Source organism: Balaenoptera ricei, chromosome 19 (genome assembly GCF_028023285.1).
Source record: "Balaenoptera ricei isolate mBalRic1 chromosome 19, mBalRic1.hap2, whole genome shotgun sequence".
Taxonomy (NCBI): domain Eukaryota; kingdom Metazoa; phylum Chordata; class Mammalia; order Artiodactyla; family Balaenopteridae; genus Balaenoptera; species Balaenoptera ricei.
In genome coordinates, this window is record NC_082657.1 from 59,583,908 (window position 1) to 59,867,782 (window position 283,875).

The window sequence follows — 283,875 nt, forward strand, 5'->3', positions numbered from 1 at the left end:
AGACTGACATGTGCCCCCACTGGGTCCTGCACGCAGTGACGTTGTGACACATGCCATGCGGTTTGCTCCTTCTCCACGGGACCCAGAGCTCCTGGAGGGCAGGGACCACGTCTAGCTCATCTCTCTCCCAATATCCAGCATGGTGCAGGTACACAATAGCCCCTAAATGCTGGATTATTGAATCGGTGCCTGATCAAATGGGTGAGGTTGGGTCTGCCTTCCTAAGTAGACTGAGAACTTCTGAGAAGCGGCCTGAGAATCCTATTTGCCCTCCATCAGCTAAGAGCCTGGCAGTAGGGGATGGTCTGAGCAGGTTTGTGAAGGGATGAATGAGCCCCTCCTCAGAGGCGGTGCAGCATGATGGTCAGACGTGCAGGTTCCGGCGTCAGAGTCCAGTAGTAGAACTTCTGGCTCACCCTCTTAGCTGTGTGGCTGGGGCCAAGTTACTCAACCACTCTCTGCCTCCGATTCTGTCCCAGGTCGGGTTCCCCAGAAGCAGAGCCCGAGGCAAGACTCATGGTTTATTAAGGATGTCTTTCCAGCAGAAACTGGTAAGGGAACGGGAGGGGCAAGGTTTCAGGCTAGGTCCCAGGTTCAGCCTGGCCCCTGGGGAGCTCTGGAGTTGTCCCCCTCGGGGGGCACAGAGGGGGCTTTCTGCCGGTCCTCATCGAGGGAAACCTGGGGAAGCACATTTCCAGGCACTGCGGCTGCTGGATGTCAGAGCGGGGAGCCCACAGACGGGAAAAGGGATACCAGGGCATCTGGGTGGAGGACCCCATCGTCCACTAGAGTCCCTCTTCTGTGAAAGGGTGGGTGCGGGCGGTGCTGACAGCAAATCAGGCACGTGTTATGAGGATTAAGTTGAGGGCACAGCTCTGAGCGCAGAGCCTGGCACCGCAGGAGAAGTGCTGTTCACTGGCGGTATTGTCAGCCGGCCGGAGCAGCCTTCTTCCTCTGCAGGCTCTCAAATATTTGTGGAATGAATGAACCAGCTTGCCTACTGGTTAAACCGGGTCCACCGTGGCTGCCCAGGCTGGTTATCAGAAGTCTCTTTGTGTCCTGGCTGCCTGCTACAAATGGCCCAAAGCAAGGATTCGGGGCGGGGGCGGGGGGGGGAGGGGGGAGGGGAACAGGGTGACAGAGTGGGATGCTATTTCTCTTACTTTTTAAACTCTTCATTTTGAAATAACTACAGCTTGACAGGAAGCTACAAAAATTACACAGCGAGGCCCTTCACTTAGAATCCCCCAGTGTCACATCTTGTGTAACCACAGTGCCATACTGAAGCCGGGAAATTGACACGGTACGGTACGGGGGGCGTGGTCTCCGAGTCACTGGATCTCAGGTACAGATTCGTGTAAGTACCAGCTCCATCAAGAGACAGAACTGCTCCGTCACCACATAGGTCTCCTTCTCACTGCCTTTGTAGCCACACCATCCCTAACCCCCGCCAGCCACTAATCTGCCCTCCACCTCTATAATTTTGTCATGTCAAGAATGTTCTGTAAGTGGAATCATACACTGTGTGACCTTTTCAGATTTGCGTATATTCTTCCCAGATTACCCAAGTCTTTGTGCAGGCTCCCCCCCACTTTCTTGCTTCCCCTGCCTTCTTTACCCCTAAGAACCTCAGGGTACCCTTCCAAAAGGGACATTCTCTTCTATAACTAGAGAACAATGATCCAAATCAGAAGTTCACATCAGTACAATACCATTATCTCCAGACCTCACTCAAATTCACCACTTGTCCCACTAACGTCCTTTATAGCAAATGGTAAAGACATTTTTCCCAGCCCCAAGATCCGACCCAGGATTACATTTGCATTTGACTATTATGACTCTTTAGTCTCTCTGGAACATCCCATGGCCTTTCCTGACATTTCTGAAGAGGGTGAGCCAGTTGTTTCCTAGGCTGCTCTCCAATGGGAGGGCTGCTTCCTCATGATGGGACTTGCGTTCAGCACTTTGCCAGGAATCCCCCGAAGTGAAGCCGTGTTTCCTTGGTGCACCGTATCCAAGGCGCACGATGTCATTTGTCCCATCGGTGGTCCTGGTGACCCTGATCCCTGGGTCCAGCTGGGGTCTGCCAGATTTCTCCAACTAAAGTGACTGTTTCCCTTTGTAATTCATAACTATCCTGTGGGGACCCACTTAAGATGGTGTAAATGTCTTGTTTCTCATTCAACTTTCATCTGCTTCCTTTTTGAAACGTTAGCAGAATTTCTTTTTATTGAAGTATAGATGATTTACAATGTTGTGCTAATCTCTGCTGTACAGCAAAATGGCTCAGTTATACACATATATACATTCTTTTTTTATATTCTTTTCCAGTATGGTTTATCCCAGGAGGTTGGATATAGTTCCCAGTGCTAAATAGTAGGACCTTTTTTTTTTTAAATCTGTTCTAAACTTAATAGTTTGCATCTACCAACCTCAGACTCCCAGCCCATCCCTCCCCCTCCCCCTCTCCCCCTTGGCAACCACAAGTCTGTTCTCTAACAGAATCTTTTATTGCGACAAAATTTACCTACCGAAAAGTACACACAATGCAAGTTCCGCTCCATGAGTTATTACAAAGTGGACACCCGGACACTGAAGTCTAGGCCTGAAGGCAGGGAGTTTGGGGTCCTGTGAGGAGCAGGAGGAGAACACACCTGGCAGAGGGACCTGTGAAGTTCAAAGGTGGGGAGGCTGGGCTGAGCTCAGCTTGTTTGACAAACAGCCAGGAGGCTGAGGTGGGTGGGGTGCTGGGACAGAGGCGCCCGGGGTTGACAGAGGGGCCATTCTAATAGCTACTTAAGTGAGAACTAGCCCCACCCCTTCAGCACCACCTAACAGGGGGACCCTGGGGCTTTCTGAACTTTCAGAGGGGAGGCACTGAGAACTTTGAACTCTTTACTAACAGAAATTGGACAGTTACATTTTCAAATGTCCAACTCCATGACATTCTGGAAAAGGCAAAACTATAGTGACAGCAGTAAAAGGATCAGTGGTTGCCAGGGGTTTGGGGTGAGGGAGGGATGAATACGTGGAGACCAGGGAATTTTTAGGCAGTGAAGATCTTCCATGTGATACTGTAATGGTAGCTAGATGACATTCTACATTTGTCAAAACCCACAGACTATAGAACACCAAGAGTAAACCCTCATGTAAATGATAGATTTCACGTATGGAGATCCTCAGCTATACCACCACCTTCTAGAAGGTTCTATAACGGCCCCCACCCAAGGTCATTCCCTCCTCTTCTGAAAATCTTTCGGTAAACAGGTTTATTCATGTGCCAGGCCTAAACAATTGTTGGTAGCTACTTAAAGTTGACAAGTAGAAGGATTCCCGAGCCTGTCCCAGCCAACGGGGAAATGTCACCTCGAGATTGACACGTGATGTCTGCCATGGGTGCAGGAGGTCGGATGGTTGGCATCCGTGCGAGGTGTTTACCTCTCGGGATTTAGCAAGTCCCAAGGCACGTTCACTTGGCACCTGGCCTCAAGTTCCACAGGGCTGGGCCTTGCTCGCCTGGTGGAGTTAAGCCCCTTGGAAACCCAGAGATGCCCTCAGCTGCAGAAGGTTCTCAGCCAGTGTTTCCCCATCACTCAGCAAACAATGACTCTGGAAGAACTGACAAAGGGCATGACGTGAAGAGTGCCTGGAATAAGGCTCTGTGTGGGCGTGGGGTGAGCGTGGCCAGAGTTTGGGTGCAAATGTGTGAGTCATTTCACATAAGCAGGTCTCACGATGGTGACACGAGCTAAGCACACTTTCGCCTGGGGCCTTGGTCCCGTCCCTTCCCTCTGCTTGGAATACTGCCCCCCCCCTCAAGATATCCACAAGCGTCACTTCTCACCTCGTTCAGGCCTCTGCTTGAATGTCACCTCTCCTGACTGCTCAAGCGACTCTCCGGTCCCCACTCTCCATCCTTGTCTTCATAGCGTTGCTCACTCTGCTAGTTTCCTGGGGCGGCCACAACAAATGACCACAAACCAGGTGGCTTGAAGCAACATGAATTCTCCCACAGTCTGGAAGCCAGAAGTCTGAAATCAAGGTGTTGGTAGAGCCATGCTCCCTCGGAAGTCTCTGGGGAGGGGTGGGGGGGATCCTTCCTTACCTCTTCCGGCTTTGGGTGGCTCCGGGTGGTCCTTGGCTTGTGGCCGCATCCCTCCCATCTGTGCCGCCATCTTCATGTAGCCTCTCCTCTGTGTCTGTGTCTCTCCTCTTCTGTCTCTTAGAAGGACACCAGTCCTTGGGTTTAGGGCTCACCCAGCTAATCCAGGATGATCGTGAGATCCTTAATTATGTCTTCAAAGACTATTTTCCCAAATCAGGTTACATTACACAGCTTCTGGGGATTCGGACATGGACGAATGCTTTTGGGGGGCCCATTACTCAACCCACTACATTCACTGCCTGACACTGCATTACAGGTGGATTTGTTTGCACCTTATCACACCCACTAGGAGATAAGATACAAGACAGGGGGAATAGAGTCTGTTGTAGCAGGGGCTGGTCTCCACGGCCACATGGCAGGTGCTTAAAAATATTTGCTGAAGGAATGAAAGTGGCTTTACTTCTCTAATTTCTTCATCTGTAAAATGATTATATTATCACTTGTATGCTCAGCCATTAAAAAACAAACAGAATTGAGGGTCTAGGTAAGGCGTGACAACTTCAAACTAAGTCCTAAAACTTATATATATATATCTCCTTTGTATTCTATACCCCTTCTGAAAAGGATGTTTTCAAATTCCAACCTTGTAATTTGCCAGTGACGTTTATTAGCAAGTACATTTCAGGTGCCTGGGGATTGCATTGAGGCTTCCCAACAGGGTGTGTTTTGGGGAGATAACTTATGGTTCATGAAATGACACCACTTTCATACAGAGAGTGAATGGGCCTTGAAGAGTGTGACCTCATTGTTCAAGATGCCCAGAGCCGATACTTCAGGAAAGGCTGGATGCTTTGGGCTGAGTCGTGCCCTTGACTCTCAAGGTCAGGCCAGAACATCAGGATCAATCGCTCGCTCCCAGAGCGGCCAACCTCGGAAAGTTTCCCAGCAACTGTCTTGTCTGAGTTAATTCCTTGAGAGTGGACCCGAGAATTCAGCAGGCTGAAGGCAAAAGGGCAAAATGGACAGGAAAGCAATTGAACTGGGAAATTTCAAACTCTTCCTTTTCTTCCTGTGTCAGATCAGGTAGTCAGAAATAAAGACATGAACAATGGAGTCATAAAGTTACAGTGAATAAATACAGAACTAATTTACAAAGAAAGTACAGCTTACCAATACTCGTTCAAAGAATATACCAACTTGCCTTAGTGGGATTGAAATATTTACAAAAACTGCATACAAACCAGGCACAAAGTCTCAATAAATTAAGGAAAGGTAGTAGACCTGCGTGCAGGCTGCATTTTCTGATCACTATGCAGCAAAGACAAAAATTAAGCAAACTTAAGCCTAACAATGCCCATTCAGCCATCCCAGTCACAAAGCTGGTCTCATAAACTGCTTTCGCTGTGATTCACTCCTTTTTTTTTTTTTTTTTTTTCATCCCAGCAGGTCTGAGTGTTGCACAATATCCACTACCCAGAATTTACTTCCTGAATGCCCTGGGCATTCTCATACATGAGCCACAAATTCTTGACAACTCTGAGCTGGAGCACAGGTGGGGCTTTCAAGGGAAAGGCATTTGCCCAACACATCACCCCCTGCTCACAAATAGTGTGTTTATCAAACTTTCCCCAAAGCACTCAGTGTGAGGCACCATCTGTTTTTTGCTGGGACCCTGATTCAGACGGATAGGTAGCGTTATCCCCATTTTGTGGGTGAGTAAACCGAGGTGGAAACAGGTGGTGAAAGTTGCCCGAGGTCACACATCTGAAAGGAACAGGCCTGGGATTCAAATTTGAGTCACACCAGTGTTTTGCTCTTTCCATCACTTCTGGGCCTTTGCTGGAACCAAGCAGCATGGTTTCTGCAAAGGGGGGATGAGGCAGGAGAAACAGGAAGGGTCTCTAAAACCTATCAGCTTGAGTGGGGCTGAGGTGGCCACCCCCTGGGGGGCAGGTGGGGTAAGTGGCACACCTTTGCTCCAAAGGGGCAGCACAGTTTAATGGACATATACACATGCCCTGTCCTATAGTCCTTAAGTAACCCCACTCGACAGATGAGAAAACTGAGGCACAGAAGAGTGGCACAGCCTTCTCTAAAGCCACCTCCCTACTAAGAGGTGGGTCTTGTTCTGGATTCCAGTCCCACGTGAAGCCAAAGCCCTTACACATTCCAATATTTCCACTTGGAGTCTGGGAACTGCCTACACTGCACATTCACCCACATACTTTGGGAGCCATCGGAGCCTAGTGACTTCCCTGTGATGATGACGAGGATGATGGTGAATATGCCCCACACACACACTGCCAAGCCCTGCCCTGAGCTCTTCCTACATAACACGGTCCATCAAATCCCCTCAACTTCACTGGGAAGGAAGTGCAATCATGGTGGCCGTTTTACAGATCGGTAAACTAAGGCTCTGAACATTTTAGAAACCTGCCCCAAGCCCCACGATTAGTGAGCGCCAGGAGCCCATTCTGCAGGTGAGGAAAGAGAGCTCAGACATCATGCAGCACCAGGCGGAGCCCAGAGGGGTCCTCAAACTCTCCAGCTCCTGGGATTCACCCCCAGGGCCGAGGTGAGGTCTCAGCTTTCTCCTCCTTCAATAACAAACTGGGAACCGCGGCTCAGAGAGGCCACGTGGCTGGTCCCGAGCCTCGCAGCAGCTGCAGGAGTCTGACTCAGCTCCCGTTAATCGTGCTCCCAACACCTTAGTTGACCACACGTGGTTCCCCATGAGAAGCACCTGGGTGCTCGGTAAAGTCCAGCTTCCCGGCCCTCTGGAGACCCAGTGACTCAGGGTAGGGAGGGGTGTGGAAATCTACATTTTAAACAAGCATTTATTGCTCATCGCCAACCCATTCCGCACCCCCCCGCCCCGCTCCAGATGCATCTCATCATCTGGCAAGTTTGGGAAACAGCCCAAGCTCTGAGGCGCCTCTGCAGCCCCCGGGCCTTCCCCGGCCGCCGCGGCCCCTAAGGGCGAGAAAGTCTCGGGCGGGCTCGCCGGGCGGGGCGGGGCGGGGCCGGGTGCGCCGAGGGCGCAGCTCCGCCTCGGGGGCGGGGCCTCAGCTGCGGCGGGCAGGTAGACGGCTACCTGGTAACCTGGGCCTGGCCCGGGAGGCTTGGGCGCGCGCAGCCAGCCCCGGCCACGCCTGAGACCGAGGGACTCAGGCAGGGGCGGCCGCCGGCGGGACGGGAGGCTGGGCGAGGGGCCTCCGCCCGCTCACCATGGTCGAGGGACGCTTCTCCAAGTTTCTGAAGAAACTCGCCTTCTCGGGCGCGGGCCACCAGTACCAGCTGCTGGAGAGGGGCGAGTTGGAAACCTTGGTGAGTCCGGGCGCGGGGCATGAGACCCGACCCCCCCCACCCCGTCCCACCCCAAGAGCCCGTCCGCGCGCTGCGGGCTGCGCTCCTCCAGCTCGCCCGCCTTCCCCTGGTTCTAGAAAGAAGGCGTCTTCATAGCAACGCCAGCTCTCGTTTCTGTTCTGGGCCCGGCGCTCGCCTTTTAACCCTCGCCTGCCAGCCCATTTTGCGGACTCGAAACTGAGGCCGAGACAGGGGAAATATGTCCCTTAAGGGACACGCAGCTAGCAAATGACCCAGCTAGGAACCTAACTTTGGTTTCTCTGACTCCAGAAAATTTAAATTACCGGGTTTCCACACCAGGCTGCTATCCGGATTTTTTTAAAGTGACTTGAACGGGGCGGGGGGATTAGAGCGAGGTAAAAAACAAAAACTGTTGTGCAAATGTTTTAGCATGAATAGTAGCAATAATGGTGGAAATCAGGGTAAGAGTGGCCATGCCTCCCACCTTTGTTTCCCACATCTCCAGAGACACTTTAAAAAAAACCACTCAGATTTGTGTGTTGACTTTGCAGCCTCCAGGGGACCCTTTAGGATAAGCCAACAGGGTTTTAGGGCCAGGGGAGTTTTTACCAGCAGAGAAACTGACAGAGCTGTCCCCAAAAGCCCTTCCTTCCATGTGGAGGACCCAGAGACGAAGCAGGGTCAAGGGGTGACCCCCAACTTTCTCCGTAGCTTGTAAGCAGAACTCACTGCGTGATACAAGAGCAGAGAGCATGGAATTTCTGCAAAAGCATCTCTGGGTCACTGCACTTTTTAAAATGTAATCGGTCATTCAAAAATAAAATTCCTGAAGTGGTCCTCTGGAGGTGCTCGTGGTCTTTCCACGGCTGAAGGGAAACCTCCAAGTTAAATTTACTTTTTAATGAAAGAGGTCAGCTGGAAAAACTTGACAACAGTCAAAACATTTTGGTTGTGTGGGTCTTAGTATTTGTGCATTTAAAAAACGAGTATTTTATAAATGGATGCTAACGTGAGAATTCTGGTGCTAGGGTGGTAGACCACAGGGCTGTGTAACTAGCAGTTCTCAGATAATCTCTATTATTCTGAAGCGACATGTGTGTTAACCATGGATTGGATACAGAGTTCCATTATTTTGCCGAAATCCATTTCTCTCCCTATGTGCCACATAATTCATTCTGTTGAAGGAGTTTGAAGTTAGTTTGCCAACATGGTTGCCTGTTCTGTGTTACTTTGTCTATTTTTTTTTCTTTCCATCTTTTGATTTTTGCATCAAGCTAGATATCTTTCAAACACTCCTGATGTAGTTGCTTACAGTCAGATTTTATGGGATGTCCAGGTTTGCCAAGTATCCAGGTGTGCCAGGTATGGGGATGACGTATCATGAATAGAGATGCTGGGGCGAATTTGATCTCTGCACCAAAGTGGGCTTCATGCCCCCAGAGGGGCCCTCGAGAGTGGGACAGGTCTTCAACCTGTCTATAGGTATGCGGTGGCGGGGGCTTGCCCACCTGCTGTGGTCGGGATGGTCTCAGCTGCACCCCGAAGGGTGTGTGACGACTTGGCAGTGTGGCCGTGGAGCGAGACAGGAGATCCAGGCAGCCAGCCGCCAAGGCTGGCGGAGAAACAGTATCCTGTCTTTAAAGGCAGTTCATCAAACCCAGGAAATTGAAATAAAGGTAAATGGGGAGTGTGATGAGGGAGGAGACCGGCCGGGCCAGGTGACCTGTTTCCTGCCACCTCAGCTGACAGTCTTTGCTCTCACACTTACATCCTCCAATTTGAACTCTTTTTTTTTTTTTTTGGCTCAGAAACATTTGAAAAAGAAGCAAAGTTTGCTTACCGGGGTCATTTCCATAATAGTCATAACTCTTTCCTGAGCCCTTGTTGCAGGTGGTGTCCTGGGCAGGCTCTGAACCTCCCCGCCACTTTGCTGAGTCACCTCAGTTATAGTACTAATTAGTATTGAGAACTTGCTGTGTCTCTTCACCCCCAGGTGAGTTGTGTTATTGTACCGGTGTGTTAGATGAGGCCGCTGAGGCTGTCAGGTCGGCCAGGTGGTAAGGATACAGTTGTCTCCAAAACAGAGTTCATGGGGGAGGCTGGCAGTCAGGAGAGACGCCTGGAGAAGTTTGATTTAAGATCCAACGGTCTTAAATGGCAGAGTGACTGGGCAGGGGACGTAGGTGGTTGAGACAGGGATGGGGGAGGACCCAGCGTTAGGAGCATTCGAGGCTGAATCAGCACAGTTCTTATGGCTCCGCAGACGGTTCATTCTTGCTGCATTTCCAGTGTCATGACAAGAAAAGTGTATGGGAGACCCCCTTTCATTACTGGAAAAAAAGCTCTCTCTGCTGATCTGAGCTTTGGACAAGGAAAATGTTGGACCAGAAATTCCTGCTTCCCAGATGACTCGGTACCAACTCAGGAAGTTATCTTTGACCCTCAGGGCTCCCGTCTCATTCATTCATTCATTCATTCATTCATTCATTCATTTATTTATTTATGGCTGTGTTGGGTCCTTGTTTCTGTGCGAGGGCTTTCTCTAGTTGCGGCAAGCGGGGGCCACCCTTCATCGCGGCGCGCGGGCCTCCCACCATCGCGGCCTCTCTTGCTGCGGAGCACAGGCTCCAGACGCGCAGGCTCAGCAATTGTGGCTCACGGGCCCAGTCGCTCCGCGGCATGTGGGATCCTCCCAGACCAGGGCTCGAACCCGTGTCCCCTGCATTGGCAGGCAGACTCCCAACCACTGCGCCACCAGGGAAGCCCTTGGGCTCCCGTCTCTTAACCGAGACTGGCACGGCTCCACGCTGTGCCGCCTTCCCCGTTGTGAACTGATCCGTCTTCCTGGGGCTCTGCGGGGTGAAGGCTGGGTTCCAGCAGACCTGTGTCTTGGTTATTCATCCAGCCCAGATTCATGGAGCATCTACCCCATGTTAGGCTGGTGCTGCACGCCAGGGATGGGGTGGAGAAAAAGATGCACACACTCTGTGCCCTCGTGGTACCCTGTCTGGTGGGCAGAGATGGGTCCCAAACTACAGATCATAGTTGACTGTTTAATGAGAAGGGATGTTTAAGACTCATAGGAATGGCAAAGACTAGGGGGAGTGGGAAGGGCGGAGTTGATGGAGAGTTCTAGGCAGAAGGGAGTGAGGTGCGAGGGTTAGTGGGAGAGGTTGAGGCTGGCGAGGTGGACCACACAGAGCCTCTGGGCCTTGTAAAGAGTTTGGTCTCCATCCATAGAGCAACAGGGAATCACCGAAAGGTTTTACGTTGGGGCATGATAGTCATTCATTTATTCAAAGATGTGCCGAACACGAGGAACGCAGTAAACAGAGCAGACACAGTCAGATTTGCGTTTTTAAGAGATCACACTTGGGTTGCAGGAAGAGGAGTTCTGAGATTTACACACACACACACACACACACACACATCATTGGTGTCTCTCAAAATGTAGCAATATATGTCATCATTTTTATTTTGTTTTTATTTATTTTTATTTTTTGGCTCTATTGGGTCTTTGTTGCTGCTCGCGGGCTTTCTCTAGTTGTGGCGAGCGGGGGCTACTCTTCGGTGCAGTGCGCAGGCTACTCAATATTCTCTTGTTGCGGAGCACGGGCTCTAGGCGCGCGGGCTTCAGTAATTGTGGCTCGCGGGCTCTAGAGCGCAGGCTCAGTAGCTGTGGCGCATGGGCTTAGTTGCTCTGCGGCATGTGGGATCTCCCCGGACCAGGGCTCGAACCCGTGTCCCCTGCCTTGGCAGGCGGATTCTTAACCACTGTGCCACCAGGGAAGCCCATTATATGTCATCTTGAAGAAATGTATTGGAAGCCCCCAGTGTTGTCTTAAATTATTTGTATCAAAATGTGACTTAACTAAGTAGAAGCCTAAAATTTGCACCAAACATAGCCATGTGCTTATAACTCAATAAAAGCGAACTACATTTATAATAATATTATGAAGTACACATGTAGCAACTGCATTTTGACGTGACTGGTGATGTATCGTTAAAAGTCAACCAGTGACGTCGAATGATTGTGTTCGTTGTGGATTGCTGTGTAACAGATCACTCCCAAACGCAGCAGCTGAAAACAACAAATGTTGATTCTCTCCCAGTTTCTTTGGGTCGCAGATCCGGGGGATGCTCCAGGTCTCTCGTGAGGTGGCCGTCCAGCTCTCGCCAGAGCTGTGGTCTCATCTGAAGGCTCTCTGGGTGGAAGGGGAGAGAGTCCCCTTCCAAGCTCCCTCTTGTGACTGTTGGCGGGTCTCTGGCCCTGGCTTACATGGGCCTCTCCAGGGGGCAGCCTCGGGGCCGCCTCATGGCTCAGCAGCTGGCTTCCCCAAGGAAGAGTGATGCTTTTTATAACGCAGTCTTGGAAGTGATGTCTCCTCACTTGTGGCATGTTCTGTTCATTGGAAGGAGTCTAGGTCTAGCTGGGTCTCAAGGGATGGGGATTACACGAGGATGTCCTTAAGTGGAGGCAGGGTGATCGGGGGTGTCTTAGAGCCTGCCGACCACAATGGTAGAAAGAAGTAGTTCCTTAAATGGCAGAACCACACCTGGCACAAAGTCTGCTGCACAGCTGTCTCCTTGTGTTAGTGTTTTTATTAGTCCTGAGGTCCAGTCTTTATTTAGACTCTCTTGAATTTTGATCTTGATAAGGCTCATACTGGGGATGTCTAATTACATGCATATGTAGAAAATGGCATTTAAAGTGATCAAGAATGTGTTTGCTAGATTAGGACCACCCGCATCATACTTCGCCCCAACTGCCAGCAAGCAGCCCGTGAATGCCAGTTTGAAAGGCTCTCATTTGATAACCGTAGAACTGGCTGGCTCACTTGAAGATAAGGTGAGTGCCAGGCATTGTGGAAGGGATGTTTCTTCACTGTGTGTGGTGACCATACTTGCTGCACATCACCTGTGGCAGGTAGTTGTGTGCAAAGACTGGGTTTGTGTATGGCCTCGCTGGCAACAAGACGACACTCTTCAAAAGTGAGACGTTTTAAAGCTGATGCGCCGACGTCACCACCGCCTGCTGTGCGATGGCTCCGTTCTCCTGCTGGTTCTTCTCTCTGAGCCCCTGAGAAACTTGCATCCCTTCAGTGTGTCACCTGATCGTTGGCATAGATGCACATGTGGCGCTAGGGTCACATCACAGCTCTTCGTTATAAACTGGCCACCCGAAGGTCTATATTATATATTATATTAGGCTAATTATTAAAACACATATTCAAAGTTTGGAAGATCTCAGAAAACTTGTGGACTCTTGAGAATACGTCTGAAGATGCCCTATTAGAAACCCTGCCCCAGTCCAATGTCATGAGCCTTATTATTAAGGATAACAGATCCTAGATCCCCAAGCTCCTAAGGGGAGGGGACTAGCCAGCGTGCAGACGGCCGTCTTCTCCCCGTGTCCTCACCTGGTCTTTCCTCTGTGTCCTAATCTCTTCCTACAAGGACACCAGTCACATCGGATTCGAGCCCATCCTAATGACCTCATTTTAACTTAATCACCTCTTCAAAGACCCTGTCTCCAAATACAGTCACAGTCTGAGGTGCTGGGGGTTAGGACTTCAGCAGAGGCATTTGGGGGGAACACAATTCAGCCTGTAATACTATGTTCCTTGCAGAAAATATCTGGATGGGTATTTGGGGTGGGGGGAAAGCTGTGGGTCACACTGGGGAAATATGTAACCTTCTGTGGAGGTTGCAGACACTCCTAAAGTTGTGTTGATCAACCCCACCCAAAATTTGTGCCCCAATCCCTGGAAATGGCCTGTGTTCTTCCAGCTCGTCTTCCCCGTGAACTTCCCGTGGGCAGGGAGCAGAGCCCAGCAGAGCACGTGTCTGACCCAACTTGAAACTCAAGTACATGCCAAGGAAGACGTGCTCAAAGTTCATGATTCTGGAGTCCCCGGGGTAAGAGAGACTTGAAACATCTGGAATAAAGTCAGGCACTACCCATAATTATTCTTTATATTTCAAACCACTGAAACCGGACTACTGTGGTCAGGCTCTGGTAGATTTACAGCTGACACACAGGATCACCCCGTGTACATCTCAGGATCCTCCGGTCTGTGCCCCTCCAGTAACACTGAATCTGGGGGACCTTGTGGGTATGGAGGAAAGAATATTGGCCTAGAAGATTGCTCCTAACCAGGAGGTCTTGGTTTAGGGCAGGGACTGGGGCCAGAAGCCCAGAGGTGGAGCCCAGGTTCCATCACTATGGCTACGTGAGTTTGGGCAAACTTAACTTCATCTCTCCACATCAGAATGTCTTTGTCTGATAGTGGGGGTGTGCCCATAGTGGCTTCGAGGTTCCCCATGGGTGCCGTTCCCTGACTCTTTGTGAAGGTTAGATTAGGTGATGTATGCAGATACTCACACGAGTATGACTGTAGTAACAAAACAAGGATAAATGAGAGGGACTTCCTGGCGGTCCAGTGGTTAAGACTCTGCGCTTCCACTGCAGGCGGCACGGGTTCCATCCCTAGTCAGGGAACTGAGATCCCGCATGCCACGAGGCACAGCCAAAAAATTTTAAAAACAAAACAGAATAAATGAGAGAATGGTTTAAAACGCTGCCCAATGCCTAGTTCAAAACGTGACGACGGGTTTTATTAGGAATCATCACTGTCTTGTTCGTTCTCTGGCCTCGGGTCGAGTGCCCAGCTCCATGCCCAGGGAGGTGCTCAGTGATGGGGGCAGGACCAGCTACATAATTTGCAAAACGGAAGTGTGGGGTCCCGTCGTGAAAAATGACTGAGAATCTCAGGTCAGCGCCGGCAGGGCGTTGCACGCAGCACGCGCCCTCCTGAGCACATCTGCCGAGCCGGCCTGGTGGGCACCTTTGTGTGAGGTCTGTAGTCGGAGATGCCGGAAAGTTCTCGCCATCTGGTTTCCTCCTTTTCAGGCTCCGCACAGCCTTCTGACCCTCACATACTTTTGTGGCTTCTTTAGATCAGCTCTTCCTCACATGTGGTCTGCGGCCCAGGAGTCTGAGTTGTAACCAGCCCTCGGGTGGTTCTGATGTTCAGTGAGTTTGAGAACCACTGCTTCGCCATCCCTGTGACATCTGTCCTCCTGAGGCCAGACCCCTTCAGTGAGTAAAACACCCGTCTACTGAGTGGAGCTTATAGTCTGGTGGGTAAGTCATCAAGTAATTATATAGTGAGCATATAATTACAAAGTGAGATAGGTCCCATGAAGGAAAGCAGTGCATGTAAGAAAGGAGTTGGATACAGCCTGTGTATGCCTGTCACCTGTGGGGACGCTACTGCTGCAATCCAGGGAGACTTCCTGGAGGAGGTGGCAGGGACTTGTAGAACTGAGATTTGCACTCAAGCTACACGTTCTCATTTTAATTGTTTCCATGTGCCACATGTCATGCACGCCCTGGAACATGGCCTCCCTCCTCTGATCTGGGAGGTGCCTCTCTGCCTGGGGGATCCTGCCTGTCGCTCGTCTCATTCAGCAGCACCTCATCTCCGGTTTCAGAAATCAACCCACTGGGCCGCCCCTCTCTCTGCCCCTCCCTCCCCCAAGTACCAGCGTATTGAAATTTGAGTGACAGTTTCACCTTCATTGACCACTGAATTAGGCTAATGTTAGCTGCTATTTTTCAGCTGTCTTTTATGAACCAGGAACGCTGCATGTTTTTTTTTTTTTCTTTATTTGCCTCCCTCTTTGTCCTTTGTTCTTTTCCCTTTTGAAACTTGTCTTAGTTTTTGTTTGTTTGTTTTTTCATAAACCACAGTAAAAGTTTGCAGAGTCCGAGATTCCTCCTTCACTGCCCCACTTCTTTGCTTTCACTTTCCTCCTTGGTGGCGGGAGGAAGGAGGTACCGTTTGCCAACTAATCAGTTTGCAGTAATCAGATTACCGTTTGCTTGGGCGGTCCTGGCCCCCTTTCTGTGCAGTTCTAGAGAGGCTGTGGTTAGGAACACTGGAGTCTGCAGCACCAGCTACCTGGCTGCAAAGTCCAGTTCCGCAGCCAGCAGAAGATGTTAAGCAAATTTCTTAATATTTCCAGTGCCTCTGTTTTCTCTCCAGTGGGGTCAAGTGTACACACGTCAGAGATATGTTATGGAGTGGAATGGTTCAATACGCATGGAGTACTCAGGACAGCACCTGGTCAGAGTAACTACTATTATTTATATACAACAACATAAGTCTATTATTTTTTTTTACGTACATAGGGTCCTACTGCACACACCGTCAGCAGCTCCTCCACTCTCCCCACATCCCTGCAATACATCCCAATCAAACACATTCTTTTCTTTTTTAAATGTGATTGAAGTATAGCTGATTTACAATATTGTGTTAATTTCTTCTGTACAGCAAAGTGATTCAGTTATACACTTATGTATTCTTTTTCATATTCTTTTCCATTGTGGTTTATCACAGCATATTGAATGTAGTTCCCTGTGCTCTACAGTAGGACCTTGTTGTTTATCCGTCCTATTATGTAATAGTTTGCCTCTGCTAATCCCAAACTCCCACTCCATCCCTTCTCCACCCCTCCGTCTCCCCCTCGCCTTGCCCTTGGCAACCACAAGTCTGTTCTCTATGTCTGTGAGTCTTTCTGTTTCGTAGATAGGTTCATTTGTGCCATATTTTAGATTGCACATATAAGTGATATCATATGGTATTTGTCTTTCTCTGTGACTTGTTTCGCTTAGTATGATAATCTCTAGGTCCATCCATGTTGCTGCAAATGACATTATTTCATTCTTTTTTTTTATTAGTTATCTATTTTATACATGTTAGTGTATATATGTCAATCCCAATCTCCCAGTTCATCCCACCACCCCCTCCCCCGCTTTCCCTCCTTGGTGTCCATACATTTGTTCTCTACATCTGTGTCTCTATTTCTGCCCTGCAAACCAGTTCATCTGTACCATTTTTCTAGATTCCACATATATGTGTTAATATATGATATTTGTTTTTCTCTTTCTGACTTACTTCACTCTGTATGACAGTCTCTAGGTCCATCCACGTCTCTACAAATGACCCAATTTCATTCCTTTTTATGAGTGAGTAATATTCCATTGTATATATGTACCAGATCTTCTTTATCCATTCATCTGTCGATGGACATTTAGGTTGTTTCCATGTCTTGGCTATTGTAAATAGCAGCACATTCTTTTCTAATGGCTGTGTAGGCATTTTTATTTAACCTCCCTCCCCAACTGATGGGCATTTAGGTAGTTTCCCATCTTTAATTTTTAGAACAATGTTCCACTGAACATCTGTGGATGCACCACATTACTTTGAATCCTTACAAAAATCCCTGCAGGAATCTGAGCCTTGGAAAGTGAAGTAACTTGCCCAGGCCCACGCAGCTTGCCCAGGAATTCGGACCTGGGTCTGCCTGATTTCTGTGCTTGAATTCTCCACTCCTACTGGCCAGGTTTCTCTTCTATAAAGTTACTGTTTCCCCATTGTAATCAATTGGTATTTTATGATGAGTTGCGTTAAGGCTATGTCAATAGCCTGTTTCTCATTTTCTGTTGGTGATCCTTGCCTGAATCCATTACTTTTATTTATTTATTTTTAAAATTTTTATTGGAGTATAGTTGCTTTACAATGTTGTGTTAGTTTCTACTGTACAGCAAAGCAAATCAGCTATAATTATACATATATCACCTCTTTTTTGGATTTCCTTCCCTTTTAGGTCACCACAGAGCACTGAGTAGAGTTCCCTGTGCTATACAGTAGGTTTGCATTAGTTATCTATTTTATACATAGTATCAATAGTGTATATGTGTCAATCCCAATCTCCCAATTCATCCCACCCCCTTTTCCCCCTTGATATCTGTATGTTTGTTCTCTCCTTCTGTGGCTCTGTTTCTGCTTTGTAAATAAGATCGTCTATACCATTTTTTTCAGATTCCACATATATGCATTATTACACAATATTTGTTTTTCTCTTTCTGACTTACTTCATTCTGTATGACAATCTCAAGGTCCATCCACGTCTCGACAAATGACCCAATTTCATTCCTTTTTATGGTTGAGTAATATTCCATTGTATACATGTACCACATCTTCTTTATCCATTCTTCTGTTGATGGACATTTAAGTTGTTTCCATGTCCTGGCTATTGTAAATAGTGCTGCAGTGAACATTGGGGTGCATGTGACTTTTTGAATTATGGTTTTCTCTAGGTGTATGCCCAGTAGTGGGATTGCTGGGTCACATGGTAGTTCTGTTTTTAGTTTTTAAGGAACCTCCATACTGTTCTCCACAGTGGCTGTATCCATTTACATTCCCACCAGCAGTGCAAGGGGGTTCCCTTTTCTCCACACCCTCTCCAGCACTTATTGTTTGTAGATTTTGTGAGGATGGCCATACTGACCGGTGTGAGGTGGTACCTCATTGTAGTTTTGATTTGCATTTTTCTAACAATTAGTGGTATTGAGCGTTTTTTCATGTGTTTGTTGGCCATCCTCCATTACTTTTATAATGTTTGCTAAACAGAAATTTTCCAATTTCATCATTCCTCCCTCATTTATTACCTGTGTTCTGATATCAGGAAGAGCTGCCCCTTTCCCCTCTTCATGTAGTTGTTTGTGTATTCATTCATATATCGTTATGCGCTCACAAATTCCTATTCTGTTAGGTGGGTTAAAATTGGTTACCATCAATTTTTTTTTTATTGTGATGCCCAGATTGCCCAGATTTGGCCAGCAGAAGCCTTTTCTCATGGTGACTTTTGCATCCTCTGGACATTTTTCCATCATTCTTTGAGCACTTGCCTACTCTCTGGCATCCCAAGAAATTCCAGACTCATTTGGTACCTTCCCTGCCCCAGCCCTGGAATCAGCCATTTCTCCCAGGAGTCTTGGCTCTCTTTTCACTGGAAGAATGGTATTTAGAAATCAAGATCTGGTATGATGTGTTCTCATGCTCTTGCGGTATTACGGCCTCTGGGCCCTCTCAGAGCAGGTGTGTGTGTACGTGTACACTGTTAGAGCCATATTTAGTTTTATACCTGTGTGTATGTGTATACATACATATTTGTAATATATTTGATCACAGAGTTCAATGCAATAAATACCACAGGGCTGGTGCCAGCTCTTTATATATTTGTAACTCCCTTCACCAACAGTGAGAGTGCCAGCTCCCATGATCTTTGGTAAATTTACTTATTGGCAATCTCCCTGTGTGTAACCAGGCTCCGCACCTTGCCAACCACCTACTGGTCCCCAGTCCATTGGCCACCGCCTAGCTCGGCTGTCTTCTCTCTTGGCCCCTTGACCGCACTGCACCCCACCCCCCAACAACATATGTTTTCTTGAGTATCTCATGTCCTATTGGCAGTTCTTCGCTGTCTGGGGTCACACCACCGTTACACACGCACAGACCACAAACACTACCTAGATGTGATTTCAGGGACTGGAAAACACCTGTGAAACCCATCTTGACCTGAGGCCGGACTTTAAGAACCCCCGCCTCAGCAATGCTCTGTGTGTGGTATCGTTATTCCCATTTTACAGAGGAGAAAACTGAGACTCAGGGAAGTCAAGGGAGTTGCTGAGAGTTGCACAGCTGGTAGCTGGGGGAACTAGAATCAGAGCCCAGATCAGTGAGACGTGGGCCTCCACCCAAGTTCTGCAGTTAGGGTTCCCCCCCCACCCCGCACCGCCCCACAAGTATTAAAAAGTACTAGGGGGAAAAAAAGAGAGGGAAAAAAAAAGAAAGTAGTGGGCAGGCCCTTTGAGTTCATTACATCACTCTTGCCCCAGGATCTGAGCCTCCTGTTGCTCTGTGCGCCCAGCCCTACTGGCCTCCTTATGGGTCCCTCTGATCACAGCCTCTGCCCCTCCTTCCCAAGTTAGCACTGGCCCAGTCTGATTCTCCAAGCATCCCTGTCCCCAGGTAGCCCCTCCCCTCCTGCACCAGCTCTGCCCCCCGGCTTGGTCGGGACTGGTTTCTCCCCCTTGGAATCAGCAATTCTTACGCATGGTTCAAGATTCAAGAAGATACAAAAGGGGGTCCAGTAGGAGTCTGTCACTGCCTCGGTTTTCCACCACCCTGTTGCCAGCCCCAAAGGCGACCCAGCCCCCGGTCTCTGTGGCTTCTGCTGGAGGTGTGCCCTGATTATACTAGCAAATCCATCCTCTTCTCCTTTTGGTTATACATAGGCTAGCGTGTTGCTCATGATATGCTGCACCATTTTTTTTTTCTTCTCAAACTATTGCTAATGGTACCACTGCTTGGGAAAACTGTTGGGCAGTGTCTCCTGTCACTAAAAGCACGTAAACCCACCCTGTGACCCCGCAGTCCACTTCTAGGTCTGTGCCCAGGAGAAATGGGGGCTTCTATCTGCTAAAAGACGTGCGCATGGTGGTCCCAGCAGTGTTATGTGTAAGAGGGCAAACTGGCCTAAACGCCCAACCATATGCAAAGCGTTACATGCATCGTGCATATCCGTGCAATGGCATCCTGGAAATACGACACAGCAACAAAAGACAGTGACTTACAGATCATGGAACAAGCTGGATGAATCTTGCGAAGCAGCCAGATGCGGGAGTGCGTGTGTACGATTCCCTTTATGTGGAGTTCCCAAACGGGCAGAGCAAATCCATGGTGATAGAAGCTCCAGTGTTGGTCATCTTCTGGGGGGCTGTCAACCGGGAGAGGGCACGAGGGAGCCTTTTGGGAGCTGGAGAGGTTCCACATGGCACCTGGTGGGGTTACTCTATTGTACACATGCGCAAAAGTGCGTCCAGGCACACGCAGGGTTTGTGTACAGGACTGTATGTAAGTTCTACTGCCATATATATTTAACATTTTCCGTATAGGTAAAAAAAAAAAAAAAGTTTGTGCTCTTATTTTGGTGGCAGCAAAGGGTTTCATGTTATGGTGCTACCGTAATTAATTTAACCAATCCTTTATTAGCAGCACGTGGGTTGTTTCTAGTACTTACTTATTATAAACAATATTGCAGTGGATGACTTTGAACGGAAACCATTCTGCAGTAAATAAATCTGCAAAAGATATGAGTAGAACAGGTCCATTTTCAACTTTGATGCTTCCAACTGCCCTCCACTGGGGCTCATCTGGATTTACCTGCCCCTCCCGGCCCCAGATGAGAGGCTCCATCCCCACCCGCTGTCGCCAGCTCTCCTGTTACAAATTTCTGGAACCTTACCTATCAGACAGGTGGCGGAGGGTGTACTGGAGTCTCTTGAATGCGAATCTCTGATTTTAAATGAGTTTGATGATCTTTTCGTGTTTCAAAGTTATTCATCATTATTCCCTTTCTGTGAACTCTTAGGTTATGTCCTTTGCCCATTTTTGAAAAACAAGAGCTGCTAGTCTTTTCCCTTCTTCATAAGTAAGAGCCCTTCTTTTGCTTGGGGAATTGTTTTTCATCGGTGTTATAAGCTATAGATATTTTCCACAGTGTGGTTTTTACCTTTGGACTTTGCACGTGGTGCTTCTTGCAGAAGACAACCGGTTTTATGTAGTGAATTTATCAGCCTTTTCCTTCCTGACTTCTGGCTTCATCTGGCACTCAGAACGTCCTTTCTTACTCTGAGATGTTTTTGAAATGTAGTCCGTGGTTTCTTCTGGTACTTCAGTGGTTTCTTTAGTTCCTACTTGTCCTAAAATTTATTTTATTGAAGTATAGTTGAGTTACAATGTTGTGTTAATTTCTACTGTACAGCAAAGTGATTCAGTTATATATATACATGTGTGTGTGTGTGTGTATATATATATAGACACACATGTATATATACACACACACACACATTCTTTTTCATATTCTTTTCCATTATGGCTTATCATAGGATATTTAAAAAAAATGTTTAAGTGTGTAATTCAGTGGTTTTTAATATAATCACAGATACATGCAACCATCACCACAGTCAATTTTAGAACATTTTCATCACCTCAGAAAGAAACCCTGTACTCTTTAGCTATCACAACCCACTCCCCATCTCTCCCAGACCTAAGCAACCACTAATTTCTCTATCTCTATATTTTCCTGTTCTGGACATTTCATCTAAATATCATAGGCTATTGAATATAGTTCCCTGTGCTATACAGCAAGGTCCTATTGTCCTAATATTCTTTTAAATGAACTTGCTTGTGTAGGTTCTCAAGGCAGGGTAGGCACTGCATCTGCTTTCTCGAGGCACCAGGCAGAGTTTCTTGCACACAGGGAGGAAGTTGGGGAACGGACAAGTGAACCAACACAGGGTCGTTTGGTGAGAGAAGACCCTTAGAGGACTTGGGCCAGCGGCACTGGCCACAGCACTGCTCAGCTGTCACCACGGGAAGCAGTGTACATTAAGAAGCGCTGTGCTCCGTAACCCATGACTGCACCTTCCAGAGGCGGTGCCCTTAGGCTATCTGTGCCTCTCATTGCCCCTGGCAACCACCTGCCACTGCCGCCCCCTCCAGCCCTGGCCTGGCTCCCAGCACCCGCGGGCATCGAGACCTTCCAGGCAGCTCAGCACCGTCCCCCACCTTTCCTCCCTCTCTTCCCTCCCACGAACGCTTTTGAGTACTTTCTTCTGCCAAGTGCTGAGCGGTGCGCTTGGCTGTAAGTTGGATAGAACCAGCCACTGCCCGGGGGGAGGCTCACGGTCCAATGCTGGAGGCGGGCAAGTGGGTCAGCAGTGTGCTGGGCACAGGAGGACTGGGAGTCTGGGAGCTCAGAGAGCTGGGTTCCTTCTGGGACTGATGGTGGATGGATGGATGGATGGATGGATGGTGTGTCAGTTTCCTCGGGCTGCGGTAACAAATCACCACAGGCTTGATGGCTTGAAACACACAAGTGTATTCTCTTACAGTCCTGGAGGTCAGACGTCTGACACAGGTCTCACTGGGTTAAAATCAAAAGGTCAGCAGGACTGCTTTCCTTCTGGGAGCTCTGGGGGAGAATCTGTTTCCCTGCCTTTTATCCAGCTTCTGCAGGCTGATTACATTCCTTGGCTTGTAGCCCCTTCTTCTGTCTTCAAAGCCAGGAATCACATCCCTCCAGCCTCTGCTTCGGTCCTCACATCTCCTTCTCTGACCCTCCTGCCTCCCATTATAAGGACCCTTGTGATGACATGGGGCCACCGGGATAATCCAGATGGTTTCCCCAACTCAAGATTGTCAACTTAATCTCCTCTGCAAAGTCCTTTTCGCCAGGTCAGGTCACATATGCACAGATTCCAGGGATTAGGACGTGGGCATCTTTGGGGGGCTCAGCTTCCCCTGTTCCCACCATCCTTTCCCTCTTCTCCACTTGGAAGATCCAGAAAGTCATGTTTTTCTATCTGTTTTCTCCCACTTGCACAACACAATGCCCACCATGAAGTTTTCTCGTGTTTTTATAGAGCAGAGACTAAAAGTGCCGTCTTGAGAGTTGACCAAGTCATCCATTTCTTCATCTGTAAGATGGGGATAAAAAAATTGCATCCACTCCCAGGGGCTGCCGTGATGTTTAGATGAGCTCGTATATGTCCAATGCTGGATAAGATGTCTAATATCAACATGTTAGCTATTTATCTGCTGTACCATGAGTGTCGATTGTTGCAGCTACAGTTGTTTTATTGTCATCATGAGCTGTTAGCTGTTGTCTGCCTCCCCTTCACCGGCCATCTCCTTTCCTTGTCCCCCCGACTTCTAGGAGGACTTGGGGCACCTGCTGCCTCAGGACCTCACCCCCATTCCTCCTCCAGGAAGCAGAAGGATGCTTCCTGCTTGGACTCCCACAGCTCTCCTGGGGCCCCTGACACTTGTCACCTGCTGCTTGGTTGGCCATGGGTCACAGCCTTGTCTCTCCTCCAAGATGGCGGCGCCTTAAAAACAGGACCCATGAGGTTGCTCTTTGGAAAGGTTTTTATTTTTATTTATTTATTTATATTATTTTTTTGGCTGCACAGCACATAGGATCTTAGTTCCCTGACCAAGAATCGAACCCATGCCCCCTGCAGTAGAAGCATGGAGTCTTAACCACTGAACCACCAGGGAAGTCCTGGGGTTGCTCTTTGAATGCATCTCCCAGCCAGGCATCCTCAGCTCAGCTCTGGCTGCGTATCAGAATCACCTGGGGCTCTTAGGAATCCTGGTGGCTGGGACGCCCCCTGCTCCTCAGTTGACCTGGGTATAGGCCACGGCAGGTGTATTCTTACACGATCCTAGTGGTTCCCCAGCTTTGAAGTGCATCAGAATCCCCTGGAGAACGTGTTAAAACACAGATTGCAGGGCCCACCCCCAGGGCTTCTGACCCATTAGACCCAGGATGGGGCCTAAGAAAATGCATTTCTAGGGAGCTCCAGATGATGCTGGGCTGAGGACCATACATTGAGAACCACCAGACTAAGGTAAAACTGGATACTTCACAGATACGCGCCTTGGGAGAGACTGGGCAGGAAGTCTTAGAAAGAAGGAAGCATTTGCCCTGAGTGAGGCTCGTTCGCCCCTCGTTTCAAACATCACCTCCTTAGTGACCCCTGGCCAATTGTTCTTGGGTTGCCGTGACCCTTACATCGTTCCCCTCCCATTGCATTGATCCCAAGAACTGCATCCACCCATTTTATGGCCTTCTCGATAAGTCAGGGCTGTGTGCTTCACCAGGCCCCTGGCTTGCTCTCTGGCCCCGTCCCTCCCTCCGAAACCCTCCAGGGCCGCGAACTCTCTCCCCAACTCAGGGAGCTCGGAGCTCCCCAAGTGGGCCACTTGCAGGCTCTTCCTGGTGACCTTTCCACCTGAAGGCCCCCTCTGCTCCGGGGGAGCTCACTCCTGTACCTTCTTCAAGGCTGTTTGCTCGCAGTTCCTGAGCGCCCGCACTCTGAACCGAGGCCCCGTGGCTCCTTCGTAGGGCGAGGTGTCCCCGTCACGGTACTGCCACACGGGTCACGGGCGTCTCTTGGCTTGTTCCTTCCTGGTGTTGCCAGATCCCCAGGGGACGTCCAGCTGCACTTGACTTTCAGATAAACAGCGAATCGCTTTTTAGTATACGTGAGTTCTATGCCGTGTTTGCCAAGTACATATACTGAAAGATGATTCATTGTTTACCTGGAGTTCGGAAGTAACTGGACATCCTGCACTTTTTTTTTTTTTTTTGCTTATTCTGGCAGCCGTATTAGGAGCCCCCTCCCCTACCGTGTTCTTGGAGCCGCTGGAGGATGAGGACATCCCCCCACCTCTGTTGTCCCTGTTCATCACCCCCGTTGCTTAGGTTCACTTATGCTTCCCGGGTGCCAGGCCCTGAACTCGGGGCTCCGAGTCCCTGGTTTCCTGCTACCTCACGGCAGCTTATGGAACCCCTGCTATTATAACCCCCACTTTGCAGAGGGGGAAATCGAGGCACGGGGGAGGTTTTGGGCAAATATGTTGCAGAAATAAATGTTTGCATGAACCCTTTAAAGAGGGAAGCGATCATCGGGGTCTAACTCGGTTTGAGGTGAAGCGAGTTCCCAGAGCTGGCTGGGACGCAGAGGAAGCCGGGCTGTGCTCCGAGGAGACGGTTCACCCCCAGGTGCCGCGTGGTCGCTTGCTCTGCCGTGAGCTCACAGCTCCTCTTCCAGCGATGCTGTTTGCCTCTGCGGTTCCCTCGGAAGCCTACGCCGGGTAGCATCGGCACTGGGCTGTCTTGCTTGGTGAAAATGCCCTAAGAAGTCCATACGTTCCAGACTATTTCCTCGGGTCTCGGGAAGACCCCACTCACCATCACCAGTGTGGGTCTGTCCTCTGGGAGCAAACGATCCTTCGCGGGGTCACAAAGGAGGCACAGAAGGTCACATATTATATGATTCTATTCATATGAAATATGCAGAATCGGTAAATCTGTGGAGACGGATGGCAGATTGGAGGTTGCCAGGAGCTGGGGGTGTGTGTGTGACTGATGATGGTACAAGGTCTCCTTTTGGGGTGACGGAAATGTCTTACCACTAGGTAGATGGGGTGATTGCACAACACTGAGAATGTTCTGAATGTCCCTGAATTGTTCACTCTAAGATGGGCCATTTTATGTTATGTGAATTTCACCTTAGTGAAAAAGAACTTTGTAAAAAAAAAAAAAGAAAAAAAGAGAGACACAAAGGAGAAGGGAGGGGTGGTGCCCCCCAAATCAGGCTGGACAGGAAGGGAGAATCAGGGGTGCCCCAGAGGGTGCCTGACCTGAGTCAGGATGGGCCACTCTTTACAGAAGGAAAACGCTGCGATTCAAACCCGGCAGAATCCACAAAGCACATGTCCTTAAGGGGTAGAGGGGGCCGCACGAGAGCACCCACGTGCCATTGGGAACAGGGACCACATTCCAGTCCCATCTGAGGGCTCTGCTTTCTGAGAATGGCAACCCTGAGGACGCCCTGTCCTAGCAGCCTGGGAGCACACAAGGGACCTGGGACCCCAGCTGAAGTGGGTTGGGAAGTGGATGGGCGTTAACAAAGCAGAGACAGCGAGTGTAGACGGCTTCTTCCCAAGCTCGATCGTGGGGAAGGAGAGGAGTGAGTGTCTGGTCTCCAGCGTGAAGCCTAGAACGGAGGTTAGGGGTACGGGGAAAACCACACAGAAATGCGGCGGAGGGATTGGAGACCTGCAGGGGTGGGGCGGAGGTCTGAGACCTGATGCAGTTGGGGCCCAGGAGCGAGTTGGGGACACAGGTCAAGGTTTTGGAGGGAGTTCCAGTCTAAGTGGCTTTTTATTTTTTTATTTTTTAAAGAAGGAATATTTTCTTTTTTTTAATTTAATTTACTTATTTATTTTTGGCTGCGTTTTGTCTTCATTGCTGCACACGAGCTTGCTCTAGTTGCAGCGAGCGGGGGCTACTCTTCATTGCTGTGCGCGGGCTTCTCATTGAGGTGGCTTCTCTTGTTGCGGAGCACGGGCTCTAGGCGTGTGGGCTTCAGTAGTTGTGGCTCGCGGGCTCTAGAGCGCAGGCTCAGTAGTTGTGGCGCACGGGCTTAGTTGCTCCGCGGCATGTGGGATCTTCCTGGACCAGGGCTCAAACCCATGTCCCCTGCATTGGCAGGCAGATTCTTAACCACTGCGCCACCAGGGAAGTCCCCAAGTGGCTTTTTAAAATTTCTTTTTTGAAAAATAAAATTTATTGAGGTGAAATTCACATAACATAAAACTCCCCGCGTTAAAGTGACCAATTCAATGGCACCGAGTGCATCCCTAATGTCATGTGACCCCTGCTTCTAGTGGAACCCCCAGTGGAGGGCTCCAAACATTTTGGTCACCCCTAAAAGAAACGTCACACCCGTAGCAGCTGCTCTCCAATCATCCCCCTGCCGCCGGCACCTGGCAACCATGCATCTACTTTCTGTCTCTGTGGATTTACCTATTCTGGACATTCCCTCAAAACAGAATCAGGTGATACGTGGCTTTTGTGTTTGGCTTCCTTCACTCAACACAAAGCTTTCAAGGTTCATCCGTGTTGGAGAATGTCGTCGTTTCCTAGGGCTCCTGAGACAAAGCACCCAAAGTTATGGTGGCTTCAAACAATAGAAATTTATTCTCTCACGGTTCTGGAGGCCAGACGTCCAAGATGACGGTGTTGGCAGGGCCTGGCTCTCTGTAACGGCTGTAGTGGAGAACCTGTCCCATGCCTTTCTCTTCGCTTCCGGCGCTGCTGGCTGGCGATCCCTGATGTCCTGGGCTTGCAGGGGCATCGCTCCTCACTGTGTCTGCACATCGTCTTCCCGCCACGTGGGTCTGTCTCTGTGTCCAGAGCACTCCTTCTTATGAGAACATCAGGCATATTCGATTAGAGCCCACCCTAGTGACCTCATTCTCACTTGGTTACCCCTTTAAAGACCCTATTTCTAAATGAGGTCGCATTCTGAGGTTCTGGGGGTTATGACTTGAAGGTAGCTTCTTTTTCATTCCAGATTTTTTTAAGATTTGTTTATTATTTATTTATTTATTTAATTATTTTTGGCTGTGTCGGTCTTAGTTGCGGCATGCGGGATCTTCGTAGAGCCACGTGGGCTCTTGCGTTGCGGTGCGCGGGCTCTGCGTTGTGGTGTGTGGGCTTCTCTGTAGTTGTGCCATGCAGGTTTTCTCTCTCTAGTTATGGTGCACAGGCTCCAGGGTGCATGGGCTCTGTAGTTGTGGCGCGTGGGCTCTGTAGTTGTGGCACATGGGCTTAGTTGCCCCGAGGCATGTGGGATCTTATTTCCCTGACCAATGTGGGATCTTAGATCCTGGACCAGGGATCGAACCCGTGTCCCCTGCATTGTAAGGCCGATTCTTTACCACTGGACCACCAGGGAAGTCCCTCCTTCCAGATTTATTGAGATATAATTGACATACAGCACTAAGTTTAAGGTGTACAACAGAATGATTTGACTTACGCACATCATGAAATGATTATCACAGTAAGTTTAGCAAACATCCATCTCATATTTTTTCCTTGTGATGAGAACTCTTAGGACTTACCCTGTTAACACTTTTGTATATAACGTACAGCACTGTTATTTATATTTATCATGTTGTACGTTATATGCCTAGTACTTATTTATCTTATAACTAGAAATTTGAACCTTTTGACTACCTTCATCCAATTCACCCTCCCCACCTCTGGTAACCATAAATCTGATCTCTTTTTCTATGAGATCAAATTTTGTTTTTTGAAGTTTAATTGACCTACGACACTATGTTAGTTCCTGGTGTACAACATAGTGATTCAGTATTTCTATGTATTTCAAAATGATCACCAGGATGTCTAGTAACAATCTGTCACCATGCGAAGATATTACTTAATAATTGCATGTGTCCCTCACACTGTCGATTTCATACCTGCGACACGTTTATTTTGCAACTGAAAGTTTGTACCTCTTAATCTCCCTCACCTATTTCTCTCCTCCCACCACCCCTCTTCCCTCTGACAACCACTTGTTTGTTTTCAGCATCTATAACTCTGTTTCTGTTTTGTTATGTTTGTTCATTTGTTTTTTAGAGTCCACATATAAGTGATATCCTACAGTATGTGTCTTTCTCTGTCTGACTTATTTCACTGAGCATGATACCCTCTAGGTCCATCCATGCTGTTGCAAATGGCAAGGTTTCATTCTTTTTTATGGTTGAGTAATATTCCATTTGTGTGTGTGTGTGTGTGTGTGTGTGTGAGTGTGCACGTATGTGCGTATACATACATACATATATATATACACACACACATATACACCGCATCTTCTTTATCCATTCATCTATTAATGGGCACTTAGGCTGCTTCCATATCAAGGTATCTTTTTTGAAGGGACACAGTTCAACCCAGAGCACAGCATGCATCAGCACTTCATTCCTTTTTGAGGCTGAATAATATTCCATTGTGTGGAGAGAGCATATCTTGTTCATCCATCATCCGTTGACGGGCCTTTGAGCTGCTGTGAATTGTGCTGCTGTGAACGTCCACGAACATGTAGTTATTTGAGTCCCTATTTTCTGTTCTCTTGTTCACATACCTGGGAGTATGTCAATGGCTTTCACTCAGAGAACACAGTTGGAGGCCAGGTGCCCTCCCACTTTGGGCTCAGACTCTGTCCCCACAGTCATGGTCACAGTACACAGCTGGAATGTGGACCCTCCCCCTCCAGGCTGCCTTCCTGGCCCCTCCCCTTACACACCCAAGCCTCTTTCAGCTACTTGCCTGGTTCCCAGGGACATGCGCTCAGACAAACTGGGAGTTCCTGAGAAATGGTGGGAACTCCTGCTAATCTTGACCCACAAAGGCAGAGGGAGTGGATTCCTTTGATCCTTTTTTTTTTTTTCTTGTTGTGGATTTTGTGTGTGTGGTAAAATGTACATAACATTTACCATCTTAACTGTTTTAAGTGCATGATTCAGTGGCATTAAGTACATTCACGTGGTCCTCCAATCATCACCACCGTCCGTCTCCAGAACTTTTTCAACTTCTCCCACTGAAACTCTGTCCCCATTAAACACTAGCTTCCGGGACTTCCCTGGCAGTCCAGTGGTTAGGACTTGGCGCTTTCACCGCCGTGGCCCAGATTCAATCCCTGGTCAGGGAACTGAGATCCCGCAAGCTGAGCGACGTGACCAAAAACAAAACAAAACAAACAAACAAAAAACCCACTAATTCCTCCGTCTCTCCTTCCCCAGCTGCTGGTAACCACCATTCTACCTCCTGTCTCTATGAATTTCTCTATTCTGGGTACCACACATAAGTGGTATGATTACCGTATTTGTCCTTTTGTAACTGGCGTACTTCACTTAGCATAATGTCCTCAAGCTTCATCCATGATGTGGCAGGTGTCAGAATTCCCTTCCTTTTTAAGGTTGAATAATACTCCATTGTGTGGCTAGACCACACTTTGCTTACCCATTTATCTCTTGATGGATCTTCTTTTTTTTTTTCTGAAACATTTATATTAACATATTTCCATACAAATAACCCAAAGAAAGTTTAGTATTATTTTTTTTGTTTTTTTTTAATTTTTGAATTTTATTTCATTTATTTTTTTATACAGCAGGTTCTTATTCGTCATCCATTTTATTCACATCAGTGTATACATGTCAATCCCAATCACCCAATTCATCCCACCACCACCCCCACCCCCCTGCTGCTTTCCCCCCTTGGTGTCCATACCTTTGTTCTCTATATCTGGGTCTCAATTTCTGCCCTGCAAACCGGTTCATCTGTACCATTTTTCTAGATTCCACATACATGCATTAATATATGATATTTGTTTTTCTCTTTCTGACTTACTTCACTCTGTATGACAGTCTCTAGATCCATCTGCGTCTCAACAAATGACCCAATTTCGTTCCTTTTTATGGCTGAGTAATATTCCATTGTATATATGTACCACATCTTCTTTATCCATTCGTCTGTCGATGGGCATTTAGGTTGCTTCCATGACCTGGCTATTGTAAATAGTGCTGCAGTGAACATTGGGGTGCATGCGTCTTTTTGAATTATGGTTTTCTCAGGGTATATGCCCAGTAGTGGGATTGCTGGATCATATGGTGATTCTGTTTTTAGTTTTTTAAGAACCCTCCATACTGTTCTCCATAGTGGCTGTATCAATTTACATTCCCACCAACAGTGCAAGAGGGTTCCCTTTTCTCCACACCTTCTCCAGCATTTGTTGTTTGTAGGTTTTCTGATGATGCCCATTCTAACTGGCGTGAGGTGATACCTCATTGTAGTTTTGATTTGCGTTTCTCTAATAATTAGTGATGTTGAGCAACTTTTCGTGTGCCTCTTGGCCATCTGTATGTCTTCTTTGGAGAAATGTCTATTTAGGTCTTCTGCCCATTTTTGGATTGGGGTGTTGGTTTCTTTAATATTGAGCTGCATGAGCTGTTTATATATTTTGGAGGTTAATCCTTTGTCCGTTGATTCGTTTGCAAATATTTTCTCCCATTCTGAGGGTTGTCTTTTCGTCTTGTTTATGGTTTTCTTTGCTGTGCAAAAGCTTTGAAGTTTCATTAGGTCCCATTTGTTTATTTTTGTTTTTATTTCCATTTCTCTAGGAGGTGGATCAAAAAAGATCTTGCTGTGGTTTATGTCAAAGAGTGTTCTTCCTATGTTTTCCTCTAAGAGTTTTACAGTGTCCAGTCTTACATTTAGGTCTCGAATCCATTTTGAGTTTATTTTTGTGTATGGTGTTAGGGAGTGTTCTAATTTCATTCTTTTACATGTAGCTGTCCAGTTTTCCCAGCACCACTTATTGAAGAGACTGTCTTTTCTCCATTGTATACCCTTGCCTCCTTTGTCATAGATTAGTTGACCATAGGTGCGTGGGTTTATCTCTGGGCTTTCTATCTTGTTCCATTGATCTATGTTTCTGTTTTTGTGCCAGTACCATATTGTCTTGATTACTGTAGCTTTGTAGTATAGTCTGAAGTCAGGGAGTCTGATTCCTCCAGCTCCGTTTTTTTCCCTCAAGACTCCTTTGGCTATTCGGGGTCTTTTGTGTCTCCATACAAATTTTAAGATTTTTTGTTCTAGTTCTGTAAAAAAATGCCATTGGTAATTTGATAGGGATTGCATTGAATCTGTAGATTGCTTTGGGTAGTATAGTCATTTTCACAATATTGATTCTCCCAATCCAAGAACATGGTATATCTCTCCATCTGTTGGTATCATCTTTAATTTCTTTCATCAGTGTCTTATAGTTTTCTGCATACAGGGCTTTTGTCTCCCTAGGTAGGTTTTTTCCTAGGTATTTTATTCTTTTTGTTGCAATGGTAAATGGGAGTGTTTCCTTAATTTCTCTTCCAGATTTTTCATCATTAGTGTATAGGAATGCAAGAGATTTCTGTGCATTAATTTTGTATCCTGCAACTTTACCAAATTCATTGATTAGCTCTAGCAGTTTTCTGGTGGCATCTTTCGGATTCTCTATGTATAGTATCATGTCATCTGCAAACAGTGACAGTTTTACTTCTTCTTTTCCAATTTGTATTCCTTTTATTTCTTTTTCTTCTCTGATTGCCGTGGCTAGGACTTCCAAAACTATGTTGAATAATAGTGGTGAGAGTGGGCATCCTTGTCTTGTTCCTGATCTTAGAGGAAATGCTTTCAGTTTTTCACCATTGAGAATGATGTTTGCTGTGGGTTTGTCGTATATGGCCTTTATAATGTTGAGATAGGGTCCCTCTGTGCCCACTTTCTGGAGAGTTTTTAATCATAAATGGGTGTTGAATTTTCTCAGAAGCTTTTTCTGCATCTATTGAGATGATCATATGGTTTTTCTTCTTCAATTTGTTAATATGGTGTATCACATTGATTGATTTGCATATATTGAAGAATCCTTGCATTCCTGGAATAAACCCCACTTGATCATGGTATATGATCCTTTTAATGTGTTGTTGGATTCTGTTTGCTAGTATTTTGTTGAGGATTTTTGTATCTATATTCATCAGTGATATTGATCTGTAATTTTCTTTTTTTGTAGTATCTTTGTCTGGTTTTGGTATCAGGGTGATGGTGGCCTCATAGAATGAGTTTGGGAGTGTTCCTTCCTCTGCAATTTTTTGGAAGAGTTTGCGAAGGATGGGTGTTAGCTCTTCTCTAAATGTTTGATAGAATTCACCTGTGAAGCCATCTGGTCCTGGACTTTTGTTTGTTGGAAGATTTTTAATCACAGTTTCAATTTCATTACTTGTGATTGGTCTGTTCATATTTTCTATTTCTTCCTGGTTCAGTCTTGGAAGGTTGTACCTTTCTAAGAAATTTGTCCATTTCTTCCAGGTTGTCCGTTTTATTGGCATACAGTTGCTTGTAGTAGTCTCTTAGGATGCTTTGTATTTCTGTGGTGTCCTTTGTAACTTCTCCTTTTTCATTTCTAATTTTATTGATTTGAGTCCTCTCCCTCTTTTTCTTGATGAGTGTGGCTAATGGTTTATCAATTTTGTTTATCTTCTCAAAGAACCAGCTTTTAGTTTCATTGATCTGTGGTATTGTTTTCTTTGTTTCTATTTCATTTACTTCTGCTCTGATCTTATGATTTCTTTCCTTCTAGTAACTTTGGGTTTTGTTTGTTCTTCTTTCTCTAGTTCCTTTAGGTGTAAGGTTAGATTGTTTATTTGAGATTTTTCTTGTTTCTTGAGGTAGGCTTGTATAGCTATAAACTTCCCTCTTAGAACTGCTTTTGCTGCATCCCATAGGTTTTGGATCGTCGTGTTTTCATTGTCATTTGTCTCTAGGTATTTTTTGATTTCCTCTTTGATTTCTTCAGTGATCTCTTGGTTATTTAGTAATGTATTGTTTAGCCTCCATGTGTTTGTGATTTTTACTTTTTTTCCCCTGTGATTCATTTCTAATCTCACAGCGTTGTGGTCAGAAAAGATGCTTGATATGATTTCAGTTTTCTTAAATTTACTGACGCTTGATTTGTGACCCAAGATGTGACCTATCCTGGAGAATGTTCCATGCGCAATTGAGAAGAAAGTGTAATCTGCTGTTTTTGGATGGGATGTCCTATAAATATCAATTAAATCTATCGGGTCTATTGTGTCATTTAAAGCTTCTGTTTCCATATTTATTTTCATTTTGGATGGTCTGTCCAGTGGCGTAAGGGAGGTGTTAAAGTCCCCCACTATTATTGTGTTACTGTCGATTTCCTCTTTTATAGCTGTTAGCAGTTGCCTTATGTCTTAAGGTGCTCCTATGTTGGGTGCATATATATTTATAATTGTTATACCTTCTTCCTGGATTGATCCCTTGATCATTATGTAGTGTCCTTCCTTGTCTCTTGTAACATTCTTTAGTTTAAAGTCTATTTTATCTGATATGAGTATTGCTACTCCAGCTTTCTTTTGATTTCCATTTGCATGGAACATCTTTTTCCATCCCCTCACTTTCAGTCTGTATGTGTTCCTAGGTCTGAAGTGGGTCTCTTGTAGGCAGCATATAGATCCATTCACGTTTAAGGTAATTATTGATATGTATGTTCCTATGACCATTTTCTTAATGGTTTTGGGTTTGTTTTTGTAGGTCCTTTTCTTCTCTTGTGTTTCCCACTTAGAGAAGTTCCTTTAGCATTTGTTGTAGAGCTGGTTTGCTGGTGCTGAATTCTCTTAGCTTTTGCTTGTCTGTAAAGCTTTTGATTTCTCCGTCGAATCTGAATGAGATCCTTGCCGGGTAGACTAATCTTGGTTGTAGGTTCTTCTCTTTCATCACTTTAAGTATATCATGCCGCTCCCTTCTGGCTTGTAGAGTTTCTGCTGAGAAATCAGCTGTTAACCTTATGGGAGTTCCCTTGTATGTTATTTGTCGTTTTTCCCTTGCTGCTTTCAGTAATTTTTCTTTTTGTCTTTAATTTTTGCCAATTTGATTACCGTGTGTCTCGGCGTGTTTCTCCTTGGGTTTATCCTGTATGGGACTCTCTGCACTTCCTGGACTTGGGTGGCTATTTCCTTTCCCATGTTAGGGAAGTTTTCGACTATAATCTCTTCAAATATTTTCTCTGGTCCTTTCTCTCTCCCTTCTCCTTCTGGGACCCCTATAATGCGAATGTTGTTGCATTTAATGTTGTCCCAGAGGTCTCTTAGGCTGTCTTCATTTCTTTTCATTCTTTTTTCTTTATTCTGTTCTGCAGCAGTGAATTCCACCATTCTGTCTTCCAGGTCACTTATCCGTTCTTCTGCCTCAGGTAATCTGCTATTGATTCCTTCTAGTGTAGTTTTCATTTCAGTTATTGTATTGTTCATATCTGTTTGTTCTTTAATTCTTCTAGGTCTTTGTTAAACATTTCTTGCATCTTCTCAATCTTTGTCTCCATTCTTTTTCTGAGGTCCTGGATCATCTTCACTATCATTATTCTGAATTCTTTTTCTGGAAGGCTGCCTATCTCCACTTCATTTAGTTGTTTTTCTGGGGTTTTATCTTGTTCCTTCATCTGGTATATAGCCCTCTGCCTTTTCATCTTGCCTATCTTTCTGTGAATGTGGTTTTTGTTCCACAGGCTGCAGGATTGTAGTTCTTCTTGCTTCTGCTGTCTGCCCTCTGGTGAATGCGTCTATCTAAGAGGCTTGTGTAAGTTTCCTGATCTCTTTTTTTAAAAGAATTGAAATATAGAGAAATTATTTGAGCCTAGCATCAAATGCAAATCAAAGGAGATTTTTAAAAAATAGAATTCACAATCTTCCTGCCTGTACTTTCAGTGTTGATTAAAAACACACAGATTTGGGACTTCCCTGGTGGCGCAGTGGTTAAGAATCCGCCTGCCACTGCAGGGGATATGGATTCAAGCCCTGGTCCGGGAAGATCCCACATGCCACAGAGCAACTAAGCCCGTGCACCACAACTACTGAGCCTGCGCTCTAGAGCCCGTGAGCCACAACTACTGAGCCCACGTGCCACAACTACTGAGCCCCTGCACACCACAACTACTGAGCCCCCACACACCACAACTACTGAAGCCCATGCTCTGCAACAAGGGAAGCCACCTCAATGAGAAGCCCGTGCACCACAACGAAGAGTAGCCCCCGCTCTCTGCAACTAGACAAAGCCTGCACACAGCAAGGAAGACCCAACCCAGCCAAAAATAAAATAAATAAAAGCACACAGATTCAAAAAAATGAATAAAAATTTAAAAATAAAATAAAACCACACAGATTTAAGTATTTATGTATCTTCTAGAGCCACTTGTAGAAGCCTCAGCCTCTGAGAGAACATCAGGGAATATCATCCCCAACAAGACAAAGTCACAGAGAGAAGCTACTGCAGTGCTGGGGTCACCACACCTCCTAAATCCCTCTGGTTCTTTAGGCTGCTGGTCGTTTGTGAAATATTTACTGAATGCACCTGCCACGTGCAAGGCACAATTACGGAGTTGGGTTTTCTTAAATCTTCAAAACTACCTGGGACAGATTATCATCCCTGGTTACAGGGCTGGTCAGTGACAGAGGAGGATTTGAACCCAGGTCTGTGTGATTCCAACCTCCGTGCCCCTTCTGCCGCTCTATGCGTCTTCCTGCTCTTGAGTTGCCTGAACGTGGCTGAGCCACCCAAGTGATGTCACCATCATTGTCATTCCAACCAAGTGTCGGAGGCCTGGTCCCGGAGACAGGTGCCAGGCCAGCATTTACTCGGAGTACATGGTGAGTCTGGACTGTGTCAAGCCCTGTACAGGCACACACACGCTTGATTCCAAAAAAGCAGGACGAGGTAGCTAGCCATCATCACCCCCATTTTGCAGATGAGGAAATTATGATCAGAGAGGTCAACACTTGCCCGAGGTGACATGCTGGCAAATGGAGCTGGACTGTCTCCTGGGCACTGCTGACAATGAAGGTAGACTGAGGCTTGTGGCCGAGAGTGCGTATCCAGTCGTCCACACCGTGGCGCTAAGTGCACATGCACTTGGATTGGTGTCCTGGGCTCTGACTGACTAATGCTCGCGGAGCAGCCCCTGGGTACCAGGCACTGGTCCCGCCTTCTGGAGGGGCTGCGTCATGAGCAGGTGGAGGCATTTGAGTGATAATCACTTGCTGGTCATTATGCAAGTGAAAGTTGTGTAAGTGCCGTCAAGGAGACATCCGGGGTGCCGAGAGGGTAGAGCAGGGTAACTCATCTGGTCTGGGAAGACATCAGGACAGGACCACCACCTATTTATTTCTTTAAAAAAATTTTTTTATTTAATATTTATTTATAATTTATTGTTTATTAAATATTACTTATTATTTTAAAATGTTTATTTATTTATTTGGCTGCGCTGGGTCTTAGTTGCGGCACACAGGATCTTCATTGCTGTGTGCGAGATCTTCCTTGCCGTGTGCGGGATCTTTTAGTTGCAGTATGCGTGCTCTTAGTTGCAGCACGTGGGATCTAGTTCCCTGACCAGGGATCGAACCCGGGCCCCCTGCACTGGGAGCGTGGAGTCTTAACCACTGGACCGCCAGGGAAGTCCCCCATCATCTATTTCTAAAGCAGGCTTTCTCGCCCTCAGCTGTATGGACATTTCTGTTCCAGGTCATTCCTTGTAGGCCACTTGGCAGCACATTTAGCGTCTACCCACTAGATGCCAGTAGCACCCCTGACCCCCATCATGACAGCCAAACATGTCTCCAGACCCTGGCCAAGTCCCCCAGGAGGCAAAACTGCCCTTGGTTGAGAACCCTGGATTTAAAGTTTGGTTTGGCAGTCGGGAAAATGTGCCATCTTCCGCAGGGGCACCGGAGCAGTCCACTCCTGGGGGACACAGGACTCCTCCAGTGGGCAGTATGCTGCTGTCCCACCCAAGACCAGGAGAGCATGGAGGGTGGATGTGAGGTAGGGTCTGCTGCAGCCATATTGGAGACAGTCGGGTACTGTCCTGTAACTGGAGTCTATCCAAATGTTTCCAGCATGGTGTGTGTGTGTGTGTGAGAGAGAGACAGACAGACAGACAGAAAGAGACAGAGAGCAGAAGGTAGAGGAGGGGGCTAGATTTATACCTTCAGGGTTGCTTGAGATGCTGCATAAAAAGTGAACTGGGTGTGGTCAGGCCAGACAGAAATGGTCAGCTGGAGAACAGCCAGCCAGGCAGGTCCTGTAACCCCAGGACTGTGTCCATCTGCAGTGTGAGCACGGATTGAGCACTTGATTTGGTACGACCGAACCAGGTCTTGAGAGCAGGAAAAACATCCTGTCTCGGCTGTGATGTGCATTTCTTTGGGAAGTGGATCTTGCACAGTGAAGAAAGTAAGCTTGACTTAAGAAGAGTCTGTCGAATGATCTGTGTAATAATCATTGGTTGCTTCCTGGTCACTGGCACAGTGAGAAGCACCCCCCAGGAAGTGGGTGTGGTTAGCAGTGCATTTCTAAGCAAACAAGGCATTTGGGAGATGGGGGCGGGGGGATGGGGGATGGCAAGAAGTAAAAGAGGAATTTACCGTCTCTGTTCCAGCTGAAGGAAGAGGTTAGCCAATGCCTCTCCCCTTCCTCCTTCCCAGTGCCAGACTACCTGGTGGAAAAGGAAAAGATGATTATCATGTTCTAGGTGTCAGAATACTAGGAATAATTTTGCAAAAATACTCAGCGTTTTCCTAATTATGAGGTCTCCTCTGTGTTACCCTGTCCTCCCACACCCTTCAGGTGTTTCATGTGACTTCTTCCCAGACCTGCTAGACACCCAGACCTTGGCCGGGTTCCCCCCTCTCCTTAGGTTATTGCAGACATCTCCTAGAACAGGCTGTGATATCGCCAGTCACCATCAGGGGGCACTCTCTGTAGTATGGGGCAAACTTAACTGAGAATTCCAGACATTCAAGGTCCAGGGTTCTAAGCCTGTGAATTGTTGCCTTGTTCTGTCAGCTTTGTGAGTTCTGGTGCTTGCATCTGTAATAGCCAACAACTGGAAACAATCCATCAGCAGTAGAACAGATAAATAAATTGTGCTATAGTCATTTGGTGGAATATTATGCAGCCATGAAAATTAGCGAACCATCACTACACACATCATGCATGAATCTCACTAATAACCTTGAGTCAAAAGCATATATATTGCATGTTACCATTTACACAAAGTTCAACCCCCAGCAAAACAAATCTCCTGGGGGCTGGTAATGTCTGTTTCTTGTTTTGGAGGCTGGTTATATGGGTCCGTTTGTGAAAATTCGAGCTGTACAGTTAAGATCTGCACACTTTCTCTTTGTATATTATACTTTAAAAAGACATATCAGTACAAATCCAATGTGCCTAATAGCAATCCTGCTTTTTTTCACAGATTGATGGACAAAATGAGTTGAAAGCCATCGAGAAAGAGAAGACGGTGGTCGCTCTGCCACCCAAGGAAGCAAGCAAATGCCACAGAGAGGATCTGGCCGAAGCATTTTATGTAAGAATTGAATTTGTATCTGTGGTAGGGTTTTTAGATTAAGAAGAAAGCAATACAAAGTCCTGAAAGTGGCTTTAGAGTTCTGTGCTATAGTACATTTTTATCATCACTGTTAGAAAATACTATCGCTGTTGAACCGATCTGATTTCCCACCAGGAATGGCATCCACATTAATGGCAGTGGCCCTTCCTAGCAGCCAGGATCCTCCCAGCTCTCTGTGTACCTGCTGATGGGAGACAGAGGATGTCTCAGGGGACCCACACGGTTCCACAGCAGCACAGCCAGAGCTGAGTCCAGGTGTTTTGACATCAAAGCTCAAACTCTTCACCATCTGCTGTGCACACCCTTCATCTTTTCTAATCCATGGTGTTTCCAGTGACTGAAAACAAATCTCATCAGTTTCTCCAGCGAATTTGAATTCCTGGCCAGTACAAGACAAACCCCAAACCAAAAAACCACTTCCATTCCATGAGCCTCCCCTCTGAGGCTGAAGGACTTTGCTTGCTTTATGTTTTTAATTATCTTTACTTAGATAACTGAGCAAACATGGTGTGTGTGTGTTGTGTGTGTGGGTGTGTGTGTGTGTCCTCACCACATTTTGCTTATCCATTCATGCATGGGTGGACACTGGGTTGCTTCCACCTCTGGCTATTGTATGTTATGCTGCTATGAACATGGGTGGACAAATATCTCTTTGAGATGGGCTTCCAGTTCTCTTGGTATATACACCCAGAAGTGGAACTGCTGGATTATATGGTGGTTCTATTTCTAATTTTTTGAGGTACTTCCATAACGTTTCCTATGGCCGCTGCACCATTTTACATTCCCAGGCCCGCCCATTTTTCTAAAGATGAAGCGTAAGTGTTCCTGCATCTCCAGGTGTCCATACTACAATTGCACTCCTTGAGATGTAGGCCCAAGTCTGTCTTTTCTGCAGTATCTGGAGGGCAGAGTGCGGTCTAACTGAAAGAGAATTGGACTGTGGGTTTCCTCCTCTCTCTGCCCCTCTTTGCTCGGTGTCTTTGAACTGGTGCCCTCTCCTCTGTGGACAGCCCATTTTCCTTGATCATCATGGAAGCGGCTGGCTTCCGGAGCGGGAATCTTGTGACTTGGGCTCCTTAATCCTTACTTGCCCATCCTTCTCCCTCCAGGTAGATTTACAGAACGGGCTGTCAGAGTTCTCGGTGACACAGCGCAGGCTGGTCCATGGCTGGAATGAGTTTGTCGCTGATAACGCAGAACCCGTGTGGAAGAAATATCTCGATCAGGTAGGACTGTAGGTGTCATTCCGTGAATGAACTAGTGTAAGCCTGCGGGGTAGGGGTGGGGGACAGCCATTCATTGTTTAAGTATGGATTGAGGGTGTCCGTGGGTAAGTCCCAGGGTGTGGAGCAGCTGTACTACAGAGTTAAACAAGGCTCTCCGCATTCAGGCTGCTCTTAGCCGGCAGCAGGGGGGCTCACTAACTACCCCAGCAGCCATGGCTGTGAACAGTAGTTGTTTCATTCATGGAGGGTTTACCATGTGCCAGGCACATGCTAACTGAGTAAGTAAGTAAGCATCGACTTACTTAATCTTCCTCCTAATCCCCACTTCGAGATGAGGAGGGTAAAGTACAGAGAAGTGGAAATATTTCCCAAGGCTGTGTAGGGTTGCCAGATTTAGCCAATAAAGTTACAGGATGCCCTGTTACATTTGAATTTCACATACATGAAAAAACTGTTCTTTTTTTTATCTATGTCCCAAATGTTGCATGGGACCTACTTATACTTAAAAAAAAAGTTCCTTGTTTATCTGAAATTCACATTTAACTGGGTGACCTGTAGTTTATCTGGCAACCAGGGCCCAGAGTCACGCAGTAGTTAGTGGCAGTGCTGGGAAGTGAAGCCAGGCATCTGGTTGCAGAGCCCCGGCCCTCTTAGCCTCTGCCGTTGGTGCTGAACGCATGGTGCATGAGTCAAATGCCTGGAAGCCATTGGGAAGGGGGGAAAAAAATGGAAATAGACACGGCTGCAAGTTCCCGTCTAGAAATCAACCCCCCACCCCCCAGTACCAGCTCTGAAAGCTCCAGTTAACAGGCAGAACTTCCCATGAAGCCATGGGAACCTGAAGCCGTGCAGATTGCCTCAGTTTCCCCTCTGGCCTTTTGCACCCTCTCCCAGCCCTGACACCTCCCTCTTAGCCTAACTCAGGGCTGCCCGGCTTCAGCTGCCTTCCCCTGGCTCACATTTAGGGCTTTCTCGATTGGTCAGTTCAGGGACCAATCACAGCCCTCCTTGCAGCATCTTCACCCTGCATTCTCCTCCAGTCCCCACCCTGCTCATTGGTCGGTTCTCAGTGCCCTAGGGAGGTCATTCATTGACGCATTTTGGCACCAAAATAGGCTTCTAGGTATGCAGGTGGCTCTGGCCAACCCAGAAACTTCCTGGAATCCCAGTGTTGGGAAGAGGCAGCGGAGGCTCCTGGAAGGTGAAGTTCAGGGAAGGGGGCAGACACACAGGCTGTGAGGGGGGACCTCCTCCCTTCTGGAGTGGGGCCTTGGTCAGTTCTGCCCTGCCTGCCCCTTCCACTAGGACCTGCTCACCTGGCCTCTACCTCCCACCAAGGGCTCTCCTCCAGCCTCCAGCCAGGACCTTTCCAGGAATGAAATCTCTTCAGTTTCTAAGAGCAGGAAACGTGCTTATTCTTCTTAACCTCATCAGTTCAGGAATCCATCTCAGGGAATCCTTGCGGGATTGGAAGGCAGCTCCCGATGGCCGTGTTTTCCCGCCCTTGATGGGCACACAGGAAGTCCGTGTGCTCTCACTTATTCATTCTTTATGTTCACTGAGCATCTGCTACATGCCAGATGCTGTGATTCTCCCGTCTGTCCCCTGCAGTGACAGGGAGCTCGCCACTTCACGAGGCAGCCCTGCTTCTCTGTCTCAGGAGACTCACCATTAGGAATTCTACCTTAGTGTGACCCAAGATCCCTGCCCTGGAGTCAGGAAGCAAAGGTAGATTAGAGTCAGCCGGGTTCAGATCCCACTTCAGCCTTGTGACTGTCGATCCTCCTTGAGCCTCAATTGTCCCCATCTAGAAAATAGGACTAATAAGTACCTCCTGTTCTGAGTTTTTCAAAAGAAGAAGCTTAGCCCGTATTAAGTGCTTAATAAAGCTTGCCCCAAGTCCCAGTGTCTGCCAGTTAGCCCTGGTTTGATTTGAGCGTAGCTGTTAAGAGCACAGGTTTTGGAGTTGCCTGATCTAATTAAATCCTTGGCAATTCAGTTTCTTTCAGAGCCTCAGGTTGGTCATTTATCAAGCAGGACTACTTAACAGTACCTGTGTCATGGGGTTGGGCGGAGCCTACGAAATGATGCAGGTAAAGCGCTGAGCACAGGGCATGGCATGGAGGAGGTGCTCAGGAAATGCTGGTTGTTTCGGTTGTTACTGTTTATTGTAATCAACGTCTCCAGTGTTCCACCATTTCACCGCACAGTAAGGTTTCAACAGACCGCTTTCTGCCTGTCCCCCCTTTACTTGTGGGCTTAGAAGGGGCCCCATGAGCCAGAAGAGTCTGATTATCTGTGGCCAGGGCAGCACTAGTGGCACGTGGTGGGATCTTCCCATTGGATCTGACACTTGTGTGCTGTGTCTCACGGTGACTCACTTGTTTTGGGTGGGAGGGGGCAGGTGCTGGGGATGGTCTCCAGGAGGGGAGGGAGGGAGGGAGGCTGGTGGTATCAGTGTCGGCCTGGAGGGTTGCTCGGGTCCAGCCTCAGGGGGAGGGGGTGAGATGATGGGCTTGGAATTGGAGTTCAGGGTGAGGCCAGCACCTGGTCCCAGCTCTCAGAGCGTCCTGGCCAGGACTGTGGACCCATGAGCTAGCCCTGAGCCCATGGCTGGAGGGGTCCCTTGTGCAGAAACAGGCCCCCTGCTCTCTGAGTCTCCACTGGGTACAGCCTGCAGGGAGGGAGGGAGCTGCCAGCCAGGGCCGGGAGAGCTGAGGGCAGGGATCCAGGCGGCGTCACAGAAGTGACCTGGCCAGGAGGCCACGCAGCTGGGGCAGGACAGACCCAGCGCTGATCCCCACTCGGCTGGGTGACCGGAAGCAGGAGTTCCAACCCCACCAAGCCTCCGATTCCCCCAACTAACACCGCGCGTTGGCTGTTCATTCATTCATTCTAGATAAACGCCTTTTGTGCTCCTGGCCTGCTCGAGGCACTGTGCATAGAGTAGTGGCCCAAGTTTCTGGTTTCGGGGAAACAGACACTCCTTGAGTGAAACAGCACCCAGTGGGCGTGGCCTGAGGAGAGGAGTCAAGACAGGAGTGAGGAGGTGCCGGCGGGGACCTGGGTGGTCAGCAGAGGCGTCTGACTGGTGCCTGGAGGGGGCGATGTCTGAGCAGAGACCCAGTGAAGTGAGGAGAGGCACCGTGGGAGGGTCTGGATGAAGGGTGCTGCAGGGGGGGACGTGCAAAGGCCCTGCGGAGAGGCCTGGTGCATGTGGGGTAACCCGGCCTTGGAAGGTGGCCTGGAGAATGCAGGCGCCTGACGGGTGTTCAGGGCGTGTTTGTGCCCCCTCCCCCCTCACTTCTGTCCAACCGGGTGGGAAGTCTGTGATGGGCTCGCGGCTGAAAGGAGATCTTATTCTTAACTCCACTGAACTGAGGGGTTCTCCTTCCCTGCGCAAGGTTGAATAGCGTCCCCTCAAAATTCACATCCACCTGGAACCTCAGACTATGGCCTTATTTGGAATAAGGTCTTTGCAGATGTGATTAGTGAGGATGAGGTCGTACTGGGTTAGGGTGGGCCCGTATCCAGTGACTGGTGTCCTTAGAAGAGACTCAGACACACACAGAGGGGAGAAGGCCCTACGACAGCAGAGGTGGAGAGATGTGTCTACAAGCCAAGCAGTGCCGGCAGTACCAGGAGCTGGAAGAGTCAGGAAAGGGTCCTCCCCTAGGAGGCCCTCGGGCCTCCAGAGAGAGCACGGCCCTGCCGACACCTTGCTTCTGGACTTCCGGCCTCCAGCACTGTGAGAGAATAAGTCTCTTGATTTAAGCCCCCCAAGTTGTCATTTATCACCGCATCCCCAGGACACTAATATACTCTTAGCTGGCCTGCCCTTTTATCTGGCCCTCCATCCTCCCTGGACTTCCGCGGAAAGGGCGTGTCCCCCTCCGGGGTGGTGGTGCTTGGCCATGGCTGTGAGCTCTGCTGGGCAGCTCTGAGCCCGGCCCAAGGACTGTCGGCAGCCACTTCCCTCCGCAAACTGCCCCCAATCCCCTTCCCCCATCTCAGTGCTTCCAGGAGCTCTCAGGACCAAAGCTGGAACTCCTCTGACCAAAACCTTTTATTAGGGAAAATTTCAAAAATATCCATTAGGAGGGAGAATAAGATAATAAACCCCATATATCCACCATCTAGCTTTACTAATTATTCAACCCGTTTTGCCCCATTTTTTATCCCCCTTTTTTCACTGCAGCATTTTAAAGCAAATTCTAGATACTGAATCATTTTACCATCTATACTTTGGAGTGTATGTCTGCCCTGGAGGACATTGTTCTTTCTCTCTCTCTCTCTTTTATTTTTTATTTATTTATTTATTTATTTATTTAATATATATATATATTTTTTTTAATAAATTTATTTATTTATTTTTGGCTGTGTTGGGTCTTCGTTTCTGTGCAAGGGCTTTCTCTAGTTGCGGTAAGCGAGGGCCACTCTTCATCACGGTGCACGGGCCTTTCACTATCGCGGCCTCTCTTGTTGCAGAGCACAGGCTCCAGACGCGCAGGCTCAGTAGTTGTGGCTCACGGGCCTAGTTGCTCCGCGGCACGTGGGATCCTCCCAGACCCGGGCTCGAACCCGTATCCCCTGCATCGGCAGGCAGACTCTCAACCACTGCGCCACCAGGGAAGCCTTTATTTATTTATCTTTGGCCACCCTGCGCAGCGCGCAGGATCTTAGCTCCCCGACCAGGGATCGAACCCATGCCCCCTGCAGTGGAAGCTCGGAGCCCCAACCACTGGACCGCCAGGGAAGACTGTCTTTTTGTTTGTTTGTTTGTTTTTAACCATAACAACAATACTACTATCCCACTAAGACCATGAGCACTTCATTCACATCGTCCAGTGCCTGGTCCAGAGCTGGTTTTCCCCACATGCCTCAAAGGCACCCCTTCACAGTTGATTTGTTAGACTCGGGGTCTAAACAAAGCCCACCGTTTGCTTTTCGATGGTGTGCCCTTTAAATCTAATCCCTTTTCCTAATCTGTGAACTCGTGCCCATGGAATGGCTTATGAGATCCGTAAAATGGATGGATAGTTTATTTACATGTTGAAGACATCACCCTTGGGAAGAAGCCTGTAGCTAACTGAATAAGGTCCATCTCAGAAACTTTGACGCGGGTTTCAGGTTTTTGTGGGAGGCTCTTTCGCGAGTCTCCCGGGGTTGACTCCCACCACTGTGTCTTAGACCGGAGCACCGGGGCTTCCAGGCAAGCTGGCTTTGAGGTGTGGTTCTCTCTGAACGTGTGATGACCACCCCCTAACCCAACCCAGCCCAGCCCAGCCCTGGCAAGGATCGATGGGAAAGCTTCCCTGAGGGCCTGCTATTGGATCAGGAGCCCTGATAAGAGGGACCATTTTCTGGAGCTCAGGCAGCCACGATTCCTGCCTTTGGCTAGTGTTTATCCAGTGCCTTTTGTAATCAGTCTTGGTCCTTCTGGCTCCCATGTACTGAGTACCTACTGTGTGCCACCCACTGGGCAGGTCACTCTACCCTCCTTATGCCCTTTAGTCCTCCCATCAGCCGAGAGAGAGAGAGGCTGGAGAAGTCAGAGGCTTGCTCGAGGTCTGTCAGTGAGGTCATGGTGGAGACAGAGCTGGAATTCTATCAGATTCCTGAGCTCTTGCCTGCCTCCCCATGTGCTCAGACCCCCATCTGGGTCCTGGAAGGATTGGGGACCCCAGGATAGGTATGGCCTGTGTGCTTAGGAAGATTACATTCTAGCAGAGAATAGAGACAAATAATTTGATACAGTCGCAGAAAAATTGTAGCTAAGAAGGTGAAATACATTCAAGTTGCTCAGTCTTGAGGATTCACAATAGATGCGGTGGCTAACTCCATAACACCAGGTGGCCCGTGAGCTGACCGCAAAGTGCCCTGTCCCTCATTCAGAGGAGTTAAAGCACAGCAGTTCTGGGGTGAGAGGCATTAAATCCCTTCATGTACCACACTGGCATGATGCTGATGTGCTTCTTTCCGTGAGCAGTACGAATCACACATCTGATCACATTTCCCTTTTTGCCTTTGCTGCTGGGAAGCTCAGAGCCAAAGGTACAGCCCCAATTTAAACCACCATGATTTGCTTATTGATATTTTGACTCCCACCCTGATCCTGATCTCTCTGATCCTGTCTTTATATGTTTGTGTTTATGCTTCCTTTCACTTGTCTGTAACAATTGAAATGTATGTGTGAAATGAGACAGATACAGTAGTTCCCCCTTACCTGTGGGGGATACATGCCAAGACCCCAAAGCATGCCTGAAACAGTTGATAGTACCAAACCCTATATATACTATGTTTTTTCCTGTACATACATATCTATGATGCAGTTTAATTAATAAATTAGGCACAGTAAGAGATTAACAGCAGTAATGATCAAATAGAACCATTATAACAATATACTGTAATCAAAGCCATGTGAATTAATCTCTCTCTCTCTCTCAAAATATCTCATCATACTGTACTCACCTTTCTTTTTCTTGTGATGATGTGAGACGGTACAATGCCTACATGAAGAGCTGAAGTGACGGGAGTGACGCAGGCATCGTGACGTAGAAGGAGGCTTATCTGCTTCATGTCATCCTGGATCATTGAGCCACGAGGGTGTCAGTGGTTGGGTGCCAGGAGCAGAGGATGTGTTTGGTTGGGGATCCCAGGCAGGATGGAATGGGATGGCGCAGACTTCATTATGCTACGCAGAATGGCACAGAATTCTAAACTTATGAATTATTTATTTCTGGAATTTTCCATTTAATATCTTGGGACCACAGTTGACCGCAGGTCACTGAGACTGTGGAAAGCAAAACCACAGATAAGAGAAGACCACTGTACATAAAATAATAAAGTAAAAATCCTTTGGGAAGTTTCTGGAACACCTTTTCTCAGGAGGGACATCACTGGAGCTCCCAGAGGCAGTTACAAGAGTGGGTTGTTGTAATTGGGACACACAGGATTGCAGGACTGGTGTGGTGAGAGGGGACCCCTTGGCCATGCTGGACCAGGGCTGGCATCCCACCAGAGGGGAAGATTCTGACCTGGAGCATCGTGGAGATGTGGCAAAGCAAGACCAAGAACTCAAAGGCAGGGCCAGGGCTGGCGTCTTGACAGGGACAGTGTCAGGATGACCCCAGGAAGCCGATGTCAGTGAAGCTGCAGTGGTGGGTCTTCAGGCAGAAGAAAACCGTCGCGTGTTGGTGGTCCTCCTCTCCTAGCCCTCGGATCACTGTCGGGTTGGCCTGGAAGCGAGCTGTGAGTGTAGAGCTGACATTGCTACACGGGAGAAAGCCCAATCTCTGATCTCTGTGAGCCTAGAAAAGATCCCCCTACCCTGTGTTCATTTTTCAGTTTAAGAACCCCCTGATCCTGCTGCTTCTGGCCTCTGCCTTGGTGAGCGTCCTGACGAAGAATTACGAGGACGCCATCAGCATCGCCATGGTGAGTGCACCCCGTGGGGGGCAGTGCCCCCATCCCAGACCCGGCTGGCTGCCGAGGGGCTTGCTGCGTCTGTGCTTGTCTTTGTTATGCAAGGAAAAAAGAGTTTGGCAGTAGATTTTTTTAGAAAAAGAAAACACAACAGAAAGAAAGGACAGGAAAATCCACATCCTTCTCTACCTGCACGTGGGGTGTCCTGGTTCCTTGGCCGTCGCTCTCTTGGTGGTTACGCTGGTGGCTTCTGGTTCTTTGCCGTCGGGATCAGTGTTGTAATGAACTCCTCCCCTGTGATCCCGGGTGGAATTGCTGGATCCTGGCTGTGTGCGCAGCACAAAGAATGATTGCTCGGGGACTTCCCCGGCGGTCCACTGGTTAAGACTCTGCGCTTCCACTGCAGGGGGCGTGGGTTCGATCCCTGGTCAAGGAACTGAGATCCCACATGCCGTGTGGTGCGTCCAAAAAAACAAAAACAAAACAAGAATCATTGTTCGTAATCATTACACAGAGAGAACCGTTGGGCACCTTTTAAAAAAATGTTTTTTTTAATTTAAAAAATTAGCCGTTTTAAAGTGAATAATTCAGGGGCATTTACTATATTCACAATGTTGTGCCACCACCACCTCTATCTAGTTCCAAAATGTTTTCCTCACCCTAAAAGATACCCTGTTCCCATTACACAGACGCTCTCCTTCCCCACCCCCCACCACCAGCCCCTTGAAACCACCATCGCTTTCTGTCCCCACGGGTTTACCTATTCTGGGTAGTTCCTATAAATGGACTCATACAGTATGTGACCTTTTAAATGTGGCTCTGAACACATTTTGATGACTTTCGTTCCTGCTTCCTTCTATCTGTCAAGTGCCGTCTTTTAAAATACAAAACCAGACTCCTTCCGTGCAGTGGAATTCGATGCTTCTGTTCGAAAGCCTGAGGCTAGGTCCGCATCTTCTGATGTGGACTGATGTTTATTAGCTGCTGTTGAGATATAAACGATTATCTCTGTACTAGATGATCCTGTGTTGTAAGTGTATCTATGCTGAAAAATCTAGAAGGATAACCCCCAGATGTGAACCTCTAGGTGGCAGAGTTGGAGGTGCTTTTCTGGCTCGTCTGTTTTCTAAATTTCTGCACAGTGCTCTTATTTTGCAAGAAGAAAGGAAATAATATTTTGCAAGACGATGCCCTCTCCTTGCCTCCCCTGGGCTCGATCACCTGCTCGTTGGGCAGCTGGGTGTTAAGGTCCCCTCCCGTTTGCCCCCTAGGCCGTGCTGATCGTGGTCACCGTCGCCTTCATCCAGGTGTGTAATGTGTGTCCTGAGGTCCTGGGCGGGGTCACCCGGGCTGATGGGAGCTTTGTGGAGGCCTCCCTCTTAAACACCATGTTTCACATGCTTCCTGCCAGGAGTACAGGTCGGAAAAATCTCTGGAAGAGCTGACCAAGCTGGTACCTCCCGAATGTAACTGGTAAGTCAGAGACCCCCCCTGGGACTTTTTGGTTCATCAGAGGAGCCAGTGGGCTGGTGAGTTTGACAAAAGTTTGGCAATATTTATATCCTTTGTAATGTGATATGGGAGAAGCATGTCTTACTGGGGGTTAGGAAACCTGGTCTCTGCCCTGCCAGCCAATTGCTACATGTCCTTGGGTGTGTCATTCAACCTCTCTGGGCCTCCACTCTGTCACTGGTGTGTAATCGGGGTGCCCAGCCTGGGGGCCACGGGTGACGGGAATGGCTTTGGGGAGAGGGTGGCCCACAAAATCTATGATAAAGTGTGCAAAACTGTGCGCGTTTTTCCTAGGGAGGCATTCGGAATTTTCACTGGATTCTCAAAGGGGGTCTCGGAAGAGGCTGAGAGGCGGGGCTTGAACAAGCTGAGGCATCAGAACTCTGTCTGAAGGGGGTAGACAACTCAGTAATGAACTCCGGCCATTTGCTCAGCTGCCCGCCAGCCTCTTTCCTGCCCGGACATTCCAGCTTTGCCATTTGGGTATCACACAGCCCTCCCCAAAGACATTTAAAAAGGAAAAAAGACGAAAATGTCTCCCCATTCCTCCTGGGCCTGTGTGCTTAGCGCAGTGCTGTGCCATAGGACTTTCTGGAATGTTCTATCATGTGTGCTGCCCGGGACGGCACCACTAGTCCCATATGGCTACTGAGGACTTCACCCGAGGAACTGAAGTCTTCATTTTATTTAACTTGAGTTCACATAGCCTCACAGGGTAGTGGTTGCAGTGTCGGACAGCTCAGCGTAGAGGATGTGCAGGGGCTGCCGCCATGGGTAAAGGGGGCCACAGAGGCAGAAGGGAGGAGGTTTGTTTGTTTGTTTTTTAATTTATTTATTTAATTTATTTATTTTTGGCTGCGTTGGGTCTTCGTTGCTGCACGTGGGCTTTCTCTAGTTGCGGCAAGTGGGGGCTACTCTTCGTTGTGGTGCGTGGGCTTCTCATTGCGGTGTCTTGTTGCAGAGCACGGGCTCTAGGCACGCAGGCTCAGTAGTTGAGGCGTGCAGGCTCAGTAGTTCTGGCTTGTGGACTCTAGAGCACAGGCTCAGAAGTTGTGGCGCACGGGCTTAGTTGCTCCACGGCATGTGGGATCTTCCCGGACCAGGGCTCGAACCCGTGTCCCCTGCATTGGCAGGCAGGTTCTTAACCACTGAGCCACCAGGGAAGCCCCGGGAGAATGTTTTAGGCTTGATTTTTTTTGTCCATTTAATTTTTTAGTGTATCAGTAATCCCTATGTTATTTTCCCTGTAAAAATGAAACTCTTTTGGAAAAGGCCCAGGTCCTCTCCCTTACCCCTGCTAGCATCAGTTGAGGTTGTTTTAAAGTCACGTGTCTTTCCCAAATAGACGTTGTTGCTCAAAAGAAAGTAACTGAAAGTATCTGGTGATCTGAGGTACTTTGGAAGGATTTAAACATACAGTAACTCTCTATTACCCGAAGGATAATTTGGGGGAAAGAACCTTAACGTGTATTTGGCAAAATGGAGCATAGGGCTGGGGGATAGAAAGATCTAGTGAGACAGAGTTCCACCTCTCATGGAAACAGCAAGCAAAGAGTGTGTGTGTGTGTGTGTGTGAGAACAGGCAGAGAATAATGAGTAACAAAATAGAGACCAAAAGAGCACGATGTGAAAGCATGAGAGAGGATGAGTCAATTCTAGAAGGTTCATCGGAGGGCAGTAAAAACGTCTGGGCCTAACGATTGGATGAACAAGGCTGTCAGAAATCCAGACGTGTGACGTGTGACGTAATCCTATAAGCAGACGGAAGCATCTATGATTTAAATGGCTTGATGAGCTGATCTTAAGTTTAAATATCAAGTCTTGGCCTTTTGGGTGAATAGTATGCATTATTGATGTCCCTGGAAGTCACTTCTGAAAGATAATTTTTTTTGCAAGAGCAGCGGAGGCGGACAGACTGGTAGAGTTGAAAGAGCACTGAAGGGACACAGCCTCACTCCTCGAGTCCCTGAGACCCGTGTCACAAGTCGGGAACAGCATCTGCCCTGCAGACCCTTCCTGCATTACCTCCATCCTTTATGCATTCACTAAATACTTACTAAGCACCTACTGTGTACAGGGAGATATTGTTCCAGGCGAAGCGATGGGAAGGCCCTGGCCTTTGGGGCGCTCACATTTCTAACAGGGGAGGCAGATGATGAAGTGAAGGATGAGATGATTTTGGAATGTGGCAGGTGCATTAAAGCCAAAAAGACCCCCTGAAACCCAAAGCCACACAAAAATTAAAAGAAAGAGAACCTCACAGAGATGCGGTAGTGACCAGGGGAGGTGTGGGAACGACCTTAAATAGCTGGCTGGCAGGCCACCCTGATCTGACATTTAAGGAGGAGCTGACCTTTAGGTTGAGGTCTGAGAAACAGCAGGAGCCAGCCATGGGAAGAGCTGAGGGAAGAGCAGATGTATATCTGATAGGTGCTCTTGGATACAAAACCCAGAAAATTCAGCTGTGCAAACCACAAGGAAATTGTGTTGTCTTATGGTAAGGGGTCTGAGGTGGGGGGGACAGTGGGGTTAGTTAATTCAAGATGGCACCAAGGACCTGGTGCCTTTTATTTCTTTACTCTGCCATCCTCAGCTTGTTAGCTTTGTTCTTGGGCCAGCTTCCCTCATGATCCCAAAATGGCTGCCACAGCTCCGGGCATCACAGCCAGGTATAAAAAGGTCCAACAGAAGAAGAGGCCATCTGTGTGTGTGTGTGTGTGTGTGTGTGTGTGTGTGTGTGTGTGTGTGTATACAGAGTGAAAAAAACTTTCTCTCAAGCCCCCAGCAAATATCCACTCCTGTCTCTTAGGCCAGTGTTGTAGATCATGCCTGTCCCTGTGCCGGTCATGGCAGGCGCTGGGATCACGCTGATGGTCTCAGCCACTCAGGACCCACCCGCTAGAGCACTGGGCTGTGGGGAGAAGGGCAGTACCTGAATAAGATTGAATTCTGTTAACAGGGAAGAGGGGAATGTCTGCTCCAGCATTCAAGGTCAGCAAAGACCTTGAGACTAGAAGGAGTTGGGTGCGTTCGGGGGTGGGGCGGGGCGGCGGCGGGGGGTGGGGGGGGTGGCAGGAGGCAGGGCCGCTGGGTTTGACTCCAAGGTCACTGGAGAGGGTTGGAGTAGGAGGAAGTTGTGATCCAATTTTGTGCTTTAAGAGCTCTCTGGTTGCCACGTACAGGATGAATTGACGGAGGTCGGGGAGGTGGACACAGGTCCGTCTGGGAGGCTCCTACCATGTCGGGCAAGGGGCAGTGTGTGGTGGGATTCCAGTGGGAGCCCGTGCACAGAAGCACGTCCGTGTCTAACGGCAGACGTCAGATGGCCGTGAGGAACGGTCCAGGCCCTGTGGGAGGGGGTGTCCCCAGCTTCTCGAGCACTTAAGATGCTCCTCCCAGCTTTGACAAGCCTCTGCCATCCCTGAGGTCCCGAGCCGGGCTCTGCACACCAGAGTGCTGTGTCCTCTGAGGACAGAAGTGCCGCCAGCTGCCAGCTTCATTAAGGAATCGCTTCCCTAGATCAGCAGAAGCTTCTGGAGGCCGTGTGGCCCAGTCTTGTTTCCAGGCAGAGTGAACAGTAGTCACCCCACTTTTCAAATGAGGCTCAGGGTCTCCTAGAAGCCATACACTTGCCCAAAAGTCTTTTAGGATAGGTGAATTTAAAAAATAATAAAACCGTAAAGGCACAAGGGTTTGTCCATAAGGGAAAGAGAAAGTATGTTTCTGTAATCTTTGCTCAAGTTTATCAACGTGCCTAAAAATGAGATGTCAACATGGGTGCTTTTGCTGTTTCCCATTTCAAACGCAGCATAAGAGAAGGGAAGCTCCAGCATCTTCTTGCTCGAGACCTGGTGCCTGGAGACATCGTGTCTCTCTCCATCGGAGACCGGATCCCTGCAGACATCCGTCTCACAGAGGTGAGGGGCCCCAGACCCTGGTCCAGGGGCCATGCAGACACTTAGCTTCTCGGAAGCAGGCGTTCTCTCTGTCTCGTGCACATGTGTGCACAGACACAGGCATGTGTGCACACAAACAGGAAGTTAGCAAGCAAGCTAATTTTAAGCGCAAAGCTCCTCCAATGGCATTTCACAAATTATTTATTCTCATTTAAGTATAAGCCTAACAAATTGTGGTTATGTGATTTTTCTAGTTTATAGCAAACTGCAGTGGCAGATTAAACCAGGGTGGGGCTGAGGAATGAGGGAAAAGTTGCTTCTAGAAACGGCCCCACTGATGTCAGAGAGAAACGCTGTCTGACTGCTTAATCACGAGGATGGGAACAGCCAGTACAGCCATAAACAGTAGCGCAAGCTTTTACAAGAGCACAGCTGGGGACGTCGGGTGTGGGGCAAGCTCTATCCCCAAGCTTTGTGGGTCTCAGGGTGTCACAGCTTCACAGAACATTTCCAGAGGCTCTCCGAGATAAATTTGATACTCGAGAAAAGGTTAAATCAAGTTCAGAGGGATCCGTTGATGGGAGTAATCTATTTTATGATCCCGGGAATACTTAAGAATTGTTCAAAGCTTTTAGTGATAAAGGGTTAAGCCCAGGTTATCAGCCTGATTTATTTATTAAGGAGGACATGTTCTCAGGATCGATAGCAGGCTGTTTGAAGGGTGGCCTGGAGTGGGGGGATGGAGAGAGGCAAAGAGGCTGGGAGCTAACCCCTGGGAGCTGCGTTTACAGCATCCTGAGCCAGACTTTGAAGCAGAGGCAGGGGCCAGAGGGGACCCAGGCTTTCAAGGCCCTCTGCCCCTGGCTTTCAGATCTCCAGGCAGGGCAGGAACAAGGGTGAGCAGGGTGGGGCAGGGTGAGCAGGAGGTGCCCCGCACCAGAGTGGATTCCTCCCCGTCCGCTTCTCCCCCTGCCAGCATCCGGCCTCCGACTCCACATCCAGGGCAGGTGGGTCCCATTAGAGGAACCATTGTCCAGTGGCCAAGCCCCACCTGCGGGAAGGCTGGGGAAGCCAATGTGACGTTGTCCACGCCTCCCCTAGGGGTGGGCTCTGCCCCACAATGTGAGGGAGTCCCCAGGTACGGGGTGGGGAGTCCACCTGCCGATAGGGAGGATACACATATACTACAGGCTCTACAGAGAGGCAGTGCTGCCTAATGGTTAGTGCCCTGGGGCTGGGCATTAGCCGGATCCTGTCATTCATAAGCTGTGTGACCTGGAGCAAGTTGCTTACCCTCTCTTTGCCTCGGTTTCCTCATCTATCAAAGCGGTTAATGTTTATTCCCACCTCGTGGGGTTCTCCTGAAGCTGAAACGCTAAGACCTGCTGCCTGCTTGTGCAGCACCTGATGGGGGGACAAAGTCACAAATATCCGCAATTGATTTTACTGTTGATCAGTACCAGGCTCTACAACAGTTCTTTGAAACAATTTTTTAAACCCCAAATGGCTCCTTTCCTACTTCAGCTGGTTTTCTTCCTGCCCCGCTTCTGTCAAATTAAATTGTACCTGGTCATTGCCACCTCGAGGACTTTTTTCAAGGCTGCCAGCCGCCAACACTCTACAGATTTCCTTTTTTGTCCTTTTGCAACTCCACTGAACAATCAGTAGCTTTGTTTACTCACAGTGGAATATTCTTATCTGCTATTAAGCTCTTAATTGGTTCCAATTAATCAATTAAGCTATTAATTGGTTCCCTTGCATTTTTCAGCCTCCAGAGGCCGCCTGCATTCCTGGGCTTGTGGCCTCAAATTGCTCCAACCGCTGCTTCTGTCTTTGTATTTCTTTCTCTCAGACACTTCTCTGATCCTCCTCTTACAAGAACCCTTGTGATGACATTTAGGCCCTATCAGGATCATCCAGGGTAATCTCCGCATCGCAAGGTCATTAATTCAGTCACATCTGCAAAGGCTCTTTTGCCATTAAGGTAACACTTTCACACGTTCCAAGGATTAGGACTTGGGTGTCTTTGGGGGATCGGATGGTCGGGGGCTATTATTCAGCCCAGCACACTCAAAGCCCTCCTCTAAGCCTCTCTGCCCTCCCTCCCTGCCTCAGGGCACCCCTCCCCATATCCTCATCACTCATTCAGTTAACAAATATTTCTTGAGCACCTACTATGTGCCAGGAACTGTGCTGGGTGCTGAGGAGGCAGTGGAGAAAACAGACGAGATCTCTGTGCTCATGGGTTTATTGCCCAGAGTGACAGACAAACCACATCTACTCATGACAGGTAATGATTGCTGCAGGGGCTTGAGGGAAAAGCACCGGGAACTCTGGGTTTCCCAAACAGGACAGACTTGCCTGGCCCAACGCAGTCACAGAGGGCTTCCTGGAGGCAGTGGCTTTTGAGCCGTCCTGGAATGGACATGAATCAGCTGTTCTAGGCAGAGGAGGCCCAAGCTGTATGCCCAGCCCTGACTTAGAAGCCAGGCGCATTGATGCTTTCAACTGCCCGCAGTGCGTCTTCACGCAGGAGGGCCATTTCTGCCACCAGAACCCACTTTCCACCAGTATGACTTAGGCCTTCTCATTCCTGAGGTCTCAGCTCACTGACCCCTTCTCACTGGCCTCCCCTGACCCCTCTCCTGAGGCATCACCCCGCCCCCTCGCCCTGCGTACCTGCTGTTCTTTCCAATGTCTGTTTGCTTTCATGTTTATTGCCAGTCCCTCCACAAAGGCAGGGAGTTTGTCTGTCTCGGCCCTGCTGGATTCCCAGGGCCCAGAAGAATGCCTGGCCCCTCGTAGGAGATGGATGGACAGATGGACAGATTGCCCACCTCCATTCCAATACATCCAAATCCACACCCACCTCCGCACCTGTGACCCCTTCCCTTCCCAGCCCCGTGCCCCATTCTTCCTGCTTCTCTGGCCATCTGCCTTCAGAGAGGCACCTGTGTCTCATCTCTCTCTTCCTTTCCTCTTTTTAAGAAAAACAGACTATTTTTTAGAGCCATTTTAGATTTACAGAAAAATTGAGAAGATAGTTGAGAGGATTCCCATAGATCCCGCACCCTTTCCTCTAATGTCAACATCATAAATTAGTAGGGTACCTTTGTTACAATTAATGAACCAATCGAGGCAAGTTATTATTAACTAAGGTCCATACTTTTACCAGATTGCCTTAGTTTTTCCCTAATGCCCTTTTTTTGTTGTTGTTCCAGGGTCCCATGTTACATTTAATCATCATGTCTCTTTAGGCTCCTCTGGGCTGTGACAGTTGCTCAGACTTGCCTTGTTTTTGATAACCTTGACAGTTTTGAGGAGGGCTGGTCAGGTATTTTGTAGAATGTGCCTCAATCGGGACTTGTCTGATTAGACTTTTTTCATGCTTAGACTTGGGTTTGGGGGAAGAAGACCCTAGAGATACCGGGGCCTTCTCTTCACGTCCCATCAAGGGTGCATGCTGTTGCCATGACCCATCACTGCTGGTGTTGACCTTGATCAGCTGGCTGAGGTCTGTTTCCTCACGTTTTAATGTGTTGCCAATTAATGGGGTTCTTTCTGTGAAAGATCCTCATGCTTGGGCAACCGCTGCTGTCACTCCAGCTGGAACCTCCCCCCATCCTATCCATCCAGCATCCCCTCATAGGGTCCTCTCCCCAGGCTCTGTGTTCATGGGCCTCCTACTGCCCTGGAAGCTGCAGTGGCCCCCACGCCACGTGGCTCAAGACTAAACTCCGCCCTCTGACTCTTCACAGCCCGCCCTGCCCCACTAACCCCATCCCTAACTCTGCTGAGAGAACGGACGCCTGAGCTAAGAAAATGCACTAGAATTCATCTCTGACACAACCTAGCCTTTGGGACCTTGGGCAAGTTTCTTAAGCTCTCAGAGCCTCAGTTTTCTCATCTGTAAAGTGGGATCAGAGCAGCATCTTTTCCATGGGATAATTGTGAATGTTGCATGAGAAAATACAAGCACTCAGCAAACGTTTATTAGCATTAGCATACCATCAACAGCAGTATTTCTTCTCTGAGTTTCTCTTGTACTGTAACTTAGCACCATCCTATTTAGCACTTAATCACCCTCTGTTTGTTTCAAGAACTTGATTTCCAAACTTCTTGGAATAGAGTCTGACTTAAAATTCTTTGGGTGTATAATAGGCATCCACTAAAGTCTTGTTGACTTGACCAATTGAGAAACTGGGCGAGCAGGTTATATTCTAATTGGTGTTTCTTTAACCAGCAAAAACCGATGGTTAAAATGAGTTCTGCTTATGAGGTTCTCTGTGTGTTTGGAGAGGTTAGGGTTGGAACGAGAAGAGACTTGGCGATCTTCCAGCCCAGTGTCTCCTGAAACTTACCCCACAAGATGATCCACATACTATCTCCCCCATTTGGAGAGTCTCAGCACCTATTTGCATAGTAAAGGCCCTGAAAAGTCCTGCACTAAGGAGAACCAGTTCACTGGCTTTAACTCCATGTTTCCCAAAATGTTTTTCACCATGGAACCCTTTCTCCATAGCGCACCAATTAACTCCCTGTGAAAGAGGGTTCCCCAAGACACAAGTGGGAAAATGATGTTCTAACAACTCACTCATCCATTGTATAAACGGAAAAACTAAAGCTTCCCAAATCACAGATATGCAAATATGATTTAAAAAAAAAATAACTTTAAGAAGTCTCTAGCCCTCGTGGGTCCACTGGGAAACCAGAATGGAGGTACAGGGGGGCTCTTGGGCATGCAGTTAGCATTCAGATAGTCTTGTACAAGTGTAAAGACTGGAATTAAAAACAGAACAAATAAACCTGTCTGCTTAGTTCCACTTGCTGCCCGTTGTCTCCTTGTTCTTTCTGTCTGGCTCTTCTGTCCATGCCCACTCCCGCCCCCTCGTTGAGAGCCCTGCTATGCTTCACTTGGCCTTTATTCCTTGGACTGTATGCTTCCCCTCCCAGTGCAACTGGCCTGCCTCTTCCAACGTCTAACATCGTTTTTTTATATCTCCCCCATGTCCATCCTTCTCTGCTCAAGACTTTTCATGGCTCCTCATTCCTTACAAGGTAATTATACAAATTTCTTAACCAATGCCAAACACAGTTGGGTTCCAACCACACCTTCCATACATCCTTGCTTCAGTCATGCTGGTCCCCACACGGGTCCCCAGGTGGACCAAACCTCCTGTCTCTTTGCCTGTGCCCTCTTCCAATCAGTGCCCCTGGAGAGCAGGGCCAGCTCTCCTTCCCACTGTGGCTTCAGCACCTGGGACAGTGCCCACCTCTGTCTACTCCCAAGAACCTGTCCCCAGAGGGGGTGAATTGGCACCAGTGCTCAGCGCGTTGGGCTTCTGTCCTTTTAGTGCTGGTGGGTTGCTGGGAAATGAGTGGTCTTTTCTTTACCTCCCCGCATCTCTCCATTGCTCTGATGAAGCTTGTTATTACTAAGTTCACCCACCGGCAGTTCTCCAACCTGCCTTCTTTTCCATCCCTGAAGACCTGCCTGATTCTCCCACCAAATGTCTGCTCATCCTTCAAGGCCTGTTTCACGTCCCAGATCCTCCAGGAAGCTCTCCAGCTCATCCTCCCCACACCAGACACTCCACCCTCTTGTTTCCCAAACCTTCTGCGGCAGATTAGATCTGATTAGGACAGCAGGTTGTTCTAACTACGTCTCTCAAACTCAGCCAGTGGAGGGGTTCCCTTCCAGTGTTGTCTATTATTTTTATTACAGTGTTACTTAAAGGTAACAAACATCAAGCTAGGTACAAATTCCTTGTGCTTCAAAGTAAGTAAGTTACAACTTATTCCTGTTGTTATCATGTCCCATTAGACAGTGTCTTGGAAACTAAATCTCTGCTTGCCATGGAAATGCGCCAGTTTCTGCTGCCTGGGGCCTGTGGAGTCAGCAGCGGGTGGTGCTGGGTGACTCACTTCTCCCATTTCTTCTTTCATTGTGGGTTAGGAGCTGCCCCATGAGCTCATTTGATGTCCTGGGGATAAAAAACACAAACACAAACTCTAGATCAGTTTGTAGTTGTGTTTGTGGTAACAGATTAAGGTAGATCGATGGGCTTGAACGGGGATTTATTCCTCTCTCACATGATGAGAGCCCGGAAGTGGAGTGTCCAGAGACAATAAGGCAGCTCCACCATGGAACGAAGGACCTGGGTTTCTCCCAGCCCCCCACTCTGCGCTCTTGGGGTGTGGTCATCCTTTTAATGCTTGTAAGAGAGCTTCTGGAGGAGCTCCAGCCATGAAAACGATGGCCCAGGCGGAGAGAAGGAGAAAGGTGAGGGAGGGCAAAGAGGGCCTGTCAGCCCAGCCACCTTCAGAGATCTTCCCCAAGACCACTCATCCCATTGTCCAGACGGGGAGACACCGTGAGCTGCCAGGGAAGCTGGGAAACAGGGTTGGGGGTGCGCTGGGGGGCACATCATCGCTCCCAGCACCATGGGGTTCTGTTAGGAAGGGGGACGGGGAGATGGGCATTGCTAGGCAGGTGGTGGCCCCTGTCAACCTTGGGGACTGGGGTCCCCTGGCAGTGTGCCTACTTTTTAAAGACTGTTATTGAATTGTAAAATTTGGAAATTACAGAGAACTCACAGACCCCTATTTGAGAAACACTGATCTAACTGTTCTCTTGTGAGTTTGCAGAAAGATGGCTTCTCTCTCTCATTTGCTCTTTTTTGCTTAAATGAGAAGGTCCTTAGGGGCAGAGCCCACCCTGATGCCTTGCATGTCCTCCGTGGTACCTGGCACAGTTCTGGCCACAGGAGACTCACCTCTTGAATGATACCTACTGGGCCTGTGGTCAGTTTTGCAAGGTGGTTAAGAGTGCAGTTTCTGGAGCCATCGCCTTGGTTCAGACCTCTGCTCTGCCACTAACTAGCTATGTCAACTTGAGCACATTTCTTAATCACTCCATGCCTCAGTTACCCCAAATGTAGAGAGGAGAAAATAATAGCATCTTTCATGGAGGCTGTGAGGATTGAGAGATAAGCCTTGTGTGGGACTTCCCTGGTGGCACAGTGATTAAGAATCCACCTGCCAATGCAGGAGACACGGGTTTGAGCCCTGGTCCGGGAAGATCCCACATGCCGCAGAGCGGCTGGGCCCGTGCGCCACAACTACCGAGCTTGTGAGCCACAACGACTGAGCCCGCGTGCCGCAACTACCGAAGCCCGCGCGCCTAGAGCCCATGCTCCGCAACAAGAGAAGCCACCGCAATGAGAAGCCCGTGCACCGCAACGAAGAGTAGCCCCCGCTCGCTGCAACTAGAGAAAGCCTGCGCGCAACAACAAAGACCCAGTGCGGCCAAAGATAAAAAATAAATTAAAAAAAAAGGGATAAGCCTTGTGAAGTGTTCCGCGCTGGGCCTGGCGCATGGTAGGTGCTCTGGAAGTGTCACCCTGGAAACGTCTGGGTGTGTGTGCGTATCTGTGCCCGCGTATGTGTTTTGGGTGTTGACATGACCTTAGGCAGTCACTGCATAAGCCGGCTCCCTGCTGCTCAGACTACACAGATTGTACGGGACCTTCCAAGGTGGGTGGGATGTGGAGCGTTAGGGGAAAGACAGGATGCTCTGAAAGGGATGTTCTAATTTAACCATTGCCTAAGTTTTTAAAAAATATTTTATTAAAATTTAAAATAATGTTAAAATAGGATATGAGACCTTTATGCTTTCTGAAAGGGGCCGTACATTCAAAGCTTTTCTGTTTCCTGGAGGCATCTGAGGCTGTGTTCTGATACTCGCTTCCTGCTTTCAGCACGTTCCTGTTTGCTGTCTGTTGGCAATGACGCTAAGGTGCTAGACACCATTCTGGGCTTTGAAAACCAGCTCACAGATGGGAGAGCGGATGCCACGCCTTCTCACTTTGCTCCCCCAGGTCACAGACCTCCTGGTGGACGAGTCCAGTTTCACGGGAGAAGCCGAGCCAAGCAGTAAGACGGACACCCCGCTGACGGGCGCGGGCGACCTCACCACCCTGAGCAACATTGTCTTCATGGGGACCCTGGTGCAGTACGGGAAGGGACAGGTAAGCCCCGGGTGCTTGGGGGCCCTGGCCTCCCTCACCTGCAGGCTTTCAGCCTCAGAACTCAGTCTTCTCTCTCCTAAACACAGGGTGTCGTGATCGGAACAGGAGAAAGATCCCAGTTTGGAGAAGTGTTTAAGATGATGCAGGCTGAAGAGGTGAGGGCAGTGGGGCTTTGGGTTTTTGTAAGCTGGGGTTTGAGATGATTCTCAGCTGGTGACACCAGCCCCGCCTACTCCTTAGGAATAAGGATGATATGATTAATGTGAGTACACTTTTTCAAAATTTTTATTTTAAAACATTTATTCGGATCTTTGTCAAGATATAACTTACGGTGACATGCACAGATCTGAACTGTAGCAGTCAGTGAATTTTTATATATGTGTCCTTGTGTAATCATCACTCAGCTTAAGACGTTAAAAAATCCAGGCAGAAGCCGGGGGACACTGCTGGGATCTCATCTAACAAACCCATTGTTCTCATCCTTTCAGACGCCTAAAACTCCTCTACAAAAAAGCATGGACAAACTGGGGAAGCAATTGACACTTTTCTCATTCGGCATAATTGGTGGGTGAAGCAGTTTCTGCACGGGGTCCCAGAGGGGGTGGGGTGTGTGGAGGGAGCCGTCCTGAGCACCCACCGCTGTTTCTCAAATACGCTGCTACTCACCTGGGTGAGAACTGGGGTTTGGGGTCAGAGGTTCTTGGACAGTAACAAGAGGTTTCTCCATCAGAACAAGCTAATGGCTGTAACAAGCAGTCCCCGCATTTTAATGGCCTAACATGGTCAAAATCTATTTCTTGCCCCCACCACAGTCCATGGGCATGTTCCTGGTGAAATGGCTTTCCTGGATAGCTCACCTCCAAACACTGACTCGGGGGCCCAGGCCCCTACCGTATTGTTGCTCTGCCTTCCTGCAGGTCCTGGGAGGTGGGCCATAATTCTGTGTAGCCAGCAGGTAGGGAAAGAGAGAATATGGAGGCTTGTGGGGGGAAGTTTTTAAGGCAGGGACCAGGAAGTGATGTCATCAATTTTGCCTATCCTCGATTGGCTGGAGTGAAGTCACATGGCCTACCTAACTGCAGAGGAGACTGGGAAATGTAGTCTGGTGGTGCACCCAGCCATGTTTCTATTCTACTAAACAGGTTGTGCCTGGGCTTGTGCGTCCTGGCCTTTGGCAACAGATCAAACAGCATCCACAGGATGCTGCAGAGCTAAATTCAGGTCTTACTCCTGAAGATCCCCATGGGGCTGCCCTGGTCCCTTCACCTGCTCCTTCCTGCTGTCTCCAGCTCTGGTTTTGAGTCTGTGTCCTTCGTTCCCAGCTTTCAGGATCAACCAGTGCCTGGGCCACTGTAGATTCTCAATAAATGTTGGTTGAATGAACGAGTGAATAAAGGAACAAACCAACCAACCACTGCTCATAGCACGAGCAGTGATGGGAGGAAGTACTAGAGAATCTGGCTAAACTGTAGAGCCGATAAAGTTCTTGGGAGAAACATCTGTCCCTCCTAGCAGCAGTTTTGTTGTGCTTCTGGGCATCTAGATGCATTCATTCATTTAGTGAGTATCTTATGACATGCTAGACCCTATGATAGGTTCTGGGGCCACCAAGATGAGTCAAACACAGCTTCTGCCCTTTGAAGGACCCCCGGGAAATAGGAGAGAGACACCTGAACAAATACGAAATGTGAAGACAGCAGTTAATTTTGCATGGGAGAGTTGGGAAGGCTCCCAGGAGGAGGTGACATTAAGTTGGGTCTTGCAGGATGGGTAGGAGTTTGCCAAGTGAAAAAAAAGAGATTGGAATTCCAGACAGAGGAAAGGGTAGATTCAAAGGCATGGAAGGTATCTCCCACTCCTTCACAACTTGTAAGAGGTGGTAAATTTAGCAAAGTGTTAAGAGGATATGGTCTGAAGTCAAAGCTCTCAATTCTGTCATGCTGGGGACAGACCTGCCCACCCTTTCCTCCCTGGCCACCCCATCCCAACCTTCTAGTATCCAGTCTCCTGTCCAAATGTCAACTTTGGATTTAGTGCTCAGACTTTGCTCAGTCAGTAGTTTTACTGTTTTCAAGTAGCTCTATATCCTCTTCCCTCCTCTCCACCCTATTTTGTCCTGGAGCAGTTACGGAAAACGGGTTTTATCTTAACCTGCCAAGTCTGATCACAGCTAAGGGGGCTCTGTGCTTGTGAGAGGATTTGGAGGCCATGCTCAGGCTTGGTGGCAGAGAACTGTGATGGATTAGTGATGTCTGTCATGGACGCAGGAGGGGAAAGTGGCTCTGCGTCACCGTTCACCTGCCATCCTCGGGGTTACATTGATCAGGCTTCTGGGGTAGAATGGATGCCCACGCGGCCCCAGCTGGCCAGAGGACCCTTTTACACTCTGGAGCAGGGGATGGAAACTGTGACTCCCAGGCCAAATCGGGTTTGCCACCTGTTTTTATGTGGCTCACAAGCCAAGAATTTTTTTTACATTTTTAAATGACTGAAAAAAATAGAAAGAAGAAGAATATGTTATGACACTAAAGTTATATGAAATTCAAATTTCAGTGTTCACAAATCTGTTTTATGGGCACACGGCCACACCCATTCACGTATTATCTATAGCTGCTTGCACACTGCAACGGCCAAGTTGAGTTGTAACAGACCATATGGCCCATAAAGCCGATGCGATTACTATCTGATCTGTTATATGAAAAGCTTTCCACCACCTGCTCTAGACATTGGGGTTGCCAGAAGGAGACTGGGCCGTAATAATGGCCCCAAGAGCAAATACCAAGTAGATGTGCTTCAAGGCACATTGTCAAATAGATGCTCTTAGCAGGCCTTTCCACAAGATGAAATTTGTTTTAAAAAAAAAAAAATCCAAGTCAGAGGTCCTGCAAGGTCATTGCCTCGTATAAGCCATTATTCCTCAAGTTAAATTAGAAAGTAAATTAGCATGTCCATGGCCAGGCCCATGACACCATTCAGACGTTTTTTCTTTTTAATGAATATTTTAAGAATTGCTCTGGCAGAGTGGGAATTTTGAACCCTCAGAGGGTCCAAGGAGGAGATTCAGGGGAACAGCGGGCTCCAGCGGAAAGCGGTGTTTGCCACTTTCCATGGTGTCAATACTCACAGCCGCCCATTTCAAGCTACCAGTGCAAAGTTACTGAACGTGGATTTGGGAAGAAATGAGCACAGTCAGCTCTTGTGAGCCCCGGTGAACAAGCTCATCCTCCTGCTGCAGGGAGGCCCCCAGGGTAGGGGCGGGTCCTGGTGGGTGCGGCCCTGCCCCTATTTTTTGTTTGTTTTTTTTTTTTTAATAATACTTATACTTTTTTTTTTTTAAGTTTATTTATTATTTATGGCTGTGTTGGGTCTTCGTTTCTGTGCGAGGGCTTTCTCTAGTTGCGGCAAGTGGGGGCCACTCTTCATCGCGGTGCGCGGGCCTCTCATTATCGTGGCCTCTCTTGTTGCGGAGCACAGGCTCCAGATGCGCAGGCTCAGTAATTGTGGCTCACGGACTTAGTTGCTCCGTGGCATATGGAATCTTCCCGGACCAGGGCTTGAACCCGTGTCCCCTGCATTGGCAGGCGGATTCTCAACCACTGCGCCACCAGGGAAGCCTGCCCCTATTTTTAACAGAGTTCCCTCCCCCACCCAGTCTTTTGCATCTGGGTTCATTTGGATTGCAGCTAAGATTTTATTTGATTACTGAATCCTGTTGCTAATCATAGTATGAAAATAGGGACTTCCCTGGTGGTGCAGCAGTTAAGAATCTGCCTGCCAATGCAGGGGACACGGGTTGAAGCCCTGGTCCGGGAAGATCCCACATGCCACGGAGCAACTAAGCCCGTGCGCCACAACTACTGAGCCTGCGCTCTAGAGCCCGTGAGCCACAGCTACTGAAGCCCGTGCACCTAGAGCCTGTGCTCCGCAACAAGAGAAGCCACCTCAATGAGAAGCCACCGCACCGCAATGAAGACCCAACGCAGCCAAAATTAAATAAATTAATTAATTAATTAGAAAGATACATAGGATGAAAATAGCCCCTAATAAATCACATCTTCTGACCCCCCTACTCCCAACACACACGTACACATGCACACCGCTACTACCCAGCAGAAAACTTGCCCCGGCTCCCCTTTCCCTGCAAAACAAAGCTGATGCTTTTCAGCAAGTCTCCCAGGACGTGTCAACAGGCGACTCCTCTCACCTCACACATTTTTCCCTTCACCTGTCCGGTAACCGTGGCCCCAGCAGTTCACGACTGGGTGTTACTGTGGGCCAGGAGCCGTGCTAAGCACTCCAAGTGCATTGTCACATCTTACGTCCTGAAGCAAGTCCTCGAGGAAGACATGGTCATTGTCCCCACTTTACAGATGAGGAAACTGAGGCCACGCCTGGCGGCCCCTGAACTTTTCCCCATTGTCAGAACATCTCAGCATCTTCATGGGTCCCAGCGTGACTCATGCCACTCCTGTGCCTGGAGGGTCGATCTCTGACTGACTGTGTGTCCCATGCATAGCACAGTGCCCGGCGTTTAGGAAACGTTGGGTCAACGATTGACGAAGGAGAAAAATGGAAAAAGGAATGTGTTTAATCATGAACACGCAGGATAAAGCCAGTCGAGAGACAGCGGCCCATCTGTGCGTCATGGGAGCACTGCAGACACCTTGGGGCAAGTCCTGGGGGCGTGCAGCCCGTGGGAACTTGTGGAATAATACAGAAATGTTGCCAACGGCCCCAAATAAACTGGTTGGCTGTTTCTTTCTTTTACTTGAGCTGGCTTGATCCTCTCCTGAAAAAGTAAAACCATCCTCTTTCTCGTAGGCAGGGGAGTTTCTTTCTTAAAAAGAAAAAGGGGAGAGGTGGCACGTGTTTGAGGTTATTCATAATCGTCCTGTGTCTATATTCCTGGAAACTCTTTAAGGAAATGAGTTTGGAATGCCTTCGTCTTTTGGAGGACATACTCGTGCGTGTGTGTGTGTGTTGGAATGCCTTCGTCCTTTGGAGGACATACTCGTGCGTGTGTGTGTGTGCGCGTGTGTGTGTTGGAATGCCTTCGTCCTTTGGAGGACATACTCGTGCGTCTGTGAGTGCGTGTGTGTGTGTTGGAATGCCTGCGTCCTTTGGAGGACATACTCGTGCGTGTGTGTGCGTGCGCGCGTGTGTGTGTGTACATACATACATACATGTATGTTTCTGTCTCCTCCCAGGCCTGATCATGTTCACGGGCTGGCTGCAAGGGAAACGCCTCCTCAGCATGTTCACCATCGGGGTCAGGTAAGGGCGCTGGGCCATCCCCCCTCGTCTGTGCACAAGAGAAGGTGGGGAGGTTGGGGGGCAGGAGTGGCGTGGGGCAGATGCAGCCCTTGCCCCTAAGCCACAGTCGCCCCGTAGCACGTTGTCTGGCAGGTGGGTGCCCAGCGAATGTCCGCAAAAGGGATGAAAGCTGACGGTTCGGAGTCCCTGCCCCTCTGGCCCGTGGGTCTGGGTCTTCCCGGCTGAGCGCGGACTCCAGGGCCAGCCCACCCGGGTTTAGATTCTGCCTTTGCCACTCGCCAGCCATGCGACCCCGGCCCAGCGTCTTCATTTACTGGTCCTCCTTTTCCTCCTCTGTAAACGGGTGTGATGTCAGCCCTCCGAGGGGTGCGGTGAGGATGCCCTGGGTGCCCCATGCAGGCGCCTGCAGCCACGCGGAGCGCGCGGTGGGTGCGTGTTCTCGTTACACATTGGGAACGCGGCCCTTGATTTACGGAGGCGGCTGCAGGAGAGGACGGAGAACTTGGAGCCAAGGCCACACGGCTGACTGCAGGGCTGGGGACCGGGGCCTTGACTTTAAGCCCAGGGAACCTGCCCTTCCCCCACCTGGTGATGCCCATAAGCGACCGCCCCACCCTGGGTCCCAGGGGAGCGGCAGAGGCAGGCAGGAGAAGGCCGGCTCTGTGCAGGGGCGTGAAGTTGCCACAGCTTTTCCGCGGCTGCTCGGGGACACAGGGTGCTGGGGATTGTCCCTAATGGGGCACGTCCCAGCGGAAGGGCAGCTGGTAATCGGGGACGTGGAGGAGCCACGTCAGGCCCCTCACGGTTTCCTCAGCGTGACCCCCCCCCCCCTTGTGTTGTTGTCTGTAAGATGGTTCAGGTGTTACGTGGAAGATTACTGTAACGTCGGTGAGCAAAAATATATACTTAGTACATCAAACCCACAATGTAAACAAACTTAGATGCCCGTCAATGTAGTGAACAGATAAACAGCATACAGTGGAGTATTATTCAGCCACAAGAAGGAGTGAAGCCAGTGGGGGAAGGGTAAGATGTGACGAAGGGAGAGAGTGGCATGGACATATATACGCTACCAAATGGAAAATGGATAGCTAGTGGGAAGCAGCCGCATAGCACAGGGAGATCAGCTCGGTGCTTTGTGACCACCTAGAGGGGTGGGATAGGGAGGGTGGGAGGGAGGCGCAAGAGGGAGGGGATATGGGGATGTATGTATATGTACAGCTGACTCACTTTGTTGTACAGCAGAAACTAACACAACATTGTAAAGAAATTATACTCCAATAAAGATACTAAAAAAAAAGAATGAAGCACTGACCATGCTACAGTGTGGATGCCGTAGAAACATGAGGCTAAGAGAAGGAAACCAGACACAAATGGCCACATACCATATGACTTTGTTTCTATGAAATGCCCCAAATAGGCAAATCCATACAGACAGAACGTAGATTAGTGGCTGCCAGGCGCTGGGGTCGGGGAACGAGGAGGGACCCCAACAGTTATGGGGTTTCTTCTGGGGGTGATGAAAAGGCTCTAAAAGTGATTGTAGTGATAGTTATACAACTCTGAATATAAAACCACTGAATTATATACTTTAAAAGGGTGAATTTTATGGTACGTGAATAACATCTCAATAAAGAAAACATAAAGCAGGTAATTAGGAAAGCTGTTATTACAAGGATCCTTGGAACCTTTCTAATTTATATATAAAAAGTAAACTGTTTGCAAACAGCCACGTTGTAACTGTCATTACAGTAAATTACAGTGACGCACCTCACAGTGGATCCCAGTGCGGGACGGAGGCTGTGGGGTGCTGCTTCCCCCAGCGCCGGCCAGTGTGGGCAAGAGAACCTTGCTTTAGGGGGTTGAGTGTACACGTCTCTGGTACAGAGTCAAGTCTGTCTGTGTAAAACTGAGTGGACACCATTACCTAACAATTAGCAACAGAAGAAATTCAAATGCAGGTCTTTTAAAATTCCAAATGCCTCACTTTTTTAAATTGAAGTATAGTTGATTTACAATGTTGTGTTAATTTCTGCTGTACAGCAAAGTGATTCAGTTATACATTATATATATATATATATATATATATATATATATATATATATATATACATTCTTTCAAATGCCTCATTTTTTAATCACACTGCCCTGTGTGCATTGAGAGGCAGGCCAGCAAAATCCACCTGTGGGCAGGTGTGTATCCTATTATAATAGTATTCAGTGACTATTTTGTGAATGAATGGAAGCTGGAAAAGTCTGTGTCTGGTTTTAGAAGCTTTGCCATTCCTTAACAAACAAAATCTCATTAATGCCAAATCCTGGGGACATGAAAAAGAAAAAGGAAAAGTTGGTTTAAAGAATATTATGCAGTTAGAATATTACGTGACAAAAACCATAAAAGCAAAATACAAATGGCAAACATTTGGAAAACGCCATCTCAGACTCATTCTGAGTATAAAAAGAAAAGATACCCTAACAGCAATTGTCTTTAGGTTTTCACCTTAAATAAGCTATAAATAAATGGATTGATACCAGGGCTTGGGTTTTCCCCCCGAACTCTTTGGAACCATGAAAATCAGGCCATTGTGCTGTACAGATGTTCCTGCTGGATTTCAGGCATTTTCCCTGAAACACACCTGGATCATCATCGTCACATTTGGGTGGTGGCCACAGCAGACGGCTTGCAGAGCTCTAGATGCAGAGCCCAAGGTGTTCTTTTGAGTGGACGAGATCATGATCTCAAGTCGAGTGGGGTTTCCTGACTTTATATCCTGAGCTACGTGCCGTGAATGGCATAAAAGAAAATAGAACCCGGAGCTTTCGATGGCCGTTTATCCCTCCGTGTCAGTGTCGGAGTGTTGACCAGCTAGGTGAGGCGGTTCTAGGATCTTCGAGAAAGTGAAGGGGGCGTAGCCAGGGTCTGTTGCTGCCGTGTGGAGGAGGGGGAAGGGCTCGGGAGGAGCATGTGACCTCGTTCATTCATCGAGGCACAGCTCCGTGACCTCGTTCATTCATCGAGGCACAGCTCCGTGAGGCAGGCTGGTCTCCATTTCACAGATGGAGAAGCTGAGGGTTAGGCCGACACGTTTGCCTGTAGTTACAGGATCAGGGAGTGGAGGAGACAGACTGCAAACCCCATGCATTCTGATCCAAAGCCAGGGTCCGGCTCAGTGCCCCTGGCCACCTCCCGGGCAGGGCAGGGACTCTCCTCCCTTTCCCTCCCCTCCCCGGCCATGGCACTTGGTTTGCTTATTTGCCCCACACATGTTTCTTGAGCAGCTGTTTACTATGTACTTGCATCGTCCAGTGCTGATGGAGCTGGACCACGGAGTCTGCAGGCTGGTGGGGAAAGTAAACGTGAACAATTTAAGTGAATGTTAGCAAAATAATCACAACTTACGATCAACGCTACAAAGGAAACGATGGTTGAGAGACAGATTAAAAGGGAGGCGGGAAGGGATGTGGCCGGAAAAGGTGGCCGGGGAAGGTTTCTCTGAGGAGTTGAAGCTGGAGAGATGCTGCTAAGGGGGGGCAGGGCGTTCAGGCAGGGGAGTGGCGGGGGCAAAGGCGTGGAGGCGGAGCGAGCCCAGCGCATCTGCGGAAGCCGGGGTGGGGGGGGGGGGGGAAGGCTGTGGTCGGGCTGGGTGATAAGACCAGACGGTGGGGTAGATTAGGGGGCTGATCACGCGGAAACTCACGGGCCCCTTTTTCTCTGAATTCTAATCACATCCTCAGAACCCTTCTCAACACACCATTCCAGGCCATCCCTACTATTCTTCTGGAGCAGAGAGATGAAAAGTGTTGGCCATTCTTGGGATGGTGATGGGAGGTGTGAACCCTGGCTTGTTCTGAGGAGTGGGAAGAGGGAGCAGGGGGGTGGGCAGCTGGCTGCGCTGTGGGCGGTGGAGTTTGAGGTGAAGGCGGGGCCTCCTGCAAGAGGAGGACGCCGTAGAGTAGGGGGTCTTGGACTTGACTGTAACTAACCTCACCATACAAGGGTCCCTGGGAGAGCTTGTCCCACGCAGATTGCCGGGGCTCTGACTCAGTGGGTCTGGGGTGGGGGGGCCCGAGATTCTGCATTCCTAACATGCTCCCCAGGGACGCTGCTGATGCCGCTTCAGGAAGCATCACTCTGAGCGGTGAGGCCATGGCTACAATTACCCTAGTCGGGGCTCCAGCAAGAGGCGGGGCTAGGGAAGAAGGTGGAGCCCCGAAAAGAAGGCTCAGGTGACTAGGTCTTCAGAGGTAGGGGTGGTGGCTGAGGGTGGAGCCTCAGCCACGAGGCGCTCCCCGAAAAAGCAGAGCTCTCAGAGGCCGTGATGCATGAGAACCTCCCCCAAACAAGGATGCGTTCCATCCCATCTTGTAAACCACAGGAAGTTCCATGAGGCAAAAAGACGGTGAAATATTTCCAGGTCAGTAAGAGAAAAGGCTCCTGTGTCCACCGCATCCCTACTTCCCCAAGGTCATTTCTGATTTCTTGTCTAACAGCCCCTTTCATCTCTCTCATCCCACTCGGTCCATGGGAAATTTGCAATGGAAAGAAAACTGACTCTGGTCATTTCACTTGTGACTTTGAAAGGATGGGGTTCTTCAGTTTTTAGCAGAAGAAAATCACTCAAAACCTCTCAGTCATAAGGTAGAAATGGCAGGAAAGCTGGTGAGGAAGAGATTCTCCAAAATAAATAGCATGAGAATTATTCTTTTAAAAACTTGATCCTACTTCCCTCTGCCTTGAGCGACATTCAAGTTGACCCAAGGTCTACTTGCTTTTCCTGGTCTATTGTAATCTTTATTAGTTTGCCAATTAATTTTTTATTATTATGAAAACCTCCAGGCACACACAATGCCCTTCTCATGCCATGTAGGAGGAAAGTGCCCGTGAGAACCCTTTGCAAATGTTTGCTTAGCTGGCCTTGTCAGCCTGTGCCATAAAACCAAGGAAGCCTTCTTGCTGTCACCGTAGAAACCAGGCACAGTCCCTTGACCAAATTCCGTCACCTTGGTTTATATAACTTACCCCTGAATGCTCCATTGTCTCCAGGTGAAAGGCCGCCATTCATATACCGTATTTCTTTGACTCTGAGACACATTCTTTTTCACCTTCTACCTTCTCTGAAGTCAGACTGCTTCTCACAAGTGAGGTGATAAGAAAGCATCCCGGCACCATTAATGGGCAGCATGTTTTTCCTTTCTGAGAGGTGCACAGGATAATGGTGCCCTTCCCAATTAGCAGCGCCTTAGATCTGATGAAATACGGTAGCCACGCGTGGCTTCGGTTGAATGGTCATCCTCGGTGGCGGGGCTTTCTGATTATTAACCAACCTATGTAGAGCGCTCACTATGTGCTAGGCCAGGGTGGGTCCGGGCTCTTGCACTTGCCATGTATTCACTCATTGCTGTGTGTTCACTCAGCAAATATTTACTGACTACCTGCGGGACCATGCTGTGCAAAGGGTGAACCACGGTGGGGCGTGGCGTGGCGTGGTAATGCTCACCCCACAGCTCTGCACAGTCTGCCCCCCACTCTCCAGCCTCCCCCAGCGGCCTGAGGTCACTGGCAAGACACAGACCCTGCCCACGGGAAGGGGATCCTGTGCTCAGTCCCAATGCAGATTCCCAAGGGAGAAGCTCATTGGTTCAGCTCGAGTCACATGTTCTCCTCTAACCCAATCAACCTTGGCTGTGGGGGGGCGGGGCCACGTGGTACAGAAAGAGTTGGGGCCGGGGGGGGGGGGGGTGGGGGGGTTCCTAAGCAGATGAGCAGACAGCACAGCAACCTGCTTAGGGAAAGGCGTCGCCGTGCCACTTCACCTCCCCCAACTTTCATTTCCTTGTCTGGTTTTCTCACAGGAAGTGTCTAAACCATTAGACCAATTTAAAGGAAAATTCAGGAGACCCAGGGAGGACCCTCTGAACCTAGTAATTCCACTTCCCACTTAGTGCCTGATTCCGGAAATTGCTTTCATAGGGCCCAACACTTTTGTCTCTAATAGCTGACAACAATTTAAATGCAAAAGCACTTAAATAGGCAAAACAATGGAGAGACTAATTCACACTAAAGTGTGGATGTCTGGTAGGAAAGCAGGGTTTTGCAGGGGGAAAGCTCAGAGCAGTGGATGCTGAAGAAGGAGGCAGGTGTGTCATGGGACTGGGAGCACAGAATAGAACAGAGAAGGTGGGGAAACCACGGACAAGCTTCACCGGGTAAACACGTTGCCAACGCCAGTTGGGATTCACGTCATCGTTAAGTGCGTGCTAGAGGTGATCCGCCTGGCCTTTTCGATCCAGCCTGGCTGTGGCCGCCATTCCCGAGGGTCTGCCCATCGTCGTCACAGTTACGCTGGTCCTGGGAGTGCTGCGGATGGCCAGGAAGCGGGTCATTGTGAAGAAGCTGCCGATCGTGGAGACTTTAGGTGAGGAAATCCAGCTGGTTGGATTCTTACAAATTGGACTGCATGGGCATTTTAGTGCCGTGATAATTCAACCTGGGTGTTTCCTAAGCCTGAGAGTTGGTGGTGACGACTTCTTGTTCCTATAAACTCTGGTGTCTTCTTGTGCCAGGTTGCTGCAACGTCATCTGTTCCGATAAGACGGGAACTCTGACTGCCAATGAAATGACTGTCACCCAACTTGTGACGTCTGACGGGCTCCACGCTGAGGTGAGCCCGTGTGAATTTATAAGGTTCAGGTCCAGGTTGTGCCCTGCCAGACCCCTTCCTTCCCAGGGAAAGCACACGGAGTCTTCCAGAGAACAGTAAGGAAGAAACAAATATGGGTTATTGGACAGTCTCCTTGCTACAAATAGCAGCGAGTAACGTGACGGATGGAAGGCACCACCCTCGGGTTGGCACGATGCTACACCCTTGTGTTTTCACGTTGTCCGTGTTTCCTGTCACGTCACAGCCACAGAGTAATCGCAGCAGAGATTACTGCAAAGGCTACGCTATTTGCCATCGGCTCTACAAGAAAGAGCTTGCCCGCCCCGGTTCTAGAACATAAGCACCCTTGTATGCTAATACTTGGTTTTCATAACCGTAATTTTTACTGGCTGAAGAATGCCCTGTTGCAATTTACTGAAGCACGGCACTTGGTGAGGTATCTGATTAATACGTAATCCTGCAGGGGGCATTTCATGCTTGAAGACGTGTTCGTGGTGGGACCGTGACCTTGGGGATGGATCCCCAGAAAGGGATATGGGTCAACCGGGGAAGCGTCTTTTTGCCTCCTAGTGACACCCCGTTTTTTGCCTTTGCCCTGTAGGTCAGCGGAGTTGGCTACAACGGCCAAGGGACTGTCTGTCTTTTACCGTCAAAGGAAGTCATTAAGCAGTTTTCCAACGTCTCAGTGGGGAAATTAGTGGAGGTAAGTGTCAAAAGCACCACTGTGGAAGTAAACATGCATTTAAAACAGAGCTAATGGGGACTCTCTCCGGAAAGAGAGACAGCAGTTGGACCAGCTGGTTCTCAGTGATGACCGGGCCACGCCCCAGGGGTCAGGTTGTCACGGCGGCCCAGATACAGATGGAAATATGGGACGTAAGGGAAGAGCTGGGAGCCCCTTCCTCCCCCCTTGCTTGCTGGACAGGGAAGGGGCTCCGTGAATGTTGGGAAACAAGCACAGGATGAACGCTGCCTATTGTGACCATCAGTACTTGTAATGTGAGCCATACCCATCCTCGCAGGAGCTCACGTCCCCTCCCCACGGGAAGTTTGACCATCATCCCCTCCGCGCAGGTCCCACCTCCACGGTGACAATTAACACAGCCCTGAGAGGGCCGTCCCATTATCTCAGTTGTGCAGATTAAGAAACGGGAGCTCGGGACTTCCCTGGCAGTCCAGTGGTTAAGACGCCGCGCTCCCAATGCAGGGGGCACAGGTTTGGTCCCTGGTTGGAGAACTAAGATACAGCATGCCGGCACGCACAGCGCTGGCCAAAGAAAAAAAAGGAACGGGGGCTCAGAGAGGTAGCATGAGTGCCCAAGGTCCCCCAGTGAGTGGGAGGGAGCCGGGATTCACCCCCGTGCTCTTTTTGTCCATTTGTTTCTACTTCTCTTTTTTCAGTTATTATTTTAAATTGAGATGTAGCTCGCACACCACAGAATTCACCCTTTTAAAGTGTACAGTTCAGTGGGTTTTAGTATACTCACAAGGTTGTGCAGCCATCACCGCTATCTAATTCCAGGACGCTCCGTCGCCCCAATCAGAAACCGCATCCCCACTAGCGGGCACTGGCCATCACCCCACAGGCGTGACCCCCCCCAGTCTACCTGCCTTCCCACTGTAGTTCCTCATGACAGCTTTGTGACAACCAACATTCAGCAGAATCAGTAAATATTAATCGTGTGGATTTTGAAGATCGGGGACTGATGTATTTTGAAGAGTAAACTTGTCCTTGGCCCTGACGCCAGCCCCAGCTCAGAAAATGGGTCCAGCGTTCAGGGCTGCACCTTTTCACGTGCCTGAGTAAGCCCGGGACCCCGGCGGGTGCAGCTCCAAATACTAACAAACGACCTTCTGAAACCTCTCCTTCCAGGCAGGCTGTGTCGCCAACAACGCCATCATCAGAAAAAACGCCGTGATGGGGCAGCCCACGGAGGGCGCCTTGATGGGGCAGCCCACGGAGGGCGCCTTGATCGCCCTGGCCATGAAGGTAGGAGGTCTGTGATGTCTGCGTGGGGAATTCTTCCACTCGGAGCTACACTGGCAGCAGAATTCGAGGTCCTGTCTGCGTGAGGGAGGTCCTCACGTGGCCTTGTCCTCTTCCTAGAAGGACACCGGTCATACCGGCGTGGGCTCCCCCTCACCACCTCATCTGAACTTCGTTACACCTCCAAAGACCCTATTTCCAAATCAGATCCTGTTCGCAGGCACTGGGGAATTACACCTTCCATATGTCTTTTTTTTTTTTTTTTTTAATTTTTATTATTTATTTATTATGTTTATTTTTGGCTGTGTTGGGTCTCCGTTTCCGTGTGAGGGCCCTCTCCAGCTGCGGTGAGCGGGGGCCACTCTTCACCGCGGTGCGCGGGCCTGTCACCATCGCGGCCTCTCTTGTTGCGGAGCAGAGGCTCCAGACGCTCAGGCTCAGCAGTTGTGGCTCACGGGCCAGGCCGCTCCGCGGCATGTGGGATCCTCCCAGACCAGGGCTCAAACCCGTGTCCCCTGCATTGGCAGGCAGATCCTCAACCACTGCGCCACCAGGGAAGCCCCTTCCATATGTCTTTGAGGGACACAGTGCAACCGATGACACTCCCCTAAGGAGACTTTTTAGATGTTTTTTTCCCTAATCACTCCCCCCATGAGATTTTAATACCGCAGATATTACGGAAAGACCCAAACGAACTTTTTTGTCAGCCCAATAGTATGCATCTGTTCCTGTACTGTATGGGTGTCTGTGCTTTATACATAAAAGGAGTAGATTTTTTTTCACCCCCTAAGAACCCATTTTCACCCCTTGCGGGGCGATGGGTTGCACGGGTTAGGATTGGTTTACAACTGGGGAAACCAAGGCTCAGAGCTGTCAAGGAACTGGCCTGAAAGCCATCAAAGAATGAGTGAATGTGAGGCCTGGCAGGGACCCCAGGTGGTGACCGCAGGCACCCCACTTCCCAGGGCTCCTTTTGCCGCCTCTTCAAGTCTGAAACATTCGTCCCGGCAGAAACCCCACAGGTTCCAGCTAGAAGCTGTGGCAGAGGCCATCAGGCTCCGCCCCTGGGACAAGAGAAAAGAGAGATTTCTTTTCGGGTGGGACATTTGAAAGCAAATGGCTTTTCTCTGTGAGCTGAACGCTTGGATTTCTCATCTGCCTGAGGTGGTTTGAATAATGAATAATTTAAATGGACTGAGCTTTGCGTAGAGATTGGTGTAGGATAACTCACTGAAAACGTCCCATTTTATTTTCCTAGATGGGCTTAAGTGATATTAAGGATTCATACATGCGAAAAAAAGAGATTCCATTCAGTTCGGAGCAGAAGTGGATGGCGGTCCAGTGCAGCCCCAAGAATGAAGTGAGTGTGCCTCTCTGCCCCCTTCCAGCAAAGCGAAGTGCAGACATCAGAAGAGTTTAAAGTTCCTGGCTACTTCTCTGAGCTTCCAAATATGTGAAAATACAGCTGATGGCAATTAAACCTTTGATTACCTTGGGTCCTCTTCTGAGATCGCCATCTGAACCTCTGGTTCTCAAAGTGGGGTCCCTGAACCCGCAGGAGCATCACCTTGGAATTTGTTTGAAATGCAGATTCTCAGGCTCCACCCCCAGACCCACTGAATCAGAAATTCCAGGGCTGGGACCCGGTCATCTGTGTCTGCTGGGGATTCTGATGCAAGTTCACGTGCGAGACTCCCTGGCCTACAGCACAATGACTGAGTAATTACTACCGGAGGGACCGCATGTTCCTACCTATGACACTGACCCCGTTGCTAACTTAGGGTCCTTTTTTCGCATCCCTGTGCTGAGTTCTTTACACATAAGAGCTCCTGTAACTGTCACCACGGGGGAACGAGGCTTCATCCCGAAGGGGGATCCAGGACACACACCCCAGCATCCACCGTAGACGGTGTAGACAGTGAGCTTGCACGTGTGCACACACAGGTTCTAGGCCACCAGGGGAATAGGTACCAAGTTCTTCCTGGCTGTGCCTGGGTGGGGGACTCAGCCCATGTTTTCCCCCCACTTTTTTCTTTTTAAATTTTCTGTAGCTTTTCAGATTTTCTACAATGAAAAAACTCTTTTTTTTTTTTAAAGAGATTTTTATTGGCTTCTACCTTTTTCTCCAAACTCTCTGCTCTTTCTGGAAGCTGTCACGTCTTGCCCATGCTGAGATTTCCCATCTCATTCACAGTGGCGGGTAGCTCGGCCAGCTTATCCCAGGTCTTTGCCATGAGTGGACAGGCATATAAATTCCGGGTGCTTAACAGGGGTTTTGGATTTTTTTTTTTTAATGTTTTAATACCTTCAAATCTTATTTTCCCCCCAAAGGCAATGGTAATATATTTTCATTGAAAAAAATTATAGAAATGTAACTTCAAAAATGGAAGCTCCCGACAATTCTGCCCCTCTTTTCTCCCTACCCACTCCCCACCCACGCTAACATCCCTTCGCAGTCAGAGATAGGGTGTTCCAGATTCTACATGTGCAAATGCAACACGTGGGGTGGTAGTTTCAAAAGAAGGTCATGCCGTTTACAGTGTGTGTAATTTGCTCTTTTCCCTTAAATGATGTCTTGGCCAGCTTTCCGTGTCAGTTTGCACGAGTTCATTCACTGCCCACCGTGAGCAGGAAGGCGCTGTGCTCGTGCCGGGGATTATAGTGTGACCCCACGCTGACGAGGCACCTGGAGCTTACGGTCTAGGGGAGACGGAGCTTAACAAATACACAGGAAACGGGTCGGCTGCTCATTTGAGTTCATGAGCCAAGTTCACGGTGCCTACCTTGCTTGGAAGTCTCCCTGAAATAGACATCTAGTGGTCAGTAACACACTTAAAGGCACAGCACTGGCTGGGATATGACCAGTTTGTGAAACGTGCAGACGCTCTGAGTGACATTAACCAGGGAGCCCGATGTAGGGCAGGCCTGCTTTGGGTCAGAGATCGGCCTCACTCCTCTCTGGGCTGCAAGGTATTCCATCACGTGGATTTCCTGTAACTTCTCTAACCTGTCCTGTATTGGTGAACAATGACGGTCCGGGATAAATAAACCCCGCCGTGAACATCTCTGTGTGGATGAGGTGACGGTCACCAAGAGCTGAGGCAGCCAGTGTCAGCCGATTTTTTCCCTCTTGTCTTTTCCAAGGAGCAGGAAGACATCTACTTCATGAAGGGGGCCTTCGAGGAAGTGATTCGTTACTGTACCATGTACAACCACGGGGGTATCCCCCTGCCGCTGACGCCCCAGCAGCGAGCCTTCTGCCAGCAGGAGGAGAAGAGGATGGGGTCTCTCGGCCTGCGGGGTCAGTGCCTGTGGTCCCAGCCGCAAGCTCTAAGTTTGCACATAACACTGACTTCTCAGGTGTATTAACGCAGGGTCCCGAGTCAACGCAGTGATGGTCAGAGTGGTGTCAGGCAGGGTGCTAATGCAGGCAAAGCCAGGGTGTGCTCTCTTGGGCAGATGAAAGATAGGGCGCGCCCCACCCATCTCAGCTGCCAGATGACACCCGTTATCCCAGACGCCGCTCATGTGTGCAAGAAGAAGTTCCGAGTTTTCTAAGACAGGTGAACGGGCCGCCCCTGAAACGATGATTTTCCCGATTGGTCGTCTTGCTCACGGCTCACTGTCAGCAAAACCCAAAGCTCTTGTAAATTAATACGGACTTTTCATTCCGTGGCCATTTCCAATTTTCTGCACCAGGGCCAACGCCTTCCCCGATGGGCTGAACATTAAACCTCATGTTTCCCGTAGTGTCATATGTCAGCCTGTCCCTTTTCAGAGAAAATGTCTAAAAACACTCTGGAACACGTGTATTCCCTCAGGGGAAAGTGAGAAGCGTTGGCTTGCTGTATTGGTTTCAATTGCCCTAGTTTTCCCCTTCAGGGGACAGTAATTATAAACTGACCAGCCTGTAAGGGGAGGACATGTCAGGACAGAGCTGAGCTTAGCTGAGCAGGGCAGGGAGGGTCGCTTTGAGAAAGGGGGGAATGGTACCCGCATCGCTGGCACACCCCCCTGCGTCACTGGTACAGTGTCATGACTGAGGGGTCACAGCTGGAACTTGTTGGCCATAGCTCCCCTCCAGTATCAGTAAGGTGACAAAGTAAGGTCAGTTCCCACACCACCCCCTCTCAGAGCACCTGTCCCAGAGAGCCGGGTCTGGCTTCTGTGCCACTGACACAGAGCCCTCTGACCTCTGCTGCCTCCTGCACATTTTTCTTGACCTTGGTGGCTGTTGCCCCGAGTCTGCTGGCAATGACAGAGGAGGGCAGAGCAATGAGAGATAGGCCGTCAGAAATGCGCCCTTATGTGCCAGCCCGCAGGTGTTCTCGTGGCCACTCCCCTTGGGGGCTGCACCACCAGTGGATGGAGGCCCGTCTCCCGCTGGGCAAGTTGTTGCTGCTTGCCCTGCTCTCCATCGTGGGTGAGCCGTCGAGAGCCGCTGCCCTGCACGGGCCTGACGACCACCGGGAAGATCGTCCCTTCCCTTTGCGGTCCAGGGACTTAGCGCCCAAGCCCCTCGCAGACAGAAGAGGGTCTGGGACACGGTGGGGCTGGGGCTGACTGGGGACGAAAGTCTTCTGAACCTTCTGTGGGTCTTGCTCTGTCCGCAGTGCTGGCCCTGGCTTCTGGGCCCGAGCTGGGGAAGCTGACGTTCCTGGGTCTCATCGGAATCATTGACCCTCCGAGGGCCGGCGTGGAGGAGGCGGTCCACGTTCTCTCTGATTCGGGCTTGTCCGTGAAAATGATAACGGGAGACGCTCTGGAGACGGCCTTGGCGATAGGTAACCAGGGAGTGGGGTGGAGGGTGAGAGTCGCCACCCGTGCTTACTCCTCAAGGGACCTGGTCAGGAGAGCTCGCACCTTCCTTCCATGTGCTTGGAAGAGATTCTGAGGTCCGAGGACCAGCATCCCACCTTCCGAGTGGGTGTTTGTCTCTAAAATGTTGGCAGGTTCTCCTAACGAGGAAGAGACCTCGCGTGCACCGAGAACATTCTCTGTCCTGGGCCTTCCATCCATGATCTCACCTCATCTCCACAGGCAGCGTCATTGCCAGTGCACACTTCCAGTCTGGCTTCTGCCAGTAGCGGTGTGCCCTTGGCAAATCATTGAGCCACTCTGACCCTCGGGCTTTTCATCAGCAGAGGGCTAGCAACCTTCCTCCTCCTCCTCTTTTTATTACTGTTAGCAGGGTTGCCACACCTTGGTTTTCTTTCCCCCCTCTGTCTTGAGGCAGCCTGGCACCATGGAAAGATCACAGACTCTGGAATCAGACAGAAAGAACCATGTCAGGTCCAGTATTAGCACTTACTAGCCCTATGGCCTTGGGAAAGTCACCGCTCTCTCAGTTTCCTCATCTTTAGAGTGGGGATAAGAGGCCTTTGTTGCCAGTTCATTCTGTGGATGGAATTAAGGTCAGATACCATAGCAGGTGCTCTCTAATTGGGGCCACCGTGGTTTTGTTTTTCCCTGTGGCCAAGGCGGGGCCTGATGTCAGGTAGGTGGAGTGAGGGGCAAGTGCAGGGACCACAGTCTCAGGCCCTCAGAAGGGACTGTCCACACCTTGCAGGAAGAAACATCGGCCTGTGCAACGGGAAGCTGAGCGCCATGTCCGGGGAAGAGGTGGAAAGCGCCGAGCAGGGCGCGCTGGCCGAGCGCGTCGGGAAGGTGGGGTCCTCCCGAGGCTTGCCGCCGAGGGCGTGGGGTGAAGGTGCCACCTCCTCATTCACTGATGCTCGGCCCTCTCCCGTCTCCGTATCCAGGTGTCTGTCTTCTTCAGGACCAGCCCAAAGCACAAACTCAAAATCATCAAGGTCAGTTGTGTGCCTCTCTGGTCCCTCAGGGCACAGCCCAGAGCGGTGGCGGCTCTGCTCACAAGGTGGTCTAGGGCCCAGCGCTGGCCGCCTCCTCTGCACTGGTCTCTGGAGGAGAGAACTGGGGGCCCCCTGCCACATATACCAAAAGCGGGGAGCGGGAATTGGTGCCAAGGTAGAAACAGAGAGGCCAGCCTTCGTTAGTCGGGTGCTCCTTGGCGTATTCCTGTTATTTAACTCCAGGCCTTAGTTTCCTCATCTGTAAAATGGGGATAATGTGAATGACAGAATGACACCAGCTAATTCTCAAGGCAGGAGAGGATGAAACGAAGCCAGGGGACTTCCCTGGCGGTCCAGTGGTTAAGGCTCCACGCTTCCAATGCAGCGGGTTGCGGGTTCAATCCCTGGTCAGGGAACTAAGATCCCACGTGCTGCATGGCACGGCCAAAAAAAAAAGAAAGAAACGAAGCTGGGCCTGTGAAGCCCTTGGCAACCGCCTGGCCCACCGCAGGTGCCTTCTGATGGTGCATCAAAAACGAAAGTGCTAGAACGAGAGACTCCTGTGTGGTTTTCCCGCACACGGATGCTTTTAAAGGTTGCTCTTTAACACTTGTGTTTTTTCTTTTGTGTCATTTTGGGGTTTTTTAGTTCTACAGAGTAAATCTCTGTGCCAGTCATTCCTCAAAGAAAATATTAATACTTATTGGGTACCACATGGATTCAGGGGACGAGTTGATTATTATTTGTTAATGGTTGTTGACTGAAAAAAAAAAAAGCACACCGTGAGAGTTGTGAGTTAAGGTTTACTGGGGGCAAAATGAGGACTACAGCTGGGGAGACGGCGTCTCAGCTCTGAGGAGCCACTCCGAAGAGGTGGGGGCGGGGTGTGTATGTGACTTCCGTGAAGGGGGTACTGCAGTCATGCACACATTTTGGCAGAAGGTTGCCCCCGGCCACGAGGAGCAGATGTCTCCGTCAGTGACTTTAGTGCTTTTCTAGGTATGAAAAGTTGTAAAAATCTGGGCTCATAAAATCTGCTCCTGAAAACAGCTAACTATCTGAAGGCTTGTTCTGCCAGTTTTTCCTTCATTCCTGATCTCCGCCCTGAACTCCTTTCAGGGGGTGTGGAAGGTCAGCGGCTGCAGTGGCCAATGACTTCATCCTTGTAGAACCAAATGGCAAGCGACAGTTTTTAGGTGGCATGGTGACGGATAACACATTCATGCCTTCGCTCTGGGCCAGGCACTGTCCCCTGTGTGTTCTTAGTTTAGGGCTCACAACAGCCCTGATAAGGAGGGACCGTGCTCCCACTTTGCAGATAGAGAAGCTGAGGTTAGGTTCAGGGCTTGCCCAGTGCCCACAGCTCATATGGGGGGAACTGGGATTCAGACCTGGGCCAGCTGACCCCAGTGCCCTCTAGAGAGGGGCCTTTGCCGTGGACCACTCAGTGTGAGAGGCGGGGCAGGAGGAGGGAAGGATCTGGAAGGAAGGTCCTCAGGCTGCAGGCCCCCACTGGCCTCCTCTTTCCAAAGGCTTTGCAGGAGTCGGGGGCGATCGTGGCCATGACGGGGGACGGGGTGAACGACGCGGTCGCCCTGAAATCAGCGGACATCGGGATTGCCATGGGGCAGACAGGGACGGACGTCAGCAAGGAGGCCGCCAACATGATCCTGGTGGACGATGACTTCTCAGCCATCATGTAAGCTGCTCTTTAGGTGTTTTTTTAGTGGCAAAAATGCCTGGGGTGGCAGCCCCCTGCTCTGCTGTGGTGGACATACACGGTGTCCCCAGGCCCACCCCCCCCTCATGGAAAGCAGGGCCACGGGGGCCCCTTCTCCTTGCTGGATCACCGAGGGGCAGGAGGCACTTAGGGAGCCTTGGGTGAGGGCTGGGGTCCCAGGGCTCAGACGACAGAATGGTCCACAGTCTTTGGACAGAAGGGCGATCGTGGCTTGGGGACCAGTCCCCAGCGGCTGATGGCACCTGCTAGGACATCAGCACCCCCTACTGGTGATTCCCCGAGAATGCCAGCAAGGAGAAACGTGACCTCTGGTGACACCGTCGCTTCCTTTAGCAGGTGACGGAGCTGGCTGACCCTTCTCGCCCGGCCCTCTTTGTGCATAAATGCTTTCTCCTCTCTTGCAGGAATGCGGTGGAGGAAGGCAAGGGGATTTTTCATAACATCAAGAACTTTGTCCGATTTCAGCTGAGCACGTAAGTCGAGGCCGGCGTCCCCCGTGTGCCAGGTCTGGGAGCAGCTGGTGACAGTGCCCCGTGTGTGCCCTGCAGGAGCATCTCGGCCTTGAGCCTCATCACTCTGTCCACCGTGTGCAACCTGCCCAGCCCCCTCAATGCCATGCAGATCCTGTGGATCAACATCATCATGGATGGGCCGCCGGCGCAGAGGTAAGGCAGCGGGCTGGCGGGAGCGTGCAGGGGAGACGGCGAGGGGAATGCACCAGGCGCGGGAGGAGGCGTCTGGTGGGCGGGCAGGGGGACAACGAACTTTCTGCTCCTCTGCCTGGAATGCTCTCCCTGAGCTACCTGCATGGCTCGAGCCCTCTCTTCATTCGGGTCACTGCCTCCGAGAAGTCCTCCCTGATTTCTCTAGCAGCAGCCTCCTCTCTCCCAGTCACCTTACCCTGCTTTATTTTTGCCTAGAGGGGAACATATTTCCTTGTTTATCTGATCGGAATCCATCTCCCCTTTAGAATGTCAGCTTCCTGGAGGCAAGGTTTTTGTTTTGTTCCCTGCAGGATCCCCGACTCCTACAATGGTGCCTGGCACACACTAGGTGCCCAGGACGTTATTGGCTGGATGAATGAGGAGGGAGCGTGAGGCTAACGGAATGAATGATGCAGGAGGAAGGACGGGCTCTGGAGGCAGGGGGGCCGGTGTGCGCAAGCGAGGCACTTCCCTGTGTGTGAGCACATAGCGGGTGTTGCTCTCGGTGCAGCTGAATTGTTATTAATCTAATCACCACCGGTGACGGCTTTGCTCCCCCCGCCACACCCAGCGAGAGGGCCACCTCTTATACGTGCTCTCCCTGAGAACGGGGCCGCGAGCAAAGCTGGACCCCAGCCGTATCTGCCCAGCGTGGGCCTCCCCAGCCTGCTCCCTCCGTGGTGCCCCACACCATCCACTGCGGGCCTGGCCCCGATCCCGCTGCCTTGGAGTTGGCTGAAGGCAGGTCCCCTCAGTTGCTGGGGGGCTCTTCAGTGGGCGGGGCCTGGATCCCGTTTCTCCAGGCCAGCTGGGATGAGGCCAGGCCCGACCTGGGAGCGGGGGTCTCCGAGGTGATGGGGAACGACCGGGCACCATTCAGGACCACGTGGTCGGCCACAGGCATGGTCTTCTGTCACCGCACTCATGGCTGGGGATGCGGGAGGGCGGCGGAGCTGCCGGGCTGCCGGTGGGGTCCAGGCTGTGGCGGCGGGCCCCCGGGAAGGAGCAGAGGACGTGAGGCAGGAGGGGCCGGGGACAACCTGGAGGCACTGCCCACGCCCGTCCAGGCCTTCGATGTGGACCTTTGTGCGTTACTTCGCCGGGTGGCCTCGCACATTTAACCACTGCACGTCTCTTCAGTGGTTTATTTCAAAGCGTCAGGTTTTTTTTGTTCCGAGCAGCTTGGGGGTAGAGCCGGTCGACAGGGACACCCTCAGGCAGCCGCCACGGAACATCAAGGACGTGATACTCGGCAGAGCCCTCATCCTGAAGATACTCCTGTCGGCCGCCGCCATCATCAGCGGGACCCTCTTCATCTTCTGGAAAGAGGTGGGGGAGTCCTCACGGGCTTGGCCAGCGGGTCTGTGTGGTGGCAGACGCGGGGCAGGGGTGTGGTCCCGGCCCCCAGGGGCGCAGGCGCCGTGGCTGGGGGAGACACACATACACGTGCAGGGGAGGGCGGGGAGGGATTGGGAGACGACTGCAGAGGTGGGACCGGGCGGAGGGGACGTGAGGCCTCACAGGCAGAGAAAAGGCGGCAGATTCCTTCCTAAATGGGACACAGTGCCTCTCCTGCTTTCTATTATCCCCAGGAAACAATGTGACGTCTACTAAAAGAAACTCCTGTCTTATTCCCAGGAGGTGACTATTTGGGAGATTTTTAATTTAATTTTTATTTTATATTGGGGTAGAGTTGATTTACAATGTTTAGTTTCAGGTGTACAGCCAAGTGATTCAGGTATACATATACATGTATCCATTCTTTTTCAGAATCTTTTTCCTTATAGGTTATTACAGAATACTGAGTTCCCTGTGCTACACAGTAGGTCCTTGTTGATTATTTACATGTAGTAGTAGTGTGTATAAATTAATCCCAAACTCCCAGTCTATCTTCCCTGCCAACGATTCCCATTTAGTAATCGTAAGTTTGTTTTCAAAGTCTGTGAGTCTGTTTGTTTTGTAAATAAGTTCATTTGTATCATTTTTTTAGATTCCACATATAAGTGATATGATATTTGTCTTTGTCTGGCTTACTTCACGTAGTATGATAATCTCCAGGTCCATCCATGTTGCTGCAAATAGCATTCTTTTCTATGGCTGAGTAATATTCCATTGTATATATGTACCACATCTTCTTTATCCATTCATCTGTTGATGGATGTTGAGGCTGCTTCCATGTCTTGGCTTTTGTGAGTAGTGCTGCTGTGAACATAGGGGTGCAGGTATCTTTCTTTTAGAATTATAGCTTTGTCCGGGTAAACCTATTTTTAGTTTTTTAAGGAACCTCCATACTGTTCTCCATAGTGGCTGTATCAATTTACATTCCCACCAACAGTGCAAGAGGGTTCCCTTTTCTCCACACCCTCTCCAGCATTTATTGTTTGCAGATTTTCTAATGATGCCCATTCTAACTGGTGTGAGGTGGTACCTCATTGTAGTTTTGATTTGCATTTGTCTGATAATTAGTGACGTTGAGCATCTTTTTATGCGTTTTGGCCATCTGTATGTCGTCTTTGGAGAAATGTCTATTTAGGTCTTCTGCCCATTTTCTGACTGGGTTGTTTTGCTGATATTGAGCTGCAGGAGCTGTTTGTATATTTTGGAGATTAAGCCCTTGTCAGTTGCCTCATTTGCAAATATTTTCTCCCATTCTGTGGGTTGTCTTTGTTTTTATTTTCATTACTCTAGGAGGTGGATCAAAGAAGATATTTCTCTGATTTATGTCAGAGTGTTCTGCCTATGTTTTCCTCTAGGGGTTTGATAGTGTCTGGCCTTACATTTAGGTCTTTAATCCATCTGGAGTTTATTTTTGTGGATGGTGTTAGGGAGTGTTCTAATTTCGTTCTTTTACATGTAGCTGTCCAGTTTTCCCAGCACCACTTATTGAAGAGGCCGTCTGTTCTCACTGTAGGGGATCTTATTATGGGTCACCTTTCCATGGCCTGCAGGTTCAGGGAGCCCCTGTGCTGAGACGGCCAGTGAGCTGGAGAGAGAATTAGGCGGGTGATCGTCCAGGCGTTTAAACCCCAGCTCGCCCATGTGCGGGAGGGGGGATGGGGTGCCCGCAGGTCTGTTTTTCTCAGGTGTGTCCCCCACGCCACCCCCGCGGAGCAGCTGGGCTCTTTCTTGTATCCTCAACGGCCCGGAAGGTGGGAGAGGCACAGATCTGTCTGTTCTGACACAGGAGTCCTGAGGGCGGGGTCCCCGCCCCCCCCTGCACCTTCTCACCCGGTGCACTCGTGTTGCAGATGCCCGAAGACAAGGCAAGCACCCCGCGCACCACGACCATGACCTTCACCTGTTTCGTGCTCTTCGACCTCTTCAACGCCTTGACCTGCCGCTCCCAGGTGAGGCCCCGCTGCCCCCGGCAGCACTGGCTCATGCTTTCCCGGCTCTAGTCTCGGGGCGGCTCCTGTGCCCCAACTGTGCCCTTCTCCGCAGACCAAGCTGATATTCGAGATCGGCTTCCTCAGGAACCGCACGTTCCTCTACTCCGTGCTCGGGTCTGTCCTGGGGCAGCTGGCGGTGATATACCTGCCGCCCCTGCAGAAGGTCTTCCAGACGGAGAACCTGGGGGCGCTCGGTGAGTGGGAGGGGTCACCCGGGACCGCAGCCGTCCTCGCCGCACGCGCGGGGCAGCTGCAGACCTTTCCGGGGCGTGAAGTCCGCGCGTGGGGCCATCCTGTCTGCAAAGGACTGGGCTCGTTCCTGGACATCTGCACGGGGTAGGAGGGGGCGACGTGATGGGGGGAGTGGAGAAGGCGGGAAACACGGGCGTACCTGCTAGGAGTCAGGGGAGGGCACAGGGGTCCCAACGTCCCGGCCCACCCCCTCCCTGCCCCAGAGCGGGAGGCTCAGAGCAGGTACAGTGAGGCCCAGGGGCAGCGCCAGGATCGACCACAGTCTGGGCTCAGCCTGTGATGTGCTGCCCCAGCTTAGGAGTGAGTTTACCTGGTTGGGGGTTTTAACAGGGCCTGTGTCACTGGGACCCCACTTACCTGCCAGCTGGCAGTTCCTGCTGAAAGGGCCACAAGCAATGACCACAGCTCTCTGGGCCCCAAGCACACATGCCACGTGGGGGACCCCGGGGACTCCCCTGCGTCTTCAGCAGGCTTCTGGCAGATCCACGGTCTCTCTTCGGAAGCTGCGCCGGGTGGCTTGGCCTCCTGTGCCTGAAACGGTGGTGACAGGGACCGAAGTGGGAGGCGGCGGTCTGGAGAGCTGCAGGGAGGGCACCAGGGTGACCGCCGACCCAGCTCTCCATCGGCAATCCCACACCCCACCGGGGAGCCGAGGGTAAGGGGGCTGGTGAGGCGGCCCCCAGGGCAGAGCACCGGGTAGGGCGCATCCCAGGATCATGAAACGGTCAGCAGCATCCGAGGTGGTGGAGACAAGGGCACTGAAACCCTTTGGGCAAGACTGGGAACCCTCAGCTTTTTCTTCCCCAAAATCTAAAGAGCAGGGTCCCTGTGGGTATGGAGAAAAGAAAAAAAACCTAAAAATGTTTTTGTACAGATGTTTCCATCCACCGGGAATTCAGGAAGCTTACCGAGTCTAAAGGAAGTGCAGGGCCTGCGCCGGGCACCATGTCTGTCACGAATCGTTGACGGCAGGGAGCCAAGAAAAGGCTCAGGGGGAGAATTCAGGGGTCAACCCTCCAGAACGAGCCGGAGCTGGAGTCGGAGCCCGAACCGTGGTCGGGGGCGTCTGCCCCAGGAAGGGTCTCCTTACAGCGGAAGCTTGCATCATGCCCGCCCCCCAGCTCTGAGCCGCCTGCAAAGACCAGCTGGTCCTTGTGGAGCTGGCGCTGCAGGGTTTTGGATGCTGGGCTGGGGAAATCTCTGCCCCATCAGGGGAGTGGAAAGTCTGGTCCTCAGCTCCCGGGTCCTGGCCCCTCACCTCCGTAACTCAGAACGAGCCAAGCACGGGCAACAGCACTCCGCGGCCCCCTGGGCTCCAGTGCTGGGCAGCACGGGGCTGGGGACCAGAGGGGCCAGCTTGCGCTCTCTGACCTTTTTCTCTCTTCCCCTGTTGGCAGATCTATTGCTTTTAACCGGATTGGCCTCCTCCGTGTTTGTTTTGTCAGAGCTCTTCAAACTATGTGAAAAATTCTGCTCCACAGCCAAGAAAGCCCAGATCCACCAGGAAGATGTGTAGTGGACCCCGACCCATGTAAAATCCCTTAAATCTATATTTTTATGTGACTGTGGCCCTCCCCCTGCCCCGCCTCTTCCGAGAGGTGCTTTCAGGACACCGTGGCGTCAGGTCACTCACCTGGCTATTCCTGGGAAACCGGCCGGGAGCTTGGGCCCAGCCTTGCATCCATCCACCACTCTGTCCCGCCAGGCCCTGGGACAAACAAACAGTGAAGCACCTGCACAGAAACACCTCACTATTTATTAAATCACAATGATTTTTATTAACCACGTCTGGCTACGTATTTGTGCCATAGCTTGGTGCCATGCAGCCCCTGGTAGGGTGGGAAGACGGGGGCGGGGATGGCGGAGAGGGCAGGACCCAGGCTTCTGGTCACACTGCCCAACTGAGGCCCCATCTCCTCATCCATAAAAGGGGGGCTTTGGGTATTTTTAAGTGTGGTGCCTGGGGCCTGATGATTATTTTGATGGATTTAATCAGCCCTTTCCTACACGTGGCCAGGTGGGAAACGCACAACCTCATGTTCATGACCATGTACGTGGCGATAGGCAGTCACATCCTGAACAGCCTAAACAAAGGCCTCAGCTTTTGAGGCTGAACAGGACGTGGCCTTTCCCTCCAGAATCAGGAACCAGAATATGTCCCCCCAGCCTGAGGCTTGTTTCCCACTGGCCCCAAGACTGTTCTTAACACGTGTCCGCCCTTCCAGCTGAAAGATGGCAGAGCAGGGAGGTCTGTGGCCAGGCAAAAACAACCACGAAGAACCAGAAATGCAACTCCATCTTCCAGAAATGAGGCCACAGCTATAACCCCCCCGACGCAGGGTTTTCCAGAGAAATCGAACCAACAGGATGGAGAGGAGAGAAAGAGAAGGACGTTTGTGTTAAGGAGTTGGCTTACGTGATTGTCGGGGCCAGGGAGTCCGACATTTCTAGGGCTGGCTGACAGGCTGGAGACTCAGGAAGGAGTTGGTACTGCAGGGCTCGGGTCTGGGTTCCTTTCTTCTCTGGGACCTCAGTCTTCTAGCCTTCAACTGATTGGATGAGGTCCGCCCACATGATGGTCATCTGCTTCATTCAGAGTCTACTAGTTTAAATGTCAATCACATCTAAAAAATCCCAGAGACATCTAGGCACCATGGCCTAGCCCAACTGACACACAAAAGTGAATCATTACACCCAGCCACAGGAGCTGTGAGACAGGCTGCCCCAGCTGGTAATACCAGGCCAGACAGGGCGAAGAAGGTCAAAGTGGACCCCTGAAGCTCCCAGGCAAAGCCCACATTCCTCCAAAGTAAGATTCACAGCCTCACTAGGTTCCTTGGCCCCAAGTGACACCAGAGCTAAATGAGGAGACACACACATAAGCCATCCCCACAAGAGGGAGGGGGCTGGCTGGAGAAGACCCCTTTGGGGCAGGGGTGATACCTGCCCACAGCTACCAACCTTTAGCAACTGCCTAGATGTAAAGGCCAAATCACATCACACACACACAGCCTGCTACCGGGCTTCTCTCTGAGTCAGGGACACTCCCTGCTGCTCCCTCCCTTTTCAGGATTCTTCAGCAAATTGCTGGCCCAAGCAATAGGTTTCTCATTAAAAAAATAATAATAATAAAAATAACTGGGGTCGATTGATACTTGCAATAGAAACAACAAAAAAGTATTCTTAACCCTTACTTATACCATACAGAACAAGCCAGGATAAACTGCAAATGTAAAAGGTAAAACAGTAAAGCTTTTGGAAGAAAAAATAGGGATAGGTAAATTTTTACCAAATAAGACACAAAGAGCTAGCCACTAAGTGTTATATATACTGGATCGATTGGACTACATGCAAGTGAAGACCCTCTTCTCATCAAGGATATAATAGAACAGGACCGTTAAGCAGCTTAGCTCCATTTATTTTTATAGAACTCCACCCATCAACAGCAGGGGGCCGTTCACCAAAAAAAAACAGTAAAGAAAGAGCAAAGGGGCTTCCCTGGTGGCGCAGTGGTTGAGAGTCTGCCTGCCAATGCAGGGGACATGGGTTCGAGCCCTGGTCTGGGAGGATCCCACGTGCCGCGGAGCAACTAGGCCCGTGAGCCACAACTACTGAGCCTGCGCGTCTGGAGCCTGTGCTCCGCAACAGGAGAGGCCGCGACAGTGAGAGGCCCGCGCACCGCAATGAAGAGTGGCCCCCGCTTGCCACAACTGGAGAAAGCCCTCACACAGAAACGAAGACCCAACACAGCCAAAAATAAACAAAGTAAACAATGCATTAAAAAAAAGAAAGAAAACAATGAAGTCAAAGGCAAAAATAGAAAAAAAAAGCCAGGGGCTTCCCTGGTGGCGCAGTGGTTGAGAGTCTGCCTGCTGGTACAGGGGACGCGGGTTCGAGCCCTGGTCTGGGAGGATCCCGCATGCCGCGGAGCGGCTGGGCCCGTGAGCCACAACTACTGAGCCTGCGCATCTGGAGCCTGTGCCCCGCAACGGGAGGGGCCGCGATAGTGAAAGGCCCGCGCACTGCGATGAAGAGCGGTCCCCGCGCCGCGATGAAGAGTGGCCCCCACTTGCCGCAACTGGAGAAAGCCCTCACACGAACCGAAGACCCAACACAGCCAAAAATAAATAAATAACTGAATAAAGTAGCTATAAAAAAAAAAAAAAATTAAAAAAAAAAAAAAAAGCCAGTTCTTTGAAAAAAATCAATGAACGTGTCAGTCTTGCTAGAGGTTCATCAAAGGAAAAAGAAGATACAAACTACCAATATTAGGAATGAGAGATGGTACATCATACAGATCCCTCAAGATATTCCAAAAATGAACACTAAGAACAGCTTTATGCACTTAAACCCAACAAGTTAGATGAAATAAACCAATTCCTTGAAAACCACAAACTACTAAAACTCACTGAAGATGAAATAATACATAATCTGAGTAGTTGTATAACTAACAAAGACACTGAAGTTATCATTAAAACCATCCCCCAAAAAGGAAATCACCAAAGCCAGATGGTTTCACTGGTAAATTTTACTACACGTTTAAAGAAGTAACAATCCTGGCACAATCCCTTCCAGGAAATAAGAGGAGGGAACACTTCTCAACTCATTTTATGAAGCCAACATTACCCTGATATCAAAACCATACAAACACAGTACCATAGACCAACATCCCTCATGAGCACAGAGACAAGAATCCTCAATGAAATATTAGCAAATTGGATCCAGCCATATATAAGGAGTACAAGACACCATGAGCAAGTGGGGTTAATCCAAGGATGAAAAGCTAGGTCAATATTCAATAATCAATGCAATCCACCATATTAAGAGTCTAGAGAAGGAAAACGACATGGTCATATCAATTGAAGCAGGAAAAGCATTCATAACATTCAAACCCCATTCAGGATAAAAACTCAATGAACTAGGAATAGAAGGAAACTTCTTGAACCAAATGAAAAGTATCTAGAAAAAATAAAAAACAAAAAACCCTGTAGTCAATATCATACTTAATGATGAAAGACTGAATGCTTTCCCCATAAGATTAAGAGCAAAGCAAAGATGTCCAGCCTCACCACTCCTATTCAGCATAATACTGGAATTCCTAGTCAGTGCAATATGGCAAGAAAAGAAAATTAAAAGGCACTGGAAAAGAGATTTAAAAGGGGAAAATAAAACTGTCCCTATTCACATGACACTGTGTATGTAGAAACTCGCAAGGAATCTAAACGCAAAAACCTTTCCAGAACCAGTGAGTCTAGGGAAGCCACAGATACAAGGTTAACAAACAAAAAATCACTGGTATTTCTATATACTAGCAATGAACAATTGGAAACTGAAATTTTAAACGTAATACACCATTTACAATGAAGCAAATTGAAATACTTAAGTATAAACTAACAAAACATGTTTAGGATCTGTTTGTGTGCTGCAAACTACAAAATGCCAATGAGAGAAATCAGAGAAAACCTAAAAAAATGGGGAGACATACTGTGTTCATGCCTTGGAAGGCTCAATATAGTAAAGATATCAGTTCTCCCTAAATTGGTCTATAGGTTTAACACAATTTCTATCAAAATCTCAGCAGGATCTTTTTTTAAGACATAGACAATCTTACTCTAAAATTTATATGAAAAGACAAAGGAACTATAAAATAGCTAAAACAATTCTGAAAAAGAGGCAAAAAGTTGGAAGAAACATACTTCCTGGTTTTAAGACTTACTATATAGCTACAGTAATCAAGACAGGGCAATACTGGTAAAGTAATAGATGCACAGATCAATGTCAGAATAGAGACCAGAAACAGTCCCACAGAAGTATAGCCAATTTATTTTTGACAAAAAGCCAACAGCAATTCAAGGGAGAAAAAATATTCATTTCAACAAATGGTGCTGGAACAACTGGACATCCATAGCAAAAAAGAACCTCTTACGCTTTCTACAAAAATTAACCGAAAATGGGCAATAGACCAAACCATAGAAGAAACCAAAAGAGAAAATCTTTGGAATTGAGGATTAGGCAAAGAATTCTTAGACATGACACCAAAAGTACTATCTGTAAAAGAAAAGAAAAATTGATAAATTGAATCTCACAAGTTTAAAAAATTTTACTCATGAAAGTTACAGTTAAGAGAATTTTTTAGAACCTACACACTGAAAGAAAAACATTTTCAAATCACATATCTAACAAAGGACTTGGAGCCAGAATATGTTTTAAATCTCAAAACTTAACAGTTAAATTTTAGAAAAAGGGCAGAAGTCTTGAACTGAGTCTTCACCAAAGAGGACACACCCATGGTAAATAAGCACAAGAAAAGATGTTCAACATCATTAACCAGTAGGGAAAGGCAACCTTAACCCACAATGAGATACACTACACACCTATTAAAGTGGCTAAAATATGGGCTTCCCTGGTGGCGCAGTGGTTGAGAATCTGCCTGCCAATGCAGGGGACACGGGTTCGAGCCCTGGTCGGGGAAGATCCCACATGCCGCGGAGCAACTAGGCCCATGAGCCACAACTACTGAGCCTGCGCGTCTGGAGCCTGTGCTCCGCAACAAGAGAGGCCACGACAGTGAGAGGCCCGCGCACGGCGATGAAGAGTGGCCCCCGCTTGCCACAACTAGAGAAAGCCCTCGCACAGAAACCCAACACAGCCAAAAATAAATAAATAAAAAAATAAAGAATTATTTTAAAAAAAGTGGCTAAAATAAAATACTGACAATACTAAGTGATGACAGGATGCAGAGCGTCTGGAACTCTCACCTGTTGCTGATGGGGATGTAAATGCTACAGCCTCTCTGGAGAACTTGGCAACATCCTGTAAACTTTAACGTACACCTAGCACGTGACCCGTCAATCCTACTCCCGGGTATTGATCCTAAAGATGACTTATCACACAAAAATCTGTGCATGAAAGTTCATGGCAGGTTTATTTACAAGAGCCAAATCTTAGAAATAACCCAAGTGTCCTTAAGAGGGTGAAGAGATAAAGAAACTGGTACAACCATACACTGGAATTCTCCCCAGCAATGAGAAGGAACATACACAGAACAACTTGGATGGATCTCACGGGTATTATGCTGAGTGACAGTATCCAGTCTTAAAAGGTTACATACTAAATGGTTCCATTTACATAGATCCCCAAGGTGACAAAATTATAACGATGGAAAATGGATTTGAGGTTGCTAAGGGAAGGATTAAGAGGGTGTGACTGCAGAGGGAGAACCTGAAAGAGTTTGGGGTTGACGGGACAGTTCTGTATCCCAATTGTAGTGGTGGTTTCACTGATCTACACGTATAATAAAATTTCATATAACTTGTGGCAGGGGTCCCCAAGACTACCCTCAGGCTCAGTGATTCTCTAGAAGGACTCACAGGAAGAGGACAACCAGAGGCTCTGTGTTTTGAACCCTCCCAGATTCTTCCCTTTGGTTCTCATTTGTATCCTTTCCCTGTAATAAATATGACCATCAGCATGATAGGTTTCCATGAGTTTTGTTTTTTTTTTTTTAGCAAATTATCCAACCTGAGGGTGGTTTGGGGAATTCCCTGAACTTGCAATTGGTTTCAAAAGTCTTCAGTAGACTTTGCCATCTGGAGGACTGTGCCCTTAACTTCAAGTAGGCCTCAAATCAGGTACTATGGAAAAACTGGTGAAATTCACATAAGGTTTGAGCTGTTTAGTTCATAGTATTGCATTAACTCTGATTTCCTGGTTTTGATTATTTGGTCTGTGGTTATTGAAGATGTTTTCATTGGGGGAAGCTGGGTGCCATCACAGGAACTCTCTGCACTATTTTTACAACTTCTATGTCAATCTAAAATTATTTCAAAATAAAGTTCAAGGAAAAAAAAGACTCAAAAAAATTGAGCAAAAATGTACCAGGCAAATGCAGACAACAACTCACGCAACAGGGGTGACATTACTAATGTCAGATGAGATTTTAAAAATCCAGGCCAAAAGCATTCAGTGAGACAAAGAAGGGAATTTAATAAGACATAACCACCACCGAAAACCTAACAGGCCTGGGTATGTACCAACACAACATCCAAATTCATAGAGCACAGTAGAGGAAATTTAGGAAAAACACAGAAACTTCACTAGGAGACTCTTAACTGACCACAAGCAAGGAAACTGATCTCAAAAAGTAGATACAGGTGACCTCGCTCATCACTAACCTGCCATATAAGGACACCACTGAAACCTCGATTGATTCCAGGAAGTAGATGTGATACAGTCGACCTCTCTAATCACCGTTCAACAAAACCACAACAGAAGCTGTGGAGGGGGCTTCCCTGGTGGCGCAGTGGTTGAGAATCTGCCTGCCAATGCAGGGGACACGGGTTCGAGCCCTGGTCTTGGAAGATCCCACATGCCGCGGAGCAACTAGACCCGTGAGCCACAACTACTGAGCCTGTGCGACTGGAGCCTGTGCTCCGCAACAAGAGAGGCCGCGATAGTGAGAGGCCCGCACGCTGCGATGAAGAGTGGCCCGCGCTTGCCACAACTAGAGAAAGCCCTCGCACAGAAACGAAGACCCAACACGGCCAAAAATAAATAAATGAATGAATGAATGAATGAATGAAGCTGTGGAGAAATTCTCTAGCATACCAAAATTGTAAAACTCGTGGGCCCAAGAGAAAATCAAAATGGAACTGCAGAAAACCTGGAAGCTCATCACTCACACGCCAATCAGAATCTGTAAATGCAATGATCACGCCGCAATGTAAAGCAGAGCTCACAGAAAAAAAGTAGTAACCCCATATATTCTCATTTACTCTCTCTTTTTATTCAGTCATTTAATAATCAACTCAAAAAAAATGAAAAATAAATATAACAAAAGCAGCAAAAATAATATAAAAACAATATTAACTACAAAACAAAATTGGTAGAACCTAATCTAGGAAAAAAAAATGAAAGGAAAACACAGAAAAAAATCTACAACTATGAAAAATTTCAAATATTTCAGTCAATCTATGTAAATTAATTTGAAGACTTAAATGATGTGGAAAATTTACTAAGAAATATAAAAAATCAACAAAACTGATCCGAGCAGAGATTTCAGACAACCCAAATGATTAAAAAAAAAAAAAAAAAAGGATAAGGTTATCAATAGTTAACCCCTTCCCCCCACCACCAAACCAAGAAATACCAGATGAATTCTACCCAAACTTTAAGGAACTCCTTTCATTTGCATTTTCTAGAACCTGGAAGAAAGAAAGATTCTAAATTATTTTTGTAAGGCCAGCACAATTTTAAAGCGTGACTTACATAAAATCTGACCAAAACAAAACAAGAAACCACAGACCAACTCATTTATATACACTGCCACAAAAACACTAAACATGGGCCAACTGAATGAACACATTAAGAGTGACAGTTTCAGGCACAAAGATGGGGACTTCCCTGGTGGCACAGTGGTTAATAATCCACCTGCCAATGCAGGAGACACGGGTTCAAGCCCTGGTCCAGGAAGATCCCACATGCCACAGAGCAACTAAGCCCGTGCACAACTACTGAGCCTGCGTGCCACAACTACTGAAGCCCATCCTCTGCAACAAGAGAAGCCACCACAATGAGAAGTCTGCACACCGTAACTAAGAGTAGCCCCCGCTCGCTGCAACTAGAGAAAGCCCACGCACAGCAATGAAGACCCAATGCAGCCGTAAATTAATTAATTAATTAATTAAATTTAAAAAAAAAATTTTTTTAAAAAGCACAAAGATGGCTCAGTATTTGGAACCTTAATATTTGGAAGAATTTGGTATTTCTTATTAATAACTCTGAAGAAAAACATGGATGCTAAAAAAACAGCTTTTTATAAAATTGAACATCTACTCTTGACACTCTTAATAACAAATATAAATGGGTACTTTCTTTGCATGAAAAGTGTATACTTATATATATACGAAACATCTCAAAACAAAAGCCAGCATCACACTTACTGTATAAAAGACTGGATGCATTTCCATTCAAGTCAGGAATAAGAAGGATGCATTGCATCGTTATTGTTAAAATTCGGAAAGTATTTGCTGATACAATTAATCAAGAGGAAGAAATTAAAGGTCTAGAAATCAGGTAGGGAAATTATCCTTATTTCCAGGTATGCCATCATAATAGCTGCAATCAACACAGTGTACATCTTAAACTATACAATCTTATGTGTCAATTATATCTCAATAAAGCTGGGGGGAAAAAAAAATCACACAAGCCAAAACGTAACAGAAAGATGCTTTAAAGTACCAGGGGGAAAATGTCAAAATATCTTAAAAAAAAAAAAGCAAAAACAATCCTTCAAAAATAAAGGCAAGGACTTCCCTGGTGGCGCAGTGCTTAAGAACCCACCTGCCAATGCAAGCGACACGGGTTTGATCCCTGGTCCGGGAAGATCCCACATGTCACAGAGCAACTAAGCCCATGTGCCACAACTACTGAGCCCACGCGTCGCAACTACTGAAGCCCATGTGCCCTAGAGCCCGCACGCCACAACTACTGAGCCCGCATGCCTAGAGCCCATGCTCCACAACAAGAGAAGCCGTTGCAATGAGAAGCCCACATCAAACAGTAGCCCCCACTCGCAGCAACTAGAGAAAGCCGTGTGCAGCAACAAAAACCCAATGTAGCCAAAAAAAAAAAAAAAGGCAAAAATTTTTTTCAGACAAAAAGAATTGTAATAGCTGCAAACTCCCAGAGAATTCATAGATAATCAGAAACAATGAACAGCAGTGGTTCTGTGTGAGGTCCCCAGACCAGCCACAGCAGCATCACCTGGGAATTTATAAGCAATGTAAATTCTCTAGTCCCTCCCCAGAACTACTGAATCAAACTCTGGGAGTGGAGGTCCCCAGTCTGTACTTTAAGAAGCCCTCTAGGTGATTCTGATGCGGGCTCAAGGTCAAGAACCACTGGATAAAAGAATTCAGCAAGGTAACAGGGTACAACACTATGTAGAAAAATCAAGAGCTTTCCAGTGTTCAAAGAATCATCAGTTGGTGTTGGGGGGGGGGGGCGGGGAGTCCACTCACAGTGCCAGCAATGACAACAAAAATTTACATAGCAAACTGAGATGTTCCTGTTCTTGGATAGGAAGAATCAGCATTAGCCAATGTCAGTTCTGCCTACGTTCATCGATATTTAATGCCATCTTGAAAATACTATCAAAAAAAAAAAAGAGAAAGAAAATACTATCAAACTTCTTAGAAGTAGGCAAAGTGCTACCAAAGATCAGACAAAATAAGCAGGCAAGCATTTGAAGGAAAAACAAAACAAAACAAACAAAAAAACCCAGTAGTAATAAAGGAATAGCTCTTACATCTTTTTATCATAAAACTCTGATAATTAAAACATGAGACAGAGACCTTCAGTGAGAAAGTAGCATTTTAAGTCAGTGGGAAAGAGACACACCATTTAATACAAAATGTACTGGAATTTATTTGGGGGTAAGATAGAGGTATATTTTAAAATACAGTTTGAGCCAAAGCAATCTTGATAAAGAAAAACAGAACTGGAGGAATCAGGCCCCATGACTTCAGACTATACTTCAAAGCTACAGTAATCAAAACAGTATGGTACTGGCACAAAAAACAGAAATGTAGATCAATTGAACAGGATAGAAAGCCCACGCATCTATGGTCAACTAATCTATGACAAAGGAGGCAAGACTATACAATGGAGAAAAGACAGTCTCTTCAATAAGTGGTGCTGGGAAAACTGGACAGCTACATGTAAAAGAATGAAATTAGAACATTCTCTAACACCATACACAAAAATAAACTCAAAATGGATTAAAGACCCAAATGTAATACCGGATACTATAAAACTCTTAGAGGAAAACATAGGCAGGACACTCTTTGACATAAATTGCAGCAATATCTTTTTTGATCTGTCTCCTAGAGTAATAGAAATAAAAACAAAAATAAACAAATGGGACCTAATTAAACTCAAAAGCTTTTGCACAGCAAAGGAAACTATGAACAAAATGAAAAGACAACCCACAGAATGGGAGAAAATATTTGCAAACGAAGTAACCGACAAGGGCTTAATCTCCAAAACATACAAACAGCTCATGAAGCTCAATATCAAAAAAATGAACAACCCAATCAAAAAATGGGCAGAAGACCTAAATAGACATTTCTCCAAAGAAGACAGATGGCCAACAGGCACATGAAAAGATGCTCAACATCGCTAATTATTAGAGAAATGCAAATCAAAACTACAATGAGGTACCACCTCACACAGGTCAGAATGGCCACCATCAAAAAGCCTACAAACAATAAATGCTGGAGAGGGTGTGGAGAAAAGGGAACCTTCCTACACTGTTGGTGGGAATGTAAACTGGTACAGCCACTATGGAGAACAGTATGGAGGTTCCTTAAAAAACTAAAAATAGACTTGCTATATGATCCAACAATCCCACTATTGGGCATACATCGGGGAAAACCATGGTTCGGAAGGATACACGCACCCCAATGTTCACTGCAGCACTATTTACAGAAGCCAAGACATGGAAGCAACCTAAATGTCCATCGACAGAGGAATGGATAAAGAAGATGTGGTACATATATACAATGGAATATTACTCAGCCATTTAAAAAAAATGAAATAATGCCATTTGGAGCAACATGGATGGACCTGGAGACTATCATACTAAGTGAAGTAAGCCAGACAGAGAAAGACAAATATCATACGATGTCACTTATATGAGGACTCTTTAAAAAATGATACAAATGAATTTATTTACAAAACAGAAACACACTCACGGACTTTGAAAACAAACTTATGGTTGCCAAAGGGGAAAGGCAGTGGGGGGGATAAACTGGAAGTTTGGAATTGACATGTACACACTACTATATGTAAAATAGATAACCAACAAGGACCTACTGTATAGCATAGGGAACTCTACTCAATATTCTATAATAACATAAATGTGAAAAGAAGCTGGAAAAGAACAGATATATGTATATGTATAACTGAATCACTTCGCTGTACACCTGAAACTAACACAACATTGTAAATCAACTATAGTTCAATATAAAATAAAAAAATTTTTAAAAAGAGAATCAAAAAAACAAATAAAAAATTAAAATACATTTTGAATGGATCAAAGATTCAGAAGTATAAGTGCAAAGCACAGTAGAAGAAAACATGGTATTTCTTTTTGTTTAATCTCAGAGTGGAGAAAAACTTCCTAAGCAAACCACAGATCTCAGAAGCTGGCAAATATGATGACATCAAATGCAAAATTTATGTACGGAAAAATAAAGGCAGACAAACCGGAAAAAAACATTTACCACACGTGGCCAATGCCATTTTGCTTAATTCAAAAGAGCACTCTTGGGATTCCCTGGTGGCGCAGTGGTTAAGAATCCACCTGCCAATGCAGGGGACACGGGTTCAAGCCCTGGTCCGGGAAGATCCCACATGCTGTGGCGCAACTAAGCCCGTGCACCACAACTACTGAGCCTGTGCTCTAGAGCCCGCGAGCCACAACTACACAGCCCGCGTGCCACAACTACTGAAGCCCGCATGCCTAGAGCCCATGCTCCGCAACAAGAGAAGCCACCGCAATGAGAAGCCCATGCACTGCAACGAAGAGTAGCCCCCGCTCGCCACAACTAGAGAAAGCCTGCGTGTGCAGCAATGAAGACCCAACGCAGCCAAAAATAAATAAGTAAATAAATAAAATTTATTTAAAAAAAAAAATGAGCACTCTTGCAAATCAATAATACCCACACCCTAGGAAACCAGGTGAGGGATAGGACACGCACCGTTCTTGAGAAATGAAGCTCTTCACTGTCATTCATAAGAGGAATAGAAAAAAAAATTACAGTTTTCAAGCATCAGGTAAACAAAAACTAAATTTTAATATGGTATTGGTGAAAACATGGCAAACAGGCATTCCAGGTCTCGAAAGTATAAATCTAGCTTGAAAGAGGTTCATTTGTTAATATCCAAATAAAAAAGCATGTACCTTTTTTTTTTTTTAAACAATCAGATGTTATTTATTTATTTATTTATTTATTTATGGCTGTGTTGTGTCTTCGTTTCTGTGCGAGGGCTTTCTCCAGTTGTGGCGAGCGGGGGCCACTCTTCATCGCGGTGCGCGGGCGTCTCACTATCGCGGCCTCTCTTGTTGCGGAGCACAGGCTCCAGACGCGCAGGCTCAGTAGGTGTGGCGCACGGGCTTAGTTGCTCCGCGGCACGTGGGATCTTCCCAGACCAGGGCTCGAACCCGTGTCCCCTGCATTGGCAGGCAGACTCTCAACCACTGCGCCACCAGGGAAGCCCGCATGTACCTTTTGATCCAGCAATTCAGCTTCGAAGAGTTTATCCGCCAGACAAAACCACACCAAGATGTATATAAACGATATTCATTCCAGTAGCAATTAGCTACAAACAGACCGTTCCGCAGCCGGGGATGGCTGAGCACCAGAAAGGATGGGGCACCCATCTCGTGGGACATTACATAGACAGTGAGAATAAATGGGTAGATACAGAGCAATTTCCACCCAAAGAAAAGGTGAGGGACAGACCAGTGTGTACAACACATTACCTCTTGGGAACAAAATGCTAGGGCGGAGGCAGGAGGAAGGCTTAGCTTTCAAGTTACATCCTTTTGTATTTTGACCTTTTTTTGCTGTGTATGCATAAGCTAATTCTTTAATTAAAAAAAAAATATGGTGGGTCTATCAACAGATGAATGGATAAAGAATATGTGGTGTGCATATATATACATACATATGAATATGTGGTTTATGTGTACATACATATATATATATATATATAATGGAATATTACTCAGCCATAAAAAAGAATGAAATTTTGCCATTTGCAGCAACATGGATGGACTTGGAGGGCATTATGCTAAATGAAATAAGTCAGACAGAGAAAGACAAATACTGTCTGATATCACTTATATGTGAAACCTAAAAAATACAACAAACTAGTGAATAAAACAAAAAAGAAGCAGACTCACAAATACAGAGACCAAACTAGTGGTTACCAGTGGGGAGGGGCAATATGGCAGGGGAGGGGAAATTATGGGATTATATAAAATCATGTGTGTGAAACCTTTTAAAATTGTAAAGCACTGGAGAATTTAAAGACTATTTCATTCAATAAAAGAAAAAAATTTCCAGAAAAAAACATAGTGGGGAAAAAAGTAACCGCCATGCTGTACCATGAACAGCGCTTTTTCACCCCTTCCTTCCAGCGCCTATCAGGGGCCCTTACGTGTCTTCACCTCCAGGGAGACCACTAGTCCTTACAACCTGAATTCTTATTCCCATTTTATCAAAGAACAAACCCATCACATGTTAAGACTAGCATCATGGGTTTCTCAGGCCCAGGAGGAGCGTGGTTCCTCGGGTCCTGTGGCCCCGGGCACGGCTGACACCCAACTGGTCTGTGTGCTCCGGACCACACGTGCTGGGGAATCCCACGGCTGCCCCACACCCCCTGCGAGGGCCGAACACCCCAGGTTACCAAGTGCCTGGGCTGGGCGCCCAGCTCCCCTCGTGGAGGTGTGCTGTCTTAGGAAACCGTCAGGCCCCCAGGTATGACCTGCACTCTTGTTAGAAGAAGCACGAGGCAGAAAACAGGCCGGCAGACACATCCAGCCTCTCTGACAGCCACAGAGAGAGGCGGCAGTAAGCGGTCTTCAACGGACCTTTTATTAGTGAGGTATTATTTCACTGCATTTTTCTAAAAAAATATTCTGTAACACACTCTAGACTCGGGGCCTAATTCTTCAGATTACGGTAAGGATATCTGAGGATCCTAATATCCTGATCTGCTTCCCGTCAATTAAGAAGTCACAAAATGTACCTGAGAAGCTATTAAGAACTGGCTTTGTATAAGGAAAATCAATCATGCCGGAGTGTGCACATCACTGTCTGAGCACACACTTCTCTTCCGAAGGCCTTCCGCTCAGGGCTCAGTGCAAAGTTTGATGAGCCTCCCGGTAGAAAATGCAGAACCTGTAAAATGCAAACAGCTCGGTTTACTATGGCTTATAATTGGGGGCAACTCAATACAAGGCAGCATTTTCGTCAGATCTGCAGAAAGGCAATGTGTAGCAAAGGAGAAGGTTCTGCTGAGCGGGATTCTCAGTGTGTCCGGAGATTCTTCAGGCCGCCTCCGAGGGATGCAAGAACTGCAAGGGACACGGCAGCTCTGCCTGAGGTCCAGCCCACCAACATCTTCGCTAGCACTTCAGGATCACTCTTCGTTTAAAGCAAGTCCACGCTGTCAAAGTGCCAACATCCCCTCGGGAAGCAGCACGGGGGGGGGGGTGATGCTGGGAGGTCAGGAGCCCGGGCCAGTCCTCTCAAGTTACTCACCACTAGTTCCTGCGACAGGCCATACGTGTATTAACAGGACTCTTAGCCTCAGGGCTCCGAATGTCCCCACGTTTAAATTAGTAAGAGAAGCACAACTTTGCTTCTCTGTAGACCTCCTGGTTTTCCCATTTGCTCACAGCATAGATTCACTTAACTCATCACTGACCGGGGGGGATTTTTGCAGAAACTAACGCCTGTGGATGGCGATTTGTTATGTAAATGAATACTGAAACGTCTCCGGTCAATGATGTTTGGGTAACAAAAGACGTATTAATACGCCTCTGGTCAGTAATGTGTTAAAAACAGCTGAGAAAGGCAGATACTGAACCTTACTGAAAACCCGTGTCACTGTTGTCTTCAAAATCTCCAGCTATTACCCCTGTTAGTACACTCTTGTGCTTTTTTTTTTTTTCCCCAAAATACAGAAATTCCACGTCAGAGGAAGCTGTTCCCCAAAGCGTCGAGATAGCCATCCGAGCACCTATGCCCTTTACCAGTCGAAATGGGACATCGAGGCTTTTAACTGGGAGGCCTGAGCAGAGGCCAAGTGACCCTCAGTGAGTGGACCCCCCCCCCTCCCCTACAGCAAGAACTCAAATCTCCAACCACTGCTAATTCCAGCCGGCCTCAAACGTCTCAGCATCGTCTTTGGATTTCATCTGTACAAAACGAGCAAAGTCTAAGAATAGAGTTGGTAATTGGACACTCAGGATTTCGGGGGAGACACACCCAGCAATCGACATACGGCATCAGAGGACGTGTACTCTGTTTCAATTAGGCACCTCCAGGACCACCTAGACGTGACCAGCACGCTCTAGGCTTTAGCTCTGGGCTAAAGTAAAGCACAGTCTGCAGGCCGTGCTCCAGCTCCAGGAAGGCCCGTGCTGGGGGCTCCTCCTCACTGGTCATCAGGCACCTCCCGGAGCCCTTCGCTGTGGCGAATCCGCCCACTGACTTCCAGCAGGGCCCGGGCCGCAGGGTCCATGTCCAGAACGCTCTTGGTGTTCTTGGCCTTGGGAAGAAGGGAAGGATGGGTGGGTACAGTGACCAAACCAGGCAGTGACGTCCTGCTGCTGTCAAGTTTATCAGAGGGGAATTTCCTACTGTTGCCACAAGGGAAATGTGGTAGAGGCTCTCCCCCGAGCCCCACTGAGTCCCCCCGCCCCGGGATGCCATCGTTGGGAGGTGACGAGGCGCAGGGGCCCCAATGGCAACTCATCGTCGAACCCCGGAACTAGAAGGAAACCCAGACCCTCCTCATCTTGCAGACAAGCCCCCACCCGCCCCGGGATCCCACCTCCCTGGGGTGGTTCTCTCTACTAAACCTCCACAGACCCCAGACAGGATCCTCTGCTCCGCTGTGCACCCCCTGGCATCCCTCTGGCCAACAACGGCTGCTGGAAACAAATTGGAATAAACCACCTCCAGATGGAGGAGTAAAAGGGACAAAGCCGAGAAAGGGGAGAAACGCCCCCACGCTCACCAGCTGTGTCACCGAAGCATCTCCCACTGCCCACACCTCCATCTTCTCGAACCGGAAGTCCTCCTGGGCCGAGAGCTGAGGGCTGTTGTACGTGGTGCACGTGGGCTTGGCCTTGCTGTGTCCTTTCCCAAAATCGACATCGATCCACAGGCCAAAATAATTGTGCTGCCCTCCCATGCCCTGTGGAGGGAGGGGCATAGCACTGCCTCGGTCTGGAGAATCAGATAGCTGAAGCCCACCCCAGCCGTCACACCACCAGGGCGTATGAGAAGTGAACACAATTTTCTTCCTTTCTTTTTTTTTTTTAAACTGTGAAATACATATTCACAGACTGATACAATTTAAGTATCCCATGACAAGTTCCTAGAACACTCATCAAGGTGTCCCGACTCCTACCCCATGGCCCTTTCTCCCGGGACTGCACTGGCAGGAAACACAAGTGACAAAAGAGGACAAAAGAATACAGGCCCTCAGGCCTAGAGACCCCAATCTGTAAAATAAGGGGAGAGGTCTACACAGCGCTTCCCAGACAGGGATGTTAATCCTCACCCGGCCCAGGGCCGGGTGCTCGAGCAGGAAGGCCTGTTCACTCAGCACAGCAGGGGGGGAAAGGAGGAAGCAGCCCCGGGAAGGCGGGAACCACTCGGCACACCGCCGGCTCTGAGCAAGCGGCCGATGGGAACAGACTGCTGTTCAACCTCTCTGATCCCTTTCTCTAGCTGCCCTCTCCACCAGCGCCTCCCCCGCCCCCCACCCCGGGGCCGGGGAGCCTGGAGCTAACGCTGAGCAAGAGACCCGGGCAGAAAACGCAGCTAACCTCGGGGCTGCTTCTCCCCTCGGGCCGATTACTGACCACCACCGGGACCCCCTGGGGGCTGCTCCTGAGGCCAAGGCCCTCGCCCCTGTCATCACCAAACTGTCCTTTCTGAAAGGCGTCCGGGGTCATCAGGTGGGCCCCTGGGAGCCTCCGAGTGAGCCTGGGAAGGAGCACGGGGCCCTCTCCACACCGACAAGATGCACCAGCCTCCCCGGCCCTTGGCTTTGCAGACACAGGGCTGGAATTTCCCGAGAGGGGCTTTTTGTTACGAAGCAGGGGAAAGAAATAGGCTGGTGCTGCCAGGAGACACATTTCTCACCCAAGCTAAGCATCTGTGCGGGCGCCCGTCCCCGCGCCTCACCCCAGCCCTGTCCCCACCACCACCCCCGGCCTTCCCCCGCGTCCTCTTCTTCCTGTGGCCGAGTCCCGGCTGGAGCACAGAGCAGGCAACCCCCAGTGGGTCCAAAGGGCCTGCGGAGCCCAGCCCCGGCCCCGCGCCCGGGTCGTGCCCCAGGCAGGGCAGTATCTCCAGCCACGAAGGCCACAGACCAACCCTCTGATGGCCAGGAAACCCGGCCGACTCCATCATTTGCACACAAACCCCGGAAATACCCCAACAGGGGCCCCTTTTCTCCACGAGAGAAATTCTGTCCTCGTTGTCGCTCATCGCATCACCACCCTGAGACTCGGGCAGAACGAACTGACCGCGTACGGCTGCCCTGACGCAGGGCGGAGTGTCCCCGGGCACGTCGGGGCCAGTGCCATCGGGATGGACATCACCACGGGGGGACGTGCCCTGCCCTCCCGAGTCCTTACCAGTCCATTCGGGATGGTCTGCTGCCCTTGATTCAGGTACATGTAGTGGTCGTTGTAGCCCGTGCAGGTGTACACGGCCATGCGGGGGCAGATGGAGAACAGGAAGCACCTGTCATCCCCTGAAATTGATCAGAGCAAAAAGAAGCAAGATCACCCGTCGGAGCTGGGCGCAGGGAGAAGCAGGAAACGGAAGCGGGCCCTGGCTCAGCTGGCTGAGCAGGAAGAGCCTCACTCGGGTCCTCAGCGTGCGCGGGGCTCCTGCGCATCGGGGGCGGGGCCGGCGGACCAGCGGGCGGATCCCGGACCCCGCTGCCGCCCGGGACCGTGGGATGAGCTGCGGGTGCAGGGTGAGAGTGACCGTTAGAAAGGAATGTGACATCTGCTTGCTGGGGACACCTGTTAGCGCTCGCCCGGGGAGATGGGAGCCCTGCCCCACCGCCCCAGAGTCACAAAGAGCAGCCTCGTCTCAACTGAGGAGCAAGGGGCAGGCGGTCACGCCAGGCACTGGCTGGGCACTCACACGGCCCCAGGTAGGCACATCACCCAGAGGGGAGAGGGCAGGGTACCTGCAGACACAGCTGCCCACAGGGAGGCGAGGGGACACACAGGGAAAGGTGACCCTCTACCTTTGCCCGGGCACAGGGGTGGGCATGCCACCACTCAGAGAAGGTACCGGTCAAAATCCTGGAAATGAACGGCTTCCTCCATCTCAGAGACCCCTCCCCGCCCTGATGCACTCACCAGGCAGGGGACGGAGGCTGCGCCTCACCAAGGGAGCTCCTAGGCGAGAGCCAAACCAGGGACGCTCCCCACAGCTGAGACCGTGGCCGGAAGGACTGCCCCTTCACGGTGACAGCGTGAGGGCACCCGACACAGGACCCAGCTCAGGTACACCTGGGGGTCGGGCCATTCGTCAGGTGGGAAGGAAGCTCCAGGAAGCAGACAGGGAGCCCGAATGTGGAGGGTGCACAGGAAGGGGGCTTTGAGCCTCAGAGGGGCCTTGGGGAGGAGAGCCCTCGGCCACAGATGGGCCTGAGACCTGCAGAGTCAGGAGCAGCGACGCTCGGGCCTCCGATCAAGATGGACCCCAGGGGGCCTCTGCGGGGACTTAGCTCCTCCAAAGTCGGGAAGGACGTCCTGAGGTGGAGACGGTTGGGTGAGAGCCACTCCACGGAGGAGGGACCCCGCAGGGACACGGCAGGGCATGGGGGGAACAGCAGGGCCCTCGGCTGTAGCGCAGGGTGTGAGCCCTGGTGGGGGAAAGGGGGAGGTGAGCCCGGGGAGGTCACCGGGACCAGGTGGCACAGGGCTCCCCTCCAGGCTAAAGACTCCGGCTTGAGTCCATGTGCCTCAGAAGGTTGGCTTTAGCCTCAAGGAATTGCCTGGTCCCACCTGTGGCCCCGGGCACTGGGCCTAAACATCACTTTGCCTTGCCATCCGAAGGCTGCCTTTCAACCAACACTTACCGGGTCCCAGATGCTAAGTGAGGTGATGGGGCCACAAAGCGTGGGCCCCTTGGCTACAGCGGACCCCACTCTAGTCCATCCCGGGGTCTGTGCCCAGAGAGAAGGGCCCCGTGGGGAAGATGACCCTCGAGGGTGCAGGGCAAGGACCAAGGAGTCACATGACCCGTAAAAGCATCAGCCCCACCGAGGGGCTCCTCACCCAGCTCTCACAGTGACACCACCACCCAGCGCCCAGTGGGTTACAAGCTGCCATTCCTGTGGTTCTGGGGAACGGAGGCCCAGAGAGGGTAAGCAACTTGCCCAGGACAGAGCCGGACTCAGCCCAGAGCTGCGGGCCTGCAGCTGCCCCACGGAGGACAGAGGCGAAAACGAAGTGACCCAGCGGCTGCCACATCATCTCAAGGCTCAAATACTCGAAGTGACTGTTTCCCAGGACAAATGGACAGGAACGCCCTGAACTTGACTGGAATCTGTGATGCTAGGCCGCCCCCTGCTGGAATTCCATCCTCACGCTTCAGAACAGAATGAGTTCAAGTTTGAAAACTTGGTAATTGCATTTTTCCATCTTTCTTCAAGAAGATGAATTCTGCTTGTTAATAAAACATGAAGACACAGCAGAGCTGACCTGGAGTTAATACTAAAGGAGCTGGAAGAAGCGGAAGTTCCGTCTATAATAATGATTCTCAGGGTTTTTCCACATCCTCCAACCACACAGAGACCCAGCCCGTCACCCCCCCAGAGCCCCTCCCCGTGACACCGTGACAGAGAGACGTGGGTGTGTGGAAGCCCAGGCCTGAGCCTGGGGTCTCCAGAAGGGCCACCTCCCAGGGTCGACCCTCAGCCAGCGTCTGGGAAGGTGGATTTGGGGAGGGTCCCCCACTCCCAGGACTGATGAGTGGCTCCCTGCGCCTAAGCCGTGTGAACAGACAGGGGGGTTGGGGCCGGACTCCTGCTGTCCTCCTGCGAGTCTGGGGTTTGGGTGCGTGTCAGGCAGAGGGTGCTCGTGTGAACGGCCCCCCGAATAAAGACCCCGCGCGCTGAAGCTCTAACGCGTCCCTGACGGACAGCACTGCACACGTGCTGTCACAGCTCGCGGCTGGGGGAATTCAGCGCGTCCTGTGCGACCCCACGAGAGAGGACGCTGGAGCCTGGTCCCCCTGGACTTCACCCCCCAGCCCCTACCCAGTCCCCGAGCTGATCGTGCTCTGCAGCCCCTCACTGTAATAGACCAGCTGTGACGACAGCTCTGTGCTGAGCCCCCGAGTCCTCCCAGCGACCCACTGACACGTGGGTGGTCTTAGGGACCCTGACACGGTGGGGAAGGGCTGGTAGCAACAGCTGGATTAAAGACCTAGAACAATCTAAAACCTAGAGAAAACCAAATCCTGGAAACAACAGGGTCTCGGGGATGGAGGCACCCAGCCTTCACACCATGATCCCCTCCACCCACCCCAGACAAGGGCCACCCCACCACTGCTAAAACCTCTCCCGTAATGGCACCTCTGCACCTGGACACGGCTCCCCAACCAGCAGAAGCTTCCCTGGTGCAAGGAAGATGGGAACAATTCCAGAAGTGTGCAGTCCCATAGAGGACCGCAGGGAGTAGCTGGCACTCGTGTGGTCAGGAAGGCTTCCTGAAGGAGGTGACCCTGGACTGAGTCCCGACAAGGAGCTGACTGTGCCAACAGGTGGAAGAGGGAGAAAAAGCAGCATGTCCCAAGTCCTGAGATGACAGCGCAGCCTGTTCTGGAAACTTTGGGTAATTCAGTGAGATGGAGCCCAGAGCACAGGGCACAGTAGAGGTCGTGAGGCTGGAGATAAAGGATTCACCATTCTGAGTGCACTGGGGGTCTGTCCAAGGGTCTCCAGGGGACAAGCACCACGGCAGGTGGGCTGGGATGTGGCAAATGAACTGGACGGGTGAGACCAGGAGCCGAGGGCCAGGCAGAAGGCACCTGCAGCGACGCAGGTGACAGTGGGGTGGAGAGAAGGGGGAGCGGGGACGCAGGCGGCGTGGATGCAGCTGACAGCTGTCTGGCTACGATGTGCAGCCCCCATCCCAGAGGAGCACGTGGCCTTTCTCCCCCGTATCTCGCATCTCAGGACCCTGGGTTCTCCCTTCCACTGACCCAGCCAGGGAGGGTGTTAGCCTCGCCCCCTCACCGGGAGGGACCCTCCCCGGAACTGCGTCGGCCAGGCTGCCCCATTTAGCTGAGGGCAGTGAGGACAGGCCTGTATCTGGCTGCTCAGAGCCACTAGGAAAAGCCCTCCATCTCACAGCTGTTGGCCCCCAGGAGACCTTCTGAGAACACAGACTCGGGCAGCCCGGGGCAGGTCCCAGGGGACACACAGTGACATCAATCCCGGGAAGACAGGTTCACCTCTGAGTACGAGAACAGCCCACTGCCAGGAGATGAGCGTTTTCAAAAAGAGTCCTTTAAGAGCGTTTATCAGAGCAGTTCTTTGAGGAGGGGAAGTATTTCATCAGGGCCTCTCATCCAGGGCATTCAAGGTCTAGCAAAGAGCTTCCAATCTCCAGCAAAATCACAAAACCGAAAAACTACGGGCAGAAGCAGCAAAGCAGACCCACACAGGGGGTTCCAGGAAAGGAAGACGGTCCCCCGAGAAAACACACCCCACCTGCAAGAGCCGGTATCTCCCAGTCCCCTACGCAGCACCTACGGCCCAGCCTCGCCCGTGGTCAGGACCTGGCATCGCTTAATGATGCTGATCTGCTGTTTCCTCACCTGAAATCCAGGGGTGAGGACAGCTGTCCTGCTTACCTGACCCTGCAGCCAGAATCTATAAAGAAATCTATGAAGTTAAACCATCGTAAAGAAACACCACGTTTCACTCTCCTCCCAAACACGTCTAACAAAACGCTTGCGGAAGGAGATGGAAGAAACCCGCACAGCCGCTGGCGGGGCTCGGAGGTCTCCACACAGCAGCCGTCCGACCAGAACTTGTAACGAGCACTGGCGCTACCACGTGGGGTTGTGGTGGACAAGACTTACCTTGAAACTGAGGTTTGACCTCCCAGGAGCAGGAAGCAAAGCCACCGAACACGTGGCCATCACGGTCCTCGAGCAGCACCACGCAGGGCCCCCAGTGTGCGATGCGCCCACAGAGCTGCGCGAAGCTGTGCCCGTGGAGCTCGGATGAGAAGAGCAGGCGCCAGCGGTGCCGCTGCTCCCTGGGCAGGTGGGAGTTGATGTAGATGACGGACAGGACATCCAGGACGCTCGCAAACTCCCGCTCCTGGTCGACTTGGCGCTCGGGGACCAGGGTGGCCAGATCGAGGGACGAGCACAGGAGGAGAAAGCCTTGCTGGATGACCACGCTCAGGAACGTGGCCACGAGGGGGGCCCTGAACACCCAGTCCTCAACCGTGGTTCGGTCACAGTCTAGCTGCTGAGGCCCCAGAAGCTTCTCACCGTCTAGCGGAGGAGAAAACGGTATTAGTGGGCGATGACGTCACCTTTTATCTACTTACCTAAACCTGCTCTGTGCAGCGGGGAGCCACGTGCGGTTCGTCTGCATCGAGATGCACAGTAAGTGTAAAAGGCACACCCCATTTCAAAGGCTTGGCGTGAAAAAGAAAAAGAACGTAAAATATCTCACTTTTTTTTTTACATTGATTGCCAATGTTAAAGTATATTTTGGACAAATTCGTAAAATTAATTTTGCTTGTTCCTTTTCGGTATTTCCATGTGGTTACTGAAATACGTAAAATTTCATATGTGGTTGGCTTTGGAGTTCACGTTCTGTCTCTGTCGGACAGGGCTCATCTAAACAATTCAACATCGACACTCTTATCTTTTCTCTCTGCTCCAAGCTGCATTTCAGAGACACAGGAGACAGCTACACCCTCACCCCAGGGCCCCGAGACTCCCCAGCAATTCCTCCTGAGAGGGCTACACCAAAAGCCACTAGTCCTAACAAAATCATTCGGAAAGGATTTAGAAAGTGTGCTGTCCTCCAGCTATGGCAGGGTAGTGGTTGGTTACTTCCTGGGCACCCCTCTAGTTTATCTGGGGAGAACAGGTTTCATTAACTACAAGTTATACTTAATTGTTTCCGACCAGCAGCCATCATTCTGATTTCCGTCTCTTACCTACTAAGAACAGAGGTGACATGGAGGTGATACCAAAAGACAAGCTATTGGTACTTCATTCATATATATAGATATACATATATATACACACATACATATATGTGTATATATATATGTATATCTATATATATGTATATACATATATATAAGAAACAGTATTATACAGTATGTCATTATTCTTTCCAAGTTCCAAATACCTCACTTAATTTTTCAAACTGTGTTTAAAAATCCAGCTTTATAATAAAACAGTAACACTTTTATAAAACGAATCTACTTTGCAAAGAGATTCACCACAAGGTATTTTTAAATCCCAAGTAAATTTAATTATATACTGTTTCTCAGCCAACAATAGCAGAATATATATTCTTCTCAAGTGTACCTGGAATATTCTCCAGAACAGACCATATGTTAGGCCATAAAACATGCCTCAATAAATTGAAAAGAACTGAAATCATGTAATGTATGTTCTTCAACCACAATGTAATGAAATTACAAATCAGTAACAAGGCAATCTGGGAATTTCACAAACACGTAGAAATTAAAGAATATACCTCTAAACAACCAACAGGCCAAAGAAGAAATCATGAGGGAAGTTAGAAAATACTGAGATGGGGACTTCCCTGGTGGCGCAGTGGATAAGACTCCACGCTCCCAACGCAGGGGACATGGGTTCAATCTCTGGTCAGGGAACTAGATCCCACATGCATGCCACAACTAAGAGTTCACATGCCACAACTAAGGAGCCGGCAAGCCTCAACTAAGGAGCCCGCCTGCCACCATGAAGACCTGGAATGACCACATAAATAAATAAATAAATATTTTTTGGAAAGAAAGAAACTACTGAGATAAATGAAAACAAAAACACAATATACCAAAACTTATGGGATTCAGCTAAAGCAGTGCTTAGAGGGATATTTATAGTCATAAATGCCTATAATGAAAAAGAAGAGAGATCTCAAATCAATAACCTAACCTTCTAACTTGAGAAACGAGAAAAAGAAAATCAAACTAGCAATCAGAATCAAGATGGTCAGTAGTAGGACGTGGAACTCACCTCTTCCCACAGAAACATCAAGAATACATCTATGAATAGAACAATGCTCTCAGAAAACTAGTAGAAGACCTCAAACACCTCAAAGGACAAGAAAGATCTCCATGTAACTGGGTAGGACAAAGGGAAAAAAAGAATAAAGGAAGTGGGACGAGACCTGTGCCCCTGGGGGGGTGGAGCTGAAGGAGAGGAGAGGTTCCCGCACCCAGGGAAGCCTCACCGGTGGGGAGATCAGCTGGGACAGAAAAGGGAGCTTCAGAGGCTTGGAGGAGAGCACAGCAACCAGTTAGTGGCAGGCAGGACAGAGAGAGACCTACACGGACGGTTGTGCCACCGCCCTGTGTGCCCCAGCCTGAGACGCGCGTCCACTGGTATGGGTGGGGGCTGGGTGCTGTAACACGGGGTTTAGAGGACAGACCCAGGGAGAGGACTGCTGTTGGCTGTGCGGAGACAGCCTGAAGGGGCTGGAGTGTGGGGCGCAGCAACCAGGAGTGTTTGCGGAAGAACCCCGGGCCGCCATGGAAGCGAAGCACCATTGTTAAGCGGCATGCCAAGGAAGAGGCGGGGCTGCCATCGCAGCCTCTTTCCCCACCCGCCGGCTCCTGCCTATGCAGCCTCCAGGACAGGCTCGCGCCCAGGCAGGCTCACACACCCCGGCCACCCCGGTCCCCTCCTGCCTGGGCAGGCTCGTGTGCCCCAGCCACTGCCCTGGTGCCCCCAGAAGCAGACACCAGTGGGTTGCCCATGCGCAGAGGTGGGGCTGAAATCACAGCTGAGGCCCACAGGCCGTGTGACTTAGGAAGCAGAGCTGAAATCTCTCCCCACGGCTGCGTGAACCTTGGATTTATACCTCCACGGCCGACTTTGTAAATTCAGTGCCTGTGGAACATCCAAACGGACAACTGGTGCTCTCGCAGCTGGGACGGGTCTGGCCTTAGCGGCTGTGGGCTTTGTGGGCGCGTACACGCAGGGGCTGGGCTGGGCCAGGGTCTGAGCTGCATCCATAGCTCCCACAGTGGGTCCAGGTGTGTAACTACTGCAGTCCTGGGACCTGACTTCAGTGGATCTGCGCTGGTGGCCTTGTGAAAACAAAGCCTGAGAGGCCCCAGGGCTGACTGCCGGCACACCCACAGTTGAGGTGGGGCTGAGGGCAGTGCCAACAACGGTGCACTTTGTGAGCCCGCACAGCGGGTGAAAGGTGACACACTCACAGGTGAACAGCTCCAGCAGAGTAATACTCAGTGGCTCCTCTCCCAGTGGGAGCGCTCCAATCCCGCCTATTCTTGCACTGCAGATCAGAAACGCAGCTCAGAAACAGAGCTAGGGGCTTCTACACCAACAACTAGAGAGCAGACCCTGCCCTGGACAGAGCAGTGACAACCACAGAGGGAAGAGGGGTCCCCACTCACTGTCCAGTGCAGGCTCTGGTCACCGCAACACCAGTCGCACCTCCCATCAAGGGGATAACAGCCAGCACACACTGAGGAAAGAGGCAGCAGGCATCCATGCTAAAAACAGGCCTTGCACCAAAAAAATATTAAACCCATGCAGGCTACACAGGGACACTCCCACATAAAAACAGCCCTCCAAGACCACAGTAGATAATTGTTTCTCCTATACTCACAGAGCAAGAGAAATATAAGTAAAATGAAGAAGCAGAGGGACCACTCCCAATTAAAATATCGAGAGAATTCCCCTGAAAGAACAAACACGAAATAGGCCTCTTCAGTCTAATAGATACCAAGTCCAAAAAGGAGATAATGAAAATACTGAAGGAATTAAGAAAGGCTATCGATAGAAATGCAGAATACTGTAAAAAGGAACTAGAAACTATAATGAGGAGTCAAGAAACATTCGAAGATTCATTTGCTGAGACGAAAGCTGAACCAAAGGCTATGAATAGCAGAATAAATAATGCAGAAGAACGAATAAGTGATCTGGAAGACAGAGTAAAGGAAATCACCCAATCAGGACATCAGACAGAACATCAAGTGAAAAAAATGAAAGCAATATAAGAGACCTATGGGAGAATATAAAGCATGCCAATCTACACATAATAGGTATCCCAGAAGGAGAAGAAAGAGAAAAGGGGATCGAAAATGTATTTGAAGAAATTATGGCTTAAAACTTCCCAAAGCTAAAGAAGGAAACAGATATCCAGATACAGGAAACACAGAGGGTCCTGAACAAGATAAACCCAAAAAGGCCTACACCAAGACATATTATAATAAAAATGTCAAAAGTTAAACATAAAAAGAGGATTCTAAAGGTAGCAAGAGAAAAACACAAGAGTTAATGACAAGGGAACCCCCATAAGGCTATCAGCTGATTTCTCTACAGAAACATCGCAGGCCAGAAGGGAGTGGCAAGATATATTCAAAGTCCTGAAAGGGAAATATCTGCAACCTAGGACACTCTACCCGGCAAGATTATCATTTAGAATAGAAGGAGAAAAAAAGAATTTCTCAGACAAGTAAAAACTAAAAAAATACAGCAATCCTAAACCTATCCTAAAAGAAATATTGAAAGGTCTTCTCTAAATAGAAAAGTAGTAAGAATGTATAGGAAAGAGAAGATCACAATTATTTTTCTAGAATGTGTTTGAGCCTAAGTGACTACCAGTGTAAAGCAAGTAGATAAAGGAAGGGGTTAACATACTTGAAAAACAGGGCAACCACAAATCAAAAACATACAACAGATTCACAGAAATCAAAAAGAAAAAACTATAAGCATAATACAAAAGAAAAGCATCAAACCACAAAAGGAAAAACAAAAAGAAAAAGGGACAAAAGAATATAAAATCAACAGGAAAACAAGGTTTAAAATGGCAATAAATATATATCTATCAAAAATTACCTTAATGTCAATGGACTAAATGCGCCCATCAAAAGACACAGAGTGGTAGATTGGATAAAAAAACAAGAGTCTACAATATGCTGCCTACAAGAGACCCACTTTAGGGCAAAGGACACACATGTATTAAAAGTGAGGGGATGGAGAAAGATACTGCATGCAAACAGAAATGAAGAGAAAGCAGGGGTCGCAATACTCATATCAGACAAAACAGACTTTAAAACAAAGGCTATAAAGAAAGATAAAGAAGGACACTATATAATAATAAAAGGATCAATACAAGGAGAGGATATTACATTTGTCAACATATATGCACCCAATATAGGAGCACTCAAATACAGAAAACAAATACTAACAGACATAAAGGGAGAAATTGACAGGAATATAGTAATAGTAGGAGACTTTAACACCCCTCTCACATCAATGAACAGAGCTTTGAGACTGAAAATCAATAAGGCAACAGAGGTCCCAGATGATACATTAGAACAGTTAGACTTAATTGATATCTTCAGGACATTTCATCTAAAAAAAAATACATTCTTTTCAAGTGCACACAGAACATTTTCTAGGATTGACCACACACTTGGGCACAAAACAAGCCTCAACAAATTTAAGAGTATAGAAATTATTTCAAGCATCTTTTCTGACCACAACGGCATGAAACTAAAAATCAACCACAGAAAAAGAAACGAGAAAAAAACAATTACATAGAGACTAAACATGCTACTAAAAAACCAATGGGTCAGGCTTCCCTGGTGGCACAGCGGTTAAGAATCTGCCTGCCAATGCAGGGGACACGGGTTCGAGCCCTGGTCCAGGAAGATCCCACGTGCTGCAGAGCAGCTAAGCCCGTGCACCACAACTACTGAGCCTGCACTCTAGAGCCCGCAAGCCACAACTACTGAGCCCGTGTGCCACAACTGAAGCCCACGAGCCTAGAGCCCTGCTCCGCAACAAGAGAAGCCACCATAATGAGAAACCCACGCACCGCAACGAAGAGTAGCCCCCACTCACCACAACTAGAGAAAGCCCGCACGCAGCAACGAAGACCCAACGCAGCCAAAAATAAAAATAATAAAATAATAATAAAAAAAAAACCAATGGGTCAATGATGAAATCAAAGAAGAAATTTAAAAATACCTTGAGCAAATGACAATGAAAACACAACCATACAAGAACTATGGGATGTAGCAAAAGCAGTTCTCAGAGGGTAGTTCATAGTGATTCAGGCCTTCTTTAAGAAACAAATAGCTCAGATAAACAACCTAACACACTACCTAAAAAATTTAGAAAAAAGAACAAACAAAACCTAAAGGAAAAGATAATAAAGCAAAGGAAAGATAATAAAGATCAGAAAGGAAATAAATAAAAGAGAGATTAAAAAACAAATGAAAAAATCAATAAAACAAGAGCTGTTTCTTTGAAAGGGTAAACAAAATTGACAAACCTTTGCCCAGGCTCACCAAAAAGAAAAAGAGAGAAGACCCAAATAAACAAAATAAGAAATGAAAGAAGAGAAATCACAACAGATACCACAGAAATATATGCCAACAAATTTGACAACCTCCAAGAAATGGACAACTTCCTAGAAACATAGAGCCCACCAAAACTGAATCACGAAGAAAGAGACAACTTAAACAGACCAATCACTAGAAAAGAAATCAAATCTGTTAAAACAAACAAACAAACAGCAAACAAAACAAAACCTGCCTAAAATAAAATTCCAGGACCATATGGCTTCACAGACAAATTCTACCAAACATACAAAGAAGAACTTATACTGATCTTTCTCAAATTCTTCCAGAAGACTGAAGAGGAAGGAACACTCCCAAAGACATTCTATGAAGACACCGTCACCCTGATACCAAAAGCAGACAAAGACACTACCAAAAAAGATAATTACAGGCCAATATCTTTGATGAATATAGATGCAAAAATTCTCAACGAATAATTAGCAAACCGAATCCAACAACACATAAAAAAGGTCATACACCACAACCAAGATGGATTCATCCCAAGATGACCAGGATGGTTCAACATATTCAAATCAATCTACATGATATACCACATCAACAAAAGAAAGGACAAAAACTACATGATCATCTTAATAGATGCATAAAAAGCATATGATGAAATTCAACACCCATTCATGATAAAAAGCCCTTACAAAATTGGGTATAGAGGGAACATATCTCAACATAATAAAAGCTATTTATGACAAACCCACAGCCAACATAACACTCAACGGTGAAAAGCCAAAAGCCTTCCTGCTAAAATCTGGAACAAGACAAGGGTGCCCACTCTCACCACTTCTCTTCAACATAGCACTGGAAATCCTAGCCACAGCAATCAGACAAGAAATAGAAATAAAAGGTGTTCAACTTGGTAGGGCAGAGGTAAAATTATCATTATACACAGAAGACATGATAATATATATAGAAAACCCTCAAGACTCCACACAAAAACTACTAGAACTGATAAACGAATTCAACAAGGTAGCAGGATACAAGATTAACATACAGAAATCAATTGCATTTCTTTACACTAACAATGAAATACCAGAAAGGGAATGTAAACAAATAATCCCTTTTAAAATCACACCCAAAAAAAAAAAATACTTAGGAATAAACCTCACCAAGGAGGTGAAAGACTTATATGCTGAGAACTATAAAACATTAATAAAGGAAATTAAAGACGATTTAAAGAGGACTTCCCTGGTGGCACAGTGGTTAAGAATCCGCCTGCCAATGCAGGGGACATGGGTTCGAGCCCTGGTCCAGGAAGATCCCACATGCCGCAGAGCAACTAAGCCCGTGTGCCACAACTACTGAGCCTGTGCTCTAGAGCCCACAAGCCACAACTACTGAGCCCGCAGGCCACAACTACTGAGCCCGCGTGCCTAGAGCCTGTGCTCCGCAACAAGAGAAGCCACCACAATGAGAAGCCCACGCACCACAATGAGGAGCAGCCCCTGCTTGCCGCAACTAGAGAAAGACCGTGTGCAGCAACAAAGACCCAACACAGCCATAAATTAATTAATTAATTAATTATTTTTAAAAAGATGATTCAAAGAAATGGAAAGATATCCCATGCTCTTGGATTGGAAGAATATTGTTTAAATGGCCATATTACCCAAAGCAATCTATAGGTATAATGCAATACCTATGAAATTACCCATGATATTTTACACAGAAATAGAACAAATAATAGTAAAATTTATATGGAACCACAAAAAACCCAGAATTGTCAAAGCAATCCTGAGGAAAAAGAGCAAAGCTGGAGACATAACCCTCCCAGACTTCAGACAATATTACCAAGTTATAGTAATCAAAACAGCATGATATTGGCACAAAAACAGGCATATAGATCAATGGAACAGAAGAGAGAGCCCAGAAATAAGCCCACACACCTACAGTCAATTAATCTTCAACAAATGAGGCAAGAATATACAATGGAGAAAAGACAGTCTCTTCAGCAAGTGGTGTTGGGAAAGCTGGACAGCTGCATTTTAAATCAATGAAGCTAGAGTACACCCTCTCACCATACACAAAAATAAATTCAAAATTACTGAAAGACCTAAATATAAGACAAGACACCATAAAACTCCTAGAAGAGAACACAGGCAAAATATTCTCTGACATAAATCATACCAATGTTTTCTTAGGTCAGGCTCCCAGGGCAATAGAAATAAAAGCCAAAATAAACAAATGGTACCTAATCAAACTTAAAAGCTTTTGCACAGCAAAGGAAACCATAAACAAAACAAAAAGACAACCTACAGACTGGGAGAAAATATTTGCAAATGATGTGACCAACAAGGGCTTAATTTCCAAAATATACAAATGGCTCATACAACTCAACAACAACAACAAAAAAACAAACAACCCAGTCCAAAAATGGGCAGAAGACATAAGTAGACATTTCTCCAAAGAAGACATACAGATGGCCAAGAGGCACATGAAGAGATGCTCAAGATCCCTAGTGGTCCAGTGGTTAAGAATCCGTCTTGCAATGCAGGGGACTCTGGTTCAATCCCTGGTCAGGGAACTAAGAACCCACATGCCATGGGACAACTAAGCCCACATGCCACAACTACTGAGCCCATGTGCCACAACTAGAGAGAAGCCCACACACTGCAATGAAAGATCCTGCGTGCTGCAATTAAGACCTGATGCAGCCAAAAATATATAAATATTTTTTTAAAAAAGAGTAAGAATGTATATATTCATATATATATATATATAACTGAGTCACTTTGCTGTACAGCAGAAATTGACACAGCATTGTAAATCAACTATACTTCAATAAATTTTTTTTTAAAAAAAGGAAAGAAAACCAAACTAAATCTAAAAGAAGCAGAAGAAAGGAAATAAAAGACTTGGATGAAGATAAATGAAACAGAGATTAGACAACAGAGAAAACCCATAAAACCAAAAGTTGGCTCTTTGAAAATAACAAAAAGTGAACAAACCATTAGCTAGACTGACCAAGAAAAAAGGAGAAGAATCAAATGGCTAACAACAGAAATGAAAGTGGGGACATCACTACAGACCCTGCAGAAATAAGGATTATAAGGAAATACTATGAACGATTGCCCACGATTAAATAATCTAAATAGTCCTCCAAAGTTGGAAGACTCACATCTGCTGGTTTCAAAACTTTAGTACCAGCCTACAGTCATGGAGATGGCGTGGTACCACTCTACAAGGCCAAGGTCTAAGGACTAAGGCAGGGCACTTGCCTTGAAGCTTCATCTCGGAGCACAGCTGAGCAGCCAGCACCTGCACCCTGGAAAGGGAGCCTGGGGCTTGCTTCTGAGTCCAGCCTCTCAGCTCCTGTCTGCAGTTTAGCACGTGTGCCACAGAGCCAACCAGATCCTCTGTAAACTTGAAGACCACAATTTTACCATTAATCGTATTTCTGTTGTGACCTATGACCGACATCATAGCAACATGGGGAAGGGCGTCTCATCTCTTTAAGGCCAACTGTGATGGACCGCAATACGGAACAGATCATGTAACTTGGGTAGTTACTCATTTTTCTAATGATACCTTTGGCTGGTCTAGATTGCCAGTGCCTTTTTGTCCAGGAGTTCTGACCTCAACCAGTGACGTGGTCTAGGTACCCGCCCCCCGCCAGGGTGGACTTGTGCACAGTGCCTCCATCAGCTGCTTAATCGTCCTAGGTCCCCCACCAAAGGACACCAAGGCTGCTTGGGATGGCTGCGAAGGGCCTGGTAGCCTCTTACCTTTTGGACCTCTCTTGCTTTCACGGGACTTTCTGTGGCAGAAATCATTTTCCAGATCACGAGACTCTTCTCCTCGGCATTTCCTTTCAACAGGTGGGACATGGACACTGTGAACTGCTCCTGGGAGATGCGCTCACTGGACCCCTTGGTCTTCCCGGTCACGTCCACCCTCCGCATGCCCTCAAAGAGCCTTGTGACCATCTCTGCGGGAAGAGCTTCCCCCACGTGGCTCTGCGGGGACAGGTAGGTGAAAAGGTCAGACAGGGTGCCAGTCAAATGAGGCAGGATGATGGAAAAACAGCTAAGGGAGAAAGACCAACCACTGCCACCAGCACATAACCTTCCTAGATCCCCAAATGCACCATCTCTCCCCGCCTAAGGGCATCATGACACCCCAGGACCCACACACCTGACGCGTCCTGGCTTGTGGCTCAGCTTGGCCGTCAGACTCTTCCATCGTCTGTTCCCATCCTGCCCTCCAGACTTCCCAGTCTCCCCAGACTGGCCGTGTCATTCCTGCCTCTGGCCATCGTCTGCTCTTCACTCTGCTTACAACATCTCCTCAATTCTAGATTCTAGTAGCTGTCATTTGCATGTCTAACTTTATTTCCATATGGAACATACGGTCTGTGTAGTGCTAAATTGGTCTCCTCTATATTATGGACTTCCGAATATATTAGCTAGCTTTATCAATCCGAGTTCTTTGTGCTCAATATGCATTGGAAAGGGGGGGGGGCAAGGATAAATTGGGAGATTGGGAGTGACATATACATACTACCATATATAAAATAGATAACTAATAAGGTCCTACTGTATAGCACAGGGAACTCTACTCAATACTCTGTAATGACCTATATGGGAATAGAAGCTAAAAAAGAGTGGATATGTGTATATGTATAACTGATTCACTTTGCTGTACAGCAGAAACTAACACAACACTGTAAATCAACTACACTCCAATAAAAATTTTAAAAAATTAATAAAATCTAGTTCTCGGGACTTCCCTGGTGGTCCAGTGGTTAAGACTCCACGCTGCCAATGCAGGGGGCATGGGTTCAATCTCTGGTCAGGGAACTAAGATCCCACATGCCACGTGGCACGGACAAAAGATTAAAAAAAAAAATCTAGTTCTTAATTGTCTTGACAGTAACATTCTGTAAATATCCTTTTCTTTTTTTTTTTTTAATTTTTTATTTAATTTTATCTTTAGCTGCATTGGGTCTTCGTTGCTGCATGCAGGCTTTCTCTAGTTGCGGGTGAGCGGGAGCCACCCTTCATTGTGGTGCGTGGGCTCCTCATTGCGGTGGCTTCTCTTGCTGCGGAGCACGGGCTCTAAGCGCACGGGCTTCAGTAGTTGTGGCACGCGGGCTTGGTAGTTGTGGAGCATGGGCTTAGTTGCTCTGTGGCATGTGGGATCCTCCCAGACCAGGGCCCGAACCTGAGTCCCCTGCATTGGCAGGCAGATTCCCAACCACTGCACCACCAGGGAAGCCCTATCCTTTTCTCTTTGACTCCAACATCAAATCTGATTTGGTCCAGGGATCACAAATACAGGGGGAGAGAAAGCAAACCATGAACTAAATCAGTGGGGGTCTGAAAACTGAACTCTCCTGAAACAACTTCCTGTGTCTACACGGTCTGTGACAACATTGATATTCTGCATTTCTTATAAAGGAGTTTCCCACCCTCATTGCTCAAAAAGAGTATTCCTATTTCTGTCAGTGTTTCCAAAGTTCTACTGGAAGAGAAACCTCTAATTCGTTCCCAAAGGAACCTTTATTTGGTTGCCAATGTTTTCTGATCAACTTTTCACCCTATTTATCTTTTTTTTTTTTGGCTGCATTGGGTCTTCGTTGCTGTGCGCAGGCTTTCTCTAGTTGCGGCGAGCGGGGGCTACTCTTCATTGCGGTGCACGGGCCTCTCATTGTGGTGGCTTCTCTGGTGGAGCACAGGCTCTAGGCATGCAGGCTTCAGTAGTTGTGGCACACGGGCTCAGTAGTTGTGGCTCGTGAGCTGTAGAACGCAGGCTCACTAGTTATGGCACATGGGCTTAGCTGCTCTACGGCATGTGGGATCTTCCCGGACCAGGGCTCAAACCCGTGTCCTTTTCACTGGCAGGTGGATTCTTTTTTTTTTTTTAAATACTTAGATATACTTTTTTTTTTTTTTATAATTCTTTATTTTATTTATTTATTTTTGGCTGTGTTGGCTCTTCGTTTCTGTGCGAGGGCTTTCTCCAGTTGCGGCAAGCGGGGCCCACTCTTCATCGCAGTGCGCAGGCCTCTCACTATCGCGGCCTCTCTTGTTGCGGAGCACAGGCTCCAGACGCACAGGCTCAGTAGTTGTGGCTCACGGGCCTAGTTGCTCCACGGCATGTGGGATCTTCCCAGGCCAGGGCTCGAACCCGTGTCCCCTGCATTGGCAGGCGGATTCTTAACCACTGCGCCACCAGGAAAGCCCGTGGCAGGTGGATTCTTAACCGCTGCACCACCAGGGAAGCCCCACTCTATTTATCTTGATAAACACCTGTGAACGTTGTCACCAACTCAGCAGTTAAGTCCCTAAAGTGGCCTGTCTTGTTCTGTCTACTCCAGCTTATTGGGCGACCCAGTAGACTGGGGTGCTTTTGGTCTAGTGGAGATACACACATGATATATACACACACACACACACACAAGCTGTGACCCCAATCCTCCCTGGCCAGTTTCCTCAACTACAAGGTGAGTATGTTGAGGGATCCCCAATGCCATCAGCTCCCATTCTGCATGTTCTAAAAGAGGAGTTTCTCCTCAGAAAACTAAAAATAGAGCTACCATATGATCCCACACTCCCACTCCTGGGCATACATCCATGCAAAACTATAACTCAAAAAGATACCTGCACCCCTATGTTCACAGCAGCACTACTCACAATAGCCAAGACATGGAAACAACCTAAGTGTCCATCGACAGAGGAATGGATAAAGAAGATGTGGTACATATGCACAATGGAATATTACTCAGCCATAAAAAAGAATGAAATAATGCCATTTGCAGCAACATGGATGGACCTAGAGATTATCATACTAAGTGAAGTAAGTCAGACAGAGAAAGACAGATACTATATGATGTCACTTATATGTGGAATCTAAAATATGGCACAAAAAGGAACCTATCTACAAAACAGAAACAGACTCACAGACATATGGAACAGACCTGTGGTTGCCAGGGGGAGGGGGAGTGAGGGAGGGATGGATTGGGAGTTTGAGGTTAGCAGATGTAAACTATTATACATAGGATGGATAAACAATGAGGTCCTACTGTATAGCACAGGGAACTATATTCAATATCCTGGGAGAAACCATAATGGAAAAGAGTATAAAAAAGAACGTATATATGTGTATAGCTGAGTCACTTTGCTGTACAGCAGAAATTAATGCTACGTTGTAAATCAACTATAGTTCGATAAAAAACTAAATTTAAAAGAGGAGGCTCTGAAATATCGTCACACGTGGTACCGCCTCCCCCCTGCCCAGGGGGTGGGCCGATGAGGTCTCTTCGCTGCTGTCTCGCTCTGTCTGAGCACCCAAACCACCCAAACGCGTGGCTAAGAGCCCCATGGAACGGGGCCAACAGATGGGTAAATGGGCAGTTCTCACTCGTTGTCAGGTGAACCTTGACTCTGAAACTTCGTTATTTTGTCAGGAAAACCACAAAGTTCCTAGGACGTCAAATACTTACGAATCCTAAAGGCCAAGGTGGACTTGAAACTTTGCAGTTATCGGACCCACAAATACAGCTAAGGGCAGCCTGTCACTCGTCCGGAGGGAAACCGGGGACAGTGGTTCAAGAGATAGCAAGAGGCCAGCCCCCCTAGTCAACCTCAAGCGGGAAAAGTCCCCAAAACACTGTGACACGAAGGCTGAGCAGAGCAGCTGCAACACGGACCACAGAAGCCACAAAGCTGAAAATAGGTACTACTGTCCCTTTCCAGAAGACACATCCCTCAGTGTTCCCACACCTGTCCTACAGGAACAGACAGCCATTTTGGCCTGACCCCTCTCCAAACTAAACAGGGACTTCTGTTACCCTTGCCTTCAGTGCCTGCAGAGAGAAGGATCTGGGCGAGGTACTGGAGCCGAGTTCCTCTGATGACAGAGAATCAAACAATCTGTCAACCTCGGCCTGCTCCTCAGGAAGAAACCGCGAGGAGAAACTCTGCCCCGGGTGGCTCTTGCTATTCCCCATCTGTCCTTGTAGCTGGCAGGATTCTCTGCAGAAGGAAAGTTCACACCCAGTTAGGAGGGAAATCAAAATGTAATAATCATACAAAATAAACATCGATAATTACATGGTCAAGGTAATCAATATTGACCTACTTGCAAAATGCAGCTACAACACATCAGAGCTATGTAATGTTGTTTCAGTGTGGTAGAAATTAATGGTCGACACAAATAAAGTAGGAAAACCCAATTCTAATTCCTCTGACTGCCTGAGGCCTGCTCATAACTGCCAACCAACAGTCTGGATTTCTTTATTCGAAAACAGTTTCTAAGCTAATGTAACTAAAATGTAGAAAAATCAGGATTTCAATCTAAATATTCATTTTTTAAAAGTCTGAGTTGAAAAAATAATCTAGCTTTTGCTTGTCTGAAAAGCTTTTGATTTCTCCCTTGAATCTGAATGAGATCCTTGCTGGGTAATCTTGGTTGTAGGTTTTTCTCTTTCATCACTTTAAGTATATCCTGCCACTCCCTTCTGGCGTGCAGAGTTTCTGCTGAAAAATCAGCTGATAACGTTATGGGAATTCCTTTGTATGTTATTTATTTTTTAATAAATTAATTTTATTTATTTGTTTTTGGCTGGATGATCACACATATTTAAATAAAATCAGCACCCTGCAAATATCACCTACAGAGCAGATGTGCTATTAGACATGTTTTTCCCTTTGTGAGCCTGGCTCCACCTGGCTGGCTGTATGGTCTTGGGCAAGCGACCAAAACTCTCTGTGCCCCAGTTTCCTCGTTTGTAAAATGGAAATAATCACAGCCCAACCTCAGACGGCTGTGATCATGGTTGGCCAAAGCTGTGAGATCAGGACTTCTCTAGTGGTGCAGTGGTTAAGAATCAGCCTGCCAATGCAGGGGACACAGGTTCGAGCCCTGGTCCAGGAAGATCCCACATGCTGCTGAGCAACTAAGACCATGCGCCACAACTACTGAGCCTGCGCTCTAGAGCCCACGAGCCACAACTACTGAGCCCGCATGCCACAACTACTGAAGCCTGTGCACCTAGAGCCCGTGCTCCACAAACAGAGAAGCCACCACAATGAGAAGCACGCACACCACAACGAACAGTAGCCCCCGCTCGCCGCTACTGGAGAAAGCCCGCATGCAGCGACGAAGACCCAATGCAGCCAAAAATAAATAAATAAAATTAATCTATTAAAAAATAAATAAATAAATAACATACAAAGGAATTCCCATAACGTTATCAGCTGATTTTTCAGCAGAAACTCTGCATGCCAGAAAGGAGTGGCAGGATATACTTAAAGTGATGAAAGAGAAAAACCTACAACCAAGATTACCCAGCAAGGATCTCATTCAGATTCAAGGGAGAAATCAAAAGCTTTTCAGACAAGCAAAAGCTAAGAGAATTCAGCACCACCAAACCAGCTTTACAACAAATGCTAAAGAAACGTCTGTAGGCGGGAAACACAAGAGAAGAAAAAGATCTACAAAAACAAACCCAAAACAATTAAGAAAATGGTACTAGGAACATACATATCGATAATAACCTTGAGTGTAAACGGATTAAATGCCCCAACCAAAAGATACAGACTGGCTGAATGGATACAAAAATAAGACCCAAATATATGCTGTCTACAACAGAGGCACTTCAGACTTAGCGACACATACAGACTGAAGGTGAAGGGATGGAAAAGGATATTCCTTGCAAATGGAAATCAAAAGAAAGCTGGAGAAGCAATACTCGTATCCAATAAAATAGACTTTAAAATAAAGACTGTTACAAGAGATAAGGAGGGACACGACATAATGATCAAAGGATCAATCCAAGAAGAAGATATAACAATTATAAACGTTTATGCACCCAACACAGGAGCACCTCAATACATAAGGCAAATGCTAACAACCATGAAAGCAGAAATCAGCAGTAACACAATAATAGTAGGGGACTTTAACATGCCACTTACACCAATGGACAGATCATCCAAACAGAAAATAAATAAGGAAACACAAGCTTTAAATGACACAACAGACCAAGATAGATTTAATTGATATTTATAGAACATTCTACCCAAAAGTGGCAGAATACACTTTCTTCTCAAGTGCACATGGAACATTCTCCAGGATAGATCACATCTTGGGTCACAAATCAAGCCTCAGAAAATTTAAGAAAATTGAAATCGTATCAAGCATCTTTCCTGACCACAACGCTATGAGACTGGAAATCAATTACAGGAAAAAAAACTGTAAAAAACACAAATACATGGAGACTAAACAGTGCACTACTAAATAACCAAGAGATCACTGAAGAAATCAAAGAAGAAATAAAAAAATACATAGAAACAAATGACAATGAAAACACGATGACCCAAAACCTATGGGACACAACAAAACCAGTTCTAAGAGGGAAGTCTATAGCAATTCAATCTCACCTAAAGAAACAAGAAAAATCTCAAATAAACAATCTAACCCTACACGTAAAACAACTAGAGAAAGAAGAACAAAGAAAACCCAAAGTCAGTAGAAGGAAAGAAATCATAAAAATCAGAGGAGAAATAAATGAAATAGAAACAAAGAAAACAATAGCAAAGATCAATAAAACTAAAGGCTGGTTCTTTGAGAAGGTAAACAAAATTGATAAACCCTTAGCCAGACTCATCAAGAAAAAAAGGGAGAGGATGCAAATCAATAAAATTAGAAATGAAAAAGGAGAAATCACAATTGATACTGCAGAAATACAAAAGATTATAAGAGATTACTACAAAGAACTATATGCCAATAAAATGGACAACCACTAAGAAATGGACAAATTCTTGGAAAGGTACAATTTTCCAAGACTGAACCAGGAAGAATTAGAAAATATATCCTAAAAAATATAAATATTTTTTGATAAAAAATATACCTATCACAAGAAATGAAATTGAAACTGTAACTCAAAATCTTCCAACAAACAAAAGTCCAGGACCAGATGGCTTCAGAGGCAAATTCTATCAAACATTTAGAGAAGAGCTAACACCTAATCCTTCTCAAACTCTTCCAAAAATTGCAGAGGGAGAAATACTCCCAAATTCATTCTATGAAGCCACCTTCACCCTGATACCAAAACTAGGAAAAGATATCACAAAAAAAGAAAATTATAGACCAATATCACTGATGAACATAGATGCAAAAATCCTGAACAAAATACTAGCAAACAGAATCCAACAACACATTAAAATGATCATACATTATGATTAAGTGGGATTTATCCCAGAGATGCAAAGGTTCTTCAATATATGCAAATCAATCAATGTGATACACCACATTAACAAATTATGGAATAAAAACCATATGATAGGGCTTCCCTCGTGGTGCAGTGGTTGAGAATCTGCCTGCCAATGCAGGGGACACGGGTTCGAGCCCTGGTCTGGGAGGATCCCACATGCCGCGGAGCAACTAAGCCCGTGAACCACAACTACTGAGCCTGCGCGTCTGGAGCCTGTGCTCCGCAACAAGAGAGGCCGCGATGGTGAGAGGCCCGCGCACCGCGATGAAGAATGGCCCCCACTTGCCGCAACTGGAGAAAGCCCTCGCACAGAAACGAAGACCCAACACAGCCATAAATAAATAAATAAATAAATAAAATATTAAAAAAAAAATACTTTAATAAAAAAACCATATGATAATCTCAACATATGCAGAAAAGGTTTTTGACAAAATTCAACACACATTTATGATAAAAACTCTCCAGAAAATGGGCATAGAGGGAACCTACCTCAACATAATAAAGGCCATATATGATAGACCCACAGCAAGCATCATACTCAATGATGAAAAACTGAAAGCATTTCCTCTAAGATCAGGAACAAGACAAGGATGTCCACTCTCTCCACTACTCTTATTCAACAAAGTTTTGGAAGTCCTAGCCACAGCAATCAGAGAAGAAAAAGAAATAAAAGGAATACAAATAGGAAAAGAAGAAGTAAAACTGTCACTCTTTGCCGATGACATGATACTACACATAGAAAATCCTAAAAAGATGCCACCAGAAAACTACTAGAAATAATCAATGAATTTGGTAAGGTTGCAAGATACAAAATTAATGCACAGAAATCTCTGGCATTCCTATACACCAACAACAAAAAATCAGAAAGAGAAATGAAGGAAACAATCCCATTTACCATCTCAACAAAAAGAATAAAATACCTCGGAATAAACCTGCCTAAAGAGGCGAAAGATTTGTACTCAGAAAACTACAAAACACTGATGAAAGAAATCAAAGATGATGCAAACAGATGGAGAAATATACCATGTTCTTGGATTGAAAGAATCAATATTGTGAAAATGAGTATACTACCCAAAGCAATCTACAGATTCAATGCAATCCTTATCAAACTACCAATGGCGTTATTCACAGAATTAGAATGCCATTACAATTCATATGGAAACACAAAAGACCCCGAATAGGGCTTCCCTGGTGGCACAGTGGTTGAGAATCTGCCTGCTAATGCAGGGGACACGGGTTTGAGCCCTGGTCTGGGAGGATCCCACATGCCACGGAGCAACTGGGCCCATGAGCCACAATTACTGAGCCTGCGCGTCTGAAGCCTGTGCTCCGCAACAAGAGAGGCCACGATAGTGAGAGGCCCGCGCACCGCGATGAAGAGTGGCCCCTGCTCGCCACAACTAGAGAAAGCCCTCGCACAGAAATGAAGACCCAACATAGCAATCAATCAATCAATCAATCAATCTTTAAAAAAAAAAAGACTCCGAAGAGCCAAAGCAATATTGAGAAAGAAAAACGGAGTTGGAAGGATCAGGCTCCCCAACTTCAAACTATACCATAAAACTATGGTGATCAAGACAGTACGGTACTGGCACCAAAAAAGAAATATAGATCAATGGTACAGGATAGAATGCCCAGAGATAAACCCACGCACATATGGGCACCTAATTTACGACAAAGGAGGCAAGAACATACAATGGAGAAAAGACAGCCTCTTCAATAAGTGGTGCAGGGAAAACTGGACAGCTACATGTAAAAGAATGAAATATACTCCCTACCACCATACACAAAAATAAACTCCAAATGGATTAAAGACCTAAATGTAAGGCCAGACACTGTAAAACTCTTAGAGGAAAACATAGGAAAAACACTCTTTGACATAAACCACAGCAAGATCATTTTTGACCCACCTCCTAGTGAAACGGAAATAAAAACAAAAACAAATGGGACTTAATTAAACTTAAAAGCTTTTACACAGCAAAGGAAACCATAAACAAGACAAAAAGACAACCCTCAGAATGGGAGAAAATATTTACAAATGAAACAACAAAGGATTAATCTCCAAATATACAAACAGCTCATGGAGCTCAATATCAAAAAAACAAACAATCCAATTAAAAAATGGACGGAAGACCTAAATAGACATTTCACCAAAGAAGACATACAGACGGCCAAGAGGCACATGAAAAGATGCTCAACATCACTAATTATTACAGAAATGCAAATCAAAACTACAATGAGGTATCACCTCACGCCGGTCAGAATGGCTATTAACAAAAAATTTAGAAACAATAAATGCTGGAAAAGGTTTGTTGAAAAGGGAACCCTCCTGCACTGTTGGTGGGAACGTAAACTGATACAACCACTATGGAAAACAGTATGGAGGTTCCTTAAAAAACTAAAAATCGAACTACCATATGACCCAGCAATCCCACTACTGGGCATATATCCTGAGAAAACCATGATTCAAAAAGAGACATGTACCACAATGTTCATTGCAGCCCTATTTTTAATAGCCAGGACATGGAAGCAACCTAAGTGTCCATCGACAGATGAATGGATAAAGAAGATGTGGCACATAGATACAATGCAATATTAGCCATAAAAAGAAACGAAATTGAGATATTTGTAGTGAGGTGGATGAACCTAAAGTGTAGTAAGAAAGAGAAAAAGAGACCTAGAGTGTATTAAGAAAGAGAAAAACAAATACTGTATTCGAATGCATATATATGGAATCTAAAAAAAAAAAAATGGTACTGATGAACCTAGTTGCATGGTAGGAATAAAGAGGTAGACATAGAGAATGGACTTGAGGACACGGGGTGGGAGAGGGAAGCTGGGGCAAAGTGAGAGTAGCACTGACATATATACACTACCGAATGTAAAATAGTTAGCTAGTGGGAAGCAGCTGCATAGCACAGGGAGGTCAGCTCGGTGCTTTGCGATGACCTAGAGGGGTGGGATAGGGAGGGTGGGAGGGAGGCTCAAGAGGGAGGGGATATGGGGACATATGTATGCATATGGCTGATTCACTTTGGTGTACAACAGAAACTAACACAGTATTGTAAAGCAATTATACTCCAATAAAGATCTATTTATAAAAACAAAAGATAAAAAAAATAAACTCCAGGTACCAAAAAAAAAAAAGTGAAAAATTCAGTGGCATTTGGGACATTCACAACATTGTGAGACCACCACCTTTATCTAGTTCTAAAACATTTCCATCACCCCAAAAGACACCCCACACCCGTTAGCGGTTATTCCCCATCCCCGATCCCTCAGCCCCTGGCAACCACTAATGCGCTTTCTCTGTGGATTTGCCTCTTTCGAACATTTCATGTAAATGAAATCATCCAGTACCTGGTCTTTGGGGTCTGGCTTTTTTCAGTCAGCATAATGTTTTAAAATTTCATCTGCATGGTAGCAATGATCAGTACTTCATTCCTTTTTATGGGTGAATAATATTTATGGTAGATGGAGATACCGTCTTTGGTTTATCCATCCATCTGGTGATGGACATTTGGGCTGCTTCTATCCTCTGGGTGTTGTGAACATATGTGTACACGTACTTATTTGAGTCCCTGCTTTCAAATTTGGGGGCGGCAGGTACTATACCTAGGAATGGAATTGCTGGGTTGTATAATCTGATGTTCACTTTTTGAGGAATTGCCCAACTATTTTCTGTTTTACATTCCCAGCAGGAAAGCATGAGGGTTCCAATTTCTCCATATCCTCTCTGACATTCCTGCTATTTTTCCATCTTTTTAATCCAGCCATTCTTGCAGGGGTGCCCATCTGCCCCAAACAGGAAGCCTCCAGCAGAGGGCTCCTTGGATGGGAGCTGTAGCGCACTTGCAAAGGCTGCTGGAAACGGGTGCTTGTGCAGCCGAGTTTGGGGCTATCACTCACGGGCCACCTGATCTAAATGCTTCCAATTCTCAAGTGTTTCAGCAGCGTAAGAGCCAAGAAGGAAAACTTCCGGCCCTGGGCTCAAGGTCCAGCCTGCGTGAGGCTTTCTTCATGTCTAAGATACAGCGAGCGGCACCAGCGGGTGCCTGGTCCCCTCCAGGGGGCACAGCCCAGGCGGCCATGCCAAGGCAGACCCGTCCTGTTCGTCAACTTTTCTAAGAGCCCCAAGAAACAACCTGATCATGTAGGACTTGATGAGGAGACGAGCCATCATCATTTGATTTTTAAATACCCGCCACTTCCGGAAGAGAGTAGGAAAGAGTGCCAAGCAAAGGCAGAAAGAAGGTACCAACATCACTGACTCTGCAGTTAACTTAATATATTCTGCCAACTGCAAAGCAGTGCTCTTAGTATTAAGTGTCTGAAAGCAACGCCTAAGAGAAATCACAATAGAAAATAGGTCGATGCCCCCTGGCTAAAGACAAGCAGGAGTACGCGTGTGGTCAGAGCTGCATTTCCAACCCAAGGCAGCGAGGAAGCATGGGGGGCTTGGTGAGAGTGTGAAGGGGGATGCTTTCTTGGAAGGCTCAAAAAAGGGGTTGGTGCCATTCAGTGACTGGGTAGCTTAATCCTTCTCATCGAGGATGCAGGAGGAACAGAGAAGGGCTAGGGTAATAATTAAGAAGGACGCTGCATTGTTCTGTTGACCAGAAAGCAGGCTGCAGGTTATTTTGGGACCCCGCACAGTGACCTGATCTGTCTACACAGTGTGATTTTGCTTTCACTTGGTTCCACCCCAGCTTTACTTCCATTAGCGATAAATCACGATAGCTTTAGTCAAAAGTATCTTTAGATTCATACCCTTCCAACCAGGGAAATTCAAGATTCTCTCAAAATCTGTGTTAATTTATCAAGTCACCAAAAGACCTGTCACACAACTCTCCCTGCGTCCCTACCTTGTTATCCTGCTGAAATCCTGGAAATGGTAAATGAATTAAAATGTACCCTAGTGAAATCTATTTCGTTCTCAGGGTCTTCCTAGCAAAGATCACCACGCTTTTTCACTTCATCTAGAAAACCTTAAGGTTTGTGACATGAGAGGCCCCTGACTCACCTAAACTCTGGAAGAGATGACGCCTTCTAAACACCTGGGGGGAAAGGTTTTTGAGAATGTCAGCACACCTTCATGTCAGAGCTGGACCCTCCAGGCCGGCTGACAGCCGTGCCCACCCAGGTAGGCTCCCAAGGCCGACCTGGCAGATGCGTGTGGTCCCCTCGGAACGTCAGACACCAGTCTCTGTGGACAGTTCCCTTCTGCCCGTTGTCTGGCTCAGAGGACCCTCATGTCCACTTCTGCACCCCTCACCATCTACTCAGCCTCAGGTTCCAAGACTACCCGGCATTCTTGACTTTCCTAGAACCGACTGCTGCCTTACCTGACATGGACACAGGTCCCTCCTTACTCACTCTGTTTGCGCTGCACCCACACCTGCATGCCTGACTCACCCACCGTAGAATCTGAATGCCATTAAAGAGACTGCCACGCGGCCACCTGGCCAGCACCTGAGCCAGCCTGGCACATGCAGGCACGGGGACGCGCCGGTCCAACGGCTGTGTTGTTCCCCCACCCACCCCTCGGGTGGACCTCTCTCACCACCTCGTGAGATCCCGTGTGCTAACTCCAGGAGGTCGGCCTTGCCTGGGTCCCTCACGTTTGGGCCCCACGGGACTCACTCCCAGACCCCAGGCACTCAGGGCCCCTTGGATCAGTGCCACTCACTCCACCACCCGTGACCAGTCCCCTGCCCACCTCTGTACCCCATGGCCCACCAGGCCTGGGCCACCAGGGAGAGCTGACAGCAAGGACGGGGGCGGACGGGGGCTCCATCTAAATGCCGCACCTCAACCTTCCCACATCCTGGGAAAGCATCCTTCCTTCTCAAAACCAAGGAATCGCTCTACCGGGGGATACCAGCCTCTTTCAGGGGGACGTCTGGGGCTAAAAGGCTGCCAACATGTAAATGCCTCTCCTCAGACATTCCCAGATGTTCCATGACTGAGCAATCAGTGCGGCCAGGGGCAGTGCCACTGAGAGGTCATGGGGCCTGCCCCCTTCAGCACACTGGCCTTCCTGACATCAGCACATGCATCTAATTCCTTCAACAGATAACTAACTCAGCGTCTCCTAGGCCAGGCCCCGTCAGAGGGAGAGCAGACAGAAGCCTCAGAAAGGCCCAGGGCCTGCAGGAGCGTCCCGCCCAGCAAAGGCTGCGGGGATCGGCAGGGATGGGGCGAGAGTGGAAAATGTCCCAAAGGACATGTTCCGGCTGGGTTTTCCGGCACACACAGGTGGTTCGCCCAGGAAGCAGGGACGGTGCACACAAAGGTGCAGGGTGAAACCGGCATCGTCCAGGCGAGGTCTGGTGTGCGGAGGGGGCCAGAGGGGGCTACAGAGCAAGGTGGCCTCGTCTGCCTCCACCCAGCCCCTCACTTCCAGCCCATCCCAGCCCCCTCCTCTGTCCCACCGGCAACAGGCTCCTGCGCTGTTGTCTGGAAACAGCAGCCTGGCCTCCTCAGGGTCCAGATGGCTGCGAGAAAGGACCAGAGCTGGGCGAGGCGCCCACAGGGAGGAGCAGAGGGCAGAAATGCACAGGAGAGGTGCAGCCCGTTGGCATGCGGTAGGCTCAGGGCGGCACCTGGAAGAGATGCCAGGGAAGGCCCAGAAGCAGGGCAGCTGGCAACACTGGTTCTTCTTCGAGGAGGAGGGAGAGCTGCTACACCCTCAAGCAGTAGCCACAGGCCTGGAGTCAACAAGAGGTGGAAGGAAGGGCAGCCTCTCACACCATGCCCCGGGCCCCTGGCCCACCATTCTCGGTGTCCGCAGGGCACTGGTAAGAGGACACATCTTTAGACAGCTCCAAGGACACCCCGCTCCTGTTAAAGAGCTCCCACAAGGCAGGATGATGTAATGGCAGTGGTACAGCGTCCCCAAGTTCATCCAGCCTGGACTCCATCGTTTAATCAGGCCTGAAATCTCTTTAATCAACTTTGGGGAGGAACTGAAGGCCTTTGATGCGTCCTTACTTCTCCCAGATGCATATTCCTGAACTTTCTTTCAGTCCCTGGCAATGGTTTCCTCACGGGACTGTCCTAGGTGCACCTCGATATGTGCCACAGGCTTTTTTTTTCCAGGCAAGCTGTGCATAAAACAACCCAACGCTGACCTGAGTCTCCTGCAGGTTTACGTATATCACGTTCTCTTTCAAGAGGACGCGCCTCAGTGATCCTTTAAGATTGCTAACCCCAGTGGTTCTCAACTGGGGGCGGTTTTGTCTGCCGGGGGACAGCTGGCAATGATGTCTGGTTGTCACAACCAGGGAGAGGGGTGCTGCTGGCATCTAGTGGATACCAACCAGGGGAGCTGCTAAATACCCTACAACGCACAGGACAGCCCCCCTGAACAAAGAAGTCCCTGGCCCCAAACGTCAGTAGGACTGAGAATGAGAAACTGGCTTCCAAAGATGCAGGGCCGTGGGGCAGAGCAGGAGGGTGGGCACTGAAATGCGCTGGTATCCAGATGGTGTAAGCAAAAGATGCACAGATCCGAGTTCAAGTTCTGACACTGGTTGGTGCTACGACTGAGGGCAAGTTACGAAGCCTTTTCCAACCCTAGTAAAACAGGGAAAGTGCCACCAGCCCTGTAATGAGGGGCAAAGGATTAAATGAGGCAACATAGGGCATTTATCAATAATTCGGCTTTCTGGAGGCCAGAGAAGGAGACACATGAGCCCAAGGCAACAGAAGGTTTCTTGCCTTGGAACAAGACAAACAGCCCAGCTTGGAAGAAACAAACTCCCCAGTGCTAGGGAGGGAGCCAGGAGCTGTTTTTCTGCAGAATGGGCCGCAGTTCCTGCTGGCATCCTAGCATGGCTCAGGCACCTCTTTTCAGAGCCTCTCTGACGGCTCCTGTCCTCGAGGGACACCCTGGACTCTCCACCTCCAAGGGGCCACTGTCCTGGGAGAAGCAATCTGGCCCTCAGTACGCCCCTTCTGGGAAGACTCCCACCGCCTCATCTGCTTCAAGCTTTGTTTACATCCCAGAACCGGCAGCCCTTTTGCGAAGGGTCAGCTTGAGCCTGGGCCAGCCGCCAGCTGTGCTGGCCAGAAGGGGACCTGTCCCGCTCCTGCCCTATGCTGGCTTCCCTCCCTCCAGGGAGCCCCAGTGGCTCATCTGCAGGGTGTTAGCCTAGGAGCACTTTCTTCTCTCCCCTCTGCCCTGAATTTAGCCATCAGCTCCACTCTCCGGGGACAAAGTGAGTAGGCTGTGGTCAGAAGAGAGACCGCCCCAGCCCGGCACACACGCCAGTACAGCCCCCCCGCCTCGCCTCCTCCCGCCGATGCTCCCAGTTCTTCCTGCTTCTCTACAGCTCTCTCTCTCTCTCTCGCTTTCCCTTCCGACAGCTGGCCTACACCCTGAGAACCCTCGGGTAAGAATCTGCCGGAACCCTCTGATCTCAACCACACGACAAGCAGAATGTGAGGAGTGATTCTGTGCTCCAACTGACCACGCGAGGAGACTCTTCCTCCCTCGCAGCTGTCCCCCCGCCACTCCCCACCCCGCCGCAGGGCAGAGAGGCACGGGCTGCCAGGGAGGGGCAGGGCCCAGGTCCACTCCGGCACCATCCGCTCCCAGGACCAGGGTCATCGCCTCCATCAGGCTGCTCCCCCAGGCCTCCTGACCAACGACCTTCCCCCTCCCACACCCCCACCCTTCCGCTCACCGAGGCCCTCGCCCTCCGCCCCAGAGCCGACCCCCGACCTGCCTTTCCGCTTGCAGTCCACAAGTTTTCCTCTAGAGCTGCCCACCCCGTTGCCAGGCGACGGCGCTGACGGACGGCTACTTGCCCCAATCGCAGAAGGGGAAGTCTAGGGGGCGGAGCCTTATAACGAATTCAGCCAACGGATATGCACCTCATGGGGAGTGGGCCGGCGCAGGCGGGTGAGGGCGGGGCCGTGGGCGGGGCCGACTGCAGGAAGGAAGGAGGCGGGATTCCTGGGGCGCCGCTGGGGGAGGAGCTGGAAAAGACGCTGGAGGCGGACCTGGGAAAGAGAGTGGCTGAGGATTCATGGGAGGAGCCAGGGAGGAGCACCTGGGGAGGGAGGGGTTGTCTGGCCTCGGGTAAAGTAGCTGGGCCTTGGGAGCACGGGGTGTGGCCGGGATGAGGACGGAGCTGGGACAGAGGAGAGCGGGCCTAAGGGAGACCCAGCGAGAGACGAGAGAGGCAGGTAACCCAGCCGCGGGACCCTCCACTACTGAGGCCTCCATGGATTAAGACCCAGGCCACCCTCCTCTGGCACCCCTCTCCCTCCCCCAACTAATCTGGGCGCAGCCTCGCATCCCAGGGCCCGGGCCCCTGCCTACCCCCGACCCCCGCTTCTGCCCCTCCGCAGCCCAGCCCCTCTCTCTTCCTGGGAGCCCTCACTTCTGTCTGCGTTCTCTGACTCCCAGTCCTTTCCAGTGGCATTTAAACGTGCTCAAGTCTGTCTAGTCTTGATAAATAAACTCACCTTGACCCTCAGGCCTTCTCCAACTTCTCCCACCCCATCGCCAATCCCTCGGCCCCAGCTTCACTCCACAATGTCTCAGGACTGTTGTCCGGATTTATTCACCTTTCATTCGTTCCCCAAACCACTGAAAGCTGGCCCCAGGGCCTCTGTCACTAAATCCATGGGGCACTTTCAGTCCTTACATGCAGGGGCTCACAGTCAGCATTCCTGCCTTATTAAAACTCTCCTTCCTGGGCACCTAGGTCACTCAGCCCTGGCTTTTCTCCCCTCCCTCCCTGGTAGTTTTCACTCTACACATCCTCCCTGAGATTAATTCCTTCCTCCTGACTGTTTTCCCGGTGACTTCACTTCCCACCTGTCTGCTCTGCTGACCCCCAAACCTGCACGTCCAGCTGGTGGTCTAGACTGCACTCTGACCCCTAACGCCCATCAGGCTGCATCTCAAACTCAGCCCAGCCAAACCCAAACTCTTCCCTCCAAAACTGCATCTCCTATTTACTTCCTTCCTGAGGGCCGGCCACCACCTTCCAGGCCCAAGTCAGAGAACTGGAACCGTCCTGGATGCTTCCTCCTCCTTTTCTCTCCATGTTCCATTACTTACTAAATGTGTTTTACCTCCAAGATCTGGCCTGCATCCACCCACTTCCCTCCATGTCCCCAGGGCCCCCTGTCTGGGCCAGACCCCAATAACAGCCTCCTGCCCTCCTCCAACCCAGCCAGAGCCAATGGAACAGTTAGCACAGAAATCCTTAGCCTGCCCCCAAGACTGAGAAATGGCATCACAGGATCAAGCAGAGTAACAGACACAGATAAAACCAGCTGCTCGGTTTTGCTGTCCTCAAGTTCACGAGGAACATTTCTCAAGGACACTCAGCTGCAGCTGTAAAGTGTCATAACAACCCCCTTTTTTGTGTAGTGACTGTTTTACTCAAAAAGAATTCTGAACTGTAAAATCACAGATGAGCAGAAACTTCGCTGTTTGAAATTCTATCACTCAGAATGAAACTTCCTGCTCCCGCCTGAGAATTTAAGTCAACTTTGAGGGAGAAGCAGCCTGGATTTCCAACGCAGGTGCAGATCCAGATAAGTGGTTTCTGGACATGATGGTCCACTGCCCTCCTAACTTTGTGGTTCCCAAGGGAACGGGAGCCAAGTCCCATTGCAGCCCAGACCGGATGCTGGCCGCTTCCCACACAGCCCTGTTTTGCCCTGAGCCTGTTGAAACGCTGCTTCTTTTAAGTTTCACCCAAAAACCCCACCTTTCCACAAAGTCCTATGAAAACTCTCTTTGCCTTTGTCAGTTTGAGCTGCCCAGGGTTCCCAGTGCACTGGGTGAAGAGGCCTGATTTGTCAGACTGCAGGGTTGATCTTGGTGGTCTTGGGCCTGTGGGGCTAGGACAGCTGTAAGGTCCAAAGGGCAAGGGCAGTGCTGGTCACAGGTCCCCAGATTGTACTGAGCACCTACTACATACATGCCAGGCGTGGTGATACAGCAGTGAGCATTACAGTCTCTGCCCTCAGTCCTCTAGTCCTTTATCATTCAGTTCCACCTGCTGAATGAGTGGGGAGGAGCATGATTAAATTGAGGGGAGGGGATGGTTGGGGGGTTTCTGGCTGTGGAGGAGAGGCTGGGGAAGGTAAGAGGGAGAAAAACCAGGACGGTGAGAAGCTATGGTGGGAAAATAGATGGGATATTAAAAAATACACAGAGACTTCAAGGCTTAAAAGGAATTCAGAGCTGGAGAACAGTATGGAGGTTCCTTAAAAAACTAAAAATATAGTTGCCATGTGATCCAGCAATCCCACTCCTGGGCATATATCCATAGAAGACTATAATTCGAGAAGATACATGCATGCCTACATTCATAACGGCGCTATTTACAATAGCCAAGACATGGAAGCAACCTAAGTGTCCATCAACAGAGGAATGGATAAAGAAGATGTAGTGTATATATATATACATATACATACATATACAATGGAATTTACTAAGCCACAAAAAAGAATGAAATAATGCCATTTGCAGCAACATGGATGGATGGACCTAGAGATTATCATACTAAGTGAAGTAAGCCAGACAGAGAAAGACAAATATCATATGACATTGCTTATACGTGGAATCTAAAAAAAAAAAAAAAAAAAGTACAAATGAACTTATTTACAAAACAGAAATAGACACACAGACATAGAAAACAAACTTACGGTTACCAAAGGGGAAGGGAGGGGAGGGATAAATTAGGAGTTTGGGATTAACAGATATATACCACTATATATAAAATAGAAAAGCAACAAGGACCTACTATATAGCACAGGGAACTATACTCAATATTTTGTAATAATCTATAAGGGAAAAGAATCTGAAAAAGAATTATATATATATATATATATATATATATATATATATATATATATATATATAACTGAATCACTTTGCTGTACACCTGAAACTAACACATTTTAGTCAACTGCACTTCAATTAAAAAAAAAAAAAAAAAAGAACTCAGAGGCCATCTGAACATTTTCCTTTTTCGTGTCAAGGGACTACTGCCTTCCAGACTCTCTCTGTTCACCCTCGTCCCCGCCCTTCCTGCCAATCGGGTGCTTCCTGGCCAGAGCCCCTTCTTGCCTGCTGCCTGGGGCCTGCCTGGACGCTTCCGGCCCGCAGGGCACAGGCCCTCGTGGAGAGATGGGTCTGAGCACCGAGGCTGTGCCGCAGCCCAGGCGCCCTCACCCTCCTGGACACGAGGGAGTAACCCCAGCTCTTCGTCTCCGCTCGCTCAGGTTTCTGCCGCCTGCAGCCACGGGGGTGGAAGGATTAGATCCTCTGTACTTAGGCGCGCAAACCTCGTGAGTATACTTTCAGGAATATCCGAGGTGGTGGCATTCTGTGCAAAAAGGCAATTTCCCAGAGGCCGGAGCACGCCCAGGGCAGGGGGCCAGGGGGCTATGGTGGTCCCAGGTGCAGGCAGTGGGGGGGCAGCAGGGGCCCCCCGGCTGTAGAAATAACCGACAATAAAACCAACTAAAAGTCGGTCTGCTTTTTATCCCCAAGCGCCAGCAATTCTAAGCAACATCAAGTGATATCATTCTCCTCCGTGAAAAAGCCTTTTATTGGGCTAAGCACGAAACCAGGGGTTGACAGACTTTTTCTGTCAAGGGCCCGACACTAAATATTTTTGATTTTTCAAGCCATACCATCTCTGTCACAGCTACTCACAGCTCTTGTGGCACCAAAACAGCCACAGGCAATAGAAAAACAGTTGGACATGGCTGTTTATGTCACACATTTATGGACACAGAAATGTGAACTTCACATAATTTTCACACATCATAAAATATTATTCTTCTGATTTTGTTTCCAACTGTTTAAACTGCAAAAGTCATTCTTAGCTCACTGGCTGTATAAAAGCAGACAGTGGGGCTTCCCTGGTGGCGCAGTGGTTGAGAATCTGCCTGCCAATGCAGGGGACACGGGTTCGAGCCCTGGTCTGGGAAGATCCCACATGCCGCGGAGCAACTAGTCCCGTGAGCCACAACTACTGAGCCTGCACGTCTGGAGCCTGTGCTCTGCAACGGGAGAGGCCGCGACAGTGAGAGGCCCGGGCACCGCGATGAGGAGTGGCCCCCGCTTGCCACAACTAGAGATAGCCCTCGCACAGAAACGAAGACCTAACACAGCCAAAATAATTAATTAATTAATTAATTAATTAAAAAAAAAAAAAAAAGCAGACAGTGGCCGGACTGCAGTTACTGTTATGGTTTTTTGTTTGTTTGTTTGTTTTTTACTAGCATGATGAATTCTTAGAATTAAAAAAAAAAAAAAAACTTTACCCAAAGAAGAAAGGTGTTTGCTACTTCAAATGTGCCAGCAGGGGAGCAACTCATCAAGCCTGAAGAGCCACAATAACATCGTATCACAAAAGGAAAATGACAAGTCTCCAGAAACCAAACATAAAGTCAAGGAATACTATGATCTAACTGATAGAGAATTCAACACAGCTGTCATAAAGAAACTCAAAGAGCTACAAGAGAACTCACAAAGGCAGTTCAATGAGCTCAGGACTAAAATTAAGGAATAGAAGAAATACTTTAGTAAAGATACTGAACTCTAAAAAAGAACAAAATAAATTCTGGAGCTGAAGAACTCAAGGAGATGAAAAATGCATTAAAAAGCACTGGAAATAGAGCAGACCATATGGAAGAAAGAATTAGCTCGAAGAAGCTTATGTGTTAATAATATTTATATTTTTTATTTATATATTTTCATGTATATTTATAATATTTATATAAGCTTCAAACTGTACATTTTTATGACATTTCTTTAAAAACTGAGTTTACCAATCCTGTTTAAAATTGCGTCAAAAAAAATAATAAAATACCTAGGAATAAACCTAACCAATGAGATGAAAGACCTACATGCTGAGAACTATAAAACACTGATAAAGGAGATAGAAGATGATTCAAAGAAGTGGAAAGATAACCCATGCTCTTGGATCGGAAGAACTAATATTGTTAAAATGGTGTACTACCCAAAGCAATCTATAGATATAATGCAATCCCTATCAAATTACCCATGACATTTTTCACAGAACTAGAACAAATAATCCTAAAATTGACATGGAACCACAGAAGACCCAGAACTGCCAAAGCCATCCTGAAGAGTAAGAACGAAGCCGGAGGCATAACCCTCCCAGACTTCAGACAATACTACAGTAATCAAAACAGTGTGGTGTTGGCACAAAAACAGACATATGGATCATTGGAACAGAACAGAGAGCCCAGAAATAAGCCCACACACCTATGGTCAATAAATCTTCAACAAAGGAGGCAAGAATATACAATGCAGAAAAGACAGTCTCTTCAGCAAGTGGTGTTGGGAAAGCTGGACAGCTACATGTAAATCAGTGAAGTTAGAACACACCCTCTCACCATGCACAAAAATAAACTCAAAATGGCTTAAAAGGGGGCTTCCCGGGTGGCGCAGTGGTTGAGAATCTGCCTGCCAATGCAGGGGACGCGGGTTCGAGCCCTGGTCTGGGAAGATCCCGCATGCTGCGGAGCAACTGGGCCCGTGAGCCACAATTACTGAGCCTGCGCGTCTGGAGCCTGTGCTCCGCAACAAGAGAGGCCGCGACAGTGAGAGGCCCGCGCACTGCGATGAAGGGTGGCCCCCGCTTGCAGCAACTGGAGAAAGCCCTCGCACAGAAACAAAGACCCAACACAGCCAAAAAATAAATAAATAAATTTATTAAAAAAAAAAAAATGGCTTAAAGACTTAAACATAAGATATGTCACCATAAAACTCCTAGAAGAGAGCATAGACAAAACATTCTCTGACATAAATTGTACCACTGTTTTCTTAGGTCAGTCTCCCAAGGCAAAAGAAATAAAAATAAAAATAAATAAATGGGACCTCATCAAACTTACAAGCTTCTGCACAGCAAAGGAAACCATAAACAAGACGAAAGGACAACCTACAGAATGGGAGAAAAATCTCTGCAAACGATGCAACTAACGAGGGCTTAATTTCCAAAATATACAAATGGCTCATACAATTCAACAACAAAAAAACAAACAACCCAATCGAAAAATGAGCAGAAGACCTAAAGAGACATTTCTCCAAAGAAGACATACAGATGGCCAATAGGCACATGGAAAGATGCTCAACATCACTAATTATTAGAGAAATGCGAATCAGAACTACAATGAGGTACCACCTCACACCAGTCAGAATGGCCATCGTTAAAAAGTCTACCCATAACAAATGCTGGAGAGGGTATGGAGAATAGGGAACCCCCCTATACTGTTGGTGGGAATGTAAATTGGTACCTCCACTATGGAAAACAGTACAGAGGTTCCTCAAAAAACTAAAAATAGGGGGCTTCCCTGGTGGCACAGTGGTTGAGAATCTGCCTGCTAATGCAGGGGACACGGGTTCAAGCCCTGGTCTGGGAAGATCCCGCATGCCGTGGAGCAACTAGGCCCGTGAGCCACAGCTACTGAGCCTGCGCGTCTGGAGCCTGTGCTCCGCAACAAGACAGGCCGCGATAGTGAGAGGCCCGCGCACCGCGATGAAGAGTGGCCCCCACTTGCCCCAACTGGAGAAAGCTCTCGCACAGAAACGAAGACCCAACACAGCCAAAAATAAATAAATTAATTAATTAATTAAAAAAAAAAAACAGTAAAAAAAAAATAAAGGGCTAACTGGCAAAAAAAAAAAAAATTAAAAAAAAAAACAACTAAAAATAGAGTTGCCATATGATCCAGCAATCCCACTCCTGGGCATATACCCAGACAAAACTATAATTCAAAAAGATACATGCACCTCTATGTTCATAGCAGCACTATTTACAATAGCCAAGACACGGAAGCAACCTATGTGCCCATCAACAGATGAATGGATAAAGAAGATGTGGTACATATATACAATGGAATATTACTCAGCCATAAAAAAGAATGAAAGAATGCCATTTGCAGCAACATGGATGGATCTAGAGATTATCATATCAAGTGAAGTAAGTCAGACAAAGACAAATATTATATGATATCACTTATATGTGGAATCTTTAAAAAATGATACAAATGAACTTATTTACAAAACAGACTCACAGACAAGGAAAACAAATTTATGGTTACCAAAGGGGAAAAGAGGGTCATGGGATTAACAGATACACACCACCATGTATAAAATAAACAAGGACCTACTGTATAGCACAGGGAACTATATTCAATATGTTGTAATAACCTATAATGGAAAAGAATCTGAAAAAACACATATACACATATATATATAAAAGCGAATCACTTTACAACTGAAACTAACACAATATTGTAAATCAACTATACTTCAATAAAAAATAGACTTTTTAAAAACACTGGCTTTATTTGGAGAATACCCAGTTATAGATCTGGCCCCAACACACATGGATACAGCTACAGGCATTCAACTCAAAAGCAAGTTGGAAATACCCGGAATTTTCTGAGGTCACTCGGGGTGCAGTTTGGGTCTCCAGCCCCTCCTGTGGGACATATTCCTGCGTTGAAAGAGCAGATTTGAAATAAACACCATAAACACAGAGATGCGCATGACCAAGAAACAGGCCTTGGGCTACTTCAGTGCTGACATGCCACACGACCACTTGGACTTTTTGTGGTTAAAAATTCTCAACTACAGAACAATCTAAAAGCCTTTAGAATAAATCCCAAAGGAACCGAGGCATAAATGGTTTTTCAGTTTCTGGACTGTAGTGTGTAATGCAATTTGTGTGAATCTCTGTCGAACACAGCCTTAGGCTTATTAAGGCTTTCCCTACTCATACAGCTGTTGCTTCCTGAAAGCAATCTAGAAAGCAAAGCTGATAAAACTTGTTCATATATATGTGATGGATTAAATAAATGTGGGAGAGAAGGCCAATCTCCCTTTCCAAAGAACCCCAGGCATTTATGCAGATGCTCCCAAGGGGAGGACGCGGAGCGTGCACGACTCCCTGTCCTTAGGCCTGCGCTGCACGCGGTGACTTCCCTCCAGAGAGACCAGGATGGAAATGGAGATGCGAGTGAGCCACACAGAGCAGTAAGCTGACCAGGCTGCCGCACGCAGAGGATCACGGCTGACATCAACAGTCATAAATGACGTGGATACAGTGGGCCCTTCTGACCAGAGGGTCCCTCTGTGACCTTGGTTTGGGGAGCCCTCAGCTCATCACGGACCCAGCGAAGGCAGCTTGTTCACTCTATCAAGCTGGCCTGCAGGCCGGGGACCCGCAACCCCCTGGTCCCCTGTGTATTTCCGCTTTCTCTGGAAAGTTCCGCCCAGTCCCCATCTCTCCCAGCCTCCCCGGGCTGTTCTTCCACGGCTCCTCCCGCTGCCTGGCATGCCTTCTGTCTTCCCTCCCGTGAGCTCACATCCCCACTGCAGGGAGGGTCAACCCTTCGCAGGAGGAAGGTGTAAAAGGGTCAAGGTCATGGAGATGAGGGGAGATCTGGGGAGAGACTTGTTGGGGGGCCGAGTCTGTTTCCCCAGGAGGAGAGGGGGGAGCCTGCCTCCGACCTCAGGGCCTGGGACTTTGGGGCTACAGTGCCCCTCCGAGAGCTCCAGCCAATGGCCACGTCACACATGCCACAGCTGAGGTGCGAGGGCAGCAGAGCGGGGTCTGCTCCTGGCGGTGCCCACGCTGCCACCCAGCAGCCCGTCAGAGGAGCAGGATCTGGGACAGGATTCAGGACACACCCTGGGCGCAGCCGCCTGGAATCACAGTGAGTCTCCCCAGGGCCCCACGGCGACAGGCTGCAGGGCACCAGCCAGCCCAGGGCAGGCAGTGCCCAGTCAGGGGAGCTGCAGCGGCCAAGGAGGCCTCCCCAGGATGCGCAGAGGTGACCATGAGATCAAAGTCAGCTCAAAACATGCGCCAGGCCCAGATGACCTGAAGCCAGCGTGCTTCCCGTGGGACGCCGAACAGCAGCCCCCAAAGACGTCCAGGTCCTAATTCCCAGAACCTGCGGGGATACGTGACCTGACATGGCAAAGGGAACTTTGCAGATGTGATTAAATTAAGGATCTTGAGATGGGAGATGATCCTGGATTATCCAGGTGGGCCCAGTGTCATCACAGGTCCTTATAAGAGAGAGCAGGAGGGGACTTCCCTGGTGGCACAGTGGTTGAGAATCTGCCTTTCAATGCAGGGGACACGGGTTCAATCTCTGGTCTGGGAAGATCCCACATGCCGCGGAGCAACTAAGCCCATGTGCCACAACTACTGAGCCTGCACTCTAGAGCCCGTGGGCCACAACTACTGAGCCCGTGGGCCACAACTACTGAAGCCTGTGCGCCTAGAGCCCGTGCTCCGCAACAAGAGAAGCCACCGCAATGAGAAGCGCATGCACAGCAACGAAGAGTAGCCCCCGCTCTCCACAACTAGAGAAAGCCCGCGTGCAGCAACAAAGACCCAACGCAGCCAAAAATAAATAAATAAAATTTATTTAAAAAAAAAAAGAGAGCGGGGGCTTCCCTGGTGGCACAGAGGTTGAGAATCCGCCTGCCAATGCAGGGGACACGGGTTCGAGCCCTGGTCTGGGAAGATCCCACATGCCGCGGAGCAACTGGGCCCGTAAGCCACAACTACTGAGCCTGCGCGTCTGGAGCCTGTGCTCTGCAACAAGAGAGGCCCTGATAGTGAGAGGCCCGCGCACCGCAATGAAGAGTGGCCCCCGCTCGCCGCAACTAGAGAAAGCCCTCGCACAGAAACGAAGACCCAACACAGCTAAAAATAAATAAATTTATAAAAAAAAAAAGAGAGCGGGAGTGTCAGAGTCAGACAAAGAGATGTGATGATGGGGGGGAGGGGAGAAGAAGGAAGGAGGGAGGGAAGGATTGGAAGATGCTATGCCTAGTGGTTTGAAGATGAAGGATTTCTAGAATCTGGAAAAAGCAGTGGAAGGAATTCTTGATTTCAGACTTCTGACTTCCTGAACTGTAGGAGAATAAATGAATGTCTTGAGCCATTAAATTTGTGGTAATTTGCTCCAGCAGCAATGGCAAATGAATAAACTGTCATCCGTCAAGTAAAAACTTTCTGCCTACCTACCACCTCTCCTCCCTCCGCCACGAGCCTGGAGGGGACAGAAATAGGATGGACAGACGTAGCAAATAAAGATACAAGACGCCCCGTTAATTTTGAATTTCAGATAAACAATGAATAGTTTTTTAGTATGGATAGTACCAAATATTGCATGGGACATACTTATACTGACAAGAAATGATCTGTTTTTCATCTGAAATACAAATTTAACTGGATATTGTGGCTATATCTGACAACTCTAGCCAGAAACAGCAGCTATAGGGGAAAAACAAGAGCAAAGAAGAGGAAAACTGCCCTCTCCCTGATTCCCACGGCAAGTGCTTCAGGGGAGAAGAGAGATTTAATATTAAATCAAGCCCCAAACTTTATTAGCTGGGACTGGACAGTTTTAATTCATGAATTGGGACCACTTTCAATCTAAAGTGACCCCGGGACCTAATTTCCTAAGAATGGAGAGAAAAAATCACAGGGAAGGTCTGGGCTTTTCATCCAAGGATGAGAAGGTGGCTCTCTCCCTCCATCACACTGAGAAGGTTGGAGGGACAGGAGAAAATAAAGCTGCTGCACCTGCCGGGCTGGCTTGGACCAGTGACAATGGGATGGATCAGCTCCGTCTCCCGCCCAAGGTAAAGGTGCAAATAGATGCTGGCTGCGATGAGGAGTGCTGTGTTTGCTTTGCACGTTCCCCACTGGGTGTGGAGCCGGTGCAGGGCCGGAAGCAGGCCTATCCCATTCCCCAAGCCCAGCCTGTGCCTCTGCGTTTCTGAGGAGACCCGACACAGCTAATATAGCCGTGTGCCCACAAGGTGGCGCTCATGACCACTGCAAATCAATTTGCTCCAGTCATTGTGGTCACAAAAAAATATTTTAGAATAGTTTTAGATTTACAAGCTCGTTAAGAATAGGATACAAAGAGCTCCTGTGTGTCCCAGACCGAGCTTCCCCTGTGATTAACGTCTTACATTAGTGTAGAACATTTGTCAGCACTGATGAACCAATAATGATCCCACATTACATTTAGTCATCCTATCTCTTTAGGCATTTCTGGGCTATGACAGTTTCTCAGACTTTCCTGGTTATTGATGACCTGGATAGGTGTTTTGTAAGGTGCCTCTCTAATGGGATTTGTCTGAGGTTTTTCTCATGATTCAACTGGGGTTGGGATTTGGGGGATGAGGACCCCAGAGGTCCAGTGCCCTCTCATCACGGCGTTTCTAGGGCACATGCGGGCCCCAAGACTCCTCACTGCTGGTGTTGGCCTTGATCACCTGGCTGAGGTCAGTCCCATCCAGCTTCTCCTCTCTACACTTGCTCCCCTTTTCCATAATGAGCTCCTTGGATCATGTGTTTTTAAGTTTCCTTTTTTTTTTTTTTTGTATGCGCAGCTTGCAGGATCTCAGTTCCCCTGACCAAGGATTTCCACAGCAGTGAAAGCCTGGAATTCTAACCACTAGGCCACCAGGGAACTCCCAGAGGTTTCCTTTTTAAAATCATTTCCTGTCACCCTGGTTCAGTAAGGACAGTGGGGGTGGGTGTGAGAAGAGGGGGGCAGGGGGTGCCCCTCACATGGCGTGAGAAGTAAGTGGAGACATGCAACCCAGGGTGTACAAGGGTTGGAGCCTAGGACAGTTACTCGGGGTTCTTGCCTCTTCCCACCTCGCCGATGATCCAAGTAAACCTCCATCAGTGTCCTTGAAGGGGTCACAGGAAGGAGAGCACGGGAGAGGGCGTTCAGGGAGAGCGGTGGGAGAGGGGACCCTGTCACGCTGCCCTGGGAACAGCGCGAGGATGCAGCGTCCCAGGGGGGCGGCATCGCGCATGCGCCCCACACACACCCCGGCGCCGCGGGAGGTGCTCAGCATGGAGACTGGTGCCCCCAACCCACCCCCCGCCCCACTCCGCCCAGGCCGGCCTCCCTGTAGCTCAGTGAGTTTCCATCAGTTAAGTCAGATCACACCTCTCTGCTTACAAACCCTTGTGTGACCTCCCCCGGTCCCAGGCAGACCCTGTGGCCTCCACACCCTGGGCCTGGACATCTCTCCACCTATCGCGTCAGGGGCACACCGACTCCCCCAGCTCAGGGGCTTCATAAGGGCCCTTCCACTCTGCCCAGGACAGGTGTCCCACTTTCTGCACTCCCTCACCTTCAGGTCTCGGCTCAGATCCCAGAGACCTTCCTGCCTCCACCCCCATGCCTACCCCAGATGCCTCGATGAACTGGAGCAGAGAGGGTGATGTCCCCTGAAGACAGAACAGGGTTCAAGGACCGTATGGGAAAAGCTAACCTGGCCAGCAGGGAAGACCCCAAGGATGAGCCCTGAGGCTCCAGAGGGGGGATGGGGGTTTACACCCCCCCCAGCCAATGACCACCCCCCCCCACGGGGCTTAAATTCTGCAGGTGATTCCTGTGGCCGCCTCCTGCCACCCCGGGGGCACACACAGCCTCCTTCGCAGTATCTTGTGAGCCAGGCGCTCTGCTCTGAGGGGTTATTTACATTCTGGTTTTGCAATAGGTGTCTGGGAGGTCAACCCAGCATTTCTCACCACGATAAAGCTCTGTTTTTCTGCTTTTGTGGTGCACGGTCTTTTTCTTCTTCTATAAAAGATGTCAAATCACCCCCCACCCCTGCCCCCATTGCTGAGATCCTGCGGTGCACACCCTCAGCTAGGAGCGCCTTGTGGGCTGGGCTGAGCAAGGCCCCTGCAGCGGTCTGCTCACCCCTGCTCACCTGGGCGTCGAGGGGTTGCCTTATAAGGTGAAAAGCAGCTGCCCGCCCCGCCCGCTGCGGGTTCAGCCCAGGGCTCAGAAAGGAAGTCCTCAGTTTCGCAAGAAGCTTTGCACGGATCTTTGCAGGTCTGGCCTCCAAGCCCCCAGCCAGCTTGCTACAGGGTATCTCAGGGTATCTGTTAACAACCAGAAGTTAGGTACCAGAGACGCACGGGGACGTGGTCCTACTTCCTTCTCAGCAGTTAAAACCAGAAGAGATGCTTGGGCATTCATTGCCTGGGGAGGCCAGCAGCTAGCAGACAGAGGCAGGAGGGCATTATAACGTTAGGGGAACCAGATGATGCTGCAGTTTGGGGTTTCGAATATGACAATACTAGTAAATGTCGGCTCTAGTGAACCATGGGCCAGGCCTGAACCAAGTGCCCGACACACAGTATCTCATTTAACGCTCACAACAGCTGGGTGGGATAAGTACCACTATTAGTCCCACTTTGCAGATAAGGAAAACTGAGGCTCAGAGGAAGGCAGTAACTTATCTAAGGTACGATAAGTAACTTTTCTACCAGACAACCAGCAAGCGGGAGAGACTGAAGAGGCCTCCAGGAATCCCCCCTCTGAGAAGGATCGCTGTTCAATGCAGCAGCCACGGGCCACATGTGGCTACCAAGCCTTTGAACTGGTCCCAGCTGCGATGTGCTGTGAGTGTGGAACACACACCAGAGTTCAGAGACTTGGTTGCATCTTTAAATTTTAAGTTAAAAAAATTTGAACTGTAAAATATCTCCAGAATTTTCAGCTTCATTTTGAGATCATTATAGATTCATGGGAAGTTGCAAAGATAGTACCCAGAGGTCCCTTCACTCAGTTTCATATGGTGAACATCTTATGTAATTATCATAATTATTATACAGTATCAAAACCAGGAAACTGACGTGTGTGCATAATTCTACGTCCTTTCATCGCATGTGTGCATTCGTGTAACCACCGCCATGATCAAGATACAGTAATTACAAAATAGAGATGGCATGTTGAAATATTATCTTGGCTGTGTTGGGTTAAACAAAATATATCATTAGGGTTCATGCCGCCCGTTTCTTTCCGCTTTGAAAATGCGCCACTAGAACATTTAGAATCGCGTACGGGGCTTGCCTGTTTCCACTGGACAGCGCTGACCTGGAAGTTCAGACCCAGCTCGGCGGTTAGGACAGGTCACTTGACCTCCCCGAGGCTGGCTCCTCTGGAGTAGACCAGGCCTTCAGAGCAAGTGCACAACTGCTCATTCATTCAGTGCAGTTACTGAGTGCCTGTCGTGTGCTGGGCATTACGCTAAGGGCTGGGGACACAGAAGCAAAGACTGTGGCTCAAAAACACGAATTGTCCCTGGCCCCCAGAGCAGGTAAATCCAGCAGGGGAATCCTAGAATCCCACCCCCTTCCTGACACCTCCCAGAACTCAGCGAGAGGCACAGGGAAGGAAGTGACAGGGGTAGAAAAACAAAGTGCTGACACACAGAGGACCCTGATGTGTACAGCTACTGCTCCCACTCAGAGAACTCAGGAGCCAGCGCTGGAACCCAAGGCCCGCCTCCCAAGTGGCCCGCATCCCCCACCTGTCCTTCCATCTGCCTCAGCCTAACAGACTCGTGGTTGCCAAGGGGGAGGGGGAGGGGGAGGGGAGGGGGAGAGGTGGAACGGGAGGCTGGGGTGAGCAGATGTAAGCTCTTACATAGAGAATGGACACACAACAAGGTCCTACTGTAGAGCACAGGGAACTATCTTCAATATCCTATGAGAAACCAGAATGGTAAAGAACAGTAAAGAAAAGAATGTGTGTGTGTGTGTGCATATATATATATATAACTGAGTCACTTTGCTGTAGAGCAGAAATTAACACAACATTGTAAATCAACTATACCTCAATTTTAAAAAAACAAAAAAAATACCAGACCAACAGTCACACACACAAAAAGAGAAATTTCTAACATGAAGAAAAGCAGGGTAATAAAACAAACCTTACCCCACCACCTAGCTTTAACCATGATCAACATTTTGCCCTATTTCCTACTGTTCATGGGAGTATTTGAAAGAAAATGATAGTCACCCTAACATTTTAGCCTTAAATATATCTGTCTGCATCTCTGTAAAAAATGACACCTTCTTACCCAACCACAATGCCATTAACAATATTTCCTTAATATAACCCGGTCTTCACTCTTTGGATGCTGATTAGAAATGCTGAGTCCTGGGCCTTGCCCCAGGCCTTCTCAATCAGATTCTGCATCTCCATAAGGTCCCGAAGAATTCGTGTGCCCATTAGTTTGAGAAACAAACTTTACATCCGGTCTGTTACTGAACTGTCTCCCTCAAAAGCCATACGTTGAAGTCCTAACCCCCAGGACCTCGGACTATGACCTTATTTGGAAATAGGGTCATTGCAGACGTAATTCGTTCAGATGAGGTCAGACTGGCATAGGGTGGCCCCTAGTCCAATATGACTAGTGTCCTTATTTTTAAAATTAGAGACAGACATGCATAAAGGGAGGGTGATGTGAAGAGACAGTATAAAAAAGAAAGAAATAATGCCATTTGCAGCAATATGACCTAGAGATTATCATACTAAGTGAAGTAAGACAGAGAAAGACTATTTGTCACATGATATATATGTCACATGATATCACTTATATGTGGAACCTAAAAAAATGATACAAATGAATTTATTTACAAAACAGACACACAGACTTAGAAAAAAAGTTTATGGTTACCAAAGGGGAGAGGTGGGGGGAGGGATAAATTAGGAGTTTGGGATGAACATATACACACTACCATATATAAAACAGATAACAAACAAGGACCTACTGTACAGCACAGGGAACTCTACTCAATATCCTGTAATAACCTATATGGGAAATAGACTCTGAAAAAGAGTAGATATATGTTTATGCATAACTAAATCACTTTGCTGTACACCTGAAACTAACACAACATTGTAAATCAACTATACTCCAATATAAAATTTTTAAAAATTTTTTAAAAGAGAGAGAGAGAGTAGACGGCCGTCTCCAAGCCAAAGAGAGAGGCCTGGACCAGACCCATTCCCCACGGCCTCAGAAGGACCAGCTCTGCGGAGAGCCACCTTGAGTTCACACTTCTGGCTCCCAGAGCTAAGACGGGATACACTTCTGTTGTTTAAACCATGCAACTTGTGGTACTTTGCTGCGCCAGCCCTAGGACACTCAGTATTCAAGGTGGGGGGGGCTGTGAAGTGCCCCCAGCTGAGCCCCCACTGAAAGCTTCTGATATAACGGGTCTGAGGCAGAGGCTCAGGGGTGGGCGTTTGTAACGCTCCTGAGGGGTTCCCAGCTGTAGCCGGGCTGGAATCACTGCTCTGCTTCCCCAGTTAACCATCAGCCAGCGAATCATCTGCTGCCTACTGCTTTGTGGCGAAGGGCTAGCAAGTTGTGTGGGGAGAGAAATACCCAACGCCAGGAGCCCTCAAAGCAGGGGTCCTGGACCAGTAGTTCGGCACCAGCTGGGAGCTCGTTGGAAATTCAGATGCTCATGCCCCAGGCAGACCTGCTTCAGAGACTCTGGGGTGGGGCCCGGAAAGCTGTGTTTGAAGAAGCCCCCCCTCGTGATTCCCATGCACCTCAAGTTTGAGAACAAGCCTCAGAGAGGTGTGGGCCCTGAGCTCGGTGTGCATTTAACAGCCTCCATCCGAACCAGCCGGTGGGAAGTTTAAGAACCATCAGCGTAAAGAAGCAAAATCCGTCACTAGCCACAAACCAGATATTTTCTTCCTGACCTCCTAACCAACATCCCCCTCTAACTCTGGTTCCCCATTTCTTTGTTAATTAACTTGTTGGTTGAAATAGTAACACACCAACATAGTAACAATCTCGAACAGTCCAAGAGAGGAAGGAAATCTCACCATAGTTCCGTCCTGCTCCCCAGAGGCCACCATGGCCAGAAGCTTCTTGTGGATTTTCCCAGAGCTCTGCTATGAACCCACCTTCACAGCCATCCATTTCCCTTAAACCCACACTCCAGCAGCCGACTGCAGTTTCATGCCTCTCCTTCCTCTACTTAATCATGGAGCCACACAAGCCTCTGTTTTCATTACGTGCCACTGTCTGAGAACAATGTCTGAGCGGATTTAAGCCAATCCGCTGTGAATGAGCATTTCCGTTGCTCCCCAACTTTTAGTTCTATGTGTGATGTTACGTTTAACACCCTTGTGCATATACCTTATACCAACGGCCGAACGCTAAGGTCTCCAGATTTGTGGATTTCACAGATGAATTAAAAACACCAAGGGGCTGATACGAGGCTGCCTGCCTGCTTCTTATTTACCGACAAGGATGTTTAAAAAAAAAAAGTAATGCCATTTATCATCACCTCTGTTCCATAAAGTAAAACCACTTTAACACCGAAATCTTAGCAAGACAAGATTTTTTTAAGAGGCAAAAAAACCCGACATGCTTTGCTTCGTAGAAGATTCGCAATTCTCAGTTACTACAGACCTGCAGTAACTTCCTCCTGGAATGGTTTTCAACACGATCCTTCAAGGGAAGAAGGGATCCAGGAGTCCCCATATGTGCACTCACCCACCAACATCCCCAAGGGCGTCGTTTTGTAAAGAGAGGCTCCAGCAGGTGTCCCCATCCTGCTCTCAGCGCTGCTGCCCTGCTGTCCCAGGTGTCTCTAGTGCAGAATGAGCCTTCTGTCCTCATGAGGAAGGGCCAAGTGAGTTGCTCGGGGAAGGTAATTCCAAGCACGTGCCTGATGAGATTTTTGAGACAGCTGGATTTCATTCTCAAAGAAATCCTTTGGCAGGTGCTCATTCACTCAGCTCTAGCTGATGAAGCCAACTGCTCCGTAATTCAATTGCCTGGTCTCTGCTATCCAGGTGTTAAAATGGCTGGAAAATAGGATGGCGGTCTGACCCCCACCCCCACCTCCACCTCCCCGAGAGCACGCCGTCGCACACCTCCTATGCATGTTTGCAGAGGGATCCTGCAGATGTCCCCTAAACTGGGCCCGTCGATGCCTGGTCTGAGGGCAGCAGAAAGCATCACCTGGAAGCCAGAACCCAAGTTTCACCAGGTGACTCGCAGGCACCGGAAAGCTTGAGAAGGGCTTCCCAAGCTGAGCTCTGCAGAGACCCAGAAAGGCATGCAGTCAGGCAGCGTGAATTTGGGGGCATTGAACTGTCAGACAGCTGGCTGTGCATCCCACTCTGCCGCCGCGTCTGTCTGTGGACACTGAGTAAGATGCCTCTCTCTCTCTCTGGGCCTCAGTTTCACCATCTGTAAAATGGGGGTAAGAATAAGAGCTGCCTCCCAGGAGTTGTTCTGAGGATTAAATATGCTAATGAATGAAGGCATTTTGTCACAGGGCTTGGCACACAATAGGAACTCAAAAAACATGGATGCTTTTTCCCTGGCCTCAATAAAGGGACTCTGGCTCCCTCAGGGCCACTGTCTCCCCAGCCCTAACCACCCCCAGAAACCCACACGGTCCTGGGCACCTTAAATTCAGTGGTTGTAAGGCTGTCCTGGGGAGGTGGTTAAACACGCAGATGCGGTGCGTGGTCCCAGAGAGGCTGACTCTGCGGGTCAGGAGTGGGGGCCTGGGACGTCTCCATCCTTCCTCAGCATCCAGGTGTCCCTGGCACACGTGGTCCCAGGAGCACTCACAGACCCACTGTCCTAAGGCCTTGCTGCCCGGGGTGGTCCTTGGGCCTGCAGCATCACCTGGGAGCCTGTTAGAAATGCAGGACCTCAAGCCGCCCCCAACTATTAACTCAGGATCTGCATTTTAACAAGACCCCCGGGAGACCCAGCATCGCCCAGGTTCAACCTGGTTCACTGAAGGCAAAATGCAAGGACACGGTCAATGTGGTGGCCTCCCGGCTTTGGGCCTCCCAGGCCTCCAAGCCCACTTATCCTTCATAGGAAAGGTGTTAGCTATCATCCTCCAGTGTTCAAGCTTGATTTTCCTGGAATGGGTCTTGTAAATACTACTTCCTGGAGCTGCTCTAATGAAGCGCCACAAACTGTGGGGCTTAAAACAATAGAAATGTATTCTCTCACAGTGCCAGAGGTCAGCATCCAAAATCAAGGTGTCGGCAGGGTGGGTTCCCTCCGGGGCTCTGAGGGACAGTCCGTCCCAGGCCTCTCCTAGCTTCCAGTGGCTGCCAGCAATCCTGGGCAATTAGGGACCCTGTAGACGCGTCAGTGCAGTCTCCGCCTGCGTCACCACACGGCCTTGCTGCGGCTGTGACTTCTGTCTCTCATCAGGACACCCGTCATTAGATTCCGGGCCCACCCTAATCCAGGATGAGCTCCTCTCCAGAGCCTTAATTATATCTGCAAAGACCCTACTTCCAAACAAGGTCACGTGCCCAGGGGCCAGGTATGAGGGCTGGGACCTGGCTGTTAAGGGGGGCTGCCATTCAGCCCCCCAAAGGTCTGCTCTGTGGCTTACACCTCTGAGTATTTCAGCCCCTCTTCTCTGGAGGTTTTATGTTTAAGTCTCCACTCTCATCTGGGAGGAAGAAAGGCTGCATCCTCCTTTAAGAGATTTCAGTCTCTGAGAGCTAATGGCGGAGGCTGCCTTCATCCCAGACAGGTGCCACCAGCCTCAATGACAGTGGCAACAGCAGCTACTGACACCCGCCAGGAAACTGAGGCTGGAGATGGACTGCCAGGTGGCACTCCTCCCCCAGGAGTGGGGGCGTGGCTTTGAGACAGGGCCCCACCCACCAGCAAATTTCACAAAATAAACTGAGGCACCGACACCCAGGAGAGGCCACCAGGGAACGATCCGGCCCTAAATAAGAGGATGTTCATCTGGCGGTGCTTTCTGAGACACCTAACACCCGACACTGAAGGATCTGGGAGTTGCTTTGATGAGACCCACTGACTGTAAGTGTCCCCAGGCCTCGGGGCTCAGGTGCTGGAGGTTACCTGAGCTGGGCCACGTGTGACACACACACTTGGAAAGCACAGGCTGTTGGATCCAGAGCGTAGCTGAGTCGAAAGATCCAACTTCCTGTTGCTCTTGGTGTAGACCAGCGGCTCTCAGCCTGGGACCCTCCTCATCTTCTAACCCGGTCCTGCAGTGGACTTTTGCCTCCAGAACCCACCCTCTTCGGGGCTACTCTGTCTGTGCTCCTGGGTTTGTGGTGGCCATGGGGGTGCACTGCTCAGATCTCTCTCCAAGAGAGAACTCAGCAGCCTCCCTGCCCCCAGCCAAGGACAGACCTGGAGGAATGGGTCATTCCGGACTCCCGGGGGGCTCCTGCATCACCTCGTCTTCTCTCTGGGGCTCCCCATCAGCCGGGCCAGGACTCCCTCTGTGCTGCCCTACAGGCCGAACCTCTTCCTTCTCCTTCTCCTTTCCCAGGTGTCAGACCCGCACCGTGGGTCTCCCCTCCTGCCCTCTCCCCACAGATCCATCACAGGCTTCCCACCCAATCAGTCTCCTGCACGTCTAATTCCAACCAGGCATCTGAATTGGCACAGAGTTCAGCTTGGCTTCTAGCAGAGGACCCAGCAGGTGGGTGGGTCCCCACATCCAGGAACGGGATTCGAGACACACGTGGCCACAACATGACACGTGTCCTCTGTGTGCATCTCTCGCCCCAAAGTCCCACCCCAAGCAGCAGCCGACTCTGTCTCTCCCTCCCCAGCACCCTTGCTCTCTCCTCTCTCCCATCCTTCTCTCCCTTTTAAACACCTGGTCTCCTCTTCCCTGCATCTTTCCGCTGTGCCCTTTCTCATAGAAACATAACCCATTTCCCTGATCAGAGCTATAAAGATCTGAGAGATGCCAATCAGGCAATCCTGCCATCAGTCCCACTTGGAAGCGCATAGAAGGATGTGCATACTTTTTGTTAATATTTTCCCCATCCCATGGACACCAACTTAATCATTACAGTAACTTAATAACTCGCTTTCTGAGTTACTGCTAAGTATCCCTTACTTTACATCAAGATGAAAGTTCAGGGAATTGCTGACCATTTGCCCAGAAGAACCTAAGAAAGGCCCCTCCTGACCAGCCAGTGGTCCCCAGACCACACTTTCCGGAGCTCTGTCTTAGGGGTGCCCCCATTGCCCCTCTCCCCAGCCCGACCTTAGAACTGACAGCACCCCACTCCCCACCTCACAAGCCTTGTGTGCAGAAAAGCACCTCAGCCCCAGGCTTGGGGAGGGCTCCGCCTCTCCTGCTAACCCCAAACTCCCTCCTGGCCTCCCTGCAGCTGCGTGGCCCCAGGGCTCTGCCTCCACCTTTTGTTCATCCACACAGGCCAAGCTAAGTGCATAAGCAGATTCCATGCAAATCGCCCTCAGAAAGCACAATCTGCCTGTGCCAGCCCCGCCAGTACAAGAGGCTGCCCCGACCTTCCATAACCTCCAGCTCCACAAAGCCACGGGACACCCGGAGCGGGGGCGAGTGGCCCCAGCACATTCGCGGCAGAGGCCGAGGCCTCGGAGAACTTCGGGTGCGTTGCCTCTTTGGTCAGGACTGAAGAGTTCCCGATGCTCTTCTAAGGCCCACCAACCCCACCGTGGAGATGACGAGCCCAGCCCCTCGGCAGCCCACAAGGTGGGAAACGGGGAGACAGAGGCTGCGCCATCAATGACCCAGAGGCTTTCCAGCGGTGCACGCGCCAGGCTCAGAGAAGCACGATTCTCCCTCTGAAGCTGTATTTGCCCATGTGAATCTCAGATCGTTGGTTCCAAGGAAGAGACTCTCAGGTTCAGTCCCTTGCTCTCTAGACCCAGTATTTCTCTGACTGCTCAGAGGAATCTTGTGGGGAGGACGACCCCCGATTTTGCAGGTGGGAGAAATACTGCTCAGAAAGGTCTAGGAACTTGCCCAATGTCACACAGCTGGAAAGGGCAGCTTGTCTGGCCACCCAGGAACCGACCAAAAGAATCTTCCAACAGAGCTCTGTTCTTTGAGCAAACATAGGTTTGTTGTTATTTTAAAATGTAACAACACCAAGCACACGTATCGTGCTCACAACCTGCCAGGTGCTGCTCTGAGCCCTTCACCGGCACTGTTTCGTTTGATCATCTCGGAGGCAGGTTCAGGCATTAGCCAAGTATTACAGCTGAGGAAACCGAGGCACAGAAAGGTTAACGGACTCCCTCAAAATCACACAGGGAGATCGGAGCTGGGATTTACACTCGGGCATGTGGTTCGGAATCAATGAGCTTTAATTGCTGCCCTCTGCCACAGAGGAAAGAAAGGAAACACAAAGAAAAGAGAAGTGGGTTTGGCTCATGAACAGGATCAAAACTCACTGAATTTAAGGGCAGATATCCCCTTGGCCTTTAGCATCGAACAGCTTTTGTGATGAACCCACCGTCAAACAGAGACGGCAGAGCCTCCGGGTAAAGAGAGGCGGCCCAGGAACCAAGCTCTGCAGATTCCCTAGCTGTGTGACCTGCGCCCGCGCTTTAGCTGGCCTCAGTTTCCCCATCTTTAAAATGTACATAATCAGTCGATCACAAGTGTTGTGAAGGATAATACAACAGGACCAGGAGAAAGGGTCACAGAAGAATGCGACCTGGGCTTCCCTGGTGGCACAGTGGTTAAGGATCCGCCTGCCAATGCAGGGGACATGGGTTCGAGCCCTGGTCTGGGAAGATCCCACATGCCGTGGAGCAACTAAGCCCGTGCACCACAACTACTGAGCCTGCGCTCTAGACCCTGCGAGCCACAACTACTGAGCCCGTGTGCCACAACTACTGAAGCCCACATGCCTAGAGCCCATGCTCCACAACAAGAGAAGCCACCACAATGAGAAGCCCGTGCACCGCAACGAAGAGCAGCCCCCGCTCACCGCAACTGGAGAAAGCCCGCGTGCAGCAACAAAGACCCAACGCAGCCAAAAATAAAATAAATAAATTAGAAAAAAAAAAAGAAGAATGCGACCTGGTCAGGGAGGGTGGGAGCTTAGGAGATAGACAGTAGGGAGAGAGGACAAATCAGGCCAGGCTGCTGGAAAGTGTGGTAATGCTCCAGCAGCACCAGTGAGGTCTGAGGGTCTGTTAGAAATGCAGGATCTCAGCCCCAACCCCCAGACCTGCCAAACCAGAATCTACATTTTAGCAAGATCCTCCAGGGAATGTGTATGCACGTTAAATTCTGAAAAGTCCTGCCCTGCCTCAGAGGATTCTTGTTTGGAGTCAATAAAATCTAAAGTTCCTGGTACCTTATTGGCTTCGATAAAGGTCAGCTCCTTCTCCCGCTCCACCCTCCCCCAGCCAGTGATCACGATGACCCTGGAGAGCCAGCGGTTAGCAACAGTTGCCCAATGCCTGCACTTCACATACACAATTTCATTTCATCCTCGGCGTCCCTCAGGTGAAGTAGAAACTACTGTCACCATGGTACAGATGAGGAAACAGACGCTCAGAGAGGTCCCTTGACTTGCCCCCGTTCCCTGGGGCCGAGGCAGGAGGGGAACCAAGTCTGTCTGATGCCCCAGCCCTTGTCCTAACCACTGCGCTCTCTTGCCGTGTCACTCAGCCTGCACCCTTTGGAAACCTGGGCTTGCGCACTGCGTTTCTAAGAGCCACCCCAGGGCCCGCTCTCCCTCCCTCCTCCATCCTCGGCTTCCAGGAGCCGGGAGAGGCGGCATCTCCTGGTGTGAACACGGCCCCCGGGGGACCAGTTGGGAAACTCTGGACAAACGCGCTGTCCAAGCAGACAAGCCAGAACAGGAACAAAGAAACACAACAATGTTACCGACTTGCAAACTTAGGAGCACTCTGGACTCTGCCGGGTTTGCATTTTTGGCACAGCGACCTTTTGCCCACTCTGCTGGCTGAAATCACTCTGTTCTGATTCTCTCATTTGGGGGCGCAACCAGGACAGTCACCGGGACAGTGAAGGGGACGCAAGCGGTGACCTTTCCAGCAAAGAATGGCCAGTGGCCTCTGCGGTCCTGAGAGGAATTCCCCAGGAGCGACTGAGGACCTCGGAACCAGTTCTGGAAGCATGTTCCTCCACTGCTTACATCTCCTTCTCTCCTTGGGAGTTCTGGCTTCTGGCTGCATGCACATACTTGGTTTCCCTTCCAGGGGCGAGGCCCTGCTCCGGGATACCCCAGCAGTTTCCTGGCTTCAGTGGCAGGAGGAGAGGCGGGCGTGGGTTCCGACCATCTCCTCCTCATCGGAGGGATGTCAGAGCCAAGGGCCAGGAGTGGGAAGGAAGCCACCGGGCTGAGCGGCTGCTGGAAACAGTCAACGCGGATGCTGCACCGAGAATGTGACCTTGTTGCTGAAATAACATCGTGGCTGCGCATTCGTTCGACACAATCTTAAAGCATATTTATGTGTTCCTTGCGAAAGGAATACAACTACCTTCCAGAAACAAAAAGCAAGAAATCACACACACCCACTGCAGCGAGGGTTCCCAAACCGCACCCACATTCAGAGACTCGCTGGAAGAAGTCACGAGTTTCAGCACAGAGTCATTTCCACGGCAAAGATGTAATTACAGCAGCGGAGTCAGGATACACAGCCAGATCAGAAGGCGAAGACCCACAGCTGGATGTTATCGCCTGAATGTTTGTGTCCCCTCGAAATTCGTATGTTGAAGCCTTAACCCCCAAATGTGACAGCAGCTGGGGATGGGGCTTTGGGGGTGTAGATGGGAAGGGAATACTTGAACTCACAAAGGAGAATGAGAAGAGGATTCAGTTAATTCCTCAGTTAATTAAACATAGCAGCAGACACCAAGAGAGGGGATGTGCACCTGCATTACTGAGAGGTGCCCATGGTGCTTTGCGGCCCCGCTCTCCGCACTGCTGATGCGGCCCCCCCTCCGCTGCACTGGGCGAAGGGAAGGTTCTCTTTGCTCTGATCTGATCCAGACTCCCCCTCTTCACTGTCATACACTGTGGTGGCCCCGTTTGGGGTCCTCAGGCTGCACTGCTCTGCCCTCGGCGCGTTCCTCCCCCAGACCTTGGGCTGCGTCTGCACTTGCCCAGCAGCAGGGAATTTAAAGGAGTTTGCTCCCAGCTCCCATCCCACCCCAGGGCTCCCTGCTAATGCCTGCTAGATGCCTGCTAGCAGGGCTCCCTGCTAGATGTCTTTTCCTTCATTTTATTCCTGGACTCTGTTCTGTCCATTCTGGTTTCCTGGCCTGTGGCTACCCTCTTTGATGCGGTTCTGGGAAGAATTTTGAAATACCTTTTGTTCAGGTGGGAAGACCACCTTTCCGGCCGGGTCTGTCTGTCTAGCTCAAGACTCTTTGGGTTGCAGGTAACACGAACCCAGGGCCGGCTCCCAGGGGCCCACAGCCTGCATAGTCACAGGGCCTGGCTTAGAAGGGTCCCCACTTGGTTTCACGCTCTGCTGTCACCAGCTTGAAATTCTTAATAATGTTTGCACAAGGAGCCCTAGGGTTTCCTTTTACACTAAGCCCCCAGCATTATGTGGCTGGTCCTGCATAAAGCCATTCTAGAAACTTGAATTACCAAAGGAGATTTAGTGGAAGGTCAGGGGGTGTCTCAGAGGACCCAAAGGCACGCATGTGGTTAGGTCTCACAGTGCTGGAAGCACTATCTATCTATCTCCCCCGCCCCTGCCTCCCCCTTGAGCTCCCCCTTCTGCACCCCTGCTTATTCTCTCTCTGAGCAAGACACACAGGGCTGCCAGCCCCACCCAGGATTTCATCTCCTCTGTTCCAGAATCAGTCCTGACGGCGTTTCAAGGGGCAGAGACGCTGACTGGCCCAGCGCGGATCAGGTGTCCAGCCTCTGTGCAATCAGTTCTGGCCCAGGGGGCAGGGTCCAGCAAAAAACAGAGTCAGCAGTTGGCAAGAGACAAATCTGCCTTGAAGCTTCCCGTGACACTTGGTCAACAGCCCCCTGGCTGCCGCCACCCGGAATTTACGGCTTAAGCACCTGGCGCTCACTCTCCCATGAACTTCACTTCTGGGCCGGAGCTTCTCAAAGCCTATTTGGTGATTGATTAGCTGACCTCTGACCTTAAGTCCATTTCCAGCTGAGCTATTGATTGGGGCAAACCGTCTCCCCTCTTGTCATTTTCTTTCTTCTCCCATTTAAAAACAAACCAAACTGAAATAAAGAAACAAAACTTCTCACAGAGGCCGGAAGGGTGAACAATACAGAGATCTGTGAAATGGCTGGTCTGGAAAGAAGCTACACACACACACACACACACACACAATAGGACGCGTGTTTTCTAAGACACTGTAAGCAAGTTATATATCTTCGGCCCTTCAAAGTCTGACCAATACTAACTCATCGCAAAGCATTCCCTGGCGGGCATTCAGAGTTCTGCGCGACAGATAGTGGCCGCCCCAAAAGGAAGTTGATTAGACTCTGGGAGATAAATCTTGTTTGCTTCCTTCCTCTCTGAGACGATTACAAGCCGGGAACAAAGGCCCTGTGTCCCAAGAGGCGCCTCCACCCGACCCCTCATGCATTATGAATCACGACCTCATCATCACTTCATGAAGCTTTCCGCACCCCAAAGTGGCTTCTGCCCATCCACTGGCCACACACGGCAGAGCCCCCTTGGCCCCTTCAGGCTGCTGGCCCCCCACTGCCCCACGCCAGCCCCCGGGGACTAACCCCTGGCCACAAGTGCCAGCCAGGCTTTCTGCTGATGCCACTCTGGCCGCCACCCGCCGTCAGAAGGCCCCTTCTCCACGAGGCTCTTCCGCTTCCCCTGACAAGCTGGCCCTCCCTGCCTGAGGGGGTCCAGACCGGCAGGGAGGCCGGGTGCCCTAAGGGGGTAACAAGCACAGGCTTTGGGGGCAGAAACAGCAGCCTGCAAACCTGCCCAACGCCCACTTCCCAGCTACTGCTCGCGAGGGTTCCTTCCATGCTCCCTGCCTTCGGCTCCTTGTCTGCAGAAGGGGGCTGATGACTGACAATCCTGCTGACCTCACAAGGGCCGTGAGAGGTTAAATGTGATCACGCGTGTGAAGTACTTGGGCAGAAGGGCTTGGCCGCGGGGAGCAGGGGATGAACCCCAGCCAGGGCCGCTGCGGAATCTGTGGGCCCAGGCGCAGGGAAAATGTGCAGCCCTTGTTCAAAAGGCAGAAAAAAACCTTTTCCTCTTCTTCATCTTTCCCTTTTCTTCTTTCTCTCCTGTCATGGTGTTTTTCGTTTGTTATTTAATGACAGGCTCCCTCAGACAGAGGATGCTGGTGGGATAAGTGGGTGGAGACCAGCAGCGGTTACTGGGAGGGGGGGAGGGAGGGAGGGAGGGAGGGAGCTGGTGGCTGAAACTCGTTCTGGGAAGCAGGGAGGTGGCAGCAGGCAGGCCTGTCAAGCTCCCAGCGCATGCTCCATTATCCCATCACACATCACTTATAAAACACAGATATAAAGATAAAGCTATTTAGGATTTCAAGAAGGCTCCCGCAGAGCATTAAATCCCAAGCCCAGGCCCGTCCAAGCGCAGGGCCATTTGCCCAGGAGGCCAGCCCTGACTGCAGTGATGACTTCGATTTATCCATCAGCCTGATTCTTGGATTCCAGAAAGTCATTCATGGAATAAACACTTTCTAACCATTTGGGAGTACCGGCTAAAGCTGCACATAGACATAACGGTATAAACCAGAAATTCCACTCCACCGTATACACCCAATGGGAGCACCTACATGTGCAAGCACTTGTACTACAATGTTCTCTGCAGGCCTGCTCACAAGAGCCCTACACTGGAAATGCAATACCCAAGCGCCCATCAACCGTAGAATTCTTAAACAAATGCGGTCTTTCCAGGTGACGGGACCCACACAGAAGAAAGAATGACTTACAAATACAAACGACAACAGGGCTGGATCTCACAGATAACTGTGGGCATGATTTAGGGGGTTAAGGAGCTGACTCGGGCCCCTCTCCACCAGGGACGCCCCCCAAGTCCTAGGTTTCCTTTGCCTTCTGCCTATCTCCTTACACTGAATGTGATTTTGTGGCATTCAGACGGTCTCCTGGAGGACAACGGTGATGAGAGAGAAGAGGCGGGTTCAACGTCATCCAATACAGTGCCGAGGCGCCCTCCTGGTTTTATTTATGGACCCTATTTGAGTCCAGCTAACATTGGATGCGCACCTACTATGTGCCTGGTATTAGGGACACAAGGATGAGGCTGTCCCCCGCTCTCAAAGAGCTCAGAATCTGTGACAGAGAAAATCCCAGGGCTCAGGATCAGCTGGGTCTCAATCTACAATGGGCGTATTGATATGCCAATGTCAGCATCTTGTCATTCCTTGGAATTTCTATTTATGGTACGGAAATAGTCACACGAGAGCCAAGCTTAGCCACAAGACTGTCCATCGCAACGCCGTGAAAACGGTGAAAAAATTAAACACGGTCCTACTGTATAACACAGGGAACTATATTCAATATCACGTGATAAATCATCATGGAAAAGAATATGAAAAAGAATGTATACATACGTACAACTAAATCGCTTTGTTGTACAGCAGAAATTAACAACATTGTAACATTTTTAAAAAGGTTAAAATAGTGAACAAATGAAAAATAACCTGTTTCCAATAATGAGAGATTGGTCCGGAGAGGGATAGAAAAGCAAAATGAGGGACCACGGCACAGCCACTGGAAATCATGCTGGAGGAGACTGTGGAGTGGCTCTCAAGGCCTGTGATGAGCAGAGATTGTACCTAACGTGCAAGTCCACAGGCGAGCCTGCCGCAGTTTCACAGCTGCTGCAGGAGACACGAGACACGAGACTCCTGGATCAGAGACGAAGGACTTGATCCCTTGCACACAGCAGGCGGCACGAGCATCAGGTCTGCAGCGGGCCCCCTGGCCCAGGTTCCCCAGGGCGACACGAGGGGGCCCCGGCAGGATGCCACTCACACCGCGTGTTCTCCCCTACTGAGGAACCCTGAGCTTAGGGCACCCAGATCTCTTCTGCTGGGCAAGCAGCCTGCCTGACCTTGTCCTGGAGGGAGATCTGTATTATATTGAGCAGAAAACAACCCTGGCCTTTACTTGAAGAGAAGCACCATGTCTAACCACCACTACACAAACATCCTTGAACAGAGGGTCCATGTTTTCCATTGAAAACATGCAGAAACCTAAGAGGTCCACGGACAACAGCCCCCAACAATGACAGAGAGAGAAATTTGGGGTCACCGAGAAACACGTTACCAAACAACCGCTATGTTGCGATCTTGAGTTATGGGTAGCTAAGCATGCATATTACATAAGCACTGATACTGGACTGGCAAAATACACTCATAAATGTTCACAGGGGGTCTCTCTCTGAGTATTCGAATGTTTCTGTAATGAACAAGTATTGGTTTTATATGCAGAAAAATACACATAAAAAATAGTTCTTGTAGCTAAGAATAAATAGCTAGCCCTTGCTATACATTTACGAAATGCCAAATCCTGTTCTAAGCACATGACATGTATCACCTCATTCAATCCTCACAACAAACCATGAGGTAAGCACTGTTTATTGTCCCCATTTTCCAGATACAGCAAACTGAGGCCTGGAGAGGGCACACAGTGGGGAATCAGTACAACCAGGATTCTGAACCCGAGTAGTGTGGCCGCAGACTTCATGCTCTTAAAACCACTTTCCTATGCGCCTGGAATAAAGCCTCATTATTAAAAGAGAAAAAGCTCTCTTACCAGCAGCCCTTTTATTTATAGATGTAATGATAAATCTAATAACAGAGACAGGAATTGTTTTCTCTCCTCCCAGAAAATTAAATGAATCTAAAACCAACCACAGTTGGATAGGAAGACCATGTAATAACATGCAAATGCTTATGATTGAATCAAAAAGGCAGAATATATAATTTATGCAGCACAATATTGCACATTTGTTAAAAAAAAAAAAAAAAAATACAACATATATCCACAGGGGGAAAAAAGCACTAGAACACAAAGTATACAAAGATACTACCATGTTTGTTTTAGGGGGATGAACTCTCAGGAATACTTTTTACTTTTCTCCTTTTTCTGAATTTTCTATAACATGGTTATAGCTCTTTTATGATGACAAATGTTAAAAAAATTTAAGAAGACAAAACACCAATGAAGCTAATTGTAGACTATGAGGGCTAATTCACACTGTCAAGTTCAACCCAGCCTATAGTTTATGAACTGGATTCCAGCAGGCCTAATCTGCCTGAAGAATGTTTTACTTGTCTGAATCCCTGTTTAAACAAATATTCATTGCTTTCTGTCACTATAAAGCAGGGAGATTTCAGAGCAAATTCATCTTTCTCTGAATGTGTGCCTTCCTATGAGCCAGCAATTCCACCCCTGGAATGAATTCGATAGAAATGTGTTCGTCTATACATCAACAGGCACATGCTAAGATGCTCACAGCAGCTCTCTTATTATTGGGCTCACACACGAAACCACCCAAATGCCCATCACAGTAAAATGACTAAACCAGAAGTTGAGAGTGAATGGTTTACAAGCGCGCCCCAACTTTGTCTGAATCTCAGACAATGTGGGGGAAAGAAGCCAGCCTCAGAAGTACACCCTGGATGTAAAGTGTTGATACAAACCAGCAAAGCTGATGTCCGGTGTTAGAGGCTGGAACAGTGGTCACCTCTGGGGATGGGAAGCCACCAAGGCAGTGATGGTGAGGGTTGGGGGAAGGTGGGATTTCGGGGCAGCTGTGCTCTGTTTCTTGATGCGGGTGCTGAACTGTGTTCAGTCCTCAAAAATCCATCTGGCTGGACACTTTGGATCTGAACACCTTTTTGGGGCATGAATGTTGTATGTTAATTAAAAACTTTAAAATGACAAAAGTGTGATAAAAATCTTCAAAGGAAAAAAAAAGCCAACGTTCTAGTTTCTCTTGAAAAATCAGCAGCTCTAGAAACCCGAGCCCTCATTCCCACGTAGTAAGGGCAGGGGGTCTCTCAGGCTCACTTAGCCTGGGCACCACCTCCCTATCTGCTTCACCCATGCCCTGGCCCCTGTAGGCACCTGAGTCTAAGCGTCTCTCACTTCTGAGCAGAGGAAGTGGCCTGCCTGAGGCCACACACCGAGGTGGGCAGCAGAGCGGTAGCTGGAACCCAGGTTTATGGGGCCCTCAGGACATCACCCGTGCAGGACAGGTTAATTTCACCTGGGCTGGAAGGAGGCAACGTCACTTTCGAGGTTAAGGCTGCATTCTTGCTATGACTGCAGTGAACAGAAGCCCGGGACCCTTCCCCTCTGGATTCTAACTCCACTGACAGCCCCGAAGAATACATTGCTTCAAACCCCGCAGCTCTCGATTTCTCTCTCCTTTTTAAAGCAACTGGGACCCACTGAGAAAGGGGAACTGACTCCTTTGCGAGGCGTAAGCCGAGGGGTGACTTTTCTGGGAACAGGAGCATCAGGTACCCTCCCCAAGATTTGGGGGACCTTGGGCATCAATGCAGGCAGGTGTCCCATGGGCCAGTAAATCACAGTGACATAGAAATGGAAAATCTTGGGTTCAGATCCTTCCCCAACCCGTATCCTTTTACTGCCACCAATTCCATGGGGAAACTTCCGGGAGCACGGAAAGTGGAGCTTAAAATCTTCTCCGCAACCTGATGCCTGAAATTCCAGCACAAAAGCCTCCATCCCTGTCATCCTTTCTCTTCCCCTGGAAGGGCACTGCTTTGCTACTATCAGTTCTTGGTCCTTACCATGGAGGAAAGAGCTGAGAACAAGGGTTCCAAGGTAGGGGGTAGACACCTGCGATCCGGGGGTGGGGAAGACACTGGTCCCCTCCACGAACCCCACTGAGCACTTCCTATGTTAGGGGAGGTCGTCGTCCTCCAGAGGGCACCGGATGAATGGAGAATTATCATAGAGTAGCAGACAAATCTCCCGGCATATACAGGACAGAGCAAATCACACAGGTGGGAACAAGGCTCTAGTGGCTTAGCCTCACTAAGCCTCCGTTCCCTTATCTGCAAAGTGCGGCTAACACGAGTGTCCTCTGAGGACGACTGGCATGAAGACGGGATGAGAAAGTCAGGTCAAGCACTAAGCACGGTGCCTGGCAGGCAGTAGGTGCTCAATACATGCCAGGTGGGGAGGAGGGGCTGACCCTGGCCTGGGGAGTCTCACCAGCTGAGTATGAAACCGAGTCCCCCTAAAACTGAATTCCCTTAACCGAGTTTATGATTAATCTCTCTAACGGAAACTTTATTCCCTTTCTTGTCCCCTTTGACCTTAATTCTGGGCTAACTGAACACTAAACTAATCAGCCAGAATCAGATGACTAAGACTGCTGTTGTAGATAACATTGTTAATGTACTAAAATCGCCATTCTAGATGTCATCATTAATGTACGAACTCAGGTCGTTCCTCCGGGGCAACACGAGCTCACAGAGCCCCCAGCCATGGACCACCTGGCCAGAGAATCGTAAACCAGAGACATTCCGACTCCCAAAACTATGATTAAGAAAATGTCACAGAAATGTCACAAGACCATGATTAACCCCAGCTTCTTTGTTCTTTGCCTTTAAAACACCCCCAACTCAAAGACCAAGTTCAAGTGGATCTGAGGCTGGTCTCCCACTCCCTTGCTTGGTGCCCTGCTGCAAACTCCTGCTGCCAGAGTTTGGCTTTCTGAGCCTCGGGCATGTAAGCCCTTTGCTGGGTTACAAGTATTACGGGTCTAAACGCTGGCAGCTGGCTTCGTCCTCATCCCTAAATGGTGCAATCAATTCCCTGGCCTGTAACAAGGGCGGGAACTTTGTTGTTTATCTCCCCAGTGTGTCCCCAGCACCTAGAAGAGTGTCTGCACACAGCTGACACTCAGTAAGTATTTGGTGACCAAATGAATGAATAAATGAATGAATGAACGCAACTTTTAAGGCTAATTCAAATACCTGTCCTCTCTGAAGCCTCTGATAGGTCCCGGCCCTGGGCCCCTGCACCCCTCACCAGAGTGGTCTGGCAGCATCATGAAAGCATGTTTTCTCATCGGTCAACACTTTCAGGAATGAACACATGGATGGAATGGGTTACCAGAGTGAAGGAGGAGGTGAGCGATTAGCTGATAAACCCACGTGCTAAGCCTCTGGCTCCCTCCCCGCCCCTCCCCGACTCCCTTCCTGGCTCTCCACCTGCTTTAGGATTCAGAGAAAACACGCAGGCAGGTCCTCCCTGCCCCTCGGCTTGGTGGGGATTATTCCAGCAGGTCCTCCCTGCCCCTCGGTTTGGTGGGGATTATTCCAGCTCAGAGGGACCTTCTAAAAAGCGGACAGGTCGAGCTCTTTCCTCTCCTGGGCCCAAACAGGCGAGGCACCCCTGGGGGAGAAAGGCCGATAGGATATCGGCAAAGGGTTCATTATCCTTATGCAAGAAGCTATCTGAGGCCTCCATTCCTGAACTTCAGGCTGCGGGTAGGGTCCTTGCAAGGGGTCTACAATCCACTAGTGAACAGAATTTTAAAATGGCTCCAATATATATTCACTATTTCACAAATTTATGTAAATGAAATTTTAAGGAATAAAACACATGCTCCCTTACCATTGGCGTCTTAAATCTGCAGTGGCTTTTTGTCCTTAGGCATTTTCTGCATCACCAGATGATGAAAAGCACAGGTAGGGTCTCCATCCTCGAGCCCACCCACCCCACGTCCCCGCAACTCTGCTCCGCAAGCCCCTCGGGCGGCTCGGACCCTAGCGGCCATATTTGCACCTTGCAAGTCCGCTGCTCTGGCTGTAGGTGATTGGACGACGGGTGGTCACCTGACTCAATCTGGGCCAATCAGGTTCTTCCCCTGAGCCTATGTCTTATCATACTGTGTCCCGGATTTGTGATTCATAACTTTAGGTGCTGGGGGCAGCTCTCTGCCACGTGGGTAGAGGCGAGTAAGTAGACTGGCAGAGAGAGAAGATGGAGGAGGGATACTACCAGGGTCTCTGATGGCCTTCCATCTGGTTCTGACTCCCTAGGAGTCAACCGTGCGTCTTCCAATAAATTCCTCTCGTTTCCTCTTAAGTTCGCCCAGGTGGCGCCCAGCAACTCTGACAGCTGCGCTCACACTTTCCATGTTAGCATGAAGCAGGGGGCTTGTGTTTGAAAGGGTTCAAAACTAATGGTCTCAGCTGCATAGAAACCCAAACTTCTGTCATTAAAATAATTGTGTGCTAAGCAACATCAGAGGAGATCTGGCTTCTCCCCATAATAGGATTCTTGAAAAATAAACTAGGAAAGTGCACACTTATCCTTCCTTCTAAAGACAATGTTTTATTAGCTTCCTTGTTTTGGGGAAAAAAAAAAAGTCAACCAGCAACTTCCTTTAATTGGGCAGATTTCTCTAATAAAACCTCAAGAGCAGCTATGTCCTTGACCCTTCCCATTTGCCAAAGGATCTTGTTACTTGTCCGTGGTGCTTGTGTTCGAGAAGAATCTCAGACCCTGTCATAGAAATCTTGGAAGGGGTGGTGAGGCGGAAGAGGGTGGGGGCCAAACAGATGTAGGGATGGATGAACTATGGTGGTTCACGGTTTTGCTTTGGGGCCCTGGAGAGGATTCTCAGTCTTGGGCCTCTTTTGTGAAATGAGGGGCTAGACTCGGAGGTACTCAGCTCCCTTCCCATGGGGTTCTGTAGACCCAGCGAGGGCCATCCTCACCCACGGGCTCCCTCGTGGGCACCCACAGGCGGCCCTGACCCCCCTCACAGGCAGCCTGGAGGACCAAAGGGCAAAGAACAAAGAGCTCTGCCCTGGGTCCTGCCCCCTTGGTGCCTCTTGCACACCAAAGCAATGACTTCTGACCACTTATGGGGGAAGCTGGCCCCATCACTCCCTAGACACACCTAGAGCTTTTAAAATGTGGATTAATTCCAAACAAATTAAAATTGAGAAATTTCACATAAAATCTAGATTCCTGACTCTTCTTGAAATGTTAGATGATCTGGCAGAACTGAGCCGCACTCCCAGCACGGTGAAGTTCGCTGAGCTAGGTGGGATTGTCACTTCAGAGGGAGCATCTGCTCTGCATGGTCCCACGGTCCTCACGAGGCAGAAGGTAGGGAGACCAATCATTCTGAATTGCCTAGGACGTGGGCCTTCCAGTTTTAAAACTGGATGATCCTGGGGCAAACCGGGGCAGTTGGTCACCCTGGTCCCCACCCAGACCATCTGCTCACTTTGGTCCCTCTGGCCCCAGAGTCACAGTTTGGGACCTTGTTAATGATAAGTTAATTACATGTTAATCACATGCCACCCCCAATCTCTTTTGCCACTCTAGCCCCAACTCCCCTTTGCCTTTATCCTGTGATGTCCCCACCTGCCCTTGACCGCCAGCACCTGCATTTCTCTGCCTGGCAGCTCTCTTTGGCCGGGACCCACTTTATCCACCTGTAAGGCTGGCCCACCAGACAGGCTGAGAGCAACCCGGAGCCAATGCCTGACCTCGGGTGGGAAGACACTCAGGTGCATCCTGTAAGTGTCCTGTGGCAGTCACAACCCCTCCCGTTACTGGCTCCTTCCCTTCCCTGTCTCACCCCCACGCCCCTCCTCACTATCCAAGGCCACCTCCAAAATAAACCCCTTGCACTTGAATCCTTGCCTCCAGTTCTTTTGGTTTGGGAACCCAAAATAAACCAACCGCGAAATCCCCAGTGCAGAGTCCAGCAGCAGGGGCACTCAGAAACCATTTCCTGAGCAAACCACGGAAGAAGCAGTTTTCCCGGGGTGTGTGAAGGCTTCCTGCTGAGTGAGAGGCAGTTCATCGTGGCCTAAGAGCTGGGCTTTGGAGTCCGACCTGGATTCCAGTCACATTTGTGTCTGCTTACCAGAGTCAGTTACTACCCCTCTGAGCCTCAGGACCCTTATCTGTGAAATGGGAATAATCACCACTCACCCCAAAGGGTGCTTGTAAGGATGAGCGGGGCAAGGCAGGAAGGCTCATGGCAGTGTCTGCACGGGGTGAGTGCTCCCAAAATGTTTACTGTGTGTGGTTCCCATTGACATCACTGGTGTCTCGATCTACCCCGACCTGCAGGACCCCCAGGAGTCCCATAATGAGATTGTCAGCACCCTGGGAGACAGACTCCTAGGCACCCGGGCTCATGCTACCTCAGGACACAACAGGCAGAACCGTATCCGCCAGAAAGAGCCAGATTCCTTTACAGCGAGACATGCCTGGTGGACAAGCCGTCTGAAACTGACTCAGTGTAAACAACTTCCGGCGGCCAGGGCAGAAGCAGAGATCTAAGAGGAGCCCAAGGATCATCCCAGAACAGATTCCGGATCTCAGGGATAGAGCTAGGCAGAGGAGCGAAGGATTCAGGTTCAACAGCCCAGCTTTGGAGGCCCACGTTACCCATCTCCAGCAGGGGACAGCTTCCAGGGAAACCAGACGTCAGCGTGTGGATGAGCCCCCATCATGGTCAGTGGTGGAGACACTATCCCTGTGTCTCCATGGCTGGCAGCCCCCTACCCCCCATCATTCTCTATGTCCCAGCTACACTGGCTTTAGTGACACTCCAAGCGCATAATGTGACTTTCCTACCACAGGGCCTTTGCACTTGTGGTGGTTTCCCATTGTTGCACACAAGGCTTGGGAATCCCAAGACCACCTCACTTCCGACACCAACTGTACATGGGGGTCCCCAAGACCACCCTTCAGTTTGATGATTCACTGGAAGGACTCACAGAATTCAGAAAAGCCATTATACTCGTGATTACAGTTTACTACAGTGAAAGGATACAGATTAAAGTCAGCAAAGGGCTATGATGCAAAGGGTGGAGTCCGGGAAGGACCAAACACGAGCACCTAGTTGCTTCCTCCCCAGGGAGTCGTGTGGACAGCACTTATTTCTCCCATCATTGATGTGAAAACATGCTCAGAATATGGCCAGACAGAGAAGCTCACCCAGCCTTGACGTCCAGAGTCTTTATCGGGGCTCAGTCACATGGATTTGGCTGACCACCCACATGGTCGACCTTAACCTGCAGGCCCTCCAGAGGTTGAGTCCAAGGCCGCCACCATACATCACATTGTTGGCATAGACTATACAGTGTGGCCCAAGGCTCCAGGTTAAAAAAAAAACACTCTTAGGCAGGATATTCCAACGTCACCTCCCAGAACTCAGGTCAAATCAGGCAAGGTTAATCCTTTACTGCTCACTGTTGTAACAAATCATCACAAAGGCAGTGGCTTAAAATAATACAAATGATTCTGTTACAGTTCAACAGGTCAGAATTCTGAAATGAGTGTCACTGGGCTAAAAATCAAGGTGTCAATGGGGTGGGTTCCCTCCTGGAGCCTCCAGGGGAGAATCCATTCCTTGCCCCTCCCGCCCCCAGAGGCGCTCACATTCCTGGGCTCCCAGCCCATCACTCCAATCTCCTGCTTCCATCACCACACCTGCTTCTGTAATCAAACATCCCCCTGCCTCCGCCTCCTAGAGGAAAATGTGTGATTACATAGGCCCACCTGGATAATCCAGGATCATGCACCTTGTGTCAAGAATCTTAATCTCCCCCACAGAGTCCCTTAGGCCCTATGAAGTAATATTGGCAGGTTCCAGGGATTAAAACCTGAATACCTTAGGAGGCTCTTATGCAACCCACCACCCATTCTCCCCAACACACTCAGATCTCCCATGGACCACGCCTCCTCAGTCTTCCAATTTCAGCTTAAGCCTCACCATCCAGAGAGGCTTTTTGGGATCACCCTGCTTGAAAGGGGATCTGGCACCTCTCCCACCCACGGCTACGCTCTTAGCAAACCCTCTTGCTTCTTTCCTTCGTGGCACTAGCTTTAATGATGTGGAGTATTTTTTTTTTTTTTTTAACTGTGAGTCTGTATCGTTGGCTTCTGCTAGCCCAGCACCCGGCACAAAGCCTGGCACATAGTACGCGCACAGTAACTGTTTGCTACATGAATACACGAGTTGGCATTTTGTCTTTGAACGGACTCACAAAGCTCTGAGTTGATTTGCGAGGCGCTCTGACAGCACAGGCGACGGATAGGAATTTGAGACTGGACTGTCCCGAGTTTGACTTCTGGATTTCTCTGTTACTTCTTTATTCTTAGCCTTCCCCCAAGCTTCAGTCGGCAGACGGTCCTTATCGTGTAACATATGCAGTGAACACCCACAATCCACGCAGCACATCTGAGGTGTGCAGTCAACACTGGTCCTGGTCCCACGAAAGCACGTGGCATCCCAGAGACCTTCATTCAAGGCCACCTTGACAGACTTCCCCCCATCCAGGCACGATGTAGGGTGGATTTTTTAAATCTTGTTTTCTATTTACATATTGATAAGACTTTGAAGGACTGGGCATAGATCCAAATTTTAGGACAAGTTCAAGCTGGCATCACTGTTTAAAATTCAAAGCCTTGGGACTTCCCTGGTGGTCCAGAGGTTAAGACTCCTCGCTCCCAAAGCAGGGGACCCAGGTTCAATCCCTGGTCAAAGAACTAGATCCCGCGTGCTGCAACTAAGACCCGGTGCAGCCAAATAGATAAATATTAAAAATAAAAAAATAAAATTCAAAGCCATAACGTGCATCTCAGAAACATCTAGAAACATCGTCTGAACACATTAATCCCCAAGAGTCCCCTGCTTGTCACCTGGTATGACCCTCTACCACAGTGGAAGTGCTTTGGAATCTTTTCTCCAAAGGAGAGCACACCTTTTCCTTATAAATAAACCCAGGAAAGCTCATCTGAGCTAACTCTGTCGTCTGCAACACAGCAGCACTATTATTCAGTTCATATTTTTAAAAAAATCAACCTACTGTGGTTTTTCTTTTCTTAGCCATACACTAGGCAACATCCATGAAATCAGGGTTTTGATGAGCTGCATAGTTCAGTGATTAACAACACAGACAGTGAGGGACTTCCCTGGTGGCGCAGTGGTTAAGAATCCGCCTGCCAATGCAGGGGACACGGGTTCGAGCCCTGGTCTGGGAAGATCCCACGTGCCTCGGAGCAACTAAGCCCGTGAGCCACAAGAACTGAGCCCGTGTGCCGCAACTACTGAAGCCTGTACTCCTAGAGTCCACGCTCCACAACAAGAGAAGCCACCTCAGTGAGAAGCCTGAGCACCGCAACGAAGAGTAGCCCCCGCTCGCCGCAACTAGAGAAAGCCTGTGCGCAGCAACGAAGACCCAACGCAGCCAAAAATAAATAAATAAAATAAATAAAAATTTAAAAAAAACAAAAAAAAAACACAGACTGTGAATCCAGAATGTTTAGGCTGAAAAGCCCTCGTGAGCTGTGTAATCTTGGGCAAGTTACTTAAACTTCCTGGGCCTCTGTTTCCACATCTGTAGAGTGGGAATAACAATAGCATGTACTGCCTTGGGTGGTTGAAAGGATTCAATGAGTTAATACATGTGCAGTGGTTAGAACAGCTCTGGGCAGGCAGTGGTATGCTGGGAGCTTTAACAACTGGCTCTGAGGGGAGCCCTGATTTGCAGCATTGACGGATTTCCAATTTCCCTGGTGTAAATATTTCCATCATGGTCAATTTCAAGTTACAGATGTGAGGTCAGCAAACGTGGTGTTAGGAGGAATGAGCCCCCGGTCAAGCCGGCTCCAGCACACCGCTGAGCACATTGCACCCGGCAAGTATCCTGCTGGTCAGTGGTTCTCAAAGTGGGGTCCCCCGACCCACAGCATCAGCACCACTTGGGGGCTAGAAAGGCAGATTCTTCGGCCCTACCCAGACCCAGTGGGTCAGAAATGCTAGGGGTGGTCCTGGGGATATTTAACACACCCTCCAGGGGGTTCTGTGCAGGCCCAAGTGTCAGAACTGCTGGGGGAAATGTTAGCTCCCTTTGTTGCATGTTTTAATACATTCCAATTATTACATGGCAATCAACATAATGACTGTTCCTCTGTGTGCCCTGAAATCACCACGCAAATTGCCAGTCTCATATCTGGCAACTCTGGGGGTGACCGACCTAATCCCAGGGACGCTGAGAGCCATGGAAGCAAAGGGACGGTCCCAGGGCCACACAGCTTGTCCCCAGCACAACCAGAGTCAGAGCCAGGACCCCACACTGCCAACCCTCCCTTCTCTGACCAGGGCCCCTCTCAGTGACACGTGGGGTTGAGCAGATGCCTTTGGCCTTTCAACTTCTCTTGTTTTGGTGGACGTGTTGATTCTCAAAATTCCGCTGGGTGAAGGGAACACGATTTCACGTGAGAAAGCGCAGGTTTGGGGGTCAGAGAGACAGCCTTTCAAGTGCCGGCTCCATGACCCTGGGCGGGCAGAATCCCATTCCCAGCACAGCAGATGGGGTCACTGGGCCAACACCTGGCACCCGAAGGCCAAGGGGCCCAGGGTCATCCAAGCGTTGAAATCAACACTGAAACCAGAGCTCAGAAGCAGCGTATCAGGGGGAACCTGAGGACCCCATGACCGTGGCATCTGGCATTTTCTTTTCTTTTTTTTTTTTTAACTGAAATAAAGCGCGAATCATGAATAATTAAATAGCTGTCTTGCCCCATCCTTAGGATAGATCCCCAGAAGTTCCCAGAGCATTTGGTGATGTGTGGATGCATGTTGTCTCCCTCCTGACCTGGAGCCCTCACCCCTGTGTCCCCGACCCTCTCCTTTCAGGCTTTTTTTTTGGCTGCGTTGGGTCTTCGTTGCTGCGCGCAGGCTTTCTCTAGTTGTGGCAAGTGGGGGGCTACTCTTCGTTGTGGTGCGCAGACTTCTCACTGCAGTGGCTTCTCTTGTTGCGGAGCACGGGCTCTAGGCATGCGGGCTTCAGTAGTTGTGGCACGTGGGCTTCAGTAGTTGTGGCGTGTGGGCTTCAGTAGTTGTGGCGCATGGGCTTCAGTAGTTGTGGCTCGCAGGCTCTAGAGTGCAGGCTCAGTAGTTGTGGTGCACGGGCTTAGTTGCTCGGTGGCACGTGGGATCTTCCCGGACCAGGGCTCGAACTCGTGTCCCCTGCGTTGTACCACCAGGGAAGTCCCTTTCAGGTTTATTAAAGATTCTTCTGACTTCAGTACAAATAACTAGTGAAGTCACAAGTCTGGCCTTTGGAGAAATCGATACACAGACCATCTCAATCATCCCCGGTTTTTATGTCACAAAAGCCTCCTCAGCACAAGGTGTAGAAAAGTTTCCCACATTCCCTCCCCAGTCCTTGTCACACTGCTGGTATTTTAGGGCGAAGACAGTAACCCCGTTTACCGAGCGTCCACTGTGGCCCAGGTGCCCTCCTAGGTGCTGGGAAGGGAGAAGTGAAGGAGCAGATGGTCCAGGCCTGGACCCACTGGGTGCCACATGGCACCTGCCACCTTTCCAGTCAAGATCACCAAAAATGTCTCCAGACATTGTCCAGCATCTACTAGGGGGGCAAAGTCACTTGTGGTTGAGAAACCCTGGTCTGACCTCAAGTCAAGGGCACGAAAACAAGGTGAATAAGGTGGAACAACGTGAAACAAGGTCATAGAACTGTAGGCATCTTCTTAAACCCCCTAAGCTATTTATCCATGTAGCTAGGGTTCCAGATAGATATGCATACAGACACAGATACACATAGAGTAGAAATACAGATATGGAAACAGCTATAGATGCAGATGGACATATAGATGCAGACACGGATGCAGAGATAGATCTGTTCTGGTGTAGGTGGTGATTAGCGCTCTGAAGAAAAGTAAGTAAGGCCCAGGGCCTAGAGAAGGACGCAGGGTGCTGTTTTAGAACAGGGGTCAGGGCGGGCCTCTCTGATAGGCGACAATGGGCAGAGAGCTGTGTGAATGAGGGATCCAGCACAGGAATGTCAGGGTAAGCAAGCTTCAGGCACAGGGAGGGGAGGGAGTCGTGCAAAGGCCCTGAGGCTCACTGTGCCACAAAAGCATGAAGCACAGTGAGAAGGCTAGTGTGCCTGGACCAGAGGTGGTGATGCAGGGGCAAGTAGTGAGGTTGGTGAGACATTGGGGTCCCAGTCACATTTGGCCTTGGTGCTGTTGTAACCACTTTGGGTTTTGCTCTGTGTGAACGGGGACCTATACCGGATCTGAGCAGGGGAGGGACGTGATCTGACTTAGACCTTGAAAACCAGGCAAAAAGGGGAGTCAGGAGACTGTGGCCATGGTCCACGCGAAGGATTGTGGCAGCTTGGACCGCCCCCGTCTGTTAGGCTTGAGAGGCCGGTGGAATATCCAACCTGGAGTATAAAAGACCATAGGATGGATGGTTCTGTAGGGGATGGGGAAGGAGAGGGGGAGGGAGGGACAAAAGGAAAAAGAGAGAGGGAAGGAAGGAGGTAGAGGGGGAGCAAGGGAGGGAGAGAAAGATATCAGGGTGCACTTTTGAGCCAGCAGACTTGGGTTGAAATGCCAGCTCCACCACTTTCTAGCTTTGTGACCTTAGGCAAGTAGCTTGACCTCTCTGAGCCTCAGGTTCCACATCTGTAAAATGGCTTAATAGTATTGCATTCCGCCTAGATGACAATGAGGTAGGCTTGTCACATAGTAGGCCCTCAATTAAAAGGGTCTTCCTTCAAGGGAGGGCTTCTTGCTCCCCTCCCCCCACCTACCCTGCCAATTTCTCCTCTGAGCACAGAGGTTTTAGTGGTGGGCTCCGCAGGAAGCCCAGAGCTAATGCCTTCCCACGTGGAAATGAAACCTGAGATCTTAAGTGACAGCAGACCTTGGGGCCTAATGGCTATTGTCAAGAGCAGCTTTTTTTTTTTTTGCCACACGGCTTGTGGGATCTCAGTTCCCTGGCCAGGAACTGAACCCGGGCCCGGCCGTGAAAGCGCTGAATCCTAACCACTCGACCAGCAGGGAGCTCCCAAGAAGAGCCTTTTAGAGAAACTTGCAAGCGGGAGCCAGGTTCTCGGGTCCCTGGGAGCTCGTTAAAGGCAGCATTCCCTGCCCTCACCGCCAGCACCCCGCCCTGCTTCCTGACAGCTGGTGGGTCCCTGCCAGCTCCCAAAGCCTGGCCTGGGGCTGAGGTTTTCTTTCTTGCAGCCCAATAAGAGCCGCAGCTCCTAACGCTTTCTCAGCACAATTCACCAGCCTGGGCAGGTTAGAGCCGCCCCCCACATCTGCTCAGAAACCCACCGCACACCCCCGCCGGACATCTCCCTGTCACACGGGGTGGGGTGCTCGGCCCTGGCCCCCGAAAGCGACACACACGGGTCTGCTGCTCTGCAGACGCTAGGCAGCGCTATGGAAACGGCCACAGTCACACGGGCAGCTGGAGAGAACGTTCCAGAATCTTTAAAGGGCCTAGCAGGAGGGAGCGGGGCCTGGAGACTAGCCGGGGGCGTCTGCCTGGGGCTTTTCAAGCTTCCGGCAACCTGGGACCTGCTGTCCCCACACCTTCTTTTGGCAAAGGAGCCGCCTGTGGGGAGAGATGGTTCCAGGCCTCCCCCCCCCCCAACCCCCGCTTCCCCCTGGGTTGTCCGGAACACCGAGAGCTTGCTCTCTAAGTAACATGCCAATTCCTTTTATATAAGTATCCAGATCTGGGCTTCTTTTGAAAATCAGAAGATCTGGGAACACGCAGCCACCATAGTGTGGGTGAGGGTGGTCTCTTTACCAGGGCATGGCCTCGCCCCGTGGCCGCAGTCCCCACCCCTCCCTGCTGTTTCCCTGGCACTCAGCCTCCTTCCCTGCCCCCTGGCCCCTGCAGACCAGAGGAGGGCCTGAGGGGGGCGGGGAGCAGGATAGGAGGCAGGAGGCTTTCCCAGTTGGAATCAACAGACCTCGGACAAGTAATGGAGGAGGGACATGAGGGTCTCCATCTGGGAGGTTGTTGATGCCACGATGGGGGTTGACAGAGATGGGGAATGCTGGGAGGAACGGGAGGGCAAGGATGTGTCCATTTGTTGTTTGTTGAGCCTCAACTGAAACACACAAGCCTGAGCTCAAGGAGGAGACGGTGCTTTATCCTGCTGTCAAAGCAGTTTGGAAAAAAAACACCCCTATTTGCATATCCAACTGGCAAAAAAGTAGAAAGGTTAATAATAAGACAGAAAGAAGGGACTTCCTTGATGGTCCAGTGGTTAACACGTCGCCTTCCAATGCAGGGAGCTTGGGTTGGATCCCTGGTAGGGGAGCTAAGATCCCACATGACTCATGGCCAAAAAACTAAAACATAAAAAAACAGAAGCAATATTGTACCAAACTCAATAAAGACTTTAAAAATGGTCCACATCAAAAAATCTTTAAAAAAAAAAAAAAAAGACAGAGAAAAGATTAGTGGCTGCCAGGGGGTGGGCATGGAGATAGGGGGCAACTGCTTAAGGGGTATGAGGTGTCCTTAGGGGGTGATGGAAAGTTCTGGAACTACGTAGTGGTGACGGTTGCACAGTGTTGTGAATATAATGCCAATGAATCACTGACTTCAAAATGGTTAAAATGGGGGCTTCCCTGGTGGCGCAGTGGCTAAGAATCTGCCTGCCAATGCAGGGACACGGGTTCGAGCCCTGGTCTGGGAAGATCCCACATGCCGCGGAGCAACTAAGCCCGTGAGCCACAACTACTGAGCCTGCGCGTCTGGAGCCTGTGCTCCGCAACAAGAGAAGCCACTGCAATGAGAAGCCTGCGCGCAGCAACGAAGACCCAACGCAGCCAAAAATTTAAAATAAATAAATAAATAAATTTTAAAATAAAATAAAATGGTTAAAATGGGACTTCCCTGGTGGCGCAGTGAATGAGACTTCACACACCCAATGCAGGAGGCCTGGGTTCGATCCCTGGTCAGGCAACTAGATCCCACATGCATGCCGCAACTAAGGAGCTGGCAAGCCACAACTAAAGAGCCTGCAAGCCGCAACTTAGACCTGGTGCAACCAAATAAATACATAAATAAATTCTCACAAAATGTTTAAAAAAATAAAATGGTTAAAATGGTAGATGTTATGTTGTGTGCATTTTACCATAATAAAAAAGATGGCTAATAGCCAGTGATGGTGATGAGGTGGGGACACGGGGCAGAGTGTCAATCGACACAGGGCTTCAGGAGGGCAGTTTGGTGGTTCATGTCATAATCTAAATGCTTCACCCAAAAATCTTTTAGAAACTCTGTGACATAAATATGCATGTGCAAGAGGTTCGAGACAGAGGTGTTAATTAAAAACGAACACACACACAAAAGCTGGAAACAGCCTAAATGTCACATTCGTTTTCTGTTGTGTTAACAAATTACCCCCAACTTGGCAACTGACAATGAGACCCCTCTAACCCCCTGCCCACCTAGGATTTCCCAATTCTGTAGGTTAGAAGTCCCGGCACAACTGGGCTGGGTTCTCTGCTCAAGGTATCAAGGCCAAAATCAAGATGTCAGCAAGCTGTGGCCTCACCTGCAGATCATGGTCCTCTTACAAGCACATTCGGGTTGGTGGCAGAATTCATTTCCCCGCGGCTTTATAACTGAGGCCCCCTTTTCTTGCTGTCAGCCAGGAGTGGCTCTCCAGTCCTGGGGACCTCTCTCAGGCCCTTCCACATGACCCCCACCCCTCAGCAGTGGAGAATCCCCCCACCAGAAAGAACCCATCCCTTTTAAGAGCTCACCTGATTAGGTCAGGCCCACCGAGGATAACCTCCCTTTCTTAAAATCTGCAGTGCCGTGAACCCCCCCTAGTCACAGGAGTGACACCCCATCATATTTGTAAGTTCCTCCCACACTCAAGGGGAGGCGGATATTTAAGGGGGGGTCACTGGGCGTCATCATAGAATTCTGCCAACCACAGTGTCCATCAATAGGGGACTAGCTCAGTAAACCATTGTACCTCTGTGACCTCAAAAACTGAAGAGAATTTAAATAAAATGAAAGCTATCTATATGCACAGGTGGGGAACATCTTCCTTGATGCACTGTTAAGTAAAAGTAGCACATTGCAAAACTATATATACTCTCTCTCCACATGTATGTAAAATTTCTCATATACGTGCAATTTTACATATATAATTTTATTTTATCAAAAAAATAATATCTATGCATGCCTGTACATGTGTGTGTGTTTGTACAAGTACAAAGAAAAGTCTGGAAGAATACAGATGATTGAGTTACTCACCATTTATAGTTTGGTCTGTATTCTTCCAGACTTTTTACTTTATATACTTCTGTATTATTTAGAATTAGTTACACTGAGTATCTATTACTTTTGTCGTTTAGAAAGATTAAAACATTAATAAGAAAAAGCTCATCGGGACTTCCCTGGTGGTGCAGTGGTTAAGAATCCACCTGCCAATGCAGGGGACACGGGTTCGAGCCCTGGTCCGGGAAGATCCCACATGCCGCGGAGCAACTAAGCCCGTGTGCCACAACTACTGAGCCTGTGCTCTAGAGCCCGCGAGCCACAACTGAAGCCCGTGTGCCTAGAGCCCTTGCTCCGCAACAAGAGAAGCCACGGCAATGAGAAACCCACGCACCACACTGAAGAGTAGCCCCTGCTCGCCACAACTAGAGAAAGCCTGCGTGCAGCAACAAAGAACCAACACAGCCAAAAATAAAGAAAGAAAAATAAATTTATTTTTTAAAAAAAGAAAGAAAGAAAAAGCTCATGACTTAGTCACTAGTTGAATCATTACATTTTGAGGCACATAAAGGGAAACTGGTCTGGCCCTCACCCCACCCCCACAGGCTTTTATGACATGATGATGCTGGGAGTAATTTTCAAGCCAGACTCATTATTTTTAGTTTTGAAATATTCCTTAGTGACTCTCGAACTTACTCATTGCTAAGGGAGAGCTCCCAGCAATCAGAGTAGTGAGAACTTAGAAACACCACACCCCTGTACAACGTACTCGAGAGGGGTCCAAGTGCCTCCGGGCCGGCAGGCTGCCGTCTGAAGTAGGTTGTCTACACCGGAGGTAAGCAGCTACCCCTGAGACCTGAGTCAGGCTTAGAGTCAGACCCAGCTGCTGATGGAAGGGCAGGGCAGGCACACACACCAGGAGGCCAGCAGGGATGGGGTATGGGGTGGGGGGTGGGGGGGGGAGCATGAGTCAGGCTCCATGAAGAAAGCAGAAACAATTCTAAGTATTTCCGGCAGAAAACAGTTTAGTACAAAGCACTAGGCGCTTACAAAACTGACGGCTGGCTGGAGGAGCAGCCCCAGGCCCAGCTGCTGTAATGACCCCGAGACGCTGCAGAACTGACCCACCGGGGGAGCTGCCACAATCAGGAGGGCTGAGAATCAGAAAGCTGCCAGGGGGACTGATGAGTGAGGAACACATCTTCAGAGCTGCAGTCCAGGGGTGAGAGCCCCCACTGCTGCCCTGCACCTGCCTCCAGACACCCCCAAACCTGGAGACTGGACACCAGCATCCCCACGACCTTGATGGCCAAAAAAAAAACAGACCGCAGAGAGACAGTTTCATCTCCTTCCCACCTTCCAAATCTCCTGTGAACGCATTTAATTGGCACAACCAAACTCATACCCAGAACCTGAGCTCCAAGAGAATTTGGGGAATTGGTTTTTAACTTTTCAAAGGAGTTAGAATGAACATTGAGTAGCCAGGGTCATTACCCAAGAGACACAATACATGACACGAGTTCAAGGACCCTGACGGGGGTCTGGGAGATAGGGCAGAGCCCAACTCCAAGGCCCAACAACACACTCACAAGGCAGCAAGGAGAGCCTTGGATGGCCCCCGTGATTATTGTTGATATCAAAATTTTAATGGCCATTCTGTATCGAGTGGTTGTCATTATTAGCCAAGCACTGTGCTAAACGCTCCACGCCTCGCCATGTATCAGATATTTTGCCGCAACCTTATAAGATGGGGACTGTTGTTATTATTAAAAAGGTAATGAAACTGAGGCTCAGAGGGGTTTTATAACTTGCCCAAGGTCACACAGCAAGTGAACGGCAGAGTCAGGATTAGAACCCATTTACTTAAGCACGATATGACATCAGCTACCACAATTCATCTTTGATTTTCTTTTTAAATAAGAAAACAAGTCTGTGCTTCCTAAATGCAGTTTGTTTGCAAGACAACTGTTCCAAAATATGGGACGCATGGGGAGGTAAATAATGAAAGGAATCCTTTGTGGGGGAGGAACTGGAATCTATCGGACTAAATGGTACCTATGCTCCTTTCAAAGCTAACATTCTGTTCTAAAAGCACACCTACTTCTCCCCATTAAAAAGCCACTGTATCTATAGCCACGCTGGAAGTAACTCCCACCGGGTCGGGGTCGGGGTCGGGGGGAGGGAGGGACACTGCTTCTTGGAGGATGCTGTGATCATCCCTGAAGCAATCTACAACACAGTCCCCGAGTTGCTATAGCAACTCCCCATCTGGGTTATTTAAATGAAATAATAGAAGCATCTTCTGTCTCTAGGCTATCGTGGCTTTGAAAAGTGATTCATTCATTCATTCAATAAATTTTTAAAAGTGTCATCCAGGAGTGGCAAATTCAAACGCTTATAGCATCAGACTGTTGACAGAAAGGAGTTCGTGTAAAAGGATGGCCACGGGTTTAACCAGAGAGGTGAAGACCGCAGGGCCCTGGAGAGTGTGCACACACACCCGCATCTGTAAGAGCAGCTGTGTCAGTCCCAGGCTCTCCCCGCTCTGCTGGAATGTAATCCCAGTGTTATTAGATCTTTGGATTTGTCAGAAGTTGAGAGCTGGGTTTTTATGTGAAATCTTTCCATTTTTAAATGGTGGCAACCAATTCACGATTTGGGGTGGGGCTTCTGAGTACTGTTGTGCAGGTCGTACACTGCACAACTCTGGAGTCACTAGTCTCATGTAAGTTCGGGGCAAACTGTGCAGCTATGTATGTGCAAATCCCATCACATCAAGGGGCCAAATCCGGCTTGTGGGTCACCAGCTTGCCAACTGCAACTCTCTAAACATCCCGTCATAGAGGTAGGGCTAAATTAATGACTGTCCAACTATCCAGTACAAGTCATAAAAAGTGATGACTATAGTAGTATTCACCGACCTGAAAGAGTGTTCACCACATATTGATGAGTAGGAAGGGCAAGTTACAAAAACATGAACAGAGTACAATCTCCATTTTTGAAAATAAAAATGTATTTGCTGCTTTAGAAAATCTGGAAAGATATACCCCCAATTGGGGCAAGACTTCTATCTGAGAGGTAGAGTATCAGGTCATTTTTATCTTTATCTTTTTTTGTTGGCCATGCCTTGCATCATGTGAGATCTTAGTTCCCCGACCAGGGATCGAACCTGCACCTCCTGCACTGGAAACACGGAGTCCCAACCACTGGACCACCAGGGAATTCCCTATCTTTATCTTCTTTATCTCTGCTTTCTAAATACTTTTATGATGGCAAGTAATACTTATACAGTGAAAAAATGTAGCAAAAGGGTGGAAAGTAGGGCTGTGGTCAGAAACAGGGGTTCCCAAACTCAAACATGCACCAGCATTGGCCTGAGGGCGTGTTTAAATGCACAACCCCCCAGCCCGCCCCCAGAGTCTGGAATTCAATAGGCCATTGACTGGGCTTGAAGAGTCTGCCTTTCACCCGTTCCCAGGTGACGCTAATGCAGTGCCTGGACCACAAACACCAAGAACCAGGGGGAAAATGCATTACTAGGCTCTACCCCCTGAAAAGACCTTCTTATCAGGGTAGCTAAGAATCACTCGGTAAACTTGCTAAAAATGCAGATTCTGAGATGATCCCCAAAGACAGCGACTCACTGGGTCTGGGTTGGGGCCCAGGAATCTGCGTCTTAGCAAATATGCCAGGTGATTTTGCTGTGGGTGCCTGGGGACATGCTTTGAGAAGCACGGGCACCTCTTTGTAGGGCCAGCTCATTTAGGTGGTATCCATTTACTGAGTATTCAGTAGGTTCCTACTGTATGCCAGGCACTGTGCCAGGAACTGGACAGATGCATAAGCCATACCCCTGCCCTCCAGGTGTGACCCTGGAGGCAGAGCCAGAAGCAGCGAGCACCCGGTAGAAGGTTTCTGCTGAGGCTGATGAGACGGGGTGCAGGGATACAGGACGTGGGGGCCTGGGCAGTGGGTGCCCCGGGTCTTGAGGGAGGCAGCCTGGAGGAGGGTGCTGGGAGCATCTGGGGACTTTCTTCCTCGTGATCTTTCAGACCAACAATTTGTTCTTAACAGCAACCAGCCTCACTTCTGTTGGAGTTTGAATCTTCTAACTCAAAACATGTGCTGTTGGGGCACATGAAAAGATGCTCAACATCACTAATTATCAGAGAAATGCAAATCAGCACTACAACGAGGTACCACCTCACACCGCTCAGAATGGCCATCATCAAAAAGTCTACAAACAATAAATGCTGGAGAGGGTGTGGAGAGAAGGGAACCCTCCCGCACTGTTGGTGGGAATGTAAGTTGGTGCAGCCACTATGGAGAACAGTATGGAGGTTCCTCAAAAAACAAAGTAGAATTACCATATGATCCAGCAATCCCACTCCTGGGCATCTACCCAGACAAAACTATAATTCAAAAAGAGTCATGCACCCCTATGTTCATAGCAGCACTGCTCACAATAGCCAAGACATGGAAACAACTTAAATGTCTATCCACAGGTAAATGAATAAAGAAGATGTGGCACATATATATACAGTGGAATATTACTCAGCCATAAAAAAGAACATAATGCCATTTGTGGCAACATGGATGGACCTAGAGATTATCATACTAAGTGAAGTCAGTCAGAAAGACAAGTATCATATGATATCACTTATATGTGGAATCTAAAATGACACCCATGAACTTATCTACGAAACAGACTCACAGACATAGAGAACAGACTTGTGGTTGCCAAGGGGGGAGGGATCAGGGAGGGATGATTGGGAGTTTGGCGTTAGCAGATGCAAACTATTATATAGAGAATGGATAAACAACAAGGTCCCACTGTATAGCACAGGGAACTATATTCAATATCCTGTGAGAAACCATAATGGAAAAGAAGATGAAAAAGAATGTATCAATATATATATGTATAACTGAGTCACTTTGCTGTACAGCAGAAATTAACACAACCTTGTAAACCAACTACACTTCAATTAAAAAAAACAAAAGAAAACTCATACTGTTGGGCAGCACCAGGCTGTCCGTTCTGGGCGGGGCCTCTGTGAGAACACTCACCGCTGTTCCCTTTGCTTCCCCGGCCTCTTCCATCCGTTCTACTTCAGACAAAGTCACCTGTCTAGGTGAGCCCTCTGTCATTCCTCCCTGCCGTTGCTGGGTACGCTACGCAAATTCTTTTGTTTTTAAAAATTCTTGAAACTTCCATATTCCAAACAGCCAGGAAAACAGAAAATCATCTGACAAATTCCCACCTGCCCATGACACAGATGCTTCCATTTTATAGATTTCCTTCAGCTCTGTTACAAATAAATGAACCAAACAGACACAGCTGGAGTCTCACTCCAACCCTCCCTTTCCCTCCTGCCCTCCCTCCCCACGACTCACCCCTCACGGCATTTGATGTATTTTTGCTCGTGCGTATATATGCACAACCAATAGGTCATGTTATTTTGTCTGAAAATTTAGCTCTGGTGTTACCATTCTCTACCCTCATCGTTTTTGCAAGTTGCCCTTTACAACTTTTTTACACCCACCTTTATGCTCTGGGACTTATCAGAAGAACCAGTTTGTCTTGCCCTTGCACACCATCCATGGCTCTGCATGTCGTCCTCCGCAGTGACATCAGACACAGCCCTGCCGGGGATGCGGCCAGGACATGGTGATGTCTGCGCTACTTCTCTTGGCTTTACCAGAAATAACCCGTGGCAGTCTGTTGGCCCTCAGTTCAAAGGGGCCTCTTTTCTCCCTTATCCCCCAGCTGCAGGGCAGCTCCCCCAAACCAGGGATGGTGATGGGCTCCCCGCTCCAGATCCCAGGCACAGGCAGACAGAACAGGGTGGATCCCAAGGGGACCTGCAAGTCTCCACAGGCCGAGTCCTCCGCAGAGCCCCAGACTCACTGGTGTGGCTCTTGGCCTCAGGGCCAATCTGCCCCCTCCTGCCCCCCCCCAGAGGGAACCAAGGTCCCCCAGTCACCCCAGCCCTGGGGCACACTCCAGCCTCTGCAGCAACCTCCCTAGTGGTATCTTAAGGATCTTCCAGAGAAAATGATAAGGGAGAAGCAATCAGGATAATGGGTTTGAGCCCCCAGAGGTGGAGAAGCCGGACAGGTGCATGAGACAAGGGGACAGGTAGACAGGTACGTGAGGTACGTCCCGGCCCTCGGGCAGAGCTAGCTCCCGGCGGGAGGAAGCCAGGAAGCCCTTGGAGCCTCTGCCTGGTTGAGCACCGACCAAGTCTGACGCCAATCTAGGCAGGTTTGGGTTCTGTGTGGAGCTCGGAGAGGGGGGCAGAGCCCCACCTGCTCCAGGGGAGCCCCACTCTTGGATTGTTTACTGAGCAGCTACTATGCATAAGGCCCTGGAGACATGGTCCCTGCCCTTGAGAGGTTCACAGTTAGTAAATAAAAGAGGGAAGTTTCCGGACTCTCCTGTAACGAATGACCACAACTGGGGGCTTAAAACAATAGAAATTTATCCTCTCACCGTTCTGGAGGCCGGAAGTCTGAAAACAAGTTGTTGGCAGAGCCGGGCTCCCTCCAGATGTTAGAAGCTCTGCGGGGTCTCTCCTGCCTCTTCCAGCTCCTGGGGCTCTGGGCGCCCTTGACTTGTGACCGCCTCGCTCCAGTCTCTGCCTCTATCTTCACACGACCTCCTCCCCTATATATCTCAAGCTTCCCTCTGCTTTCTCTTATAAGGAACACCTGTCATTGGATTCAAGGCCCACCCTAAATCCAGGATGGTCTCACCTGGAGATCCTTAACTAATTACATCTACAACAACCCTATTTCCAAATAAGGTCCCAGGCACAGGTTCAGGGGCACAGACCTATCTTTGGGGGACCATCATCCAACCGACCACACAGGGCGTGGGGGAACCTCCTTGAAGAAGCAGGTCAGAGCAGAAACCAGTCTCTCTCTAGAGGGAGAGAACGGGGCCTTCAGGAAAGTGAAGGAAGGAAGGATGCCGGATCGGGGGTCCAAGGAGGAAGTGGACAGAGTCCTGAGCAGAGAGACAAACAGGGCCCCTGCCCCCCCCCCCCCGCCATCCCGTTGGGAAGTTTAAACTTGATCACAGGGCAGTGAGGTGCTCCTAGGCGGGGTTTAGCCAAGGGCCGGGATGGAGCTGCAGGTGGGGAGTGAAATTCTCTGCTAATTTCAGGATGAGCTTTTCTGATGGGCAAGAAAAGCCATCAGGAGAAGGAAACTGAGGTGCAGCCCACCTGGCTGGCCACCTCCGGCCTGACTCAACCTGAGCGCAGAGCTGCCTCCGGTCTGTTAATGAGTCACCTCCTCACACAGCCGACCTTTTTAGGTCCTTGTTTTCACCTCTCTTCTGTGACTCACTAAGATACGGGGAACAGGAAGCAGCAGGGAGATGAGAAGGACAACCCACCCTCACCAGGACGGCACCTGGGGCTGAGCCCCCCTTCCCAGCCTCAGATAGCCCCCCGGAGAGCAAACAACCATGGGGAGGCTGGGCCTCGCCGGGGGAGGGGATCAATCAGCCCCTCCACCCCAGCCCCGCCCCAGAGGGCACAGAAACGCTGGCTGCAGTTATTGGCTGGTTTCCACGTAGATCTCCTCTGCCCCACACCGACCCCTGTGCAAGTCCGCTGAGCCTGGGGCACCCCATGCCCCAAACAGTGCCTGGTCACACAAAGTGTGGTGCTTGATTTTATATATATATATATATATATATTTTTTTTTTTGGCCGCAGGGCATGTTGGATCTTAATTCCCTGACTAGAGATCCATCCCAGGCCCCCTGCAGTGGAAGCGCAGAATCTTAACCACTGGACCACCCGGGAAGTCCCCAGGCGTGGTGCTTTAAAAAGGTCACAGGTCTTGGCACTCCTCCTATTGAGAGGCGGGGTCATTTTTCCCTCGCCTTGAATGTGGAGGGGCTCACGACTGCTTCCCCCAGGAGAGTTCAGGGGAAATGCTGCCATGTGACTCTGGGGGGTTGGTCAGAAAAGGCCATGCAGCCTCGTCCTGGTCTTCTGGGATGCTCATGATGGGGGAAGCCGGCCACCATGTAAGCCCACAGCCCTTAAAGAAGATGTGGTCCACGTGTACAATGGAATACTCCTCAGTCATAAAAAGAATGAAATAATGCCATTTGCAGCAACGTGGATGGATCTAGGGACTATCATACTAACTGAAGTAAGTCAGACAAAGAAAGACAAACACCATATGATATCACTTATATGTGGAATCTAATATATGACACAAATGAACTTATCTATGAAACAGAAACAGAGTCGCACACAGACAGAGAACAGACTGGAGGTTATCAAGGGGGAGGGGGGTGGGGGAGGGATGGATTGGGAGTTCGGGATTAGCAGATGCAAACTATTACATACAGAATGGATACACAACAAGGTCCTATTGTAGAGCACAGGGAACTATATTCAATATCCTGTGATAAACCATAATGGAAAAGAATATGAAAAAGGATGTATGTATATGTATGACTGAATCGCTTTGCTGTACAGTAGAAATTAACACAACATTGTAAATCTACTATACGTCAATCAAATACATTAAAAAAAAAAAAAAAAAAGGAAGGCCACAGCCTGATACCACGGTGGCAGGACACGCTGAGTGCTCTGATACACAGCCCAGCAACAGCTGCCGGCCACGTTCAGCCTGGGCTTCCAGCCCAGTCAATCCGACCGCAGCCAAAGGAGAGACCCTGCTAGTAAGAATCGCCCAGCTGAGCCCTTCCTAAATTCTGGTTCTACAAAATCAAGGGCAAAACATGGTGGTTGTTTTACACCCTTCAGTTTGGGATAACCTGGAACGGCTGCTGAATGCCCACCACGTCAAGTAATTCAGAGCATCTGTGAGCAAGGAGTACCCAGAGCTCCGCCCCAACCCCTGCCAGGCCCTGATGGAGGTCAATCCGGGGCGTCCGGGCCCTGGGCAGCGTCGGGAGTAGGTGGAGGCAGCTCCAGGCAACGTGACCAGACACCTGCTGGATGCTAGTTACAGGGGATAAAGAGATAAAGGCAAAGTCTCTCTGCCCTTGAAGACCGCGAGATCCCATCAGGCACCCTCTGAAATCCCAGCCAAGGCCGGAGCCTCAGCTTTCAATTAAAGCCAAGCTCCTTGACACACAAACCCAGCTCCACCCTCTTTGTTCTTCCCCTGGGCAAACATCCCCACGGAGCCTTTGTCCCTCCACCCCTTTGCCTGCTTCCCTCCTCTCCTGCAGTCCTCAGGTGTCACCTCCTCAGGGAAGCCCTCCCTTGCCCCCAACCAGGCCCAGTCCCTTTGTGATTTACTCTCACAGAACCTGGCTCTTCTTCCCGAAGGGGTTTATCTACATGTGTAATTATCCCAAGTTCTCTGACCAGAGCTAAAAGCCCGTAGGCCAGGAAGCCAGAGACCTACTTTGGCTCCCTCTACTCTAGGTTTACGGAAAAACTGGGGCACCCAGAGCTCTCAAGACCTAGTGGCAGGCCGGATGGGATGAGGACTGAGCCCTGCTGGATACCCTCAAAATCCTCGCTGTTCCTTAAGGAGTTCACGGATGAGAGAAGTGAGGCCCAAGGAGGTTAGCTAACTTGCCCAAAGCCACACAGCTGTGAGCAGAGGGGCATGGCTGGGGCTGGGCCTTGGGCGACCTCCAGCCTTGCCCACATCTTGCAGGATTCCTTCCTGCTCTGATTTCGGTTTCTGCCCTCTCCCCGCACCCTCCCCTCCCCACTCCCGGCTCCTCCAAACCCGGTTGTGCATCTGAAACTCCTCTGGCCTGATTCTGCATTCCCACTGGGGCCGGCATGCTGGAAATCCCGTTTTGAAGCTCTAGGACAACCTCATAAAGGAAGTCACAGCCCAGCTGAGGAGGACGCTTTCTCCCAGCTTTTCCTGAACACACAGAGAGGAGGCTTCTGACCACACAAGACACATCACAATCCTGCCATCTCCTCTCTCTCTCCAATTCAGGGCCTCTCCACTCCCCTCAAGAGCTACAGCACCAGGGCCACTGGGAGACCCAGGTTCGAATCCCAGCTCTGCCACCTTCCAGCTGGGTGGCCTCAGGTGAATCACTGAGACTCTCTGAGCCTCAGTTTCCATAAAATGGGGATGCCAACAGCACCTATTTCTATCTTTTTTTTTTTTTGCCACACTGTGAGGCTTGTGGGATCTTAGTTCCCCGACCAGGGATCGAACCTTGCTCCCTGCATTGGGAGCTCGGAGTCTTAACCATTGGATTGCCAGGGAAGTCCCCAACAGCACCTATTTCTTACGGTTATTGCGAAAAATTAAACAAGCTATGGAATAAGAATACGCCCAGCCCCAAATAGCTCCGTGAATGCCGATTAAATCTGAATACGACAACCGCATTCGTTTTTCCAGTAAAGTGAGAAGCTTTATAAGACCAATCAGACAGCCTCATTTTTTGAAAAACAAAAAACCCATTTATTTCTGTAAACCGTTTTGAGTGCGGATGCTATTCAAGACCCCAACACAGCACAGACTTCCCCCAACGAAATGAGCAAGGAAAAGAGAAAAAGAATGCTACCAAACGTGCTCACGAAGAACCAAGCCAATCTTATCTTTCTCTGAAAAAAAGAAAACCCTTTTGCCGGTGTGGTGCCACCAAGGATTAAAACCACAGACTTTCTGGTCCCGAGAGGGCGGGGCTCCTGCTGTACACGCTCTGTCCCCTGCTGTCCTTGCCGTCGGGCAGAGGACCGACTGGCCCTCAGTTCCCATCCCGCACCCCGGGCCTCTCTCCCTAATGTCTTCATCACATGGGGAGCCCGGGAAGTGAACCCTGAAACACTCCTCCTGTTGAATCTGGACTTAGACCTTTGTCCCCACTCCACGCCATCGTGAGATTTTTGATCAAGAGGGTGGGAACGGGCCACTTCAGACCGGTGGCAAAGCCAGGCAACTTTTAAGGCAAAATTTCTCTCTTCTCTTTCGGTCTGAGTCAGCCCTGCACGTCTCACCACGGAGCACCATCTCTGATGAGCCTGGAGCTTAGGCAACTTGGGATGGGGGGGTGGGGACTCTGGAGCGACTCTCGGGGGTGTGAGCCTGGCCAGCGGGACACATGTGTGCTTGTGGAGGGCGCCGTCGAGGGCACAGCTGCCTCCTCAGCGGGAAGCAGGCAGGCGCCGAGGAAAACCAGGATAGCAGCCGTGGCCCAGGCGCCACAAGCAACACGAGGTTGGTGGGTGAGGCCGGGCAGGCTGCTTGTGCGTCAGTGAAATACCAGGAAAGGGTCACCATGGGAGGCACCTCCGATCTGATGATGTGCGTGACCTCGGCATCAAAATGATTTTTCTTTAGAACAAGAAAGAGGGGGGGGAAAGAAAGAAAAAAAGAGAAAAGAAAGATGTTCCATGAGCTTCGTGGGCTAGGACATGGCAGGTGCACAAGGGAAGCGGGGAGGGGAGCTGGGTTTCGGACGGGGTGGTGGGCGCTGCCTCTCTTGGCGTCTCCTCTCCCTGGTGGGCTGGTGGGCTGGTAGCTGAGGCCGTGGTCCCCTCCCCCGGGGAGCAGGCAGATGACTTTGGCAAGGGGCGGGGTGCGCGGGGGTTACTCCGTCTGGGCGTCGTAATTGGCTCCCCCCGCCTTCTTGAGCTCGCTCTTGATGAAGTCGTCCTCCAGCTCTTTCCGATCACTGATCACAAACTCTTTGGCGAAATTCTGCCGGAACAAAACAGAACACAGAGTTCCCGTTAAAAAGGAGGGGACGGGATCTGAGCATTGCTCAGGCAACACATCAGGAAGTCTTGGCACCTAAAACACTAAGAAATGATCAAAATGAAAATCTGGTGGCAGGATGGTTTGGCAGGGGAAAAAAAACAAACCGAAAAAAAAAAAAACAAACGTGACCAGAGATCAGGAAATGGGTGAAATCGAGATACTGTGCAGTTCCAAGACCACGGGGATGGGCCAAGGTCAGGTCTGGGTTCGGATTCTGGCTCTGTCGTTCTCCGGCTGTGTGGCCTTGGGCAAGTTCTTTCAACTCTCTGTGCCTCAGTTTCCTCATCTGTGAAAACCCATCTTCTCAGGAGAATAATAGAAGAGGAGATTGGAAAGGTAGGCAGGTCGGCTGGTAAATGTTTAATACCAGGCTCTCTCAAAAGAGGGGTGGTGGGGGGGTGATTTGTAGCTTTTACCCGTTTCCATGGTGTAAATATTCACGTGATATCTGATTACAAGCTATCAACAGGGGACCAGGACGTGGAGCTGGGAAGAGACACATGACTGGCTGTCACCAGCTGGTACAAGGTAGCTTCAAGTGCCCCTGTCATAGTGATGAAGGGCTTCTGGTCCCAGGCCTGAGTGATCAGCCCAGACACTGAATGCACTAAAGGATGTACTGGGCTCTCCAGCCATACTCAGTCACTTGAAGGCAGGGGGTTTGTTTCCATACATTCAAGAAAAACCATGCCGTGTGATGGGACTACAATGATGAGCAAATGGAGGCAGTCACTGTGCCCTCTTAGGGTACACATTTCAACCATAAAACCTCACAGGCCTGGCACACGTGAGGCTCTTATAAATGCCTGTGGCATGAATGAGTGACACAGGTGATCTGGCTTATAAGATAACCCTGAACCATGAAGAATCAAGAGTTATTTTAATACATGCATCATAAGACTTCCATAAACAAGGAAAATTTCAGGATGGTGACAGGTAAGAATACAGAGAAATTTACCAAAATATGAATAACAAGTCTGAAGGTCAGAAAATCATCCACATTAAAAAAGAGTCCACAAGGAAATAATGTAAACAATTACCACTATTTACAAAGCACCTATGGGTACTGGACACTGCCACACATTAGCAAACTTAATTCTTAAAACCTTTAGTACGGTATTCCTAGATATCTACCCAAGAGAAATGAAAGCATATGTCCACACAAACACTTGTAAACACAAACATTCATGGCAACATTATTCATAACAACCAAAAAGCAGAAGCAACCCAAATGCCCATCAACACATGAATGGGTAAACAAAACATGGTCTATCCATACAATGGAATATTATTCAGTCATAAAAAGGAATGAGATACTGACACAGGTTACAACAGGGATGAACCTCAAAACCATTATGCTCAGTGAGAGAAGCCAGACATGAAAGACCACATATTGTATGATTCCATTTATATGAAATGTCCAGAAAAGGCAAATCCAGAGAGGCAGAAAGTAGAGTCATGGTTTCTAGGAGCTAGAGATTGCAACAGAAAATAATGGAAATGCGCTGAAATTGGATTGTGGTGATAGTTGCACAACTCTGTAAATTCACTTAAAAAAATCATTGAATTGTAGACTTAGGATGAGTTAATTTTGTGGTATGTAAATTATACCTCAATAAAGCTGTTTTTAAAAAAATCCTGTAAAATGATCAATATTACTTCCATCATGAAGATGAGAAAACAAAGGCTGGAGATTATGACACCTGCCCAAAGTCACACAGCTAGTAGGTACAGCTGACTCTAAAGCTGGACTTCTTAAAAGTGTCACCATCCCCTTTAGGAGTGATGAAAATATTTTGGAATTAGATAGAGGTGGTGTCTGCACAACATTTGTGAGGTACTAAATGCCACTGAGTTGTGTATTTTTAAATGGTGGTTAATTTTATGTTATGTGAATTTCACCTCAATTTTTAAAAAAACAAGAGAAAGGAAAAAAAGGAGAATGACTAAACCAGGAGCACTCTCAAGGTCAAGTTTTACAATATTAAGACGAAATGTTCGCCATGCCAAACCACCAAGAATACTAACAGGAAGGAGGAAATGGGAGGTTAATATTTATCAGGTAACTAATATGTACCAGGTGCAGGCTCACACATTTTCTCACTTAATCCTCCCTCAGTATATTAGCTTTTTTTTTTTAAAGATAAGATCCGCCGGCTGGGCTTGGAGAGATTGTGTAACTAGCCCAGATGACCAAACATCCTTCCAACCCTTTCTACTCCCAGCCGGCCGTGCTGTGCCGCTAAGCGCCTGTGTAAGTCATCAGCACACCATTGAACACAAGCAGAATGGCAGAGCCAGAAAGGGGAACCCAGAAGTAACGTGTTTCTCAACCTGAGCCCCAGCGGCAGGGGGAGGGGCGAAGAGCAGACCAGAAGGAGGAAGCCCACAGCTCAAGACGCCTATAGAAGGAAGTCCAAAGTTCCTCTGCCCTGTGGTAGCTATATATGGCAATCTAGAGAAACAAGAACACTCACGCTTGTGTCTGTTAGCCATTAGACAATTTAGATTAAGAAGAAGTTTGATAAGATCTCAGAAATCCACAATGAAAGTGCACATAGAGCACAATTCACCTTCAAACCACAGGTATATGGGAAATCGAATCATAGCCAGAAGGAGCAAATCAGGATAGCAGAACCCAGTGAAACATAACAATAAAAGTAAATGAACAAAATTACCTTAAAAAAATAGCTATGTCTCAAACTGCAAAAAAAGCAGCCCCAAACCCTATATACCTGAGAATCTGAGATGTTTAAAACCAAAAGATTTGCCAAAAAATGATTCTTTCAAACAAAAGTACAGAGAAAAGCAACCTCACCCATCCCCACTATAGGAACCAGCCCCTGCCCTCCAGAGGGCAGGCAGGAGGTGGCCGGCCACGTGGATGTGGTCCTAGCAGGCCTGGTGGGCCTCCTGCATCACAGGATGCTGGGGGTGCAGAGGCTTCAAAGGTGAGCCAATGCTTCCCCTCAGGGTGTGGACTCTGCAAAAAGTCCCGCAAAGGTCTGAGTCAGCCTCAACCCAACTCAAAATGACTGTACACTCCTCCACCTCCGTTCCCGCCAGGGTTCTCACAGAGCAGGCCTTCGACGTGGCAAGGGAGACGCCACCACCTCTGTGGAGTGGGCTTAAGTGTGAGTTTTCCAAAAGAGGCAGAAACAGAGCGAAAACAGCTCTGTGCACTGCCAGACTTTGATGTGGGAGCAACGCCTGGGACCTGAGGGGCCTGCAAGGACTTGCCCGCGCTGAAAACCACAAAGAACACATCTGCACAAAGCAGGGCCACCTCCCCACCACGCTCACACCTCTGCTCTCAGCCACTGTCGCTGGCATCCTCCAGGCAACACCTCCTGGGGCAGAGGCAGGCCACACGAGGACTGCAAGATGAGGGGGGGCAAGTCCTCTCTCCAGAAAGGAGACTGGCAGGGCCCAGAGCAATGCGAACACATAGGGAATTTTAAATTTTCTAGTAGCCACATTGAAAAAAAGTGAAAAAGAAACAGGTGAGGGGCTTCCCTGGTGGCGCAGTGGTTGAGAATCTGCCTGCCAATGCAGGCGACACGGGTTCGAGCCCTGGTCTGGGAAGATCCCACATGCCGCGGAGCAACTAGGCCCGTGAGCCACAACTACTGAGCCTGCGCTCTAGAGCCTGTGCTCCGCAACAAGAGAGCCTGCGATAGTGAGAGGCCCGCGCACCGCGATGAAGAGTGGCCCCTGCTTGCCGCAACTAGAGAAAGCCCTCGCACAGAAACGAAGACCCAACACAGCCAAAAATAAATAAATAAATAAATAATAAATAAATAAAAAAAAAAAGAAACAGGTGACATTCATTCATGATCTAACTCTATATCCAAAATATCGCCAATGTAACAGGTTATCAACATACAAAACCATCAGTGAAATGTCTACATTTTGTGCTCTATACTAAATCTTGGAAAGCCAGTGTGTATTTTACTCATAGGCATGGCACATAGCGGTATGACAAGCCAGACTTCACGTGCTCTGAAGCCACACGCGGCTGGTGACAGCTCAGGTCTAGATAGAACAGGAAAGAACCTGAGAGAATAACGTGTTCAGTCAAGGAGAATCATTCACCATAAAATATTAGAGCCGATCTGAGTGCGGAGAGTGGGAGCCTTTGGGGGCGGAGCAGGGAGAGTGGGAAATGTTCCGTCTTGATCTGGGCAGTTCTTTCATGGGTACGTACAAAAATTCAAAATTTTAAAATTCAAAAATTTATCAAGCTGTATGTCTAAGATTCGTGCGTTTTCCCCTATGTACATTATACCTTGGTTAACAAAAAAAGGTGGGGGTGGGGCAGGGGACAAAGAGCCTTTGAAACCCTGACATTCACCCCCTTATTTGATAGAGAAGAAGTAAGAGACCCAGAGAGGGGAAACAGTTCATCCCAGGGCACACAGCAGCCTTACCTCGGGGCCCTGGGGGCAGGCCCTCACTCCTGCGTACCCGGTAGGCTGCTCCAGACTGCCCGTCCCTCCCACGTAAGCATCCGTCATACCCTCAAGGCTACCAAAGCCACATGCCAGAGACTTCAAAGCAAAATATGTCAGTCTGTGGGCACTGTCACCTGTGGTTCTAGAAAGATCTTCATGTCTCGGAACTCGGTGTCCCTGGCTGATAGCCTCCAGACAGGGTCTCTCCCTTTTCTCCCAGTGCAGGACTTTTCAAAGGCAGAGGCCTCATCCAGCTAAATAGGACTCCAAGATGGTTTGGAAACACACCAATCAAGTTCGGGACACATTCTGTCCCTGTGACTTTTCTCAAGTGCATTTAAGTTCATGCTTCAAAGATATAAGATGGACATTGGTGTGCTTCCAAGGAGGGCAATTCTAGGGAAGGACTGGGGTTAGGAATCGGGGCTCTGTACATAGTCAAGAATCTATTTGCAAGGCTGGTTTAAAAAGTGTATAAATATTTTCCTATCCTTGGTTTTAAATCATTTCATTTTTAAATGGCTCCCAGTTGCCTGGGTTTAAACCCCAGCTTCAGTCCTAAAACGTGCTGGGAGCAGTTTGTGCCAAATACAAATAGGGACAGCTGTCCATACGCATCTCCAGCAGCCTGACCCTCCCCAGAAACTTACCCCCCATGAGCCTCAGTCTCCTCATCTGCAAGCAGGGACAATGAGAGGACCTACATCCTAGGGCTGGCTGTGAGAATCAGATGAGTGTGCAGTGGAAGTGCTCAAGAATGATTAGGTAATATTTTAAATGATCCTGGGTTACCTTTGTTCTCAAGATTGTTAGGGGAGTCTGAGCTATAAAGAAGTTTTCTGAAACACTCAGAGCAAATGCACAGGGAGTGGCTAGTTCCTCTTCTCTCACCCACACTGATTTCTCCATCCCCACTGTTTACTTTTTAATGAAGGGAAGTCTGGAGAATTCCTCGGAATAAGCAAGGTAGTGACACTGGCTCTCCTTGCCCTTGCAGAAAGAAGACGGCAAATCCAGCTGCTTGACCAAAAGCTGTGTGCGGGATTAGCCACAGGAGGACAGAGGAGAAGCCTGTTGGGGTAGAAGTGTGTCTCGTCTTCTACCTAGAACATTAGGACCATGGTGGGTTGCTACCCTATGCAAAGAATATGGGTGCTGGGAAGGTCTGGGAAGAAAAAATGAGTGGGAGTCTTTGACAGTTAAGTTTGTGATGCCAGCAATGCACGTTTCTACAAGGCAGGGCCGGGGAGGAGAGGTGACCTTCGTTGTATCCAAAGACAATGAGAGCTAATGCAATTCGTTCTTCCAATAAACACGTTTACTGAACACCTATTATACGCCAGACACTCTCCTAGGCCATGGGAAGTCAAAATCTGGTACTTACAGGTCTCTCTGAGAGTCTAAGAGCAGAGAAAGAGAACCAGGGGGCTCTAAAATGCCCCGAAGGAAGCCATCAATGGCTCTGGGCCCTGGTTTCCACCTCTGTGAAAGAAGAGGGCTTTCTTCTTTCACAGGTTCTAGAAGGCAGGTTCGGCCAGCCCTTTCCCCACCAGCCATCTGTGGATTTGCACCTGAGCCTCCAGAGCATGTGGGACAAAGTTCCACCTTGGACACAAGAATCCAAGGAGCAATGGGGAAAACTGACACAGAACTGTCAACTTTGGGATTACAGCATGGCTTTCGAAAAGGAGGCCTTGTGCTAGTAAACTCTTGCCAAAAAACGGGGGATGGAACCTCCCCTCCCACATGTGTGAGATGCGACAGGGGGTGGATGAGACACATGCTGGCCACAATATTGTATCATTTCCCCCAAGTAGGCGAAGATTAATTATAAACCAAAGACCTTGGTGTGCTGAAGAAAAGCAGTTGGTCCCCAGCAGCCTGCATCTTGCTAGGAGAAAAGGCACCCTCCGAGGAACAGGGACCTGATGAAAATGCACAGTATCAAACCTGCCAACCCCTCCTGGGTCCCCTACACCTTCTTTCCTACAACTATTCTACAGTGCCTCAGAGACCAAGGTTTTAAAAATCCTTCCAGCAAGGTGTAATTTACTCCAAAAGAACAGGTTCTTGTAATTGGCATGAGTCACCACAGACAAGGGAAAAACAAATAGATCAAAATGGTATGGTCCAGTGTTTGAGAGATTCGGGAACACAGGCACCTGCGTCACCACCGCAGGGCAGAAATGACACGACCCTATTTCACTAAGGAGAGGACAAAGGACAAGAGAGAGAAATGTGGTGGCATTTCGAGTGGACACAAGGTAATTGCCCAACACAGATGGATGGGGGAAAGCATGATGTCTTGTAGCATGCTGGGGTAGGTTTGGGTCCAAACCAAACAGGAGCAGCCGTCCATATGCCTTGAAGCCTGACCCCCGCAGGGCCACCCACCTCTTTAGCATTTGAGTGACTGCCGGGATTCTGACACCCCCTGCTTTCCTGACCATGGACATTTACAGAAGCCCTGACTCCATTCTGCCTGATTTCTGACTATGGCTCCATCTAGATCAGGGATGGTAAGAATGTGGGAAACAAACTCTGCTCTCTCCTCCAGTATCCATGGCAGACATCACAAATTCATCATGGCACTTTCCCCACTGAGTCCAGACTTAACCTCAAAATCCTTAACCCAGACCTCCAAATAGCCCCTGCTATCGATCACTTGACAAACAATATTAAATCCATGTTTCGGATTTCAATTTCTACCTGGTTGAAATTGTGCTTAGCATTTCTTGTTCCTCAGTGACACCCACTTTGGGGACTTTTTCCCAAAGGAATAATTCAACAGAATTTTTAAAAAATTACAACACACATACTCACAGATGTTCATTGTCAGTAAATACCAGACTGCTTCCACTTTTCAACAGAAGTTGGGTAAATAAGTAAGTAGTATTTACATTGAACACTTCATACATAGCAGACACTTATGATATACAGTATTTTACTTAATTTTTACAATTCCATGAGTTTAGATATTATCATCCCCAATTTTCAGAGGATGCTGAAACTCAAGGAAGTAAAGTAGCTGGCAAAAGGTTGCACACATGGTGAGTGGTGGGGCTGGGACCAAAACCCGTGTTTAACTCCACGCCAAGGTCTTTACCAGGAGAGTGAACACACACACACACACACACACACACGTACATGTAATCACACATTCACTAACAGAATAGTATTCAGCCATTAAAATTATGAAAACTGAAAACATTTATGAAATGTTACATGAAAGGACACACTGTACCTCTGCTATGATTAATCACGTTTGTAATAACATGTACCACGTGGCCAGGGCTCCAGGGGAATTAGCAGAAATCGCTGTGTGGCAGATCATCATTTAGGTCCTTAATTTTGTCTGAACCATTTTTCAAAACCACACCACCCTGGGATAAACCACCAAGGGGGAGAAAACAGAGAGCCTGGAGCTTGCTCTGGGAGGGTCTTTCAAAGGGCAGGATGTCCAGGGACAAACTATGACAAGGACAAAGGTGGGGTTGGTCCATGCAAGGGAAGAGAACGAGGGAGGGAAAATCTGAAAGACAAACGTAGAGAGTGTAGGCAGCCTTCAGCCCCAAAGAGCACCGTGGGGCGTGCATGCCACACATGGAGACCTGTTTGGACTCAGCGTTCGGGCTCCTTCAGTAAAGACCTGAACACACTCTAACCTGGCATCCCCAGAGCATGGAAACTGTCTGCTGTTGACAGTGTTGGGAATCACTGTGTAGACATCAGGAGGCCAGCTGGCGGGGGGCAACCAGGCAGGCACCACGCCAAGGCCAGCTGGCCGAGGGCTGGGACCCATCTGGGGTTTAGTGATGGGCACCCGGCCACAGCCCACTGGCAGAGCAGGCTTGTGAAAGCGGCTTCCATCTACATGCTGGGCTCAGGGTTTGGGCGTCTTCCTCTCCCAAGGGTTTTTAACCTCCTGGTAGCAGGAGCATAGAACCAGGTTCCCCACTGCCCTTCCCACCACTAAAGCGGTCTCTGAGTCCCACCAGCTGGCTTCTGTCTTGACACTCACCTTGGCTTGAGGACTCACCCTTCCCAGCCTCAGTTTCCTCATCTGTATATTGGGTGTATAATGGCACCTGCCCCTCCACACATGATCCCTGGCTCCACCGTTCACAGGCCGCTTGGGAGCTTTGTATGTATTTGTGTTAAATAAAGGACACAAGCATGGGAAAGCCCCCTTGCCTGAGCCCAGGCCCAAGTGAAACGCATCAGCACAAAAGGCCCTTTCTGGTTCTGAGAAGAATAAAGGGCCTTTCCAAAAACCACGGGCTTGAAGAAGCATAAAACTCCCTGTAACAACAAACAGCTGAAACCCTTTAAAGATGGACGAAGCGCCAAAGCTGGCCCCCCGAGGACCAGGCAGCAACTAATGCTTTGCAAGGGGGAGCAGCAGCCCCGTAAATCTCATGACACAGAAGTGTGTGGGTTCTCCCGGCTGACCCAACCAGCTCTCACCTCTGCTTTTCACTGACACAAAGCAGAGCCTTTGGAAATTCCAATCCACCCCCAAATCCCTCCCTGAGTGTAAATGGCTTCCACAATTTAATTCAGCCCAAAGAGCAGTTACTGAACATTTACTAGCTTCTGTCCTAGGAATACACCAAGAATAAGACACAGACTAGAGCCTAAGTGAACGGATCTGTTTCTTCACTTTTTAGCACCTGTTTAGTACTTTTCTAGGTTTGAGAAATACAAATAAAACGGCCATGGTCCCTGCCCTTGAGAGTACTTTCTAGGGTCACTTAATTGTAATTCATGGAATTTGGGTCATAGTATCATACAAACAGATAAAGGAGCAATTAATTCTGATTGAGGCTGGTAGGAGAATGGGGTAAAGAATAAGGGTTTTGAAGGATGAATAGGAGTTCATCAGTCACTAAAAGGAGAAACCTTTTCACATCCTTTACTTTCCTTTAATCCTTCCAACAGCTCTATGAAATTTTATAGTCTCTTTTTCATAAGTGAGAACAGAGTCTAGAGATAAAGTTACTTGCCCGAGGTCCTAGGATGAAAAGTTGCTAGAGCTGGAATATCAACTTGGGTCTCACTCCCCTTAAGCCCATGGTCTCTACCATTTGACACAGCAGCATTTTTTAAAAAAAAGAAACACTGTACAATGATGCTCAGTTTCCAGTTTAAAAAAAAAAAAAAAAAGGTTCTACCATCAAGGAGCTTGAGAACCAGATCAGTACATTTAAAAATAAATGTAAGAGGTTTGTTTCCTGCAGAACTTCTCTCAGAGCCTTCTCAGAGTGCTAGAGGACTTTGGGAAACATGCAATGGGGTGAAGTGACAGAGTCAGGGCCCCAGGGGCCAGTCTACAAGCACAGGGGACGTTGAGCAACTTCCCCAACTTCCCCGGGCCCCAGGCTCCTCATCTATAAAGTGAGGATAATGACAGAACTATCCTTGTTGTGAAGAAGAAATCATTTTAATGTGTGGAAAGTCCTTGAAAGTGCCAGGCACGTGGTAGCGGCACAATAAAACTCTTGTTATTAATATTACTACCACACTGGTACACAAACATGACCCTCCTTGAGGAGAGTTAGGACATCTGGTCCTGGCCCTGGAGGTGGAGGGGGTCCAGAATGTAAGCCAGCCCTGCTCCTGGGGTGCAGAGGCCATCAGGATACACTACACTGATGATTCCATGCAGTCATTGACACGCCCGTCCTTCCCGCCTCTACTTCTCCTTGGAGGAAACACTCCCTGCCGTTCTTTTCCCAGTGCTGAAAGCTGAGATCTACCTCTGGTTACTTGGCTCCGTGGGACTTCCCTGGTGGCGCAGTGGTTAAGAATCCGCCTGCCAATGCAGGGGACACGGGTTCAAGCCCTGGTCTGGGAAGATCCCACATGCTGCGGAGCAACTAGGCCCGTGAGCCACAACTACTGAGCCTGCGCGTCTGGAGCCTGTGCTCCGCAACAAGAGAGGCCGCGACAGTGAGAGGCCCGCGCACCGCGATGAAGAGTGGCCCCCGCTCGCCGCAACTAGAGAAAGCCCTCGCACAGAAACGAAGACCCAACACAGCCAAAAATAAATAAATAAATAGCGTTCCCTTTAAAAAAGAAAAAAAAAAAATACAAAATAGATAAAAGGACCGCGTGAATAAAGTGATTCCGCAAGGCCAGCACAATGTTTCATCGACCGAGTCTGCCCTAAAGCAAGACAGCCTGGCCCAGCGCGGGCAAGCCTCTAAGGGGGGGGGGGGGGGTTACTGCATTGCCCCTGTCATCCCACAGAGGCGCCGGAAAAATGGGACGGGTGTTGTGTTGCCGGCACCAGCCGGGCATTTCTGTGCAGCAGATGACGGCTGTGACGACGCAGCCGCGTGCCCTGGCCACTCAGCACATTCCCGGGGCCCGAGTCCGGCTGTCACCGTGGCCCAGCGCGGCACCCGCCACTGCCCGTGGCCTTGCTGGTGTTGCCTTGTTTTCCACCAGCCGCAGATGCAGCTCAGCATCTCAGCCCGGCTCTGAACACAGACTAAAGAGACCCAGAATCAAACCTCCTGATTTTTAACTCCTCTGGGCTCCAGCCCCGGGCCTGCCGCTTGTTAACCATGGGTTCGGGGCAAATCCTATCACTGCTCTGGGTTAGGGTTAAGGTTAGGGCTCCTGGGCTTCACTGGTGGCACAGTGGTTGAGAATCCGCCTGCCAATGCAGGGGACACGGGTTCGAGCCCTGGTCTGGGAAGATCCCACATGCCGCGGAGCAACTAGTCCCGTGAGCCACAATTACTGAGCCTGCGCGTCTGGAGCCTGTGCTCCGCAACAACAGAGGCCGCGATAGTGAGAGGCCCGCGCACCGCGATGAAGAGTGGCCCCCGCTCGCCGCAACTAGAGAGAGCCCTCGCACAGAAACGAAGACCCAACACAGCCATAAATAAAAAATAAAAAATAAAATAAAATAAAAAGGTTAGGGTTCCCCTTGCTGATGCACCTACGCGCAGGCCCCAGGCTGGAACCTGAAGGAGTGTGGATTGTTTGAAGTCAGCACCAGCAAGGGTGGGTGAGGCTCAGGACCTTCCTGTGTTGCTGATGGATGTGACTTTGATCCAAGCCATCTGCAAGACAATCAGACAGGATGGCTCAACAATAAGATTCATGCCTTGTGTCCCGGGCTCGGCACGTGGACCTATCGGCTCCCAGGGAAACGCTCCACAACCTAGAAAGCTGTGCATCGTGGTGGTGTCTAAACAGGACAGCGGGGAGTCATAACAGCCGCACTTCCAGGCCTCTATCAGAGATAGTTCTAAGCGCTTTCCATATAGTTGCTCATTTAATCCTCACAACAACCGCAAGAGGCAGACACTATACCAGCTCGGTTTTAGCCATCAGGGGAGTGAAGCCCAGAGGAAAGCAACTTGCCCAAGGCCATACAGTAAATGGCGGGGTTGAAATCTGAACTCACCCCATCTGACTCAAACGGCTATACCCCAGACCACTGCACTACAACACTGTCTCTTTGTCTGACAAAGTGAAGTATGGTTCATTTAAATGTAATACGCTGTCATAAACCAACTACCCCATAAAAAACGAAACAATTTCAGAATAAATCAAAACAGAATACGACACAGCAGGTCAAGTCATCCAACTCATTTTTAAATGGGGAAACTGAGGCCCAGGAAGGGAGAGAGACTTGCCCACAGGCAGGCAGGTGGCGTAAAGATCCACTCTTCTTGATTTCAATGTCTCTACATTAATTTACACTGTCTACATCTCATACAAAGCATAAGGATGTGGGTATATTATTTTTATTATTACAAAAACCAAGGGTTATGAGTAATCTTAAACTAAAACTCAATCCATTTATTCTTCACATGGAAACTGTGGTAAAAGGCAGCTAGGGATGTGAGCCTGTCCCCAAGACACGGAATCCAGACTGGCCCATCTGGAGACCCCTTAGAGAACATCTGTTCTGAGTCCCCATTAAGCAGAGAGGACAACTGACACACCAGAATCAGCATGATTTTAGTGACTGTCAGAAAATACCATTATGCCAGTAAAATCGACCCCTTTGTAACATTAATGGCTGTATTTGCAACTGCAGTATAAATGTGAGGTCTTGTAATAGCTTCGGGTAATAAACCTTTTTAAATGCAGAGGTGGAAAATGCGAAAGGTAATGGTCAAAATATCACATTGCACCTGCAGTTCAAGATAGAGTCCCTGCCCCCCACCCCCACCCTGCCACCGGAGGGCACGTCTGTGCTTTTCATCTACCAGCATCCCTTTAACAATCGGAGCTGCCAATCATGGGACCCCCACCTGCCTGGCCCACAGGATGTGCCAACTGGATCATTTTAAGGGAATGATTGACACTGAGGGAGGGGGGCTCTCTCTTCCCCTGGGATCAAGATGGAGAAGAACCACCATGCCTGGACCATTTCTCCTGCTGCACAGAGGGCACCTGAGGCCAAATCCAGAGGAAAGAGAGAAGAGAAATGAAAGGAAGATACTGCTTCAGCCCTGGTCCAGCCACACCTAAAGCTGGCAACCCCTGCCCTTCCCAGTTCAGAGAGCCAAGCAATTCCCCTTTTTGCTGCAATGTATTTGAGTTTGCCAACAAATCAATTATAACCAATATTCCCAATTGAAGTTACAAAAATCATATTTCCCCAAATCACCCTCTTAACCCACTGAGCCAAACTGAGAAAAGTTCTAGATATATAAAGAACTCTGCAGACTGCTAATAGGTTCAGGGTTTCCTTTGGGGGTGATAAAAAAGTTCTGGAACTTTCGGACGATGATGATGATCGCCCAACACTGCAAATGTACTTCACGCCAGTGAACCGTACATCAAAAGGGCTAACATTTCATGTCACTGTATTTCACCACAATCTTAAAAATGGAAAGAAAACAGGAGCATTGCAAGAGTCAAAAGACTGCCCCCACTGGACGCATCCCAGCAAACATCTCCCTGTGTGCCCTGTTCTCCTGGCTGGCCAACCAGAGGGCTAAGTGTGGAGGGCGGAGTGCAGCAGGAGACCTTCGGACTTGGACATGCATTCTTCTGCATTTTCCATTCTGTCGCCATAAAGGAGACCCTTGAAAGCTGGTTAACCATTAAAACCCCCAACTGTCCTGAAGAAAAATAACCCGTGGGGTTGAGTAGGTGGCCATCCGAAGCATGGGTGCCGGTGCTGGAGAGGGTACCAGCCGCAGTGTTCACTGGTAATGCTGATTAGGATAGGAAGTAAATGATATGTACTGAACACTTACTATGTCCCAGGCACAGTGCTAACCCGCTAGGAGGGAATCTGACAGCCTATACGTTTTTTTTTGTTTTTTGTTTTTTGTTTTTAATAAATTTATTTATTTATTTTTGGCTGTGTTGGGTCTTCGTCTCTGTGCGAGGGCTCTCTCTAGTTGTGGCGAGCGGGGGCCACTCTTCATCGCGGTGCGCGGGCCTCTCACTGTTGCGGCCTCTCCCGTTGCGGAGCACAGGCTCCAGACGCGCAGGCTCAGTAGTTGTGGCTCACGGGCTTAGTTGCTCCGTGGCATGTGGGATCCTCCCAGACCAGGGCTCGAACCCGTGTCCCCTGCATTAGCAGGCAGATTCTCCCTGCGCCACCAGGGAAGCCCAGCCTAAACGTTTTTAAAGCGATCCTCACCCCTGTGATGATCTGGAACCCCCGTCTCCTAAAAGTATATCCTAAAGAAACGATCCAGTGGATGACAGAAAGGAGTTGCATGTATTAAAATGCTGGTTAGGACATTATTTCTAACAATAAAAACTGGAAGCAACTCAAGAGGTCAACACCAGGGGGATTTTCAGTACCTCACAGGGTGCTTGTGAAATGGGACGCTCAGCCGCCAGAAAAACCTTCATTACAAAGACTCTGTGGCCACATAATTTATGTAATTATGTTATGTTAGAAAAAAAAAAAAAAAAGAAGAAGAAGAAGCTGATTAGGGAGTGATTCACAGGCCGTGACCACAGCAATGCGAAGAGGTGGGTGAGCTCCCCCGCAGATCTCGTAGCGAAGATGGAAAAATAAACTGTAAGAATGGAATGATAGGAAAATTTTTTCCTATTATTATTTTTTAAATAAAAGTTTTATTTGGGGATAGTTGGGGATTTACAGAAAAGTGGCAAGAGACAATACCAAGAGTTCCCATGTACCCCACCGGCCATTTTGACAATTGTTAACATCTTATGTTACCGTGGTACATTTGTCACAGCTAAGAAGCCAACACTGGAACGTGACTACTAAACTAAACCCCAGACTTCATTCCGATTTCACCAGTTTTTCTGTTCCGGGATCCAATCCAGGACACCACATTGCACACAGCCGATTTCTGTGTGTGTGTGTTTTGTTTTTGGTTTTTTTACAATGCAATGGCTTCCTTTTGTATATTCACAGATATGTGCAACCATCACTACAGATTTTAGAATATTTCAGAATATTTTCATCACGTCAAAAAGAAGCCCCATACCCGTTAGCTACCACCTCCCTATCATGGGTTTTAGGAAATTGTTTTGCAAAATGGAGAACCCTTTGGTAAGAAGAAAACTATCTCCCCTTCACCTCTCTTCCCCAGTTTATCTTTCTGGAATTTGGATTTTATTTTTCTCAGCATGACCCAGTGTCCTAGCCCCAGATGAATCACTTAGTGTCAATTTTTGTTATGTCCAGGATGGAGAAAAAACTTTAAAATGGGGAACTCTACAGGTAGAACTGTTTAGAAGCTCAGAGACAAAACCAAGGGTACACTCACCTTTTCCTCCTCCTCTCCGTCTAATAGGGACACAGGAGTAAGTCAGCCATGACCAACGCCCAGCTACCCAGACTAGGAATCTCTGCCATTGTTGAAATAGCCTTTGTCATTCTATGGCCATCAAAGTCATCATAAAACCCCTGCTGGTGCCCATAAGGTTGACATTTATTCATTCACCAAGTGCTATTGAGCACCTACTGTGTGCTAGACACCATTCAGAGAGCACTCGTGAATTCTCCCATCGGGTCCTCATGGCCACAGTTGGAAGTCATCCATCACCCAATCAGGAAGTGGGGCCATTCTGGTCATCCCTCCAACCCCTTCTCCGTGAGCCACCTGCCCCCCACCCCAAGAGGGAGACACCAGCCACCACGTTTCTAGTATTTGATGGTCAGGATCACAGATGCGGCTACCACCCCAGAAAGCAATTTGGGGTACATCTCACCAGTGGTGTTACTGGTCCAGAAATGTAGCACGACACGTTCAAAGTCACAGACCAAGGAGCCAAGCCCAGCCCCTTGTGTCCCTGCTGGATGGTGACCCTTTGTGGGATGTGACCAGCACCTCCCCACCCGAGACCCTAAAAGAACACAAGGACAGTTACCTGCACCACCTCCTTCACCAGGGTCTTGTCCGTGCCGGTCTTGGCGCGCTGCAGCCCGCTGACATTCTCGCCGATCCATGTGATGAGGGCGAACTTGGACCTCTTGCTCATCGCGTCCCCGGTGGTGAAGCGCACGAAGGCAAACAATCGGACGTCATCTGCACCAACGGCAAAGGGAGGGCACGGTGCTCGGTTAAAACACCCCAAATCCACATTGCCAGCAGGGGCTCTGAGCCACGAGGGTGCCCAGAGCCACGTGGCAGGAGCCAACATGCCCTCGCTCAATCTCGACAACAGTGCCACAGGCTGGGATGCCCATTTCACAGATGGGAAGTGGAGGCACAGAAGGGCCATGTGACACTCCTGAGGCTGCAGAGGCAGATGGAGGCCAGGCCTCTCTGACTGCCATGCCTGCGACCCTCCCCTCCCCCATACAGTCAAGGCTCAAATTCTGAATCTGATTTAGGGAACGGAAGTTCGTCGACTCTTTTTATCCCAAATCTTTGAGGCCCTATTTGGAACAGCAAAGCCACACGGCGGAGAGATGGGAACTGGGCTGGGGTGGGGAGGAGAGGAGGAAACAAAGACGGTGGCCCTTGTTCTGGTCTGGGATATAGCTCTGGGCCCACTGGGCATGGCTAGCTTATGGCCAGACAATTAGGCCAATAAAGAATTCTGGGGCTTCCCGGGTGGCGCAGTGGTTAAGAATCTGCCTGCCAATGCAGGGAATACGGGTTCGATCCCTGGTCCGGGAAGATCCCACATGCTGTGGAGCAACTAAGCCTGTGCGCCACACTACTGAGCCTGCACTCTAGAGCCCGTGAGCCACAACTACTGAGCCCACGTGCCACAACTACTGAAGCCTGCGCGATTAGAGCTCGTGCTCCAAAATGAAGAGTAGCCCCCGCTCGCCGCAATTAGAGAAAACCTGCGGGCAGCAACGAAGACCCAGTGCAGCCAAAAATAAATAAATAAAAATTAATTAATTAATTTAAAAAAAGAATTCTGAGTATTTTTCCACTGGGTATGTTATGCTTGTTATATGGTATATGTTTGTTTTTATTAAAATGACTCTGGGGGCTATTCTGGCCGATGGATCTACATTTAAGTCTGTGTCATTGCCATACCAGTAATCTCATCATCATCACTTCAGAATCTCTTTCATAGTACAGTGTGCTAAGTTCCTCCATCCCCCGCTGCTCTGCATCCCCAAAATATCAGCTGGTATTCCTGAGTTTTTAAAGTGACGTGTGTGTGTGTGTGTGTCCACCTCGGTACTCTAGTCATCAGGGGCTGGGTCATTCTTCGTGCTGGGGCCGTCCTGCAGTGCAGAATCCTGGCCTCCACCCGCTCAATGTCAGTATCACACCCCCCGGCCCACTAGGACAATCAACAACGCCTCCAGCCATTGCCCAATGTCTCCATCGGGGCAGAACCGCCCCCAGGTAAGAACAAATTCTAGACATACTTTGTGTCCCCATTTAGTCAGGACCCCTTTGTGTTTTCCACCAAAATCCTGCACGTTTTGTGGAGGGCATCACATATCCTTACTCAGATGAATGCCTAAATAGTTCACATGTCAGTTGCAGTTATCAGTGAAATCTCATTCCACCCTCCCCCAACACCCCCGCCCCCACCCACCCCCACCCCCCCGTGATGGCTGGTACGTGGGATGCTGGTTTGGGGTCATGCATCTTGTACCTGCCGCTCCATTCAGCTCATACTCTCAAATGGCTTTTCGTCGCTGGCTTTAGGATTTCTCAGCGACCCAACGACCCATCGAACTGTGTTTCCCAAGCACTGTCTGAATCACCTGGGATCTCGCTAAAATGCAGATTCTGAATCGGCAGGTTTGGGATAGGGCCCGGGGGTCTGCGTTCCTAACTAGCTCCCAGGTGATACTGACGCTGCTGATCAAAGGATCACACTTTGAGGTTTTAAGGTTTTGTTTTTTTTTTAATCAAGGTGTCTTTCTTCCTAGAATCATTCCGGGTGCCACCATGCCGAATCCCACACAAAGTAAAGGTTCTCACCAAGATCCAAGGCCACCAGCCCTCTGAGTGTAATGGAGACACAGTCTACACTGGCTGGTTAGTACCTCAAAGCATGAGCTCATCCTGACAACAAGCTATGCTGTCTAAAGGGGAACCATCTGACCGGGGGAGCTGAGACACAGCCCTGGCAGGCCACGGACTCCTGACTCAAACTCCACATGCGGGCATTTCTTAAAGGAAACAGATCATAATCGCCATTCACGCTGGCACAGCACCTTTCGGTTTACGGGTCAGTATTCATTGGGTCTTTATAAAGATGCTGGGAGGTGGGCCGCGGGGTCGGGGGGGCGTCATTGTCACCCTCATCAACATCCAAACAACCGTTTGGTAGATGAGGCTGGGAGGTTGTGTGATGTGCCCAAGGTAACATGCCAAGGACAAAGCCAGCCTGAAGCCAAGGGCTAGGACATCTCGGGTGTGTCTGCCCAGCCCCCCTGCTTTAGGGAACCACCCCACCCAGCCAGGGGGGGGCCTGGTGGGTGCCCAACCTGGGACCTGACCACGGGGGTCAGGCAGTGAGGACAGACCGGTGTAAGGGACACTTCACAGGCCAAATTGACATGGCTTGGTGACCAGCTGGCCGTGGGAAGTGAGGAAGGAAAAGTCCAAGGACAGGAGACCATGTGAACTCCATCTCTTAGTCCCGGAGGAATCTGACTCAATCCCCAAACATCGGAGCCTCGCTGCCTCATCTGTAAAATGGGGAGATTTTTTTGGTTCTCCCCATTTTTTTTCTTTATTGAGGTAAAAGTCACACCACAAAAATTCACCATTTTAACTACTGTAAAGCATAGAAGTCAGCGGCATTTAGTACATCCAAAATGTTGTGCAATCATTTCCATTACCTAATTCCAGAACATCTGCATCATCCCAAAAAGAACCCCCTACCCACCAGCCGTCACTCCTCATCCCCCCCCTTCCCCCAGCCCTAAGCAACCACTAATCTGTCTTCTGTCTCTGGATTTGCCTGTTCTGGACATTTCTCACAGATGAAACCCTACACTGTGTGGTCTTTTGTGTCTGGCTTCTCTCACTCAGCATGTTGGCAAGATTCACCCGCGTGGTAGTGTGATCGTCATTCCTTTTATGGCTGAATAATATTCCATTGTACGGATGGACCGCATTGTGGTCTGTTCATCCGTGCATCCACTGATGGACACTCGGGACGTTTCCAAATCGGGGTAATTTTATACCTCCCTCCTTCCTTGGCCGTGAGGGTTAAATAGGACGCTGGCCCGACATGGTAGAACCTTCTCCCCAGAGCCTGAGCTACCAGGCAGAGCTGCGGGTGGGAAGTGAGCACAGGAAATGAGGCTGTCCGGGCTGAGGAACTGAAATTCACGCAGCCACGCACGGCTGGTGCAGGACTTTCGTTCCCGAGCATTTCCCAGCATCGAGGCCGCTTTTGGGAAGCCAGCACGCTGTTCTGAGTAGTGTTATTGGAGGAACAGGAGAACCAGCTCCAAAGTGTTTAATTAAATTGCAGTCTTGACTTGAGGGGGAGGCGGGCCACACCTCAGATGCCTCGCGCCTTCTTAAGGCTAAGACAACACCAGCAAAAGAACTCTCAGTCTGTTTCCATGGCAACCACTCTATTTCCCTTTTCCTCATTGGTCAGCCTGGACGTTTGGGATCCCATGACCACACTTGGATCCCAACCGCCCCATCACTGGCCAAACTCAGTGGGAAAGTTACAAACCATGTGTCCCAAGTACCAGCCCAGGACCTGGCACAAGACAGATGTCCGATAAGTCAGTCTCACGCCCACCTCCAAAGACACAGGGAACCTGGCTTTTAAGACCTTCCAGAACTGCAGGCCAATGTCATTTAAATTATCAAGGCAGGAGAGACTGCTTTCCTGGGTGCCTGTTTGGTGCTTATCTGACAATGGTCTGGCCAACAAGATTGCTGACGGTTTTGAAAATCCGAGAGTCACGTTTTGCTTACAAATGTCTGCCACTCGGGATTTGGCATGACACTGAAAAGTCAGCTGAAAGTCTGAGATGAAAAACCTGTTGGTCTGAGTGACATTTTCACAGCTGCCCACACAGATCTCTGTCCCCCACGCATCCTGAAGGAGGTCCTAAGCCCATTTGACCTCCAACTAGTCAATGCAGGAGGAAGTTCTCATTTAGTCGCTAACTTCCTTCCTCTGAACAAACCAGGCAGACCAAACACGGATGTGCACACGGGTGCATCACCTGGAAGGCAGAGCTTGATCCCATCAGATATACGTATATGAGTGTGTGTGTGTGCCTGTGTGCATGTTTGTGCGTGTGTGTGTGTGTGTGTGTGTGTGTGTGAATGCACGAGTGGGCACATACACACTAGGATGGCAAAATTGGCCGGAAGAAGGTTGGTACTTGGGGTCACTGTCACCCCTGGGGTGGCACTTGGTCCCCAATGGGCCAATGGCACATCTTTCCAGCCTGAGATTGAAAAGTTGAGGTGCAGCCCTGGACAACCCTGGTGGGGGGCACCCGGGCCCAGGACTCATACCAGGGGACACACACTCTGAGCTCCCTCTGTGAGAGGTCCCAGCACAGCTGTCTACACCTGCTGCTCCCTTGACCATTCAGTCTCAACATTCTAGTCTACAGCATCCAGGTTGAGTCCAAGTTCCGGAATCCATTAGAAACTCATCCCCTCTTCATACCAGCTCTGTGATGAGACCAGATTCCTGAATGCCTCTAAGCCTCAGTTTCCTCATCTGCAAAATGGGTCAACTACCTACCTCACAAGCTGGTTGTGAGGATTAAATGAAAAAGAAAGAGATGTGAAAGGCTTGCCTGATGGGGACGGTGACGATTTTTCTATCCCTATCTGTCTGGTGAAACTGCCCTCCGAGGTCCACAGTGGCCTCCTAACTGCCAAACCCAACGGGACAGCCTCGAGGACTTCCCTGGCATTCCAGTGGTTAAGACTCCATGCTCCCAATGCAGGGGGCCCAGATTCGATCCCTGGTCGGGGAACTAAGATCCCGCAAGCTGCACGGTGCGGTCAAAACAAAAAAAAAAAAAAAAAAAATCCCTCCAACAGGACAGCCTCTTTGCCTTCCAACCTCTCTGCTGGCTTTCTGTATCTGCCAAACTTACGCTCACTTTGCTCGGTTTAAAAGTAGGGGCCCTCCTAGGCACACACAGTCATGTGGCCGCTCGTCCTATGAGTATTTCTTGAGGACCTACTGTGTGTCAACCACAGTGCCAAGCACTAGGGGGCACAGATAAGACCAACAAGGGTCCTGAAGATGACAGAGGCTGTTTACTAAGCACTTACTACGTGCTAGGCGCCGTCCTAAGCACTTACACGTAGCTGCACGTTTTTCCATCCCAACCTCTCTGTCCGGTCAGCATTGCTCACGATCCCATTTCACAGATGGAGAAACTGAGGCTCAGAGAGGTGAAGTGATAAGAAGCCAGACATTCCTTTTCTCTGATTACATCTAGAGCAGCAGTTCTCAAAGTGTGGTGCTCAGACCAGCAGCAACAGCATGGCCCAGGAACTCATTAGACTGTGAATTCAGAAACTCTGGGAATAGGGTTTGGGAAGTGAGTTTGAATGAGCCCCTGGGGCATTCTGGTGCCTCCAAAGCCTGAGAACCACTGACCTAGAGGAAGAGGTGAGAAGAGAAGATGGGGTTTTCAGCTCAGAGGACCCACTCTCCTGTGGCCGGGAAAGGGACTGAGACAAAATGTCTCACAGGCAGAAAAGGTGAAGTGCCCAGAGTTCAGCCCCACCCACTTCCTCCCCACCAGCACCTTTTATTTTAAGAAATTGAGCGTGTAAAGGAGCTTCCGGTATGGTGTGTCTTCTCAACACTAGAATTTACAGAATTTGAGGCATCTAGGCCTGGTTTCCTGACCATCTCCCCATCAAAGACCAGCGGGACGGTCCCCACAGAGTCTCCCCCTTCCCCCGAATCCCACAGCCCAAGACAGAAGAGCAGTATTTAGAGAAAGAGCTGCTGAGCTACGGTACTGGTAATAGGGAGTTTTTCTGTGACCTCTGTGTCTGCTGACATAAGCCATCATTAACAAGGATTCCCAAATGCATCACAAAACCACACAGAGCCCCATCTCAGGGGAGCCATCAACCGATGACAAAGCAAGGTTGGGAGCCCCGACCCCGAGGACCATCAACACCACCGCTCGCTGCCTTCTGACCTTCGCTCCAATTCCGGACTGTGGACACCCTCCCCTCCCCCGCTCAGTGAGAGTCTTGTTCATGAAGAGATGGTCCTCACAGGGCATTCATAAAACTCCACTCTCAAAAGAACTTGACCCTTTGGTTGGTCTGTGAAGCCTCATCACGGGCCAAGGATGGGTTATCAGTGTGAAACAGCTCCTGAGCCAGTCAATCCCACAGCCCTAAGGACCCCTCAGGACCTAGAGACCCCAGGCAGGGCCCACTTGGTTCAAAGTCCTGTTCCTCTTTTCAAGGCTCCTTGCCTCCACTGACTAAGTAAGTTAATTTGCAGCATAAAGTCATTGCACGAAAAGTTCTTGGGATATTGCCTGGCAGAACTGTGCTCAGAAACGTCGGCAGTGGACTTCCCTGGTGGCGCAGTGGTTAATAATCCACCTGCCAATTCAGGAGACACGGGTTCAAGCCCTGGTCTGGGAAGATCCCACATGCCGCAGAGCAACTAAGCCCGTGCGCCACAACTACTGAGCCCATGAGCCACAACTACTGGGCCTGAGCTCTGGAGCCCGTGAGCCACAACTACTGAGCCCACGTGCCTAGAGCCTGTGTTCCGCAACAAGAGAAGCCACCGCAATGAGAAGCCCGCACACCACAACGAAGAGTAGCCCCCGCTCGCCGTAAGTAGAGAAAGCCCACGTGCAGCAATGAAGACCCAACACAGCCAAAATGAAAAAAAAAGAAACGCCGGCAGTGGTCACTAGGCGTTCTCTACTCTACAGCCCCTTCCTCCCCTGGCCTTCCTCTATCCCCCTCTCAACGCTGCATTTCCCTCTCTCTCTCCTATCAACTGCTTTTACCAGCCCCTCCCCTTCTCCCATCTCTTCTCTCCTCCAGCTCCAGTCTAGGGCTAGAAAGGAGGGAGGGACTTAGGAAAAGAGAGTAGAGGTAAGGCAGGAGGCGGAGGGATATGAAGGAAATAGGACGGCACAAAGAGGGAGAGATGACCACAGAGGGCATGGGAAGAGTGGTGAAGAAAAGAGGGGGGTCAGATTTATCTGGAATCACCAAGGCCACCAGGATGAGCTGCTCTAATAAATTTCCCAACAACTATGAACGGCACATAATCCCCACCAAGCTCTTAATGACTCCCTGCCCTCTCCCACCCCTCCCACCCACACCTGAAATCTCCTGAGGCTCAGAATCATTGAGGGACAGATTCTGACTGGTCACACCCAGTATGCTCACCACGGTGGTGACCCTGACACAAGATCCACATTGATCCAGGGACCCCGCCTTCTCCCAAAAAAGACCCTTGTCTGCCCCTCTACCTTTTCCCAAAGCTGGCACTGGCTGGAGGACAAAACCCAGAGGAGACAGCGGATCTGCCACGAGTCAAGCAGTGTGAGGTTTTCTCACACTTTTGCAAATTCTCTGAACAAGTTTTTTCATTACACACAAAACACATACTAGGTGTAGAATAATTAGGAACACGAACAAGCGAGAAAAAAGAAAGCCTCACCACCGAAATAACCCTAGTAAACTCCCTAAGTGGCACCTAAGTAAACCTTTGGGTGCATGTCCTTTGATCTCTTCAGCTGCTTTCATATCTGTCCAATTCTTGTCATATCCCCAGCACAAACCACAGCGCCAGCCACATAGTAGGCACCCAATAAATATCTACTGGTCAACAGAAAGAAAAAAAGAGAGAGAGAGAAGTAACCATTCATAATTTCCATCCAACACTGAACTTCAGAGCAAGACAAAAGAAAGGGGGAAGGAGACAGCAGGAAATTGCCCCAGAGCTGGGCCGAAGCTGCCCTTACCTTATATAGACTCCCTAAGAAGTTATGCAAACAAGGTTCAGTAAGGGAAAAAACAACCCACACGCCAAAAAGCTGAGCTGTCAGCTTCCACCAAGCAAGCTCCCTAGAGCGGGCATGAAAGGAAACAGGAAAGAATTCAAACATCCTGCCGCCTGGGGCAGAGGGACAGCTGGACAGTAGCCACAGCTGCATCATTTCCAGCAAGCTGCTGATGTGGGAGCCCAGGCAGCGACAGACAAAGACCTGGAAGTGCTAAATGTCCTCTCTCTCTTGGACACGGAGGACAAGGGCTCCATGGATGTGTATACAGCCCTTGCATGTGAGATCACACTGTCTATGCACATTGATTCTTTGTCCCACCCCTTCCTCAAAGCAGCAGACTTCTCAAATGATTCCTTCCTCGTTGCATTTTCGTGAAATGAATGACCCAGCTTTCCTAGTTTGACAGAGAACACAAGAAAATGGAGTACAGAATAGCCAGAGGAAAAAGAAAGATGATTACTTCGGTAGAACCCTCAGGGAATGGGCTGATCTGGAGACCCAAATTATCAGGATAGCTAAAGGTTTTCCCTCAGTGACAAAGCACCATAACTTTTTTTTTTAATGATTACTTTTACTTCCTTAAATGGAAGTCAGTGTGTTACGTCTGGCTTCACCTTCTGACTTAGAGAACAGTGGCTGTAACCAGGTCCTGGAGGCTCTGAGTACCTAACTGCAGCGTTGACAATGAGACACTCCGAAGACACTGAAGGATTCGGTGTCTGATTGCCTGAGCACCACATGCCCCGGTGTGCACGGCGCTGCATTCTCGTGTCCACTTTTTATAGTTTTGCCGTTTCTTCCATCGCTGTTAGTTAGTCATCTGACAAACACTTGTTGACAATTTTTAGTTCAAAGACTTTGCTGAATAAGACACAATATGAACCCTCAAAAAATACACAACCCAGCGTGGCAAATAAGAAAAACTAAGCATGTGGACACAATGAAGTTAGCACCATAGCCACGAGGCATCACAGGGCATATGGGAACATCAAAGAAAGAAAGAAATTAACTCTGCCTGTGGGGTGGTGATCAGGGCAGCCTTCACAGAGGAGGTGATGTTTGATCCGGGTCTTGAAGGATGACCTAGAGTTCATCCAGCTAACAGGGTAATGAGGAAGAAGGGGGCCCATGTTAACAACCTGAGGGATAGATTCTGACAGAACTCCACAGACAAAAGCACCAGCTTCTGCGGACAAGTTCAAAACGCCTTCCTCTACCAGCCCCTCTCTCTATCTCTGACTTGCCACAGGCTAGAGGGGCATATAATTAGCTTATTATTACTGTGTGTAAAACAAGAGTTTAAAGGCTCAGAATGACATCCCTGAGGGCTCCTGCAGTCTGCTCATCCCTACACCAGGAGGACAGGAATCCTGTCCCCTATGACATCTCCAGTGCCCACAACGGTGCCTGACACACTGTCCACGCTCAATAAACATTTCTTGAGTAAATGAGGAGCCTCTGCCCACCTTCTTTAGCAGCTCAGAAGCATGGTTGGTCCCCAGTCCTCAGTTGTGTCACTTCACTGGGAGATGCTATCTTATAAGAATAAAACCAATCCCCTCCCTGGATTTTAAAGGTGTAGATTCTAATGAAGAGACCAGCAGAAATAATCAGATGTGGACAGACAGGTAGCAACTGCCTGGTCTGGACAAATGTGCCTTGTAAATGAAAGCACACGGGAAGGGCAGCCCAACAACATGGTGTTGCTAGGATTAGCAATGCCTGCATAACGCGGGGGTTCTTCTCTCCCTTCCCTGCTCACATCACCAAGCACGGGGCCCCAGAGGTGCAAAGCAAACGCCAACCCTCAGCAGCTCAGAGATCCAGGAAACCCAGGTTCAAGTCCCCACTCTGCCTCTCTCTACTGTGTGACCAGGGCTCACTGGCATCCCCTCTCTGATCCCCAATGTTCTGAGCTGGGTGTGGGGGGGAGGTTCTCTGTCCCTGCCTCAGAGCCCCCGAGTGGCGGGGACAGACACACAAGTGGTTTTCATCCCCGTAGCTGTTGACACTCGCAGCCCTGGAGTCCGCCCACACATTTACAGCTGTGTCAACTCACTCTTTTACTGATTCTCTTAGTTACTAATGCACATGAACATCCAAGACAGACCTTCCGCTTTCCTTTAAGTACCCACGTCCGATGCAACAGTTGCAGGCAACGAAACATCTCCTGGGCACCAGTTTGGTGCCAGGCGCTGAACTGGAAGATGAAAACCCAGCCGTGGGTCCGGTGCTGTGTCTGGCTGTCAATCCTCATCAGAATTGCGGAAAGGCTCAGAACTGAACCTGGCACAGAGGCAGCGACACTAAAAACGCCAGACAGTGATGATGATAAGGATGTGGGTAACTATTTTTCAGAGCACACGGAGGCAGCGGGAAATGAGAGCCGGGAGATGATCGAGTTCACGTGGAAGAGCGAGGGGCGGGGCTGAGCGTGTCTGGGGCGCGTGGGTTTGGAAAGCGGCCGTGGGGAAAAGCAGGTCTGACATGGAGGGAAAAGTGGCAGGCAGAACTACAAATGTGGACGTGGGAAGGAAGGACAAGAAGACCCAAGGCGAAATTCTGCAAGGTCGTAGGACAAAAGACACGGGAATAAAATACATGCTGTTGAGGCAAAATCAGTCCTCTGACCCCACCTCCCTGCACACGCACGGCCACCACCCTGCTGGATTTCTGTCACCCCCCCCACCACCCCGTTTCTTCTTTTCTTTTTTCTAAAAAAATTTATTTATTTATTTATTTATTTATTTATTTATTTATTTATTTATTTATTCTGCGCCGGGTCTTAGTTGCGGCACGTGGGATCTTTCATTGCGGCATGTGGACTCCTAGTTGCGGCATGCATGCGGGTTCTAGTTCCCTGATCAGGGATGGAACACGAGCCCCCTGCATTGGGAGTGCAGAGTCTTACCCACTGGACCAGCAGGGAAGTCCCACCCCCTTTCTTCTTTACGTTTTAAAAACTGAGATAGTTACATACCATAAAATTCACCCCTTTCAAGTGTACAATTCATTGGTTTTTAGTACATCCACAAGGTTGTGCAACCATCACCATCGTCTATTTTAGAACATTTTCATCACCTGAAAAGGCGACCCCATCCCCATGAATAGTCACTCCTCGTCCCCCATCGCCACTCCTGGCAACCACTAATCTGCTTTCTATCTCCATGGATTTGCTTCTTCTGGAAACTTGAAATAAATGGAATCACACAACATGTGGCCTTTCAAGTCTGACTTCTCAGCATAATGTTTCACTCAGCGTCATGTTTTCAAGGTTCACCTATGTCACAGCATGAATTCATTTGTTTTTATGACTTCATTTGTACTTCATTTGTTTTTGTACTTTTTCATCTGTTTTATGTACTTCATTTGTTTTTATGACTGAGTAACATTCCATTGATGGATGGACCACATTTTGTCTATCCGTTCATCAGTTGATGGACATTTGGGTGGTTTCCACTTTTGCGATTGTGAACAACGCTGCTGTGAACATTCAGGTACAAATTTTTGTGTGTTTTCATCTCTCTCGGGTAGATACTAAGGCATGAAATAGCCAGGCTTAACCTTTCAGGAACTGCTGAACCGTTTCCCACGGCGGCTGCACCAGTTTCCCTTCCCACCAGCAGTGCATGAGGGTTCTGAGTCGCAGCGTCCTCGCAACACCTTTTATCATAGTCTCCTTGTGCGTGTGAAGTGGTACCTCACTGCGGGTTGATTTGCATTTCCCTAATGACAATGATGCCGAGCATCTTTTCATGTATTTACTGGCCATGTGTATGTCTCCTCTGGAGAAACGTCGATTCAAATCCCTTGCCCAGGGCTTCCCTGGTGGCACAGGGGTTAAGAATCCGCCTGCCAATGCAGGGGACACGGGTTCAAGCCCTGGTCCGGAAAGATCCCACATGCCACGGAGCAGCTAAGCCCGTGCACCACAACTACTAAGCCTGCGCTCTAGAGCCCACGAGCCACAACTACTGAAGCCCACACGTCTATAGCTGGTGCTCTGCAACAAGAGAAGCCACCGCAATGATAAGCCCACGCACCACAACGAAGAGTAGCCCCCGCTCGCCACAACTAGAGAAAGACCACGTGCAGCAACAAAGACCCAAGGCAGCCTAAAATAAATAAATTAAAAAAAGATTTTTTTAAAATCCCTTGCCCATTTTTTACTTGGGTTATTGGTCTTGGTATTGTTGAGTTGTAAGAGTTCTTTACATATTCTGGAAGCTAGACCATTATTGGATGTTTGGTTTGAGGGCCTCCCCTTTTGCTGGGCTCACTCCTCACCCAGATACCCGCATGCCCGGCTCCTTTTCATTCAGTTCTTGCCTTAGCGTCACCTCCCCTTTAGGCCTCCCCTGACCACCCTGGCTAACAGTGGCCTCCCCACAACCCATCTCTGGCCCATTGCTTCGTTTCATTTTCTTAGCACTCATCTCGTTCTGAAAAGATCAGATTTGCTAGCTTGTCTATTAGCTGCCCCTGCATTCCCACTGAATGTAAGCTCTGTGATCTGGATCCCCCAACTTACCCAGTACTAAGAGTGCCTGGCACATAGTAGGTCCGCAACGTGCATTTGTTGGATAATGAGTAGTTACAAAGCGACAAAGAAGAGAGTAAGTTACTTTCCCCAAATCGAACACACGGCAGTAGGTTTTGGCAAATCACGAACAGAGCAAGTGGGACTTCCCTGGTGGCGCGGTGGTTAAGAATCCTCCTGCCAATGCAGGGGACGCGGGTTCGAGCCCTGGTCTGGGAAGTTCCCACATGCTGCGGAGCAACTGGGCCCGTGAGCCATAACTACTGACCCTGCGCGTCTGGAGCCTGTTGTGCTCCGCAGCAAAAGAGGCCGCGACAGTGAGAGGCCCGCGCACCGCGATGAAGAGTGGCCCCCGCTCGCCACAACCAGAGAAAGCCCTCGCACAGAAACTAAGACCCAACACAGCCAAAAATAAATAAATAAATTTAAAAATAATAATAATAATAATGAGTGAACAAACAGCAGTATATTTAAAAAAAAAAAATTAAAAACAAAACAAAACAAGCACAAACACAAAAATACAGAGCAAGTGGTATCCCAGCTCAGGGCTGCAAGAGCTCGCCGGAGTGAACACAGGCGCCCTCCTTGGCTGGGCAGGGAGCTCACACAGGGGCTGCACAGAGCCTGGCTCTTCTGACTCCTCCTCAGAAGCCCCAGCGTGTGACCCAGAGCGGCCTGCGGCCTGCCCAAGGCAGCAGCTTCCTTTATTTGCAAGCCATGAACAGTACACTCCATTCTAGAGCCAGGGTAGAATTACAGCCAAAAAAGAGGAAGAACACTACTTCCGGGTCAGATCAGATGACCTCCAAGGGCCATCCTTTCGGTCAAAAGTAGCAGAGTCAGAATTCTTCCCTGGGAAGAATGGAGGCGTTTGAATTAAGGAGTATTGCTCCCCAGAGACCATCGCAGGTTTTTCACTTGAATAAAGGCAGAAAAAGTACCTCTGAGCTGCATATTCTTAGAAATGTACCACCAGCCAGAGGCACAGGCCTCGGGTCTGCGCCTTGGCGTTCAAGAAAAAGCTTGTGGAAAATTGTTAAGAGGATAGCTCCCAAGAGTTCTTATTACAAGGAGAAAAACAAATTTTTTTTCTTTTCTTTTTATTGTATCTATATCAGATGGTGGATGTTAACCTATTACGGTCATCATTTCATGATATATGTAAAGCAAACCATCATGCTGTACCCCTTAAACTTATACAGTGGTGCATGCCAATTATTTCTCAATAAAACTGGGGGAGGGGGAGAGGAAAAAAAAGAAAAGAGCTCGCCCTTGGTCTTCCCTCCTTGTTTCAAAAGAATTTCAGCTGCAAGTGCTGCAGGGTGTCAGGAATGGTGGCCAGGAGCACAGGCACTGGGTAAGGAACACAGCTCCGCCTCTGTGCAACCCCAGGCCAGTGCCTTTATGGCTCTGAGCCTGTTTTCCTGTCTATGAAATGGGAATGACAACAGGGCCTACGACATGGGGTCACGGTGTCGATGAAATGAAATCACGATTAGATGACTCTGGCTGGCAAAACAATGGCCCCTAAAGATGTCCACGTCCTAATCTCCAGAACCTGTGACTCACTCTGTGACTTGACACAGCAAAGGGGACTTTGTGGGTGTGATTAAATTAAGGATCTCGGCATGGGGAGATTATCCCGGATGATCCGAGTGGGCCCAAAGTCATCACAAGGGTCCTCAAATAGGGAAGAGAGGGAGGCATAAGAATCAGAGAGATGGCATCGTGAAGACTCAACCAGCCATTGCCAGCCTTGAAGGTGGAGGAAGGGGCCACGAGCCAAGGGATGCAGGCGTCTCTAGAAGCTGGAAAAGGCCAGGAAATCCATTCTCCTTTAAAGCCTCCAGAAAGAACACAGCCGGCCCACACCTTGATGTAAGCCCAGTGAGGTTGATTTTGGACTTCTGCCCTCCAGAACTCTAAGATGAGAAAATTACGTTGTTTTAAACCACTAAGTTTGTGGTCATCTGTTACAGCGGCCACAGGAAACTCATACAATGACCTCAGCACAATTCCTAGCACAATAAAAGCCCAGTGTTCACCATTATTTTTGAAGTATTACTATTACTTATTATTGGCAAGGAAGCTTACACAAATGCACGGATGATAAAAAAAAGATTAAGTACATGAGGAAAAATGAGACAGATGACCAGAAACTAAGTCCAGAATTAAACAGAATGTCAGGCAGGTTAATATCAAATGCACTGCTGAAATAAAACCCAAAATGCTGAGGTTAACAGTCCTGCCTTCACATACAGGCCTCTGGGGACCTGCCCCTGCAGAGGCCACTGAGCGGAATCTGCAAAGCCAAGAGCATCAAATTAAGTCGGTGAGGAATGCAGCCACGCACGGGCTCCGGGGCAGGGAGCTGGGCCAGAGGCCAGTGCGGGTGAGGGTTTCAGAGCCTCGGCACCTGCAGGCCCTCCATACGGGCCACTGGGCTGTTATGTTGGCAGAGGGACGAGCGGGCCGTCCAGGGGTGAGCTCAGCTCTCAAGCATTTCAGGGGACTGTGTTCATTCATCTATTCAACACCCACCTGGGGAGAAGGCCAGGTGCTGTTCCAGGTGCTGAGGGTACAGCAGAGAACCAGGCAGAGCAGGCTTCTGCCCCCCAGGAGCTCAGATTCTAGCTGGAGAGTCAGACACCAAACAGATACATGAACAGTCATGTAGATATAGCTTGGGGAGTTAGTAAGAGCTACAGCCCACGACTTGGGTCCACACAAGGCAGTGACACACCCACTGGTGAAAAAGAGATTGAGATATCATCTCACACTGGTCAGAATGGCCATCATCAAAAAATCTACAAACAATAAATGCTGGAGAGGGTGTGGAGAAAAGGGAACCCTCTTGCACTGTTGGTGGGAATGTAAATTGATACAGCCACTGTGGAGAACAGTATGGAGGTTCCTTAAAAAACTGAAAACAGAACTACCATATGACCCAGCAATCCCAGTACTGGGCATATACCCTGAGAAAACCATAATTCAAAAAGAGTCATGTACCACAATGTTCATTGCAGCTCTGTTTATAATAGCCAGGACATGGAAGCAACCTAAGTGTCCATCGACAGATGAATGGATAAAGAAGATGCGGCACATATACACAATGGAATATTACTCAGCCATAAAAAGAAACAAAACTGAGTTATTTGTAGTGAGGTGGATGGACCTAGAGTCTGTCATACAGAGTGAAGTAAGTCAGAAAGAGAAATACAAATACCGTATGCTAACACATATATATGGAATCTAAAAAAAAAAAAAAAAAAAAAAAGGTCATGAAGAACCTAGGGGCAAGACTGGAATAAAGACGCAGACCTACTAGAGAATGGACTTGAGGACACGGGGAGGGGGAAGGGTAAGCTGGGACAAAGTGAAAGAGTGGCATGGAGATATATACACTACCAAATGTAAAATAGATAGCTAGTGGGAAGCAGCCGCATAGCACAGGGAGATCAGCTCAGTGCTTTGTGACCACCTAGAGGGCTGGGATAGGGAGGGTGGGAGGGAGAGAGACGCAAGAGGGAAGAGATATGGGGATATATGTAATGTATAGCTGATTCACTTTGTTATAAAGCAGAAACTAACACACCCTTGTAAAGCAATTATACTCCAATAAGGATGTTAAAAAAATAATAATAATAAATAAATAAAAAGAGAGATTGGAACCAGGTAACCATGAGGGGTGGAGATGCTCCACTGAGCATACCACCACCAGAGAGACAAAGTCTCCCTTTCCAGGATCTCGCCATGGAATTGAAGAAACAGACGCACATGTAACCACCGCAGAATGTGATGAGCATCACAAAGGCAAGGAGGGCGTCTGAGTGGAGGGGGTATTTACACTGGGCCTTGACGGATGTATAGAAGTCCTCCAGGAAAGCAAAATGGACGAGGACGGGGCCGGAAGAGGGAAGACTGTGCACAAGTCCCGAGGAAGGGGGAGGCAGGGCAGCACAGTGCAGGGGAAAGGCTGGGAGCCTCGGACACAGATCTGGGTTCAAAGTCCAATTTTTCTACCTACTGTGCCATCTCAAGCAAGTGACTTTTTAAAAAATTTTTGTTTATGGGGTGAAACATTCTTTAAGCTCCATAGTGCTTTGCAATTTTCAAAAGTTTCATACACATGATTTCCTATAATCCCATAATAACCCTTTTTTCCCCCTACCCTTAACTTGCCCCTCCCCCCCACCACTGGTAACCACTAGTTTGTTCTCTATATCTGTGAGTCTACCAAGCAAGTGACTTTTGAGTCTCCAAGGAAACCATCAGATTCCTTATCAGTAAAATGGGGCTGACTCCTACTCTGGTCCATTGTACTTATTACATACACACCCCTCATGGATAAGAAAAATTATAACAGATGAGGTAATACATGCAAAGCGCCCACACAGTGTGGGGCATTTGGCATCCATGTGGTCAGAATCATGTGTTGGGAATGTGCATGAGTGGGGTGAGCTGGCGAGCAGCCGATCCTAAAGGACATTCCATGTCATCTCTAAGCGTTTGGACCTTACGGGCAAAAACTACAAAAGGTTGTTAAACGGAGAGAAAAGTCCCCCTCCCATCCCCACCCCCGCCTGGACGGCAAACTCGCCAGGGTCGGGAAAGGGTCAAATCAGCACTCAGCAAAGGGCTTCCCTACAGCAAGCACTCAATAATGTCCCGGAGAAGGAAAAGCCAGGGCCAAGGGTGGACCCCAGGAAACACCCCCACTTATGGGGCACGAAAGGGAAGGAGAACCAGCAGAAGGAAGTGAGAGCAAGAGATGAGAGACAGAAAAGGAGAACTAGGCGAGCTTTGCAGGGCAGAAGCAGAAGAAAGGGAAAATTACCTTTTCAGTGAGTAGTGGTCGCTGACGAAGGCTGGAAGGAGGGAAAGTGGAATAAAGACAGAGAAACGGGGCTTCCCTGGTGGTGCAGTGGTTAAGAATCCGCCTGCCAACGCAGGGCACACGGGTTCGAGCCCTGGTCCAGGAAGACCCCACATGCCGCGGAGCAACTAAGCCTGTGCGCCACAACTACTGAGCCTGCGCTCTAGAGCCCGCGAGCCACAACGACTGAGCCCGCATGCCACAACTACTGAAGCCCGCGCACCTAGAGCCCGTGCTCTGCAACGAGAAGCCACCGCAACGAGAAGCCCGCGCACCGCAATGAAGAGTAGCCCCCGCTCGCTGCAACTAGAGGAAGCCCGCGTGCAGCAACGAAGACGCAATGCAGCCAAAAATAAATAAATAAAATAAATAAATTTATTTAAAAAAGACAAAGAAACGGCCACTACATTTGCCCACCAGAAGGTGACCGAGGACCTGTGCACGGGGTGCCAAGCTCTGGCTATGGGGGGGGGATGCCAGGATGTAAAGAGGTGAAAAAAGGATGGGAGATGAGGACGTAGATATAACATCTATACGATCCACAAGCAATACTTTGAAAAGGTTTGCATTAACGTCTAAAGATTTTCAAGGAGCAGAAAGTCAGTTCATTTCAACTCATTGAACACTTTTGCTGAACCATAGACACCCTACCTACCAGGAAAAGGAACATCTAGCAACCTTCTCCATGGGAGATGGGGCCATAAACTCCAAAGCAAGCACAAATATCACCCAGAAGAGCTGTCACAAAGCCCACGCGTCTCAAGACACAAAGAAGCCACACAACGTGGCTTGGGACCTCCCAGCAACAGACGTGTGGGCCAAGAAGGCAGTGGGAGAGTGAATTTTGCAGAAAACTGTGAGGTAATGTCTCAATAGCCCTTCAGGTGCCACTTAAGACCCATCACCCAACACTGTTTCTGGAGCAGCAGAAACAATGTTTCAATCAACGTTTGTTGAATGCTGAGGAACAGACTATTTAGCACTTCACAATGTCCAAAGCTCTGTCGCAGATTTACAGCCTCCTTCTGACCTCACATTGCCTTAGAATCACTAGACAATTTCTCTTCTTCCCTTCTCACTCCGATTTCTAAATTTGAGCGAAGCTAGGGGAAAAAAATCCACATGTAGAAGAGCAAGATACATAGACCGCCACTTGTACGTGTGTCGTACAGCTGCACAGGCAGAGGCCATGGGCAGCAAGTGTATTTGTCTCTTTCCCGTCCCATCCCTCTTGCAGGAACAGCAAAGATTCTCCCCTTGACTAAACTCTAACCAGGCTCTTCTGAGCTCTTTTTCGACTAGGTCTCGACTTCTGGACTTCTGTGTTCATCTCTGCCTTATCTGATTTTAGCAAGGATCCTGCCAAGTCAGGTGAGCCAGAATCCCCCATCCTCCATATCTGATCACCCTCGATATCTAATTGGGCTCCTCATCCCCACCCTCCCCCGGTGATGTCGGATCACTGGCCTGCCTTCAGCAAGTATCCCGTTAGGTCAGTTCAGCCAGAATCCCCCCATATCCCTGACCCTTCCTCTTGGTGACTTTCTATCCACGGATCCCCACCTTGCTCCTTGACTATAAATTCCCACTTTTCCTTGTTGTATTCAGAGTTGGACCTGATCTCTCTCCCCTGTAGTGGTTCCTACACTTACCACAACAGCCCCCTGAACAAAGTCTGCCTTACTGTTCTTTAACAAGAGTTAGAATGAATGGCTTTTTTCTTTAACAATAAAGACACCCCTGTTTTCCTTAGGAACCATCCCACTGCCACACTCAGTTCCTGGTAGGGCTGATCCCATCCCAGAGGGGCATTACCTATACCTAAGCTAATGCATTTTGTCACTCATCTTGGGAGCAGAGCAGACTAGAGAAGGGGGCTGTGAGAGAGAAGGAGAATGCATGGTCAAGAAGGGCCTCTTTCTTAAATATCTATGCCAAGGGGTCGGGCAGTCTCCCCTAACATACCTCCCATGATGGGGGTCTTACTACCTCCAGTGACAGCCCATTCTAACTTGAGGCCAGTTCTTCCTCAGGCAAACCCAAAATCCGTCCCTGAAATTTCTACTGTTTGGTGCTCTACCACATGGGGTTGGGATGAGGGTAGGAACACTGAAGAAGTCCACACCTTCCACAGGGCAGCTCCTCAAACATCTGAAGACAACACTCCTGTCCCCCTGAGGTGTCTCTCCAAGTGAAATATGCCCCATTTCCTCAGTCAGTTCTCACATGAGAGGTTTTGAATTCCTTGCCCAACCTATATTCTCCTCTCTTAGCCTGTCCCAGCCATCTACCCTGGGTGCTATGACCAGGACTCTTTTAGAGGGAAATGAGAAAGAACCCACTCAAGCTGCCTTAAGGAAAAAAAAAAAACAATTAATTGGCTCATGAAAGCAAACAGCCAGGAGAGAGCTTCAGGCATGGCTGGATCCAGGAGTTTAAGCCATGTCATCTGTTCTCCATCCTCCATCTTTGGCTCTATACCTGAGTTCTCAGGTTCCCTCTCCAAATGGTTGATGGGTGCTGCAAGCCCCAAGCCTTCAATGTGCTTACAGGTCTTAATCCCAGAGAAAGAAAAAGGGACCCAAAGTCTAAGGGATGGAGCTGATTGGTTTGACTTGAGTCACCTGGGCCCAACCCTGAACCAATCAGTTAACAGACTTGTTAACAGTTAATGGCTTACTCTGATTGGCCAGATCTGGGTCATGTGCCCTCCCAGTGGGGAGAGGCAGAGTCAGCCCCACTGCAACTACATTGGCTGAGCAGGATTATTATAAAATGACAGGGAGAAGTTCCTCCAAAGGATGGGATGCTGGACAGACAAAAACATTCAACCCCACATCTCTCTGTGAGTGATGTTTGAGCTGAACACTCCAGATTCACCAGAGCATCATGGGAATATCATCTGCACCCAGAGAGACCACCTTCCAAAGTGCTACATTAACAGTAACCACATTTATTGAGCCGCCACTCTATACCAGGCATTGCCCTACAAGCTTTATGTGTATCATGTCAATTTACCTTCACAACAACCCTGTACACCATGTGCAATTACTATCCCCATCTTACAGAAGAGGAAACAGAGAATCTGGGAGACTTGACCAAGGTCACACAGTGCAGCAAGGCTACAAGTCAAGGCAAGACACCCTGGCTCCAACATCGATGCTCGTAACTGATCAGCTCTAAAATCTGCACCAACAGAAAACTGGATTCATTCCCAGGTGGCTGGATTCTTTCTAAAATAAAACTGCTTGCAACAGAGTATTTTGGGGTCCATCAATAAAAGACCTATTAAACAATGCTACATTTATATGAGAGAACATTCTGGAGCCACTTTAAAGGCTGGGCGATGACAATAAAACATCAGCTCCATGAGGACAGGGGCTTTCTCTGCTTCTATATTTATCCTCAGTGCCTAGAACAGTACCCTACAGAGTAGCCGCTCGTATACCTTGGAGGAAGGAAAGAGGAAACAAACGAATGAATGAACAAATATCTGAGCGTTCAACTATATCTGAACTATATCTGGTTTTTATTCTCTTCTTTCTGCTTAGTCTTGCTTTCTGAGTATCCTGCAAAGGACGTGTATTAGTTGTAAGGTACAGAAACAAGACATGATTTCATAGACAGCCCGAGCCATTGCCCCAACACACACACACACGTGATCTGTAAGCCCTTATGCTGAGATCAGAGAGATCACGTGACCAGTCAGTCTGCCAAACAGCTCCTTTCTCCTTTGCCAGCTGAGCCCTGGCTCCTCCCCACTCCCCGGGGCTCTGTTGGGGTAACCAAAGACCCTCCAGCACAGCTCGCTACCCATTCCCTCCCCATCATCTCTTCCCCCTCCCATCTCTCTGGTGCTCTCAGACCACATACGTTACTTCCACAACAATTAAATCCACCAATAAGGTGACAGTCACCGTGATTACCGTTTATGGAGCACTTACTATATCCTTGGCACCGTGGACCTGCTTCCTTAATCCTCCTAATGACCACATTATAGCAAAAGAAGGAGCAAATGAACTCACCTGCTCCGGATCACATGACTGGCAAGTATTTGAACCCAGGACGTCTGAAGCAGCCCAGCCCTCTAACCACTGTGCTAACCACCTCTTACCATGTACTGAGCACCTACTGCATGCAGGCCCAGGCTAAAGGTCTCACGCATGCCTACGTGGGGCCTACTGTGTGCCAGCCTGGGGTTGAGCGCCTCTCATGGGCAAACCCAGAGGTGAGTGCCTACTGTGTGCTGAGCTGGGGCATGCACTGAAAGCTTCAGAGCAGAAAGCACACTGTCATCCTAAGTGCTAGGAGAAGAAAAATAATGACATAAAAAGTAACAGTAACTAAAGCATCAGGGAGGGGCTGGACGCTCCTTCTAGACATATTATTTCAGTTAACCCTCCCAGTCACCATCAGAGGCAGGCACCATCAGGACCCACATTTTACAGAGCAGAAAACCGTGGCACAGAGAAAGGGATGTCCTTGCCCAAGGCCACACAGCAAGGGGCAGAGTTGGGATGTGAATCTAGAGCTTTTCTGATTCCCCAGGGTTCTGGCTGTTGAAATACAGAAGGGATTGCACTAGACTGGTTTGCCGGCTCAATCCCAGATGGACAGATACAGGGGAGAGGAATTCTACCCGGAGGGAACCTCCAAAATCACCGGCCTGCAGGCTGGGAGTATTACACAGGGTCAGGTCACAGGTGCACAAAGAAGGGTGTGGGGAGCTACTGGGCAGGAGATGTGGGTGGGGACCAACAGACTGGAATGGCAAGCAGGCAGCCTGTAAATGCAATGGGCAGATGGGAGCTATAGATGGTTAATGAGCAGAGGAGAAACTTGATTAGAGCCGTTCTTTAGGAAGAGTTACTCCCAGTGAGGGGTTGGGGTCGGGTAGAATGGATATAGGACAAGAAAGAACAAGGGTTGAGAGACTGTTGCAATAAAGGGGGGCCATGGACCTGTTTTGGGTTTGCCCCTCTTCTGGAAGCAACATGCGCCCCCTCCACTCTTCCCTTAGGAAACCACCCTCCCCCACTCTGTCTCCTGGTTTGGGTGGGCCTGCCCCTCCCCGACTCCAGCGGTGGGCACTGATCCAGGTCTAGCCAGCCAGAATGGTGGTGATTGGTTCACAATGGACACATGAACCCAGCCAGGCCAAACAGCGTCTGTCAGTCTGGAGACTTCCATTGAAATCGGTGGCTAAGAGTCTGTCTATCCCTGTCAGGATGGCTTTGCCTGCAGCCTGGAAGCTGGGATGGTTAGTGGCCATCTGTATCACTGCTCAGGGAGAACCTGCCCTCCTGCCCCCAAGAAGGGCAATAAAGGAGGAAGACAGAGCTAGGAGCAGGAAGAGGGGAGGTTGAGTGTGGGCAGCCTTACCTGCAGCTAGTACTTGGCCTGGACTTTCCAACCGTGGAAGCTACACTGATTTTTTTTTTTTTTTTTTGCTTAAGCTAACTGCACTGGGCTTCTCTCACCGCCCCTGACAGATCTCCCACCATCCCACACGGACTGAAGTTTGGGGGAAGAAGCAAGAGCAGAGGCGGTGATGGAGCACTTAGCACAGAAGGAAGGGGGCCAGGTGAGTCCAGCGCCAGAAGAGCCAGTGCGGGGCACAGAGGGCTCCAAATCCTGCCGGCAGAAAGAAACAGGAGGACGAGGGCCCAGCGACCTTCCAGATCCACGACCTTGAGGAAGCAGCTCCTGCAGACAAGGACAGGCCAGCCTGCGGGCTGAGGAGAGGTGACAGGGAGAGGCTGGACGGGCAGATTCCATTCTGGAAAACCTGGGGGAAGGACAGGAGAAGGAAGACAGTAGCCAGAGGGCACAGGAGGGGTGAAGGAGGGTGTTTCAGACAGAGGATGCCCAAGGAGGGGTTGTCAGGGAGGACAGAGAGCCCAGGGCGGGGAGGGGGGAACCTCCACCCCCTCCTCCCCTCCCCACAGTGCAGATGGAGGAGAGACCAGGTGCTGTTTTCAGGCTCCCAGGTCCGCTGTGACCTCGTGAGAGGTTTGGAAATAGGAAAGCTGGACCAGAGCGGGAGCCTATCTGCAGAGCACGGGAGCCTCAGGCCTGTCAGGACACCTGGCTGGGGATGAGGGCCACCAAGAAGCCTCCCTGCATCACACGAATAGGCAAATGTGTCTTTTGTAACCTGCAAACAACCCCACAAGCCCTGACCAGAACCTGCTGTATCACTGAAGAAGCCTCATGGCTTAGAAATGAGACCCTAAACCACTTCCTCAGCAAGAAGGGGCCAAGAGCACAGACCTCGGAGCCAGCCTGCCCGGGTTCAAGTCCCAGCTCTGCCACGACCTTCCTGTGTGATCTCTGACAAGTCACTCAACCTCTCTGGGTCTTGGTTTCCTCACCTATGGAAGGGAAGCAAGCTCAGTAACGGAGACAAGGCATGTCCAGCGTAGTGACTTGCGTATAGAAAGTTACTACTCAGCGTTCTGAATCCTTGGTCACTGGGTTATGAGGACACGGCAGTGGGATGGAACCAGCTTTTCTAACACAAACAAGAGCAGACACGGCAACCATAACTCGCCTATACATTTGTCCAACAGATGGCTGGGGAAGGAAGGCGGACTTCCAGCCAAAGCAGACGGAGCCTTCAGATCCCACAGCCCATTCATAAGATCAACAAGCAGCAGGGAAAGCATTTTTAGTTCTCCCACCAGGACCTCCCCACTCCCATTCCTGTCATCGGGGGAAGGGTCTGACTAGCAAACCACAAAGCCCCAGGGAGGGAGGAAGTGTTCTCTGACCACAGCCTCGCCCGATGGCCAGGAGCATCTGTTCGGAACCTACTCACAGGATGCTCTTTCTTCCGGGGGTCACCTTCTCCCACTCGATGGAGAGAACAATAGCTTCAGAGGCAGGGGGCGGGGGAGACCCCAGTCTGATGGGGGGTGGGGTGATGGATGGCCTGCAGGAGGAAAACTGCTACCTTACCGTCCAGAGAGGAAAGAAGCCGGCCTATGAGAAAGCCTCAGAGCCAGCAAGGCAAAAAATACTGCTGAACCTCCCAAATGGGCGGAAGGCCAGGAGTCTGCACTTACTCCACTCGTAAAAGCAGTCATCGTGGTGGCGGAAGGATAGAGGTGGTTGAGAGACTGGGGTCCTCCGCCAGGATTGGAACCCAGGCCCCACCAGCTCTCCACAAGGGGCCCCGTGCACCTCATTAGGTGTGAGTTGTGAAAGTACTTCACACGTCTGATATTTTAAACAATCTTTTCCAGAAGCAGTGAGTGAACGTCTAGAGGCAGCTCTTAGGAAGACGTTCTAGTTGAAAGAAGATTTAAAAAATAAACAAACCTCAGTACCACCCAGCCCATAGCAGACACTTTATAAATATTCTTTTAAGTAGAGTAAATGCAAAATATCATTTGAATAAAGGAAAGGGGCCGTCGCATGATCCTGGGCACGATGAGTACTTTATATTTATTTCACAAATGACCATGTCGTTTGCACAGGCACTGACTCACCAATCCTCACAACAGCCCTCTAAGATTACAGGTGAGGAAACCAAGGCCCCGAGAGGTTAAGTAACTTGCCCCACCCAAACCACACAGCTAGAGGGTGGCCACGCGGGGATTCCAACCCACCTTGCTGACTGAGTCCCCACCCTAACCTCCAGGCTGCACTGCCTGTGTCTGAATATATCTGTTTCCAAGCTAGAGGCCACAGCCTGGAAAAGAGCCCATTCTCCAATCTCAGCTTTAAAAGGCCCTATTACCAATGATGCTGGGCCTTTTGCTTCTATGGGGTGGGGATGGGGGATTGTGGTTCTACCTGCATGCGTTCTTTCCTCCTAATGGTTCAACACATCGCAGGAAGGGCACAAAGTTTACAAATCCTAAGGATTCTGCTTGAAAGATTTCTTACATATGTACAAACCTGTTTAACCGCCTCACAGATCAAAATACATTTCCAACCCCACCCGACCCTACACCGCCTTCCGGGTGCCCCTCCCGCCCCCCATCAGTGGCTATCTACCCGCAAATATAAGCATTCTTCTGGCTTTTCACACCACAGATTAGCTTTGCCTTTTCTTTCATTTCATATAAATGGGATCCTACGGTGGGCACCCTTTCATATCTGGTTCTGTAGTCTACAAATAAAATCATATCACCAGCACACGGACGATTGTGGGAGAAGGGGGGGTGGGTGAAGCTGACCGTTTCTAGCTCCTGCAAAAAGCACCAGGATTGTTTTTACTGGGTCTCACTGACCAGGGGAAGGGGAAAGCGGGGAGGGCTGGACCAGGAGTTTGGAACCGCGGCAGTTGACGGTGGAAAACTAGCGACCCGCAGGAGGCAAAGGAGCTGCCGTGCCTGGAAAGGTTACCTTGGGAGAGAGGAAGCCAGGCGGTCGCCTCTGATCGCTCTGGATGCCCAGAGGGGAGAAGGCTTTGTGAGGCTTTAGAACGCTCAAATCTGGTTCCTACAGTGTCAGAGGCGCCCAGGGTGGCCACAGGCTCCGCCCAGTTTGGCCTCGGCCGCCCCTCCCGGGCACTGACAATATCCCAAAAGACGGGGAACTCCCCCAGATGGCGCGTCTCCCTACCTGTGCACTGTTGGATGAAGTCCTGATATTCCGCTCCCTGCTCGCCGGGGACGATGGTGGAGCCGTCATATTTAAAAGTCACCCTTTGGATTGGGAGAAGAGAAAAACACACACACACACACATCAGCATTGGTAGCTGCACAGTGCCGAGCTTCCAGCAGGACAATCTAAAAGATGCTCTGGCTAGGGAGAAGCCAGCGCTGGCTTTCCACGCCGTCCTGGGTTAAGGCTGCGGGAAGACAGCACGGGATGACCCTTAATCCGTCCGGTCTGGAAGACCGCTCAGTGCACCAGGCCCCTTGCGAGCTCGGGGAGCGGGGCTTGGAGAGCAAAGGAAAGTTCCTCACCAGATGACGGCCGAGCCGTCGTCGCGCACCAGGTTGTACGCCGTCCGGCAAGCCTCTTTGTCGATCTTGGTGGCCATCGCCGCGGTGCCGCAACGGGGATACTGTGCTCGCAGCGACAGGTAAGCGCGCTCCGGGACGGCTGCAGGGATCGGAGCAGAGCGGGGCGGGGACGCGCCAAGGGCGGGCCGGCGGTCAGCGGCGGCGACAGCGGCGAGGGAAAGCGAGCTCTGAGCTCCGAGCGCTGCTCTGGCTCCGAGGGCGCCGGGAGCGCGCGCCAGACCCAGGCCGCGCCGCCCCGCCCCCCTCCGGCCATTGGTCTCCCAGGACGCATCCCGCCCCGCCTCCTCTCGCTATTGGTCGTAGGGCACAGAGGGCGGGGCGTCTTTACGTGGCAGCGACCAATCCCAGCCCGAGTGAGTTGCGCAACTCTGCGGTGGGGGCTGGAGGAGGGGACTTTTTTCCCCCCTCCTCCTCCTTCCTCCTCCTCCTCTTCTTCTCCCTACCCCCTCTTCTCCTCTATCCCCCAGCCCTTTCCTCCTTCTCCCACTCCCCCAGCTCCTCCCCCCATTTCCTCCTCCCCAAGCCCTCTTTCTCCTTTCCCTCTCTTCTCTTCTCCTTCTCCGTCCTCCCTCCTTGAGCCTGTCTTCTCATTTTCTCCCTTGCCTCCCCTCCTCCTCCTTGCTCCTCCCACTTCCCTAACCCCCCTCCCTCCTACCTATACCCACCTCCCCTCTATCCCCCTCCCTCTATCTCCCTCCCTCCCTTCCCCCCCCACCAGGCTGCAGGGCTCCACAGGGGACCTCCAGGTGGGTGACTTAATGCATCAAACCCAAGGAGACTGCCCCTGCCCCAGTGTATGGCTCCCTGGTTTCTAGGTAGGGAAGAATTGGAAAGAATTAAGCATTTTTAAATAGGAGGGAATAGAAACTGGACTGCTTCCAAAATACTGGTGGGATCACTATTTACTTTGTGTTCCGGTTATTTGCATTCACATCTTATCTCCCCCTTTGGGTTCCTCCGAGGGCAGGAGCTGACTCATTCTGTCTTCTTTCTGCCCTCACTGACTCACTCATTCATTCCTTCCTGCAATGATTCCCTCCTGCAATCATTCCACAAAGACGAGTTACAGGGTCAAGGCAAGTAAAAAGCCCAGACCCCAGAGACCCGGCTGTTGCATTGCATCTAGCGCTGCCTCTTTTTAACTGTGGGCCCTTGGACAAGCCTGAAAAACTCTCTGATTACTTTCCTCCAATGGAATAATAATAGTACTGACACCATAGGTTTGCTTTATGATTAACGGAACCGATACTTGTAAACAGATATATTAGACATTCAACAAGAGGTCATCGTTGTTGGTTATTAACTAAAATAAATCCTAAATAGAAACCCCAAAAGTCAGGAACAATGTCCGATTAGTAATAAAATTCTCAATTCTCAATGGCAAACAAACAAAAATCAATCAAGCAAGCATTGAACAGGTAAATGGCGGGAGGGGGTGGATGAGACCACATTTACAGGAAAGTAGGAGCTGATGTTGCTATAAATACAAAGACAAAAACAAAGAAATTCCAGTTTGATGCAGCTCCTACCTTACTTCTTGATAAAGGTAATGGGACAATCGCCCATTAGAAAAACAAAGATGGATCCATACCTCACACCACAGATCAGGGTAAATGTCAAAAGGATCAAAGATTTGCCTGTAAATTAAGGAAACCACAAAAGTGCCAGAAGAAAACATGGGAAGCTTCCTTTATAAGACTGGAATGAGAAAGGTCTTTCTAACCATGACTCAAAATACAGAAGCCATAACAAAAGATGGATACATTCAAATATGTAAAAAGTCTTCTTCAAGGGGAAAAAACAAAACAAAAGACAAGGCAGTAGAAAGTATTTGCAACTCAAATCACAAAGAATTTGTCTTGCTGACATGTAGAGAAACCAACCTAAAAAAGAGAAAAGAGGGAATTCCCTGGCGGTCCGGTGGTTAGGACTCTCTGTTTCCACTGCGTGGGGCCCGGGTTCAATCCCTGGTCAGGGAACTAAGATCCCGCAAGGCATGTGGCACGGCCAAAAAAAAAAAAGAGAGAGAGAGAGAAAAGAAAAGTGGGCACAGGATATGACCAGACAGAACAGAAGGCTCTTAAACACATGAGAAGATGTTCAATCTCAAGCCCTAATAAGAAAAATGCCAATTAAAGCGAAACTGCGATATCTTAAAAAAAAAAACCTAGCAGGTTAGCAAAAAGCAAAGTTTGACAAGCATGCTTTGTTAGTGAGGCCGTGAACCCCCAGGCCTCTCATACAAGCCGGTGAGAGTGCAAGTTGGTAGAACCAGCCATGGAAGCCATTTGTCAATATCTAGCAAATTTAGAAATCTATGTGCTCTCGACCAGTTTCCCCAGATGTCAACAGCACATAGGGCTCCCTGTGTGCCCTGGTCCCATGCTCAGGGATTCTGATGTAGTTGATCTGAGGTATGGCTTGGGGGGTGGGATTTTTAAAAGCCCCCTTCATCATTCTCATGTGCAGCTGGAGCCAATGGCCACTGTTGTAGACATACTCAAGTGTGTGCAAAATATAGTCAAGGTTATTCACTGAGCTTTGTTTCTGGCAGCAGAAGCCCCCCACTGAATAGATGATGATAAAAGTGTGCCACGGAGAAGTCTGCAGCTGGAAAAACAGAGAGAGTAGGGGGCCTTCTCTCTATATACTGCTATGGATAGTTCTACAATCTACTTCATGATCGAACAAAACAAGGTATAGAACAGTATGTCCAAAACACCTTTTTGTGTTGCTACCTTTGGGTAAAGTGTGGGGAGGGTTTACAGAGATATTTGTATCTGTTTACATGTGCATAAACACCTCTGGAAGAGCATACAAGAAAAAAATAACAGTTGTACCTGAGGTGGAAGTGAGGTAGGAAGCCAGACACAAGGGGAAAAGGGGAGGGAAGGCGATTTCATCATACACCATTTTACTTCTATTTTCTTCTCTTCTCTTCTATTCTATTTTTAAACCCATGAATACATTACCTAGTAAGAATATTAAATAACAACAACAAGGTGACTTCCATCCTGGATTTGATTCTATGGTTCAGGGATCCTGGGGGCGGGGCGGGGGGGGGGGGGTGCCTTAACTGTGTTTCTCCTATTCCAAGTTGCTGTTGCCCTCTGCTGGACTGAAAGTGTAAAGGGTTGGTTTTGAGGCGAACCCTAATTTTGAGCAGCCTGAGGTCCATGTGCCCAGCTAAGGCACAAAAATACAGTGTACACCAGAAATAAATGCGGTGTGTGAATATTTGTTTAAATCAGGATGCGTACAATAAAGAAAGCAATCTAATTCAACTCATGTTTCTTTAGAAGAGAAATCAAATCAAAATATTTGGCACTTATTATATGCTAGCTACTATGTCAAGAACTGGGGGAGTGTATAAATTCATTCATTCATTTACTCATTCATTCATTCATTCCTGACAGTGGGCCTATTATGTGTCCAAGGGGGGGTCACAAACCCACTTGCCTGTAGGGGGCAGGCATGTAACGTAAATGAGCCAAGCACACAGCCTGTAAAAAATTTCTTCTGAAGGTCATCCTCTTCTGGGTGTCAGTTTCTTCTTCTGAACTGCCGTCTAAAGGGGGCCTCTGGTTCTCAGACCCACCCCAGTTGCCAGGCAAGAATCCTAGCATGACCATACCAAGCCTTCCAATTGTCTAAGAAAAGGAAAAAAATCAGAATCTTTTTGTGAAATCTCTGGATTCTTCAACTTGGGTAATAACAATGTTATATGTAAAAGCTGCCTGGGTGCAAATTTGAACTAGACAAATATGCTCCCTGCCCTCATGGGGATTACAGTCTAGGAGGGCTAGGGGATTACACTTCAAATAGGCCTACACAGTGGAGAGAAAGCAATGACTCAATAATGGGAAGGCCGAAACTTAGGGGAATTCAGGCATCAGGCATGTTTTCATCAGGGCTTGGCCTCTATCTTTCTTCATGTTTCTACTTTGCTCTCCTTTTTTTCCTTTTTTTTTTAAAAATAAATTTATTTATTTTTGGCTGCGTTGGGTCTTTGTTGCTGCGCGCAGGCTTTCTCTAGTTGCGGAGAGCGGGGGCTACTCTTCGTTGTGGTGCACGGCCTTCTTATCGCAGTGGCTTGTCTTTGTTGCGGAGCACGGGCTCTAGGCACGCAGGCTTCAGTAGTTGTGGCTCGTGAGCTCTAGAGTGCGAGCTCAGTAGTTGCGGTTCTCGGGCTTAGTTGCTCCACGGCATGTGGGATCTTCTGGGACCAGGGCTCGAACCGGTGTCCCCTGCATTAGCAGGCGGATTCTTAACCACTGTGCTACCAGGGAAGTCCTTGCCCTCCTTTTTGTATTAGTTTCATCTCCAGGCAAATTCTGCCCCTCTGGCTGCACAACTTACCCCAAATTCTGCATGGCTGACCTCTCATTCAGACCTCACAGGTTGCCCCTCAGAGAGGATTCCCCAACATCCCAATATAAAGCAGCCCCCTCTGGGACCTCCCCTGGTCACTCTCTACCACATAGCCTTTTGTTTTCCTTAGCAGTCATAGCTATCTGAGATCACCTTTCTCCTGCATCTCTTTACAACTATGTTGTCTATCCACTCTCAGAAGAATGTCAGGTCCACGAGGACAGGGAGGGTGTCCATCTCACTCACCATCGTATGCTCAGGTCCAAGCACGGCACTGGTCCCAGGGGGGCAGGTAATTTACAGTTGTTGAATGGGTGGTTGTGGGGTGAGGGTGAGAGAAGAGTCAAGGAAGGTGATACTTGCATAACAGTGGACACATAGACCAATGGAACACTTTTGAGAGTCCAGAGATAAGCACATACATTTATGGTCAATTGATTTTTGCAAAGGTGCCAAGATAATTTCATGGGGAAAGAGTAGTCCTTTATCAAATGGTGCTGGGGGCTTCCCTGGTGGCGCAGTGGTTGAGAATCTGCCTGCCAATGCAGGGGACACGGGTTCGAGCCCTGGTCTGGGAAGATCCCACATGCCGCGGAGCAACTGGGCCCGTGAGCCACAACTACTGAGCCTGAGCGTCTGGAGCCTCTGCTCCGCAACAAGAGAGGCCGCGATAGTGAGAGGCCCGTGCACCGCGATGAAGAGTGGCCCCCACTCGCCGCAACTGGAGAAAGCCCTCACACAGAAACGAAGACCCAACACAGCCAAAAATAAAAATAATAAATAAATAATAAATAAAAAAATTAAAAAAAAAAATGGTGCTGGAACCACTGAATAGCACATACAAAAGAATGAAGTTGGGGGCTTCCCTGGTGGTGCAGTGGTTAAGAATCCGCCTGCCAATGCAGGGGACACAGGTTCAAGCCCTGGCCTGGGAAGATGCCACATGCCGCGGAGCAAATAAGCCTGTGCGCCACAACTACTGAGCCTGCGCTCTAGAGCCCGCAAGCCACAACTACTGAAGCCCGCGTGCCTAGAGCCTGTGCTCCGCAACAAGAGAAGTCACCACAATGAGAAGCCCGCGCACCACAACAAAGAGAAGCCCCTGCTCCCCACAACTAGAGAAAGCCCACATGAAGTAACGAAGACCCAATGAGGCAAAAATAAAAATAAAATAAAATAAAATAATTTTTTAAAAAGACAATAACAAGTATCAGTGAGGATGTGGAGAAATTGGAACCCTCATATACTGTTGATGGGAATGTAAAATGGTGTATCTGCTTTGGAGAACAGTTTGGCAGGTCCTCAAAATGTTAAACATGTAATTATATATGACCCAGAAATTCCATGTATAGGAATATACCCAACAAAAATGGAAACATACGTCTACATAAAAACTTGTATGTGAATGTTCATAGCAGTATTATTCACAGTAGCCCAAAAGTGAAAACCTAAGTGTCCTTCAACTGATGATTGGACAAACAAAAACATGGTCTATCCATACAATGGAATGTTATTTGGCCATAAAATGGAATGAAGTACTGATTCATTTTTATAACATAGACAGACCTTGTAAACGTTATGCTGGAATATTACTCAGCCATAAAAAAGAATGAAATAATGCCATTTGCAGCAACATGGATGGACCTAGAAATGATCATACTAAGTGAAGTAAGTCAGACAGAGAAAGACAAATATCAATACCATATGATATCACTTATATGTGGAATCTAAAAAAAAAATGATACAAATGAACTTATTTACAAAACAGAAACAGACTCACAGACATAGAAAACAAATTTATGGTTACCGAAAGGGAAGGGGGAAGGGAAGGATAAATTAGGAGTTTGGAATTAAAATATACACACTACTATAGATAAAACACATATAGTAGTATGTATATTGACCAACTAGGACCTACTGTATAGCACAGGGAACTCTACTCAATATCTTGTAATAACTATAACAGAAGAGAATGGAAAAAAGATGTATGTATATGTATGTATAACTGAATCACTTTGTTGTACACCTGAAACTAACACAACATTGTAAATCAACTATATTTCATTAAAAATTTTTAAAAGTAATTTAAAAGCTTCATTAAAAATGAAAAAAAAAACCATTATGCTGAGTGAAAGAAGCCAGTCACAAAAGATCATAAAATATACAATTCCATTGACATGAAATGTCCAGAATAGTCAATCTATGGAGACAGAAAGTAGATTAATGGCTGTCAGGGGCTGGAGGGAGGGGGGGAATGGGGAGTGACTGCTAATGAGTATGGGGTTTGTTTGGGGTGCTGATGAAAATGTTCTGGAATTAGATAGTGATAATGGTCACACAACTTTGTGAATATATGAAAAATCACTGAACTGCACACTTTAAAAATGTTTAATGATATGAATCACTATGTTGTACACCTGAAACTTACATGATATTGTACAGCAACTATACCTCAAATTTAAAATGTTTAATGAAATTTTAAATTTTTATTTACTTATTTTTGGCTGTGTTGGGTCTTCGTTGCTGTGCGCGGGCTTTCTGTAGTTGCGGTGAGCAGGGGCTACTCTTCATTGCGGTGCACGGGCTTCTCATTTCAGTGGCTTCTCTTGTTGCAGAGCACAGGCTCTAGGTGCGTGGGCTTCAGTAGTTGTTGCACACGGGCTCAGTAGCTGTGGCTCGCCGGCTCTAGAGTGCAGGCTCAGTAGTTCTGGCGCACGGGCTTAGTTGCTCCGCGGCATGTGGGATCTTCCCGAACCAGGGCTTGAACCTGTGTCCCCTGCATTGGCAGGTGGATTCTTAACCACTGTGCCACCAGGGAAGTCCTGTGCTGACTTTTTAAGACCATAATTTTTGCATGAGCTTTATTTCTTTCATTGCAAAAAAAACCTTACAGAATTTTTAAGGTCAGTGTCCTGGTTTCCACACTTTCCTTGGGGCTATAGAAAGAAAGAAAGAAAGAAAGAAATCCCACCTCAGCTGTAATTAGAGATGGGAATAAAACATAACCCTGAAACTTGCTGTTCTCAGCAAGGTGGTTGTCATTCTGAAACAGGTGCCTTACATGGAATGGATATTTACAGAAAATGATATTTATAAAATCAGCGCTGAGCTCACTCATTGTCAAATCTCTGAGAAGAGACTCCCAGGAACTTTTGGGAAATGAAGATGCTGAGCAACTGACTGAGGGAACATAATACCCATGACCTGAATGGTCTTTCTCAGAAACCGTGAGTCACTGAGAGAACTCCACTTGAGTTCCAGAAATCCAGCAAGAAGACACTGGAAGGGGCAACATGACCTGGGATTTTATCTACCGTGAGTAAGGGCAGGGTGGGTCCAAGTCTCTGAGTGGGGCAGTGTGGTCTAATGGCTAAGGGTTCAGGCAACTGCTCACCCAAATCCTGGCTCTGCCTACCCTTCCTGAGCCTCAGTCTCCTCTTCCATTAAGTGGGTACCTCCCACAGAGGAATTATTTGAGGATCATATGTGGAAAATGCATATCAAAGGATATAAAAGCAGCTAATACTTTAAGTGCCAGCCCCCTGCCCCTTCCAAGTGGTATGTAACCTTAAACTGCCTTACTAGAAGTAACACACAGTACTAGAGTCCACTGGAAAACAGAAACTGTATATATATAAATAATCAAGCAAAAGAGAGAGAGAAGTACATAAGTAGGAAGAATTGAATGCAGGGTATTGGCTGCAGCAGGGACAGGAGAGCTGAGAAGCCTAGCAGGTTGGTGACGCACCCCCAGAAATCAGCCACGGGCCAGAGACTGGTGACCAGGTCTGGGTCAGAGAGACAGAGAGGGGAGGAGGGGACACTAGAGTAGGGGCTGGGGTGACCCAGGGGTTGCTGCAGCTCAGAGGAGGTATGGCTGCTGGACATTTGCTCCAGAGAGGGGCAGAAATACCCTTGCCTTTTCTTCCCTCCTGCCCTCCACTCTCTCACGAGGGTCTCCCACTGCCAGACTCAGCAGGAAGCCTTTGACCAGGGAGCTGGGAAATCCAGCCTACAGTGGGGACACCCTTCCCCCACACCACCACCACCCACCCAACCATTCAGAGCCAAGGAGGGCAGGTGGGAGGAGCAGCTCTAATGCCCAGAACCAGGGAAGGAGAAGATGTGGTTGCATTGGTCTGACCACGCCTTGAGAATTGTGTTCCGATGTGGGAATCGTGCTTAAGGGAGGACCCCAGCTGACACTGGGAGGGGATGAGAAGCCACAGATGCAATTTATCCTGCAGGAGAGCAGTTTCATGGAGGACAGGGGAACTGCCCCTCCATTTGGGAGGGGGTGTCTCCTGCAGCAGATGGTAGTCTTCTTATAAACCCTCCCAGGAGCAGATCAACACCAGTTACAGGAAGAAAGAGTTGGAGTCAATATAAAGAAGTTGTCTTTCCGTTTCATAGCAATTAACACAACATTGTAAATCAATTATACTTCAATTTTAAAAAATATATCGATTGGGGGCGGAGTCAAGAGGACGTACTAGGAGGACACGGAATTCGCGTCTCATAACTAGGGCACCTACCAGGCACTGGCGGAGGACCATGAACACCTAAGTGGATGGCAGGAACCCCCAGGAACCAGTTCTTTCAATTGTGGTTTTATTTTTCCTAATATATTTTTTATCTTTCTAATTTTATTTTGTTTTTATTCTTTGATATTGTAATGCTCCTTTTTTTCTTTCCTTCTTCCTTCTTTAATTTATTTTTTATTTCTTTATTTTTTTACCACACAGGAAGCTTGTGGGATCTTGGGTCCCAGGCTGGAGGTCGGGCCCGAGCTCCTGTGGTGGGAGCTCCGAGTCCAAACTGCTGCACTAACAGAGAACTTCAGACCCCAGGGAATATAAATCGGAGTGAGGCCTCCCAAAGGTCCTCATCTCAGCACCAAGACCCAGCTCTATCCAACTACCTGCAAACTCCAGTGCTGGACATCTCAGGCCAAACAACCAGTAAGACAAGAATACATCACCACCCATCAAAAAAAAAAAAAAAGAAAAAATATGTTACAGACGAAGGAGCAAGGTAAACACCTACAAGACCAGATAAATGAAGACAAAATAGGCAAACTACCTGAAAAAGAATTCAGAGTAATAAGAGTAAAGATGATCCAAAATCTCAGAAACAGAATGGAGAAAATACAAGAAACATTTAACAAGGATCTTGAAGAACTAAAGAGCAAACAAACAGTGATGAACAACACAATTACTGAAATTAAAAATTCTCTAGAAGGAATCAATAACAGAATAACTGAGGCAGAAGAATGGATAAGTGAGCTGGAAGATAAAATGGTGGAAATAACTGCCAGGGAGCAGAATAAAGAAAAAAGAATGAAAAGAATTGAGGACAGTCTCAGAGACCTCTGGGACAACATTAAATGCACCAACATTTGAATTATAGGGGTCCCAGAAAAAGAAGAGAAAAAGAAAGGGTCTGAGAAAATATTTGAAGAGATTATAGTCAAAAACTTCCCTAACATGGGAAAGGAAATAGTCACCCAAGTCCAGGAAGCACAGAGAGTCCCATACAGGATAAACCCTAGGAAAATCACACCAAGACATATTAATCAAACTAACAAAAATTAAATTCAAAGAAAAAATATTAAAAGCAGCAAGGGAAAAGCAACAAATAACATACAAGGGTACAACAGCTGATTTTTCAGCGGAAACTGCAAGCCAGAAGGGAGTGGCTGGACATACTTAAAGTGATGAAAGGGAAAATCCTACAACCAAGATTACTCTACCCAGCAAGGATCTCATTCAGATTTGATGGAGAAATTAAACCTCTACAGATAAGCAAAAGTTAAGAGAATTCAGCACCGGGCTTCCCCGGTGGTGCAGTGGTTAAGAATCCGCCTGCCAAGGCAGGGGACACAGGTTCGAGCCCTGGTCTGGGAAGATTCCACATGCCACAGAGCAGCTAAGCCCATGCACCACAGCTACTGAGGCTGAGCTCTAGAGCCCGCAAGCCACAACAACTGAGCCTGCACACCACAACTACTGAAGCCTGCACACCTAGAGCCCGTGCTCTGCAACAAACAGAAGCCACCGTAATGAGAAGCCCATGCACCACAGCGAAGAGTAGCCCCCACTCACTGCAACTAGAGAAAGCCTGCGCCTAGCAATGAAGACCCAACGCAGCCAAAAATAAATGAATAAATGATAAAAAAAAAGAAGGCTGGAGTAGCAATTCTCATATCAGACAAAATAGACTTTAAAATAAAGACTATTACAAGAGACAAAGAAGGATACTACATAATGATCAAGGGATCAATCCAAGAAGAAGATGTAACAATTTTAAATATTTATGCACCCAACATAGGAGCACCTCAATACATAAGGCAAATGCTAAGAACCATAAAAGGGGAAATCAACAGTAACACAATCATAGTAGGGGACTTTAACACTCCACTTTCACCAATGGACAGATCATCCAAAATGAAAATAAATAAGGAAACACAAGCTTTAAATGACACATTAAACAAGATGGATTTAATTGATATTTTTAGGACATTCCATCCCAAAACAACAGAATACACTTTCTTCTCAAGTACTCATAGAACATTCTCCAGGATAGACCATATCTTGGGTCACAAATCAAGCCTTAGTAAATTTAAGAAAATTGAAATCATATCAGGTATCTTTTCCGACCACAATGCTATGAAACTAGATATCAATTACAGGAAAAAAACTGTAAAAAAATACAAATACATGGAGGCTAAACAATATGCTACTAAATAACCAAGAGATCACTGAATAAATCAAAGAGGAAATCAAAAAATATCTAGAAAAAATGACAATGAAAACACAATGACCCAAAACCTATGGGATGCAGCAAAAGAAGTTCTTAGAGGGAAGTTTATAGCAATACAATCTTACCTCAAGAAACAAGTAAACATCTCAAATAAACAACCTAACCTTACACCTAAAGCAATTAGAGAAAGAAGAACAAAAAAAACCCCAAAGTTAGCAGAGGGAAACAAATCATAAAGATCAGATCAGAAATAAATGAAAAAGAAATGAAGGAAACAATAACAAAGATCAATAAAACTAAAAGCTGGTGCTTTGAGAAGATAAACAAAATTGATAAACCATTAGCCAGACTCATCAAGAAAAAAAGGGAGAAGACTCAAGTCAACAGAATTAGAAGTGAAAAAGGAGAAGTAACAACAGACACTGAAGAAATACAAAGGATCATGAGAGATTACTACAAGCAACTATATGCCAATAAAATGGACAACCTGGAAGAAATGGACAAATTCTTAGAAAAGCACCACCTTCTGAGACTGAACCAGGAAGAAATAGAAAATATTAATAGACAATTCACAAGCACTGAAATTGAAACTGTGATTAAAAATCTTCCAACAAACAAAAGCCCAGGACCAGATGGCTTCACAGGTGAATTCTATCAAACATTTAGAGAAGAGCTAACACCTATCCTTCTCAAACTCTTCCAAAATATAGCAGAGGGAGGAACACTCCCAAACTCATTCTACGAGGCCACCATCACCCTGATACCAAAACCAGACAAAGATGTCACACCCACAAAAAAAACTATAGGCCAATGTCTCTGATGAACATACATGCAAAAATCCTCAACAAAATACTAACAGACAGAAACCAACAGCACATTAAAAGGATCATACACCATGGTCAAGTGGGGTTTATCCCAGGAATGAAAATATTCTTCAATATATGCAAATCAATCAATGTGATACACCATTTTAACAAATTGAAGGATAGAAACCATATGATAATCTCAATAGATGCAGTAAAAGCTTTTGACAAAAATTCAACACCCATTTATGATAAAAACCCTCCAGAAAGTAGGCATAGAGGGAACCAACCTCAACACAATAAAGACCATATATGACAAACCCACAGCCAACATGTGATGATGAAACCATTTGATGATGATGAAAAACTGAAACCATTGATGAAAAACTGAAACCATTTCCTCTAAGATCAGGAACAAAACAAGGTTGCCCACTCTCACCATTATTACTCAACATAGTTTTGGAAGTTTTAGCCACAGCAATCAGAGAAGAAAAAGAAATAAAAGGAATCCAAATCAGAAAAGAAGAAGTAATGCTGTCACTGTTTGCAGATGGCATGATACTATACATAGAAAATCCTAAAGATGCTACCAGAAAACTACTAGAGCTAATCAATGAATTTGGTAAAGTAGCAGGATACAAAATTAATGCACAGGAATCTCTTGCATTCCTATACACTAATGATGAAAAACCTGAAAGAGAAATTAAGGAAACACTCCCATTTACCATTGCAACAAAAAGAATAAAATACCTAGGAATAAACCTACCTAAGCAGACAAAAGACCTGTATACAGAAGACTATAAGACAACTGATGAAAGAAATTAAAGATGTTACAAATAGATGGAGAGATATACCATGTTCTTGGATTGGAAGAATCAACATTGTGAAAATGACTATACTACCCAAAGCAATGTACAGATTCAGTGCAATCCCTATCAAGCTACCAATGGCATTTTTCACAGAACTAGAACAAAAAATTGCACAACTTGTATGGAAACACAAAAGACCCCGAATAGCCAAAACAATCCTGAGAAAGAAAAATGCAGCTGGAGGAGTCAGGCTCCCAGACTTCAGACTATACTATAAAGCTACAGTAATCAAGACAGTATGGTCCTGGCACAAAAACAGAAATATAGATCAATGGAACAGGAGAGAAAGCACAGAGATAAATCCATGCACATATGGGCACCTTATCTTTGATAAAGGAGGCAAGAGTATACAATGGAGAAAAGACAGCCTCTTCAATAAGTGGTGCTGGGAAAACTGGACAGCTACATGTAAAGGAATGAAATTAGAACACTCCCTAACACCATACACAAAAATAAACTCAAAATGGATTAAAGACCTAAATGGAAGGCCAGACACTATAAAACTTGTTAGAGGAAAACATAGGCAGAACACTGTATGACATAAATCACAGCAAGATCCTTTTTGACCCACCCCCTAGAGTAATGGAAATAAAAACAAAATTAAACAAATGGGACCTATGAAACTTAAAAGCTTTTGCACAGCAAAGGAAACCATAAACAAGATGAAAAGACAACCCTCAGAATGTGAGAAAATATTTGCAAACAAAGCAACTGACAAAGGATTAATCTCCAAAATATACAAGCAACTCATGCAGCTCAATATCAAAAAACAAACAACCCAATCCAAAAATGGGCAGAAGACGTAAATAGATATTTCTCCAAAGAAGATATACAGATTGCCAACAAACACATGAAAAGATGCTCAACATCACTAATCATTAGAGAAACGCAAATCAAAACTACGATGAGGTATCACCTCACACTGGTCAGAATGGCCATCATCAAAAAATCTATAAACAATAAATGCTAGAGAGGGTGTGGAGAAAAGGGAGCCCTCCTACACTGTTGGTGGGAATGTAAATTGATACAGCCGTCGTGGAGAACAGTATGGAGGTTCCTTAAAAAACTGAAAATAGAACTACCATATGACCCAGCAATCCCACTATTGGGCATATACCCTGAGAAAACCATAATTCAGAAAGAGTCATGTACCACAATGTTCACTGCAGTTCTATTTACAATAGCCAGAACATGGAAGCAACCTAAATGTCCATCGACACATGAATGGATACAGAAGATGTGGCATGGGCTTCCTGGTGGTGCAGTGGTTAAGAATCTGCCTGCCAATGCAGGAGACACGAGTTCAAGCCCTGGTCCGGGAAGATCCCACATGCCGCAGAGCAACTAAGGCCGTGCAACACAACTACTGAGCCTGCGCTTTAGACCCTGCAAGCCACAACTACTGAGCCCGTGTGCCACAACTGAAGCCCGTGCACCTAGCGCCTGTGCTCTGCAACAAGAGAAGCCACCACAATGAGAGGCCCGCACAACACAACGGAGAGTAGCCCCTGCTTGCCGCAACTAGAGAAAAGCCCGCGCATAGCAACAAAGAACCAATGCAGCCCAAAATAAATAAATAAATTAAAAAAAAAAAAAAGAAGATGTGGCACATATATACAATGGAATGTTACTCAGCCATAAAAAGAAACGAAATTGAGTTATTTGTAATGAGGTGGATGGACCTAGAGACTGTCATACAGAGCGAAATAAGTCAGAAAGAGAAAAACAAATACCATATGTTAACACATATATATGGAATCTAAAAAAAAATGGTTCTGATGAACCTAGGGGCAGGACAGGAATAAAGACTCAGACAAAGAGAATGGACTTGAGGACACAAGGAGGGGGAAGGGTAAGCTGGGACGAAGTGAGAGAGTAGCACTGACATATATATACTACCAAATGTAAAATAGATAGCTAGTGGGAAGCAGCCGCATAGCACAGGGAGATCAGCTCGGTGCTTTGTGACCACCTAGAGGGGTGGGATAGGGAGGGTGGGAGGGAGACGCAAGAGGGAGGAGAAATGGGGATATATGTATATGTATAGCTGATTCACTTTGTTATACAGCAGAAACTAACACAACATTGTAAAGCAACTATACTCCAATAAAGACGTTAAAATATATATATATATATATATATATATATATATATATATATTGATTAAAGAAAAAAGAAGCTCCTTCCAGTGGAGTCCTGTGGGAGGTAGTGAGTCCCCCGTCACAGCAAAGGATCCATGAGCGTTAATTCTTGATCTAGCAACTGTTGCTTTTCTGAACTAGATTCTACTTTTTACATGACAAAGAAGTTTCAGTAACACAGAGGATCTTGTGTCATCAGTTAAACTTTTTTTTTTTTTTAAACTGTGAAACCCAGATTGGGACTTGAACCCACAGTCTTTTTTTTTTTTTTTCTTTTAATGAATTTATTTATTTATTTAGTATTTATTTTGGGCTGCATTTGGTCTTCTTTGCTCCACGCGGGCTTTCTCTAGTTGCAGTGAGTGGGGGCTACTCTTCGTTGCAGTGCACGAGCTTCTCATTGTGGTGGCTTCTCTTGTTGTGGAGCTCAGCCTCTAGGCACACAGGTTTCAGTAGTTGTGGCACGTGGGCTCAGTAGTTGTGGCTCGTGGGCTCTAGAGCACACGCTCAGTAGTTGTGGCGCATGGTCGTAGTTGTGGCGCATGGTCTTAGTTGCTCCGCGGCATGTGGGATCTTCCCGTACCAGGGCTCAAACCCGTGTCCCCTGCATTAGCAGGTGGATTCTTAACCACTGTGCCACCAGGGAAGTCCCATCAGTTAAATTTTTAAACTTATTTTGTAAAAACCCTCTGTTTTATTTCCCCTTAACAGGCTATAAATTCCTCTCAGACAGAAACATGTTTATAGTTCTGCCTGATTTTAAGCAAACATAATATATGAAAACCTTGGTTCTTGGTTGCACTAAAAACAAACCAAAAAAAAAAAAAAAACCAAAATCTACCACTGAATTCCTTTCAACAATAATTTTCCCTAGAGTATTTAAAATATACTATCAGGGTCCAAAAAGGTTTTTTTCTGAAGTGTTTATTTTATGCTGGCAAAGGGAAACTATTATACAGAGGAAGCCTACAGAGAGGAAGAAATTAATGTGAACAATATGCAAATAAAAACTACAACTGTCTGCAGTATGTGTTAAAATAAGCATCCCTTTGGGTTTTAGCAGCCCATAACAGCAGCCTGCAGTAGGTAAAGAAATATTGTTTATTAACAGAGAATACGCCATTGAATTCAATAGATATAATAAATTTAAAATTAATTTTATATTTAATATTAAATAAAATTAAATAAATTTAAAAACCAGTTTCATACTTGGACATTTAGTAGAGAAAAAGGAAGGAAAAATAGCAGAGAAAACAGAAAATGAGAAATTGGAAGAAAAGGAAAAAAAGCAGAGAAATTCAGAAAGACAAGGAAGCTTTCTTATGCTATAAAATCAGGATTTTGGTCAATCAGCTAATAGTGAATCAAAGAAGTCAGTTATCCCAGGGAGTCACCTTAAATTCATCCATACCATGAGTATTTGATTGGACCAAACACATGCGTGTACATTCTTCTTTGCGCATGGGCTGGCTGAAACAGGCCTATGTATTTCTTTCTTTCTTTTTTTTTTTTTAATTGAAGTATAGCTGATTTACAATGTTGTGTTAGTTTCCGGTATACAGCAAAGTGATCCAGTTACATTTATATTAATTCTTTCTCAGATTATTTTCCATTATAGGTTATTATAAGGTATTGAATACAGTTTCCTGTGCCAGATAGTAGGTCCGTGTTGTTTACCTATTTTAAATATAGTGGGGCTTCCCTGGTGGCGCAGTGGTTGAGAATCTGCCTGCCAATGCAGGGCACAGGGGTTCGAGCCCCGGTCTGGGAGGATCCCACACACCGCGGAGCAACTAGGCCCATGAGCCACAATTACTGAGCCTGCGCGTCTGGAGCCTGTGCTCCACAACAAAAGAGGCCACGATAGTGAGAGGCGCGCGCACCATGATGAAGAGTGGCCCCCACTTGCCGCAACTAGAGAGGGCCCTCACACAGAAACGAAGACCCAACACAGCCATAAATAAATAAATAAATAAATAAATAAATAAATAAATAAACCCAAAGTTAAAAAAAAAATGTATATAAATATAGTAGTGTATATCTGTTAATCCCAAATCCCTTATTTATCCCTCCTCCCCCTTTCCTCTTTGGGAATCATAAGTTTGCTACATCTGTGGGTCTATTTCTGTTTTGTAAATAAGTTCATTTGTTTCATTTTTTTACATTGCTCATATAAGTGATATCATATGGTATTTGTCTTTCTCTGTCTGACTTAATTTAGTATGATAATCTCCAGGCCCATCCATGTTGCTGCAAATGGCACTATTTCATTCTTTTTTATAGGCCTGGGTCTTTCTTCTCACATGGACCACATCTATAAGTCTTCTGCTACAATTTCCCATTTCCTGTTCTTTATGGCAGCTGGAGAACCTAAAGATGCTTTCAAAGCCATCAATGTGTAGAATGATGCCCCCCACCTGGGGATCACAATTTCCTTCCAACTTCTCTGTCCCAGTTTCTACAGCTCATTTGTTGTCAATTTCCTCAGTCACTCGCTTCAAGTTTTCCCAAGTTTCATATCAGTTTTCATAGAGACAATATTCTTTCTTTTTACCCTCATGTTTCCACAATTTCTGTAACACTTAATTGAATCAATTAGTGACAATAATAAACACAACTGCTATACACAAATTTGGGAGCAAACACAACTGACTCTACCTAAGCACAGAGGCCAAAGGTAGGGGAAGAAGTACATAGGTGGAGGGTTCAATGTACTTGTGTGTTTCACAGAAGAAATGGGACAGGTATGTTAATCTAGTGAGTCAATAAAGTGGAAGTTGGTTAAGAGAGCATCTTAAAAAAATAAATGTATAAAAATTAAAATTTGCTTAGACATTAGAAGCTAGAGGTGCCTTTTTTTTTTTTGGCCGTGTTGCGTGGCATTCAGGACCCTAGTTCCCCGACCAGGGATCAAACCTATGCCCCCTGTAGTGGAAGCGCGGAGTCCCAGCCTCCCAACCACTGGACTACCAAGGAAGTCCCCAGAGGTGCCTGTTTTGCATTAGGTCATTTTAATCAATCATCCACGCATTCTTTCATTCAATAAATATTCCTTCCGTGACCTCACAATACTAGACATATTGCTGGCTACAGGCTGATTGGCAGGGTCGCTTTATTGTGTCCATTTTATTTTATTCTTTTTAATTTATTTATTTATTTATTTATTTTTGGCTGCATTGGGTCTTCATTGCTGTGCACGGGCTTTCTCTAGCTGTGGCAAGCAGGGGCTACTCTTTGTTGCAGTGTGCAGTCTTCCCATTGTGGTGGCTTCTCTTGTTGCAGACCACGGGCTCTAGGCGCATGGGCTTCAGTAGTTGTGGCACATGGGCTCAGTAGTTGTGGCTCGCGGGCTCTAGAGCAAGGCTCAGTAGTTGCGGCGCACAGGCTTAGTTGCTCCGCGGCATGTGGGATCTTCCTGGACCGGGGCTCAAACCCGTGTCCCCTGCATTGGCGGGTGGATTCTTAACCAATGCGCCACCAGGGAAGCCCCTGCCCATTTTATTGATGGGACGACTGAGGCTCAGCCATCTGTCCATTGCCACACACATGTAAGTACAAGTGCTGGGTCTCCTGGTTGTACATCCTCATGTGCTCCCTACCATGTAATGCTGTGGGTTCATATTTCCCTTCCCTTTAGACCAGAAATTCAGGTTCTTATGACAGTATGAGGGAGAAAGCAGACAACTCTACAAGCCATTTTGGAAAATGACAGATAAATAGATTGAAAGCCAAAATTTCCCAGTGTTTGGAGTCAGAGTGCTGACAGCAAACAGAAGGCACATCAGATGGGATTCTGAAGAGAATTTAAATAAAGGACCATAGGGAGTTCCCTGGCAGTCCAATGGTTAGGACTTGGTGCTTTCACTCCCATGGCATGAGTTCAATCCCTGGTCAGGGAACTAAGATCCCACAAGCCACATGGCACAACCAAAAATTAAAATTAAAATTAAATTAAAAAATAAATAAGGGACTATTTAGAGCATCGAGTTAGAAGAACCTACTGAGGTACCCAGGGCCAGCAAGAATGGAGCTGTCACCACCCTGGGCCTGAAGACACAAATGCAGGAAAGAGCATTACTAGGGCCTAGGAGGGTAGAGCCTGGAAGAGGGATTGCAAAGATGCCTCCTTGGCCAAACTTTAGTCATGCTCTTCTGGTCCCTCTTCTCAACAAGGCCTTGACCATGACCCCATCCTGTCTTTGGTTTGACTAGCCCAGTTTTAGCAAAGTATCCTGATAAGTCAGTTTAGGGAGAATCCCCTTACCCTTGATATCTGATCAAATTCCTCATCCCCCACCTTTGATATCTAAGCCCTTGGCCTGCCTTTAGCAAGAATCCTATTAAGTCAGTTTAGCAAGAATCTCCCAACCCTTGATAGCTCCCCTTAGTAATTTTCCATCCACTGACCCCTGACTCTGCTATAAACCCTTAGCTGTCTCTGTTATATTCAGAGGTGAGCTTGGATTCTCTCCCCTGTTGCAGTAGTCCTGAATAAAGTCTATCTTGCATCTTTAGCTAGTGTCAGAATAGTTTCTCTTTAACAGGATTGCCTGGCAGGAGCTGTGGTCACTGAAGCCACTGACAGAGCCTCAGCCCAAAGCAGGGGGTGGGCAGGGAAAGAAATGCCCCCACCTCTCTCCTCCCACACTCCAGTCTCCAGCTGGTGCCTCCCACTGGCTGACTCCAACAGGAAGTCATAGGGGAGGGAGCCCAGGTGATGCCATTCATTAAGGTCAGACTTCTAGGACAGAGAGAAAGTGAAGAATGAATCTGGGGAGCAAGCAAATAGAGAATAACCAGCCCACCTCGTTTGCCAATGGGTGGCATAACTGATATTGTCAGAATTCTTTCTCCCATTACAATGTTAAGAACACTCCGAGACTGACCCAAGACGAAGGGGCAGGGGAGGACATGCCAGCCAGAGCAGTATTGGTGCCAGCCCACCAAGGTGGTCAGAGGGAGTGGGTAGGGGCAGGGAACCAATATGCGGACCCAGGCCTGCCAAATCTCTGGATGCTCAGGAGGTGACACTTAGACCAGAAAGGGGACTTTGCAAGAGATTGAAGGTCAACAGGCAGACAAGGGTTGTGGCAGAGACAACTCTGCAGTCCCCATCCTGATTTAAGAGAGTAAAGGGTAAGGGTGGACTACGGTCTTCAATCTGCTAGATGAGAAATTGTCACTGGTGAAGTGCTCACTCTTCAGATCCTCTCTCCCCACCTCTAACTCATCTCACTACAGCCAGCAGTTCTGCCCAAGCCTTGCCGATTTTGTGCAAAAGCAAAATGACGGGGACCCCCCCCACACACACACACAGGACCAAGTTACGTCTTCAATCCCCAGACTTCGCAGACACCATGGCACGAAATACCACAAAGCCCTCTAGGGACTCATACTGCACAACCCAGAAGTTGGCAGTGGGGTTAACTCCCATGGGCTACCCTCAACAGTGACAGTGCAGGAACCAATAAACAAATGTGTGCCCCTTCCATCTCCTGGGTGGACAGTTCTGAAATGCATTTCCCCAAGAAGTCCCACGGGATTGACTAAACAGTCACCCCAGCATTGGGCAAATTGAGGGTACATCCCTGGACCAACAACCTCTGATCCCCTGTTCCAAACCCCCACCCTGAATTCCTGCTTCCTGGAATCACACGTATTACGTAACTTGGAAAAGAAAAATATGAAACTTTCCAGTTGAGCTCAGCCTTCCCGGAACTAACAGCATGGAAATGGCCTGGTCTCGAGGACAGAGACTCATAATCCAAGATTCTCAGTCAACAGATATGTCTTCATCCCTGAAATGCTGCCACTTTTGAGACTGAGGGATTAAAGTATGAAGACTCTGCATTAGTAAGGACTCAGATGTTGCAAATGAGATAAACAGAAATCACACCAGCTTAAGCCAATAGTTTTGGGGGAAAAAAGATGGGGAATTTACTGGCACAAGTAACCACCTAGAAGTACAATGGGACCAGGAATTCAACATCATCATCTTCATCCTCTCTCTCACTCTGTCTCTCCCATCTCTCAGTTCTCTTCCCCTGCGTGTTGGCCACATTCGCTTCTATTGCAAATGAGCTACTTCCATGCGGACTTTGAGTTTAAACCCTCCCCAGTTAGTGACAGAAAGTAGAACTTCTCTCACCCAGCAACTGTATAAAAATCCCAGAGAGGGCTTCCCAGGTGGCGCAGTGGTTGAGAATCTGCCTGCCAATGCAGGGGACACGAGTTCGAGCCCTGGTCTGGGAAGATCCCACATGCCGCGGAGCAACTAGGCCCGTGAGCCACAATTGCTGAGCCTGCGCGTCTGGAGCCTGTGCTCCGCAACAAGAAAGGCCGCGACAGTGAGAGGCCCGTGCACCGCGATGAAGAGTGGCCCCCACTTGCCGCAAATGGAGAAAGCCCTTGCACAGAAACGAAGACCCAACACAGCCATAAATATAAAAATAAATAAAATAAATAAATTAAAAAAAAAAAATCCCAGAGAAAGATTCTGATTGGCCCTGCTTGGAGGACATGTCCACTCCTTGAGCCAATCACGGTAGCCGAGGAATCGGCTACCGTGATTGGCTAGACATGGATCATGTGCCCACACTACTGGGTGGGGCTGTGTGAGGTTCTCAGATGGGCGGCTTCAACAGAAGCTTTTGGAAAGGACTTTGGGGAGGAATAGTTCCGTAAAGGAAGGTATGGCAGATGCTGTTGGTGTTCCATCCATATTCCTCAGGCCTTACTCCTCTAGCGGTATACCAGTATTTGCAGCTCTGGGTCTGAGGGCTTTGCCCCCGATTCACAGAAAATGTTCTGCCCACTGGCCCAGCAGGTTGGGAATGCAGGCTGATTAACAACCCACAAAGAGCTGTCAGCCAATACACACCAGGAATGATGTGCAAATACCCCATCTGCCCCACCTCTTGTGTAGAAAAGCTCTAAGGCGTGTGTTTTCTGTTATTTCCAAGAGTCACCTCTAAAGTTCCACCTTGACCTGCGCTGTTAGAACCTCTTCCCCTCCCTGTCTCCCTACCCCCGCCCCCATGACTGTTTCTTGCACTTTGCAAATTAGCTACTTGAACCTGAATTCTAGCCTCAGGGTCTGCTTTTGGGGGAACCCAGACGAAGGAGAAAAGGATTGGTAGGGGACAAGGGCTATTGTTTCAGGAGGAGAAGGAAAAAAAGGGCAGTTGTCACCAATAGCCCTGCCCCTTCATGCACTTGTTCATCTGTGGCACCTTAGGTCAGGTTTCTAAGATGCAGAACCTGTGACCTGGATTTTCATGCAGTGGTTTATTGAGTGAGCGTTTGCAGGAGAAACCTTAAGGAGCTAAGGAAGCAGCACAGGGCAGCGAGAAAGCCCAACAAAGGGGTGGTCTCGGCGGGGAAACTAGCCTTAGCGTGATCCCAGAGGACCCCTGGAGCATGAACAGAACCACAGAACTGTCCTCTCTACCTTGAGGCAAGAGCCAGACCTTTACACCTTGCTATTGATCAGCCACTGGCTGCAGGCTGCCCTTGGTGGGGGTGGGGGGTGGGGGGGGGAGGGTGGCTGAAAACTTCCAGGCTGTCCAGGGCAGGTGAGATCTGGGCAAGGCTTGAGCAGCATCCTCTGCTTGTGGATTATTACGGGTTATAGGGAAAAGGAGCCTCAAGGCTGCTGAAACTTTTGACACAGACAACAAATATATACTGAGTGTAACAAAGAATTAGGATAAAAGAGCTTCGCCTTCCCAAAGTTCATGGTGTGCTTGTGGAATTTAAAATAACACTACTTCCAGATGCAAACTATTATATATGGGATGGCTAAACAACAAGGTCCTACTGTATAGCACAGGGAACTATATTCAATATCCTGTGATAAACCATAATGGAAAAGAATATGAAAAAGAATGTATACATACATATAACTGAATCACTTTGCTGTACAACAGAAATTAACACAACATCGTAAATCAACTATACTTCAAAAATAAATAAAAATAAAGCTATTTCAACCACCCTTGTCAGGCACCCAGCTCATTGCCGAAGGGTATCTGTCCTCGTGGTGTCCAGTCTCCCCCTGTCGACCCCATTTCCTGCTGTTTCCCTGCAAGCACCCCATGTTCCAGCCAGCCTGGGTTCTTCCTCGACTGTCCACTGCTTCACTCCTCTGGGCCTTTGCACATGCCATTCCCTCTGCCTGGGATGCCTTCTCCTCTCTCATCTGCTTGGGATGTCCAACTTACCCTTTCAAACGTAGCTCAAATGTCATTCCCCATAGTTATATGTCATGAGCAGAAAAGCTTTATCCCGGGGGTGCCAGGAAAGTTTAGCATTTGAAAAAAAATTTTCATTTCTGGAATGAACCAGGCCAACAGAGTAAAAGAGAAAAATCTCTGGGGATCTGGAGATGTGCATGTGAATGACAGCAGCAGTGAGCCAGTATCGCACCCCAGGCATCATGCTAAGCCATGGAGGGGGAGGCGGAAAGGCTCTACTGTAAACTTCATTTCACAGAGGAGGAAAGCAGGGCACAGAGAGGCTGGGTAATTTGCCCAAGGTCACACAGCTGGTAAGTGGTAGAAGCAAGAATTGAACTGAGACATCTTCACACCACGTGTCGTTACCACGTGTCATACTGAATGACTGAGTGAAGGCGACCAGCAGAACCAAAACGATGGGCAATCCAGAGAGAAGACAGCCCTGCTGAGTCAGGTCGGGCTGTTCAGGTCATTCCTTGCAGTGGGGGAGAACGGGAGCTAGGACAGGTAGTTCGAAGGATGGAGAAGGATGCAACCCTTCCCATGGAGCAGACTCCCGGGGACCCAGTGTTCTTCCTGCCCTGGGTCCCCACGGCCAAGGGCCAACCTCCACCCTCCCCCTTATCTCACTATATTACAATTGCAAGTTCACGTGTCTCTCTCCCACTTTGGATGTGGGGCCAGGTTTGACTCAGCCCTTTTTGGCCAGGACCATTTGTCCAGCCTGGAGACAATCCATTTTTCTTGAATAAAAGAGAGGAACGGTATTCAAGACTCCAGGAGCCCTGGTGAGAACACGGACAGACCCCACTCCAACAGGCAGCAAAGCAAGAAGCCAGTTACTGCCAAGTGGTCAAAGCAGGACCAGCTGCTTGGCTGACAAGGTACCGACCAGGCACTTGCTCTTTCCCCTAAGAAGGGTCAGGCCTGTGCCTGGAGTCTGAGTTTGAACTCGACAGACAGAACCTAAGGATTGTGGGGGCCATGCAGCTCATAGGAGAACTTGGAGGTGATGTTGAAGAGGATGTTTCTGAGAGCCCTGCCCCTTGCTGTTCCTAGAATCCCATCAGTACCTCTGGGCTCAGTGGGAAAGTGCTGTGATGGATTAGCAATGTCTGCCATGGGTACTGGATAGGAAGTGAAGGCATACTTGTTATGTGTTTCCCATCCCAGGTAGTAGCAGGGCTGTGGGAGAAGGGAGCTGGGCAGATTACTAGTAATAATCGTGACTAACATTTCTTAGGCAATTAGAATGTGCCAGGCACCATGTTAAATGCTTTTCCTGCTCTATTTCATTTCATCTTCAAACCAACTCTTGGAGAAGAATACTCTGGTCCCTCCTCTATGTCAGCTCCATGAGAGTCATGATTTTATTTATCTGTGTTTAGCACTATATCCCCAGCACCTAAAAGAGTACCTGACCCATGGCCAGCACTCAGTAAGTATTTGCTGTTGAGTAGATGAATTTCCATTTTGCAGATAAAGAAACCGAGGCCCAGAGAGGTAACTTGCTCAAAGTCATGCAGTTAGCAAGAACTGCTCTAGGGCAGTGTCTCTGGAATGTTGTGAGACAATGTTATTGTTCTATGATCTGTGCTGTCTCATATGGGCGCCACTAGCTGCAGGTGGCTGGTGAGGATGTGACATGGGGCTCAGGCAACTGAAAAAGTGAATTTTAAATTTTATGTAATTTTAACTAATTGAAATGGAAATGGCCCCATGTGGCTGACGGTGACCATTTTGCCTAGCACAGCTCTAGAGCTTGAAGGCTTGACCACCCTAGACACCCGGCCCAGGTTCTCCAAGTCAAACATGATAACACCAAGACTTTTTCAATTGTAATTCCATCCGGGAGGGCAGGGGGTGTAATCAGTGAATGAATCTCCAAGGAATTGCATTTGTGCTCCTCTGGCCACACAATTCTGGGAAGGCTTTTATCCATATGCTTAGTTTTACACATGAGAGGTTTGAAGATTCCAGAGGAGACATGGCTCAGTCAGGGTTACCTGCTGACCTTGGGCCCCAGCCAGGTTTGCGACCCTGAAATGCCAAGCGCTTCATTTTCACAGTTGGCAAACAGGGAAGCATGTGCCTGGTCTGGTGAACCAGGGCAGAGTCAGGCTGTGGGCAATGCCAGCTTAGTTAGGGACCTCGGCGATAAGTGACAAGCAGTTCTGACCGGACGGGCCCCAAGACGGAGTCAGCTCCTGGAGAAGCCGTGACATACAAGGAGCTTCCTGTACATTCTGTGCCTGGTACCCGCCTCCCCTCCTGCCTTCTCTCTTCCTTTCTTGGGGGCTGGAATCTTCCTTTCCCCCCGGTCACAACACAACAACGTGATCTTGAGAACATGCCTGAAGCTGATGAACGAATGCTAAGGTGTCAGTGGTCAATAGAAAAGAGCTCAGGGCTTCCCTGGTGGCGCAGTGGTTGAGAGTCTGCCTGTCAATGCAGGGGACACGGGTTCGAGCCCTGGTCTGGGAGGATCCCACATGCCGCGGAGCAACTAGGCCCGTGAGCCACAACTGCTGAGCCTGCGCGTCTGGAGAGTGTGCTCCGCAACAAGAGAGGCCCGCGCACCGCGATGAAGAGTGGCCCCCGCTCACCGCAACTAGAGAAAGCCCTCGCACAGAAACGAAGACCCAACACAGCCAAAAATAAATAAATTAAATAATTTAAAAAAAAAAAAGAAAAGAGCCCATTCTGGGGACTTCCCTGGCGGTCCAGTGGTTAAGACTCTACCCTTCCAATCCAGGGGGTGATCCCTGGTCGGGGAACTAAGATCCCACATGCTGTGCAGAGTGGCCATTAAAAAAGAAAAAAAAGTATCAATTTTCAAATGATTTCTATTTTAACAGGAAACAAAGGCTTCAGCCAAAGAAGAGTTCTCTAATTGGTAGACAGTCAGGCATCGTCAGCAAAAGCTCAAATTTATGGAGCTTTATGCATGGGGTACTGTCGGAAGTGGTCAGCATGTAGTAATTCATTTATTATTATTCATTCATTCATTCACTCACTCATCCATCATGTATTAATTCGTCAACACCATGACAGGAACAAAGGCTTCCCCATTTGGAGATGGGAAACTGAGGCACGGTGTAGCCGGTCCAGTTCACACAGCCGGGGAGTAGCCAGGCCGGGGCTCAAATCCAGGCAGAGCTGGGGAGAAAAGTCTTGGGGAGATGGAAGGAGGAAACAGTAAGTGCCAACTGAGGGGAGGTCTTTTCTCTTTTAATCTGAGATTTTAGGGACGACCAAGGCCTGGGCCCACATTCCCACTGTGGCTCTACCCATTTGCTGGTCTGTTGCTTCTTATCCTACAGTCTAAACAGTTACAAACTTACCGGAGTGATTGAGCCAAGAATTCCGCTTGTGAACGTGATCCCGGGTGGTCCCTAGGCTGACTCGTTTATGCTGGGCTGCGATTTTTCTACATTACTCAGGCTCTGGGAGGGAAGCTGGGCCAAGGACAAACCTCTGGTGAGAACAGTTTTTAGAGAGCCGGCCCCGCCTCCTCCTTCTCCCCTCCTCCTCCTCCTCCAAGAGACTCAGAGACCTGGAAACTCCCTGGAGGGTGAGGGCTGCAGCTGCAAGTAGCAGTGCTCACGGGCCTCCCCGCCCCCAGCCTCCCCCCTCCAGCCCCCGCACCCCACAACCAGGCCCAGCTGTTCCAGGGACCCAGCTGGCAGCTCGCTGACACCTCTCCCTGCCTCCCCTTAGGACCAGCTACAACCTCCTGAGCACCAGGAAGGTCAGAGCCAAGAAGGTAATTTGAAAGAAAAGCAGCTTGCAGCCCTTCCAGGCTGGGTAACTGGGTAACTGTTTGGGCGCTGGCATACAATGGCCTGGGTTCCTCATCCCGGTTCCTGCACTTACCAGCTGTGTGATATTAGCGCCAACCAATCGTTCAGAGCCTCGGTTTCCTCATCTGTAAAGTGGGAATAACAGTAGCATGGACCCACAAGGTATCAAGAGGATTCCACAGGTGATGGAGAGACCGTTTAGCATGGGGCCTGTGCGTTACCCACAATCAGCCTCGGCCCCTCCCCCTCCCTCCTTTTGTTATTCTGGGTGTCCAGGTGATGCACGTCTGTACTAGGGTGTTCTGCTGTGACACATGCTTTGGAACTGAGGCTTGGAGAACAAACATAACATTAGCCTCAAGGGTTCTTTGGTGACAGTCCCAACTGTTCCATCTAGGGCCAGCAGACACACAGTGCCCCGCACTCAGAAAGGCCCCGCACTGGAGGTTTAATGCTCTACAATTGTTGTCTTGAAATTCTTAATAATTTTATCTTTTGACATTGTATTTTGTAAGCAAAGCCAAATGGGACAACGGAGCATGTTCTGGGGGACTTGGAACCTCGTTCACAGGCTCCATCTCCCCTCACCCTGCCCCCCAGCACCATTTGTTTCTTTTTTTATTTTTTATTTTCTTTTATTTTTTTAATATAATTTTGTTTATTTTTGGCTGTGTTGTGTCTTTGTTGCTGCACGCAGGCTTCCTCTAGTTGTGGCGAGCAGCGGCTACTCTTCATTGTGGTGCACGGGCTTCTCACTGCGGTGGCTTCTCTTGTTGCGGAGCACGGGCTCTAGGCGCGCAGGCTTCAGTAGTTGTGGCTCGTGGGCTCTAGAGTGCAGGCTCAGTAGTTGTGGCGCACGGGCTTAGCTGCTCTGCGGCATGTGGGATCTTCCCGGAACAGGGCTCGAACCCGTGTCCCCTGCATTGGCAAGGGGATTCTTAACCACTGCGCCACCAGGGAAGCCCCTGTTTCTTTTTTTTAATTGCAGTACAGTTGATTTACAAGGTCATGTTTAATTTCAGGTGTACTACATAATGATTCAGTTATACATATATAATGTATATATTCTTTTTCAGATTCTTTTCCCTTTTAGGTTATTACAAAATATGGAGTATAGTTCCTTGTGCTATACAGTAGGTCCTCGTTGGTTATCTGTTTCATACATAGTCCAGGACGGTTCTTGACCAGGCATCTTTGCCCCTGCCTGGCAATCAGTGTCGCCCATCGGGGGCCTGGGTACCGCAAGAAGGCTTGGGGCAGCCTCTGCCCTGCCTGCCAGCTCACATGGCCCTAGGTGCCTGTGAGGGTCTGTCTGCCCAAGTCCCACAAGTACCCGTGCCCAGAGGAGCAAGGCGTGAAACAGCAAATTAAAAGCACCACAACGGGTCGCAGGAGAGACTGCAGAAGAAAGGAGAAAGCTGTTTTCCTGCTTTATGAACAACCAGGGAACCACCTGGCCCTGGTTCCACTTGATGGGGCTGAATCTCAGAAATGATGGGGTGCTGAGCCACTGACTAGGGGTACTTACCGAGACAGGCTTTGCGGGGAGGTCAGAGCCTTACAAACAGGCGCTCCTCTGACCCAGCAACTTCGTTTTACCATCAGGCGTGGCTGCAAGAATGTTCACCGGTGTTATTATAATAGTGAAGCCAGCTGGGTGCCCAAAAATGAGGGAGGGTCAAGTCCACAATCCAATAGAAGAGAACTTATTGACACGTGAAAAGCTCGTGATATTTGCAAAAGTGTGTGTGTGTGGGGGGGGCAGTTTCCAAAGGGCCTGCGCCACATGAAGTCACATGCGTGGATGCGTGGGGAACACTGGGCCGATCTACGCTTAAGTACTGACAGCTGTTCTCCTCGGGTGGGTAATGTTTTCCCGTTTGTGCTTGTCTGTGTATTCCAAGTTCTCTGCATGGAGCGTGCCTCACTTTTATCATGGCACAAAGGCAGGATGGTGCAGAAGGCAAGGTTAGGCCTGCAGACTGCGGTGCCCAGTTCTGACCAAATTCAGAACCAAAACAAGTCTGATCATTGAAATTTGAATATTGGGAAAAACTCGTCTTTTCTAAGCCAGGTTGTCTCTGGCATGGGAACAAACACACACAGGACTGCCTAGGTTCCAAGCCCGGCTCTGCTCCTTATGAGCTCTGTGACCTTGGGCACAGAGTTAACTTTTCCAGGCCTCAGTTTCCCCTTCTGTAAACAGAGAAAGTAAACAGTACCTCCCTCAAAGAGTCCAGGAGATTAGATGAGTGAATATGTACAGGGAGCTCAGAGCAACGTGTAGCACATGTGAGCTGTACAGGGGTTGTGGTGGTAGTGGTGATATTATTGTGAAAAACTACATAAGGGGAAAATATGGAGAGACAACAGTATTAATAATTATTTTTGGACAGTGCAGGAGTGAGTGGTTTATTTTTCCTTTCGGACTTTTCTGTATTTTCCAAATTAACTTAAACATGCGTGACTTTTCTAATTTGAGAGAAAATGAGACGTAAAGGGAAAAAAAGTGAAAGGATGGTTCTCCAGGTGGTGATAGGGAAAACAGGACAAAGTCAGCTTAGCCAAGCCTGCACGTTTTTCAGGTCAGTGTCACGTGGGGATTCCTGAGCATGTCCCAGGCCCTTACTACAGGCACTCCCTTCAGTTTGTACATCTTCTCATTCATATAGAACCCATCACCAGGAAGACAGACATCCATGCCAAGTTATAGGCTGCTAAAATATCTAGGGACTTCCCTGGCGGTCCAGTGGTTAGGACTCCGCGCTTCCATTGCAGGGAGCATGCGTTCTTAGATCCCTGGTCAGGGAACTAAGATCCCGCATGCCATGTGGCACAGCCAAAATAAATAAATAAATAAAATACAATACAATAAAAGAATCTATAGCTAAATCTCTCTAGATAGATAGATAGATCCATGTATGCATAGAGAGATCCATATATACCTTTACCTATATCTACCTGTCCTTATCCATATCTTTCTATATAGAATCTTTAAGTATAGCTATAAAAAAGAATACATCCCACCCATAGCACTCTGAATATATCCCTAACACAGGACTGACCCGGATACAGTAATTGCTCATTTATTTGTTTGTCTCCCTCCCTAAAATCCTTGAAACTATCTTCTTTCTATCCCTGGCAACTACCACAGTGCCTAAAGTGGAATTCCCTAAAAGTCTGCTGAGTGAGTTAATGAATGAAGAAGTACATGAATTCATGTAATAGTGGAGATTTGCATGTCAAGATACAGACTTAGAACAAGATGTGAGATTAGCTTTGTTGGGGTGGGAAGGGGTCAAGGAGGGGTCAAAGATGGGCAAGTAAGGCTTTAAAGAGATACCTGAGGGCTTCCCTGGTGGCGCAGTGGTTAAGAATCCCCCTGCCAATGCAGGGGACACGGGTTCAAGCCCTGGTCTGGGAAGATCCCACATGGCGTGGAGCAACTAAGTCCGTGCGCCACAATTACTAAACCTGCGCTCTGGAGCCCGCGAGCCACAACTACTGAGCCCGTGTGCCACAACTACTGAAGCCTGTGTGCCTAGAGCCCATGCTCCACAACAAGAGAAGCCACCAGAGTGAGAAGCCCGTGCACCGCAAAGAAGAGTAGCCCCCGCTCGCCGCAACTGAAGAAAGCCCACGTGCAGCAACAAAGATCCAATGCAGCCAAAAATAAATAAATAAATTTATTAAAAAAAAAAAAAAAAAGAAAAACGTACCTCCCTGTACCACGAAGAGAGCATTCTTTATTTAAAAAATAAAAAGATGCTCTCAATCCTTCCCAGAGAAGGCAGGAGATAGAAAACCAGGGACAGAGAGAAATTTTTTTGTTTGGTTTTGTTTTTGTAACAGCTTTATTTATTTTTTTAACATCTTTATTGGAGTATAATTGCTCTACAATGGTGTGTTAGTTTCTGCTTTATAACAAAGTGAATCAGCCATACAAAAATATGGAACGCTTTACGAATTTGCGTGTCATCCTTGCGCAGGGGCCATGCTAATATTTTCTGTAGCGTTCCAATTTTAGTATATGTGCTGTCGAAGCGAGCACCACAGCTTTACTGAGATACAACTCATACCATTTTTTTTTTTTTTTTTTTTTAAGAAGAGCCAGTTGCCCTTTTTTTTTTTTTTTTTTTTTTTTTATGGCTGTGTTGGGTCTTACGCTTCTGTGCGAGGGCTTTCCCTAGTTACGGCAAGTGGGGACCACCCTTCATCGCGGTGCGCGGGCCTCTCACCATCGCGGCCTCTCCCGTTGCGGAGCACAAGCTCCAGACGCACAGGCTCAGTAATTGTGGCTCACGGGCCTGGTTGCTCCGTGGCATGTGGGATCTTCCCAGACCAGGGCTCGAACCCCCATGTCCCCTGCATTGGCAGGCAGACTCTCAACCACTGCGCCACCTGGGAAGCCCCCCATACCATATATATATATATATATATATATATATATATATATTTTTTTTTTTTTTTTTTTTTTTTTTTTTTTTTTTTTTGTCTCTGGCGGCGCCGCGCGGCTTGTAGGATCTTAGTTCCTTGACCAGGGATTGAACCCAGGCCACAGCAGTGAAAACGCCATGTCCTAACCACTGGACCGCCAGGGAAATCCCATATTCACCCTTTTGAATTGTACATTTCAATGGTTTTTTTGTATATTCAGAGTTGCGCAATCATCAATACCACCTAATTTCAGAACATTTTTATCACTCTCCCCCCTCAAAATCTCTTAACAGCCACCCACCCCATTTCCCCCCAACTGGTTAGCCCTGGGTAACCACTAATCTTTCTGTCTCTATGGACTTGCCAGTCCTGGACACTTCATATAAATGGACTCATACAATATGTGTCCTTCTGCGTCTGACTTCTTTCACTTAGCGTAATGTTTTCAAGGTTTATCCAGGCTGTAGCATCAGTTTGACAAGGATAGATCCGTGATGGTTAAACTCATTCATTCCTCGAAAATTTATTGAGCGGCTACTAGGTGCCAGCCCTGGGGGCCCAGCCAGGAATAAAACCGACAGTAAACCCTGCCCTGGAGGGTTTCTAGTGGGGGAGAGAGACAATAAGTCAAATGAACAAGGAAATGATTTAGAAGATTAGACGGTGGTAAAAGCTAAGTGAAGCGGAAAGCTGGAAACGGGGTGAGGAGAGAGGGATGGTGACTTTAATCACGGGGTCAGCGAAGGCCTCACCGTAGGGTGAACGCAGAGGCCGACCGAGCTAAGGCTGGAAGGAGGTGAAGGTGCGAAGGTGCCACCGCGATGGCCCCTCCCAGCACTCCGGTCCCCCCAGGCCCAGGACCATGCCTGTCCCTCCACGCCGTGTCCCCGCGCCTAAGACGGCGGGCGACACCCAGTAGGCATTTCGCGGTGCGTGACTGTGAGTGGCCCGCCTGGGCCGCAAGCGAGTCCGGCGGCCAGGGGGACAGAGGGGCGAGGACACCGCGCTCCCCGCGCCCCCCGCGCAGGCCCCGCCCGCCTGGGACAGGCCCCGCCCCCGCGCCGCCAGAGCCCACCCCCTCCCGGCCGCCGCCATTGGCCGCGCGCGCCTCCGCCCTCGGCCTCGCACTTCCTGGCGGAGCCATGGCCGCGCACCAGGCCGGCCCACGGGCTCCGACGCCCGGGCCCCGCCGCCCCGCCCGCCCGGCCCCGCCGCTCGGGATCCCCGCGTCGCGCCCGTAGCGCGCCCTCCCAGGTGGGCCTCCGCGCGCGCCCCCTTCCTGCCCGGGCCGAGAGCCGCGCGCCGTCCGGGGGCCGGGGCGGGGGGCGGGCCTGCCTCGGGAGGGTCCCCGACCCCGCGAGCTGCGACCCGGTTCCGCCCCCGGGATCTCTTTGTGCTCGGGGGGCGGGGGGAGGATCGCGGGGCCGGGGGCGAGCGGAGGGGCCGCCGCGGGGCCGGTGTGGGGGGTGGAGAGGGGGCCGCCGACCCCGCAGGTGAGACAGGTGCGGCCTGTGCGGCCGGCCCGCGCGGCCCAGGTGAGTGACTGTCCTCGCGTCCCGCCGCGGGCGCCAGCCCCGGGCGCAATCCAGCTCCGCCTCCTCTCAGCCGGCTCGAGCCCGCCCGGGCGGCCGTTGTGCCGGCGGTTCCGCCAGGGGGTGCTGGGTCCGAGCGAGCGACAGCGGCGTTCCCGGAGACCCTGCCGGCGACACCCGGGACGGGTGGGTGCCGGCGGGCGTCCGCGTCCACCTCCACGACGCTGTTTCCCCGAGCGCTGCGGTCGGGCACGTTTAGGGTCGAAACCCGGGGAAGGAGCCGGGAGAGGAGGCTCCCAGGGACCCTCCCGTCCGGACGCGGCCTCGGTTCCCGTGTTTACTAAAAGACCTTTTACGCCTCACTGGGGATCGCCACCGTCCCTGCGTGTGGCCTTGACCCCTCACCTGCTTGCAGAAAGCACAGGAGGCAGCTGATACCCACACTCCTGTAGCAATGAGCCCCAAACCACTTGCCCGCAGACAAAAGGGAGCCTCCACAAGGGGATACTCTCTCTAGAAATCTTGGCCTAGAAAAGAAAGCTCTTAGCACTGAAGGCAGACCTGAGCCCTGGCTGGCTGCCTGCGGTGGTGCAGACTGTCTGCTGTGTGACCTTGGGCGGGGCCGCACGGCCACCTGAGCCTCGGTGTCAGAAACGATGGTGGCACCTGTCTCAGAGGGTGAAGGTGAAACAAGGAAGTCAGGGGTGAGCGTTAGGATGGATGCTGGTGTCTTCTTCCCTCTCTGAGCCCCCCAGCATCCTAGGAGCAGACAGAAAGGACAGGGGTGGGGACAGCTGGTCTTTGTCACAAAGTTGCTGGTTTGTCGAGAGAAATCTAGTTGTCCCTTCCTTCTCCCCAGGGAGCTGGCAGGATGGACGGTGCCTGGATTCGTCCCCCCACCCAACGTGGGAGCGCTGGAGCCCCCTCTGTGTGTCCCTGATTATCTTGACACAGAGCTGACTCCTTGTCACATTGTTCTTTATTAGCAAAGGCTGTGTGTTCAGTAGGTAACAAATAGACTCTTTTCAACTCTGCTAGCAGGGGGAAGAATTCCTCCTTAAACCCTCAGTCCCAGTATGTGACTTGTGCCCATATTCCTAGCTTAATCCTTCCTCTGTGTGCCCCCCATCCTCCGAGGTCCCCCAAAGCCCGGCTCTGTGCTGTTAGTGGGTTGCTTGACTTTTCAAAGCTGGAAGAAACCTTAACATCCCCTGATACACCAGCCCGGTCCATGGATTCAACCATGAAGTCTACAGAGGTTAACTTGCTTGTTCAAGTTTATCCTGCATGTTCCAGCTGGGGCATGGGCTCCCCCCTGCAGAGGTTTCCTGCCTGTGGGCATTTTTTTAACGGTCAAGTGAAATAGCCCAGGGATTGAGAGCAGGAAAGCCTCCTTAGGTCTGCTTCTTCCTGTGTGTGACGCTGGGCAAGTTACTTCCCCTCACTGCCATCAGCTTCTTCCTTTATAAACTGAGGATAATAATAGTGCTGGCCTGGTGGGCTTGTTGTGGGGATTAAATCAGTGAGACACAGAAAACACTTAAGACAGTGCCTGTGTCTAGAACGTAGTTTACACTTCGTAGTCGTCACTGCATCATATCCTTAACTTCATGAAATTTTAGAAGTATGAGCTTCTTAACGATTAGGCCACATTCAACCAGGCATCCCAGGGAAGGGCCCATGTCTGTCCAGTTTTGAAGCTGGACAGACTCAGGTTTGATTCCCAGCCATTCACTAGCTTTGTGACCTTGAGCTCAATATCCTCATCGATAAAATGGGTTAAGTGACATCAGCCCGGCCAAATAGTTGTGGGAGTTTAATGAGATAGCACATGTCAACTTGGTTCCAGGGTCATAGTCTGGGTTCTGAAATGGTAACTGTTGTCATTATAATCTTGATCTCTCGAAAAGGCCTAATTCAGCTCAAGCATCCAAAGGTAGGTACTTGTAGGAGGTGGGCTAAAAGACATGATGTTGTCGGATTTTAGGTGAAAAAGGGACACTTATTAAATGTTCTATCTGATTCTAACCCTCTGATTTTTTCAGCTCAGAGTAAGGGAGTTCTTTGTAGTACAGTTTTTTCTCCCTCTTCCCTCCACGTGACTGTTTCGCTCTTGCTGTCACTGATACCTGCCAGCAGAGCCTGCGATTCATGAATGACCTCGAGTTATTACTACACGCTCAGAAGTCCTGTTCTTGTCGTAGGGCTGCGATCTTGTTTATGATGGAGGGAAGCCGGCAGACGCGAGTGTCTCGGCCGTACAAGATCAGCGAATCCTCAAAGGTCTGTGAATGGGTCGCTCACCACCTGTGCAAATTGCCAAAGAAGCGTGAGATTTTTCTAATGAGCTCATTCTTATTGCACAGACTGATTTTCTGTTCTTGGTGTTGGTGTTAATCTCCTTAACAATGACTAGAGGTGGCACAGTCAAGGAGTGGAAAAATCATAAAATCAGAGCAGGGGTTGGGGGGTGCGAGGGATGTTAGAAACACAACTTGACTCGTTTATCCCACACCTGGCATCTACAGGACACGGTGGATGCCATGGGATTTCTGTTTCCACTTGGGGCTCAAAAACTCCAAGACTGTGTCCATGGAGAAGCCAGCCCCCAACCTTGTAGTGGGGACAACACTTTGTATACCTGGATGTTAAGGGCCCAGAGTCTTCCCCGGTCGTGACTTTCTGAGACCCTAGGAGCCAGTGAGGGTGGGTTCCCCACGGCGGGGCTACCTACCTGTGGCGCACTGACTACATCAGACTCACCCTGGGAGACGGGGAGGGGGCAGGTGTCTCATGAGAAGTGCATATGCCCAGCCCCACCGCAGACCTGCTAAATTAAAATCTCAGAGCAGGACCTGCAAATCTGTACCTTTAGCAAACCCTCAGGTGACTTGGAGCGGCCCCTTTCCCTACAGCTGCTGTAGATAAGGTTTGGGGGACCAGTTGGCGAGACAGTCCCAATTTACACCTGTCTCTTTATGAATATTAATAACACCCTTTTCTTTCTTTAGTTTTTATTTTTTATTTATTTTTTCGGCCACACCGCAGCTTGTGGGATCTTAGTTCCCCGACCAGGCATTGAACCCTGGCCCTCGGCAGTGAAAGCGCGGAGTGCTAACCGCTGGACCGCCAGGGAATTCTTTAAAAGTGTCCTTTTTTGAAGATTAAATGTCATGTTTACCTTAGATCGTGCCTTCTCCATGGGGCTGATATTGTTCACAAGGAGATGAAATGGGTTCTTGGGGGTCTAGAAAGAATTTTACTATTTTAAAGTAGAAAGCTATACATATAATACACGCACAGATATATAGAATATATATTATGTGTTAAAATGACATGGCGAGCTGTTAGGAAAAAAAAATCTTAAAAGCAGACTGGAAAAAAGATGAAGAAATACCGTTTTAGATAAAGGGAGTTGGGAGCAGCCTATAGATAAGAGGAGAAGAAGGGGGAGCGAGGTTCGACAGATGTGTAAAGAAGAAAAACGGGGTGTAATTTTCAGGGGAGGTTGGTCCTCCTGAGAAATGCTCTCCTATTTCCATTTGAGTTGACTGAGAAGGCTCTTGCCAAAGCCCGGCTTTATCTGCTGCGAAACCCCAGAAGGGTCTTGCTGCTGACTCAAAGGGGCTTTGTCTGGGAGCTTGGCTGGGGAGACAGCGTAGCTTTCTAAGTTCTACAGCGCTAGAAATCTTTGTCCCTTCAAGCCAGATTCTGAGCTTGTCTGTCTCTGAATTGAAGCTTTTAGGAGTAGGCTTCTCTATCCCTTGGTTCGTTGTATTTATGTTCCTAACTCTTTATATTTAAAAAGTGCCCAAATCATAACGTACCCTTGATTTTCTAGACATTCAACACACCCAGTTAAAGAACATTACCAAACCCCTCCAGCCCCTACAATCAAGACGGCCACTCGCCCAGCTTCCAGCCCTGCAGTTTTGCCTGCCCTTGAACTTATATAAATGGGGTCAGGGGTGGGTCCCCTGGGTGCCCGGCTCCTTACTCTCGTCACCCTGCTTTTGAGGTTCACCCTGATTGCTGCATGTGGTGGTAGATCGTGCCCTTCTCAGAGCAGTGGAGTCTTCCATTGCGTAGCTGCCGCTGTTCATTTATCTGCTCTAAAACGTGTTGATCCATTTTGATGCCGAATTCTTTTTTACTTTTTAATTATTTATTTAATTAATTAATTAATTAATTAATTTATATATTTGGCCATGACGCGCAGCTTGCAGGATCTTAGCTCCCCGACCGGGGATCGAACCCGTGCCCCGTGTAGCAGAATCACGGAGTCCTAACCACTGGACCGCCAGGGAGTTCCCCGAGTTCTTTTTTAATATAAGATACCCCATACCTGCTGCTTTCTGCCCAGTGTTAGATGCTGAGTTTCTTCACCTGATAAAGGTGCTAAAGTAAGAAACAAAGGAATGAACAGGGTTAATACCACTGGAGAATGTTGCAGATCGGAGTTTCTAAATTATATGAAATGTTGCAACTCAGTTACTGATGCCAGTTTAATGTTGGGAAGTCACGTTGGTCTGTTTTTAGTTCTGGTCTCTGCTGCTGTACTAAATAACCAGAAACGGGCTGTAGTCAAGACCCAGGTAAAGAATTAAACGTGCCTACTTATCCTGGAGACCCAGCGGTAGAAACAGTGGCCGCCGTCTCCCCTGCCCTGGCTCACCGCAGCAGGTGCCTCCCCTGGCAGCTGCCGTCTGGGGCTCTCCCCGGTCCCTGCCCCTCCCCAGGGCTGTTTCCCTTTTCACTCCGTAGCCTGGGGGCGTGTGCCCCTGTTTAAGCGGGGTAATTCCAGCACCCTCACCAGCTTGGAAACAACCAGGAGCCCGGGGTGGGCTGACAGCCCACCTGATGCCCCTCACTTGCTTCTCTAGGACACTAGCCTTCACTATTACTCGGTAGCTTTCCGCTGTAGTGCCTTTTTCATTTCCTTCCTTCAGTCCGCACCCAAGAGGGGCCCCAAGCCAATATGTGTTGAAGCCCAGACCAGGCCAGCCTGGCTCTCTCTCTGAATAACCAGAATAGATGGAGATATCTGTGTATGGACCTACAAGAAACCATCCTGTAATGTAAGGTGGGAGAGCCTGGCTCTGTAAACTTGGAAGGGAAGGAAGCTTTAGGGAGCGTCTGTTTGGTACCCTCAGAATGTGAGGACGTTGCCCGAGACTGTTGCAGAGACAGAGCGATTGATGTGGGAATTGGCCGGATGGGGAAGAACCACGGGAAATAAAGTACCCCAATTACTAGTGCATCGGAGGCGGTAAGGAGCAGATTTGGAAGGGAAGAAAAAACCACGCCCCTGCCGTAGGACACATGTTGAGAAGTAACCCAGAAGGACCTGTGCACCGGTCACGCAGCTGCTCACACCTGCTGAGCCCTCGCCCACGTGTCTTCCTTTCCACCACCACTTCCCCTCGGGCTTAACGCCCATCCCGCCCCTTTCCCCAATCGTCCCTGAATCGCCCTGCTACCTGGTTGATATTTCTGAATGGTCTGTTTTGCCATATGTTGAATTTTCTTGTTGTTTTTATAGGGAATAAATAAAGCAGTGTGAAATATCCTAATTAGTTCTTCCAGGGTTTAGAAACCGTTGTCTGGGTCTGATTTTTCTTTGTATCCTCAAAAGCCCAGGGTAGGCAGATAACAGTCAAGCCATGTCCACCAACCTGAATTTATTGAATTAATTCCTATTAACTATTCATATTAACTGATTCGTTAATTCCAGTGTAGCATGGTGATTAAAGGTTTGGGCTCTGGCATCAGACCTAGGTTCAAATGCCAGCCCTGCCCTTCAGTCCCTGTGGGACTTCGGGCACGTTTCTTAGTCTCCCTGAACCTCCCTTTTCCTCATCTGGAATAAGGGGGTTATAACTGACGTTCCGTTGGAGGGTTCCTGTGACGCTCAAGTGAGAGAGTGCAGGCGAGTGCACAGTGCGGCCTGCGGCACATGCAGCTCCCGGGAAGAGACAGCGTTCCTGCAATTTACATACGTTTTCTGGCAATGACTGTTGAAGCCGTGTTTCTGAAAGTAAGATTCCCCAGAGCACGTTAGTCTGGATATATTGCAGAGTCTCTGGGACCCTCTACCTCCCCGGACTGGTCTCTGTAGCATAACTGTCGGCACCGCGATCCCGTGGGAACTGACGGTCACGGCAGCTGACTTTGCTCCCGCTCTCCTCGGGCCAGCTCTGTGCCATGTTCTGTCTCATGACCCCTGCCCCACACCAAACCTGGGTGAGACCAGGAGCCGAGGTTCAGAGGCTGCTCGTGACCCACCCAGATCACACAGCTGCAGAGCAGTGGAGCTGGGGTTCCACCAGCTTCTGTCCGACTTGAGAGGCTACACCCCAGGCAACTTCACCCTCCCGATAGGACAGCGTTTTCGAACCTATGTGCCATGACCCACACACACTAAGAAGGAGAGAGAGACAGAGAAGGAGGGAAGGAAGGAAACTTTGGGGAATTCTGTTTACAAAGAAGGAGGAGAGAGGGAAAACGAAACAAAGGGAAAATGAAAGATTGAGTTAAAATTTTTATTTGTAAAGAAGGGAAGAAAGGAAATGTACAAATACACATGCACATGTACAGGGAAACACCCTGATTTTCTGCGACGTGCTCTGACACCTTGTTTCCTGTTCTCTCTCATTCCACTGTATGTCAGTGCTGGTCGCATAGCGCTAGCTGGGCCCCTGCGGTGTGGGGGCGGGTCGGCGGCCCCCTCCCCTCCTGACACGCGCTCTCCACCGCCACCGCAGGTGTACCGCTGGGCCGAGCACTCAAGCACAGTGCTGCAGCGGCTGAACGAGCAGCGCCTGTGCGGCCTCTTCTGCGACGTGGTCCTGGTGGCCGACGAGCAGCGCGTGCCAGCCCACCGCAACCTGCTGGCCGTGTGCAGCGACTACTTCAACTCCATGTTCACCCTCGGCATGCGCGAGGCCTTCCAGAAGGAGGTGGAGCTGATCGGCGCCTCCTACATCGGGCTCAAGGCCGTGGTGGACTTCCTGTACGGCGGGGAGCTGGTGCTGGACGGTGGCAACATCGACTACGTCCTAGAGACGGCCCACCTGCTGCAGATCTGGACGGCGGTGGACTTCTGCTGCGAGTACCTGGAGCAGGAGGTGAGCGAGGAAAACTACCTGTACCTGCAGGAGCTGGCCTCCATCTACAGCCTCAGGCGGCTGGACGCCTTCATCGACGGCTTCATCCTCGGCCGCTTCGGCACGCTGTCCTTCACGCCCGACTTCCTGCAGAACGTCTCCCTGCAGAAGCTGTGCGCCTACCTGGGCAGCAGCAAGGTGCAGCGGGAGTGCGAGCACGACCTGCTGCAGGCCGCCCTGCAGTGGCTGACGCAGCAGCCCGAGCGCGAGGCCCACGCCTACCAGGTGCTGGAGAACATCCACTTCCCGCTCATCCCCAAGAACGACCTGCTGCACCGCGTCAAGCCGGCCGTGTGCTCACTGCTGCCCCGCGAGGCCAACTGCGAGGGCTTCATCGAGGAGGCTGTGCGCTACCACAACAGCCTGGCGGCCCAGCCGGTCATGCAGACCAAGCGCACGGCCCTCCGCACCACCCAGGCGTGCCTGCTGTTTGTGGGCGGCGAGGTCTCCGAGCGGTGTCTGGAGCTCAGCGACGACACCTGCTACCTGGACGCCCAGAGCGAGCAGTGGGTCAAGGAGACGCCCCTGCCGGCCCGGCGGAGCCACCACTGCGTCGCCGTGCTGGGGGGGTTCATCTTCATCGCTGGCGGCAGCTTCTCGCGGGACAACGGAGGGGATGCGGCATCCAATCTTCTTTATAGGTATGACCCCCGCTGTAAACAGTGGATCAAGGTGAGATTAAAGCCAGATTATTTCTTTACTCTTGAGGACTTTTGATCTCCTTATCCTTAGCCTTGACTGCCCCCCACCCCCTTCTCTCGGGCCTTGACCACCACCCTGCTTCTGAACGAGGTGTGACGATAAAGTGGCAAGCCACATCATTTCCCCCCCCCCACCCCCGGCTGGGGGCGGTGAGGGCTGACCGGCCGCCTTCTACAGGGACGGTCAGTGTCCAGAACATCGCCGTGCAGTAGAACTTCCTTCACCGACAGAACCGTTTTTCATCTGCACCATCCGATACGGTAGCCACCAGCCACGTGTGGCAGTTGAGCGCTTGGAATGTGGCCCGTGGGACTGAAGAACTGAGTTTTCCGTTTTATTTCATTTTCACTAATTTACATCTGAGTGTAAATGGCCACAGGAGGCTAGTGGCTACCATATTGGATGACACCGGTCTGGAAGATTGACCCATAGTTCTGACAACCTCCCCGTGTCTCGGAGTCTCCACCGAGCTCCTCTTTGGGACAGGCTTGGAGCTGGCCCAGGAGGCCACGAAGGCTCACACCTGGTAGGAGTCGTGGCCCTTTGGCAGGTGTGGCAGCTGATTCCAGGACAGGCCTGTGTCTTGACGTCAGACCCAGGTTCGCACCCCAACTTGGCTAAATCGTAGCTAGGGGTTTCAGACCGGTTCCTTGCCCGCTCCAAATTTCAGCTTCTCCCTCTGGAAATGGGTGGGGGGATGCTGACCTTCCAGGGTCGGTGGTTGTAGCTCACGTTGATTGGCACACGTGCTCCTTTCCTCCCAAGAACCAGATGGCCACCCGTGAAAGTCTGTCTCAATCTTTATACTCAGACCTCAGTCTTCTTACTTAACTCGGTGCTTTTCTGAGCTCAAGGCTCAGAAGGCACTTGGATGACCTTTTGATTTTATTCTCAAAATTCTAAAACCAAGGTGTAAGTCTTGCACTTGCACTAGACGGAGGCTTCCAGCTTTGAAGCCCGTCCTCCAAACCTTCATAGCGGTGGCAGCCTGACATGGTCTCCTGCGGGACCGTGTTCATTCGTGTGTTCTGCTTGGATGATTTAAAAAAGAAAGAAAAAAAAGAAATTTGGGCCTTCCATTGCTAATTTTCTGTGGAGCACCACTTTCTGCCCATCAACACGAACGACAATCAGCATTAATTTTTAAAATATCTGATTGTGGGGGGGTGAGGGGAAAGATGAACTTTTATTTCAGGAAAGCCCTACATCAGCAGTTCTGACCTGTGTGTGCTGCGGAATTCCAGTCCACGGGGTCGGCCACGTGGCCAGACAGGTGTGGGGAAGTGAATTCTCCATCCACCTCTTGGGGATTCACGAGGTCTCGAGAGTCCTGGGGGCTCTGAGAAATCCCGCCTACAGAGCCCCCCGTTCTTCAAGTTTGGCTCCCTTCCCCAGGCTCATGTGGCCACCACCTCACCTTCCGGGGCTGTGACTTCCATGGAGCGTGTTTGGGGATGCGGTGCTGGATGTTGACGCTGACCCGAGTTTGGGGAAGGGAAGGTACAGGTGTCTCGCCTCCGCAGGTGGCCTCCATGAACCAGCGCCGCGTGGATTTCTACTTGGCCTCCATCGAAGACATGCTGGTGGCCGTCGGCGGCCGGAATGAGAATGGAGCTCTCTCGTCAGTAGAGACCTACAGTCCCAAGACGGACTCCTGGTCCTATGTGGCCGGCTTGCCAAGGTGATTGGGGTTTTGTGGCAGACCCTACAGACGTGGAGGCTTTGGGGTTACAGTTGAGCCCACCTCCCTTTCTGGATATTTTGGCCTTCCCATTCCAGGAAGAATCTCCTGGCTTGTAAATAACAGCGTGGGGAGCAGAGGGCATGGTTGTCAGGGTGCCTGTTCTGGGCCGTCGGAGTGCAAGTGTCAGCTCTGCCACTGAGACAAACATCCCTCTGTTTCTGAATCTCTTCACTTCCTGAGTTTCGGGGAAATGAGTGCTGAGTTCAGAGAGTGAGAGGTTTACTAAAAATCCCTCTGACTTTGGGCAGGAGGAGTACAGAGGGTGAGGGTTCTCTACCCTCCATCTGACTCCAGCCAGTGTCTTCACCCCACAGTCTCTCATTTTCCTCATCTGTAAAGGGGATGTGATGTCAGTACCACCCTGTCAGGGTGTCCATTCCCTGCATTTGTTAACGTCACAGGCTTAGCAGAGGTGCCTGCCATTTATTTGAGCAGCTCCCTGTAGTAGAAGCTGCACGGCTCCTCCAGTTCCCGCCCCTACCCCCAACCCCACAGTAACTACCACCTTCAGGTAAAGGTTCCAAGAAGCCGATGAAGTAGCACCTGGACACCTGTGGATAAGATGATTGGACGATCATGATAGTAGCTGTTGATCACCACGTGCCAGCCTGGGCCATGTGCTTGATGTGATGAGTCCCTTGATATCCACAGTGATCCAGTGGGGTGGGTAATAACCCACGTAATTGATTACCCAAACCCGAATGACCGTGAACGGAGAGGTCAACCGTATAAATCCTGACCCTGTCCTAGGCAAACCAAGACCTGTGTTCTCCCGGGTTCAGGTCTCGTGTACCATCCCACTTTACGGATGGAGAAGTGAGGCTTAATTACATAAGAATATCTGCCACTGTCACTTTCTCTAGGCCAGCCGGGGTGGTTTGTCTACCTTAAGTGCGACAACAACCCTATCGTTATTTTTTTCTAAGTGGACCATCCATGTCCAGAGTTGGAATAAACATAATCCAGGATGTTGCCGTCATTAGGGCATGCATGCCCCACATTTGTTCCATTTGTTTACTCATACCTTTTTTCACTCATTGACTGACTTGTATAATGAGACCTCCACGAACCCACAGCCCAGCCCAAGAGCCGAAGACGTTGAACGGTAGCCCACCTGCCTGGGACCCATTTGCCCCGTGTGCTCTTCTCCCATCCACTTGCTTCCCGCCTCCAGCTAAGGAATCACCGTCCTGAATGTCGTGACGCCATTCCCTTTTTATTCCACCTTTGTGTGCACTTTTTTTTGCTGTTGGTATTTTCTTTTTTGTCTTTATATAGATCTCATTTTTTAGAGCGATTTCAGGTGTAGAGAAAATTGAGCAGAAAGTACAGAGGTTCCCAAGCGCACCCAGCTTCCCCCGTTGCAGTAACTGGTACATTATTTCCAGCTAATGCACCAGAGTCGATACATTAGCATTAACTAAGCTCTCTAGTTTACATTAGGCTGCCTGTCTGGGTTGTGCGTTCTGCGGGTTTTGACACGTGTATGATGATGTGTGTCCGTGATTACAGTGTCGTACAGAATAGTCCCAGTGCCCGAAGAATCCCTCGCGCGCCATCTTTTCACCCCTCCCTGCTTCCCCTGAACCGCTGGCAGCCACTGACATTTTCTGTCCCTTTAGGGCTGACTTTTCCAGACTGTCGTGTAATTGGAGCTGCACTTCGTTGCAGGCCCTGCTTGGTGTGTGATGGGGCCAGGGCCACACGTGCACCTCAGTAGCGTAGCGTTTCTAGCCATAACGAGACAGATGCAGTCTTGTGATGACCACTTCTCAGCTGGGCAGAGAGAGGGCAGAGCTGGGATTCTGGCCCAGGCCGGTCTGGCTGCAGAGCTGCCCGTGTGTCACCTGCCCTTCTCCGTCTGTCACCCCCTCCCACCCTCACCACCCCCTCAGAGGGCAGCTTGTCCCCATTTTGCCGAGGAGAAGACCGGGTCCCCGGCTCACAGAGGCCCAGCCCGTGCAGCACTGAGCTGCCCCTCTGTCTCTGTCGGTCCGTCCATCCATCTGTCTCTCCACAGGTTCACGTACGGCCACGCGGGCACCATCTACAAAGACTTCGTGTACATCTCGGGGGGCCACGACTACCAGATCGGCCCCTACCGCAAGAACCTGCTGTGCTACGACCACCGGACAGACGTGTGGGAAGAACGGCGGCCCATGACCACGGCGCGCGGCTGGCACAGCATGTGCAGCCTGGGGGACAGCATCTACTCCATCGGTGGCAGCGACGACAGCCTCGAGTCCATGGAGCGCTTCGACGTGCTGGGCGTGGAGGCCTACAGCCCGCAGTGCAACCAGTGGACCCGCGTGGCACCGCTGCTGCACGCCAACAGCGAGTCGGGGGTGGCCGTGTGGGAGGGCCGCATCTACATCCTGGGCGGCTACAGCTGGGAGAACACGGCCTTCTCCAAGACGGTGCAGGTGTACGACCGCGAGCAGGACAAGTGGAGCAAGGGCACCGACCTGCCCAAGGCCATCGCCGGCGTGTCCGCCTGCGTGTGCGCCCTGAAGCCGCGGCTGGAGGACAAGAAGAAGAAGGGCAAGGGCAAGAGGCCCCAGGACCGCGGCCAGTGACGCCGCCGCCGCCGCCGCCTGCAGCGCGTCAGGAGACCAGCAGCCACTCGGTAGAATCCCGGAACCATTAGCAACGACTTAGCAGCTTTTTTTACTTTTATGATTCTTGGTATTTCTATGATATCACAGTAACCGATTAAATATTCTGTCTGACTTGACATATTATCTTGCTTGAATAATTAAAGCGGGGCCCAGGCAGGAGCGACCCCTGTGTCTGTGCCAGGGCTGCTCCCACGTTGCGAACCCCCTTGGGTGACTCCCCCGACCGTCCCCCAGAGAGCAGCCAGGGCAGGGGTGATGCAGAAATTTTCCTAGCGAAACGAAGGGCTGCGGTGGGGCGTTGCAGATTCCCTAGTCCACGCCTCCCCAAACCTGGCTGAGCTTTGAAGAAAACAGGTTCCTGAGCCCTGCCTCAGAATTAATCGAGTCTGCAACTACCAGGAGTGGTGTAGCGGAGCCTAGAAACTCCTTTAGCCGGTCCCTGGAATGACTGAGCGTCGGCCACGTTCGGAAATCACTGGCAAGGGCATTTTTACAGGTGGGGCACAGAGACCCATAGAGGATGCCCGCGTGACCGGGAGTCACCAGCTCGCCGGCAGTCAGGCGAGCCGTGGGACTTCCCAGCAGGGAGGGCTCCCCGCCGGGATTTCTTGCTCGGGTGACTGCTGCTTCTAAATAACCCTGTTTCTCCTGGTTGGTCATCTTCCCGAACTCTAAAAGGGTATAGATAATCAAGGAAGAAAGGTAAAAAAGGGCACCTTATTCTGTGATTTGTGCTCTCGTCTTTTTACTGTTTCTTTTTTCTGGAACCCGCTGTTTCTCAGATTACTGATGTACTGAGCCCCACAGATCTCCATTTATCACTCAGGAAAGAAAAAGGGAGCCCGCAGAATGTGCCATTGTTTTCTGTGACTCCAGCTCTGAGAAGCCACAGGAAGCTCCCACACGAGTGAGTGAGGGCCCGTGGATCCCCGACAAGGGAAGGTTGTCCGAGCATCTCCCTCGACTCCAGCGCCGGATCCTGGTCCTGGCCGTCCGCTGCCGAGTAGTTCTGTGCTGGGGGCAAATTTCTTTAACAAGTTATGAGCTGTTTCCCCCTTCATTAAGTGACAGATGAAATAATGGCCAGGTCTCCTCCCAGGGGTTAAGCTCTCTCAGTCTATATAAGCTGTGAAAGTGGATTCCGCACCTCCTTATGAGATGCGTGACTGGCCCGGCCTGGTGCCTGCAGTTACCGGAACTCGCAACAGTAGCGTGTGCCGTTTAAGGAGAATTTGAGACTCGTGCCCAAGCCGCTGTGTCACACCAGGACGATGGGCATGGGGTGGGTTTTAATCACGAGCCAAGGGAGGCCTTAGTGATCTATACTGTGGCAGAGATCTGACTGCAGAGACGAGAACACTTAAAGAATAATCGTTAACACTGCTATTAGAATAAGAATCTCAGTTAACTTCTTTTGTCTTTTCCTTTTTTGTCTCTTTACTACACTTCCTTTCCTTTCTCTCGAAGGTTTACTGTGATTTTGATTGGCCTCTTTCTCTAGTAACCAGGAGAGCTGAGAGCCACTTGGGAGTTGAAAGCTTCGGTACCCAAACGATTGCCCCCTCTCGTGAGACGGGGGACCTGTCTGCATATTTAGCTGGTTTCTTGCCTATGGAAGTCGCTAAAGGCTTCCAAACTCTTGAGAGGTTCTGCAAGGCATA

General features: G+C 48.8%; 4 protein-coding genes and 1 non-coding gene across 26 annotated transcripts; 2 read left to right on the forward strand and 3 right to left on the reverse strand.

The window, feature by feature from the left end:
• The first annotated feature begins 7,187 nt into the window (after window positions 1-7,187).
• On the forward strand, window positions 7,188-88,415 carry ATP2C2 (ATPase secretory pathway Ca2+ transporting 2). Of its 2 annotated transcripts, XM_059905268.1 has the most exons (27): window positions 7,188-7,432; window positions 38,571-38,681; window positions 39,833-39,949; window positions 47,297-47,386; window positions 48,646-48,681; window positions 48,786-48,847; window positions 52,695-52,803; window positions 60,663-60,812; window positions 60,899-60,967; window positions 61,301-61,376; window positions 66,020-66,086; window positions 72,377-72,501; window positions 72,650-72,747; window positions 73,349-73,450; window positions 74,621-74,737; window positions 75,993-76,094; window positions 77,879-78,035; window positions 79,348-79,518; window positions 80,304-80,401; window positions 80,497-80,547; window positions 82,080-82,246; window positions 82,693-82,761; window positions 82,837-82,953; window positions 84,174-84,321; window positions 86,241-86,339; window positions 86,434-86,575; window positions 88,031-88,415. In XM_059905268.1, exons 1-27 carry the CDS (start codon window positions 7,334-7,336, stop codon window positions 88,147-88,149), a joined length of 2,868 nt encoding a protein of 955 aa, XP_059761251.1. In that variant the 5' UTR covers window positions 7,188-7,333; the 3' UTR covers window positions 88,150-88,415. The 2 variants fall into 2 exon arrangements, with proteins under 2 accessions (XP_059761251.1, XP_059761250.1); XM_059905267.1 differs by lacking the exon at window positions 88,031-88,415 and having other exon boundaries at window positions 86,434-86,727.
• Window positions 84,647-137,087, reverse strand: MEAK7 (MTOR associated protein, eak-7 homolog). Of its 21 annotated transcripts, none has more exons than XR_009499108.1 (13): window positions 137,041-137,087; window positions 124,886-125,069; window positions 120,819-121,049; window positions 120,312-120,456; window positions 110,567-110,989; window positions 106,087-106,205; window positions 104,454-104,633; window positions 102,456-102,607; window positions 89,050-89,232; window positions 88,267-88,341; window positions 87,542-87,699; window positions 86,991-87,164; window positions 84,647-86,708 (listed from the first exon to the last, which is right to left on the reverse strand). XR_009499108.1 is itself a non-coding variant. In XM_059905273.1 (10 exons), exons 2-9 carry the CDS (start codon window positions 125,042-125,044, stop codon window positions 103,745-103,747), a joined length of 1,557 nt encoding a protein of 518 aa, XP_059761256.1. In that variant the 5' UTR covers window positions 125,045-125,069; window positions 137,041-137,087; the 3' UTR covers window positions 102,524-102,607; window positions 103,700-103,744. The 21 variants fall into 21 exon arrangements, 12 of the variants coding, with proteins under 12 accessions (XP_059761262.1, XP_059761261.1, XP_059761260.1 ...); XR_009499110.1 differs by having other exon boundaries at window positions 84,647-85,194; window positions 86,291-86,708; window positions 87,542-88,341; XR_009499105.1 differs by having other exon boundaries at window positions 84,647-85,975; window positions 86,291-86,708; window positions 87,542-88,341.
• Window positions 137,088-193,456: 56,369 nt separating this feature from the next.
• On the reverse strand, window positions 193,457-237,214 carry COTL1 (coactosin like F-actin binding protein 1). Its single transcript, XM_059905074.1, has 4 exons — window positions 236,970-237,214; window positions 236,623-236,705; window positions 210,571-210,728; window positions 193,457-194,719 (listed from the first exon to the last, which is right to left on the reverse strand). Exons 1-4 carry the CDS (start codon window positions 237,044-237,046, stop codon window positions 194,609-194,611), a joined length of 429 nt encoding a protein of 142 aa, XP_059761057.1. The 5' UTR covers window positions 237,047-237,214; the 3' UTR covers window positions 193,457-194,608.
• Window positions 237,215-267,959: 30,745 nt separating this feature from the next.
• On the reverse strand, window positions 267,960-268,066 carry LOC132354423 (U6 spliceosomal RNA). Its single transcript, XR_009499289.1, has one exon. It is a non-coding gene; the product is annotated as a U6 spliceosomal RNA (small nuclear RNA).
• A 1,536-nt stretch (window positions 268,067-269,602) lies between these two features.
• KLHL36 (kelch like family member 36) lies at window positions 269,603-282,330 on the forward strand. Its single transcript, XM_059904370.1, has 5 exons — window positions 269,603-269,706; window positions 272,189-272,267; window positions 276,749-277,822; window positions 279,376-279,533; window positions 281,617-282,330. Exons 2-5 carry the CDS (start codon window positions 272,205-272,207, stop codon window positions 282,170-282,172), a joined length of 1,851 nt encoding a protein of 616 aa, XP_059760353.1. The 5' UTR covers window positions 269,603-269,706; window positions 272,189-272,204; the 3' UTR covers window positions 282,173-282,330.
• The last annotated feature ends 1,545 nt before the right edge of the window (window positions 282,331-283,875 follow it).

What these genes read in the sequence shown, in the direction of transcription:
- ATP2C2 (XM_059905267.1), top strand. Translation starts at nt 7,334, where the DNA reads ATGGTCGAGGGACGCTTCTCCAAGTTTCTGAAGAAACTCGCCTTCTCG. An exon ending in TCACCGTCGCCTTCATCCAG is followed by an intron (nt 48,682 to 48,785) that starts GTGTGTAATGTG and finishes GCTTCCTGCCAG; the next exon opens with GAGTACAGGTCGGAAAAATC. An exon ending in GCCGATCGTGGAGACTTTAG is followed by an intron (nt 72,502 to 72,649) that starts GTGAGGAAATCC and finishes TTCTTGTGCCAG; the next exon opens with GTTGCTGCAACGTCATCTGT.
- MEAK7 (XM_059905269.1), bottom strand. Translation starts at nt 125,044, where the DNA reads ATGGGGAATAGCAAGAGCCACCCGGGGCAGAGTTTCTCCTCGCGGTTT. An exon ending in CTCCGAGATGAAGCTTCAAG is followed by an intron (nt 110,990 to 120,311) that starts GCAAGTGCCCTG and finishes CTCCTCCGCTAG; the next exon opens with ACGGTGAGAAGCTTCTGGGG. An exon ending in ATGCTTCGGTGACACAGCTG is followed by an intron (nt 104,368 to 104,453) that starts GTGAGCGTGGGG and finishes ATTTGTTTCCAG; the next exon opens with CAGCCGTTGTTGGCCAGAGG.
- COTL1 (XM_059905074.1), bottom strand. Translation starts at nt 237,046, where the DNA reads ATGGCCACCAAGATCGACAAAGAGGCTTGCCGGACGGCGTACAACCTG. An exon ending in CTTCATCCAACAGTGCACAG is followed by an intron (nt 210,729 to 236,622) that starts GTAGGGAGACGC and finishes CCGTTGGTGCAG; the next exon opens with ATGACGTCCGATTGTTTGCC. An exon ending in TGGTGAAGGAGGTGGTGCAG is followed by an intron (nt 194,720 to 210,570) that starts GTAACTGTCCTT and finishes TTGTTCCGGCAG; the next exon opens with AATTTCGCCAAAGAGTTTGT.
- KLHL36 (XM_059904370.1), top strand. Translation starts at nt 272,205, where the DNA reads ATGATGGAGGGAAGCCGGCAGACGCGAGTGTCTCGGCCGTACAAGATC. An exon ending in AGATCAGCGAATCCTCAAAG is followed by an intron (nt 272,268 to 276,748) that starts GTCTGTGAATGG and finishes CCGCCACCGCAG; the next exon opens with GTGTACCGCTGGGCCGAGCA. An exon ending in GCTGTAAACAGTGGATCAAG is followed by an intron (nt 277,823 to 279,375) that starts GTGAGATTAAAG and finishes TCGCCTCCGCAG; the next exon opens with GTGGCCTCCATGAACCAGCG.